Raw genomic sequence first — 259291 nt, 5'->3', positions numbered from 1 at the left:
CCTCCGTCATGTTTGTCCATTGGTACATGGAGACGCAGCTCAGATCAGTATTTCTACCACCTCAGCCTCTGGCCTGCTAGGTCCGTCTCTCTGGATCCGTCCATTGTCTCGCCAAACCTCCGTTGGAGCGGGTGCGCCAACACGGAGGTGGAAGAGTGAAAAGACGGAGTGCAGAATCTACAACACATGTCCATGTGCAGTTTGGTGGTAGAATTTTTTTTTGTGTGGGTGCTGTGCAAGTGCTGTAATTCCACTGAATTTAAGTCGAGAGCCAAAGAATGAGCCATCAAGGAGGTGTTTGTTTGTGTATGTGTGAGATTGGAAACGAGCCATCGATGCACTTAAGTGAATCTTGAGCTTGTTAGCCACTTGTTCCATAAACACTTGTGAAGATGACAGACAAGGATGCTGAAGAGGAGCCAGCAGGGTGGAAGAAGAGATTCATTGTCCATTGTTAAACAACAGAAGTCACCAGTGTTGGGATGGAGTCTGGACTTCTTTGTTGTGGGAAAAAGTGACAGCAGATGAAGAGCTGTGCTCACAATCTGCATTCGGTTATGCTTGGTGCTCTGTGGCTGAAAAAAAAAACAATCACCAACCAGCGGCTGGACAAGTCCACGCCTCACACTTTATTGGTTTTGGAGAGCTGCCAGGGAGCTCTGCGGAGGGTTTCCCACTCTGACAGTTTAATCGGTGTCATTCATTCCGTCACATCAAAGACGGGAGAGGGAGGCGGGCGAGCTGGAAAGCTGTGACACGCGACCGCAGAGTTTCCTTTGAGGTCCAGGGATGCCGACCGAGTCACTTATTTCCCACATTGAGCAGAACTTCAGAAATACAGTTGTGCTGCTTTTATTGGCCGTGAACCTTCAACCTGTTCTGTTGGCCTTTCACCTCAAACCTTTGAACCACCGACCCTGGTTAACACCCAAAGTCTTTAAAGGAGTGAAACTTTCTGCTTTCTGTGTGCCTAAAGGTGAGAGCCGCAAACTTTATAGGTCAAGTACAATCTTTACACAACACAGCACGTCCACCCGCCCAAGAGAGAAGGATCCCTCCTCTGAGTTTTCTTCTTTTTCCCTGTAAATGTTTTGTTTTTGATTTTTCTCACTCCGTTTGAGGGTCTAAGGGGAGATGGTGTTGCCTCCTTCGAGTCCTTTAAGGAAAATTGTTTGGCTTTACAAATAAAATTTGATTAATCGCCCTGCGATGAACTGGCGGCTTGTCCAGGGTGTCACCCTGCCTTCGCCCTAAGACAGCTGGGATAGGCTCCAGCAGACCCCCGTGACCCTGAATAGGAATAAGCGGGTATAGAAGATGAATGAATGAATTTGATTAATCATTAACTGATAAAGGCTCAGAATCCTGAACCGAAAAGAAAGGAAATGCAGAAACTCTAGTAGAAATGCTCGGACTGCAGCTTTGAACTATGACAGATCTATTTTGAAAAGCTCTAATCTGGATCGTTTTCAGCCAGTTTGAATATGACTGGACCAATCAGCATCCCTCTGAGGAGAAAGAGATGGGAGCACAGAGTGGGGTTTAGTTCGCTGAGGCATGAGCGGAAAGCTGCTGCAGCAAGCTTGTGACCAGCTGCAGCTGCATCCTGGCTGCAGCTGCAGCTGCAGCAGCAGGCATATTGAGCATTTCCACCGTTAAAAGAACTCTGCAGACTTTTCTCCACTCCTGTCCGGCTCTGGACGATTACGGCATCATGGCACTGTTCACAGAAAAAAACTGACTGGCTGCATCTATTTACGTGAAGTGTAAATGTTGGAAAATACTAAACCTGGGGTGGTTCACGCGGCCCTGTGAGGCTCAGACGTGCGAGCAAGCAAGCGGCTTAATCCCCCATCAACCCCGGAAGAACATACGAGCTGACACGTAGAACACAGACAGACGGACACGGAGGGAGCGGGAGATGGCAAAGTGTGGAGTGACACCGGGTGCCCCGCACACACACACACACTTTGCCGGGGGATTATTAGGCTGGAGCAGGGGGAGTCCCTGTTTGTCTGACCCCAGCTCTGGAGAGCCCGGGGCCCCATTAAGGCCCTGTAAACGAGAGAAAGAGGAGCAATTAGAGAGGCAGTCATGGGTTGGGTAGGAGATCTCTCTGACCTCCACTGGCTGGTATTTGACCCGTCGCTGCAGGGGGCTGTGATGCAGATATGGTGAAACATTGAGGAAACGTGTGCACTCAGAAGGAGGGAGGGAATGAAGAGAGGATGGGACATATTCCAGCCAGTTTCTAACAATAACCGACTGCCCCCAAAAAAACAAAAGGAGAAGTGTCAGGATTTGATGTGATGTGTCCACCTGGCAACGAGCCCGTGGAAAGTGTTTAGAAAACGGGAGGCCAAACTTGGCAGATGATTTATAATGTGTCACGTATCATACACGTATATACAGTTGGACCAATCAGGTTTGTTACAGCCAGCCACGAGTTACTACAGTTTTTCGCGGAGACAGTCGGGAGCAACGTCAAACCACGCTGTCGCATCTACTCATGTAAAAACATATGGTTCTGATAAAGCATTCTGTGTAAATGTTAACATCTTGTAGTTTCTTCTTCTTGATCGTCCTCTTGTTTTTTTGTTTGGTTTGGTTTGGTTTTTTTTGGAGCAACTTTTGCTCCTCAGCTCTGTAATAGGAAAGTAAGCTGAACTGTCAGGTTTATCAAGACGGATGAGCGAGATTTCAGAGTTCCACATCAGAGCCAACTGGCTGTCGTGCAATCTCAGCCAACAACGTGGGAACAGTTTTTTGTTTTTTTTAATAGCTCCCTGTTTTGCTCTAAACAAGAACTTTATTGGATGCTGGAGGTTCTACGTTCCGTCAGTTCTAAAAATGACACAAAACTTGCCGCTTAGTCCATTAAGGAATTTAACATGAGCCTAAAGAGAGAGTTGCCAAACATGGCTTTCACTTCAAGCTCCTTACAACCGTTTCAAGCCTCGGCCGCAAAACCTCAGCGCAGCCTTTAGTGTTTCTGCCTGCATGCCAGAGGAAACACTGGCGTCGGACCCATCGTGCCAACCGCAGCGGAACCCCGCGGGTGATCTGCCACTGCTTCTGTCAACCATCCTGAAACGCCAGGGCATCTCTCGTCTTGTTAGCACAAAAAAAAAGATGTACATACTCTCTCTGAGTGAGCCAGAACCGATGAACTGGTCCACTGCTCGTACGTTGCATCACCCTAATCTACCACCAAGCTATCGTACAGCAGAGAGGGGAGACGGATGAAGCCTGTCCAGCAGGACAGATGGGTGAAGGAATGGGAGGGAGACCAAAATACAGATGTAGCTACAACACAGAAAACAGAGGGGATGAAAACCACCAGTGGTAAAAGTAATAAGGGTAAAAAGGTAACAGATGGACACGTGTCAGATTAATTAGGATTGATGACTGGGACCAAAAGCTGGGAGTCTCATACGATAGACAATGCTAATCTTTATCAGCACCTCATCTGTTACTCATCACTGACTTTTTTCATCCCTCCCTGTTTTCCACTCTAAGGGCCTGAAGGTGACCTGGTTTTGATTTAAGACAAGAATGGAAATCAATCAATCAATTTATATGAAACTTTTCCAATTTACAACTGAACAGGCCTCATACAGGTCTGGCAGCTGGTGAGCACTAGCAGGACTCATCCAGCCCCCCCCTTTTTTTTTCAGAATACTAGAAATATCAAACGATATTAAACAATTACACAATGAACTAAAAGAAAAAGCTTTGAAAGAAAAGAAAAAACAGCTTTGAAAAAGTTGAGTGAAGATGTGAAAACGTAATATAGGCTGAATGTTTGACTTTGCCTTCGCCCTAAGACAGCTGGGATAGGCTCCAGCAGACCCCCGTGACCCTGAATTGGAATAAGCGGGTATAGAAGATGAATGAATGAATGAATGTTTGACTTTGATGTCAGATTTTGTGACAGGCTGATTTCACTTGTCAGATTCCCTGGTGTCCTGATTCCCTGGCAAAGTGGTACAATCTTAATTAATGTCATTTTATTAAGCAATCCATTCAGCAATGGATAAACACCCTGACGCACATTAGAGGGGACTGGGAAGTGGGAATACTCAATGCTGATTGAGAAATAAGTGGCTACACTCCATATATCCGCGTATCCCCTGCACTACACCATTGCATCACTGTGCAAACAACCGCAGGTCTATTAAAAAATAATAATAATAATAATAATAAAAAAAAAATGTATCACTGTTTGTCTTTGATTCCTCCTGTGTGACTTCAGAGAACCTGAGCAGCAGCAGCAGCAGCAGCAGATAAACTCACGCGGACCTGGCGAAGCTGCTCACGCGCAACGCATCAACATCACGTCGTGCACGTCGCATGTCCGTCCTCCTCTAAACACTGTACCGGGTCGAAATCCAAGGAGGAGCGATGCAGACATTGAACGGTGCGCGGCGCTGTTGTTGTCGACTGTGGGCGGCGGTGGCGTGAATAAATAGCGGGCCCGCGCTTCTGTGAGCTGCTGCTGCGCGTAAAGACGTCGATGGCCGGACGGGACTGAAATACGAGGCCAGTGGGTTGACTGCAAATTGATAGAGAGGGTGCTCGAAAAGAAAGAAAGAAGGGAATTCACTGGCTGAAATACTGATCGGCGGAGGGTTTTTTTTTTCTTTCCTTTCTTTCTCTTTTTTGCTGCGCAACATCTGATGCGGGTGAAAAACATTTCCCTCCTCAGCCAGAAGGACAGCCGCTGATCCGCCGGGAGATGCTCTCGCACCTCCAGAGGGACCCCGACCAGGAACTCTTACTGCCTCGGTCCCCATTGAACAACGGGGGAAATATTCCGGGATTCCTCCGGACACTTTTGCGCATTGCGTAATTGTCCGCCGCAGAATGTCAGGACTAAACTCGGCGGGAGGGAAGAGTCTGCTGGTGAACCGCTCGCGCTGTAAACACAACAGGAAGCAGTAGAGAGAGAGTGTAGCATGCCTGCATGCATGAAAGGTCGAGGTGGGATGCTGGTGACGCTCGGTTGGCTGGTTTGGGTCGTGACGTGCTTTGGAGCATTTGGAGCAGGTGAGTGTTGTTGTTGTTGTTGTTGTTGTTTGTACTTCTTTGCAGGTCAAGTTGTTGATGATTTTTTCACATCGTCATCTGTGAGACATTTTGAGTAAAAGCTGATGATGTGGGGCCCTTGTGATGTCACAAAGGGAATCCACACTTCTCCCTGCTTAGCTCCTTCCTCTGAGATGCACTGTCTCCCAAACACATGTAAGGTGCAGCAAACTTGCTTTGTGTTTTTTTGTTTTGTTTTGGTTTTTTTAAGGAGGTTGCAAACAGAAAGCCTCATTTGCTGTTTGCCATTGTTAGCCATACAAAGGTGCTCCACTGGACACAGATCTGAAATGTTAAATATGGGACCAGGAAAACTGATCATCAAGGTCCCAAAGATAACTTCAATTCCACCCCAGAACACAGAGTTTTGCCACACTGCCCTTTGTGACGTCACAAAGAGGAACATCATACTTTCTAAATACTGGGAAGGACCATCAGAGCAACAGGAAGCTGAGAGCTGCAGGGTTTTGTCAGGAGCCGGTAAACAGGGTTGTTTTTTTGGGAAGTGGAGGGGGGGGGGGGGGGGGGAGGGGGCGGGGTTGCTATTTAAGTCTGAGATGGGAAGTGAATATGGCTGTAATCTTTTACGGTTCATGCCGACTCTCCGTGTCAGCCTCCAGATGCATGGATCGCGCCTGCAGCCCCCCGGTGGGGAACCTGGCCAGTGGCAGGACCCTGCTCACCCACTCCAGTCGGTGTCACCACCCTCCTGCAGACCCCCACCTTTGCCCCGAGGACCCCCACCCACCTGTCCACATGGCTGATGACCCTTTCTTGAATCCGGACACCTGGTGGGAGTCCGGCGGGGGTCCCGGCTCACCTGAGCAGCAGGATGAGATCCGGCTGGACCTGGACACTCGTTTCTGTCTGTCTCACGTGATCGTGGTGTTCCGGTCGCCCCGGCCGGCCGCCATGGCCGTCGAACGCTCGGCCGACTTCGGGGAGACCTGGGAAGCTCTGAAGCTGTTTGCGCGGAACTGCAGTGCAGAGTTTGGTTTGCCCGACGACTCCAGTCTGCCGGGCTCCGTGTGCACCAGCCGCTACAGCGGAGCCGCGCCCTGCACCAGAGGAGAGGTGAGTTCAGCCAGATGTTACACAGCACTGGGTGTAAACCAGCTTGACAATCATGTGTGCTTCTGCTCAACGTCCCAGGTGATATTACGCACTCTGGACCCCGGCAGTGCTGAGACCCTGGACCCCTACAGCCCAGAGGCCTTGGCCCGCCTCACCCTCACCAACCTCCGCGTACGACTCCTCAAGCCTCAGACGTGCGCGGCCGATGCGCACCCCGGCCCCGCGACCTCGTCCCCGACCTCCACATCCACCCAGGACCCCGCGACCTCGGCACCTTACGCCATCTACACGTTACTGGCCAGGGGGACGTGCCTGTGCCACGGACACGCAGAGTATTGCGGAGCGCTCAACAGCAGCCGGGACAGTAACGTAGTGGGTGGCTTCTTTTTTTTTCTCTTCCCCCCCCCCCCTTTGTGAAGAAAGTGTCCGTGCATGGCATTTTATGATCTTGGTCTGAAACGCATCAGGATGTCGGCTCTGCACGCGAACCTGCTGACTGGTGAAAAAAAAACTCCATTTCCAGCCACTTTTTACTCGCTCAATAAAGTCTGTGGCGCCGCCTGACTTGATTTTAGATTTACAGACACAGAAAGCAGGTGTGCGCGTGTGTGTGTATGTATATATAACTCCCGCTAACGTCCAGGAAGTAACCGAGCCGGCCTCGGCTGTGTCTTCCAGGTGTCCGGCAGGTGCCGGTGCACTCACCACACGGCGGGGGATCACTGCGAGAAGTGTGCCCCACTTTACAACGATCATCCCTGGAGGCCGGCCAACAGCAGCAGCGGGGAGGCCAACCCTTGCCAAAGTGAGTGAATGCTCACTGAAAGTGAGAGAACGGTTAGGAGTTGCCCAGCGAGGGTCAGAGGAGTTAATCTGGCACGCCACATGGAACGTTTCCTACAGTTCGTCGGCTTAATTTGATGTAATCAGGCGGTAAAGAGCCCATAGAAGGTGTTTTTGAATAGAAGGCCCTCGAAAAAAGATGCCACCTGAGTGGATTGATCAGGTTTGTAGCTGGTTGTAGATCCGGGTGGAAGCAACTCAAATAGAAATGGAGGCAAAAACACATCACGCAGAACTGCTGGAGACTGTGACAAAAGCCTCCTCCTTCTTTGTCTTCTTCTTCTTCTTCTTCTTCTTCTTCTTTTTCTTTCATTTTTTTTATTAATGTGTCATGAACCAGCTGAACACTAATCTCTTTGGCAGCATTTGCTTTCGCAGTCGCTTGCTGTATTTCTTGTTTTTATTAGGCATGTTTGGAAGGAGGATAATACTGTGGCGGAAAGCAGAGGGCGTAGCCATAGTATTGTCTCTAAACTCGGGCATCATAAAGAGTTGATCATGTGCTTTAGCTCATCTTTTCTATTGGGAAGAAAAGTGTTTGGCAGTTGTCTCAAACTCCTCCACTTGCGTGTGCGTGTGTGTGTGTGTGTGTGTGTGTGTGTGTGTGTGTGTGTGTGTGCGTGTGTGTGTGCGTGCAGAGTGCCAGTGCCACGGCCACGCCGACAGCTGTCACTTCTCGTGGAGGGTGTGGCTCTCCACCGGCGGGACCTCCGGGGGCGTTTGCGTTGAGTGCAGACACAACACCGTCGGACGCAGGTGCCAGAGATGTCGCCACGGCTTCCGGCGCCACCCCACCCTGCCGCTCAACTCCCCCCACGCCTGCACACGTAAAGAGACACCTCACGTCATGACACACCAGAACACCTCGAATGAATGAGTGGTAGAGGGATTCATTGAAGCTACAGATTGTGGATGAATCATTTCGAAGGCTGCCCCACTGAATAAACACAAGCACGGTGGCCAATGCTGCCTCCTGCTGGTGTTTGCATGTATTGCGACAACTCCAACAGAAACATCTCGGCAGCGTGTTTTTGGTCTCTCTTTGTGGCAGGATGCTGGTGTGATCCCCGGGGCTCGCTGCCCCCTGGCGCTGGGGAGGACGCCGCCTGGTGCCACCCGAGAAGTGGCCAGTGCCACTGCAAATCAGGCGTGGGTGGCACGACCTGCAGCCACTGTCTACCAGGCTACTGGGGCTTCACCGAGGAGGGCTGCAAGCCCTGCGCCTGCCCACACAGCTGTGACGCAGCCACGGGCCAGTGTTTGATCAGGTTGGTCGCGGCAGAACATCTATCCAGTGACTCGGGATTTACTGACTGGAAAAGCGCGTAACACAACTGGCCTCCTTGCAGCTATTCCACAAACCATGTGTTCAACGTGCCGATTGGAGGGAAGATCCCTGATCTGGATCAGGTGTTTACAGTGGAGCAAGGCTTGCAGTTGTCAAAGGAGCTCGCGGCCTCTGCCGTGCGCTACACAGGTGAGTGAGTGCTGCTGGCAAATGTCTGTAACCTTACAGCACTGCATGATTGAAAAAAATGACAGATTGTGTGTACAGTTCTCACGTGTAGAGTAACCAGGTGACTGCTGTGTTAAGGGAAATGCAGCTGCAAGGAGAAAAAGCTGAGAAGTGTGTCAGACCTCTGCAAGACAAAGCATGATTATGGTGAGAACTCCTTCTCTTATCCATGAAGTGCTGCCTTGTTAATTATATTAATTATCCATCCATCCATCCATTTTCAATACCGGCTTATTCCTGAGCTCAGGGTCATTGGGGGCCTGCTGGAGCCTCTCCCAGCTGTCATAGGACATAGTCGCTAGTTCATCACAGGGCCACGTTGAGACAAACACCTACTGACAATTTAGCATGTGAGAGGAAGCCAGAGAACCCGGAGAGAACCCACACAGACACAGGGAGATCATGCAAACTCCACACAGAAAGGTCCCAGGCCATTAAATAATAATATTAATAACCATTATTTGATGTCTCCCTACAACAGTAATCAAGGTCAGCGTGTTGTCCGCTCACGACAAAGGCAGCCATGCAGAGGTTCAAGTCAAAGTCCGCAAGGTGCTGCACTCAGGCCGAGCTGCACTCTCACTGGGAACCATCAGCGTCTATCCTCTGTCCTGGACCAGCCGCGGCTGCACCTGTCCACTTCTAAACCCTGGTAAGATGTACCAAAACAACACAGTCATTATTCATTTTGTTTTAATTTGGTGGAGTAGAGAGTTTTGTCAATAAATTGGATTTTTTTTGGCTTCAACCTGCAATGGGGTAGATGTTTAAACTGACTTCCTGTCTCCACCAGGTGTGGATTACCTGCTTGCAGGTCCAGAGGAGGCTGGGACAGGACGCCTGCTGGTCACCATGCAAAGTGTGGTGGTTCCCTGGACACCCAGGCTCGGCTTACTTCTGTCAGAAGGTCTGCAGAATGGATGTCGATGAACTGTGCGAGCCTGACCGGGAAAACACCCTCCTACTGCACCGGGACAGCAGTTCACACAAGAGACTGAAAAATGTCGGACAGTGTTTTGTCTGCTGACAGGCTGGTTGGTCACAGCTCATTTTACTTGTGTGGAAAATACACAGTGAGACAGTGATTCTGTGACCATATTTAATAAACTGAACTTTTCCAACCAAGTTAATGCTGTTTTTTGTGCCTCACGGTGGAATTTTTCGACATTTGGATCCAATGTCCGGGACCAGTGATTGTATACAAGGAGTTGCAGTTTGGTTTAAATGTAAGGTTTATATAACCACCATAAAACGAGATTGTGGTCTCAAAAAAGTGAAAGTCCGAAATAACATTGATAATCAGAGAAAAACAATGACGCTAAGGTAGTGAAATTATTTTAATGTGGACTCTGTTGTTGACAGGACTTTAAGAAGAGCCTCTGGGCCTTTTCAGGCCCAGAGGACAGATGACAACATTGAACCGCAAACAGTAAAAATAACACACAGAAGTCATTTATCCAGTGACAAGAAGATGTGACAAATCACTTTGGTCAGTGTCAATATCAGCCTTTTTATACCACTCATAAGGTAACAGACGTGGACTGCACACCACTTGATCAGCGTACCTGCCAAGAAAGGTGGAAGCAAAAATAATCTGACTGTTGATTTTGAGGTAAACGCCTTAGTTACTTCTATTTTTAATCATTTGTGTGATACATCAGTGCTGTGCAGCTGTGACCACTTGATACGATCTGGACAACACAATTGAACGGTTAACAGCTCTCTTATATGACAAGAGAACACCCATTAACTTTCTATTGCATAAAGAATAAGCCAGCCAGCTATCGTACCCGTCAGCAAATCATATCATCCAATGCTTCCCAGCTCTCATACTTTACATTTTCTCTTTCACTACATTTCCCTGCATTCACAATAGTCCTTGATCATGAGGGCGAGAGCTGCATCTCCAACACACTCGGTGCAGGCTGAAGTAGCGGAACGGACTCGGAGCTCCTTGTTAAGAGTCATTAGAGGCTGCAGTGAATTAGCTGAACTCGGAGAACAAGAGCCTGGGTTGAAGTGGCAGCCTATTCGGAGGATGTTGTGCTGTCAGGCGCTGGCACTGTCGGTGTAGAGTCAGTCTCAGGAGATAAGGCAGAATCTTCGCTTGGAGCAGCAGCAGCAGCAGCAGCGCCGTTGTTAGACTCTGCTTGCTCCTTGTCTTCCTCCTGAGGATACAGCTCAGGGAACCTCTGCATACACTCCTGCATGTTACGAAACTGATCGATGCACTCGGAGCCCTTCACCTCCTCTTTGCTGTAGTGGAAACAGGAAAACGCCTCCTTGAACTGCGAGCCGCACGGTCCGCTGGCCATGCCGCCCAGGCACGGGCAGTTCCAGTTGATCTCTCCGGTCGGGAGGATGAGACCTGAAGTGATGACAGGGGGAAGATAGAACAAAATGTGGGTTAACAGAGCAGTCGAACCGCGTCCGCTAGAGTTGCCAACCGTCCCTGAAAATACAGAATTGTCCCGTTTATTATTTATTTTGAATGAAAACTCACATTGGTTTCCATTGAAGCTGTGTAGCTTCCGTAGATTAGGCTATGAATCAGGATTGCTTGTTCTTTTCAGCTTTGTTTATCTAATTCATTTGTAAAAGCCATCTATCCTGCACTTTGATTGAAAAGATTAAAACAGTCAGCTTATTTCTAATTTCTATTGGTAAGAAAGCAGTTCAAACTACAGTATGTGAACCATATACTTTTTTGAAACCCATATTTAAGTTATGATTTACCACTACTGGCAAGCCACTGGCCTGTGATGGTCATGGCCCTGCGGGAGGCCTCCTTTATTTTTCTAACTGAAAGTTGGCAACACTAGTGTCGACTGTGAGAGCGAGAAACAGACGACTAACCGTGTTCCTCATAAGGATCATCCGGGTCTTCCGCTATGAGTTCAGCGTTGCTTGGCGTGTCGTGGTCTTCCTTGGTCACAAAGATGATGCGATCCTTGCCTTGAAATGAAAATACATCACAAATTCCCATCAACATAGAAGAGGAAACTTTGTTTGTCGCGTATAAATGTGAGAAAAAGGCACGGCGCTAATTTTGGTGATGGGTGACCCCCAGTGAAAGCCCAGAACAACCGCTGACCTGCGATGCAAGTTGCTAACCCCGACAGAAAAATCACCAACAGCGCCAACAACACCCCGTTTTAAGAGACCTTTGTCCACTTTTACGTAAAAAAAAAAAAAAAAAATGTGTCGCAGACAAACAAGACGTCATCATGCGGTCGCGTTACTTAAGCCTACTCGCGCACCAAGAGGCGGAAACGTTAACCTGAGCTAGCCTAGCATGCTAGCTCGCTCGGTGACATTGCGCAGTCACGGCGATGAAAATGAATGAAAAGGTGGCGAACAGGTACCTTCCTGCCTGCAGTGCGACATGTCTGCCGGTGCGTTCGCTCGCTACGCCTCGCCCTCGGAGCTGAAAGAGGACCAGTGTGAGAGAAGTGACTCCCCGAGGTGAGCGGATCTCATTTGACAGACAACCACCGGCATCCAACAGCCCTCCTCCGGCTCTGACCTGTCTGACTGTCCACATGTGGGCGCGTAGTGATGACGTCAAATCAAATTCTGTTTCGAACCATACGAGGCGTACATTTCGATAAATTGCCGCCGAAAGTATGACACGACTAGATTTTTAGATGAGCTTGTATTGAATGTAGATGAACATACTTTAACTGTTCACGCCTCTGTTTTGACCCTGGGTCTAGTTGAGTTCCGCTACCACTTCTTTCTCTTTCTATGACCTTGCAGCTCGTAAGTGTCATATATAACATGTCACATAACAAAAAAAAAAAAAAAAAAAAAAACCGCAACCATATTTGAAACTACTATATTTCACTACATTATTCATCGTCTATGTATGAGTACATACACTACCAGTCAAAAGTTTGGACACACCTTATGAAATTAATGCATTTCCTTTCATTCTCATGACTATTGACATTACAGTGTCTTCTTACCAGAGGCATCAAAACTATGTATGAACACACTTGGAAGTATGTAGGAAACAATAAAAGTGTAAAATCCCTAACTCAAACGCGTTTTACATTTAAATTCTTCGAAATGGCCACATTTTACAAAAAGCATATTTAAAGTTAATTTTAACGTGTTTTTCTTAGCTGCATAATTCCATATATCTAATCTTGCTCATATATTTGTCTTCAGTATCCATCTGCAGTGTAGGAAGTTGTAAAGATAAAAAAAAAAAAAAAAAAATACACGTGAAGGTGTGTCCAAACTTTTGACTGGTAGTGTACATGTAAAACAAAAAGACGAAAAAAAGAGAGAAAGCGATACACGAAGGCAGGCTTGAATCATCTCGGAAATGTAAAAATACTGACCTCTAGTGGAAGATGCGGTCAGATGAGGAAGTAGTTCATCACTAGTTCCTAAAATCGAAGTTATTCACTCTTCGTTTACGAAGTCATCACATGTGCCACACGATAGGAATCAAGTAACACAAGTGTTGGAAAAAAAATCCTGTGTTTTTTAATAACACAATTATGTTCGTTACATAAAGTAAAAACCAAAATGAAACCCCTTTTTTTTTGTCCCTATCAAACCCATTCTCATCCCAACCTTCTTGGCAGTATTGTGCAGCAATTCAGTCTCGGAATAAAAGAGCAAGATGACACAGACAAAAAAAAAAGAAAAGATTTCCTCCGAGGACCTGCACACAGCAGACATGGGCTGTTGCTCCTCACATGAAGCAGACTGAACATAACTGATATCATGAATCATTAAAACATTGAAATAAAAAGGTTAATCAAAAACCACCAACGGTCCATCTGAGATTACCAGCAACCTTACCAGGAGTACAAGCATAATTTATTTATACTTTTCACATCCTACAATAGGCCCCTGCAACCTTAAGCATGACTGCTACAGGTGTTGAACATGACATGGCTCAACGCCTCCCCCCCAGGAAAAAAAAATAAATGTCCAGGCGCGGTGCTTTTAGTTTGACCATAGCACCGACACGTTGTTGCCGTCTTCTTGATCCTTGAACAATGCCTGAGGTCACCTGAGATAAAGATGGCACCTCACACTCGTGTGCTAATAGCATTCTTCAGCCAGAGACAGACAGTCAATACAGATGTGAGCAGCCTGGAGCGAGGGATGGGAGTGATAGCTATTGGTGAAATAAAAATAACCAAAATAACCAAAAAAAACAAAACAAAAACAAAGACTGAAGAGACACAATACTTTGTGCAACCCGAAACAGTTTTTGTTTGGTGGAAACGAAGGTGGTACAAAAATGACTGTGGCTGGACTCTGCGTGTCAGACGGGTTGGTGTTTCTCTAGAAGAGCAGCGCTCCCATGCTGCCCACTTCGCTCTGCTCCTTCACGAAGATCTCAAAGTACTGGTAGATGATGGTCACCGCCAAGAGGATTCCCGTACCCGAACCGATCGCGCCCAGGAAGTCGGCCATCACAGACAGGCCTCCTATACAGAGGCCACCGAAGGCAGCGGCTGTGGGGATGTACCTGTGGAGAGAGGTTGAATTGAATAGGCGCATGCGGCGCATTACATCTCATTTAATAATCTGTCTGCAAGGACGCAGCTTACCTGTTAAGCTCATGCACCATGGAGGTCTCTCTGTGTCCCCTCATCACCATCTGCTGCTCCTTTAGCTGCTTTGCCACCTGACAGAGTCCAGATAACAGTGTAAGTCAAGGAAAAGTTCAGTGCGGCGCAAACACAAAGTCTGTTGCCCATTTGAGCATCAATGCAGACTCACATCTTTGGCAGAGGATCCTGACACCTCGATCCAGGTCTTGGAGAAGAAGGCACAGGAGCCGAGCATGAAGGAGATGTAGATGACTGCGTGGACCGGGTCATCAAGGACGGAGCCAAATGACTCCGGGGGAGAGAGATAGTAGCAAAGACCACCAATGGGGTAGGCCCGGGCTGGTCCGCCGCTCGAAGCGTCCTTGAGGAACACAAGAGATTCTGAATTTAGAGGCTCCCTTTAAAACGTGCTGGTCTTCAAACATGTTGCCGAAGTTCAGGCCGGAGGAGAGGATCATGTTACTTACAGACCAGGTTCCCAGGAGGTTGACCAGGAAGTTTCCACTAAAGCGTGTGGAAAGCATCTGAGAAATGACGTAGAGGTTGGAGACTAGGGCGGACTGCAGGATGATGGGGATGTTGGAGGTGTAGAACAGCTTGATGGGGTAGGTGTTGTACTGGCCGCGGTAGCGTGCCGACTTGATGGGCAGATCGACCCTGAAGCCCTGGTTGAAGTGAGACAATGTGCCAAATAGTGAGACACATTTCGAAACAAGCAGCATAGAAGTTGAGTGTGCATTTTGTTTTTGTTTTTTAGATGATGCCTGCTCACCTGGAAGTATATGACCACTGCAAAAACGAAGACGGTGGCGATGAGGTTCATGAGATTTGGCAGGTTTTGCCTGTAGAAGGCCTCTCGGAGGGCGCGCACCTTATCTGTGCGTGTGGCCAGCAGGTGAAACAGGGCAATGATGGCTCCCTCAAACTCAGTGCCTGGGAAAAACCACAGCAACAAGATTTTCTTTTTAGCATTTCAAAGGAATGAAGCTTCTGATTCGGTTGAATCCAGTTTGCTCCTAGCATGCGTACCTCTGCCGGTGTTGACAGTGGTGGGGCTGAAGGCCTTCCACACGATTGTCTCGCAGATGTTGGTTGCAATGAAGAGAGAGATACCGGAGCCCAGACCGTAGCCCTTCTGGAGCAGCTCATCCAGGAGCAATACAATCAGACCTGCAACAAACAGCTGCAGAAACAGGCAGCAGGTTAGCATTGAGACAAACAGCTGCACAAAACAGAACTGCCACCACCACCAGAACTTTATAAATGACAACAAGACCTACTTCAGAAAAGTTCTCATACATATGTTTCCCTTACAAGTCACTGTCAGTTTTCATTTCTATAATACAATGGATACATTTTTGCTTGTGTGTCTAACAAAACAATTGTCAAACCGGTCATGACTGTCAAGTTAGAACCTCATGTCCATAACCAAACAATTACTAATTTAAGACTACAAATCTGCAGTACAAGCTTCCATTTAATGTTATTAATCACCTGGATGATGATGAGCAAACAAATACCAGCACCCATCTCTGAGGGGTCGCCATACATGCCAGTCATGACATAAACAATGGCCTGTCCAATGGTGATGATCATTCCAAACACTGCAAGGAGAGAGAGAACAGGACAGAAGATGAATCACAGTTTTGTCTGCTGCCTTCAAAGAACACTAAAATTTATTCTGGCCTCCAACCATACATCAGAAGTTCTAAAAATAGCCCACGCAGCGGCTGTGAAGACCTACATTTCTGAGCTCCGTTGAAGAGGGCTCTGTCCTTAGGAGTATCTCCAACTTCGATGATTTTAGCACCAGCCAGGAGCTGCATGATAAGGCCTGAGGTGACGATGGGTGAGATGCCCAGCTCCATCAGGGTGCCTGGTATTGCAAAGAGAGTGGCATTATTTTTTCTGGGAGCGTGACTTTGAGGGGAGAAAATATGCCTGTGGCCCTCAACTGTTGACCTTTGACTCAGACCATGTGATAATGACATCAAGTAAAGTCTGATAACGACACTGAGGTTAGAGTATGGCCCCTTGTCATACAGGGATCATGGCATTGCAATGCGTGTCTTTAAAATTTTGTCTTTTCAGTTTCTTAATATTTCTGGTTTTGTCTTGTCTTGTTCTTCTGTCTTTGTCTATTTCGTTTTGGCTTGTACTATTATGGTCCATGTCTTTGTTGTTATGATTATAAAATGTTAATTTAAAAAACAAAACAAAAACTTTTCTTTAAAGCACCTCTGTTGGAAGCCATAATCACTCTCATCCAGTAGAAGGGATCTGCCGAGTCTGATGACATGATGCCAAAGAGAGGAATCTACAAATTGTTTTGTTAAAAAAAAAAAAAGGGAAGAAGACAACATTAACAAAACAATATCACAAAAATGGATCACGGTTTCATATTATATGCATACTAACCTGGCAGCACACCAGGAAAATAAACAGTGTGATGGCGGTCCATAGCACTTTTTCTCTAAACTGGATCTGCAAGGAGTAAAATAAAGTACAAGTTGTCAGGCAAAGCCATACACAGATGGAAATGATCAATACACGGTGATATTTAAAGACAGACTTACCTTTCTTTCTGGTTTCTGAATTTCTGGCAAGACTGCACAGAACGGTTTGATGACTTCCAAAAATTTGACTAATGAAAGAGAAGAAAGTGGAATTTAAGGAGTTGTTCCAGCAGAAACACATTCACAAAGAAATAATTGTTGATCCAGAGTTACAGTGGCATTAAAACAGGCTAGCTGAGATGCTACGTCATCACTAACTTCCATACCAAACAGCTGCCAGCAACAACTTCAATGCACTACAGGCACCAGATTTTGATATTCTTCCTGACAATGTGTGTCACTCCAAACAGGCCCCCTCGTTATTTAGTGAAGAAGCTCAGGATTGAGTGCCTGGAGGCTTAATAAAACTCGCCGCTGCATGTTTGGCTTGATGTAAATGAAACGGGCAAATCACTGAAATTGACTTTGACAGCAAACGACTCAAAGTCACCTCAAGTAACGCCACTCAACGACCAAACACCTTCTAAATTAAGCTACACGCTTACTGAGCAGAATAAACGATATTACTTTTAACATTTGTCCTCTCCGGGGAAGTATCAATCATTGATATACTGTTCAACTCAGCTAGCCATTAGCCTGATGCTAACTAGCGTCAAATCAACCAAAAAAAGACCGAACGTTTACCGATAAGCCGAAAACACCGAGTACCGTTTAAAGGATAGAGACCGCATTACAAGTGACCAAGACCTAACTTGGAGCTAAACAAATTTCCATTGCGACTCAAACTTGCAACGTACGACCGTTATAAGCTAAGCTACAACTTGCCACCTAAACCTGACCGAGGTTAGCCAATTAGCTCGGCGAAGGGAGCTGCTTAAAAACCATTGCGGTCGCGGTGCTAAAGAGGCAGCGGCTCTTCCCGAGGGGCCGTAGACGTGCGTGTACAAGAGTAGAAAATGCCACGTACTCCCCATGGTGTCCTTAGTCCTACTCGTGCCGTGTTCGTGGTGTCCGTTTGAGTGCTCAGCCGAGTTAGTGTGGCTCCATCCAGCCTCCCCGTAAGAAAAGAGCGAGCAGTAGAGACACGTCACCAGACAAGCCGCTAACACACGTCACTTTTCTGAGACGCTCACGCACATCCGCTCAACACGTTCGAACAAATCTCCCATGTACGTGACTTACACACTGCACAATGGCATACTCAGGGATGTATATGCTCATTAACAATTCATCCAAAGACAGAGAGATGTATTTTTCCCACCCAAAATCTTTTATATCGATTTTCTCTAAAGAAGCACTCCTAGCCACGAGAGGGCGACGTGCTGCAACAGATTCATCGGTAGCTGCCGCGAGGCGGTAGCAGCAGCATCCGAGACACTCCCCCCTCCTTTCCCTCGAGAGATGAATGTGTCGAACCCGTGGATAAGGAGGAAAATAAGCAGGACTTTAAATCCTGAACCTTTTTTTTTTTGCCCCAGGAAAAGGTGACGAGCTCCACAGAGGGGTTTTTAAGAAGAGGCAACATTTCTTGTTTTAAAGGGTACGGTTTGAATTATTGTCTAATTTGACAGAGGTTAATGCAATATTAAGTCAATGAACAACTATTATGGAATAATGAGGAAAATAGTGGTGCTTCAAAACCATTAAAAAAAAAAAAAAAAAGTAAAGATGGAATTCCTGTCACGTTTCATTCAGAATGCGGAATTTCCTCCTCTGGCGTTTTTAATTCACCGTCACACCACTAGAGTTCAGTGTTGGCCCAGGGTGCCTTGTCTCGTCCAAGTCAACGTGCGCGCGCGCACACACACACACACACACACACACACCAGCAACAAAAACTAACTAATTAACTAAACAGATAAGTGAATAAGCTAAAAAAAAAAATATATATATATATCCACCATCTAAATGTAGAAGGGTTACGTTGGGGCAACTGGACTTGTTCTTCTGATCTTGAAGAAGTTTCCTCTTCAGAACTGACGCCTTCAGAAGTGAAGAAGCCTTTCGGATGAGGGACAAAACGTCTTAGAGATCACAAAGAACAAGTTCATGGTAAAGACAGAAGCTCTAAACCAGCCCAGTCAGTCCAAGAGCATGGGATCTCATCATAACACATGTGCACCCACACAAACACATATAGGTACTAAAGGATGGTCGACAGCCTTGTGGGTGCTCATCTGCCTCGAGATAAAGAGATCTGTGTTCCTGCAGTTGCGTAACCAGCAGGGAGCCTGGAGCTGACACAGGGGTGAGGAGAAACAAGTAGCAGGACGAGCCCCTGCAGCCACTGCGTGCGGCACGTTTCAAGGACTCATGCACACCCAATAGCTTGAGGTAATTTATGACTAAAATTTTAAATATTGTTTTTTTTTTCTGTGTCCAATATTAAGCTTATGACTTTGGTTTTTAAAAAAAACAACAACAACCTCACAAGGGGCCTCCAATCAAGCATTTAGCGCCTTCTCCTGACACCTCCGTGTTTTGCTCAGACACCTGCAACTAATTAATCACATGGAAAGTTGATTGACTTCAGTCATGACTCTACATGTGGTTGCCTTTATTAGTCTGCACTGATTCTCTGAATCTCAGTCTCAAGAACTTTGTAGATCTCCAGGAAGCAGCACATTTAGCCCTCTGTTTACAGCCTAAACTCCAGGATTCATCTTCCAGCTGAAATTGACTCCTTGTTTGACCTTCCACGTGTTTGGAAGGGGACAAATATCAAGGCGGCCTTCGGTGGGCGAAGCCAGCACCTGGCAAGGGAAGTTCTCACTAAGCTAGAAGAGCTGCCTTTTGTGACCTCATAAGGGATTGATTCCCAGAACAGTATGTTTTAGCGAGAGAGTGACAGTAACGCTGACATGAAGCCTGTCTGACGCTGATAAGTGGACAAAACCACACACACACACACACACACACACACACACACACACACACACACACACACACCAGGATGTTGGTCTTCGGCTAGTCAGCAAGTTAGCGTCTGTTCCAGATGACTCACTCGCTTTTTCGTCCTTATTTTTAGCGATGCCATTGTGCAGGCATGAGTGCGTTTTCCTTGGTATGTGCCGAGCATTTTCCGCTACAACACATATGGAATCGGATCATCGTCAAATGTCTGCACGTCTCAACACATTCTTCACCTCAGTGAGCCCGGCCGTCTATTGGTGGGGAAGGCAGGGTGGGTGTGTTTGTGATTCATTACGCTCCTCTCTGTGTAAGGAAAAAATAAAGCATTCATGAAAATGAATAAAAGCGATATTTCTAAAATTTCAACAAAATACAATTGCGATTTGGAGGTGTTTCCATTGAATGGTGTGAGGCGCATGAGCCGTAACTCTCGCAAAATCTCGTCCCGTGAGATTTGACGAGAATAAGTTTGCTTTTGTTTGTTTACGTTTGTGTGCTGTCAAGAATGGTTGTTCTATTTTTCTCTTTGATTACTTGTAAAAAAAAAAAGAAATTCTGTCTCCTCCTCCGTCCAAACATAAGTGAACTGGTCACGTGACCCTGTACGTCACGTCCGCTGATGTGTAAATGCAAGAATAGTGTTTCCATGACACTTTTGCGATATACCTCTACATGGATACGTCTGAAAAACCATCTCGTGAGAGCATCAAAACCTTTTAGCCGTATTTGAGAGGGTTTTCCAAGTCTCTGTGTTTCCATTAGCAGTTTTTTATTGCAATATTTAGGCTTTGTGCAATTCTAAGGTTTAATGGAAACGCAGCTACAGAGGCATCAACAACCCATTGAATTGAAGGGATTTCATCACTTAATTTGTCCTCATGTCAGCACCTGCCTTTGACTGAAGCCCCCCCCCTTCTGGCGGAGGACAGCAGGGGATCTGATTGGGCAACACAGCTTCACACTAGTTTTGCGCGCACGCACTGTATCTAACTTCCTGTCCCAACTGCCGTAATCCCTGCTAATCCAATCAAGGCGAGGCAGCGCTGCGGTGGCCAGTGGACCGATTGGAACCAGGGCAGAGAGTCTCCCTTCGTGCGTCTGTGATGGGGGAAGGAGGGCGCCAATCTCTGCCGCCCTGATGGCTCATTCCGCTAATTAAGGGGTGAGAAAGTGGAAATGAGGTTGAAAGAGTGAGAGTGGTGTGCAGCAGGTACAGCGGGTGCCCCCTGGCCATCAGGGAGTGAGGAGGCAAAGGGCGGGACATTACATCATTACATAACACACTAATTTCATCTTGGCCTCATCTCTGCTTGGCTCCCCTTTTGTCGCCGCTTTCTTTGGCTCTCTGAGAGCGCCCGGATGCAATGTGCCACTGTTTGCATGATGAAGCAGTTCGCCCTCTGCATGTTGATCCTGTGGCATTGACAGTGTGGTGGGCGGTGTGGGGGGTTGGCGTGCACGAGGAAGCAGCCTGCGGGGAACAAGTGGGAGCTCAGGCGGCCAGCCAGGATTTTTAGGAGATGAATGATTTAGACTGGAAGAGGGCCACGGCCTGGTTTCATCCTCCGCTGATTATGGCAAAAAATATTCCATTACATCATGTTGCAGTTGGCTTACTTTATTCACCATTCCACAACCAGGGCCTGAAAGGTCCTTTTTCCGCTCCGCTGGCATTGCAGGTTTACAGTGTGTTCGCCTGTGATTCCTCAGGTCAACACAGAAGACGTTGCAACAAAGACTTCCACGTTGCCAAAGCCCTTTTTTTTTTTTTTTTTTTTTTTTACAAGTTCTAAGGTTGTACGTAGCAACATGCTGACAAGCCAAAGCAAGTGGCAAGTGGTTACGTAAGAAGCATCACGTTAGCGGCCAACCGTTGTGGGTTATTGGCGTTTAGCTCTAAGCGTCAACAGTGTCACAAATCCACTGAGCCGACTGAAGCCTCATTTCATATTCGTCGTGTTTGCGTGCCTGCGTTTTGTCCTTTGAGTTGGTGAAGAAGGAGGGCAAACGTTCAGCAGAGGACTAAATAATGTAAAACTGATTCAAGTCTTTAAAATGCTCTCAAAACCTGACTGAAATCGTGGACAGGGTCACTGAAGAGCACTCAAGAGGACTCTTTGAAATCTCTTTTCAATTCAAAAACAAAGATTTATTAAGATTTATTTAGGCTTATAAAAACACAATTTTACTTTTCAGTGAGTCACTGCCGCAACCGCAGCACACAGGTGTTGGATTGGCAGCAACATAAACAGCAGCAATTAGCAAGAAAACGAGTGCTGTGTTCATTATTAAATTGCTATTTCTACCGAGAAGCCTGTGTGACTTACCATACATGGATGTTTCGAAATGAAAGCGCTGCTACTGAAAATATTTGCTTTGAGATTAATGGTTGAAGATAATCATCATGCCAAAAAACAAAAACTGGGGTAAATTCCAACCACTCGGCTGAGTTTAATGTGAATATTAAAGGTATTATCACGGCTCAGTTTCGCACTGGGACATGGTTTGGCAGGAGAAATACAGTTGGCATGAAATGTGCTCATGCTACAGTCTGCAGAACATTTTCAAGAACTAGGTCACAATTCTTTCAAGAGAGAAACCATCCTGACGTTTCAGAAAAGTGACTGTCATGTTATTTCAGGAGACAAATATTGAAGTTCCATGTTCTCCCCTCAGGCTGGCGTGCTGCAGGTGAAAAGGAAAAGAAAAAAAGGCATCAGGTTTCCTTTGGACTCATTACCGGCCAGGTGCTGCTCATTGGACTCTTTGTTCAGCTCACCCGTGGGATGATTTCTGACTATTCTTATGTTTTTTAGTTTGGTTTTGCGTACTTGGTAAATGGTTTTGGGTCACTCAGTTGAAGCACCTTGTGTCACTTCATTGCATCGTTGCATTCAAAGGCCTGATTTCGAAAACAATCGGCAAAACTGACCCAGAATGTGGCCGCGCCTGTCGCTCCACTGCAGCTGAAAATCCCAATCGTGACACTTGGAAATTTACCTCAGCCAGTCGATCCAGAGCGGCGGCCTGTTGTTCCTTCTTCTTCCTCTGCCGCTGTCTTTGTATAAGTGCCATCTTAATCTTCTCACCCTGCACTGATTTGACCGACTCAAACTGGATTACACGGTGCAGGTTAGATTTAGACTCAACAATGCAGGCAGCAGATTTTGTTGGCTTATAACAGGTGCACCTTGGGGGGGAAAAAAAACATCACAAAGGTTTTTTGATCGTTTGCCACAGTCTTCCTGTGTTAAGAGGAAGGGGCTGCTGCCGTGCTCTATAAATAGATGAGGTCAAATGTTGCCATGAGCCTCGGCAAAAAAATAGAATAAATAACAACAAAACCCGGCACAGCCCCGGTTTTTATCTCCTCCCCGGCTCTGATTTCACAGCCTTGACCGACTTCAGGGGCATCGGCTGCACGCTGCCCGCGTGCCGGATTGTATGACAGGACAATGGGTTGATTCTCCGGTGGCCGCGCTGCTGCTCGTGTGTCACATGCATGGGACGAAAACCACGTTTGTTTGCCGTTGTCGCTGCTGTCTGCAGTCTGAAGAACTGAGCTTTTGATGAGACCATGCAGACCAACACTGAGCTGAGAAAAAATAGGCCTGCAGTTCTCAGATAGCCAATTTTACCGGGAGCCAGAGAACGCAGTCCTGAGAGTCTTGGTGCCATCGAAGCATCTTCACCATCAAGTTTAGGATCTAGGACTTGATTTAACGGCGGATCATGTGCCATTATGAACTCTTGCCTTCCCAAACATGGACAAACACATTCTACATGGACAGCAGCTGTACCACACCGCCACTTAACATTTAAACCTATTTAAATTTTATAATAATTTGATGTACACGACACAACAACATCTATTTTCATACATCAACATGTTTAAATTGATATACCTCATATGCTTATGTGTGTCTTTCTGTATTTCTATATTTGAATGAGCTTTTCCTGGCCACTGTCGCACCTTGCTTGCTGCGGGGGCCCACTTGGTTTTTCCTCTGATTGCACAAAGCACTTTGTAGAATCGCGCTTTGGATGTGATTTAGCGCTGTGCAAATAAAAGTTGATTATATGTAGCCCTGGATTTCACCATCGAGTCGGTTAAATCATGGAGTGGTGGAGGAGTGAGATTTAGAGTGCGCAGGACCGGGACACGTGTGTGACTTTCCAAAGCATAATCAAAGATTCTGTCAGGGGAGAGAAGTAAGAACCATGCAGTCATGAGAGGTCGAAGCCATTAAATTAAAAGAAAAAAGGCTTGAACTGATTAGTTTGTGGCTGTTAAATAACAAACAAATTCAGGACAAGGCCATCTCAGACTCCATCAAAGAAAAAAAGTGTGAATGAGCAGAGATGGTGAATTTTAAAACCTGGCTCATTGACTGAAGGATTTGTCCAAGAGACAACCGGACGGTGTTTTGATGATGAGACACAACGTTCCGTCTGTGAGCCTCCAAAGGTGCGACACTGTGTGAAGCCTGGCGAGGGCTGCTGTTGCCATGGCGATTCCAACTACCGTTACGCAACTGCCCCACTTGCGGCGGCGGCGACTTCGCCAGTGAATGGGGTATGAGGACACACACGCGACACACAAAGGCGTACGCACACACACAGGCCCGCACACGCTCTCGCACGTGACGCACGGCCCTGCACAAGCGGTGGCTCTGCCGCACGCTGGGGATGATGCTGAGGAGAGACGTATCATAACGGGACAGAAGGACGGAGCGGCGGTGCTCTGGTGGCTGAAAGCAGCCCAGTGACCCTGAAGCTGTTACACAACACACACACACACGCACACACACACACACACTGCTCTTCCCAGGAGAGTGCGGATGCAGCTTATCTCCTTCGTCTCACCTCGTCTTCATCGCCTGCCTGGCGCGACATCAACCCCCCAGCGGCACACAGAGCATCACGGCAGCCGTGGCGGCTCTGCGACGTGGAAAACGCAACAGGCGACGGCTCTAAAAGTGGTCTGTAAATACCAGGCGTGCCTGTAAATATCCCCCCTTGACGCCCCGCACTCAGAGATTAAAGTGTCTGCCGTCCAAAAAAGCTCAACTGGGTCACGCCGGAGGTTCTGACCTTTGGCGCTGCTCTTATGCGGGATTACGCAAGGGAGGACGGCACGCAGCATGGCGTGTGGAAATGTTGTTGGCCAGAAAGACAACATAGTTCCCGAGCTCCGTCTTCTATTGGCACAACTGCCACATCTGCGGGTTGGTTTGTGTTCTCTGGAGGAGGAGCCTTCACGGACGGCACATCATTTAGCACATTAATGGGGCTGAAATACACAAAATCAAAATCAATTCAATCTGATTAAAGACAATACTGCCCTATTATTGTCCACTACTGAAAATGAGGCCTTAGCTCTTTGTGATGTCACAAAAGGTACCAAGTACCCTGCAGATAGCCGATTCTACCCCCTGCCTGATTCTCACTGTCGTCCCAACAAACGTCCAGCAAATGATCGGTTGGAGCAGGAAGGTTAATCCCACTATTTTAATAGGAGGCTAAAAACAGAGGGCTAAATCTAACCTTTTTTTTTCTGACGGATAATTTATGTGGGACCTTTAGTATTTATTCCTGCCATAAGAATGAAGGGGTCCAAATTATATTCATACAATATTATAATTTCCTTTCTACCAATAAAAAAGTGAAAAGCTTTTTGTCACACAATGAATCATGAATTTTGTCTGAGGCTTATCAGAACAACTTTGTATTCTAGGAATTTGTTATTTGTGAAAAAAAAAAAAAAAATTGGCTAAACTTTGAAGTCTGTGGGATCGGTCACAAGCTCACAGCAGAATTGTGGGAACGTCATCGGGGCATCAGGCTGGCAGTGCGTAACCACGGACACAAAGCATCTGATCAAGATGTGTGTTTGGAACCTGATGATGAGAACGGCCCATTTTTACGCTTTGCTTGTCGGGTTAAATTGTAATCCACGTGTCGGGACGGGACTCCATCAAGTCCTGCGGTACAGGACATTCCACGCCGGAACGCTAATGGCCTGCGCTGTCTGTTGACACAAGGAGCAGCAGCAGCAGCAGCAGCAGCAGCAGCAGCCTGTGACTCTGCCAGGCGACTGTTCAGCGCGGCTCCATCCGCCTCGGACCAGTCGGAGACGATCTGGACCGGCTGAGGCCGCCCCAGGGGATTGTGGGTGCCGTCATCCTTCCTCCCTCCATCGCCTCCTCCCACTCCCCCGTCCCCCAGTGACACCAGGCACACGACATCGCGGCTGGGTGCCCACATCCTGTCCCTCTGTGCGAGGCTGAGGTGACATTTAAATGTTGCACATAAACAGGAAGTGTTGCGGTTTCTGCGTCTCCAGCTGGGCCATTTAACACGCAGGTGTCGGAAAAAAAGCAAATGTCGACAGAAATAATAATAGCAGATCAAATAATGATAGCAGAAAACGAGGCAGGGGCTAGCACAAATCAGGAGTTTAATCTCTCCACCCCAAAAAACAGCAGCAGACTGCGGACGACACATAAATACAAGAGAGGTATCCAAACATGTCAAAGAACAATATTCATCATTAATATTGTTTTTCTTTTCTTTTTACATATAACAACGCGGAATGTAGTACTTTTTCATTAACATTCTTTTTGAGTTTTTTTTTTTTTATCTTATGAAAGATGGCAAATAAAGAAATAGCTCTAAGCCCTCTATGAATACAGTCTGTTGAGTGAAGGAGAGCAGGGGCAGGGTGGAGAGGATGGCGGTGGAGGGCCCCCAACCCGTCATCACCATATCGACCTGCTTGTCCAGGACTTGTCCGCCCCACCCCGCCCCGCCCTGCCCCCGGCGCCTCAGTGCATGTCGCCGTGTGCAAAATGCTGATTCTTTCTTTGGACTTGGATACAAGCAAACAACACTTATACTCTTCTCTCTTCTCTGCTGGAGAGCAGTTTTCTTTCCCCCGCTTGTCTCGTTTTCTTTGCTGCCTCCATGCGGCCGGACGGCGGCGACGTGAGGTGAAACACAAGGATGGCGAACGGCTGAATCACTGCGGCGCAGTCACACGGAGGTCCGCTCCACCCCCGGATCCCGGGGGGATGGGAAACATGAAGAACACGACCGAGGACATCGAAAAGCACCAACGGCCAGAAAACCGCGTCCGATGAAAAGTTCCCTCCCCCGGCCCCCTTCAGGGTTCGCTGCTGTTCTCCAGCTCGGAGATGATGGTGATCAGGTTCTGCAGGCCGAAGAGGTAGCCGCTGTCCAGGCCCTCGTACACCACGCTGTCCCCCTGGAAGTGTCTGCAGGTGGTGTGGGCAAAGTCGATCATCCGCACGTCCACCATGGGCTCCGAGGAGCCGCCGCCGTGCACCTGGCTCTCCCCCGACTTCCCGCCGCCGCCCTCGCTGGAGGGGGAGGAGCCATTGGCAAAGCTGAAGGCGCCCTCCAGTTGGCCCGCCTCCTCCGCCTCCTCCATGTCAGGTTCGGCCTGGTTCTCCCGTCCGCACTCATCGTCATCCTCGTCCTCACGGTCGTCGTCGTCGTCGTCGTCGTCGTCGTCGTGGTGCATGCGGCCGTTCTCGGGTTGCTGGTGCGCGGCGTGCTTGAGGGGCGCCGTGGCGCCGTCGTAGATGATGAGCAGCGAGCTGGAGTAGAAGCGGTACGACTCGCATGCCTCCAGCGCCGCCTGCATGTCTCTGAGCTTGCGCAGCACCGGCGAGAGGAGCTCGCGCTGCAGGCGCCGGCCGCTGTGGAAGAACTGGAACAGAGCCTCCTTGAAGTCCGGTAGGGTCAGCCGGCGGCCCTGGAACTTGCTCATGAACATCAGCTGGCCCGTGTCCGAGCGGTACACCTGAGAGGGAGGAGACAGAGAAGGTTAATTTGTCATTTGCAGGAAATTTGTTTCCACATTCCGTACAGCCTCAAAAACAGAAAGACACAACTTGGAACCGCGGTATCAGAACAGCAGTGTCACAAATGAAAACACACCCTTCCCCACACACACTTACATGTAACACTTAAGTTAGGAGTAACGTTAAGAGTACGCAAGGAGACGGTAACTGCCTGTAGGGAGTCAAAGAGTTGTGGGACTGTGTTTAAGACAGGCCTTGAAATAATCAACCGCTGGTGTTTGAAAGGAAACAGAAGAAACTTTTGACAGAAAACCTTTTTAAACGCGACAGTGTTCCTTTGGGAACGCTAACTAGCGCTGTTGATAGTCGAAAAGATCTTAGGATCATGTTTAGAAAGCGGTGGCTTATTTTTTATTATTTAAATGAACCTATTTGATGGGAGAGACCACCCAGTCAATCTTTACACTCCACACTTAAGCCAGTTAGCAACAGCGACTGGCGTGAGGTTGTGAAATGAGATGCCCGTCACTGTCCCCCAAATCAGCCGCAATGCACTGCACAGTTCAGTTTTCTCGCAACTATGAAGAAACTGTTTGGCTCCCAGACAGCAGGACTGACTGAACGTATGTCTCAGATCAGAACTTCTCAAGACGAATGAGTCTTTAGACCCAAATTCTCAGCTGTTAGGCCGAGATTGCACATTACAGCAAAAATCATCTGCAAGAATGAGCCGCATCTGCGTGCTAGATTTTGAGTTGGTTGGGTCTCTTCATTGATGAGACACAATAGAAACCTCCACCAGCACCTCCCCTTCCTGCCGTCAGCTCAGTACAATGTTGAAAACCCACCGTCGCTGATTCCCACCACACACACACACACACACACACACACACACACACACACACACACACACACACACACACACACACACACACACACACACACACACACACCGGCCATCCGAGCAGCTTTACCTGCATGCCGGAGAGGCAGACCCCCAGCGTGGACGCCGTGCTATGCTGACACTTGCGGATCTTCACGGCCTTCTTCTCCTCGGTGGCATCGTCCCCGTGCTGCTGCGTGCCCATCTTCAGGTCCAGCACGCAGGGCATCCTGTGCCGCCACGTCAGGTTCTCCAGCAGGATGAATTCTGGTGGAGCCGAGTCAAGGAACCCAAACACATCGGAAGCTACAGTGTATCTGTGAAGGTTCTCAGTCATCCTGGTCATGGTAGTCTTGATGGTGAAGTCAACTGAATGCCACTGGACTGGTTTTTGGTATCTTAGAGTATTGGTCCAGTCCAGTTGTCCTAACTTCACCTTCCAGACATTGATAACCAGGTTCTGTGTTGGCCTTGGGTCTCGCCACGTCCTTTTTAGGGCGGGAAAAAAGGATACTGTACTGGTTGCGGTGCTTGGCGTTCTCCTTCATCTTCTGCAGGTGCTGCTGCTGACACTTGAGGCTCCAGGGGTTGTGCTTGAGCTGCGGCGCGGCGTTGCTGTGGCTGCGCTCCAGCCGGTAGTAGAGCACCTCCGTCTGCCGCAGCCACTCCAGCTCCACGTCCTCCTGCAGCTTCTGGAAGCTGGACGACAAGCGAGAGACACATCAGGCACAGAGAGGAAGGAACCCTGACCTGCTGCTACAAAGCAGCAAATTTTACATATATTCAGGATTACTTGGTGTAGTGAGTCAGACTCACTACTATCCATCAAATAAGTCAATTTGTCCTTCAAATTCATTCATTTTCTCCGACATTGACCCTGCATTTGTGTCTCGCTACCTTTTGTGTGTCTCCAGCTAGTTTTGCTGTTTGATTTGCAGGTTAAGTTCACTGCAGGGGCCACCAGCCATTAGACTGAGTCTGCATATTATGGGGTTTGTCCATTATGGCGAAATAAAAACGAAAAAACACTGCTTGGCTTACATAACGGTTGGGGGAGAAACTCAACTGCTTTGACGATGCTAATGTGAGAGCGTCTTGTCCCGTTACCGTCACTTCTCGTTTTAGTTGTGCTACATTCACAGGGAAACTCTCGCTTCCCCCTCGTCCTCGTCCTCCTCTTCCTCACCTCTTGCTCTTGTCCTTGTCTTTTCCGGAGTGGCGCCCTCGGCCGTCCTTGCTGTAATTCTCCGCGTCCACCAGCAGGGAGGAGCTCATCCCCGGCCCCCACTTCAGCACCTCGCCTTTGGGCTTGCACTCGGCCAAGGGGTCCATGTTCTCCAGGTCGGCCGCCGGGTCGCTGTGGAGGGGGTACGCGATGAGGCAGTGGTTCCCTTCTTCATCCTCCTCGAAGCTCACCGACACGACGCCTGAGAGAGAAAAGGAAACACAGAGAGACGCTTGTGAGTGGGCCGACGTTCCGATGCAGGTCAAAGGTGATAAAATGAGATTTTATGATGATGCAGCTTTTTGCCAAAATGCGAAAAAACACAAATCATGTTCCTGTCACTTCCTCCTTAAGTATGGGAACTCTTCTGTGCTGATTATGGAACTAATTCCTCTCAGACATCAGATGACTAATACAATGTACTGATGAGTAATGCAGTGGGGCTTTTTTTTAAGCATATAAAAGCTTCAAACTATGTGTAGTCAACACCTTTGGAGACACGTCCGGGCAGAGTGTGGCCTCACAAATGACATTTTCTATTTGGAATTAGAACCCAATTCAAATATTGAGGAACAGAAATACACACAAATGCGTACAGCTGATGTACATGCAGTGCTCCAGGGGTACAATTTTTTTTTTTTTTTTTTTGTTAAATAAATGCATAAATCAAAATGACGCTGATTGTCACAATTCATCATACTGCTGTTGCCTTAAGAGGGTCAGGACAAAAAAAGAAGGCAATTCTGTCATGAAGAAAGAAACGTAGGCGGTGCTGCAGGTGCAACAGAGAGTCGAACCAGTTGGACAGGCTGTCATGCTGTCAGTAATATTGAGAGAAAAGGGGTGTGACCGGTTGTTTGAGGTGATGTACGTGTTGACCTCTAAAAAGAAGGTTCCACAGTTCCTGGAGAAGTTTGTTTTTGGAGAACTTGTGCCATCATGCGTGTCAGCTGCAAAGCATTTTGACTAATAGCACTAATTCCGTTTTTCCTGCGTTGCTTTTCTTTCCCTCGTTTGACATTAAAGGGCCACACTGCAGGGTCACCAGCAGCACCCTCTTGTGGTGCATTTTGGTATGTCATGCAGATTCAGATAAAAACAGCCCTTGAGGGAGAGGAAAAAGGGAAAGGGGGAAAAAAAAAAGAGTCCTCCAGTACAAACATTCAGCAGGCACCCAGCCAAATATATGTGGCGGATGAGTGAATTCTACCCTAGCGCAAAGCAGCGAAAGCAAAGAGATGCATGACAATAAGGAAGGAAGGAAGGAAGGAAGGAAGGAAGGAAAGTAGGACACAGTGCATTACCTCTGTACTGCGGGGTGAACTTCCTCATCGCCGTGGGCAGGCTCTTGTAGAACTGGTGCTCGCGGGGGATAAGGGGCTTGCAGATGGTCTGCTCGCCAAAGCGGAGCACGCAGCAGTGGCCGCCCACCTGGTGCACGAAGGGCTCAAGCATCACCCCTTTCTCCGAGAAGCACTGCTGCTGGTGCTTGGGCTGCTTCTGCTCCGCGTCCATGGCCTTCTGCGTCTGAGCCTCCACAGCCGGACCCATCCTCCTCCGGCCCCGACCGCACTACCATGGGCACGGGCCTCCCAACGACAAGTCACGCACAAGTAACGCGGCGGCGGTGTACACACACACACACACACACACACACACACACACACACACACACACACACACACACACACACACACACACACACACACACACACACACACACAAGGAGGGCTTGGCTGCGGTTTGATCTCTCTTGGACGTCCTGAGAGGCTGCTGGTCGAGAGCAGAGCACAGAGGCTTGTCAAAGGATAAATGCCACGATGATTTAGCAGATATGAAATCCTCTTGAGTGCTCCTTGTCAGGCAGATGTTGTGGCTGGGTAGGAAAGATGCTGCCGTCGCAGAAAAAAAACAACAAAAAAAACCCAGAAAGTCCCCTGGATGTTGTTGTGCTGCGGAGGCGCTGCTGTCCGATCCCGTTCGAGGCTCCACTGCAGACTGAATGCAGATGGCAACTGAGGGAGGGCTGGCTCGCTGAGCGCTGCTGGTGCCCCCAACACGGCTGACAGACACACTGACCACGCCCCCTTCCTCGGCGAGCCACCAATCAGAGCGGTGCGGGGCAAGTCGTTGGGCGGTAACCCCCTCGGAGGGAAAGGAGAATGCAAACAAAGGACGGTGGGAGGAGGAGGAGGAGGAGGAGAGGGAGAGAGAGGGAGAGAGAGGCATGAAAACAAGCAGGGAGGTCACGCTGAAGCCAGCTGTTTTTCTCCAACAACAACATCAGCTGGAGTTCTGAAAGGACCAGGCAGAAGAGGCTGCAGCACTACCTCCTGAGAGACGACAGGAGCTGACACACAAGCATGCTGCAGAACGATCAAGGTCCACCAAATGCGATCGGACCTGTCGGGGCTTTACGTGGACATGCTTGACATATTTTGTGCCTTTTAGCCGCCACTGCCGAAAAGGGTTGAGCGCGGTTTGGTTGTTTCACCTCGACGTGAGCAAATATGGAATGAGAAACACATTTTTTGTCAAATTAACAGCAGGATAAAACAAACGCTACACATCCTCTGATAAAACTGCCTTTGTAGTAGGATCTATGCAAATCTCTTCTTTTTCCTCCAGGCCTTCGTGAGCAGCTTGGAGCAGCGTCTTCATACATAAAGCATTTTCTATGATACAGATGTAAGATGACAACTGAAAACTGCTGTCTGTAGCAGGTCGATGAGCTAGAAATCTAGCAGAGCGACATAACCTCCTCACTGCTGATTCACTCAGATTTTAGAAATGGGTTTTTATCGCCCCTGTACTCTGAATGGACTGGGTGAGAATGACAAGTCTGTATCAAACCAGCGACCCCCCCCCCACTGCTGGACACCTGCAGTCCTGCTAATTAAACTGGAGTTGGAGGCAGGGATATGGAGAACAGGATGTTGTGCCGCACCTGAAGAGTTGGGGGTGACCGGCCAGGGTTGTTGATAACAAGGCCTTCTACTACAGCCAGCATGGAAACTGTAATCCTCAACCTCACGAGCCATTCTTGTCACAGATTATGACCCAGAGGCAAAACAACATCAGATTAATCCAGTCTCTCCATTGTGCTAATCTACCTCTGCAAAAAAAACCAAAAAAACGAGTGAATTCTAAATGCTAAACAGGCGTTTTCCCATTTTAATGTTTGGCAGACTGCGCTTGGGTGTTGCTGGCTGGTATGTTTATTTTGTGTGTGTGTGTGTGTGTGTGTGTGAATGCTGTACATTACACTGGCTGACTGCGGTTAAGTCAGAAAGCTCAGCACTAATTCCTCTAATCCTGCCTCTAAGGACACGTGGAAAATAGGCCATGACGAGCGACGTATAAAATAGCAGCGGCTTAACTTAAACGCTGGCGGGTAGGTGTGGTGCTGCTGCTGCTGCTGGTGGTGGTGTTGGTATTGGTGTGTATATAGACAAACAACACGTCAAAAGTATTTAATCAAGGGGCGCTTGTGACCGGACCACCGAGTCCTCGCCGTGTTGTCGTTAACAACGTTCCAACGCAGGTGTTCTTGTGTGGCTCACCATGTTTGGCGATGTGTGTGTCTCTGATGCTTGTAGTGGGCAGCATGTGCACCTACCCAATACCCGATTCGCAACGCAAGCTGAGGTTTGCGCCGCTCCAGGGTCAAGCAGTGCTGCAGCATCGGATTGCGCGGCTCTGCTGCCTCGCCAATAAAGGTTTCGACATGTTCGGTACGTGCGACGGCTGATTGGTCTCACAAAGTTGGGGAGACGTGGGGAGGAAGTGAAAGTTGTGACCTTGGAACAAACGGCTGAGCACAGCATGGGGGAACTTCCTAGAAGTGTGCCAATCGACAGGCAGAGACGCTGGGGCCGACATCCAGCAGGAAGCTGGAATGTTGCCGTTCAGGTCCCCAGTAACAGGGAGCACATCCAAACCGGATCTGAGCTTTTTAATGCAGGCTGGTTCACTGACAGTCTGCCTGTGAGTCGTACTGCCAGTGAAAAGTGCTGGTCAAAAACTATAGGTTCCCTTTATCTCACAAGCCGTAGCTAGCGGTGATCATGTACAATATGTTGCATTTGTTGCTGTAAGTCATTGTCTGTTGTCTGTCGTCAGAGTTGTTATATCACAACACACAACATTGTTTTTTTTTGCCTACACAAACAGCAAACACAGTTTTGAGTATTTCCATTGTGGCTACTGTGAGTTTTAATGTCAGTTGTGTTTTGAAAATTAATAAGATTCTTCCTGAGTTACGTCTGGACCTGTAGACACAAACCAAGACGTGTATGGGTCGCTTTTTTCACTGGGACCATCAGCATGAGTCAACATGTTGATTTTTGCTTTGAAATGGCTCATACTATATACATTGTAGACAACAAGCTTAGACATATTCAACCTGATCTGATCAGGCTATTGTTCAGTTTTTTGTGTGGTTGTCATTTTTGGTCCACTTCCCTTCTGCATCAAAATGATCCAAAAGCTGAAGAACCCATGTAATCAAGTCTCTGTCCATTTACCTCGGCGTTCTGTCCACGTCGGGATTTGCTCTTTGTATGCGTCACGGATCGGCGCAGTACCAAATACTTTCAGAGGTGGCGCTGCCCAGGCTGGTGGAATGCAACCTCCGTCTTCTAACTCTTGACTTGTAACGGCAGCAGGCTTCCAAGGCACCGTGCCACTGCCACCTTCAGCTCTGGTATACTTTTTATTTTGTCTCCATATTCTGCTGTGCCAGGCAGGTAGCGTGGAATGGAAGGAGCAAGCCCCTAATCCATTGCCCCATGCAACTTTCTTAACATTAACACGGGGTGCTTAACATGTTGAGATCAAAGCATTCTGAGGAAGATGAAGGCACTCAAACAGAAAACCCGACGTGGGCTTTTGTCTACCAAAGGAGGAGAGGACATGAAAGGAAGGCGGAGGAGCGGCGACAGCTACGTCTTTCGCAGTGGTGGCAGGTGGTGTTTCAGAGAGGAAAAGGTCTTTCTGCCCCCAACATGCAATTTGTCAATTTATATGTAGGTTAGCTCTGCCCTCCGTTCCTTTTCAAGGGAATGTCCGACAGTACATTTTATTGTCGTACCCGGAGAGATGAAAAGACCCGTTACCTTCTCCTACCTTTTCCACCACATCCATCTTGCCGTTGATCTGCCCTGCTGTAATTCTAAGTTGGTCTTCATAAGGAAGATTGTAAAATGGCTTTGCCAAAATCAGGTCAACAATATTTGTGGGCCTTTTGTCTGCCATTGTGTGCAGCTTGCTAGCTGGCGTAGCCAGTGCAATCTAGCCTGCAGTCTAAATGGACAAAGTACACAACGAATTGAAACAATATTGAACTCGGACTATAGTACACGAGTGTGACAACTGAAGCAGGAGGGTGATTACTGCCAAGCAAATAGTACTGGCCGTTCTTATCTGACGTCATTGTCACAACGTGTGTGTCTGACTAAACCCACAGCGGGACTGTGCTTGATGCTGCTCCGCTGTCTGTGTTTTCTACGAACTGTCGATCAATTCAGGATTCAGACGAGACCCAATCATAATGAAGAATGCCAGCGTCCAGGTCCACGGCCTCCTACATTGACTCCTAGAGAAGCTGAGCGTCCGGGCCGGGACCAACGCAGCCAATGAGTGTCTAGTTTCACTGCAATGAAAAAAAAAACTTCTATGCTGCTCCATTGAAGTCCATTAAAGCAACTTCAATGGACTTGAAGTTGAGAATGGAAGCCGGATCTTAGTGAAATCACTACTGGCCTTTGGGGGCGAATAAGTGGGTTGTTACCGAGGGTAGCTGGGCTCAGGCCTCCCAGGAATGCGACTCACACATTGCACGTGGCACATGATCGAATCAGGAGGAGTGTGTGAATGGAAGAAGGGCCGGGAGGGGAGCGCGTCAAGGTGGAGCGTCCGCTGTCCTCTGTCCTTGTGTGGCCTGTGAGGCTCGTATGAGGTTGTGGACATGTACGGAGCTAGGTTTGTGGCGAAAACTTAGGAGGAATCGGGGGCGGAGCTACAGACAAGGGCGGAGAATGAAACGATGCACAAATAAACTTGGATGTGATCTTACTGAGCTTCGGGACCGCTGGGCACGATGCGGTTTTTATGTGTTTTGAGTTGCAGCATTTTAAATCATTAGTCATAGAACAAGACCATTTCTTATAGTTGCACATTTGGCATGTCTGTGTGGTAAATTGAACTAATTGTAAATTTTGAGTCTTGGTTGTTTTCCAAAACAAAACGCCCTGCTGCAGGGCAACACGCTGGTGTAGTGGTTAGCCGGCACGGGTCAGCTGACTGCTAGACCGAGACAGACTGTTGTATTAGCCTAATGCAGATGCATGTTCAGAGCACCCTGCAAACCTGTTTCCATCCAACATTCTGCTCTGATTTCCAAAAAGACTAAAAACACACCATCTCTCGCCAGCAGAGTGAATCTCCCTCCCACGTTTTTTTCAACCCTTGATGTTTCCAGAACTTTTCTAGTATGATATTCTTCAAAGTGGCCATGAAAGGGCTCAACAAATGGCAATGGTGCTATCCGTGCTGTTCCAAGCAAACACATCATTTTAAGATTAGAAAAGTATCACTTTGAGGCTTGTGTTTTTCCCCTGCTGACCTCCTCCGCAGCAAGAGCCTTAAAAGATTTCGGGATGAGACAAATAATCTGAATGAGGCAATCTGAGAGCGGATTTATCAGACACGGTGACTCACATTCATGTGAGCGCACAACACTTAAAACAATACACACGTGCAGACGGGAAGGAAGCATTCACAAAGAAGACTGACTGAAGATGGTGTGTCTACGTGGGCCGGCCACTGTAAGAGGTCTTGGTGTTGGTGTGTTGTGTTACCTGTGTGGTAACCTGCAGGGTCACTTTCCAGACAGATCACCTCACCCGACGTGGCACCGGATGAGTCGCTCGACCAAATCCTCGCGGGTCACCGAACGCTGAGGCCGCGCTAAAAATACAGCAGGCTGAGAAGCAAATTGAGGCTGCAGGAGTGACTATTAATACACGTAGCTCCTCTCTCCGTGCCAGACCCATGAGATAAAGAAACGCAGGCATCAAACACGGGTGGCGGGAGGGAAACAATTCTCCGACCGCCAACCATTAAAGTGACGTAGCTGCGAACCAGCGACACTTATAGCTGCACATAGTGGTGGAGCCCCGCAGACAGGTCCTGTCTATGGCTGCATTTTGTTTCCACTGCGTATGTCAATATAAATATATACACTATATAGCTACTTGTTTTTTTTAAGCCACCAATGAAAGACTGCAAAAAATATCAGCATCAACTCAATGCTGCACATAGAAATGCATCAATTCATGCTCAACCACAGAACTTGGCAAATCCTGCAAACAAAATGTTTTAGCGCGTCATGTAAGATGGCATTTGTGGAGAACAGCAGCAGCAAGTTCCATTTTTCAAAATTCAATCAACTCAATTTTTTATTTATGAGCTAATACACACATCCACAGGTGTCTTGAAGCGCTTTGCACAATCAAAGTTATATGAAAAAAAAAATTCCATAGTTATTTGTTTTACAAAAAACATCTGCAGTCTAAGCTTCCGGAAAGACCAACGAGTCTGAGGTCAGACTTCCTCTGCCGGCTATTTTGGCTTCACCATCAAATAGCCGTAAAATGAGCAAATCTGACGAGAGAGTTTTGAGTGACCATCCCCCGTCCTCCCTCCTCTGGGCCCTCGGAGTGGGGATGAGCAGGGCCAAAACCTCCAAGGCTGCGAGCCAAGTATCCCGTTTCCTTAGACGACATCCAAGATACGACCCCTCATTAAGATTAACTGCGTCTGTGATTTCTGGCAGTTCGCCGAAAGGCAAGGACTGCTCGTCCGTGGGTGCACATGTGAGCAGCATGTGAGCGGTGGCCAAGCGGAGGTCTTGAACCCACCCCCTTCCTTCCTCCCGATGTCCTTGCAAGAGAATGGCGGGCTGGAGACGTCGAAAGAGGCTTTGAGATTGAGAAGTTGCGATGAAATGAGGTCGCGGCAGATCGAGGCGACAAACTCATCAGCGGTCTAATTAGTTTGTTAATGAGGAACGCTGCCAAAAATACCCGTCCTCCATCCGCTATTATTCACGCCGGAACGTCTTTGTGATGAGGAGTGAACGCCGCCTGGCCTCTCAATCCCTCTCCACTCGTACAGGAGGTCGAGTTCGTCCGGCAAGTAGGTAAAGAAGACGACGTTTCATAAGGTGGAGAGATCTTGGAATAAAGTGGAATACATTGACTCAGCAACAGAACAGGATCCTGGGAGCAGGGTCAGCACATTCACCTCTTCACTTGACTTTTCCTTTGGCCTGAGTTCATTTTAACACTTTACCTTTCCCACATTTGTTACTGTGTGGCAAAATGCATTACCTTTGGGACGTTTTAGTGCCATTGTAGGGTTTTTATGTTGAAAAAAATGTATCTCATAGTAAAATATGTTGCAACTTTAACCTGATGTGATTTTTTTACCACCACCTAGCATACTAAATTAACCAAAAACATTTGTGTTGTTCACTGAGTGGCATGATTGGCAGCCACAGCTAAAGTGATGAAAAAGTGGAACCAACTTTAAAAACTTCAAAGTGAGTTTGAAGGCTGTAAAATCTGAAAACTGCCTTTGAGGGAACGCATGGGTCTGACTTAGAACTGATGGGAATAACTCTTTGTTATGGCTAGCTGGAGGCAGACAGGTTGCAAATGGTAACGGCAGCCTCTTCCAGGCAAAGAGGATTCAAAATTCAAAGTGAACCACAGCCAAAAACAACAGGAGATTTTGCTGCACCGAGGCCTCGCTGGTGTCTGATAATCCAGCAGCGCTGCGAATAAAGTGAGCGCTAATGAAGTCGTACTGCTCAGCAAAGCTGCCCAGGAAGTTGGGATGAGGACCTCTCGCGCTTCCTGAAAACAAGCTTAAAGTGTCCACACTTCTCAGAACGGTTAGACCGAGACTCGGCCGACCGGCCAGAACCAGATCTGCAGTTTTACTGGCATAAACCCGAGCATGATAAATGACTTTGTCAGCAGCGCTGTAATTCACGGGGCATTTTATGCACCGCTTATCTAGTGTTGCCTGGTGATGTGATCACCTAAGTGTGACATCAAACCCGTGTTGACTCGGTTATTTTTGTACAGGAATTCTGCTCCAGCAGGGCCTGGATGGAAGGGTGAGTGTTCTTTCGGCGTTGAGAATCTGTTATTCTGCGACTGAGGCAGACCATGAGGAAGGTCCGGTTTCACATATCAGCGCAGCGACAGCACAACCTGAGTGCAATTCTTTCGATTGGCACCTGACACTCTTCTACAGATTCTACAGATGCAGTCCTTCCCAGCAGACAGTGAGTCCATTTGGTGAAAAATCTGACACGATCATCTCAGAAACTGTGAGGACATGGCTTCAAACGAGGTTGTCTGCTCCCACTGGTGTTTTTCCAGTGGCCTCTCAGTACTCCAGCCAGAAAACATGAGTAGGTACAGCCACAGGTAAACGGTCGGTCATCCATTCTTACCTCGCTGTGCTGCTCTTGGCCGGGTCCTTAGTCTTGGGTTACACTGTGAACAAGTGATACCTTGTGATGGGAACGTGAGCCTCGCAGACACCTCCACTGTGTCCCAGACAGCTCTGCCTCACCAAGCCAGGCCAGTGTGTGGCCTGGACGCCCCTGGGGCTTCTGCAGATGGCATGTATGCCAAACAAACTGGAGCGGTGGGGGGGGGAGTGTATTTCTAACAATGTTTGATGTGTTTTGCTGTGTGAATAATCGTGGCTAATGAGTTGGGAGGTAGCATATTGATTTTTATTTTGTTTTTTGAATGGCACACAGATGTAATCTTTGCCAAGTCTTTTACGTATTTTTCCATAATCCATCTGGAAAAGGAAGCATTTTTAAAACATTTTTTTATATGGAGGGCAACCTGCTGTGTATATTCAAAAATGGCAAGTAGATTTTAACCCCTAGTCAAATCAGATAACTAAAGCTGGAGGCTTCCTATCAGTGGGAGGGGCGACTTTAGCTTCAAACTGCCACTACTGCTGCATTTGTGCTAATTTCGTTTGACTGATGAAGGTTTCGTGACAGCTGCAAAGGGCGTGATTGGTTGAGGAATTCCAAGACCTGACAGGAAACATTTTCTACTGCATCGCTGCAAGATGGATGAGAGGCATTTTTAAACTTTCTGCCTCTGATTAAAAAAATCAGAGGCAGAAACTTCTCAATCACCCCCCCCCCCCTTCATTTTTCTCCTTTATTTAACCAGGTGAAAAACTCACTGACAATCAAAAGTCTTTCTCAAGAGTCTCCTGGCCAAGAAAGCAGGTTAAAACTGCATCAAGACTTTATAATAAAATATTCAACCATTTATGCAAAAAAGCTGCTGCACCAGAATTTTCTCTTTAAAAAAAAACAACTTTACATTACATTACATTACATGCAAGAAAATAATGGTTTAATAATGCTTAAAGGCAAGTTGGAACCGACATTTTACATATGATGGAAGTTGGCCAGTGGCCGGATGAGGCAACTGTGACAACAAACCGTTTAGCGCATCTTCCAGAATAGAAACGGTCCTGGGGGAAGGAGCCGACCTCTCGTCTCCTCGTCGAGGTTCGCACGCTTATTTTGTGTGTGTTTATTGTGTGTGTTTGTGTTTATGTGCAAACACGCACGTGAGAACCCAGGTGTGCGCAGAATAGGAAAATCCTTGACATCACCTCGCCTACGAAAAGTGTGTCAAACTCCCAACATGGCTCGCCGCACGAGAGGCGTGAGGGAGGATGCAGGACGGCTCGACCCTTTACACACATACACACTCACACACACACACCCCTCTCACCATGAATAACAGCACTCGCACGCCTTATCGCATGCTATTAAAAGCCCAGCGCTGACATAAACACAGTGGCACTTCTTTGCAGCCCAACCTCTCACGATGCACCGCAGAAGTGTAAGTGTCCGGAAAGAGCGTTCCAAGAGCTTTCCGGACGCCGCAGTGCATTGTGATACAGCCACGGCACGTTTTACAAAAAAGGGCACGGCGCACTGCTAAGCCTTTAAAAGGACCGAGGGCAGAGTCGTCTTTTATCAGGAAGTCAGGGGGCTTTCTGGCAAAACTGCTCCAGGACGACCAGGAGAAGATGATTCACAAAGATGAGTCAGGGTGAAAACAAAACCTAAAACAAAACCAGAGGTTTAAACATCCGTCTGCTTGGCTAAAGGGCAGGTGTGTTCTTTCCCTCTGACCTGGTGCAGTTTGCCGGCATTTAAATGAGGTTTTATGCAAAAACGGGCTCAGAAAAAGAAATTCTCAAATATTAGCACTGTGAGCTACACACACAGTGAAACACCCAGGGGAGGTAAACCTGCCTTAGAACCATGTGACTGATACAAACTACCTGCCCAATAGCTTCTGGCTTCTCACTTGTGTCTCTCGCACATATCGCCTCTTTCTGTGTGAAGAAAGCTGACCGGTGACGGAATTTTGATGATGCTGAGAAACGCCGCTTGCTGGACGTTGGCGGCCCGGATGGAGCGGAAAGGCGAGCGATCCATACAGCTGCTATGAAAGGTTACATCAGAGGGTCAACAGCAGGAGTATATCTGCTCTCGATGCTCTCGGTGACGACTGAAGGTTGTGCATGTGTGTGTTGTGTTGTGTGCAGATTTAAATCCACAGCAACCTTGTTCATGCACAAGACTTTAAACCAGAAAAAAGTTTTTTTTTCCGGGGGGAAGACCATTGTCACACACACACGGCCTGCAAGAAATGTGACTCCTCCACACCCGATACGTCGATATGAAAAGAAATTTGAGCGGCAGTGGAGACGGGAGACGACGAGCGAGGGGGGAGGGGAGGGGCTACGTCCGCAACACCCAACACTGCAAAATCAACCCGGCATACAGAAGGCGCTTGGGCCTCAGACCACCGCCGACTGCTGCCCGATAAATATTAATCCCTGGAAAAAGCCCACACACGTGCGACGGCGCAAGGCGGTAATATAAAGCTCTGCGGTGGAGTACAGTTACAGCGACTAAGAGGCTTGATGCATGCTAGCCTGGAGCACACACACACACACGCACACACGTGCACACGCACACACGCACGCGCTCTTTGACATGCATAAACAAGTACAGACTCTCCAACTCTCTCCCTCTCTCTCTCACACACATACACACCTAAAACTGAGCGAGTCAATTCATTTGACAGAGAGGCGGGATGCCAGCCAGGAGCTGTAAGAAGCGAGTGCTGTGTGCTGCTATATGCTGCTGAACTGTTTGGCTCTCCTCGCTCTTGTTTGCCATGCAGGCTGCTGCCCGACCGCAGCAGTCTGTGCACAGGCGAGAGAAAAAAAAGCAGGGCGGGAAGTAACCCCAGAGAAATGCACGTGCGAGCGACTTTACTTGGTTTGTTTGTCGACCCCGTGCTCCACGATGTTTCATCTCCCTGCCAAACGGCGGTCGAAACATTCCTGCGTTAGCTGCGAGTCGCCCAGTAGACTGGTGTGCGGAGAGAATACGTCGAGCCACTGTTATACTGTATGTGTTTCTTTACCTCAGAAAGCCCCCCGCCCCCCGAGGCTGCACAACATGCCGAGTGATGGAGCAGTGTTGGCAGAGCGTGTGGGGGACGACGTGGGCGTGGATGTGAAGCGGCGTGGGCTGCGCGTCTTTCTGTGCCACGGCCAGGCGGCTCTGCACTGCGGTGCTCGTGCGTGCACGTGAGGAGGAGCGCACATGTCTGAGGATTACAGACGATCGCTGCCGCCGCCCCCCTCCAAAAGACACCCCAGCCGACCCCCAACCCCCACCCTCCTCCTCTCGGATGCAATCGGTGCACTGGAACAGCGCTGATTTCTCTCCTTTAGGTCCAAAAGAAAAGAAAAAAAACCCACAGCCATGTTCATAGCAGCCGACAGACAGAAAGTTCCATTCCTGGGCAAAACCTTCACTGTGCAATGCTTTCCACACAGTGCACTGACTGAAGGACCGCACGTTTCCACAGTAAAAACCACACTTAACTGAATTACAGCCTCTTTATTGCCTTGTGAAAGCCTGCTGATGCGTCTCTTTGCGCCCCAGTTAATGAGCGGCCCGGTGGGGAGGTTTTGGCCGGACTCTCGGGATCTGAGCTCACAGGGGACCGATGAGTGGGCGATGATGTGAAAAGCTGGGCCCAGTTCCAAAACACCGACTGGAGAACACCTGAAGCCCACGAGGAGGTGGAGACAGCCAGTGAGCTGCAGGGTGGAAAAGTACTCAGCTGCATGCTGCAGCACCACGGCGAGAATCTAAAGGGACAAAAGCGTTAGCTGTGTGCCGCCGGGCAGAAATGAAGTTTCAGCCTGCAATGAAGTTGCTCTGAAAAAATCACACAGAGGGAGAGAGAGAGATCAGTAAGGAAGCTGTGGCCATGCGCACACTCGGATGAGAGTTTTTGAAACCGACTACTTTCTCAACCGCATTTAAAATGTTGAATTTGCTGCAGTACGTATGCCAGCCCTCATGGGGCGCTGTGCAGTTACTCCTGAAGAAGAAGACCTGGAGCCTGCGCATAAGCTTGCAAGATGGGCTTTGACATCATCATTTATAAAAAAAAAAAAAAAGTTGTAATGAAACAGGGAGGTGTTTGCAAACCTTGGAACACGGTTTCTAATATGTGCAGTTTCGGCCTCTGAAAAGACATAAAGTCTAAATGATGGAGATCAAATTTAGTCAGATGCAGTTCAATCAGATGCAGTTGGCAGCAACTGTCTGGCAAATGTCTCTCTTGTTGACCAAATGATATCAAAGAATGAACAGACGACACATCAGATTCAAACCTTTCTCCAGCATGTGTTTGCTGCACAGCTCCACTGTGCAGGTATGACTCTTCTGTGTCTGTCTCCTCGTCTTTGCCATGAGGGGGTCAGCGTAGCCTGAACCGGGCAAATCCACTCTGTGCCGGCTCTGACCTCCTGGTCTAAAGTGTCCTCATGTAATACTGGCCTGACCTGGCCTAGTAATGCCACACCTGAGACACAGACGGGGTCAGACGGCGAGGTGGCGAAGGAGCCCGGAGGGAGCAGACGGGGAGCCAAAATTAAAATCCTCGCCGCCGAGGAGCAGAGCTATACTAAAGTGAGCCAAGAGCGTTCCTCGCCCACCTGAATTTTAATCGCCTCGGACCTGGCGAGCCGGGACGACGAACCTCAAACAGATGCCTGTATGTCTGGCTGATAAAAAACACAGACAAGGATACGGATTGTTAGCTGGGACAATGAATGTGTTAGTCTACCAAGGGTCAGACAGGCTAAATAAGCACACATGCTCAAACAACAATGACTAAACCTTTAAATTAGAACTCGGAGCCGGTGACCTCTTCAACCCCAGCGTGGTGCCGGCATCATTGATTTGTGGACTCACATTGAGTTTGGAAAAAACGAGACAAACAAAAAAATCATATTCACTTGGTTTATCTAGAAAAAGAATATACTCTTCAAACACTGCACATGCGCATGCATAAGAACATGCACATGCACATGCACATGCACATGCACATGCACATGCACATGCACATACACATGCATGACCAGACAGACTCCCCCCATCTGAAAAAAATGTGAAAAAATGTCTGAGTGGTCAGATGGACAATTATGGAAACACAGACGCTGCTCCGACACGTGGACTGCGATGGGAGGCTCCACAGGGGATAAAGTAGGTCCTCCAAAGCCAAAAATAGAATAGTTAGTAGTGTTAATCAGAGGGGTGAGTTGTTTTGAGAGGATGGGCCTGAGGGGGGGAAAACTCCGATCCAGACGGTGAGAGGGAGGCGGACGCCAGACGGTAGCAGAGCCTGAGTGAGCCGGGGGTGGCGAGGGCCGCAGTGACTGTCCGCTGATAGCGCCAGCAGAGGTTAAAAATAACCTCCATAATCCCTCGACAAAAGGGCTCTTTAATGAGCGTCTCTCAGGACGGCAGGATGGAGGCCTGGGGAGGAGGTAGCAAGTGCGACGGCAGCCTGGCATTCCCGGCAATTTAAAGCAGGTCAGGTCCAATGTCAAATGCGATCAGCCAGACAGTGTCAAACAATCCGTGTGCACAAACCTGGCGCCTAATCAGAAAAATTAATCTGGCGAGAAGATTTAAGGGGATTGAAACTCATCACTGTTTCCATAACTGGGGCACTAGGGGCTAACTGGTCAATCCCAGCCGTGAAGGAGAAGCAGTTCCCTGATTGTCACACTCTCTTCGGATTGGGGAGGAGGAACGGGATTCATGGCAGCAAGGCTGAGTTTGGGAATCTTTGTTGGCACTTTGTTCTTAGATGACCACCACTGACCACCATGATCACCATAACAGTCATGCAGTACATGGCTGTGATGGTGGAAGGTCTCTGATTCTGTTTGGTTCAGGGAATACATCCATCTGCTCAAGAGCCCATCAGCTCAAGAAATTCATTTAAATTATACTCTGTTCATGAATTACCAGCCAGTTTTTTCTAACGGTGAACTGATTTTCTTTTTCAAGACCGAAAAATCTGTATTGGAGGTTGGAAAGGCTCGAGGTGAAGTCCGAGCGACCCAACTGCTGGACAAGTTTCAAATACTTCGGAGGAAACCAAATGGTGCACAACAAAACAACCGATGCCTCTATATTCCAAGCCGCTGCACCACAACACTGTGAGATATCATCTTCCTAATGCGATAAAAAGTGACAGTGAACACTTACAGTGAAACTGCAAAACATGTAAACACTGCACTGGCATGAACTGTAGTTGGCACGCCAAACAGACCCTCTGCAGGAAGTCTCCTTCAGACTCATGGTGGAGTGGGTGAGTTATGGGTCTGGACCCTGGTTGGGCAGGTGGGAACGCTTCCAGACTTCCTGCATGGGACAGTATCGCATCACAACACCGAGACGTGTGGACACAGCGGTGGCACCAAATGAATGATCTGTCTGTCAAACACATTTTCCAGAGATGTGGCGCGATTAGTTCAATGTCAATTGCTAGATTAAGTTCAATATCAGCTTTGCAATAAATTAAACACTGCAATATATTTTTCTTTTATGCCAAGTAATGGTATGTTTTATACTTTCTACTGTTCTTGCTGCTATCTGGCACAATAATTTGGGATAAATAAAATGTTATGTTGCAGTGTCTGTGTCCATCTTTCTATTGATTATTTCCCTTGGTCACTGGTTGTGGATACAGCTGGAAAAAAAAACTACATTCAGACGACAGTAGAAGTAACCAGGTGCTGGCGCATGGCGGAGGGTAAAATACTGTCTGGAGTGTGCAAGGGCAAGTTGCATGTTTGATGGCTAAATATTTGCAATTTATGTGAGAATGCATAATAATTTCTGCACTGCTAAATAAAGAACACTGGCTAATCCTGTTGAAAGAAAACATACCTGACGCCGGCTGACGGCTGTAAACTCAATTTAGCGGGATGCCAGTGGGAATGGCATGACAAACTCATTTCATGCATGTTCATCACGTATGATAAAAGTTTTTCCACCGGGAGCCCTGAGATCAGAGGTTCCGCGTATTCGCGGCTGTCTGCCACATGCGAACCGCAAAAGCGCCGCTCATCTTAAATGACATGGAAGGAAGGTGAAGCACTCCAGCTCGTCATTGCATGAATGCAACACCGAAGGATCTTCTTACATATAACAAAGGACAAATAAGATAAGCATAAGAGATCTCACTTGGCTGCAACAATGCAACAAATCAGGTCTTTTTTTGTTGAGAAAATCTCTAAAACCCATCTCAACCTACATTTCTAGTGTGACCATGTGCTTTTTTCCACATACTACGCACTGTTATTCATTTTAAAAAAATATATATATATAGTAATTAATTAATTAATGGGGAACATAACAGCTTAATGCAATATGATTTGACCACTAGATCTCCTAGTTTTGCACAGCATTTTCACCAAAATAATGCCGCTCCCAGCAGGTAGCAAAGAGCAGCCTCCTCTGAGCAAATGGCAGCATAATGGCAATAATGCAACCATCCATCCATCCATCCATCCATCCATCTTCTGTACCCGCTTATTCCAATTCAGGGTCACGGGGGTCTGCTGGAGCCTATCCCAGCTGTCTTAGGGCGAAGGCAGGGTGACACCCCCACTTCAGCGCAGGGCGAAATAATGCAACCATCACTGTTAAATGGACAATGTCAACACAGTGTTGTAGCAGGAAGACATAACTCTTGGTATTTCTCCTGGATTGTTTTTTAGCAGTTCCAACAATTTTAGCCTGACTATGCCATCGATTATATTGTGCAGCTGCTATTGTTGGTCACTGACATATTGTCTCGGGGAAGGAGAGGAGAAGGAGGAGGGCAAAGAGGGGCTTCGCTTCTTTGGACAGGATGAGGAGAAAATTCAAACAAATCAACATGATAACCACACATGCAGAGGGCGCCGTCATTCATTCCCGGCCATTCTGTACATTCAGCCGTCATTTGTGTAACTAAAAATCTTAACTCCCTCTTGGGGAGTTTGTGCAACCGGACATACAGGCGAGCATGAAATACGCAGTGCTAAAAGTTATCTTGGGCACGACGGCAGTGTCATCATCCCTGCAACCACCTGGCTTGACTTTTCACTGACACTCAATACTGTTGCAATGCGCTGGAAGCCTGCTAAGCCAGTTGCAGCCCTCCTGCCTGCAGGGGAATCCTCACCATGGCATGTATTATGTAAGCGTGAGACAACAAGAGCGTCCACGATGGGAGATCCCAGAGCTTTGTGCTGGACCTTTGTATGAAGGACTGTATTTTGGACTGTATTAGAACTAAGCCACTACCACTGATGCTGCTGCTGCTGCTGCTACTGCTGCTGCTTAGCTGTCATTCATTTGCTTAAGATCATTTCTCAAGAGTTTTTCCACATGTTGATTCCAGCAAACAAACCGAGAGGATTTGAGTTGCAAATTGAATGTCTTTACTTTCTCTGGTATGTGAGGCAAATACACGGGGTTTTAGAGTTCTACTTAGACATTCTATTTAGATATTTAGATATTACACAGATCTCTGTGAAAGATCTCTGTATCTCTGTAGATCATTGCAATGATTTTTATTTTATTTTCTTTTTATATGTGGTACACTATTTTGTTCATCTACTTTCCAAACTTAAATTCTGACTCCTGTTAGGTGTAAGTAATGTAGAAGGTTGTGAATGTCGAAGCACATGGATGTATTGTATCTTTGTCCATGTGCCTGGTTGCGTTTTTTAGGAGCATGATTATTATCGATGCCTATTGCACAATGTATTCTGCACACTGAAAAACTGCCCATTTACCACGAGGCCAGCGGGAGTCACTGCAAATAAGTCTGTCTCTCTGTAGCATCTCTGCAGATCACTGGGATCACTGGCATGAAACATCTATCCTGCCTTTTGTTTTGAACCCCGTGCAACAGTCACACAACAGAACACGAGTGTCAGACAGAACAATGGCAGCCATCCATGCTCATTTGATTTTAGGTTGGAACATGCTCTTTAAACTCTTCAGAGGTTACATAACAGTGCATGGACGTGAGTCTGCAGAGTGAGAGTTAGAGGAGAAGAGGGGGTGGCAGGGTGACAGACGAGCCGCCAGCCTCCAGACAGATATCAATAGACTAATGCTTTCAAGGGACACTCAGTCCAGGCAGACGGTTTCCCAGTGAGCTGCAGATGGAGAGCAGGACGGGGAGGGAATAACTTGTGGAGCTCTCATTTATCCGTATTTATTTCATAACAACAGCCAATATTGTGATTATGTTATGCCTTTGACATTCTAGTTGGTGGTACCACAGACGTTGACAGGAACCAACTTGGTGAACCTAACAGCCATGGTTCCTGGAAAGTGTACAGCTGACACAAACCGTGTGCTCGGTTACCAACCTCGGTCTTTGACCTCTAGCGTGACGGCTGCGTGACCTGATCGACACAGGACGGCCTGTGAAATTAAGATGTCCGAGGCGTTGATTTGGCGGTGAATGTGACTGTCTGCGAGTCTGAGAGAGGTGCATAAACGAGACAGTACCTGGCAGTGTCAGTCCTCGTGCAGAGCAAATGCACTCTGTGGGACGTCCCCCGGATTGATATTCTGAGAGAGAGAACTGTTAGGTCTGTGGCTCCTTCTGTCACCCAGTCTCTCTCTTACCCTCCTCTTCTTGGTTCTGATTACAGATCTTGCACCAGCCATGTGAGGAGGTAACAAATCATCTGCAATCCACACACCTGCTACTTAAGGGGAGCTGAGAGACGGCATTGGTTCCTGCCTGCCTAGCTAGGTGCCAAAGCCTGGGCCGCTCAACCTGTGCGCCTGAAGATCGTCCATCTGGTTGGTCTGTTGGAGCGTAGTTCGTACAGAGCAACATCCACACTGCGTGCAGTTCTGCTGACCGACCACCACCACTGGACCTCTGCCTGTCCACCTGGAAGCTACAGCCTGCCTTGGGTCCTCCAAATAAATGTGTTTATTGCTCACAGCCTTTCTGCGTGCTTGGATCCAACACAACCAGAATCCTAACAAGAACATGGAGACCAAAGACTGGCAGAATCTTAAAAAGCTCATAATATACGCAATCGTAATTGTTGCACCTGTCACCTTCAGCCCTGCACAGCAGCTGGGCCACTTGGATTTCATTTTCAGAATCTTGCAGATCTATGTTGCCAGCCTTCAAATGAAAGTCTTTTTAAGTCAGCCATAAGATTCCATGACCAATCAGCTTCCCTTTACTTGTGGTGGAAGCAGAAAGTATTGGCTGAAAGTTGCCCCAAAAAACAAGGAGGACGTGGCCGCAAGTTTTGCTTGCTGTACTAGTCGTTAGCTTGCATGCTGCTGTACCAGCGGCGTTGTCAGAACCATTTTTTTTTAACTTTATTTAAGTTATTTTCTAGCTTTGGTGGGTTCAACCCAATTCAAGTAGCTAGTCTCGAGGTGGTGATAAGCACTCATACTCACACTTACACCAACAGGAAGATTTGTACTGTAGTAATCTGCATGGTTCTGTCATTTTTACATCGCAAAAAAAATAAAATAATAATAATTCTCGTAATTAAAACATTTTCGACGTCCCTCTATTTGTTTTGCAAAATTTCAAGAAGTTCAGCCAAAGCCTGTGGTCAGTGGGTTGGTGAACAACAAAGCAGCTTCGACGTAATGACGTAAAGCAGAGGTCATGCGCATGCAAAGGTCAGCACAGTGCCGGGGTAGAACAACAGCGATCTGCACAGGCTGGGTGGGGAAACAAGGCACCGCTGTCCTTGGAGAGTATTCAAGGGGCTGCGAGTGGGTGCGCTCGCTCTCCACACCGCCAGTCTGAGGGGACAATGCCTTCTTTTTCCACTCAAAGGCCAAAATGCAAGGTCATCCTCCTTCCCCTCAGACAACCATCCCTTGTTGCACTTCGTCTACCAGCGTTATGTCACAAAAGGTATAGAACAAGAGCGGCCTTAGCGCCGCTGTACGTCTCCTCGCTGGACTAAATCTGCTCAACTGACTCAGTTCTTTGGCTGTTATGCAACTGCCTAGGACATAACATTTGTGTAGCATCATGCCGCTTATTTATTCTGCATTCTTTGACTTTTTATACATAAGCTATTGTGACAAATTGATGAACCATCACTAGAAAGAAGTCTATGCATTGCATGACCGGTGGTATATATTGTATATTGTGTTTTTCATTGGTAATGTCTGTCCATGTTTAACACATTATTTGCCAATGTGAGGAATTTGAGTAATTGTATGTTTTCTTATGTTACGATGACAGTAACACCAACACCAGCAGCATGGAAAATAGATGTAGATACGCGAGAAATCCAGCAGGGGGAGTGTAGCGCCTCCGAGCTACGTGAAAGAGGGACACACCTGTTGCTTCCTCATCACAGAAAGTTTGTGTCCGTGTATCGTTTAACATTATACCTTTACAAGTATTCCTCTCACTTTAACGAGTAGTCATTGCTTTATCAGTGTGCAGCGAATGTCTTCAGGCGTGTCCGTTTCGTGCTGCGCGTGTGTACTTTTGTTAATTAAGGTAAATATAACGGCAACGATTTATCTCGCTATGTTAAAGCTAATGTCCGTCACCCGACATTGTTGTTGCAGCAGCGGCTGCTGTTGTTGTATTTCAGCTCATTTGCTTGTGTTTGTTAGGCCTAAGCGCTGTTAACCTGCAAGTAAAACATACAAATGGTTACGTGTACAAACCAAGTTTAGCTTTCAGTCATTAAGTTTTGACCATAAATATTCATAAATATCCATCTTTTACTCACCTTTAACACATGAAGTGTTTATACTTGCATTGATCTGGCCTCTAGACCGTCCAAATACGCCCTTCTCGGGGGTTTCTGTCTATTCGAGGCTGCTGTATTAAAAATCAACCTCCATAAATCTCTTTGCACTACTACTCAGCAGCAGATATTGTATTACATGAAGTTCAACCTGCGGTGCGTGTTTGACAGGGGCAGAGCACACAGGTATAACTGTGTTTAAATCAGTTCGACGAACACTTGAGGCCAAACTGATGGAGGAATGTGTCAGATCTGTGGAGCAAGACCGACTGAACCAACCATCGGTCAGCCAGCCAACCCCACTCGCGTCTTCTGGCATTCTTTGTAGTTTGAGTGTTGTGTGTCAAAAAAAAAAAAAAAATGCTGGAGAGGAAGACAAAGACATCTTACATCAGCAATAGGTCAGAGAGGAAGGAAAAAAGAAATGAAAATGGGTAAGTAACAGTAAACAAAGAAACTATAAATATAAAGTCAAGTAAACAAAGAAACCAAATATAGTTTAGAAACTAAATATAGTTTCTTTGTTTACTGGCTTTTATATTACTTTATAGTACTTTTTAAGCAAAATAACAAGGGTCTTTAGAAACATAAATTGAATACATCAACAAACAAATGAAGCCCTATGAAAATCTAATTAAATGTGTCAGTACACAATAAAACAACGCAGAGTACCTACTAGAAACAGTCTGTTTTACACTGCTAGACAAACAAGATAGGTTTACAAAAATAGTGCTATCAAAAAAGGATAGAAAAAGAGGAAAAAAGCATATTCAAGTAAATAAATAAAAATTGTTCCTTTCAAAGCTTTTGTTCTCCTTACTTCCCCTTTTATTCACCACCTGCAAAATCCTAGAAATGTGAAGTGAAAGTTCAGCTTTTGGAACGTCTATATGAAAACAGGGGAACACAAGCTGTTTCATTTCCTCAGTGGCATCGGAACACTTTGCACCTTCACCACCACTGCCAACCCTTCCCGCTGCCGTGTTGTTGGTGCTCTGGGCAGCTTTTCTTCCTGCTTCATTATCAATGCACGGCTGATTAGCACAGCCCCACACAGAGCTGCTTTGCCATCCATTCAGGTTTCAACGGTAATGACGCAAATCCATGACCCTGCTTGGTAGCCCCGGGGTCCTGGACCTGTTCCTGTGCTGGCGCCTTCCAGAGTTGTGACACAGGCAGAGCCTCCAGTTCGACCCCTGGGGAGGTGGTGTCACTGGGGGCCACTGCAGTCCTGCCAGCGCCTCGTCTAAAGTGGTTGTGACCTCAAAATGAACAAAAAGCTGTGCTCTGTTACGCAATTGCTTATTTTCAATTTGCCTTAGGAAAAACCTCCTTTTGTCTCTGTTACCTCCTCCAGGTTACTGCTCTGCATATGCACATGGCTGCAAAAAGAAAGCTCCTATGCACAACTATTGTTTTTATTATACAAGTCAAATAAACCCTAAGATGTTTATTTAGCACCATGTTTTCTTAGCAGCAAAGTGTACAGGTTTACCTTTCTGTTAGAATATGTGTCTCTGCAGCATCACAAAATTGATTAAACTTAATATTTGCCTTTGTCTTCTTCTCTCCCAGTAAATTGTATGCTAGTTCATGAAAGGTTCGGGTTCATGAAATTACCTCCCCCTTGAAACAGTTCTGTCAGTGCACACACACACACACATATGGCGTTGTAGAACAACATACACTGTTGATTTATGACTTGTTAATACTTTCAGGAGTTTCATTTGATTTTTTTCACATTTTGTCAATCTTTTTCCTCTGCTTCTTCTTCTTCTTGTTATTATTATTATTATTATTATTATTATTATTATTATTAGAAGTAGTAGTAGTATACAGTGACAAACCACAGAATCTTCATTAACTCGTGTACATTCTGAAATAATACACTTGGATGGAAAGTCATTCATTCTTGCAGATAAACTTAAATAAAAACGATGGGTTTTTTTTCTCTTCTCTCTCGCGGGGTCGACTGATACGTCGCTGCCATCTACTGGTCATTTACCGCACTACCGATGCCTTGAGTTAAAAGTGTTAAAAAGCGAAAGCTCTCCCAATTTTGCCGAAACCCGGGATCGAACCAGGGACCTTTAGATCTTCAGTCTAACGCTCTCCCAACTGAGCTATTTCGGCTGCGAAAGACTCGAATATCCACTAGAGGTCAGTCTATGTAACGTAAGCCATAACCTAAGACGATATTCGAAAAGTGGCCCTGCAATGAACTGGCGACTTGTCCAGGGTGTCACCCTGCCTTCGCCCTAAGACAGCTGGGATAGGCTCCAGCAGACCCCCGTGACCCTGAATAGGAATAAGCGGGTATAGAAGATGAATGAATGAATGATATTCGAAAAGTGAAATGTGTACTTGTTGACTTTAGCTGATTTTTTGTTGTTGTTGTTGTTGTTGTTTGTTTCTTTAAATCTCACCAACCAGTAGTGTTGGACTTGAAACAACAACAAAAATCTCCAAAGCTCTGCCGAAACCCGGGATCGAACCAGGGACCTTTAGATCTTCAGTCTAACGCTCTCCCAACTGAGCTATTTCGGCGGCGAACAACTGGAAAATCCAATAGAGCTCAGTCAATGCAAAGTAAGACATAACCTAAGACGATATTCGAAAAGTGAAATGCGTACTGGTTAAATTTAGCTGATTGTTGTTGTTTTTTTAATCTCGCCAAGCAGAAGTGTTGGACTTGAAACAACAACAAAAATCTCCAAAGCTCTGCCGAAACAAACAGTCCAATGCTCTCCCAACTGAACTATTTCGGCAGTCTCACGTGCTGGGTCTACTATTAAGTATGTGTATTTATAAGTGATAATACTACTTTTACCAATAATATTGCTAATGATGTCAAGGGGGGAGGAGGCAATTCTGTTGGTCAAACGTGGAAGAATGTGGACCTCACTTTTGTGCAATCTTTGAAGTTGACAGAAGAAGAACTGGTGGGCTTTGTTGCCGTTTGCTTCCTTACTGGTCCAGAACGTCATTGAACGGCACGCCAACATCAAGGCAAGGCTCACTCCGAAGGAGGTCCTGCGGGAGTTCTGTCTTGCTTTACTTAAACCCGTCACGAAAATAAATACGACATTTCTAAACTGCAGATGTCTCCGGTTTGAACCTGGGCTTCCAACTAAATAAACGGGCCAAACAACTTTTAAAACTAAGTGACGGAGATTTTGTTCAGCGCAGTGATAGATGCGTGGACTTCATCTATAAGGTAAGACAATAACATTTTTGGACCAATATTATGTGTGTGAAAAGAAATACATATTTTAAAAGCAGTTTTTAATGGCTGACTGCTAATTTAATGGTAAACACACCACTCTGCTTGGCTTATACCACCAGCTGTGACTATCACTGGACGTCTCTGTGCAGTGGCGATGGCATCATTTTTATTTTATTTTTTTTTTTTTTTGCGTGCTCAAACGGGTGTGATTAGAACAAAATCGTCAACTTTTGTTGTTAAATTAAAATCGCAATGTTTCATAGTTCATAGGTTGCTTCCATTGAGTAGGTTTCGATTTCCTGGCAGCAGGGGAGACTGATACCCAACCTGTGAGCACATCTTTGGGGATATCCGACAGCGGCTTCCTGCATGCGAAGGCAAAGAAACGAAACTCAACTCCGACCAACAGCGTTTATTTTATTCAGCCAACCAGCTGTGAGCACACCTGTGGAGATGTCCGAGAGCGGCTTCCTGGAAGCGAAGGCAAAGAAACGAAACTCAACCGGGACCCGTACCAGACGCCCTGCCGACTCCCAGACCCAGTCGAGGAACCATCACACCTCTGCGACGAGGGGACAAGAGGAGCGAAGGACAGAAAAACCTCAACAGATTCAAATCATGAACAGCCTGAACCAGCAGTACGAGGAGAAGGTCCGACCCTGCATCGACCTCATCGACTCCCTGCGCTCTCTGGGGGTCGAGAGGGACCTGGCGCTGCCTGCCATCGCCGTGATCGGAGACCAAAGCTCGGGGAAGAGCTCCGTGTTGGAGGCGCTGTCAGGAGTGGCTCTGCCCAGGGGGCATGGTACGACCTTGCAGCGCACTCCTCATCACTTGGCACGTATCGCCTCTTTGTTGTGTGTAAACCAGTATGTTTCGTCATCACTGCGGCTAACATCACTGCGGCTAACTTAAAAATCACTGTGGTTAAGTCATCCGGCAGCTTGGACGCGGTAAAGAAAACGGACACTAAGGTCTGTGTACTAGAAGCATTACGGTAATTGCTTCGCAGCTCGACGGAATTGACCGTTGTCACGCAATTCTGTTTAGGACTAATCACTGCTCCCTTTTTTTCTTTTGTGTAAATATTATTCCAAATATTATTCCATGAATAGCTTCAGACCTAATGAACGAAAGACAGAGATATTCGCTCCTGTTCCTGATGCATTTACCATCATACTGGTGTGTAGTTTATTAACAGGAATCGAGATGGACAGACACTATCCATCTCGCCATCTTCAGATTTACGGCATTTTGTATAGAAGTTGTAGAATTTTATTTCCTTTATGTCCTGAAAATAATGTGTCACATACCATGGAAATATATTTCATAGTTAAGGGGGAAAAAATAAAAAATAAATAAAAAAAATATGTATATATATATATATATGTATTTATTTTATCAAATCGGCATTCAAAAAGTAATGACTTCATGCCATATGTTGCAGTCACAGACATGCACTTATGTTAAAGATTTTTCTGGGTTAAATCTTACAATAATCATATGAGAAGAAAAAGACAATTTCCTTTCACTTTCCTTTCACCTTTTTTTCAGGCATTGTTACAAGATGTCCTCTCGAACTGAAGATGAAGAGAACGGAGCAAGGGGAGGAGTGGTATGGGCACATCAGTTACCAGGATACAGATATAGAGTTAACAGACCCAGCGGATGTAGAGAACAGTATCCGAAAAGGTGCAGTTGTCCTGGGGCTCTGGCTTGATCATTGGATGGATGTCGTTTGCACTGCTTCAAAAGATAATTGCTTAGATCTTTTGTAATCGTCATGCACTCTGTCCATCCTCTGCAGCTCAAGTCCAGATAACAGGGAATGATATTGGAATCAGCGCTGACCTCATCAGTTTGGAAATCGCCTCACCTGATGTGCCTGACTTGACGCTCATTGACCTGCCGGGCATTGCCAGGGTGGCTACGAAGGGACAGCCTGAGAACATTGGAGAGCAGGTACCATTGCTCATTTAGAGATGATTATTACTAATTCTACCATGGAACCCAATCACATTCAATGTTACAATGTTGCTCCCAAAAGACAAGAGTGACTTTTTTTTGACAATGTACAATTGTTGTACCCTGAATAATTTCAGATCAAGGATCTCATTCAAAAGTTCATCAAAAAACAGGAGACCATTAGCCTGGTGGTTGTTCCAGCCAATGTGGACATAGCCACCACAGAGGCCTTAAAGATGGCTCAGGAGGTGGATCCCAGTGGGGAGCGAACTCTGGGTGAGTGCAGTGAGCTGCTGGGGTGCTACAGAAATTTGCTCGAAATCGGTGCAGCAGCATGTCAACCCTAATGTGACGGTCAGCACAGCCACTTACAGGTCCAGCATGTAAAATTAGGAAACACTCCAAAAAAAAGAGAACAAACAAGTGACGTCAAATGGTCAGATTTGAAATGGCAACAATCATTTGCTCGCCCTTCCACACTTACCCAAACTTTCCAGTGCATTGGTGACCCTTGCACATCTGAAAAAGAAGTCATACAGAACAAGCGTGCCAAGTTTATGGTTTCCCATAAAAACACCTATTCCAACTATTTGTTTGCTTTTTTTTTTTTTTTTTACAATGTTTTACCTTTTGTTGCGAATGTTCAATTAGCTATATTTCTTCTTTGTATGAACTACCATGACATTTCAGGAGATGTAAAAAACTAGTTTCTAGATGCGTTAAGACATACAAGTATATGTATGTGCATGTCCACTTACAGAATGGAGGGACACCCATGAGAGGAAGAGCCAGAGGCTGAAGCTAAACACAGGCGCCAGCTGGTTATAAAACACAGACTCGCTATATATAGCACAGAGCCTCAAATTGAATGAGAACACATGGCGCTGGGAAAAACTGTTGTAGAACTCTATAGTTTGGGAACATGGTGCCTTGGATCATTGGACCTTTTGCATTGCGCCAACCTGTAACCTATTGTCTACCGTGTTTACAATGTTGATCTGGGTATCATGTTGTCCCTGGGAAAAGGGGCTGACCTACCTTGAATCCACTTTGGTTTGCAATCTGGGACTACTGAGGTATCCCTAAGGCAGCTCAAGCATTTTATGAAGTTATACAGAACAAAGCTAACTCTCACCTGCTTTCTCTAAGGTATTCTCACCAAGCCTGACCTGGTGGACAAAGGCTCTGAGGAACTGATGGTTAACACCGTCCACAATTTGACCATCCCCCTGAAGAAGGGCTACATGGTCGTCAAGTGTAGGGGTCAGAAGGAGATCACAGAGAATGTGTCTGTCACCGAAGCATTAAAGAGAGAGGACGCCTTCTTCAGAAATCATGCATACTTCCAGTAAGTGTCTTAGATGATAATTTAGCCCTAATTACATGATGTTGTTTTTATGAACTTGAAGTTTTTTTTTATTGTGGTTGCAGGTGCCTGTATGACCAGGGCCAGGCATCTATCCCCAAACTGGCAGAAAAACTCACCCTTGAGCTTGTGCATCATATCCAGGTGAAAAATGTGAAAAGGTTTGACGGCAGGTGATTGTGCTCACCCTGTGTGATAACCACTCAAACTATGTTTGATTTTCAGAAATCTCTGCCTAATCTGGAGAAACAGATCAACACAAAACGAGTAGATATTCAGGTAGAGTTGGACAAATATGGAAGAGGACCCCCGACTGATCCCGCTCAGAGAAACAGCTTCCTCATCGATGTGAGTGTATCAGTCACAAAAATGTCATTTTTCACAGAAGAGCAAATAAAAGTGTCCCCATATTGATTTCAACCAACAAAAACAACTCATTTCGCCCCCACCCCCCCATTCCCCCATGACAGAAAGTGACAACGTTTACAATATCTGCAATCAACCACAGCTCGGGGGACAAGATGATGCTTGACGCTAATGTCAATATGTTTTCTGTGCTGAGGAAGCATTTCTCCGCATGGAGAGACATCATCGAGACCTCTGGCGTATCATGTAAGTACATCCAGCTGCCCAAAGTTACGCCACGTGCAGCCATACCAGTGTTGGTGTGGTTGCCAACATGAGGACCTGCCAGCCAGTGTGCAGAGCGTAGACAGTATCACTGTGTTGTGTGTATTTCAGAAATGCATATATCTAAAATATTGACTTGTGTTTTCTTTACCAAGTACCCAACGGGTGAGCACCTGTTCATTTGTCTTGCAGTCAACTGGAAAATTGAGAAGAACGTGGTTCAGTATGAACAAAAGTTTCGAGGGAGAGAGCTGCCGGGGTTCATAAACTACCGGACCTTTGAGGAAATTGTCAAGGAGCAGATTGGACAGCTGGAGGAGCCCGCTCTCCTCAAACTCAAAGAAATTTCAGGCAGGGTTCAATGTGATGCTACGCCCAGTGCTGGCAATGCAAGACATACAGTTTTTGAAACAATTGTCTGCTTACCGAAATCTTGTTCTCCTGCAGAGATCGTGAGGAAGGAGCTCTTTAAGGTGGCAGAGGCTGCCTTTGTTGGATTTCCTAAGCTCATCCTGGCAGCAAAGGTGAGGGTTTCATTATGTACTATTAAGTCTGGGCCCAGACTGCAGGAATTTGAGGCCAGAGTGAGATCCAGTTCCCACCCGTTGGGCTTCTTTTGGGCAGTCAGTGATGAGTTTGGCAACTGATTATCTTGTACTGCGAGTGGTAAAAGAAAAACAACCTCATATTGCATAGGACTCCTTCGTTGTTGTTGCCGTTTGTCTGTCTGGGACTGTTATCAAGTGAGGGGATGCATTTCCAGTGTGTTCCTTTGCCATTGCCAAGCCCATCACGGGAATCTGTCATACGTGACAGGTCATTCTTTTAATTTACCTCGTGGTATTCTGAGGAGTGCAGACAGATTTTTTTTAAAGGTCCTATATTACACAGAATTTTCTTTATTATAGTTTTTTATGCCGTAATCAGTCTCTCTTGTCGGGTGAAGATCTTCCTAGAAATTAGAAAAATCTCTTTGGCCAAAATATTCAGTTCTGGGAATTACCTCTTTATGGTGGCACAAAGGGCACTCCGTGTTAACATCAAAACCTGCAGTTGGCTCTGCCCTCTGAGACCCACCTTTCTTTTGTTTCCTTCAAAACATGGGTAAGGTCGAACAAAGCGTCAGTATAGCAGGAAGTAAAAAAAATCCAGGAAGAGACTGTAAACATAGGGTTAAACATGAAGAGCTAAAAGTGGTAATACTGAATATTAAACATTTTTCTTTTTTCCCCCCAATGTTCCTGATGTCATCCCATTTTTAGTTCAGGCAGAACCTCAGCGAGAATGCAAAAAAATGTGAAAACTCCCGTAGTCTGAGCGCAACTCTACATACTTGCTTGAAACACGCTAATGAGTCTTTCTCTCCCCCAGATGACAATTGAGAGTGTCCGAAAGGAGAAAGAGCTGAAGGCAGAGTCCATGGTGAGAACTCAGTTTCAAATGGAGTCCCTGGTATACACCCAGGACAGCAGGTACAGCAAGAAGTTGGGGAAGCGGAAGAGGGAGGAACCCATCCAGCCAGGGTTTGGGTCTCCAGGTGTGGACAGTCAGGGCACCCTGAGGGAGATGGTGAAACACCTCAAATCCTACTACAAGGTCAGTCTCATCTCACTTGCCTGTGGAGTCTGCAACACATCTCTTTCAATTTACTATTTAGCTTTGGAAGCTTTTAATCAGTTTTGTTTGGTTTTTTTGCTGCATAATGTTTAAAAAATACTGATATTAAAAATTTGTTTTATAAAAATGAGCCAACGCCAAATTATTTTCACACCGGCATATATGTTGTAGTAAATATATATACTTCGATATATATATATATATATATATATATATATATATATATATATATATACATATATATATGCATACATATAAGCCACAGCTCATTGCTTGCATGTGTGTGTAATTTTTAAATCAGTTTTGTAACAGCTTTTTTCACAGTGGTGAAAAGTAGGCAGATTGAGGTTCAGTGACTGAAGCAGGAAATAGGCTTCAGGAAACTGAAGGAACTGTTGCTTCGTGCCAAAGGAAAGAGGTTTATTTGACAAATAACATTGTTCAGATAGTTATGAGAGGTGTGAGACACCTGGACGACAGCGGGGAGCAAGTTTTTCCACTGGCAATGCAATTTCGATCTCTAGTAGTGAAATGTGATATGATTCTTCCTCATCTGTGTCCCACAGATTGCCAGCCATCGCCTGGCCGACCAGATCCCTCTCTTGATTCACTATCAGATGCTGCAGAAGTGTAGCAGGCAGCTGCAGAGGGAGATGATGCAGATGCTACAGGACAGGGAGAAAATCCAGTTCTTGCTTAACGAGGACGGCAGCATACAAACCAAGAGAAACCACCTGCGGAGTCGTCTCGATCGCCTGACCAAAGCGCGCGTCCTGCTGAGTGATTTCAGTCTGAACATATTCAACTTTGCCACGCCGCAGCTGGAGGCCAAGGCAGATGTGTCAGACATTTAACTTCTTTCACGTTTGTCAAACTGTTACTACCTAACCTAATTGTCATTTAGGGTTCACGGTTTTTTTGTTTGTTTTGTTTTTTATTTTTAAATTAGCTTGCAATGCCCCTGAATCTGAAGTATACCAGTGTCTTTATCTGCTGCTCTAAAAAAAAATATTCAACTGTATGTAGCATTAAAATATTTGATTAGCTTTGCTGTTGGTTCCAATTAATTTCCAGGTGTATGAAGCCAAATGTGTCCACGTTTCCCTCTATTACCTGTATTGTCGATGATATTTTTGTCACAAATGCATGCAAGATGCTCACCAAAGCGTCATCATTGTAACCCACTTTAAGCAACGCATTCAACGTTATGCACTGTTACCTTCCTCTTTGTTGACTATTAAAAACAAAAAGCTAAAATCCAGTTTGGTATTGTTGTCCATTAAAAGAGTCACACATGTTCACAACCATTTTCATTTCCAGTGAGTTCCATTTATTTCCATTTTCATCACAGCCTTGACTGGGTTGACCAGACTTTAGACCAGGAGCCACCAACCTGGGGCACAAACATGGGCTCCGAGTCATATGAGGGGCAACCAGTGCTCCACTCTGCCAAGATAACACAGCGTGCACCGTTACGATCAACGCGCTCGGATGCTTCAGAGCCAACGTGTATTTTGCCATCACCCCAACAGCAGTGCAGCCAGGCCACAACGGACAACCACGACTCTGCCACGCCAGGCCACAGGCAGCACGGTGTGCGAGCGCAGCCGGAAGAGAGAGAACAAGAGCCAACTGGAAGTGGACCCCAATGTATAGGCGTGCATCCCGCCCACCGATCAAGGCATCGGGAAAACGCAGCACAGGCGCGGAGGAGCAAGGCGCGCCCCGGCCACATCTGGTTTATATCGTTTGAACTGTTTTGTTACCAATAGACATTAGAAATAAGTTGCATGTTTAAATTGTATTGAAATCTTTTCACTGAACATGTTTTTGCGACACAATCAGCAGCGAGCTGGCTGGATGTATGGGAAACCAGGATGACTGGAAGCAACGATGGAAGGCTCTTCTGAAGACGACCTTCACAGTGTCATCAATCTGAGCGTTCAGAGCTACTATAATGCTACCAAGGCCATGTGTACCAGGATGTTGTTGTGACGACTGATAGTGACGTATTTGTTGGAGTGACAGACTGGCAGCTTGAGGTTGCCAGATTGGGGGGTGCTTTCCCCTCCCAATCTGTTTAAGGTGTTTACGGTGTGTTTTAACCGCGGTTTCGCCTGGAAGGCTGTGGGCATCTGGCACACTCGTAAACGGAGTTTTGAACGCCGCTCACAAACGCCCACATTAACGCGTTCAAACGCATACCGTCGCACAAAATATGAACGAATTCATGAACAATCGTTCGTTGAACGCATTCGGACACAACACTGCATGGAACTACCACTGTGACTGGACTTGGGCAAGTGCAGGTAGCTAAACGTGATTTCCTACAAGCCAGTCGGAGAAACGAAACCTAACTTTTTTTTTTGCAGTGGGTCGGACAGACAGCGCTTATATTTATGGATTATTAAGCAGGTGATGTCGAAGACGCACAGTGAGCAGCAGCACTTTGGAAAGGAAAGGAAACCTCTCGCCGCACCACGAACAGCCTGAACCAGCAGCACGAGGAGAATAGGTAGGTTTTGATTTCCTGGCAGCAGGGGAGACTGATACCCAACCAGCTGTGAGCATCTGCGATATCCAAGAGCGGCTTCCTGGAAGCAAAGGCAAAGAAACGAAACTCAACCCGGACCCGTACCAGACGCCCTGCCGACTCCCAGACCCAGTCGAGGAACCGTCACACTTCTGCGAAGAGGGGACAAGAGGAGCGAAGGACAGAAAAACCTCAACAGATTCAAATCATGAACAGCCTGAACCAGCAGTACGAGGAGAAGGTCCGACCCTGCATCGACCTCATCGACTCCCTGCGCTCTCTGGGGGTCGAGAGGGACCTGGCGCTGCCTGCCATCGCCGTGATCGGAGACCAAAGCTCGGGGAAGAGCTCCGTGTTGGAGGCGCTGTCAGGAGTGGCTCTGCCCAGAGGGAGCGGTAAGACCTTGCAGCGCACTCCTCATCACTCCTCCTCGCCTCTTTGTTGTGTGTAAAACCAGTTTGTTTCGCCAATTTAAAAATCCATCCATTTTCCATACCCGCTTAGTCCCGAGGTCAGGGTCACGTCACGGGGGTCTGCTGGAGCCTATCCCAGCCGTCTTAGGGCGAAGGCAGGGGACACCCTGGACAAGTCGCCAGTTCATCGCAGGGCCACATAGAGACAAACAACCATTCACACATGCACACCTACGGACAATTTAGAATGTTCAATTGACCTCACATTCCAAGTGTGGGAGGAAGCCGGAGAACCCGGAGAGAACCCACGCAGACACAGGGAGAACATGCAAACTCCACACAGAAAGGTCCCAGGTCCGGGCCCCGGAATCGAACCCACGACCTTCTTGCTGTGAGGCAGCAGCGCTAACCACTGCGCCACCGTGTCGCCCCCAAATTAAAAATCACTGTGGTTAAGTCATCCAGCTGCTTGGACGCGGTAAAGAAAACGGACACCAGGTCTGTGTACTAGAAGCATTACGGTAATTGCAAGAGGGAGATAGGGCCACAAGAAGAGGAAGAAGGAAATTACAGGAAGGAGTTTACAGGAAGTCTCCATCTCGAGTTTTAAGTTGAACTTTTGTAAATAAAGTCTAAGTAAACTGTGTACACACACACACACACACACACACACGCGCGCGAAGGTCTAACAATACGCAGTAGCTGCCTTTTACTTTTGAAGGTGTAAAACCAGCATGTCATTTGTGAGTTATAAACACGGTGCTATATATGATATTTGTTCTCTCTAAAACCCACAATTTTTTCTCTTCTCCAATATTGTTTTATTCTTCTTTTGTATTAAAAGAATGTAGATGTGCAGACATTGTGCCATCGCAAACACACTAGTACAACAAACAGGTTCTGCCTCTTCAGTCATCAACAGTAAATTATTTGCTGCATGTGCATAATCTGGGTTTGGCTGTTGTTTATTTAACTTCCTTGTATTTTACTGAGCCTTTTTTCACTTGCATTCTTTTCTTGAGATTTTTCAAGTGAATTTTCACACGTTGCCTCGGAAGAAACCTTTCAAGGATGGTCTGCTGTTGGACTTTTACCCAACGTATTATTCGCTTTTTTTTTTTTTTTATCGTACAGGCATCGTGACAAGATGTCCACTTGAACTGAAGATGAAGAGAAAGAGAGAAGGGGAGGATTGGTATGGGAAGATCAGTTACCAAGACCACGAAGAGGAGCTTGATGATCCTGAAAAAGTAGAGGCAAAGATCAGAGAAGGTAGCCCGACCAAACCCTTAAGCTGACCCAACGCTTCAGCAATCAGCTCTTAGTTCTTCACATTTATCTAAAATATTAAATCTTCAGCTCAAGATGAGATGGCCGGGGTCGGAGTGGGGATCAGCCATGACCTCATCAGTCTGGAGATCGCGTCACCTGACGTGCCTGACCTGACGCTCATCGACCTGCCTGGCATCGCCAGAGTGGCTGTGAAAGGCCAGCCGGAAAACATTGGAGATCAGGTATGATCAGAAGGCCAGCCTCTCTGAAAAGGCTGCCCATGTTTTTGCTGTGGGCACTGCTCAATGATTGATGCCCACTGTGAATGACATTGTTCCAGATCAAGAGGCTGATCCAGAAGTTTATCACCAAACAAGAAACCATCAGCCTGGTGGTTGTCCCGTGCAATGTGGACATCGCCACCACAGAGGCGTTGAAGATGGCGCAGGAAGTGGACCCTGATGGAGAGAGAACTCTGGGTAAATGACCCAGTTTTAGGGAATGGACAGACTTGGCAAACTTCCTTTTAGAAGGCTCACTGTGTGCCCTCCTCCTTCTCTCAGGAATTCTGACCAAGCCTGACTTGGTGGACAAAGGCACGGAGGAGATGGTGGTCGACGTCGTCCATAACGAGGTCATCCACCTGAGGAAAGGCTACATGATCGTCAAGTGCAGGGGCCAGAAGGAGATCACGGAGAAGGTGTCTCTCACCGAGGCAGCAGAAAGAGAGAAAGCCTTCTTTGAGGCTCATGCGTACTTCCAGTGAGTCCCTTCTGTTTTTTTTTTACACTAGTATATTAACGTAAAAACTACATGTGTTACATGATTATATTAAATCCAACTGAATGTTTTTCTCCCACAGGACTCTCTACACCGATGGCCAGGCCTCCATTCCCAAATTAGCTGAGAAACTCACACTCGAGCTGGTGGACCACATTGAGGTAGCTCCCCCCAGGGGTTGCATCAATACAGTGACAAGTTTGTTTGACTCGCGCCTCGACACTGACGGCTCTGCTCCTCGTCCCCTCCCCTCTCACCCAGAAATCCCTGCCTCGGCTAGAGCAGCAAGTGGATGAGAAACTGGAGCAGACGCGCGCCGAGCTGGAGAAGTACGGCAACGGGCCACCGACTGACGAGGCGGAGAGACTCGTCTTCCTCATGGATGTAGGTGGCCTGACGTGAGCTCAGGTGAGTTTAGCGTTCACTTGGCTCTGACTGTCGGAAATTCTTTCCCGCAGCGCGTGACGACGTTCAGTCAGGATGCCATCAGTCTGGCTGTGGGGGAGGAGCTCAGATGTGGGGAAAAACTCAACATCTTTTCAGCCCTGAGAAGAGAGTTTTGGAAGTGGCTGAACGTCCTGGACGACTCAGGACTGAAGTGTACGTATATTCCCCTACCGTTTGGTCCAACACCGTCAGGCTCCAGGGCTCCGAAACACAACATTTGTTTGCGTCTTGTAGTCAACAGCAGGCTTGAAAAGGAAGTGGAGGAGTACGAGGAAAGATACCGTGGAAGAGAACTTCCGGGCTTCATCAACTACAAGACCTTTGAGTCGATGGTCAAGGAGCAGATCAAGCAGCTGGAGGAACCAGCAGTCAAGAGACTCAAGGATATCGGAGGTATTTGTTGAATATTTGATGGACTGAGTTTGATTTGACAGACAGTCATGTGAGCCGTGGAACTCTCACATCTAATCAGGACACTTGCTGGAAAATCCACTGAGTAGCGGCCAGCCAATCACCTGCCCGCCAATGCTGTTCATGTTCCTCTTTGCAGCGAGATCGCTGAGTTGTTCAACTAAACCAAAGGAGTCTACAGGCCTATTGTCCTTTTTCAGTCTTTAGGAAGTTAATTGATGGCGGGGAGGGAAGACCCGCTTCATTTCCTCTGCACCCACCCAAACTCATATTTCTGCCCTCCAACACTCATGAAGATCAACCTGCCTCACCTGTGTGTTTTTTTCATTTCCTACAGATCATGTTCGCAGGATCTTCATAGAGCTGGCCAACAGCAGCTTTGCTGGCTTTCCTAACCTTATAAAAATAGCTAAGGTTATTATTGTTTTTCTCATTTTTGAAATTCTGCATGAGAAAATGTAATAAATTACACACACCCACACATCGCAGCACATAGTAATGTCGTCTGAGGGGTGTTTACACTGATGTTGTCTTTCTGGTTTCCAGCAATGTGGCTGTTGGCGACGACAACAGACGATAACTGCATACCTACTGACAAATTTTTTTTTTCTTAGGCAAAGATTGAAACCATAAAAGTGGAGAGAGAGAAAATTGCGGAGTCCACGCTGCGAATGCAGTTCAAGATGGAGATGCTTGTCTACTCTCAGGACCGGACGTACAGCACCAGCTGGAGCGACAACAAAAAGGTGGAGGATGAGACGTTGATCAAAAAACCCGCTAAAACGCTGTTCACTGTGTGCGTGAGGGACAATAAAGCAACACTGCAGGAGCTGATGTTGCACCTCAGATCATATTACAGAGTGAGTTGGATTTCAGATGGGCACCAAACTTCATCACAGAGCTCGCCTTTTCTTTCCTCACCAATTCTTCTGATTCTTCACCTCAGATTGCCACTGAGCGGCTGGGCGACCAGATCCCACTCGTGATTCGTTACCACATGTTGCAAGAGTTCGCTGCAGAGCTGCAGAGGGCGATGATAAAGGTGCTCCAGGACAAGAGCAACATGGATATCATGCTGAAGGAGAACTTTGATATCGGAACTACCAGGGCTATGCTGCACAGTCGCATGAAACGCCTGATGCAGGCCCGCTCATACTTGGTCAAATTCTAGACAGAGTGCAAAACTGCTTGCATCACTTGTTCCTTTTTACTTTTTATTCAAGAGCAGCTTATACTGCCATTTTTTATCCTGTCAGATAGCAGAGTAGGCTTAAACGTGCATGTGAACATAGCCATCTTAACGTTATGTATCGATACGATACGCTAAACCTTTATTCGTCCCACGACGGGGAAATGTAGGTGTTAATAAGTTTCCAATTGCAGTTTTGCCTATAAATAAATAACAACCTTTGTTTTTATTTAAAATCCACAATTTGCATCTAAATGGACATATAATTTTCTTTAAATCCCCTTTGATTTTTTTTTTTCCATGCAAGAGTTGCACATTGGGAAGATTAGCGGTCAGTGTCAATTACAAAGATGAAGCATCATATTTCTGCACTGTAATATGACCTTTTTCCAAGACTACAAAAGGCCCTTTATCTCCCCCTAGTGGTCCTTTATATAAATGGCTCCATCTACGTCAATACATTAGATAATTCTTCCTTAACTTCACGGTTAACCTGTATGTTCTACTTTCGACTGACTCAATAAAAAAAACTAAAACTAAAAATTAATTTAAAAAAATCTCACATACCCATCAGTATTTGAACTGTTCACATACACAGAGCGTCACCCGTCACAACGCTGTGTCTAGTGTTCACAGTGAACACTAGGACTGATTGTCAAATTAAAAAGTGTTGGTAAACAGAAACTAGTTATGAAGAAGTAACCATTGGATGGAAAGTCAGATTTATTCAAAAACACATACAAAAAGTAGAACTAAATTATAATTAAAAATCAGTTCATGTAATGTTGTAATTTCATGTATCCCAGCGTGGATCCGCGCAAGTTCATTCACCATTCTCAGCAGGCATCTCCTGACCGCCATCGTCCTCTGACTTCTCGTCATCTAGGGTGGAAGCGATCATTAGAAAGGTTTCCATTATTGTTTAGCACTGTGTGACCCATTCTGAGGAAGAAAAACTAGAACAATGCTGAAAGTATTGACATGGTACTTTTGAGACTTACTTTCTAGTGTCTGTTGAAGCTCCTGTATGGTACTGAGCAGCACATGGAACTGCTTCTTCCTCAGTTCCAACTATGCATGGGTAATTAGAAAATTCAATAACAAAGTTTTTTTTTATGAAATAAAGGGAAAGTCACAGTCCAAATAGAGGTAATGAGCAATGTTTTCATACCTTGTCATCTACATTTTCCTTGATTTTGGACAGTTGCTGGAGCTCTTTGTCGAGTGCTTCTAATTGCCTAGGGAAAGAAAAAAAAAGAGAGTAAGTTTCCAGTCAATGATTACAGCCAAAACAAAGCATGCGGTTTAGGAGTACAATCCTTACTTTAATGTTTCATGACGGTCTGGGTGTTGTTGAATTACTTTTGCTAAGGCATCATATTCTTGAAGGAGGAAAAAAAAAAAAAAAAGATCAGAAATTCAGAAATTGATAGCAAATTTTGACAAGAAAAATGGCATGACATTCTCAGAACAAGTACAAAGTCTCAAAATAAAGTAGAGGGAAATAACACTATTTAAAGATTGCCATGTAGTTCTTACCTTGGCGATTTTTCCGTATTCTCTTTGCCCTCTGTATTTCTTTTTTGCATTCTGCGATCTTGTCATGTGCAGAGGTGATGTTTTGTTCTGCAAAGTTAAGAATATTACTTTACCAACACTGAATATACATTTTTCATTTTTCAAGTGTGGTCGTTTAAACAGCAAGTAAACAAACCCCCTGCAATAGAAGTGGGTATTTACATACGACTGCGCAATAGCCATTCAGGAGTGTCCTACCTATGTTATTGTAGATCGTCTCATAATTCTCCATTTCCCGGAGGTTCATATCATAAACCATTAAGGTTTTCCCCATCGAGAATTCGCACTGGGCCAGATTGGACAACATCCTCTGATATTGGGTGAACCTGGACGGCAAATCGAAGCGATTACAGACACACGTTGAATCATTTATCGCTGTTATCATTGTTATTTTGAAGAAAAACAATGATGGTGATAACGACAAGTTCAGTGAAGCTGGACAACCTACCCTTCCTCCGGCGTCCCGGGAGAGTTGCACCACTTTGTGAAACTCTTTAACAGTAAATTGATCCGACGGTCATCGCCAGCACCGTCCCCGTCAATGAGAAGACGTTTCCGAATGACTTCATCTAAAACAAAGAGTCGAATGGGCATCAAGGAGACACGAGATGAGTGAAGAGCAGAGCTAATAGTTAGCAAGGAGCGTTAGCACTACAGCTAAATGCCAGCGAGCTAAACATGACTACAGACACTATATTGGTATAAAAGGTTTTGCAAGCAAAATTTTAAAATGAGAGAAGCAAAGGAATTTATTCGAAAATAAAGGGCCCGATCTCTAAATACAGACGTAAATGGTTTGAACATTTATTTAAGCGTACCGTCAGTCACGGCACCCATTTCCCCAAAACAGCACCGAGCTTGGTGACTTCTTCTTCTTACACGGAGAGTTACACTGAGACCTTAAGATGTGTTACCGCCCCCAGCTGGACAAACACTCAGCGAGTCGTCTGAACGGAACTTCCTCGCTTTATGTAAATCCAAGAGACCAGTGCTTACAAATCTAGTGAAAACAGTTTTAAAGGTAAAAAAAAAAAAAAAAAAACTCTGTTTTTGTTTCGGGGCCTCTCCGATATTTTTGTGTACAGCTTCAATATCTTTTCTGATCGTCTTTCATTTTTTTTGAGACAGTTGCGAGTTGCGAAATAGTTAATACGGTGTCTACCGCCATCTTTTGGACCGGTGGGCTTACTAGTCACTGTTCTGTGGCACAGTTGAAAAAGATTGCAATATATCGTCAATAAAATACTGCCAAATTCTCAATATTAAGAAATGTATCATTTGTAAGGTTACTTTGTGCAAAGAAAAATAATTAACTAATTTGTCTGTGTCGTTGAAAAGAATCAAGGACAAAAAAAAATTGACAGTCGGCCACATTTTTGACCCTTGGTAACAGCCCGGATTCTGGGTGTCCATAGGCGTCGTCCTCAGGTTACTTCATTTTAGCTGCATGCAAGAAGTGAACTTTGACAAGGTTCACATGTATGTATTTATTTATAATTACAACAACTGACGCCCCTCCTTTTTATCCTACATTTTGAAAATATGAAGTCATTTACAAGACAGAAAACATCACACATGAACCAATCATCATGCATGGAATACAAAAATCAAAGTAAATGACTAAAAAGTGACACAATGGCAACAAGCAACAATTACAGAGCAAAGAGTGTGTCTGTGTTTTCCCCAACAATATATTTTAAGCCAAGAAGTTAGAAGAAACGTCAAAACAAATTTACGTGGGGGGGGGGGCAGTTTTGAGTTGCGTGCATGTTCGTGAGTGCGTGCGTGCGTGCGCCGGGGCAGTGACGTCCCCGTCCCACAATGCAGTCTGGTAAACAGACATGGAAGCGCCAGGAGAAGACCTCCACACAGGCTGAGTAGTGCATTCGGGCTTTCCCATCGTCTTCTGGGCCGTTCGCCCGCCGCATTCAATCCCATACACGTCGGCCCGTTGTCACGTCTACCGTTACAGCGCCCTGAGCCTCGGTAAGAGCCAAGTTGTCGCCAATGGGGTGCGATTGTGAATGACTTTTTCCGCTGTGTGCTGTCAGGCTTCTTCCAGCTTGCTTCCTCGCTCGGGCTAGTCGTCATGGCTGGCTTCTGGCTCTCAGCTAGCATGCTAACTAGCCGTAGCCGCCGCCGCCGCCGCCGCCGCCGCTGCTCTCTAGTAACGGTTGTACCAGTCGCAGAGCTGCACTGCTTCTCGCTTGTTTTATACACAAAACTCCCCACCGCCGTCGTACATATGACCACGCAATCATACCCGGCAGCTCCTATTTATTCTCAGTTATTCACTTGGGTCATATGAAAGTGTTGTCTTGTCGTGCGTATGTGTGTGTTTTAAATGTTTGGCTGAGCCAGTCAAACAGCTTGCACCTCCCACTGTCGCTCGCTAGCCACCGTTAGCATGCTAAGCGAGCGGTGCGGCTTGTGCGCCTTCATGACAGCCTCAACACAAATCTGCCCCCTTTTTCGTGGCCACACTCACGGCCCTCTCTGGCGAGTGACCGTCTTCGCAGCGCACATATCACGATTCGCTTTTCGGTCTAAACTGCATTCACTGTGGCGTTTAGCGTTCCGCGGCAGGCTGTTTGTTGAAGTCGGCTCAGCTACATGTCAGGGATTAAGTCGTGTCGGAATGTATGAGCACAGTGTGGTAATTTAGGTGACCTACAGCGAGATATCAGTGGTCGGATTTTGTGTTTTGTTTTTTTTGTTTTTTTTTTAAAAAAAAAGAAAGAGAGAGGGGGGAAAAGGCGTCTACACGTGTTTGTTTTTTTAAGTTGACAAATTCTTGCGTCACTCCACGCGGATTCAGGTAAATCCGACTAATATGTACAGCCGCGGAGATGCACATTTGTTGTGTTTTGAAACGAAACAATAGTATAGCCAGTAAAGTTTGACGATGTCCCTGTGTGTGTTGTGTGAACAGGAAGGGCACTGAGGCCATGTTCATATGCAATTACACACTTTTTAAAAAAAAAAAAAATATTATTTTTTTTTTTACAAATGGTGGCAAATGTGGCATTGAGTCTTATGCGAGATTTACATGATAACTTGTTCTTACAGCAAGGTGTGTCCTTGTCGCTTTTTAATGTTGCAAATGGCATTGACATCTGGTTAGTGACCAGATGTTGGCAGGTTTTTGTTCCACCTATTGCAACCACCTTGTTTTGGTCTCCTTTCAAAAACATGGTAGGTCCCACAAAGTATCAGTTTTCACTGAAGGCTGTAAACATAGGGCTAAATATGTTTTCGTATACTGATTCATATGAGGCCTCTCCAGCCCAAAATGAAAAAAATATATCTATGATTTAAACTGAAAGTGATCAGTCTATGTGTGTAAACAAAAATGACTATGTAACAAATCTATTAAAACATGCAAGGTAATGGGCTGCATATAATCAAATCAACACTGTTTTTATATGTATATGTCATGTCAGGTGCTGAACATTCTCACCTGTTAGTTACACCAGAGCTCTACTTGATGATGTTATTGCCACTTTTACTGTAGCTTAGTGATTAAGATAAAGTTGTGTTTAAACGTCAAAGTGCTCCTGAATGTCTTGCAGAATGAAATTGATTCAGGCTAATGTTAGTCAGTCAGTTGTCGGTGGGTTCTTGTAATTCATCAGGGGCTGTCTCGGATCGCCCCTTGCTTTGTTTTGCGGTGTTTTCCACCTCTGTGTGCAAATATGTGTCTACGCCCCATTTAACATTACAAATGATGAATGAATGAGAATGATGGTGGCTTTTTACATGGATGACTCAGGCCCAGTAGCGCCTAACTGACTGTAAGACACCACAGTTACCTTCCAGACATTATCTAATGATGCCACTAAGTTTTTGGTGTGTGTGTTTGTTTGTTTTTTTAAGTAATGGTGCAACAAAAGAATGTGTTACTGATTTGTCTTCTCTGGGCATGTGGACCTGTGTGTTTTTCTTACAGTCTTCCTCTCCAGCACGTGTGTGGCAGCCAGCGATCACCCAAACTGATGAGGATCGGCTGATTGAGTTTAAAATAAATTCCTTTTTTTTTTCTAATTTCACAGAGGTAAGTCTCCAAAACAGCTGAATACATTGCAGTAAAAGTTGCTGTACACACACACGCACTCACGTATGCATGCACGCACACACACAGTACTACTGACATATAATACGTAGGCACAGTACTGCTGATATGTAATATGTAGGCATTAGTAGCATTATATCCAAAGGCACACGAACCTCACTGACAGCCTGGCGGTATTGTGTTAAACGTATACTACTTTCATATCCAGCATGTGTTCATCCAAGAATACAGACTTGTTCATTCTCACACTGGTGCAGCTCTGATAGTCAGTCCTTCCTGCACTGACTACTGTATTTCATGAGTACGTTACCGTTTACCTCTTACCTGTTTTGCTATGTTGAATATGCAAAATATGAATATTTTCAATATCTTACCAATACCATAAAGTTTGTAGAACTGCCGTTCAAAGACCACATGCTTGTACAAATAAGTTCAAAAAGTATCCTGGAGTGGAGAAAACCCCTAATAAATCTGTTGCTGCTCTTGCTGTAATAATAAATGCATACGCATTATTAAAAAATAATTAATAGTTTCAACATTCAGTCAGGTTTATTGTGAAGAAAAATGCACGTTTTTGTACATGATGATGTAACAAAAAGTAAACGCGCTTCTGTCAGCATCTTGAACAACTATTTCTATCAAGGTGAAAGCTGAATGTGTGTTGCTGTAATAGATAATACTTTGACTATAAAATGTTTAAAAAACATTGAATTTTCAGTACTGATACCGTGTGTCACATTTCGGACTAAATGTGAAACAGTTTTTTCTTTTGCCTCCTTAGGCAAGTAATTATTAGTAAGGAAATGGTGACATACTATATAATTTGCTACATTGGTAAAATGTGTGAATTGAGGAAAATATAACTACTTAAAACTACATCCAAAGCAGTACCAAATGCAGTTTCTGCCAGTAAATGCTGCTTGTTTCGTTTATTATATTTTCCAAAAGATACACACGAGGCCCTCGTGTCAAAATAGCACCAGCATCTTAACTTTTAAAAACATAATTTCATTGACTCTCTCTACCAAGACATCAATTCCTAATTCATTATGACTTAAAATATGTATTTTTTTAATGCAGTCACTGTGTCTAAATGCTCTCAAACAGACCAGTGGATAAGTTTCATTTCATGCATTTTGTGCTTGTCAGTTAAATATCTGCATTTCATCATGAAAGTGAAAGTAAAGAAAACCTCCTGGACCGACGAGGTTTACAGTCAGTCCGCCCTGAATCTAACTTAATGCTGTCTTTGCATTGTATTACCGATACTTTTTCAAGAACATACACTACACATACGGGGTCTACACATTCAGGAAAGCTAAAATGTATTAAAATAACACTTGATGCTATTACACATTGAGCACCTCTTGTAATAATTGGTGCCAAAGGTGATCATTTTGTGACTTTTGAATAGTTACATATACAGATACTTGTCCAAAAATGTGTATTCTTATAATGCGTACACATTAAAATGTGTGGCGGGTCGTGCATTTCACACCTAAGCCATCACTGACGGCATATTTAGTCCACCCAAAATCAACACACCTCATAATACCCTCGATATGACACTAAGGTTTGAGAATCCATGGGGAATTACACTTACACATTACATCACCTTGATATAAGGGACCTAATCGAGCAAAAATGAGTTCCTGGAGCGATTAATTAAGACTAAAAGGTGATTTTTAAGATATTTCTCAACATATTTTTAATAATTCCACCAAAACTACACTCTGTGAGCTTAAACTCTTGTCCAAACTGGTCCAATAAACTGCGTATTGTCGAAGTTTCGTATGAGAGACCAACGAGACGATAACAAAAATATGTATTGACCTATGGATTTATTAAACAATTGAACTTGTTGGCACAGCTGCTGCGCCAATACGCCACGTTATTTACATTAGAAATTGCAGATGATTTCAGCAATTCAATCTTTATATTCTCCTTCAGCCGTCATGGGTTCGCCGTGGTGGCAACCGGAACTCCAGGTTGAGTTAAGTCCTTTAGGTTCTCAGGGCTCATCCAATCACAGGAAGCGTACGTGTGAAATTCAGCGTAAAGCCAGCTAGCTCGTATGTTCGATACCTGATTGGGTACTGGAACTAACTGTGTTCCGTTCACTTTGAGCTTACAAGAGCCTGCTATGTTGATTCTGTTGCACTAAGGCAGATTTCATAGAACCTGACGACACAAACTTGCTGAAATAAGATCGGCTAAGAACTCTACTGTAATACACAACAATGGAAGCAACGCAATCAAGTGGATATTATAAGATGTGAAAAGAACAGACTATGAGGAATACGTTTATTATCATATTTACGGGGAAATTTGCTTTTCACAGTAAGTTTAGGCCAGCAGAGAAGGCCTAGCTGGCCCTGATGGCCCGCCACTGCATTAAAATCACAAAACCTTGATCATCAACAGAGGAAAGCTGAATTGATGTAGCAGCCACAAACAATGAAGAAACTTCTTTTAAGAGTGCACAGCGAATTGGAATAGAAAAATCTAACAGTAAAAAATATATGTTAAAGTTACACGTGAAGGTGCTGGCAGCAGCTGAAAAAAATCTTCTAGTGTTGTGAGTGACGAAAAGGGACAAGTGCAGTTAAGAGATTTGGAAAAAAGTTGCCGTCTCACCAGACTGGCCCACAGCTGCTCATGCACGTATGTTACATATAATGATATATGATGAGCCAGCTTTAATAAACATCGCTAAAAGGCATGCACAGGATTCCAGTGAATGTTGGGAAGGGGGTGTGTGTTGCATACAGAGCTGTAAGTTGACTCTGCCAGCGCCGTGCAGATGGAACAGCGCAACGGTGCCTTGGCAGGAGTTTATCCTCCTTATTTCTACAACACATATTTTGCTTTTACTTGAGTAAAGGAGTTGTATCGGTACTTTTGTTGTATTCATACTTTTGTTCAAGCACAGAATGTGAGTACTTTTACCACCTCTGCTGAATAGGGACACTATTCAAACACAATGTGCATAATATGAGACCTTCACATTATTGCTCTACTTCCTGCTTGACCCGGCCTCCGATAAATCGCATCCTTTGTCACCCAACTAAATGTTGCGGTAATTTTTCGCACCAGAATGTCTAACTAACTCATGATTGGCCGATGTGCCTGGTCCAGTAACGCGCACATGAGAGGCTCTCCTGCCAGTAACAGAGACACTTACTACTGGTGCTGCATCCCAGCGGAAGTCGTCCTGGTGTCCTGGCTGCCCGTACTGCCACTGGCTACTGCATAGGTGTCAAACTCTGGCCCGCAGGCCTAATTTGGCCTGCAGTGTAATTATATTTGGCCCACGAGGCAATACAAAAATCACGCCTGGAGCTGGCCTGCCAGTGTTATGCAGTACATTTACCGCTAATACTACAAATCCCAGAATGCTCTGTGGTATTGGCACGTTGATCAGGACAGGACGTTTATTGAAGGATATTATTATTGTTTGTTGTTGTTGCGTTATTCTGAAAGTTATTAGCCCACGGAAAAAAAAGTTACTGATGAAATTTAAATAAAAAACGGAAGGCTGCAAATAAAAAAGACGCATATGATATTTTTAATTAGTTTTTTTTTTTTAGATTTTGCATGCGTGCAATAGGAAGTTATTTACTGTTTACTATGCTTTGCTTGTTCCATATTCAGGCTGAAGCAAAACATGTTTGGGTCAGTATATAAAAAGGCTCACTGTTATATGTGGAGGATCCCCCCCCCAATAAATATCAATGTCGCCCCGAGACTTTGTCCAAGTTTGACATTTTGGCCCCACTGTGTGTTTTGAGTTTGACAGCCCTGCCTGGGTTACCGAGTCAAGTTGCTACCAGGCATAGCAGCACGCAAGCTAAATGCTAACACACGCCACCAACAAACCGTCACATGGACGGCGCAGGAGCTAATGTAGTCGGTTGTTTAATTTTAATATTTACTTGTTTATTTTATTTTTCCGTTCCGTGCGCCTGCCTGCCCGCGTGCACATGCGTGCGCGTGTCATTGCTTTTAAAAGGTGTGTGTGTGTGTGTGTGTGTGTGTGGGGGGGGGGGGGGGGGTGCAGCGGGGCGGGCTGTCGTCGAGTCGACCGGCGCTCCGCCGCGTCAGTCGGCGAGCGGCTTCCTCCGCCTATCCCGAGCGCGAGCAACGCTGACTGTTGTGTTGTTACATTGTAGCGGAAAGAATGTCGGAAAGGGCCGAGGATGACGTCAGGGGGGAGCAGCGCCGAGCGGCCAGGCAGCAGCTGAAGCAGCAGCAGCAGCAGCAGCAGATCCAGCGGGGAGAAGGCTCCACAGCAATGGCGACTGTTGCGGAGCGGAGATCACTGCCGAGTCCGGAGATAATGCTGGGACAGTCGTGGAGCAGCTGGCTCGACGGCGCCAAACTCCACGGCAACGACGGTGAGTTCGCCCGCCCGGCCCGGCGGTGCCGAACGTGTGCGGGGGAGGCGAGGTGGGAGCGACGCGGCGGTAGCCCGTCCTGTTCTCTCTCCCTCTCCGTTCCTTGGTCGATTGAATGCAGTTTTTTTTGGGGGGGGGGGACTGGAATATGAAGAAACGCTACCGGTAGCGCCAAGCAAGTGCAACTATTCACGCCTTGTCCGTGTGTCGGATCGCCCCGTTTTTTTCTCGCCAGGTGCTGAATCGGAGGAAAGTTTCAAAGACTTCGGGAAAAATCGAGAGGCCATGCGTTTGTGCAGAGAAGGTGAGTGTTTTTTCTCTCCCCCCCCCTCCCTCCTCCCTTGTGTAGGGCCAAAGGTGTGTTTTGATTCTGAAGGTTTACACACAGAGTTGGCTTCAAAGAGTTGACACTCGTTACTGTACCGGCGTGTAATGACTGGATTAAGGAATATATGCCAAACCGGATATATGGAGGAAAAACGTGCCTCTCGCTCATGCCTACACGTCTGTCACATGCAGCTTTAAGGGGAACAACTTGCTGTACCTGTAGGTTTCTGCTCTGCCACATGCAGTAATAACAGAATAACATGACGTTTAGAGACGCCTTTAATGGACTATTTCTGGGTATCTTCATTTGTGCCATTCTTACATGTAAATTCCTCCATATTTCAACAATAGCAACAAGATGTATGATTTGACAGTAGTATCAGTGTGTTAAAACTAGGCATCAAAACGTGAGTCGACCACAAAGAAAAAAACAGCTTGGGACATTTTGTTAGATTCTATTGAGACGCGTCATTACTCTTTTCCTTTCGACGACAAATAGTGATCACTGACTGGATCGTTGTCACTGCCATTCACGACTAATAGTACTTCCTATTACTTACTACTAATAGTAGAACTTCCTTGACACACACATATTTTTTTTAAAAAAAGGAAACCAATCTCATGAAGTGTTTATTTTATAATTCTTAAAGTAAACACCCGCTAACTAAAATGGGCCCACTTTCCGATCCAAGATTAAAGTCAACCAGACTACCCTGATTACAAAAATACAACAGTTGTTATTTTCCTACTCTTAAAGTTGAAACATATTTTCTCACTGCTATTGTCTTTGGAGTCGTGCATTGATTTAATGTCCTGTCAGATAAGGGAAAGGAGTGTCAGGAACGTGCCTGATTAAAGACCAAGTGTAAGAGGCACGCATCATCCGGCTTCTGAGCCACAGGGCGGTTTCTACTTTTAGTTGTGGAAGCACCTCAGTTAACATTAGCTGATTAGTGCGGCTGGCAGGCCTGTTTTTTTGGATGGGAGGGCGACACAACGTAAATGTGTCTTAACAAGAAGTGGTTAAATCAGAGTCGTCAATTCAGCCTGACAAAGATGACGGAGTTGACACGGCGAGCTGAAGATTAATCTGTTCGTCCAGCTCAAAATCAAATGAATGACTGAGCGATGAATCAACCGTAATCCGATGGCTGCAATTTAAAAGCTGAACTCTCGAAATGAGACCGTTAACCTTTTGCTTCGGCACAACTTGTGCACAGTTTTGAGAACCTGAAGTAAACTCCTGCAGTCCCACACTGCCGTTCGGCTTTTGTTGTATCGTCGCAGCGACACCGTTAATTCTAATCACCTTTCAGAAATGATTTTGTCTGTCGCTGAAGGACATGCGAGCTGGGCATGTCGAGACTGACCTTGCTGTTTTGGGACAGTCGTTCTAGGACGCCGAGATTAATTTCATTTATTATCAAGTCGATTAAAATAGAAAAATATATCTTTTGACGATTTTCATGTGTGGCTGCAATTTGCCGCTCAGATGCAGCACTAATTAGAGAAAAATCACAAGGGCTCCAGTCGGACAGTCTTTGTTTTTTGTTTTTATAGCCAGAGTAACAAAAAGAAGTGTGATGTCGGTGAGAAGAGGAGGTTTTTCTGAAGACGCAGGGGATAGAGCCCCTGTGAGCCTCAATAATCCCCCCTGCTGGATCAAATGTTTCCTGGCTTCCTTTGGATTTATTTCACGTATGCGTCTGTTATAAAGCTCAGAGGAATGTTTAGGAACGGGAGGGCAAAACTCAGAAGGTAGCGGCACAAGTTTGGCTCGCGGTCAGCTGAACCAGACAGGTTTTTCACCTGGCTCAGCCAGGTGGCAGCGGGCGACAGTGGCCCGTAGCAACCTACGATTTGCTTTGGCGTTGTGCTGAACCCTGGCAGAAGCCATGGAAGAGTCAAGTGAAGCCGTTCTGCCGTCTGAGGGCTTCTTTGTCGTTCGTCCCGTTGTGATAAAGCATAAGCCAGTGCTGTTTTTGGGCATCGGCCAGCGTCAGCCTTAGCTTCTTCCCGTAGGAGTTGCATCTCTTGCTGCTACTTAACGCCTCGGGTGCCCACTACCCTGCCTCTGCCTTAAGTTAGGGAAGCTGTGTAGTTGCCAGATGCAAAGAAAAATGTGGGACTAATTATGAAAAGTTAAGTTGCAAATTAGGGAATCAAAAATTCAGCCACTACAGTCAATCAGTCGCCTGGAGAAACTTTCAGTTTTGCGTTCATTGAGCTGTGTTTCAATTAATGTCTCACTGAGGTGTGACCGTCACTAGACTCTCAAAATTTGATTTTGTCTTTTTGACATTTGCCCACCACACGTCTGTCAGGATGTTTTTCTTTCTTGCTCTGTTATTCTGTTGAGTGAGCTTTAGCGCGCGGTTGAGGTAGAAAAGTGTGTAAAGAAAATCTGATGGTTGGTTGATACATTCTGCAGTGAACCAGTGGAGTGGAGCGGAGAGGAGTCTTTTTTTTTCTCCAACCCATCCCACTTCCTTCCACAACATTTCTATGACTTGCAGCGTTAACTGCAGTGACCCAGCAGTGTGGTGGCCTGTGTGCACATCCCCGGCCTATGCTTCGCGTCACGGTCATACACTATATACAGTCCACGCTGTTATTTTTTTTCTTTTCTTTTATCATCCAAAGTATTTAAAAACACAGCGAGATAAATGTCAGCGCGTACGTGACACGAATGCCGCAGTAGCCGAGTCGGAATGCGTCAGAATGTGCGGCGGTTGAAGTCAGAAGAAGGTGGCAAGGGGGAGGAGGAGGAGGCTGCTGGGTCACGTGACGCGAAGCCTGTCGGAAACCTGTCGACGATGGGCGCTTGGTGTCACGGCGCCAACCCGCGCACGCCAATGTGGTCCAACGGGCGAAACGCGTGTCGATAGGATATTAGTCAGCGTGCCGGGGTATTACCAGCGATGACTCTGCCCGTCGTGACTCACCGTTACATTCCTCCTGCGGTGGAGCCACCGTTCGAACACAAACACGCACGCACGCACGCATACACACAGGCAATACAAACGTCGAAGGGGGAAAAAAATGTCAATTAAATCCCCTTTTTATCTTGTGACTGTTACTTTGTGAACGTGAATTCATTCCGGCGGCGATGTGCGAGCGAGGGACGCTGGGAAATGTGCGCCGCCTGTTTCGGCCCGGGGTCAGAGTGAGCTTTGTCCTGGGAGGCACACGCTGCTGCTGCTGCTGCTGCTGCTGCTGCTGCTGCGATGGCCACTATACCTCCTCGCATCGCCATCCATCACTGCTGAGGATGAGAGGCTGAAATTAACTGGACTCTCTTTTCCTCAGTCTTGTGCTCGCAGGCTCAGATCCTCTCTCTGTCTCTCTTTGCTCGTTCCGTTTGTACTGTGACGTTCTCTCTCTCTCTCTCTCTCTCTCTCTCTCTCTGTCTCACTCTACCCTCCATCTCTACATCTTTCCTTTTTCATCTCCCCTTCGCACAAGAGGAAAATTGAGATTGAGAGCAGGGCAGCAGCAGCAGCAGCAGCAGCAGCAGCGCCAGATCACTTTTAAAGTTCAGCCATTTTAGCGGCGCAGTTCAGCGGGTGCCAGAGCGGCGAGCGCAGGCCGGTCAGTGCAGAGAACCCCGAGTGAACCCCGGCAGCAGCTTGGGGAACCAGTCCCTCCCAGCCGAGTCTCCATCCACCGAGGAAGTGCGGTTGGCACGTTCAAACGAAAGACCTGTGGGACGTTGCAGTGCAGGAGGGATGCACCAGGGTGGTGTTTCTCAACTGCTGAAGTCTCAGCACCCACATTTTCCTGATCGTGAAGTCATGACCCAGTCTTATTCCACGGCACTCAAAATTTATTCCCCAAAAAGTTCTTTGTAGAATTCAAGCACTGGAGCATTTTCTGAAGTTTTTAGTGATGTTGAGTAAAAGATCTTTAGGTTGCATCCAGCAGACGAGAAATGCTTTAAAGTACATTGAAAAAAAACAAAACAGGGAAATATTAGAGAGGGAACTGAAGGAAAGCGGACATCCCTGTCCGTGCAGCCAAGTCGTTTGCCTCCCGAGCTGCCGTGCTCATAATGCCTTTGCGTCCTCCGCCGCCGAAGGGCGCACTCGTCAAGCGGCTGTTTTCAGCCAGCGAGACGTGCTGAGTGGCATCGTCTTGGTCGAGTCAGAACGCCGCGTAGACCCGCTTATATTCTGTCCTCCACTGGATGGCCCTCATCCCTTCGAGACCCAGCCACCCAACGTTTGGAGAACACTCGACGTTGGAGAGGGGGCTCCACTTCTCTCCTCTTGTCGCCACTCGTCTCCTGGCTCCTTCTCATCTCGTCATAACACCCCAGGCAATCTCCTCAACAGCCTCCTTAATTAGCCACTTTCCAGTTTTTTTCCGCGGCGGGCTAGATTTTGATCACATTTGGTTGGGAAAGCGGCGCTCTCCCTCTGATGTGCCTCGGAGTGGTTTATCGAGTGTCGATGCCGGGTTTGTGCACGCTGGCAGGGCGGCTGTGGGTGAGAGCTTATTATTATTATTATTATTATTACGTTACAGTAGCTGCATTTCCATGACCCCTAGAATTGTGCTTAACCTAAATATAACAATAAGAAACTGGTCATGGAAACACCTAAACTTCTGGAAAAAACGCTCAAATTCGGCTAAAAGCTTGACGCTGTCATGAGGTGGGTTTTTCAGACGTATTCATATAGAGGTATATCGCAAAAGTGTCATGGAAACAATTTTTTTCCCCCGCATTTACTCGTCAACGGACGTACGGGGTCACGTGACCAGTTCACTTAAAGTGAACATGGCGCGTTATGTTTGGACGGAGGAGGAGATGGAATATTTTTTTACAAGTATTCAAAGAGAAAAATATAACATCCATCCTAGACAGCAAACAAAAGCCGCAAGATTTATGAGAATTTTCAGGGGACGAGATTTTATGAGAATTACGGCTTATTTGCTTCACACCATTCAATGGAAACATTTCACTTTGTCTAGAAATATGGCTTTTATTTTGCAAAACACTGTCATGGAAATGCAGCTAATGCCACTGGAAGTGACTCCAGAGTGTGTGTTAAGTGTTTAATGTCAGCACTAAAGGAGCTCTGAAGTCAATGGTGACTCAGGAGAAAAATATGTTTGAATGACTTCAAACGTCTTTTATTCACATCGTTTAGTTTTTACTTGGCCGTGAAATTTGACACGCAAGAAAAGCCGCTCTTTTCTTGATGTCTTCTCGATAAACTCCTCTCCTGCTTTATTACTTGATTAATTCATCAACGCAGGGAGATTTTGAAGGCAGACTGTGACAAAAGAAAAGATTGGACTGGCTCACTGAAAGATTCCGAGAAGGCGCGCTGGTGCCGGCGGTGGAGCAGCTGGCACCTGCGGATCCCTGTTCCGGCCGTGTGGCTGCCCTGCTCCAGTCAGACACACACGAGGAGGCCTGGTGCCTCGTGCCAGCTTGTAAATAAACACTGACTTTTGTCAAGGCCCTCAGAATGTTTAGTGTGTGTGTGTGTGTGTGTGTGTGTGTGTGTGTGTGTGTGTGTGTGTGTGTGTGTGTGTGTGTGTGTGTGTGTGTGTGTGTGTGTGTGTGTGTGTGTGTGTGTGTGTGTGTGTGAGTTTCCTATCCTTGACACAACCGCTCGCCGCGCGCTGTTAACTTTGGCAACGTGCTTGTGTTTCCTGTTGCCTCAGACTCTCAGACTGACTTGTTGTCCTTCTCTGTCTTGTCGCTTCCTCTCCCTCTCTGCACAGACATGCCAATATTTGGCCAGTGTCCTGCGCAGGACGACTTCTACCTGGTGATGTGCAGCCACTGCAGTCAGGTGATCAAGCCCCAAGCCTTCCAAGCACACTATGGTAAGTGCTGTGTGTCGTACACAACGGTGTAAAGAGCAATTTTTGATTGATTGCGTTGTGAATGAATGAATTAATGTTTTCCCCGCATTTCCAAGTTTTCTGTTCAATAGAACAAAACGGTGTAGACACAGACGGTATGCTGACATCAGACCTCGTTCACACCTACACCTGATACCTTTAAAATAACATCTTTACGGTTTAAAAAATACTTTCCTGCCGCCACATGCCTGAAAGGTATTTCTAAAAACTCCTGTCGGCGTTCCGCAACACGCGCAGGCTGTCAGTCGAGCTCAGCCGACGATGTCACCCGACTGTCTTGGGACACGGTGGCCTGAGGAAAGACTGTAATGGCTGATTACTGCAGTGGGGCCGACAGTGAGGTTTTGCTTACGAATGTGGAACCGGGAACACAAAGTCAGTGAAACGGTGGAAACACTGGCTTCAGACTCGTCTCGACCTTAGCGCCGTCCTCATTTATCACGTCCGAGTCCTGGAAGGTGAAAGCTTGAGCGCTGTTGAGGTTCTTCTGTCTGCTGTTTATTCACTGTTGTTCTGTGAGATAAAGTCACAAAAGATAACGTCAAACCAAAAAAAACCCAAAAACACCAGTTTCTAGTGCACACAGTAAAAATAACAAGGTGTTTTCAGGAAACAACCTTGCACGAGGCTTTCCAATCATTTCAGTGTCTTGAAAAGCAGTTTGCATGTCGATTTTAAAAGTCATAAAAAAAGAAAAAGCTCTTTCTTTAAATCCCCGTATGTGCACAGACGAGGGTCTCAGCCAGGCTTCAGGTGCGTCCCTCAGTGGCGCTCCGGGTGCAGGAACTTCACGCCGGCGGTCGGAAAGAGACGCGCGTGCCTCTTCTCCCGCCTGCAACCTTGTACGTGCAAAAGGATTGGCTGCACAGGTGCTGGGAAAAGAGTCAGACAACGTGTCGGGGTGGAGAGAGGGCGAGGATGCACCCTCACACGCTACTGACAGTAATCCAAGTGTGCACGCAACTTCATGTATGCAGGGTTAATAGTTGATTGTTCACTTCTGTTGAAGTTACTGAATTGGGATCTTGCTTTTTTTTGGCGGGTAAAAACGGAAGGAGACGGTGCTGATACTGGCTCGCCCACTGTGGCCCTGCTGCTGTCACTCAGTGATGTGGGCAGAGACTCACTCGACTAAGATTGATTTATGCATCAACCTCACCGCGTGACTCGCCTGTGTCCTGCTAAATTCCCCCTCAGGTTAAAATTTGATGCGGCTCTCTGGATTCTTTTGCCGTAACACTTTTTTTTTTTTGACGCAGGCATATCAGATCTGTGACTGTGTTAATATTTAGGGATACGTGCCGGCGTGTCTCAGTGTGCACGGCACCCTTCTGAGTAGGGGACTTTAGCGAACGGATGAATTATAGATCTGTGAAGATGGATCGCTGTGAGTCGGTGGGTCTTGTTAAACTTGACGGCGTTCACCGCCAGTTCACAAGCGCCCACGTTCCGCCGGAGGGAGTGGAGCCGTGCGTTCGCTGCTAAACCTGATGACTTGGAGAGCGGCGAGGAAGGCCCCTGCGTGTCGGAGCGCCTCCCGCCGTCCGCCCACATTGGGCTGGCGGCTCCGAGGAGGAAGCTGTGTCGGTCTCGACAGGTCGAGCGAGTGTCGCTTCCGGCGCTGACACGGCCATGGAACCGCGCACTGGCGGGGCGGCCGCGCAGGTGTTTTTGTTTTTGCGCTGTCAGGTTGTTGTCGTCGTCGCGCCGAATTCTTTCGCAGCGTTTCCTTCTGGCGTCGCTCAACGCTGCCAGAATCAGCCACAAGAGGGCGCTATACTGGCACGGGTGACCCGCAGGAGCTGTCGCAGCTGATTGTGTCAGCAGCTCTCCAGGCAGAGGACTCCGCCCACTTCAACAATACACACTGTTTGTGAACAGACCACTGTTGTGTCGCCTGTGGACACAAAAAAAAAAGACGTAGTCAGGCATAGTGTGGTAGTCAAGACCGCACTGACTGAGACCAAAACATTATCAGGGCGAGAGAGTATTGAGATCCAGACCACACAAAGACTTTAAATACAAAAGAAAAATAACAACAAAACAGAAGAAATGAGCAGTGTCTTTTTTTAAATTCAAGTTTGCTTCTAAATGGAACATTTTTCAGCAAGGTGTCTTTTAATAATTTTCTTTGATATTTTGCTGCTTTTCCAACTATTTTGAACCATTAAAAAAAAAAACTTTGCTGATAAAATCGAACACTACACAGACATCAGGAACCTGTGCTAAAGTTCACTGTGGTGCGCTGATGGTCCGATCTTTTTTCCGCTCGGACTCAAGAAGCAGCGTGTTTAGCCCTCTGTTTGCAGCCTCCTCCAAGGAATGCCGGCGAGTAGCTTCCTGCCAAAACGAATGATTCACCATGAGGCGCGGGATGGAAAACAGGGTGGCGTTAACACCTGTCTGAGGATGTTGACCTCTAGTAACTCTGTAGAGGTCAACATCGGTCCCCCTTGTGACATCGCTTTCTGAAAAGAAGAGCCAGGTGAGGACGGCTGACTGGTCTCTATCTGGGAGTTCAGTCTGCCTACATTGTTAGACGTGTTCGTCCAGCAGTGACTTCTTTATTTATGTGATGAATTTTTGTGGCGGTGTTAAACTATTGAGAGCCTGGAAAAGCGCTGTGCGAGCGCAGGGATTGCGTGACTGTGTTATCTGTCACATTTGCGAACCTGTGGTGGTGGTGTTGGGCTCACGGCTTCCTTTGTGGGCTTCAAACATTTTATTTATTTATTTATTTATTTTTGTTGAGACAGGGCCCTGCAGGCATCCATGACTATCACTTATGTAAGCACAATTACAGCTTAGCGCCATTAACACAAATGTGTAACACCAGCTTTCATTTTGTGCAAATGCTCACCTCTTTAAAAACCAAGAGAAATGTTTCGCTCCCACCGGTGGTGACTCGCTGTCGAGCCCGTCCATCTCGTGTTAGGCGTCACATCCCTGGGGGAAGCCACTCCCACCGTGTGAAGCTCGGTGCCGAACAGGAAGCTGGGAGCTCTGCTGCCTTGTTTTCAGCCATTAATTTATTAACTTGTCAGACTTTGACACACGGCCAGGGCTGGGAAAACTGCTCAAAAGCACATTTTTGGGATTTTTTGGAGAGCGACTTCATGCACACTAGCAGTCAAAAGTTTGGACACACTATCTAATGCAATGTTTTGTTTGTTTTTATCTTCAGCTCATCAGCTTTCTACACTGCAGATAGATACTGAAGACATCAAAAATATCAGCAACATATATGTAACTCTGCAGCAATGAAAAACACGTTCAATAACTCTAAATATGCTTTTTATGAAAGGCGGCTAGTTTGAAGAATTTAAAGATAAAACGTGGCTGAGTTATTTTACACTTTTATTGTTTCCTCCATAATTCCATGTGCGATCATACGTAGTTTTGATGCCTTCAGTGACAAACTGGCAATATCAGTAGTCATGAGGATGAAAGAATAGACATTAAATTCTGGGTGTGTCCAAAGTTTTGACTGGTAGTGTAGTGCAGGGTTGAAGTGAGGTTCATTTCTCCACTGTTGTGGGAAGAGAGCAGACACACACACACACACACACACACACACACACACACACACACACACACACACACACTGAGCCAGCAGTTTAACCATCTGATATAGAATATTAATGCTCCTCCTATTCCTTGTATTTGCTGTTGCACAGGCACGCACGCACGCACAGGCAGCTCCCTCTGAGATTGCGCAGCTACTGGTCTTGACTTTGTTTCCCCTGTGTTGTGTCACACTGGGGTTTTCTCCGAGCAGGATGTGGAATTAAGTAACAGGGGCCGGACCGCACGAGAAGTGAAAAGATTTGCTCAGGGCTCGATCGCTGCATGTATCGGCTGGGCCCGGTAGACTGTGCAGTTCAGCAAAGTGTAGAGGTGGATCGTACATTTACTGTTGATTTGGTGTTTTGTGTTTCTTCCAATGTGGTCCAGACCACAGGATGGTTTCTGTGGTTTATTTTTTATTATTTATTTATTTTTCTCACAAAAGGAGCTCAATAGGGCTCAGCGATTTTGGACAAAAATAAACTCCTGATTTGTTTTCTCTGAAAACTTGATTTTTATTTTTTATTTATTTATTTTTTTTTTATAAGACTTCAAAAGACAATGGAATAAATTATTATAAATATTTTATATTTATTTTTTAAAGAAAATTAAAAAAAGAAAAACAAATTAATTTATTAATTTATAATTTATTATATAAAGAAAACAAATTTCCAGATTGGGAGTGAAGTGCAACTGAAAGATACTGTAAATGTACTGCTTATTTATTATTTATTTCATTAATTATTTGATGCACACTGGGACTTCCTAAACAAATTCCTATGTGCTCTTTAAAAAGAATCTGAATCTGATCCGATCCTCCTTGGGTTTGTTCTTCTTGACCAAACAAAGATGAATCCCATGGAACTAATGAAGTGAGAACCTCACCAAACTTCACTTGAAAACAAACAGGTTCTTCATAAACAAAGATGAAGTTCCCTTATGTGGGAATAAAGTGAAAACTTAAGAACCAAACAGAAGTGAATTCCCCTGTGGATAAAGTGGCAACCTGAACTGTCTTTCACCAAACATCACTTTCAAAATAAAAGATTTTTCCATCATCTTGAACAACAACACAGCTCGGAATCATGCGAGAGGAAAATCGATCGATGGTGCTGAAGATTTTCCCTTTTTTTTTTTTTAACATTGTCCTGACGAATAAATACGATTTCCATTTAAAGTCGATTAGTCACACAGCCCTAGAACTCAAGTCTTTCAGCTGGACAGGAAACGGTGGAGCTCACTCTTAAAGACACTCCAGCATTTCTTTACCAAAACAACATCACATTCACCCATTAGCACACGAGACCCGAGATGAATTCAGGCTTCGGGTTCTGCGTTCAGTTTGGTTCGTAGCACCGTCGCTGCAGAGATTCTGTGTTTGCCACCTTGCAAGCAGGTAGGACCATCCTCGATGCTGACAAGTACAGCCGTAGATTGAACTTTTCTTCACAATCTGAGGTCCCCACACCCCAACCCCACCGGTTTGCATGCATTTTCAAGGACAAAGTGAAGTGGAACACTGGCGATATTTATTCCCGATGTGTCATGACCACGGCTCTTTGATGAGGAGACTGCACTTTTTTTATTTTTTTATTTATTTTATTTTTTTCAGTTTTCCCTTCGGCCCCTCTGAAAGAAATCCAAAGTGAGTCATCACGCTTGAAGTTGTGAGGCTCCCCTCTGCCTGTATGTGTGTCACTCTGCTCCAGTGTCCCTGCAAGTGGGTTCGTTTGCAGATCATCTGCTAAGAATAAACTTTGGCTGCTCAATGCAGGGGTTTGCTCTTCCCACGCAGAAACAGTTTCAACATGACCGCAACTGCGTGCTGCTTCGTGTATTGACGTCCAGCAGAACAGACTTTCACTTTGATGGTCCTGTTGGTTTCAGACGGACGTTGCCACTCGATCTGCCCTCTGAACTCCTGCTGCACGTCCCGATGGAATTTCAGCCTGACGGATGACTGTTGTCCACTTCTCGTTGACTTGCCCACATCAGAGCATCTGATTTATTCATTCTTTTTTTTTTCAGTATCTTTTTTTTTCAGTCGTTTTCAGCATCTTTTTATTAAATACTAAACGTTCATTGATTGGCCTGTTATTGGTTGTTAAGATTTTGGATGAGTTATATACATATATATAAATATTGCCGAGGGCAACACTCATAATGTCTTCAAACGTTCACCTTTGTTTTTCTCAGCAAACAATCACTTCAGTGATGCCCGCGAGCTTCAGCTGTGGCGAAAAACAATGTGGAGTCTCCTGAAACGTTTCTGAATGGAGCTCTTTCCTTTATTAATTGGACGGAGGAATGGGCGTGGCCTCGTTCATTTCTGCTGGGGCAAAGGAAAAACACTACGTCCCCTGATATGAGTCCACTTGAAGACGATTTGACTTGCGCTTTCGAGTTTTATCGAGCTCCCTCCAAAAATAGCACACGACAAGAACCTCCTTTTTTGAAAAGTCAAAGCATTGTGCGCGTCGGAGGCTTCGGCTCTTGCGCACGGATGAAAGTAACCTTTGATTGGCCTTAAAGGGAAGATGAAATAGTTTATGGATGCGAGCGCATTCCTTGATTTCCTCTATTTTTATCTCCCCGTCCGCAGCCCCGTGTGACGCCAACCTTTCCTGCTGTCAGACCGCTTTTTTATCAGTTTGCTCAGGAAGAGGCTCTAAGAAGCTCAGACGGAAATTGAAGCTTTTGACCTGTTGGCCGTTTCTATTTCGGGCTGCTTTGGCATGAATCACAAATGCTGCGTTGCATGCGTGTTGTCGGGGTAACCCGCTCGCTGCTGTCGGCTGCTGTGCCCCCTTCCTCTCGCCTCACGCCTCGTAGAATTTTTTTGTTGTTGCGTGTTTAAAGGTCCAATATGGAATACTTGGCTTGATTTAATTTTTTTTTTTATTATTTTGGTAAAAGCCTAATCTACTGCCCATAAATAAGAAAAGTAATGTGGTTTTTCTATCCGTAGAATGGGAAGCTTAGGATGGACGAGGTATCCAAGTTTAGCTCATGGCTGTATTATAAGAACTGGATATCAGACTGGCAATATGTTATGAATAATTTTTTCCCCAGTGGCCACTCGGGGTATTGCAGCAAAAAAAAATCCCATGGGCCCAAAAACGTCTTTTTCCCGTATACTGCAATACAAAAATAAACGCCTTTAGAACAGCTGAGAGGACGACTGTGACCTGAAACACAATTCATAGCAAATCCTTCACACTAGCAAAGAGTGTGATGTCACTACGTTATATGTGCTGCTGTGTCTCAGCTCATTCTGATTGGCTGCATCCTGACGTGCCGTTCTGATTGGCCAAATAGATCATGTGAGTTTCAGAGGGCATGATGGGAAGTCACAATACTGCACATGCTCTATGGGCCCATCAATGCGGAAGTCGGAGTTGTGATTGCGGCCTGGTTGTTCTTACTGTCCCCTGCAGAGAGGAGACACAGCTCTGCGAGCAAGCCGGCCTCCACGCCGCCCTTCCCAGTGTCCAGCAGGAACCGCAGCAGCGGCGGCGGACAAGCGCTGGCCACTGCGCCCGTCGCCGCGGTGGCCAGCGGAGGCGTCCGACCTTCCAACGTCGGGTCGGGCTTGTCCTCTTCTTCGGCCTCCTCCTCTTCGTCGTCTTCTTCTTCTTCCAATCCCAAGATCCTCAAACCAGCCAAAGAGAAGCTGCCAGGCATTCAGCGCAGACCCCCCTTCACAGGCTTCAGGATGATCCAGCAGGACAAGATGTAAGTGCAGCCGAGCACCTAAAAGACGGCAGCCAACGCAGTTTGGCTCCAAAATTCAGCGTTTTATGCCAAAGTGGCACTTCTAGCAAACGGATTGAAGGGGTGAAATGTTTGAATCAGTGAGTCTTTATTTCACTGGCTGCAGGTTTTTTTTTCTTCTAAATTTATGCTTGAGCAGGTGAGCGTTCAGCTGTAATGTGCAAACCTTTTTGCTGTGAAGATTTTTTTGTCCAGATGGAGACAAAAAGGGGGCGAGTTTGTCCGTCTTTATTTTGGAATTAAATGAGTGTTGCACTATTTCTTAGACTCTGAACCAATTAGATTCCAGCTCCCGTGGCCGCTGGAGCTGCTGTCACTCAGTGTGAAAACTAAAATTTGGCCACAACTTGGAACTTGATTTTTGGATTTTGAAATCCAATCAATATTATTTTAGCTCCATTTGATTTTTTTTTTAAGCCACATTTCTATTTTGATGCAAAACTTTTCTGAGATTGATTCATATCGTGCTGACCACTAATAGTCCCGAAAATACTTTCTAGTCATTTATACGGGAATCATTTTCATCATTCAACACACTTGTGGCTTTTGATGAGTCAGTGTGTTTTATTGAAGTCAGATGCGTTGTAATGATTCTGTCTGCTATGATTCCTATTTTTTTTTTTAGTCCAGTTTCTTTACTGAGCCATTTAACCAATCAGATTATTAGTTTTACCTCCCTGGATATTTTCATGATGGTGTCATTTGTGATCTCAATTTTTATTCGCGACCCTTCTTCAGCATTGGTAGTCGGAGGACTTTGTTCCTACTCCCTCCTTTCCATGATGAACGCACCGTATAAGATGTGTATTTTCTCCTCCCAGCCCCATTCACACGCGCACATCCGTCTCTTGCCACGCATTCCTCACCGGCTCTGTGTTTCTAACTCTCAGCTTCCTCCTTGCGGCCCTCTTCATCTCTGTAACCTTCTCTTCCAGCCTCACCCCGGCTGTTAAGGTGGAGAAGATACAACTGAGGGTCGACTCGTCCGCTAAGCTGGTGCAGGCCCCATCCGCCCCCGCCACCACCCCATCCTCCTCCTCCTCCTCCGCCACATCCTCCGCTAGCACCACTGTGAGCAACAACACTAGCGCCATCACCACCGCCGCCTCCTCCTCCTCATCGTCATCATCATCAGCCCTCAAACCAGGCCTTAACTGTCCCTCCATACCAAAGCCTCCATTACTGGCCCCAGGTCAGATTCCCAATGGGAAGGGCCACATCTCAGTCCTCTCGGACAAGAAGCAGGACGGCAGCAGCAGTGCCAGTAGCAGACGCCACTTTAACAAGAAAGTCACAGGTGAGACGGCAGGTAGACTCGCGTCACTGTTTGCTTCATGTTTGATGAGTGAGGTACCCTGACGCATCTGTGTTCTGCATGTCTGTCGCTCCAGAGCGTGAGTTCAATCCAGATGTCCACTGTGGCGTAATGGATGTAACTGCTCGGAAACCGTGCACAAGATCCCTAACATGCAAGGTGAGCTGCAGTCCTGACACGCCCACAATCATCCAAAGCCGACTGCTCGGTGTCCTGTAGTGAATGTAGAGCTCGAGATGGGTCTTGGTCTCGAGGCCGGTCTCGTCTCGGACTCTGAGGCGCTTTCGGGATTTTTTGATCGAGTCCGGTCAAGACTCAGCCAACACTGCAATGACACGATAATAACAGAAAAGACAGGCACAGTGGTTAAAGAACACTGGCATAGAAAGTGTGGGTCACTCGCCGAAATCCAATTTATAGGTTAAAGATTAAAAACAGTTGAGTCGATTTTTTTTTTTTAATGTTGACTCCCCAACCTGAGTTCCTTGAATTTTAGCAAAAGATAAAAATAAAAAACAATAAGAAATGACCAATAGAAAACAAACTGAAACAGAGTCTTCCTTTCAGCTCTTCCATTAGCAACATATGCAGCCCACTTGGTCCAGCGTTTTAATAAAAGTGCCTTTCTGAAGGTGCAGGGAGAAGGTCATGTCCTCCGTCAGGTGTATGTCATGTACTGTGCTTATCCACTCCAGTGTTGCAGGTGGACCAGGGTGCAAGCAATGCCTTGTACCCGACTGAATAGTTTGTGCCTCCAACAATTCTCACCTTTTCCCAACCAGACACATTCCTTGAGCCAGCGGCGGGCGGTGCCGGGGCGGAGGAAGCGCTTCGACGCGCTGCTGGCAGAGCACAAGAGCAGGACGAGGGAGCGGGAGAGAGAGCTCCACCCCCCCCACTCCCAGCAGAACCCCTCTCTCAGGGACCCACACCCCTCGGGCCACGACGCCGCGCACCCCGCCACCCACGGCAACGGCCCCGCCCCCGACGCCTCCAAGCCTTCGCCTCTGTTGAAGCCCCGCTTCCACGGCGCCCCCGCTCTTCCACGGTGCGTCCCGCCGCCAGCGAGCTTTGTTGTTTGCAGTCGTCACAGCGTCGTCTAGTAGTTTCACTCACTCCCTGCCCCTCCTGCCAGGCTAAACAGCAGTCACGGAGGTGGGACCCTGGGAGACCCCGCCGCTGGCGGCGCCGCGGTCCACGAGTCCACGCCGCACCATCACCAGATCGCCGCCGCTGGCGGCGATGGGCTCTCTCGAGCCTCCAGTGACGAGGGGGAGAACGAGGAGCGGGATGACAACGCAGACAAGCTGGACTGTCACTATTCAGGTTATCACCCGCGACCGGTAGCTGTAAGTACGCGCACACACACACACACACACACACACACTCGTCACTTCCTCCAAGTTCTAACATGACAGATTGTTTACAAAAAAAATGAAAGTGAATACAGTTAAAAGTGACGTTGTGTAATACTTGGAGATTTTGAGAAGAAACAGCGACATCAAGTGGTTACATTTTAGATTGCAGTGCTCTTTCGCTCCCACTCCCGAGCCTAACAGTAAGCTACGGTGGCCTGCGCATCCAACATTTTTCTTTGTTGGTTTATTTGAGGACGTGAGTGTTCACCCTCAGGCAGCTGGATTGTCCACACCAGGCTTCCATAGAAATATGGCAGTGCAAGATGGCAGCTAACTAGGATCAAGACCTTTGCTATGTGTATATTTCTTATATATAAATATATAAGAACTAAATTACTTTTATTGTACTGCGAGTATAGACTTTTATTAATGTTTTTATGTGCAGTATATTAAGCTTTTACCAATATAAAAAAAATCATAAATCAAGTCATATTTTCCACACTGGTTTTAGACCCTTAGGAGCAATAAAACAGACTTTGCTGGTTGTGTATCAATCAACCCGCTGATTGGCGCCCCCTGTCTGCTGTAGTACTGTACTTTTGGGAGTCGACTGTTTGGGAGAGGCTGTTACTCCTTTGACCGGCGGTGGGACCGAGTGCGATGTGCCCTCACCTCAATGATGGACAAGCACGTCAACGCTCAAATGTGGAAGTAAGTCATTCATTCATTCATTTCTTTATTCATTTATCACTGATCTGCAGCTGCTCAGTCAGTAGTAAATATAAGCGGGATGTTAGATGATTAAATATCCTTGAGTTTGGTGGGATTACAGTCACACAGTGAGGAGGTGTTTGTTCAGCCTCGTCTTAAAGGCATGAATAATCCTTGATGTAATGTCTTCCAACGACCACAGGGAGCAGCGCTGTTCCATGTTGTAATAGTTGGATTTTCAAATGGAGAACATGTTGGGTATTTACTTTGCAGGACACTCAATTCAGTTCAGTTATTTCAATCATTTATTGACTAGACATGATAGAAAGTGGGCTAGTGTGGGTGGTGCCTGTTGTGTCGGTGCTGAGACTCCACCAGTGGATCTAAATCACCGCCCTTTCTCCGTGGCAGGAAAATCCCCTTGGCCTTGGAGAACTCCTCCTCCTCTTTCTCCTCCTCCTCCTCCACCGTCGCACCTGCCCACAGGACAAGCACAAACTCCCACGGTAGCACTCCTTCGTCAGGCTTCCTGGGCCCCCCCGCCACCCTCCCCCAGACTCCTTACAGCCAATCCCACGAGGGGAAACCCGTGCTCTCCTACGGGACCACTTTAAACGCCCGCGGCTCCCCACAGGGCGGGGCCGAGCACCTGGCCTACGGCATTACGCAGGCCCGACAAGTGTCTTCGTCGCCGCAGATGCCTTCAGCCCACTCTTCCTCCTCCTCCTCCTCGGCGGCCCCCCCCCTCGCCTCGGGCCGGGCGCTCAAGTCCCGCTCCTCCTCCAGCAGCAGCAGCACCAACAGGTCGTCGTCCTTCAGGCCCAAAGAGATGTCCTCCGGCTCCTCGGCGCCCGTCACCCCCAACTCGGCCAGCGGGGGCATCGGCGGGCCCAACGCCAACAGTAGCAGCGCTGGCCTCGGCTCGGGGAAGAAGAGGAAGAACGCGTCTGTGCTCTCGTCGTCCTACGGCCCCTCGGATTCCTCCTCATCCAACGCCAACTACTCCTCCTCCTCCTCCTCCTCCTTCAAGAAGAACTGTGCAAATGCCGGCAGCTCAGGGAGCACTGCCCACCACCACCACCACCATCACCACCACCACCACCACCAACAGCAGCACCCACACCAACACCACCACAGCCACAGCAGCAGCTCGCTGGGCTCCTCGTCCACCCACAGCGGGGTGCACAGCGTGGGCCTCACCTGCGGCCCCGCCGTCCGCAGCAACTCGCTCAGCCTCAAGGCCGAGTCGGCCGGGGGCTCGGCCGGCGGCGGTGGCGGCGGCGGCTCCTCGGGGCCCCCGGCGCGGGGCCCCCCCTCTGGCAGCCCTGCCGAGTCCATCAAGCGCATGAGCGTGATGATGAACAGCAGCGACTCCACACTGTCACTGGGGCCGTTTGTCCACCATCAGGCCGCCGGCGAGCACCATCACCACCACGCCACCGCCGCCACCGACGGCCGCCTGGAGGGCAAGAAGCGCAAGAGCTCCCCGGCTTCCTCCGGCGCCATCAGCAGCGCGGCGGGGCTCGGCGGGGGAGGAGGAGGAGGAGGAGGACCAGGTCGACCCAAAGTGGCCAAGGCGCCCGCCATCAACAACATTCACGGGAAACACGCACGGAGCCTCCCAGGGACGGCGGGGGGGCTGCCCAACAACTCCCACCTACATCAGGTGGGCAGTAGCGACACACGGTGGTGGAAACCCTTAAGAATATCTGGAACTACTTTATTTCAAACAAAATAAGACAAAAGAAATAACAAACTGGTATATATATATACATACATATATGATTACTTTTTTTGTTTTGCATCCATGTTCAAAACAAAAAAAACAGGAAGACGTGGTTGGTCCTGTGTCAGTAGTTTATAAACTCTGGTTGGTTCAAGTTGAGCTGTTGAGTGCTGCCGCTGACTCGTTCTCTCTGATCTCCACTCTGCTTCTGTCCCGCAGCCGAAGGCTCGTCCCTGACAGCGGCGTGCGGCGCCGGCGGCGGCCGGATGGACGGCTGGCGGGTGATCCGGAGCCGCCCGGATCGTACGAGGCCTTCTGGGGAAAAAAAACAAAACCGGAGTGGAACCCACCACCACCACCACCGCCGTGCTCTCATTGGACGACTGGCCACCGTTACACGTTTGCTTCCCACAATCCTCAGGGTGGAGAAGGAGGGGGACTGCCCTGTGAAGTCCATGTGGTCCTTACGATTTCTCCCAAAGCCATGTGTGTGTGTGTGCGTGTGCGTGTGCGTGTGCGCGTGTTTGTTTTGTGTGTGCGTGCGTGCTTGTGGCCCCAGTATTCCGAGAAGGTCTTCCTGTCTGGTTGGAACAGTAGCAAACAGCCGCCGAGTCTCCGGCGCTGCGTTCAGGTTCAAAGGGCTGCGAGCAACGAGCCGTCGTGACACTGAGCAACTGAAGGGGGCGCTGACGAGCCCGTCTCTTCCACGCCGGAGCGAGCATGTCGTCGTCGGTTTTATTCGTCGTCTTTTTTTTAAATTTTCCTTTATTTAAAGTCTTTGGTCGGCGTGGGATCCTACTGGACTTCTGGAATGAATCGACACCCCCAGCGCCTGAACTCAGCAGCCTTGGAGGGAGAGCAGGAGGTGGTGGAGGAGCAGGGAGGAGGTGGAGGAGGAGCTCACCCTGCTCACAGGTCCTTAAACACACAGACAGTCACCCCCCCGCCCCAACACACACCCCCTGGTGACGCCTTACAGGGAGCGCCGCGGCGACCATCCGCTCCGATTCTTTGTCATCCACAGCGATTATGCAAGCGTTACCGTTGCTTTTTCCTTCTTTTTTACGACTATGACGAGCGTTTTTACACTGAACTACAAAGAGGGTGGTTGGCTTTTCGTCGTTGCGTTAGTGTGTCTGTGTGTCTGTGTGTGTGTGTGTGTGTGTGTGTGTGTGTGTGTGTGGAGGAGACGACGGTTGCGCTCTCAGATGTGAAGAGGACCCCCGACACGCCTCGCACCCGTTTCTGTTGCCGAGCTGTTTTTTGGGGGGTTTTTTTGTGCAGAATGGAAGCCCCTCCCCCCCACTCCTATGACCCCCCCCCCGCCTCCTCCCCACACCTCCCCTCCTCGTCCAAGCTGTGAACAGCACTAGATAGCGTGTCTTTCCGCCGGCACTGCCGCAGTCGTCCAGGCCACCAGACGCCACCTTCAGCTTTGCCCACCGCCTTTCATTTGATTCTGCTTTCTATTTAATTTTCCCAGCTGAACGGCGGCGGCGGCGGCGGCGGCCAGTCCGGCTCAGGAAGCGGCCATGTCGCGTTGCCTTCGTGTGTGGATTGGAGATTTATCCCCCACCCCCCCCACGCAGCCTCGCGATAGACAAACGCAGGCCGCGCACGTGAATCGTAGCGATTGTTAGTTGGGGGAGAAGCAGCGTCCGGTACGACTCCGCTGGAGCAAACCTCCCGCACGTCAGCCATCTTCTGCCCACCCCTCCTCCTCCTCCTCCTCCTCCTCCTCCTCCTCCTCTTCTTCTTCGTCCTCTTCCTTTCCATCTCCTTTGTCTCCTTCGCCGTCTTCTTTGCCTTCTCCTCCTCCTCCTCCTCCTCAATGAGTCTTAACTCGGGCAGCAGTCGTCCGCCTTGTCGGCTCGTTTCGCTCTTACTGGTGTGAGATTGATGGAGATGTCTTCTTCTCTTCACGGGATGTTTTAGCTTTCGGCGACCTGAACCCACCCACGACCCCCCCTCCCGCCCCGCGCTGATATATTTCTATTTTTTTTAAAAAGACCCTCCACTGATGTCAGATAGTGTTGAAAAATAGTGGAGCTCCCCTCCCCTCTTTTTAATATTTAAAAGATCCCGATTTAGCCCCGCCTCCAGCCCCCTGGCAGCCTCTGGCCCAGCGAGCGTCGGAGCTCATCCCCAGTTCCAGGAGACGTATTTTGTTAACAAAGTTGTACATAGTGAAATCTGTATTTTTGCACAGGCATTTTTTTTCCCGAGACGCGCAGAATTTTTTTTGGTACAGTTTAAAGGAAAAAAAAAAGAAAAGGAAAAAAAGTTATTTATTTAGCAAAAGGTAAAAATAAAAATCTAAAAGTGGTTCACTGCCAAGTCTATAAGATGCAATATGAATAGAAGCCGAAGCGTCTCATGAATCATGCAGTGAAAAAGCTCCCAGTGGGGGGGGCAGAGAACCGAACGGATGAAGCGTCGCCGCTGTAGCACGACGGAGGAAACCTTTACCGGCTCTTCAAGGTCTCAATCACGTGTTGCTTTTGTCGAGGCGTTGTTGCGTTGCCTATTTAAAATAACACAATGAACTTTCCAAACTGTCTCCCGCTGTGCCGGCCAGCCAGGCAGGTACCAAACCCTCGCTCTCTCTGCAAGTCGCTCTCGGTCGACCTTAAAACACTTCATCATCCAAAACACTTTACCTTTTATTTTTGTATTTTCATTTTTATTGTGTATTCACACACACACACACAAAAAAAAAAACTAAACAAAGGCTGTCGGGACTCAAGCAATCGCCACAAGGAAGAGGAACATGTCAAACAGTCCACCTGCTTGCTTGCATTCTTGTTGCCAAACAAGTAATTTGAATCACAGCTTTTACGAAGAAAAAAAATGAATAACATCCAATTAAGAGAAGTGCCTGAAATTAGTTTCACCCTGACTGTTTGAGGACAGTATTCTTTGGGGCGTTTTTAACCTTACTTGAATGTCCAAAGTGTTTAGGAGTCAGCTTTTTAATCTGCCTATCAACCCGAAATGTGGTGAAGGGTGGGGTGGGGGGGAGGGGAGAAAGAAAAACACAAAGATTTCTTCAGCTGCCCGTTCTCAAACACTTACGTGTTGTGCGTGTGTGCGTGTTTCCTTTGGGAAGGGTTGGGCTTCATCCAACTTTCCCAGACAAGACGTCGGTGTTTTCTGACTTACTGGGCCATTTTTTCTGGTTTACTGGGATTTGGATGTATAAACCTTTAATCAAGTGTTTTGTTTACCCTCGAACTCGAGCGGCACCTCGGCAGCCAGTGGAGACACTGCCTGGGTGTCTCGTCTTTTTTTTTTACTAGCACCGTAGACTTGGAATGTGAAGGTGAGCGAGAGAATTCAGTTTTACGTTTGAGGAGGAACGAGAATAAATCCACCGTTTGTGTAAAAGTGTGTATAGATTTTTTTTGTAAACATTATCAGAATCATTTTTCAGCTGGACTTATTGTATTGGCTGCTATGTAATTCATGAACAAAACATAGGTTAGAATTAATATTTAAGGAAAAAAGATTGTATAGTATATTTGTTTTGTTACAAGTTTCTGTAAATAAAATAATTTATACTGCTATTTATATCAAACCAAGTCTCCGCCTCTTCTCTGGCAATGAAAGAAAGTCACACTTCCTCCACAGGTAAACAAACGTTTTTTTATTATATACACAATAGAAGAGAAATCTCGAGACAAACGACAGGTTTGCGTAGGTGGCGGCGGGACCCGGGCCTCGGCTCACATGTTGATGACTCTGGACAGCTTCTGCACTCTGTTGAGCAGCAGGTCGCCCTTCTTGATGGTCTCCTGGTACTGCCAGTTCTTGCTGTCGGGTCTGCGAGGGGACGACACGGCCATTAGAGGGAGCCACTCTCTCACGGTGTGGAGTTTGTGTTGCGATGGTTGCGTTTGAGGTTAGACTAAACTTTGTCATTGCACAGGTCACAAGTACAGAGCGACGAAATGCAGTCAGCATCCAAACGGTAGAATATATATCGACATAAGTATGTACAGATCGAAGATTTTGGACACAGCTTCTCATGCATTTTTTTTTATCTTTAACTTTCTACACTGCAGACGTCAAATATATGAGCAAGATGTACAGCGTGTAATTATGTAGCAAAGAAAAATGCAAAATAACTGTAAATATGCTTTTATAAAAAAGGCAGCTATTTAGAAGAATTTAAATATAAAATGTGTTTGAGTTATTTTACACTTACTACACATACATAATTCCATGCGTGTTCATACGTAGTTTTGATGCCTTCAGTGAGAAACTGCAGTGTCGGTGGAATATACAGTGATTTTGATGTTTGCAGTATGTACATCGAGTGCAGGTGACAGTGATGCAAGGAAGTAGTGGGTAACATGTCAGTGTGTACTGTAGTGCAAAGTACAGTGGTGGAGTTGGGGAGCGTCGCGCTACCTGTTGGTTTCCACGATCTCGTTCACTTTGTCGATCTTGCAGTGCAGGCGGCCGGCGGCGATGAACCGGGACAGCTCCCTGCGGACGGAGGGCAGCGGGTCACTCGGTTAACTGGGACCTCAAAAGATTGAATACCAACGAACAGCAAATCCAATAGTAATACTCACTGGTCGATGAACTCTGTGCTGACCCCGAAGGCCTCGGCCATGTAGCCCAGGGTGAGGGAGCGGTAGGACTCCAGCAGCTGGCTGTAGGCCTGGATCCTCATCTCGCGCACGTAGTAGCGGTAGTGCGGCGCAAAGAGCCAATCCTTCTTCATCTCCTGCTCCACCGTGGCTGCGGCACAAAGACACGTTCAGAGCTGGGCGAGGAGGAGGAGTCCGACAGAAGAGAACAGACCGGGGAAAAGGTTCCTCACCCAAAGACTGGAAGAAGACGGAGTAACGGCACTCGTACAGGGAGAAGAGATACTGGCGAACTGAGGGCAGACTGTGCAGCACCTCCAAGATCTCGGCTCCCTTTATCACCTGTGGAGGAAGTCGTCGTCAGTGACGCAATTCAACCAGAACTAACTGGAAGCAAACGGACTCGGGTTCCGGTGCGCTACCTTCTCACGGAGGTCGGGCCGCTTGAGGGCGATCATGCAGACGTAAACTGTGTAGGTGACAAACGTCTTGTAGTCCATGAGCTCGTAGGAGGTGAACGTGGAGACGGTGTCGAGGAAGAGCTCGGCGGCCTGCTTGAAGTCCCTGATGGCCACGCAGTACAGACCCTGGTAGACCTTCAGGCGGTTCCTCCGGTCCCAGTCGCCCCCCTCCTCGATGAGGCTGCCAGGGAGGGAGAAGGGTCACCGGCTGTGACTCGCTGAACAACGGTTTGCCAGAACGCGAGGATGACATGGGATCTTTTTTTTTTTTTTTTACCTCTTGGCCTTCTCCGTGTTGCGTGTGATGAGGTCGTTGTCCATGTAGAAGAGGCCGATCCTCAGCAGGTAGAAGACGATGTCCAGTCTGTGACCCAGAGCCACCGTCTTGTCGTAGGTCTTCCTGAAGGCGGTGAGGGCGCCCTCCTGTGGGCACAGACGAGCGGCTCAGAGTATTGCGTCATCGTGAAAACAAGGGCTCAGATTTCATACTTAAAATATATTTTTTTTAAAAAAGTCAATGTGACTGACGGCTGAGAGGAAGAAAATGAGCTCTGTTCAACGACTGGAGCAGTGCATTGTCAGGATGTAAGCGTGAGGTCAGGTGGGTTTCTCTGATCATACACAAATGTGTTGCTGGGTATAAAACAAGGATTCCTGTCTCCGTCGCTGCAGAGCCGTCTCATGCAATTGGTTCTAGATTAGCAGCAAAATAAATGGTAAACCTCTCAACCATTAAATAGTTTGTATTCATCACAACTCATACCGCCGTGGCAACCTTCACCAGCCTGGCTTCACCCAATGTTCACACACTCCACACTCAGGGGACCCACCTTGTCCCCGATCCGGATCAGGTACTCGGCCTTGGCCATCATGGCGTCCCGGATCTCGCTCTCTCCCAGGTTCTTCTCGGCGTCCTCCAGCACATCGTCCAGGCGCTTGAGCTCCTCGTCGTTGGCCTTCTTCATCCTGCTGAGCAGGTCGCCATCCAGCTGCCACTTGAGGTCCTTGCACAGCCCCTCGTAATACGGCGCCATGTCTGTCCGAGGATGAGCCAAACGAAAGAGTCGAGCGACAGTTCTGATGAAGAGAGACCTTCATGACAGCAGGGCTGAGAGGAAACACCTTGAAAGTGTCCCCTCCAACTCCAGCAGGGAGCAAGGAGGCCTCCCGCGGTGCTCAGGCCAGTAGTGGTAAATCATTACTTAGATATGGTTCACATCATTTGAACCGCTTTGTCACCAATAGACATTAGAAAGAAGGTGAACGTTTAAATTGTTTTGAGATCTTTTAACTGAACATATTGTACACAACAATCAATAAAGTGCAGGATGGATGGCTTTTACAATGGACTTGAATAAATAAAGCTGAAAAGAACAAGCGATCCTGATTCATGGGCTACTCTACGCAAGCTACGCAGCCAGTACACGGCTGTTGTGAATGGGCTGGGCAATGGTGTTGCCTGTAGCTACGTAGATTTCGGTTTTGAGAGCAAACTCTATGGAAACGGATGTGAATTCGCATCGAAAATAAATTTACGTTCAAGACAACTCAGAAATGTGGGACAAACTCCGTCCCGTATCCATTCAAAACGGTACACACCATCTCATTGTCAACTTTTACTACACACGGCAAATACAACGAGGGTCTGGTAAACGAGGTTGTTTATTTTGTTGTACGACTTACACAAACACGGCAAAAGAAAGTGACGTTGCTAATTGCCATCTAGCTGTCGTCTGCTACAGACGTTAGCTTTTAGCCTGCTAACGTTGTCTCCAAACGGTTACACTGCTAACGTGGAGCAGCGTTACATCTATGCTGCATCTTGCGTCACTTTGGTTTAAACAGTCACATTCTGGTAGAAAACCCTCTGCCTTTGTATGTGTGAGTGTGTTCACGTAAGACAATGAGCACGGCACAGGCGAGATGCTAACTCACTGTTAGCTTTGATAGCGTCCATGAGCTCCGTCTTCACTTTAACGTCCTGCCGGTGGCCTTCCATTGTGAGCAGGAACTTGAGCTGCGCTATCCTCAGGTCGGGGTTCTTGGGAAGACCCTCTTCCTCTAGATTCTCTAGCGGCATTTTTCAAATGTACAGATTTACACAGTAACAGGCGAAATGATCGTTTTCTTCGGACGGACCGGCTCTACTGTTCGCCGCAGCCAGCTAGTCTACGATGACTACGGGAAACACTGAGCCCTGCTCGCTTCCGCTCAACGAGAGAGCGGCTCGCCAGTTGGCAGAAGAGGGTTTTTCTGTCTTTACTGCCGCCTGCTGGACCGGTGTGCGAACAACACGCGTGTTCGTACACACACACACACACACACACACACACACACACACACACACACACACACACACACACACACACACACACACACATACACACACAACACTTTGCTGCTTTGCCAACTATTTTAACCTTTTGTTTTGGGAAAAAAAAACACAACAACTTTGCATCATTAAATTAAAAAAAAAAAATTAAATTAAATTTTTTTTTAAATAACCGCCGTGTCACTCTGAGTGTCACAAATAGAGTGTGACACTGCAGCAGCTTGATTCTTCTCCATTATTATCTGTCATTGCAGTGTTGGTTGAGTCTTGACTGGTCTTGATAAAAAACCTGAGTCCGTCCAGTCCAAGACCGAGACAAGACGAGAGTAAAAATGAAAATGCCTCTTAGTCCAAGATGAGACCCAGAACCTCTCCTCTACCAGTCTTGAGACTAAGACCAATCTCGAGTACTACAACACTACAATCAGGCATATTAATCAACACTTCCACGTGAATGTGACTGCTGGTCCAGGAGTCTCCAGGGGGGCCTTTGGCCAAGACTGAACCCCAAGATGTGAGAAGGTTTCCCTGATACCCCTGACTCGATAGCACAAACTGCACTGTTGGACAAAACAACTGCACAACACAGAAGGCGACAAGGGGTTGTTTTTTTTGTCACCTTATTTATTCAGTTGAGTTAACTTATCAATAGTTATAAACAAGCTGTTATGATTTTCAAGGTTCATATTAATTAAATCATAACTAACCAAAACAAAACAAAAAGATCAGCCCAGTGGTTCAATACTTGATCTTCTGACACTTCTGCTCCTCTGACAGACGACTGACAGTCCCTCACCTGTACTTCTGTCACAATGCTGTGATCAGGTTACAGTCATCACATGTCTTTGGGGTCCCGTCAGTCCTTGTTTTTTCCTCACCTAAAAGGTCTGAGAAGTTAATGGTAAGCCACTCGGAATATTTAACAGAGTCCATGAAGTCTGTGCACATCCACACAAGCTATTCACAGGTGAAGACAGAATGGAGACTCTGCTGCGACAGCTGGTAAGCCGCTCACTTGTTATCAATTTCTTCCATGGAAGGTAACATTAGTTGAAATATGGTGGCAATAAATTGTACCACGGCTGTAAAAGCCATGGGAGAATGGCGGGGGGGCATCATTACGGTTTTAGCCGAAAACATTGCCAAAATAACACCATTTTTACGAAAAGAGAAAGTGAAAGAGATATTTAAAAAAATATATATATTAAAAAGCAGCAAAATCATTTGTAATCTTTCTTTAGTGGAACTGATTGACTCATCTGCGTTTTCAGCTGAGTCATCCCACTTTGTCAGCACTGAGGTTAATTTTTTGAAAACTTGTCATTATGTAAGAACATGGATAACTTATTTGGACTCAAAATTCTCACTGAAGGTCAAAAAAATATATATCATTTGAGCTATAGAAGCTAATCTTGTGTCATTGAACACAGCAGTTGGCAGACGGTGTCTGTCATGTTTCCACACCATGTCATCAGTCAGCCAGCCACTGAGTGGCCAACGACTGAGCCCCACTGTTGAGAAGGCGTCAAACACTTTTACAGTAGTCGCGAAACATTTTTACATCTATTGTTTATTTATTGTTTCTAAATTGGGACTTTTTGTTCAGCATCGACATTTCCTAGCGTTACACTCTCAAATTCATAACACTGACTTTGACTGAGGGAAGGTCCTGCAGTTCATCACACGCTCTCCAGGTTCTTTTGCAACTTCCTGGTTGAGTTTTTGAGACGCTTCTCAGGTTCCGATGACTCTAGAAATGCTTGTTTGAAGTTCTGCAGACTTTAAAGCTCTGAAGCTCCGTTGTGTGTCCTTGAACTGAGCACGCTCTTCTTCTCCTCCTCTGTAGGTCCGGGGCAACGCTCTGCTCCTCATCGTCACTCTGGGAATTGGCGGGAGCTTCCACTTGGGCTACCACAACACGGCGATCAGTTCTCCCTCCCCAGTGAGAAACCCCAGTTTTATCTCCCACCCTCAAGATTAAGTAGAACGCCAGACACTGTGAATGAACCTGCGTGCAATATTCTTTTTCCACGAATAGATGGCACTAAATGTTTAACGCTCGGCCTCTGACTGTTCTGTTTTTTTGCAGTTCATAAAGCGCTTCATCAACAGCAGCTGGCTCCACAGATATGAAGAAGCTCCACCTCCTGAGACCGTCACCATGATCTGGTCCCTGATGGTGTCCATGTTCGCTGTGGGCGGGATGTTTGGCGCCATCAGTGTTAAGTTTATCTCAGGCAGGCTGGGCAGGTGAGTAGAGAGAGAGAGAGAGAGAGAGAGAGAGAGAGAGAGAGAGAGAGAGAGAGAGAGAGAGAGAGAAGCTTCTCTAATGACTGTGTCTGTGATGATGGTCGTCCTCGCTCAGGAAAAAGACGATGATCTGCAACAGCTTCATCCACATGTTTGCTGCCGCCGTCATGCTGTCGAGTAAGAGCGCCAAGTCCTACGAGATGGTGATCGTGGCCAGGGTCCTGTACGGCTACTCGACAGGTGAGACGAGTCATGTCACTTCACTGTAGGTGGCCTACTTCCAACAATAAACAAGGTTTGTGTGGTCAAAAAAAACCTCCTAGCTCGAGCTGTACAGGACCAAGGCAGGACCTTTTTATAAAAAAAAAAGAAAAGAAAAAAGAAAAAAAGAAGCGTTGCTATGATAATCATCTCGACTTGTGACCTAAGAAGTCAAGCATAAATCTGAACAGGTCATTTCAAGTGCTGCAAAACTCGCAAGTTGTCAATTTTCCATACTTGTCACAGTGCGACCCCTTTAACTTCGACTGACCGGCTGATTCTTTCTGCGGTGGCCTGCAGGTTTGGGACAGAGTACACACCTGATGTACCTGGGAGAGATTTCACCCCGGAAGCTCAGAGGCCTGGTGACGTTGACCTCGGCCACCTTCACGTCTCTTGGGAAACTGTCCGGCCAGTTCTTCGGACTCAGGTGCTGAAGGGAGAGGACAGCTGAGCTGATTATTCCTGTGTGTGTGTGTGTGTGTGTGTGTGTGTGTGTGTCACCAGACCAAAGGTTTCATTCTCCGTTGTGTGTTTCCCAGTGAGATCCTGGGCCGCGAGGAGCTGTGGAACGTCGTGCTCTGCCTTCCGGCCTTCTTCTCCGTGGTTCTGGTGGCCGTGCTGCCGTTCCTGCCCGAAGCCCCCAGATACCTGTTCATCGAGAAAGGCGACGAGACGGCCTGCAAAAAAGGTGCATGCACGGAGGGGGGATCCAGTCACACCTGGAAAACTGCAATGCTGCAAATACTCCTGAGTGGAGTTGCAACTGTCTGTTTATTTTTTGCAATCGATTAATCTATCAGTCGTTGTCTTCGATAGAATTTGACTAAATGCTTATTTAAATAGGCAAACAAAATGAATGAAAATGTGAAAAGACATGTCTGAAAATCACAACAACAACAAAGCTTAATTTCAGGAAACTTGTAATCAAAGATTTTTTTTCTTTCAATCAGTTTGAGTCAAATTAATCTGTGAACCGTTTCAGCAGCATCAGCAGCTTTGGAGAGAAGCTAATTCAGAGAAATTTCAGTTTGTCGTTTCGATAAAATACAAAGTAAAAAATAAGTATTCTATTTTGTCTCTAAGCTGCATTTTAAAAGTTTCCCCTCCGCAATATTTAAAACTCATACTTGAATTTAAATCTCAGCATCAACAATTATAAGTTTATAAGATGACCGTCAGGTGCAAATAAAATGTCTTACTTTACCACCACAACAAACTGCTTTAGCTATTCTAAAAGAAGCATCCATGTAATTTCCCCCAACATCACGCTGCCTTCCCTCAACCTTTTTATCGCCCATCTGTCTCCCCACAGCTCTGCAGACCCTGTGGGGTCCGGGTGAGTACCGAGAGGAGATGAACGAGATGCTGGTGGAGCAGGCCGCCATCGAGGCCTCGCCACCCAAGAGCTCCCTGCAGCTGCTGCGGGACGGGACGGTGCGGTGGCAGCTCATTACTCTGTCCATCATCTACTTCTGCAACCAGATGTCTGGAATGTCCGCGGTGAGCGTCAGCGAAAACCTCCAATCACATCCCAACACTACTGTAGCTGCGTTCCCATTACCCCGGGAATTGTGCAAAACCTAAATAATACAATAAAAAAAATAAACGCCTAATCTTTGAAAAACCTCTCAAATATCACTGAAAGGTTTTGAGGCTCTCATGAGGTGGTTTTTCAGACATATCGATATTGAAGTATATCGCAAACGTGTCATGGAAACACTTTTGCAATAAACCTTTTTGGCATTTACACGTCAGCAGACGTGACGTACAGGGTTCACTTGAAGTGAAAACCGTGCATTATATTTGGACGGAGGAGGAGACGGAATATTTTTTTATTACAAATAATCAAAGAGAGAAATATAACAACCATTCTTGAAGGCAAAGAAATGTAAATAAACAAAAGCAAACGTAATTCTCGTAAAATCTCGTCCCGTGAGATTTTACAAGAATTACGGCTAATGTGCTTCGCACCATTCAATAAAAACACCTGCAAATTGCAATTGTACTTTGTCGAAATTTTAGAAATATCACCTTTATTTTGCGAAAAACTGTAATGGAAATGCAGCGAGAGTGTGTCGGTCTGTGAGCGTCACGGCTGGTGTCTCCTCCCTCTCAGATCAGCACCTTCTCCTTCGACATCTTTCTGAAGGCCGGAATACCGCAGGACAAGATCCGATACGTCACACTTTTCTTTGGCGTCTGTGAAATCATCACCTCCGTTTCTTGTGTGAGTACACAACCACAATCACCACAACCACAATCACCACAACCATAACAACCACCATTAACAAGCAGCAGCACAGCTTCTCAACTTGTACTTCAGCTGTCACTCTGGTTTAAAAAGCTTTCATTCTAACATTTTTTACTCCCGGTAAGTATTCATCAATCAATCAATCAATCAATCAATCAATCAATCAATCAATCAACTTTTATTTATAAAGCACTAAATCACAATCGAAGGCCTCCTAAAACATTTTGCACAATCAAATAGAGAAGCAACTGATCCATCAAGCGCAGCATTAAGCGACAGCGACCAGGAAAACCTCTCCAGTGGGCAGAAACCTGGAGCAGACCTCGCCTCTGGAGGGCGGACTCGTACGCTTTGACTGGATTGGGTGTTTTTGTGTTTATAAGCATTTGAAATTTCAAGTCGCTGTGAAAATGCTGAAGGGAAATTTACTAGCTAAGGGGATGGCGTTGTGTAAGCTGCAAACACACAATATGTTGCTAAGTAGGAAGCAAATGAATCAATTCCAAGCTGTTCTTGGAGTTGCATGATTTGACAAATGCAATTTTTTTGGAGAAAATACAAAAAAATAAAAAAAATCATTGGCCACGTACACATTCCTAATCCCACTCATTGAGCTTAAACAATGTAAAGGAAAACAGCAGACTGATATACGAATACATCTGATGAACCTGGTTTGGATGTTTGACTCTTCCTCTACCACGTCTACCAGGGTTTGCTCATCGAGCACACAGGCAGGAGGCCACTGTTCTGGGCCGGCTACAGCGTCATGTCCGCCAGCTGGGTGTTGGTCACTGTCACGCTCAACTTGCAGGTAAAAAAACAACATTAATCAAGACAGTGCATTTTTGTTCAGTGGCCTCAGCGGAAAAAAAGAAGGAAAGAAAAGTACTTAAAAACAGCTTAGAAAACTGCTGTCCTGTAAAACATGAGCAGGTAGCCGTTACAATTTGAATTTCAACCTGCTAGCGTTTCGGATACAGATGTATTCGCAATAAATATAAGCAAACAATGATGTGGGGAAAAACTGTAAGAATCATTTTGCCAAGTGCATCAGCATTCTGAAGAAAAACAAGAAATGATTCAACTGCAGGCTTATGGTGAATGGGTTTCGTACCTCGGCGTTGGTATGATGGTCGTCTTCATCCTCTTCTTCTGTGGAGGTCCTGGTGAGTGCTTCACTCAGCTGGAAATGAAATGAATCAAATGAATCAAATCAAATCAAACTTCAGCTTGGAAGGTTATACCTGAGAGCCACAACACATATCAGCAGCATCAATGCTATGTTCCATCTCCCTTTTATCACCGCAGCTTGCAGTTTTAAAAATATTAAATATTAGAACAGAGTAATAGGAGAAGATGCAAACAAGCGTGAAGTTGGTGATGTTCTTTTGGCTTCCACTTCCAACTCCAAATCTGACAACTTCTCACCCTCTCGGAACCACCAGGGAGCGCCACACCCACCGTCCACAGTGAGATCTTCCTGCAGTCCGACCGGATGGCGTCGTTCGTCCTGATGGGGATCCAGCGCTGGGGGATGTTTTTCCTGCTGGGTCTGATCTTCCCCTTCGTCATCGTGAGTCCGTCCGGCGGCAAACAGGAAGTGCAACAGGTGAAAGATTCGCAGAGTGGGCGTGTCTTATCTAAGCAGCTCGCCGTACTCTCCGCAGAGGTCCCTGGGCTCCTACTGCTTCGTGTTCTTTGCCTGCGTGTGCCTGCTGGGCGCTGTCTTCACCTTCTTCATCCTGCCTGAGACCAAAGGGAAGACCCTGGTGGAGATTTCTGCTGAGTTCAGGGCCATCATCGTCTGTGGGCTCTCTCTCTCGCAGCAGAGCAGCGAGGCCACCAAGCTATGAGAGACTGCTGCTGCTTCGTCATCAGGAACAGCATCATCGTCGTCGTCTGGGATGCTTCATTACGAAGGATTCTTTTACAGGATCTCTTATTTTAGCTTCATATCTAGGTTAATACATGACATGAGAAAAGAAAAATGTTTATGTGCAATAAAGAAGTTGTTGAAGTCAATATAAGAAGGGGTGTCATATTTCTAGAGCTGTGTGTTTTTTATGAATCAGTAAAAAAAAGTTTATGCAATTTGTTCTGCCTGGGCATGAAACCAATCACTATTTTCAAAACAGGTCGCAAGACTAAGGGGTTACTAAAATAAAGTTCTAGGAAAACGTAATAGAAACATTAACTGGGTTATATGGGTTAACCCTAAGCCTAACCCCACCAAAAAGTAGGGTCTAATCGACTAAACATAGTATGAAACATGGTCCTAACAACTTTCTATGAGGTCAATTTTCAGAAAAATACTTCCAAGAGACTGAGAGCCTTAACCCTTCACCTAACGCCATGCAAGTATATGGGGTCAAAGGTCAACTTTGTTCTTGAGACATGGGGACACTTGCTTTTTCGTCAGGAGCCCCGAAGACACACCCACACCAAATTTGGGGCTTCTAGCACATGGGGAACCCCGAAACCCTAACCCTAATTTCAGCCTTAACACTAATCCTAATGCCATACAAGTCTATGAGGGTCAAAGGTCAACTTTTGCCACTTGCTGCTTCATCAGGATCCCTCAAGATGCGCCCACGCCAAATCTGAGGTCTCTAGAACATGAGGAACCCGAAACCCTAACCCTAATTTCAGCCTTATCGCTAAACCTGATGCCATGCAAGTATATGGGGTCAAAAGTCAACTTTGTCCTAGAGACATGGGGCCACTTGCTTTGTCATCAGGATCCCTCAAGATGCGCCCACGCCAAATTTGAGGCCTCTAGAACATGAGGAGCCCCCGAAACCCTAACCCTAATTTCAGCCTTTAGTGTAACCCTAACCCTAATTTCAGCCTTCACCCTCATGCCATTAGGGTCAAAAGTCAACTTTGTCCTAGAGACATGGGGCCACTTGCTGCTTCATCAGGATCCCTCAAGATGCGCCCACGCCAAATTTGGGGTTTCTAGCACAACCCCAAACCCCTAATTCTAACCCTAATTCTAACCCTAAATTCAAATATTGCTGTAAAAATGAATTAATTCAGAAACAAACAAACTTAATTATAGACCATGAGACTGGTGTGATATCTTAAAAACATAATTTCTACATTTTCTGTGGAGGTAACAAAAAGTACTCAAAAGTGTTTTGTGTCATTCAAATTGTAGATTTAAGAAAATCTGTTGTATTGTATTTCATGCTATTTTTAAATAATAACAATAGTGTTTTGAGGAAGTGGATGTTTCTGGTTTGTGGTGCTGCTCTGGTGTCCCGCTGGGTCTCGTTCATGCTGGAGGATTAGCGGCAGGATCCAGAGCTGAGAAACCATCAGAAGAAGTCAGTTCACTCCTGCTGACCTGCAGCTCTGCACCAATAGAGCAGGTGGCGCTGACACACCAGGTTAGAATGAAGTAGAATATCTTTGAAATCACACATTTTTTTTTACACATTAGAAAAACTATCTCGATTTTCTGAAGACATTTTTTTCAGGAGTAATACCCTTTTCAACCAGCAGATGGTAGTACTTGCTTGCAAAAGAGCAACTAAATCGCTGTTACATGCTGGGAAGATTTCCGAATGAATCTATTGGATTAACTGGCTCATGTCTGTAAAAAGAACTTCATACAAAGTCCAAATAAGGTTTTCAATTTCTCCATTTATTTTTCAGGTTGTTATGTAAAAATCATCTTAAGTGTGTTACATAAATTTTATCCTAATTTGGATGTGTACCCTAAACTTGTCTTACTTCACTTGGTGGGACTCCATTGGATTTAGGATCTTACTGCTTCTTTGTTCTGGGTCTTTCACTCTCTTGCATATTTCCTCACACAAAGTAAACATCTTCTCAACATATACCTGTGGCTTGGGCACACTTTTAAAACAGACACGTCTTCCCAGTACCTGCAGTTTGTCTTGTCTTCTTTTTTTAAAATCACCACCAAGAATCCTGCTCAGTCACAACGCCACGAGAGGCGGTGAGCTGAGGGCTGAGGTTCTTCTGCCTCTCAGCCTGGCAACACGGAACTCAGCGGCGCCACCTGCAGATCAGGAGGGGGAGTGAAGGCACGTTGAAATTTGTCACTGTCGCTGCAAGAGGCTCAGGGTTTACACATCGCAAAGATTTGTGAACGCATGAGTGAATGGGCCTGACACACACACACACACACACACACACACACACACACACACACACACACACACACACACACACACAGAGGCCATGTGAGAGCGATTAGTGAGTGACACCGAGTCAGCGCGCAGGACACGCAGAGGCATTCCTCTTGATTGGACTATCCATTGTGTCTGAAGATTATCCACTTTGTCTAAGTGGCAGAGGATGAGCAGCAGATGTCGAGGGAATTAGTGGGACACACTCGCGCTCGGCACGATGCTCCGTGAAGGACGACCGGAGCAGGTCGTTTGGAAATCGGCATGAGAGAGGAACAGCAGTCCTGGTCGCAGGAAACTCCAGCCGGTCATCTTCCAGGGTCCGTCTAACCCTGACCTGAACCCTGACCTTGACCCTGACCTTGACCCTGACCTTGACCCTATCTGGGTGAGGTACCAGCTCGCAAACTTCTGCATCAGTTTGTTTTTGTTCAGAGCTCTAAGATGTTATGACAATGACAACCACACACACACACACACACACACACACACACACACACACACACACACACACACACACACACACACAAACACACACTGCTGGAATTCCAATTTCCAAAGTAATGAACACTAAACACTAAACACTAATTTTTTTTCGGGGGCCAATAAATGGAAAGATGAAAAAGAGCGATAGAATACAAAATCTCAACATGTCCGAAAATGAAACAAGAAAAAAGTCATAGGGCCTAAAAATGAAAAGTCCCAGATCAACGCAAAGCTTACTGGGATGACTTTTCAATTATATCCCAGCATGAAAAAAAGTCACAGAATGTAAAATCTCCAAATGGAAAAAAAAGTCATTCTGTCATTTTTCTCTGCTGCCAAAAAATGAAAAGTGCCAGATGAGCCCGAAACGCACTGGGACGGCTGCTGTATGGGGATTCTATGGTGTTGTGGTTCTGGTCGTTCCTCCTCCTGCTCCCCCTACAGAGCGATCAGAGGAATATCTCTCCTGCGAGTCAAACACTGATGTTAATGCCGCGCAGGAAGTGTGAAGCCATCATCACACGTCTGTCTCGGCCTCTTCAGGATCCTCCAGTCCGTCTCTTCTGCAGAGACCAACTACAGCCCGAACACCGCCGTCCAGGTGGCTCACAGATGGGACCTCCGCTGCCACTTAATGAGTCACAAGCGAACGAGTCATCAGCCGCAAGGCAGGCAGGAAGGCAGGCAGGCATCGTGAACCAGGAGCATCAGCGTATCCCAGCGTGCAGTTCTGCGCCACTCCAGGCCTGCGGGGCGATCCTGAACCGAAAAAACGAGGTTGTATCTGAGCGTCCTCTCACGGCAGCCGAAAAGTCGTGAATCAGGGCTAATGAGGCTCCGCTGAGACCAATAAGGAGCCGTGGAGAACCCGGCGGAGCGCGTCTGAAGCTCATTTACTGTTTCTAATTGCTTGTTGGGGGAAATAATCATCATCTTTGCATAAACTGGTAGTAAAACTGACTGGGGGAGGGGCAGAGCGGCAGAGCTGGAAAATAAGTTTAGGGCAGGTCAAAGGTCACGCTTAAGAGGGTGCTTTTAGAGATTAGTGGGGTTTTAGTCGAGGGCGGTGAGTCGAAACAGGCGGAAAAAAACAAAGGTGTTGCTCACCGTCTTTGTTGGAGACGAGTGCAGAGGGATGGACAGAACAAAAAAAGAGAGAGGAGAGAGGGGAGAGGAGAGGAGAGGAGAGGAGAGGAGAGGAGAGGAGAGAAGAGGAGAGGAGAGGAGAGGATGCGAGGGAGTAAGAAAGGAAAAAGGTTGAGAGGAGAAAGATGGGAAAAGAAAGAAAATGAGGAGAGAATGAACTCGACAAACACACAAGCAGATAAAAACCCTGCACCACCCTCATCATCTGCTGCTCAGACGGATCCTGTGTGACCGGACAGAGGACGACTTAGTGACTCAGTGACTCAGTGACTCAGTGAGTCTGTGATTCGGTGAGTCGGTGAGGCGTCGCTCTCTCAGAGTTATCATGTCGCGAGTCAGAAGGCTGCTGTAGTAATCAGACACACATGATGAGGCCCCTCGGTCACGCATCTCCCATCACTAACCTGTGTGTGTGTGTGTGTGTGTGTGTGTGTGTGTGTGTGTGTGTGTGTGTGTGTGTCTGCAGCAGTCTTCACCGGTAAATAATGGAATCAGGCTATTTTGGTCTTCACAGCTGCAATGTGCCGCCGCTCCACCGTGAAGGAGGCGTAATTACAGAGAGTCTCGACTTGAACCACTTCAACTAGTGACAGCTGGGCCTCAACGCTCCGGCACGCACACACACACACACACACACACACACACACATGCGCGCGTGCACACACACACACACACGCAGGCTAATTAGTTTATATTACTTTCTCAATCTTTCCTCCACTGACAGGAAGTTTATGCATCGCACCAGCCGGGTCCCGTCGAGCTGAAAGTCATTTCTCCCTTCGTAAAGTAAACCTGAGGCAGAGTGATGTGGTTGTGGTGTCAGTGCTGCAGGTGGAAGCAACAATGATGCTGTGAGTTCAAATCAGCAGGGCTGAAAATGTAAAAATCAACAATGAAAGCAAAAAAAAAAAAAAAAAAAAAAAAATGAAGCAACGAGACACAGATCATTAAGAGCTGAACTGTGAGCTTCACTGATAAATGATGCTACTCTTTTCTCATCATCACCCTCCAACAGCCTGAGGAAGCTTTTATTGCCAGCTGCAGCACAAACATGAGCCATGAACTGATTAATTAAAGGAAGGTTATCACCACTAGGGGCAGCATAACGACTGAATCTCAAGTTTTGCGCAGTTAATCTATTCAAGTCCTGAGACGGCACCCTCGACTTTTACAGTGAGAGAGGGAAAAGAGCGAGAGAGAGACAGAGAGAGGGAAAGAGAGAGAGAGAGAGAGAGAGAGAGAGAGAGAGAGAGGGAAAGAGAGAGAGAGAGAGGGAGAGAGAGAGAGAGAGAGAGAGAGAGAGAGAGACTGTTTGAAGACCCTGTGAGAATGAAGACCCTGTGAGAATGAGAAAATTCTTCTAGAAGTCCAAGACGACAAATTATGAGCTATTCTATTTCTGAACATTATTATTGCTCTTAATGAAAAACAACATAATTAGTTTTTCTCTGTTTTTTTTTCTTTCCAAACAGGCCCTGGATCTGGACAAGAAGAAACTCTGTTACTGATGTAGGTCATGTTATCAGGAAACATTAAAAACCTCCTAAAAAAAATAATCGTTAGTTGGAGCTGCCAAAGCACTCGAGACTCTGACTCAGCCTCGCTGGATGGACATGGCGTCATAATAAGATATGCACGCACACACACACACACTGGACTGGGATAATCTCCTCCTCTGTCTGTGAACCTCTGAGAAGGTGGCAGGTCTGTTGAGGAGGACGAGGACCCCAGCAGGCCTGGCGATGGGAGTCCTCGTCGGAAACCGTCGTGGCCGAGAGCTGCTGGAAGTCCACCGTCACAGACGAGGCCGCCGGACAGTGACATCACGGTGACATCACGTCGGTCACATGGTCACGTCTCATCTCAGCATCTCGGCCTGAGCCCTGGAGGCCGAGGTGAAGCACCGATATCAGCGTCTGTGTGTGAAGTTCCTCTAATAAATCTTCACAATTTGTTTCAGCGAGCGTTGTGTGTGTGTGTGTGTGTGTGTGTGTGTGTGTGTGTTATTGGGGGCAAGCAGCAGTAATCCTCCCACCACATGGACGTTGGAGGCAAATCCAATTTGCAGAGCGATGCCGCTTAGCACTCGCAGGTGCAACATGTTGCAGCGACCATATGCGGCAATGTTTACAGGGGGGAGGTGTGTGTGTGTGTGTGTGTGTGTGTGTGTATGGCGCTCGGTCTTGTCTCGGTAGCTGACGTCGGCGTTACACAAGAGTTGGAACAAACAAACAAACCATCCAGGAGTCGCTGTCGGTCAAAACACTGAAACACTCCTTTATTCCAAATCAATGCAGGTTCAGATCAGCCGGGTTAAAAACATGCAGAACTCGCCTCCGTCTCTCTCTCATCTCTCACTCACTCTCTCTCTCTCTCTCTCTTTCTCTCTACGTTAAAGATATTTATTATCACATTATTGATTCTATCCATACAAAATATAAAAATATGTGAGGCCTCATTTACAACCATATTTACACAGACTTCCTTAACTTAAGTGACATTATTAATTTCTTTTAGCTATGTACACGACCGTACAGGCTGGTAGACAACAGCACAGTATATCAAATATCCAAATTTGAAAAAAAAAAAAGGAAAATCACACAGCATTTTTTTTTTTTTAAATGGAAACTTGCACCAAACTTCCAGCCGACGTGAAGTTGTGAAAAGAAAAACCTGCGTCTGCCTGCATGTAGCTGTTAGACTACTGTAAATACTCGGGAGTTATTCCAAAACGTTAAGATGAGCACACATGCGAATCACTGTTGCATTTATTATTTTCACGCTTCACCAACTAAAGGAAAAAATAAAATCACCACCAACGTCCAACCACACGATCACCAACACTCGACAACACTGAGTACATCTGCAGCAGCAGCAGCAGCAGCAGCAGCAGCAGCAGCCATGTTAGGAGATGATGCAGTTCTTGCTTTTCCTGCGCTTGCGGCTGTGCAGCTGCGCGCCCCGGCTGGCTCCGCCCACCCCGGCGTTGTACTTGTGCACCAGCTCCTGGTTGCTGAGGTAGCGCAGCTGCACGGGGCGGGGGATGGGCTCGCCCAGGAAGTAGCCCTCGTCCTCGGACTCGGAGGAGGACGAGCAGGTGGAGCACCAGTCGTCCTCGTCCTCGTAGTCGTCCCAGCGGTACTGGTTGAGGCCGGAGCGCCGGCCCGGCCCGGGGTTCTGCAGGCACAGGTCCGAGGTGGTGCGGGGGCAGGGCCTGAAGGGCTGCTGGTAGTGGTGGCGCCCGCCTCCGCCCGCTGCCCCGCCCCCACTGATGAAGCGCTCCCTGGCGCCCCTCGGTGGCGGGAAGCGGTCGTAGTCCTCGGCGCTGAGGCGCAGCGGCGGCCGCTCGGGGGGCCGGGCCCGCCGCTCCGCCACCAGGTGCAGGGCGTTCTCTGAGCGGGACCGCCGGGACCTCCGGGAGCGGTGGTGGTGGTGGTGGGGGGGGCGGCGACGCTGGGGGGTGTCATCGATGGCGTCCACGCCCCTCCCCACTCCACCTGCTCCGCCCACTCGGCCCTCGGTGATGGGCGGCAGGCGGGCGGCGCTGGCGCTGCTCACCAGGCCGGCCCGGTCCTCCTCCTGGAAGGCGAAGCCCGGCGGCAGGTGGCTCATCACGCCGCCGCCTGTCGGGTCGCAGTACTGCAGCGGGTACTGCGGCGACCTGGGCGGGTCCATCTCCATGTAGGGCTTCCCGGCGCTCAGGCTGTGGATGGACTCGGTGCTGCGGAAGTGGACCGAGGACGTGAGGGCGCTCTTGTGGCTCCTCTTGGGGAGGTTCAGTCCAGAGTCTTTGCTCAGGTCCGGCATGGAGAAGCGGGAGAGGAGCTCCGGCTGCTTCCCGCTGCCGCCGCCGCCGTCAGCAGAGTTGCCTGGAAGGTAAAAGGTGGAAATTGGAGGTTATTCCGTTATCCATCATCCATCACATTTATGTATTTGAGGGTGCAGCCGAAGTTTTATCCTAAGAACTGAATACCGGACTGTCAATTTCTTTCCCCCAGTGGCCACGTGAGGTACTGCAGCCAAAATTCGCACAGGGCCCAAAAAGCGGTTCCCTCACGGGCCGCAATAAAATAAAACATAACTAATCTTTATGTTAACATTCTTAAGTCGTGGACTTTAAATCTTTTTTTTTTAAAAAATATAAAATAAATCGCCAGAAAATTTCTCATTTTTATAGATGAAGGTGATTTGCAACCGCTTCAGTTTCCACAGCCGCTCAAGTCACCAGAAGATCTCTTGATTGAGTGAGTGAGATTTCACATTTTTGGCCACAACCGTCCAGTGTGTAAAATTTGGCTTGAATTATGATTTTTCTATTGGTAAAAGCTTAATATACTGCTCATACATCCATGAATAAATGTGTATACTCGCAGTACAATCTTCCTTAAAAGTCTTACACGCTGTCCTGCAGGTGTGGCGATGGCTGCGTTACCCACCTGTAGCGTTGGACAGGGCCAGGGACTCCATGGAGCCGCGGGGGGTCTGCTCCAGGGGGGTCAGCGGGTCGGGGAAGTGAAGTGCACTGATGGGGTTGCGGCTCCTGGCCACCTGACCTGGCGGCGGCCCTCCGGCCTCCCTCTGGAAGCCGTGCAGGCTGACGGAGCGCTTGTCGGAGGAGAAGCCGTTGTGGTGCTGCTGGGAGCAGTGGGTCGGCTCGGTGCAGCTGGACTGGCTCCTCAGCTTGGGCTGGTAGAACTCGTTGGACGGCTGGAACCAGGCCTCGTTGAGGGAATGGCCCTTCATGGCCGAGATGGGCGGCCGCTTCACACCTCCGTTCTCCTTCATCCTGGACTCCTGCTGCTGCTGCTGCTGCTGCTGCTGCTGCTGGCTGCCCAGTCCGGAGCAGCTGGAGTTGTAGGAAGTCCTGACGTTGCACTGGCTGAGCAGCTGCAACGGGTTGGGATGCTCCACCACCGCCGGGTCCGACTGGGGCTCGTAGCCGTAGTCGTCCTGCTGCTCGTGGCTCTGCCAGGAGGGCGGCTCACGGGTCAGACTGGGCGTCTGGCTGGAGAGACTCAGCAGGTCCATCTGCAGGGAGAGCGGGTCCACCTCCCCGGAGAACCGCTCCGGGGGCCCGCCGGCCCCCAGGCTGCCCCTCCCGGTCTTGGAGCTGCGCCTGGACTCCCGGGTGGAGCGGGCGCTCTGGAAGGCGGAGTCGGACGAGTCCGAGCCGTTGGGCTCCTCGCCCAGGCTGCACGAGCGCGAGCAGAAGATCTGGCCCTGCTTGGGCAGGAAGGGCCGGCCCAGCAGCGAGCGTTTGCAGCGGGCGCAGCAGAAGCAGCCCTCGGTGGCGTGCCAGTGCTGCCCGTCGTAGGTCATCTGGCCCTGGTCGATGCCTGCAGAGAGGAGCCGCACAGCATTGGACCCAGTGATTAGTCAGTCTGCACCGGAAACAGTCTACCTCAGACCACCTCTGACCTCTCAGCACCTGACAAACAGACACTTTAGTAGAACCCTTGGACAAACCTGGCACACTGTCACTTTTTAAGAGTTGCTTAATATTTATTACATTGTTTTTAACTGACTGTCTTTTGTATCTCTGTGAGATCTTTCTTTTCTTTTGACGGTAAAAATGGAACCCACTGCCTCCCTGCTTGGCACTCAGTATTCGGGGTGGGAATTGGGGGGTTCGATCACCCAATGATTCCCAGGCTGCTGCCCACCACTCACACAGGGGATGGGTCAACTGCAGGGGACAAATTTTTGCATCCTTTGAGATGTGACGATCACTGGGACTTTAAACAGGGTGCAAAATAGCTCAGACCGCAGGCTATTCCATTCTATTCTATTCTATTCTATTCTAACAAACAAACGGTACTTTGCTGTGCTGTTGTGCGACGGAAGAGCTGTGAGGCCGCAACACTTTGTGTTTCTTGATTCAACACAACCAGCAGTTTGCAGTAACACACAGCGTCTTGAGTGTGCTTGCAGGGAGTAAAGGGGAAATGCACTGGGGGTGGTGGGTGTGTGTGTGTGTGTGTGTGTGTGTGGGGGGGGCTATTTGCTAATGGCTGCCATGTGCTGCGAGTCTGCTGATGGTTTCAATTTATAGCCGCTCTCAGTTGTATCGCTCGAAATATTCTCTGTATCCTGTCTGACAAATAATTACAGAGCAAATCTGTGGAGAGGTATGTGTCAAAATTACACCCAGGCATCCTGTTGGTGGGGCAGGCAGGGTTACACACACACACACACACACACACACACACACACACACACACACACACACACACACACACACACACACACACACACACACACACACACACACACACACACACACGAAGTAAATAGGAGGCAGAGACCTCCAGAGATGCTAATTTAACTCCTTCCTGTTGAATCAGTTGCTGTTGCTTTCAAGGCTTATTTTTAGACTCTTAATCACTGCATCTGTGACGACTGTTGCCCGCTTTAGCGCGCTGCTATGCGTTTTTGCCTCAAATGCTTAATTGCGCCGTTATTCTGCCTTCTAAATGTGGTCAACCCTCTTTGCTTGCGCCCCCTCTGGAGAACACTGAAGTCGCTCTGCGGCGGCGGCGTACCAATGTGCTCCCCGCAGGAGTCGCAGTATTCGGCGTAGAGCGACTCGAAGCAGGAGCAGCAGTAGGGCCGGCCCTCCTTCATGATGTAGCGCTGGCCGCCCAGCACCGTCTCGCACTCGAAGCAACAGAAGTGCTTCATGTGCCAGTGGCGGCCCTCGGCCTCCGTGCACTCGTCCGCCAGGATGATCTGAGGAGGGAGGGAGAGAGAGGGAGAGAGAGAGAGAGACGGGGGGGGGGGGAATACCATCAAAATGCAGTTTGCCAAATCCCAAAAAGGAGTTTCCTCATCTCACATTCCAAGAAGCAGCAGCTGCATTGTGTTGTAAAACAAATGTGCAACTTTTGCAGAGGTTTTTTTGTTTGAGAATGGTTTTCCTGGCTCAGTGTTTGGCCTGCTTGGAGGCCGTTTGATAGAACAGCTGCATTTTTTCGTGTCTCTCCCAGTTCCTTTATTGTAGCGAGATCTTAAAACACTTGAAGGGACTGCACATGACATCATTTCACCACTAGGCGAACGAGAACCAAAACAAACCGGCTGCCCTGCAGGGGTCCTCAGCAGTTCTGAGTAAACTAAAGAACATAATGTTGCAGCCAGAGGATGGCGCTCTTGCCGTTTCTTCAGTATTGTTGACACAAGCTGCTTTTTCATTACAGTTTTTTTTTCAAAATAAAAGCGAAACATTTCGCCAAAGTACAATTGCAATTTGCAGGTGTTTCCATTGAATGGTTGTGAAGCGCATCAGCCGCAATTCTCGTAAAATCTCACGGGACGAGATTTCACCAGAATTACGTTACAATCGTTTGTTTACGTTTGTTTGCTGTCAAGAATGGTTGCTATACTTTTCTCCTTGATTACTTGTAAAAAAATATTCCGTTTCCTCCTCTGTCTTAAGAGCCACCCGTACGTCAGGTTGGAGGTTAATGCACTCGGTGAAATCTGGATGGTGCATTTTCTTTTAATTACAGTGCCATTAAAAGCACCAAAGTGCTTCATCAGCGCTCACACAGTCCCCAGACCCAGTGGTGACACCAGGAGAGTCCCTGCTAATGACTGCCCCCCCCCCCCCCCCCCAACACTGTGAAACCCACTTGTGTTGAACTGTCAAGGTGAGAGTGTGTGTGACTACCTCGTCGCAGGCGGTGCAGCGAGGCTTCAGCCGCTCGGCGTGGTGCCGCCCGCAGAAGATCTTGCCGTCCTGGTGGAAGTAGATGAGGTCCACCAGCAGTTCGCTGCAGGTGCTGCAGACGAAGCAGGCCGGGTGCCAGCACACGCCGTGACCCGACCGCGACGCAAACACGGCGATGTCGCCGCCGTTTATCTGGCCCCTGCACTGGAGAACCAAAACGGAAACAGGATCCTTGTCAATTTGTTTTTCCTTTTCAAGGCGCCGGTCATTTTTCTCTGATTAAAACTCTGGTTGCGCTCTTCTGCTGTCATTTATAATATACTGCATATTTCGGCCAGAGAATAGACCTTTTGACCTTTTGTGCCTGCTTGTTTCTGGATTACTGTCAAATTCAAGCAAACAAATTCCAACGTTTCACTGAAAAATAGAAAATGAGTTCATTCAATTATTTATTCAAGGATCCTGAGGAGTCCACTTGTCCAGTAATCCAATCAGGAAATAAACACAGGACGTGACCAATGTTTTTAATGAGCCACCACAAATCCAAAATGTAACCCTTCACGTTTGACTCGTTTACTTAGAATGATAAAATGATTTGGTTTTTGCTTTGATATTTTGAACCAGCTGAAATAATTCAATTTTCAACGACAATATTGGAAAATTTCGTTCACTTTGCCGGAAAAAAAAAATGAACAAAATCAAAGCTGAAAGCTCAAATCCTGGCTGGGCTAAGAGTGCAGTGATGTATGGGAGAATAAAATGAAAAAAAGATGAAACATGACACGCGGGTGAAGGATGGACGTGAGGTGGCGCTAACTGGAGGAGGAGGAGGAGGAGGAGGAGGAGGGGAAGGAGGTCAGCAGGGCAAAGTCAATTTGGAGGGTCTGGACGGCGGCGCTGGTGGGACAAGATACAATCAGGGTTATCAGACGGCGCAGCGAGGCCACAGGCGTGTGGGGTGGGGTGTGTGTGTGTGGAAGTCAATCAATAAACTCTCTCCCGCTGACAGTTTTTGCTCCACGATGCGTGACGAGCCATAAAGCCGAAGGACGGCAGCTTTCACTCCGACAAACAGTTGCCGTCACAGCGGCCACTTCAGGTAACCAGCCAACACCGTAAATGCCGCATTCAGCTGCCATCGGAAGCCTGGAGTGAGATGGAGCCGTCTGGAAAAAGCTTCCGTCTGAGGCGATTCCTCGCGGCAGCAATCGTGAATACGTCATCCGTGATGTTTCCGGTCTGAAGTTTTGCGGATCAGACCGAAAAGCTCCCGTCCAAATCATTTTTTTTCCTGATTGGTTCAAACGTGAGCGGACCAATCAACACTCGTCCAGAAGAAAGTTGCCGTCTGTGTGAGAGCAACAGTGGTCGCAGGGTGGACGCGTCAATGTGGGGAGCCCAACTGTGTCTCTGCGGACGACCCGACTGGTGGCGACCCGACTGGGCCGAGCCAAACACTTTCTTTCCAATAGAGCTTCAATTCAGAAAAAAACTGTAATCCAATTACTTTTTAAAATTAGATTTGAGTTGATGAACCCTTGCAGCTCTGGATGCGACGGAGACGGTTTGTCCAATCGCCTTCCAGGATGCGAGCGTCTTGGCCGCCTCCACCTTCTGCCTGGACCGGAGCCGTGAGGTGAGCCTGACGAGGTCACCACAAAAAAAACAGACCAGCGAGTCTCTGGCCTTTACACGCCGATGGCGAGGAGCCTCGTCCATCATGACAAAGAGCTGAAAATGCCAGCAGGCCTGTTCGCCAAATCTGTCACGCCATTCAGCCGGTCACATGACACGACCTTTGATCCCGCCGCGCTCAATCTCCCGGTCGTCACGGGACGCTGTCGGATGGCATTTAGATGCGACGCCACCGTCTGAGATCATATCTGACAGCTTCACCGTCAGGGGAACGATGGATTTATCCATTTCTAAAAGTGGTGGTGGTGGTGTGTGTGTGTGTGTGTGTGTGTGTGTGTGTGGGGGGGGGGGGGGGTACCTGCTCGCAGATGGCTCCAGTCATGGTCACCGGGAATGGCCGCACGTTGCCTCGGCCCAGGTTCTCACGCTTGCGCTGGTTGCTGAAGAGCTTGAGCTCCCGCTTCTCCTCGTCATCCAGGCTGTTGCAGTAGCGGACCTGAGGACGGAGACAGACAGCAGTTAACATGTGTGTCGGTGTCAACGCTTCCTGCTCAATGTCAGCTGAAGGTGGAAGAGGAGGAGGGGGAAGATGATGATAAGGAGGAGGAGGAGGAGGGGGATGACAAGAGGGAAGATGAGGAGGAGGAAAACGAAGACGATGAAGACGAGGAGAAGGAGAAGGGGGAAGATGAAAAGAAGGAGGAGGGGGGGAATGGGGAAGATGAGGAGGAAAACGAGGAGGATGAAGATGAGGAGGAGGAGGAGAAGGGGGAAGATGAGGAGGATGAAGATGAGGAGGAGGAGGAGAAGGGGGAAGATGGAAAGAAGGAGGAGGAGGAGGGGGAGGAGTAGAAGATGAGGAGTTGGGAGGAGAAACCAGGAAATCATCCTTATATCAACATTCAGCTGATTCAACATTCCAGGGAAGTGAGACGTGTTGAGCAGAATTTTGGAGGCCGAGAGAGAAGCAAACTGTCAGGTTTTTTATCGGCGACCGCAGCCTCTGGAATCATCCACGGTTTGTTTGTTTTTACCAGAGGTAGAAATGTGGTTCAGGCAGCCTCGTCGGGCGCTGCTCCAGGTTCGAGGCGTGGCCCAGATAAAAGGATCAACGCTGATTACCGGTGAAAAGATTGTGTAACGTAAACACTGAGACGTCCTGTCAGCAGCGCAGTGGAAGCCAGGTGTGATTGAACTTTGCCTTTCAGCTCGCTGATGGATGGTTTTTTTTTTTCCTTCTTTCTTTCTGTCTTTTTTTTTTTAATGCATCAGTGGAACCCAGACTGCTGGGGATTAAACACGTCATCTTGTACAGAAACGGGCGGCTGGAGGGAAATAATAGGAGGATAAGAGTCAGCGTTGACCTGATAAGCCTGGGAAAAACAGCAACGCAGGCAGCAGCCAACTGTTGTAAAGGTTTGAAATTTCAATGAAAAACAAAACCAAACAGCCAAACGTGCAAGTCGTCAGGTCGGACCTGATCTTGTTCATCCTGCAGTGCTGCTGCAAGTTTTTCCTTTAACGCGTCAACAAACAAAGGCATCGCGGCCAAAAGGTTTCGGCTTCACTTCTTTAAAACCGCTCTGCTCCCAAGAGCGCCTGTCAATCATCCCTCAACGTGACCCACCACATGTGACCATCAAGTCATGACAGTACGACGATTCAATGGAGCCGCGCTTGAAACGCAGCGCCATCTACTTTCCCCACAGGGGGGGAGACGGACTTGTTTTTCCTCCTCCTGCCTCCTTTCATGTCTGATTCCCCTTAGGGTGAGGTGTGTGGCGGAGGAGGAGTTGGGGGGGAGGGGTGGGACAGGTAGATGGGTCGGGAGGAGGGGGAGGAGCGGGGGTGGGGGGGGGACCGGTCCGGACCGGGCTCACCTCGTTGTCGTGTGGTGGCAGCTGATGCAGCAGCTGCTTGATGCGGTACTTCTCCCCTGGGCTGTTGACGTAGGGCACCTTGTCCTCCGGCAGGGAGCTGTAGTACTGATGAACCTGGAGCACACACAAACACACACACACACAAACACACACAGTCAGTAAAAGCACACGTCAGACAGGTTATTTTTCCTTGCTGCCATTTAAGATGAGTGGTTGGTTTTGTGGTTTGTGTCATTGAAAAATTAACTTTGACGCCAATTCCCATGAAGAAAGTCCATTGTTTTTGGGCCTCATTTACTGACACACACACACACACACACACACACACACACACACACACACACACACACACACACACACACACACACACACACACACACACACACACACACACACACACACACACACACACACACACACACACACCGGCTGGAAATCCAGCCCCTTCTGATGTCATCAAGGGCACGACACCAATGGCAAGGTATTGGCTCCGCCCTGCACAGCCGCCTTCTTTCAGTCCCCTTCAATGGAGGACAAAGCATTGGTTCCAACAGGAGGCTGCAAACACAGGGCTAATAACGCAGAACCTTTTGGACCATTGATACGAGAAAAAAAAACCAAATGAAAATGGGCAAAATATGTGAGCCCTTTAAGTTCTGCTTGGGGCCACTATCCCGAGCTGTGCGGCTGCAGCCATGAGGATGTTTAGGCTGAGTGTTTTTTTTCCCCCCTCGCAGATCTGAATAGTTTGCCTGGATAATTAATCACAGCAGACAGCAGTTTTGTTACCTTGAAACAAAGAAATGAGGACAAACACGAACCTCCCGTTCCAACAGTCGCACCGCCGATCGTTTGAAGAGAAGCTTTTTATTTCACAAAACACACGGACCGATTGTCGCTTAAGAGCTCTTTAATAAAGCAGTAAATGGTTACAGCAGTCTAGACACACACACACACACACACACACACACAGGCAGACGCACAAAGGCACGCGGCACACTGATTCATGGCGAACCAGCACTGACACACTGGTATGCTGCTGTAAAGCTGCCAAATGTGCAAACAAGCGATTAGGTTTTTTAAAATTTCATTTCACGAGGCATTGTGTGTGTGTGTGTGTGTGTGTGTGTGTGTGCGTGCGTGCATGGTACATGAATGAGAGCGACAGAAGGTTTAATGCTAATCTGGCTGCTACAAATCGCTCGGACGTTCATCCCCCACAGCGACACTGCAGCGGCAGACAATGACTGTCATCTCACTGTTATTTATCACCGCCTTTTATTATTGGACTGTAACAGCAGAGGGGTGTGTGGGGGGGGGGGTGTAATGGAGGTCAGGGAGTGAGGGAGTCAGGGAGGGTAACACATTACGAGAGCCAGAGATGGGGGAGGCAGCGGAATGAAGGGCGGCGACCTGTTGGGACGAGAGCAGCGAGAAAAGGACGCTGCTGCAGCTGAAAGAATAAATAAATAGAAAAACAGAAGAAGAAGAAGAAAGAGGCGCGATCGATACCTGCTGACCTGCTCTGCACAATCGTAATGACTAATCTGTCTGCAGGATGGATCAGCTGACTGCAGGCCAGCAGCCTCTTTGTCCTTGACAGTAGTGCACTGCAGTCTGACACACACACACGCACACGCACATGCACACACACACGCACACACACACACACACACACACACGCACACACACACACACACAGGGAGGGACAAAGGAATGTCGGGACTGTCTGTAACAGCGGCTGCGTTCAGATATTTAAAGGCCTCATGTATGAACCACCTATATTTTTTTACCCCAGCCCACAGTTGGCCGTGCTGGCAGGACAATCTTTCATCAAAAAAAAGCTGAATCTGCAGAAAAAGGCAGCACATTTATTTAGCCCTCTGTTTACGGCCACCTGGTAAAACATCGGGTGCCTCTTCCTGCTGAAACTGAAGACTGTCCATTGTCTCGGAGGGCGGAGCTTAGGCTGTTGCCACTAACCTAGAGCTCTTTGTGACATCACAGAGGGTTGACATTCAAAATGTTGAAGAATGTCAAAAAAAAAAAAAAAGAAAAAGATGAATCTTGAAACCTGCTTCCAACAACAACAACGCTGGGGGTGAGAAGGAACACACACACACACACACACACACACACACACACACACACACACACACACACACACACACACACACACACACACACACACACACACACACACACACACACACACACACACACACACCTCGTGATAATAACTGTAATCGAAAGCAGATGGATCCAGAGGGGCGGAGCAACATTTTAACTGTACTGAAAGCATCAATTCAAAAAGGGTGTGTGCGTTTGTTTTTTCTTTTTGGGTGGTGGTGGGGGTGGTGGTGGGGGGGACTTTGTGTCTGAGCGACAGGAGCGATTGCTTCACACAGCTGTCTATTGTCGTTAATGGTGGGACGGGCTGAGAAGAGGCGATAGAGGAAAAGACACCAGTGGGCAGCGCTCTGCTCTGGACGTCCCTTCAACTAGTTGCTGCTGCTACTGCTACTGCTGCTACTGCTACTGCTGCTACAGCTGCCACAGCCGGCGCTGCTACCGCTTGCAGACAAAGACGTTTCAGTTTTGAGAAGCAGTCGGCCAGACGCACTGGGAAAGAAGACTCTTGTTTTCACAGCGCAGCCGCCAGATTTAACGGCTGTGCGCTGTTGAGTCCTCGGCCCTGTTCTACACACAATACGATAAGATAGGGCCCGGCGGCCTCGGGGTCCGGCGGCTCTGCTGTGGGAACCAGTTTAGCACGGCTGCACGTGTAAAGGCCCCACTTTAATTAAAGACTAAACATAAGCCGAGTCTAAACGTACCCACGCCCTGAGCGTTGCTACCAGAGTAACAGTAGCACGCCTGCGTGTGAAGGGTGACCTGTTCAGCCAACGTATCATGTGACCCCATTGACCCCACCCCTTCTGTAGACTCTGGCAGACTTTCATCAAATTAACCTACGTGAAGCCGACCTGACATAATTTCCTGTTGTGCTGCAGAAGCGGAACCCAGCACCAAAGACCCAACAGTGGCTGCATTTCCATTACAGTGTTTTTTCGGCCCAGAGTTGCTCACGCTAGCCGCTTAGAAGTTCACACTACTGAAACACTGCTGGAAATCTGACTGCAATTGATTGATACTTGATGTTTCAGTCCATTTTTTTGGAAAAACTCGCCACAGGTTCTTCTCACACTCTTGAAATATTATTTTCAGACGGTCGACCTCTGAACCTGAAGAGGCCTCTTTGGTTCATTTCAAAAAAGAAAAGAAAGGAAGAAAAAAAAAAGAAGATAGCAGCTCCTGCAACGTGACAGAAACTAAAGAAACAAAAGTCCCGGGCCACTTCTGGGTAGCATGCTCGGCCTCCAACTAGCTGTAACTTGGCAACATCCACGACATGATCCGAGAAGAGAGAGGGAGGGAGAGCAAGCGAGCGAGCGAGCGGTGGGAGTGAGAGAACCCTGGCAGCAACTCATTCACAGCGCCTCTCTCCCACACACACACTCACTTAGCGGAGCCCTGTGTTTTCAGATGAAGACTCGTATTCTTTTATTAGGGCTCCAGCCGATTATGGAGAGAAGTCAAAACACCCACAGGAGAGTTTAGGGGTCTCGGCTAAGACCCCAGTTACCCCCCCCCCCCCCCCCCCACACCAAAACCCTCACGTCGCGGACGCTGCCGTCCAAGTCTGAACTCTCTCGTTACACAGCGGTGACTTTACACCACCGCTGGCTGAGCGGTAGGCTCACACACAAGTCCAGGTTCCCCCCACGGGAGGGAAACCTAAAGCCGCAGTTTAGATCCTGGAGATTAGCTTTGTGTTTACCATCTCGCTCTGTTCTCACTCGGCCTTCCACGCTCACGCGGTGGAAGGCGGGGTGCTGAAAAGTCGCACACCGGGCGCACTTCCGCTCCCTGCGCGAGAGGTCACGCTGCATGTTTCTACAACTTGAACGGCTTGGATTGAAGGTTGGGAAAGCAAGGAATCGCTGCGGCTGCGAAGGCTTTTTCCCCCTCCGTCTGCTGCCGCTGTCGGAGATGCAGCGCTGAGGTTATTTTTCAGGTTTTGCGCCCGCGTGTTTTCCAGCAACAGCGCGGCAGGCGAGTCTCCCGGGCCTGACGTTGATTCATCACAAGACCAGGACCTAATTGACTCGACGGTTTGTTGGAAACCCCGGGGGAAATGAAGAATAGCTGCACTCAAATCCCGGGAGGCAAAAACAGGGGGCTGCAGAAACTGCCCAGTATTGACCAGCGCTCGGCAAAGTTCATCAGCAAAATGAAACTGGCGGTGAGAAACGGCGCTGTATTCCTATACCACTGGAAATCCTCCATTGTGTGCAGGCCTACACTTAAACTGAGCCTTGAGGAAAGAGGATATTGTGCACCATGCAAAAAGAAAAACGCATGTGTGCATTATGCAGGCTTAGCCAGGGCGGTGCAACCTATTGTCACCGTGTTGGGAGGCACAGTAATACAGACTGGCTGCAGGACACACACCATCCTTGTTATGCATTAGCCTGCAGAGTTGGTGAGCTAGTGCGTGCTGAGATAAAATGTGGAGCACTAACAATGTCTTGGCATGGAGGTGTGACCATATGTTGTGTGGTGCTTTGTACCGCACAAGAAAAATCGAGCATAAAACAATGAAAATGCATCTCAGAGTGTGTGTGTGTGTGTGTGTGTGTGTGTGTTCAGGGCAGTTTGACTGTGTCCCACGTGGGGGGAGGCTTTCCAAGAAAAACACACCAACAGCATCGCGCCATCCTTCAAATCTGGACGGTCTTGCTCTGCGAAGGTGCTAAGAGCAAATACCTGTTCTGGTTTGAGGCCTGGTGGGACCCAGGCGTACTCCTCCAGGGCGCAGCCCGAGTCGTCGTCCGAGGTCGAGTTCCTCTGGAAGTCGTACATGAGCTTGGTGACCGTCTTCTCCATCTCGACAGGCATGGCTGTCACTGCATGCTCCTCCCGACGACACTTGCAGTGCACACAGATCTTCCTGGCAGAGACAAAGAGACAAGAGGCACCGGTCAAGTCCTACACCCCAGCTGAGGGTCACCCTGGAATGAACGAAGGCTATTGAGTTCCTACAGGCTGTTGAATTGTGTGATTTACGATTTGAAAATATCTTCTGTATATTTTAACTCAGAATACAGCACCGCTACGGCGAAAGCACGCACTCTCTAATAAATCACGGCGTATGGGAGTGCATTCAGGGTGATTGGGTTTCAGCAGAAACAAGACGTCATACTGTGGTTGCTGTTTGGGACACTGAAGCCTGCCATTAATCTCAAAATCAAAATAACCCAAATAGCTTTTGCCTTTCCAGAGAAACCTCAGACGATCTTTTTTTTTTAAGGAAAAAAAACAACACACTTCCACTTGCTCACGGGCGCAGTAACCCCCCCGCCCCCAGTATGAAAGTTTTTGCTTAAACTCACACGGAGCCCGGGTGTGTTTGCGGACCCTCTGCCCATTATGGATGTGAACTTCACACAGTTAATGAAAAGGTCAAGACTCCCCACTTCAGTTCACACAGTAAAATGTGGGTTCTACAGTTGTGGCGCTCAACAATCTTGCGGTATTCCAAGTACATGGATATAATTACAAACAGGAGTACTGAATGTAAAGAAGGCAGTCGGTGATGGTGTGAGTGCTGAGAAAAATCACTTGTGTGCCCAATCCTAAACTACCTATACAGTATTGTCGAACAAGAAACTTACAAAGAGAGAATAAAAATGGAAATGTCTGCTGCTGCTGCTAATCTTTCTTGCCGTTTCTTTTCTCCTTTAGAGACTCAAGAGCATTAGAGACAAATACAACATTGTTACAGTTTTAGGAAACTATTTGGGAGTGTTGTCTCACAAAACAGTGGAACTTGAGGGTCGTGAGTGACTCCGGAGATCAGCACAGAATGTGTGCAAAGGCTGAAAAACAAAACAAAAAAAACCAACGGACTGGATGTTGGTTTTCCGAGAGTAGTTTCACTTCAGCAAGCCTCTACTTAATCCAAAGAAAGAGGACGCTTCATCAAGCAGAACCCCATATCTTTGACAGTAACGTGTCGCTGCAGGAAGTGTGTGTGCGAGAGTCTGGGTGGCCAGACGGCCGTATCCCGCTAACCCTAGCTGCTCCCAAGGTGGCCAAAACAATCTCATTACACTTCCAGACGGACGCCTGCTTGTCTGACGGACAGACCCAAAGAGGAGCTTTAAGGACATTCAAGGCACAGTTTGACAGGCTGACAGCTCCGCCGGCTGAGAGTCACTCGGTTCAAAGTGCTCTGGAGCCTGGCGATCAACTGGGCGATGCTTGTCGCAGAGTTGGGTCTTGGTTGACAAAGCACTTCAACTTGTGCATCTGGCTGAGTGATGATGGACTGGGTGGTGGGGGAGGAGGCCCAAGCCGCTCGCACAGCTATTAAAACAACCAACTGGCGTGCCGCAACTGGTCAGATGACGCACAATTCTCAAAGAGACGGCGTCTAAACGTGCTGCTTGGACTCGGCCTCCACTTGAGATTCCTCTGCGTCCACCGGGAGCCCAACAGCTTATTACCGTCAGCTCCCGCTTTCAACACAGCCACGAGTGGCGAGCAGCCGCCGTCAGCTCCTGCTCTCGTTGTGGACTTCCCAAGATGACACAACGACGGAAACATGGGAGATACGCATACGGACGTCCTTGTCATGAATATTGATGAGTATGACAGTAATGCTGTGACGGTGAGAAAGCCGTCAAGCAGCTGTCAAGCAGGATGATGCCTTCTCCAAGCGGCATGATGCTGTTGCCTGGGGCCACGTGGCTCCTCACACCCCAGAACCTTCGCTTTTATCACTGATTCTACATTGCTGGCATGAGTAAAAGTAAATGACGGGGCCGAACTTATGGGCAACAGAATTTCACACTGCAATTCCCGCTGGGACAACAAAAACATGATGACTTCACCCCAAGCACACTGACAATGACCACAAGTCTCTGCGGAGTTCAGCTTGGCAGCGGAGAAGCCGGTGACCTCCAAAGAAACGCGTTCCTCTGACCCATTCCAGATGCGAGTTGACGACATTCCTCGAGAGATTTTCCTGTCGTGCGTCCCTTCGCCCCGCTAATGGCCTCCGGCAAAGATACAGTGCACCTACGAGCGTCTGCGGCTCCTACACTCCCCTTTCACCCCCCTGATTTGCAACACGCTTCATGCACATGCCTGGGATTTCCCCTCCACTCGTACTTAATCCAAGAGCTTCCCCTTTGCAAGCTACATGATTTCAATTAGACCAGATTGGGGTTCTTTGGTAAAAAAACAAGTCCAGTGCATCACCAGCACCTCGTAAATGGCTTTGAAGTGGAGGAAATGGGGACTCAGAGGCACGACATTCGCCTCTAGCAACCCAGAAGTGGCAGCGAAAGCAAACTCTAGCGGACAGAAAGCTGCACGCTGCTCATGGAAATCTGCATCATGCAAACCTTTGCTCAACCTAGTCAGCCTAGTCAGTGGAAAATCTAAGCGACAGAAAGACCAAGAGTGGATCATTTGGCTTAAACTGATGCGAGGAAAGGAATTTTTTGACAAGCACCATCTTTCTAAAGACACAGTTGTCGGCTGGGACAGCCACAGTGAAAACCCCACCAGCAAACAATAGGCTCACTTGCTTTCTTCTGGTAAGGAGTCAGAGCTATATTCAAATGCGACTTTCCTTTCATCCCCAAGGAGATGCAAATGCCTGTGAACTACCGGTCAGTCGGAACATGAGGTTTGCTCAAGCCCTGGGGGGTATGCTGTTAGATAGTAATCCCTGTTACCATGATGTCAGTGAGCAATGAGTCACCAATTCAGGTTAATTATCATTGCCCTGCTCCTCCGGATTCCACGTGTCGGCTCTGCAACTGGTGTCTTTAATATGTAACCAGGGTCTGCTTCACCGAGAGCTGAATCTTCTTGGTTTCTGCTGCAAATTCTTTAGAGAGCATTCTGGCCAAACGCGCTGCCCTACGTGTACCACCAAGCTCAAATTAGCCTTCGTGCAAAGCAAATGTTGACTCAGAAATTAAATTTGCAGGGCAAAAAAGTGGGGCTGTTGGTCTGAATTTGGGACACGGTAAGAAGACCCAAATTCAAATTTAGCAAAGCCTACGACTTGAGTGCATCCAAGAGACAGTGGAGAAATGAAAGCACCAGAGTTAAGTCTAATCCCACTCTCATTCCTGAACTGCTCCAGAAACCACTGTAGCTTTTCCATAAAATCACCCTGGAAGGTCAGATTCAAATCCTGTCTTTAAATGGAAGCACAGCACAAAGGCAGAGTTCGGGATGATCGGAGAGCAGAGAACAGCTGGGTGCAGAACGCAGCCAAGTCTTGTGTTTCCTTGCCTCTGCTTTTGTTTTCCCTGGAAGACATGGGGGGAAGAGAAGGGAACACTCCTTTCTCTGCAGCAACCCTTTGTCTGCCGAGTCTGACATTCCCATTGAATGTTTTGAAGCCACTTTGTCATTTTCCGCCAGGTTACAATAAAAAGTCATGTTCTTACACATTGCCAATACCCAAGCAAAGAAAGTCTGTGGTACCTACGACTGGGCTGCATGCCGACTTCTGAGCCATTAAGACTCAATCACCGTTAAAACATGACTGGAGGTGTTCTCGACAAGAATCAGGCCCGACAAAGACGCTTTCCATTAGTGGCCAATTAGTAGGAACCAGACGCAGTATGTTTCTGAGGACAGGGATTAGGCCTGCATCCACCTGTCATAACAAATTACCAAGAGGCAAAGTCTTGCCCTTTGGCAGACTTGCCTTGACCTGATGATGATTTTCTCCCAATGGAATGAACTTGCAGAATAAACATAAGCATTATCCCCCCCCCCCCAAAATGCAGAACAGTTTCACCTTAAAAAAGGCAACACTTTCAACCGAGGTCTGGGGAAGTGAAATCAAATCAAGTATAGACAGAGGGGTATTACCTCAGGTTCTCTCAAGTTGCATCATGGGGACTTTAGGGAGGCGGTCTCTCTGGAACAGGGTGAATATTTTTCCATAACGATGGAGAAATTGCAACCTCCACTTTTTAAAAAAAAAATTCACACATTAATACTACCATCTCTCATGAACCCTACCGCCCTCTGAATGCAAACTACCAAACTCACCAGTTTGCTACTTTCACAGAGCACAGAGCATACTTGTGGGAGTCACAGCTGTTAAATGCTATTTGCCTTCCAAGGTGGGCAACGTGGGTGGAAGTATTTAGGGTCGACTTCCTTTTGCAGTTATTTCTGCTACAAAAAAGGTGACAAAGTCACAAAGACTTTGCACAAAAATGGTAATGAAAAAAAACTACAACTAAGACGCTCAGTCCGCCAGGCTTCGTTTAACACGGAACCACTTTAATTATTCATTTGGTGACGCCTCGGTCTATAGAAGTGGGATTACGTTGAGACCATAAGGAGTCGCGGAGAGGGCATGTCCTCCGCAACAACCTCAGGTTGGTTCGCGGAGCCAGAATAAACCATATGTTAATCAAAAACATGTAGGCAAAGGCTTTGGTCGGGAGGGAGTATCACACCCACACACCAGCCATCCCGGGGTTAATGTATTGAACCAGTGTGTTGGGTTTCCCTTTCAAATCTCGGCCAGATGCGGCTGTGGATGTCGGATCTGACCTCAAGGATCTGGGGCCAGTTGAGTCTCTAGCTGCGTTTCCATTACAGTTCCTTGCAAAATAGAAGCGACATTTATAAAAATTTTAACAAAGTACAACTGCGATTTGCAGGCGTTTCCATTGAATGGTGTGAAGCGCATAAACCGTAATTCTCGTAAAACCTTGTCCCACGTGACCCCACTTTGAGGAGGATGGAGGTAAAAAACATTTAGGGTTTTGGAGCAGCTTTTTTGAAGTGAACTGCAACGTGACCCCCGTACGTCACCTCTGGTGATGTGTAAATGCGAAGAAGAAAAAAAAAAAAGTGCTTCCATGACACTTTTGCAATATACCTCTACATCGATCAGTGTGAAAAACCGCCTCATGAGAGCGTAAGAACCTTTTAGCGATATTTGAGAGGTTTTTTGTTTAGGAAAGTTTAGTCTTTCCATTACAAGTCTTTTATTGCGATATTCAGGTTTTGCGCAATTCTAGGGGGGTGATGGAAACGCAGCCTCTGACACTGTGAGCCAGCAACGTTAAAGCCAACAGGCCAGCTGCCGAGGCCACATTATTCATTGGCCGGGCCTATTGGCTCATTCATGTGCTAATCCAGTGTCCCTTTGCACCGCTGAGAAGTGGCCATCCAAACGGGTCAGCTGGCCCCGGATGGAGTCTTGTTATGATCTCCTCCTTCACTTAGCCGCATTTACACCACTTGTTCTGAAAATGCCGTTGGACCACAACACACACTAAAGAGCCTTTTACGACCCACTTAAGTGTCACAAGTTACTCGCAACATGAATCAAATCAGTGCGGGCACGTGGGAGGGAGAAGTACCTGCATGCATTCGGTTAATTCGGTTAGTTTAAAAAAAAAAAAAAAAGAAAAAAAAAGGGGGGTCAAAACACATTGGACGGTTGCGCTTCAGATCGACCGGCGCGTCACGGTTGGAAGCTGTGAAAACACGACGGTGGAGGGGAGAGCAGAGAGCAGTGCCAGCGCAGCAACTCCGCAGCAGCCGGACGGGGAGCTGCTCTATTTACCCAGTTTGGAGAGAAGAGTGCGAGAAGCGGCGAAGACAGACAAACTCCGAGAGTCCAGTGGCGAAGAAAAAGAGGGAGGGAAAGAAAGAAAGAAAGAAAGAAAGAAAAGCAAACTGGAGTCGACCAGCGAGTGCCGGGTAGAATTTTGACCAGAAACAGAAGATAGATAAATCCGATTGAGCTCCATCACTCCCCCCCCCCCAAAAAAAATCATGTCTCACTCCTGGGTGTTAATAATGCCAGCGCAGGGGTTGTTGTCCCGGCCAAAGTGAACAGTTTACCGGCGAGGAGCTGCTTACCTTCTTTAGAGACCGCGGCGGAGGGAAGCCGGAGCCCTCAGCTCGCCGCTGGTGGAGACGGTGCGGGTTTTAAAAGACGTCTTCTTCATCGCGAAGATTTTTTTTTTGTTTTTTTTTTGGACGAGGTCAAACCCTTCTTCCTTCTTCCTCTGGTTGCCCACGGGAGGGGAAAAATAAAAAAAAATCCCCCCCCCCCCCCTCTAAAAACCGTGCACTCCTCTCGCGCCGCTGCGTGGTGTCCGCGACCCCCTCGGCTACATGGACCCCCTCCTCCGTTTAAATGCCTTTTGTCAACCTCCCCCAACACAACACCAACACCTCCTCCTCCTCCTCCTCCACAAACACACGCAGGAGTTGAGGGGAAAAAAAAACAGAAAAAAAGAAAGAAAAAAAAAAAAGCCAGGAGAGAGTGGAGAGAACTCCGGCGCAACCAACCAGCTCGCGCTCTCTCACTCTCTCTCTCTTTCTCTCTCTCTCTCTCACTCTTTCTCGTCAGAACATCCAAAAGGAACGCGCTCACTCCGGAGAAGTGCGGTAAATCCACGCGGACAGACTTGAGCGGGGAAAAGTTTCCGACCGGACCGGAGAGCACCGTCAGAGCGCCGGAGCTTCTCGACTCGCTGCTGCTGCTGACCGAGCCACTGAGTAACTGAGTTTTAATCCCCCAAACACCCCGCCGTCAAGCCCATTTTTACTAACACCACAACTTCCGGTTCAGTTGTTTAAAAAAATAAAGGCACCAACAGACGCGCACCAGGAATATTGTTCGGGTTGATTTATGGATTAATAAAGGCACGTTTTCACTCCAAATATTTAAACAACTGTCAATCAAATTTTCTTTATATTTGTTCAGCATGTTACCAAAAAAATAGTCCTTGGTAAAATAGATTTTGTTGCAAATGGGATGAATTGGATGAATAGGACAAATATGATAATAATATAATAATAATAATAATAATAATGATAATAATAATAATAATAATAATAATAATAGTATTAGAGTTTGGGGTTATAAGTTTTTGTTGAATTGTTTCTCAGATTTCCATTGATATTCTAATGCTCAACCACGAGGACCTGTCTTGAACTCATCTTCATCAATTTTCTCTTTCCATTTCTGATACGCGGAAACAGACGGCCATAATATTTGCGCGTATTTCCCCCTTTCCAGGTTTTCAGGGCAATCCTGACTTCCGGTTATACTCGCCCATTACCGCTGACTTGACGCACACAGCCCCGCCTCCTTCTTCCCCTCCTCTACCCGAGGGGCACGCACACACCAAACAGCCCCATTCCTCCCCCCTCCCCTTCTCACCATGCTAATATCCCTGTGTGATGTCAGCAAGTCAGCATCCCCGACCACTGGTGTAATTAGCAGTGTGAATAACTGCTGTTCTGGCAGGATTAGCATGTGAATGGAACCACTTCCCTGTATCAAGTAGCCCGTGACAAAGAGGCGGAGGGTAGGGGATGGGAGGGAGGGCAGAGGATCTGTAGTCCAATGACATGGTGATGATGCATTTGGATATAGGAAGTTCATCCGCTGGTAATTAACACGGCGTCAGACAATCTTTGTTGGAGAAAAGGTGCAAAAAAATAAATGCAAAGCATATGTATAGAACCCATATTGACGGACTCCACCGACAGAAATGCATTAGCCACATCAAGGGAACATATGTACTACATAAAGGGTATGGTAAACACGTCACTTCTGCATCTAAGGCGCTGCATATGTGCATTAATACATGGACCAAAGTGAAGGGAACTGAACTTATTGAAGTCAACCACAACAAAATGAAAATGACACATGGAGACAGTTTAAATCTGCCCTAGCAACAGAAAACAAACAAACAAAAAAAAGAAATAGCCCAATTGTTCTCCTACATCTTGGCTATTTCGGGTTCCCTCCTAATCTCTCAAATGCTCGCTCGGCAGTAAACACTCTAAAGCTATTTCTCCTCTCCTGTTCCTACGATGAGTGGTAGGAGTGTAAAACAGCGTCCCACTGCGCCTCCGCCTTTGCTTATTTGTGTAACGCAAAATGTGTCTAGAAAAAGGAAGAGTGCCCAAAAGTTTTCTGGCAATCAAAGGCTCAACAGATTTTGAGGGAGGTTTTGTGGAGGCTGGAAAACACGAAAGTGGGTTAGAAAGTAATTAAATCAAGATTTGTGTATGTGTGTGAGATTCTTTTTTTGTTGTTGCCTTCCTTTCCAAATGAGCTCTACGGCTGCCTGTTAGCCAAACCCAAGTAAAGAGAACCAGAGGGGAGAAAAAAAATGCTCACTTCAAGATGACAAAGAGGAATTTTCCTGCTAAATGCAGCGGGTAGCTTCAAGGATGTCCTTGGGCTTTCAGGGCAGTGCTGCTCCCTCTTTTCACCTTTCAGGAAGTGCTACACCCATTTGAAAGATCTGTTTTTGTGATATGAAAACCCTGGCAAAAGTGGTTGTGTCACTCTCAACTGAGCCTGGTGAAACACATTTGTAGATAAAAGGGTGGGACAGTCCAGATCTCTCCCTTGTGCAATAAATTATTTTCATTTTGAATACCCCACTACAAAAGTGTACAACACAACAGCGTGAGGTTTATCCACTCAAAACAGTGTGAAAACTGAAAATATAACGAGGAACATTTCCCTGGAGTTAGCTGACTTGTTAAAGTCAGTATCTGTCAGCTGGAAAGCATGCTAGTAGCTGGTGTTAATGGTATGGTGTGTTTGGTTCATGTATAATCATTTTTCAAAGTAATTTTGCAGCTAAAATGCAACATTAGGATAAAATGAGGCGTTTTTAAAAAACAACGTGTCAGTAGCTGCATTTCCATTACAGTTTTTCGCAAAATAAAAGCGATGTTTCTAAAATTTCGACAAAGTACGTTTGTGATTTGCAGGCGTTTCCATTAAATGGTGTGAAGTGCATCAACTGTAATTCTCGAAAAAATCTCGTCCCGCGAGACCCCACTTTGAATTGGATGGAGGTAGAGAATTTCCTGTGCAAATCTGTGGTAGGTACGTCATTGAATGTCTCACTTCGCTCAGCTAGGGCTGGGTGCGCTTGCTGGCTCATATGCTCTCAGCAGGCTTTACTGTTGAGTCGTGCACTGCGTGCAATGCGCCATAAATTTTCGTCTTGGGTGTCTTTCACTGGCAGTGCACGTAAAGATTAGAGCGCCAAACAGTCAGTGTGCAATACCTCAAAGTCTACATCTTCGAGTTGTACGAGCAGAAGTCTATGACCTGGATCATAATACAGAGTTCTCTGCTCTGCCCTTTCGTTTCGAGGCTGTGGCCCTTTCTCCTTTTACTCCAGGAGCCGCAGTGCACTGCTTTACACACCACGAGGGGACTGAATAAAAGCGCAGAGGCCGGCTGGAGGGACATACCACAGATAGCACTGACTTCATGGACTCCTGGTATGCACGGCGATGGTAATTTTAGACAGTGAGGCAAACAGATTTACTCCCCTCCTCAGCAAAAGCATAAGCACATTGAAGTCTTTTGTCTCTATCAAAGCACAGCACAAGCACTAATGTAAATTCTCCCCCGGGAAGAGCGCGGGGAAAGAAAAGTGTCCCGTCTCAAGGGTCTTATCGGACAAGAGTATGATTCACAATTGCAGCAATGAAGGCGCTGATTTATATACGTCGCGATACGGCCGGAGAAACGCTCCTGATAAATCTGCACTTTTATTTCAATTTGAAATGTAGCCAAAAAAGCTTCCTCATCTTTATTTCTCATCTGGTATTTTTCCCCCCCTTTGGGGTGGAGGGGTGGGAGAGCTCTAGTTTGCTCTCTCCTTTCATGTAGCAAATGCTGATGGCTATCAGGGTAGAGTCAACACATGAGGCAGCTGGGACCCTCAACAGCTGATAGTGCAGACATGTCAGGAGGGAGCGACACAACCAGCTACTTCTAGAGCTCCGACTTCCCCGACGGCTCTACTGTGTCGCAACTCCCTCAACCAACTGGTCTGCAGTGGAGGATTCAGCTGCCATATTGTTCCATGTTCATTTCCCCCCTTTTTGCTGTTCAAGTCGCAACACGGGCTGAAGGTTTTCTGGCGTGGGACAAAAACAGAGGTGAAATTAAAGTTTTGTGTGAAGATAACAAAGATTGCTCCAAACACGCGTGGCCTTTTATGGAAACTCAGCTCGCGTGAGATCTTTGTAATCTTTGTCGCTGATGTTTTGGGCTTTTTTCAAAAAGGACACTGCAAAATGATTTAACCGCTGCTAGCGGCACTGAGCAGTGACAACATACGAACTACGCAACCGACAAAGCAAGCAGGAAATCGATGAGGAAATGACAAGAAGAAAAACCTCTGCTGCCCCCTGCTGTTAGTTTCTCAAATGTCCCAGCGCAGAGTCACTATTTTACGTTTCCAGATGGTCGCGTAGGTTTTTCCGACAAGTCTGTTTTCCCAACCTGCCATCTTGTAACAGCTGGTGATAAATGCTAATCTTCTGCTACATTAGGCGTGCAATGATTCATGGGAACGCTAGGGTTCACTCTGATTCCCCCCCCCCCCCCCCCCCCATTTCACCCCCCCAGAGACAAATGTCACTGTGACCTCCACTTTAGTGCCGCTTTGGTTCAAATTCTTGGCTATGAAAGCACATTTGCAGTTATCCCAGTGTACCTCCACCAGTCCCCTCCAAAAAAAAAACCTTTTCTGCACCCATGTTCCCAGCAGATAAGTGGTCATTATTCAACCAGTGTTGAACATTAACAGGATTAATTCTGCGCGGGTTGAGGGGTGAAATTGTATTTGTCCAACACGAGGGAAATGAGCAGGAAATGAGGAGAGTAGCCAACTCCGGCCCCAAATTCTAATTAACTCTGGGGGGGTTCGTTAGCACACAAACTCAACTCTTGTCGCAGAGGCCTGGGTGAGCCATTCAGTCACGGAGGTTGGAGTGGGTGCGCGGGGGACGGGGGTGGTGGAGGTGGTGGGGTTGGGGGTAAAGAGGGAGACAGGGAAAGAAAGAGTGTGGACACTTCCAGGCTGAAATGCTCAGGGCACGTAGGTGACCTTGTGGAGTGACTCCTCCAGGGACCGGCAGCTATTTTTTACCCCCGCTGGCTGACTTACACAAGGGCTCTTCAGCACAGAAGGAAAAACACACACACGCGCCCACACACACACGCACGCACGCACGCACACACACTCCTTCTTCCCCCGTCTATCCCTGAGACCAATCTATCTCCGCTGAAGACAGCACTCTCCGGGGGCAGCGCAGCTCACTTTCCAACAAACTGTGCCCAGCGACGGTGGTTCGCTCCTCGAGCCGCACTGTGCATGTGCATTCTGACTCAAAAACATAACTAGGTCATGCTCTGCTACGGAAAAAGAAAAAGGGAGAGGGGAGAAAAGTCAAAGAGGGTAAATAGATGTACTTGAGGCCTGCAGAAATGGCAGAAAAAGAGATTTTAAGAGGTTGTTTTTTAAATGTGTGATTTACATATTCTAGCTTCAGATTTTTTGCACAAAGATCCCACAGAAAGTGCGTAGAAAGGGAATGCAAAACCCAGAAGGGGATTGGAATGTGATCTTTCTGTGACATTCGAGCAGACCAGTAAGATTTGTCACTGCTAGTTTAGCGAGGAAGCACAACATTAGCTGCATTAGCCTCAGTAGCTCTTGGCCGGCCGCTACCCTCTGACTACAGCCGGTTGGGTTTGGGGAAACGTGTTAAAATCTATCTATCTATATATTTTTTTTGTTACTTTATTAGTTCGATGTAAAAAATAGAAGAAACGAACAGACAAACAGCATCTATTCTAATCACTTTAGTAGCAGCCACTGTTAAGTGCGTCGCCCTCCTAGCTCTCACCTCTTTACGCAAACTTTTAATCCAATGAAACATTACAACCAACTGAAGAGGTCTGTTGCCAACATGATGAGTTGGATCTCGAAGCTGCGATCCGGGCAAACAACACTGCCGTGTGAGGCTGCCGACGTTTGACCGTAAACCTAAAGAAATCTCTCTGTTCGTTGCCAGTCATCTCTGGAAAATGATGTATAGGAGATTTTTCTCTCTCCCCTGCTATTAAGGAATTAATTCACAGCTCTGAATCGCAGAGCAACTCTGCATGTGTGTGTGTGTGTGTGTGTGTGTGTGTGTGTGTGTGTGTGTCTCCATGAATGAAGCGCCCACCTCCGAGCAGCCCACGTTCCGCTGCCTGCAGCCATCTCTCTGACTCAACTCCCTCGTTCAGCCTCCACTGATGCTCCTCTTTTTCTCACCTTCTCATCATGACCCAAATCGGCAGTGTGGGTGTCAGCACTGATTTGCTGACTCTCCTCTTGTAGGTTTTCTTTCCTATTTCTTTTTCTTTTGGGGTTGTTTGCATTACTTGCCTCATCGCTTTACGAGATGAACCTCCTCTGACTCTTATATCCGTTTCTTTTTTGCTTAAAGCCTCATCGCCGGGGGTGGGGCCACAGTTACACACTGGCTGACCAGATGTTCCATTATGAATAATGAATTACTGGTTCGCTCGCTTAGCTGGAACACAATGGTGTGACGGCAGCAACAGTGCTGACACATGGCTCAGTAATTTGTTTTTGTTTTTTAAATGTCCATAAAAGCCCATTTCGTTTTGGACATTCATGGAGCTCTGTTGTATCTCAGAAGAGAGTCGAGTTCCTGCTCGGCTACGTTGGCAGAAAGTCGTGTGGTTGGAATTCCAGCTCTGAAGCTCTGAGGAAGGTGAGTAGCTCGAGGTTCTGTGGTACAGAATATAACAAGATATACTGAGCAAACGCTTCAGACTAGATCGTCTGTTCACCAGCAATTCTTCTCCTGGTTGCATTTGAAGTTAACTAGTTAGTACTAGTTGAACTTTCCACATTGCGTAAGTTTTACTTACAGGTGGAAACACCTGTGGACAAATTTCCAAGTAGATAGAGAATTGGGTGTGACTTCTACCTGTGGTTCTGCTGGTAGAAGTCACTGTAAAGCACTGTTTTAAAAAAGATGAATAAAATTACACAAAATTATCTTTAGTAAGTTGACTTGAGTGCATAAATAGACATGAAGCAATAGAAGGCTCCTCTGCCTAATTATTACCACTTGATGTGCCATCATCAGCATTTTTAAGCCAACTGTGCGAACAACAACAACAACAGAAAAAAAACTCCAACAAAAAATAACCTTGGGTCCTGTGAGTTCTGCTGACTTCCTCTCTTTTCTTCACGATTGTCACGAGTTCAGATGATAAAATCTAAACAAATGAAAAGATTTGAACAAACACATCATGAGATTGAATTGTGAATTTTTTTCTGCCTCGGCAACACAAACGGTGTCTGGAATCCGAGCCAGGAAGGTGTTTTAGGGTCTGCACTCTCCCCCAAGTTTGAGTCTAAATTAAATAAACACGAACGTCAACATTCAGCCGCTCCGTATTTAAATATTTAGCTTAGCACGACTTGCGGGCAGGAGCAGCAACAGACGGGATCTGGCCTGTCGCACACACACTCTGGCACAAGGAATCCGAACACAACGCTGCGCCGGCGCTCGTGTCAAGTTGGACATCAACAGTCGTCGGCTCGAAATTCGCTGTCAACACAGTTTGACTGGGCAGAGGCAAGGAAAAAAGAGATGCTTCTGACATGCTAACTGGATGTTTGAGGTTTTCCGTCATGAGACAAAGTCTATGTTTATACGCGCAGCCTTCAGGGAGAGTAATTAACGACGACAAGCCAAACTATGACAGCGGGGTTCAATTTGGCCTTCGGTCGTCGTAATCGGGGCGAGTGAGCTGATTTACTGCGGCGTCAGAGCATCGGATTTGTTCGAGAGTTTCACCCTTTCATCACATTAATATGACATTTTGAATATTCTCATCCCTCCTGGCCTCCTGCCTGCCACTTGTCAGCCGTTTGTTGCTTCCATCGCATTTGAGGCAGCTAACTTCCCCTTTGGCCTGAGAAGACGCTGATTGGTCGGCTCATAGTTTGGAAAGCTGGATTTTTAAAAAAACAAAAAAACAAAACTTGTTTTAAGTGGTGATGGAGTGTTAAAAAGACATCGTAGTCGCCCAGATGCCAACTTTAACATTCCCGTCCATAAATAATTTCTTTCCAACTTGGTTTATTTCGTCATCATGCTGGTTCAAATTAACATAGTTAGCTTTAGGTCAGGGATGAAAGACAGAAATGTCTGCAAAACATGATGTTCACAATGGATGGGATACTTTTCTATTGCAGGACTCGACACAGAGTAACTTGTTGTTTGCAGGCTGCACCTGAACGCATCGCGGTGTTGACACACCAACTCATTATTGGAAGCAAATCAAGCCAAAATATCTGTGGATGAAAGTGATGGAGGAGACACACAGCGAGTCACTCTGAGTAAAAGTGGAAGACAAACAGGAAATCCCCAGAGCGTCTTTGAACGCAGCGTTTGATCCGGGAGCAGCTTCGCATCTTGAAGCGATTCCTCCCCGTCAGACTCCAGAAATTTAACCCCCCCACCCCCCCACCCCCTCCCTGATTTCATCTGGTCACTGTGTTTACTCTGCGACGAAGCGGCGGGGGGAGGGGGGGGGGGGGGCAACTATGACACAACCCCACAGACAGGCACGCAGTCACATGTCGCGTGCCTGTTGACCACGGCCATGACGGACGGCGACAATCACGACTTGGGTTGCGGGTGTTGAGCCAGCATCTTCTATCATCTTCTGACCTTTCAGTCTTTTTAACTTATCACCTCAACCTTCAACACTGCACGTTAATGTCGTTTGCAACTAAGCAACTACCATCAAAATCTTCCCTCTTCACCTTAAAGGGGCACTGCGTACAGTAGTAGTAGCGTCTATTGGTGGGAAACCATTCAATATTGATGCCCATTTGATTTCCCCGATGTCCTGCTCCATCTTTGCTCTACCAGCAGAGCAGATCCACCTTCCTGGCTTCCGTAGCCTGCAGCTGCACTGTGGCTGCACTGTAGCCACCTACATCCAATACATCGATTTAAATACGCTTCAAATAATCACCAAATAAAAAAAGACAGACTTCTGTTTAATTTTTTTGTTGTTTTTTGCTGTCTTTTGAGTATTATTTGAGTACTATTGAGTATTTTTTTTATTCCGTCGCATGCCAGCAGACCCCTTTAAATAATACACACGGGTCCTTTAACATTTCCCTTTACATCCTGCGCGTCGCACTTCTCCTCCTTCACATCACGGCCCATTAAAAGGACGTCACCGTGCGATACGGCGAGGGAAAACTAAATCACTCGCAGCCCCGCTGCCGTTTTTAACGGCAGGCCCAGAGCGACTCGGGCCCGCTGTTTATTTGAACTGCGAACCTCCGGGCGAGGCGCGTGTGAAAGGAAAGCTCTGACACCGAGAGTGTGTGTGCGGGAGCCCCAGAGGTGAGGCGAGGGAACAGCCGCGCACAAAGGCCACTGTCTCCGGTTTCCTCGCACCTCTGCCCAACGCCGCTCCTCACCCACGTATTTATTCGCCCGGCGGGCTGCCGGCGCTGGCCGGCTTCTCCCCCGTCGGCCCGACAGACGGGCCTCTGTGCTGCGGCGCTCTGGCGACGAGAGGTCCCGAAAAAAACAGACTGGCGAAAGAAAGACACGCCCCCTCTGCCCCCCCCGCCGAGATGCAGACACAATCCTGCCCCTCTGTTGACCTGCAGCCTGTGACATCATCAGCCTTGTTCTCATCACACAGACGGGCCCCAAATATACTGCGCGCGCACACGCACGCACACAAACACACACACACACACACACACACACACACACACACACACACACACAGTACATGTTAGTCGGGCAACACGCCCTGCTGCTTATTTTATACATATGGAAGTGTAAGGCGGCACACACACACACACACACACACACACACACACACACACACACACACACACACACACACGTGGCAGCTTGTGGCAGCTTGTGCAGCTTGTGCAGCAGCAGCCGGGGAACAGTGGGGTTAGTGTGGCTTCGGCTGAAACAGTCCGAGGCAGCGGCTGAAGGGGAAGACGGACCAGAGCATCAATGAGGCCTCTGTTTTTAAAGAAGGTGCAGCCAGACCGGGAGCCAGGAGGAATCCGAGCGGCTGCCAGTTATTCAGAACGGAGCAGGAACGGACACAAACGCACACACAAACACACACACTGGAGAGACACATTCGGGCGCAGGAGCTAAAGTAGCGCAGCACCGTTTCTCTTCCATTTTATAATTGGGCGTTAAAAATGTTTCGTTATTTTATTGTTTTTAAAATTTCCTGAATTGTAAAAAGAAGGAAATGCCGCTGGCACAATGGCCCCATCTGGGCGGGTTTAGAACTACCAAACTTCACCTGACAGCCTAACATAACCTTGCAAAAGAACAGCCAGTCTGCCAAATTCACTTTCTTACAGTCACCAGCTGTAAGAAACCAGTTTGCACACCGAATTCTGAATTATTGAACCGACAGAGACGGTGGAGGTTAAAGGAGAAAGTAGCCATGCAAAGGAACTGGAAAGGTGTGTCCTCGCCATACCAAACCAGCCGGGGGCGCTGTGCCAATGGCACTTCAAGTCAATGAATCATAAAATATTATTTGAAACATGTAAACTACACAATGTAAGTTCTGAAGGTGGCCTGCACCGTCTGTTCTGGCCAACACACATTCTGAGCATCAATCTGGTGCTGAACCCAGTGGGTCTTCAGATGCTTCCGATGTGTGAAGCAGGAAGGTAAAGTAAAAAAAATAACAATAAAATCAAACAAAAAACATTCTCCAAATCCAATCAAACTGATGTAACGCGTCCTTTATAAGCCAACGCTGGTCTTTGTGGTCCAGAGAGGGAAACTCTCTGGATCACAGCCCGGCCCGCTGCAGCGTTCCGAGAGGGTTAGCAGGGAGGAGGACGAGAAGAGACGGAGTGACTGAGATCATAAAAAGGGATCATAAAAGCAGCACTGACGGGCGCCGGGCTCCGCCAGAGAAGGAAACACAAAAGAGGGTGTGAAGAGTCGCAGAGGGCTGAGGAGACAAGCAGGAGGGAAACGTCTAAAGCAAACACACAAAAAACAACAACAACAACAACAACAGTGGCCACACCACGATGAGGGGGTGCATGGAGAAGGTTGGTTTACGTGGTTCCGTCTGCAGCATCATGCAACTCTTCAGACAGATCCACTGTGGGTTCCAGTCATCGAACAAGCTGATGAACAAAATGAAAATATGCATGGAGTAAAATGGGGAAAATAGGTAAGACCCCCATCTGACCCGGGACCCCCATCTGACCCGGCCTGGTCACATCACTTTCAGTTCCAGCTCAAGTTTTTAGGAGCCAAAAACGCAGCCTGTCGCCGGGTAACATTTATTTAAAGTAAAAACAAAACCTCCAACCCTCGACACAAGTGGAGTCCACACAGGAATGTGGCGGCTTCAAACACAAAAACAACAGTTTTCAGTTTGTGAGACATTATCTAAAGCTTCGGAGAAGCTCAGGCAAGATTTTGATGGTTTCTATTGCACGGGTCCTTCCTGGTTGTGACTCGTTCCAAGTGAAGCACTTGGAAAAAATGTTGCTTTTACCGAAATGTTGTCAGAAGTTCAAAAAGCAAAGAAACAAACAAACGTGTGTTGAGCCTTTCTACTTGTACAGGCACAAAAACTACAATGTATTAAAAACTTAACCTGCAAACTGATGAATAATTAAAAGAACATAATGCAGACAGAAATCTAGACTGAAGCTGATGCATCTCTGTGAACTTGTTTTATTTCCTAACGTTTTTTTTTTTTAAACGTTAGTAAAATCTTTCATTGGGCAATTTCATTTGATATTTTAAGCTAACCGCGTAGTGTGTCCAAGTGGTATAGCTGTAGCTGGCTGGCAAGAACCCGTGAACCTGCAAACGCAGCCGGTCACTAAATGAGCAAACTATGCTAACTATTAGCAAGTTAGCTGGTACTGAACGTGACTGTGCGTTTTGCTGAGACAGTCAAGGGCTCAATCATGGATTCATTCATTTAAGTTAAAGCTACGTTTTTGGAAAGAGCTGGGCCAAGTTTCTGTCACAAGTTAGCTCATCGTGCTAATGCTAGCTCCATGGGAGCAAATGACTTCTATTGATTGGCTCCTGTGACTCTCTGGAAGAACAATCAGCACTGTGAACTCCATTGATTACACATAAAAAAAATGAAGATTCAGCCGAGTGCTGGAGGAGACCCCTGGGGGCGGGCCCTTCATTTTCTGAAAACAATATCTGATCAATACAGCCGATGAGTCAGCGAGTTTAAGTGAGAAACAATCCTGACCGCTCCCATCGAAGGAAGAAAAAACCAAAAAAAACCAAAACAAAGATAAATGTGCAAACTCTCCCATGCTGCGTTGTGGATCCGAGAGTGAGAGCAGAATTTTTGATGACGAAGCACAGATCTCAGGGTGCAGACGGCCCGAACAACGCATGAACCTCTCACATCTGGCAGACATTTCGCAGCCATGTGCAATGTATTACATATTTCTGGAAACAAAGCCAAGGCCCAGTCTGTAATCTGTTGATGGGAGTTTATTCCCGCTGTTCGGGGTTTGGTCTTTGTGACTTCAGCATGGTAAGCAAAGTTTTCCTGCGAGGGGCTGACAGATGGGACTTTTCCACACACACACACACACACACACACACACATTTAGGCATGGCCTGGCAGAACCAGTACAACAGGGATTTTTCTGTTTTTTTTTAATAAAACAAGTCGCAAAATCTGTGATGTTTAAATACAGGTGACCGCCTGATGATGTCACACTCACCAGGAGGTTGTGAACTGGTGTATAAACCCAAGTACTTTATGTTTTTTCTTTTGTCATATCTATAAACTCTGGGGTCAAAAAAAGGTGTTTAGCTGCACGTCACCATCCCACTGTGAGCAGTCTGGCTCTCCTTGGCTGTGATGCTGAGCCAACTACAGCCTGGCTTGGTTAGGCCAGTCGTGGATATGGCGAATTAGCACAGCTTGGCTCGGTTTAGCACGGCCTAAGGTGACCCTGGCTGGAGTCGCTAACTGCCGGGTGGCGAGCAGATTCTTCTCCGTCCCAAAACACTCGGCTCGAAATGACTGTTTTAGAGCCGAGGGGTGAAATTCGTCACCCTCCTGGCCGGCGGCCTGGATAAACGTTTACGATGCGCCGTTGAGCCTGCTAACTGTCTGATCATCAACTTGGTTCCTCTGCCGACCTTCAGCAGGAGCTCAGCGCGAGTGGCGGAGAAGAAGTCTGATATTTCCAGAGGGCGCTGGTTGTATTTTTACCTTGTGCACGACGAGACCGGGTGGGACAGAGACGTCTCACTTTGACGACGTCTGCGCTATGTGACCCGTTTCTTGAATTCTGTTCGGTTCAGCTAAAAAAGTCTTATGTAATTTGGGTGAAAAAAAAAGCAAAACGGGAACTGTGGTAGAAAGAAATCAAAATGTTTTCCTTGGCAGTGACTTCCTCTGCCAACAAAGATCTCCGACCATTTTTCTTCGCACATCGATAGACGGGGACGGCGGCTGGCGCCGTTTCCAGCGCCACCGTTTCCAGCGCCGACCCGGAACCCGATAAGAGGTTCAGTGCGTTGAAAAACACCCGACGAGGACGCGTCTTTAATCAGCGTAGTTTGACTTCGAGCTATAAGATGTCCCGCCCGACTCTGGGGCCAAAACCTCAACCACGCTCCCTGGAGTCATGTGCCCGGCGCTGCCTCCGCACCGCCACCGCCACCACCACCGCTGGCTCGGGGGGCGGAGCTCTGAGGGAGCGGCGCGGCGGCGAGGCCACCGACCAAACGACCGCTTATTAGGCCTGCAGGGTGAGGCGGCCACAGCTGCCGCCGGCCTGCTGTTCACACAGACCTCAGAACTCCAGCGGCAAAACCAGAGTGGTGTGTGTGTGTGTGTGTGTGTGTGTGTGTGTGTGTAAAACACTGCCACGCATCCAGAAATAGGACCCTGGTTTGCAGCAGTTGTGATCTGCCTACAAGCCTCGACAGCTTCACTCAAACGCATCAAAAAGACTCATTTTACATTTTGACTCGTGGAGCTCACAGCTTGAAGCGACAACAGAAATCCTATTTGGGCCCAGCAGCAGTGGAAAAAAGTTTTTGGACCCCATGAAATTTGACTTATTCCTAATTATTGTCATTAAATTAAATAAATTACCAGAGAATTTTTTTTCTTCTTGTGCGTTTCAAAATGTTCTGGCTGCATCGGAGAAACACAAACAAGTGGAAATTATTTTAAAAGACGGAGGAGGAGGAAGAGGAGGAGCAGGAGGAAGAGGAAGAGGAGTGGGGGGTGAAGAGGATGAGGTGCAGAAGGGCAAAGAGGTGCAAGAGGAAGAGGAAGAGGAGCAGCATGTTAATCACAGCAGGTGTTGGCTGGCAACGACCTCCGTCTCTGCTTCCTTTAATCAAAGTGGTGCTGTGTGAAATGAAATAAGATAAAGCGGCAGGTGGTGGTTGCATCTTTGCTTGGCGGCTTTGAGTGCAACGAGACGGATTAGACTAAAAGATGCTCGGAAGAGAAAGAAAAAGAAGTGGCAATAAAAGAAGGAGCGGAGTGAAAAGCGAGAGTTCCTTCCTGCCTGCTGCACAAACGGGCTCGATAATCTCATGTAAACACACACAGAAGAGCTGGAGAGAGAGAGAGAGAGAGAGAGAGACAGCAGCGATGGGAACATAATTACTGGCAGGGGGGTAAAGCTTTTAACCCCCCCCCCCCCCCAACTCCTTTACCCCTTAAATAAAAAATAAAAAATAAAAGAAGCTCCAAATGGCTGAGAAACGAGATGTGATCAGAAGAACCCCACGTGTTTGAACCCCACAGCAACAACTTTTGCTCTGCAGGTAAAAGAACGAGGAGCATTGCAAAGCTGGGGGGAAGGAGGAAGACGAGGTGGTGGAGGAGGAGGAGGAGGAGGAGGAGGAGGGAGGAGGAGGAGGAGGGAGGATCTTGTGTGGTACGCAGCAGCAACCTAATTGTACTGTAAAGATGAATTAATAGTCTGGATCTGCTTCCCATTATCTCTGCAGGCCCTTGGACCAGGGGTGTGTGTGTGTGTGTGTGTGTTTGTGTGTGCGTGTGTGTGGGTCGGCGAGGGGGGGCTTCTCCAACATGTGGTTGGGCTTGAGGCAACCTCCCCCCCCCAAAAAAAATAAAAATAAAAAAAAGGTTCGGGGGAGGGGACGCAGAGACGCAAGTTGGAGGTCATTGTCCAACTTCAAAAGCCCCCCCCCCCCCTAGTGGCTTTATGGGTGACTTTACGAGGCACACACACACACACACACACACACACACACACACACACACACACACACACACACCTCAACGTCTCTGGCCGCGTGGTCGGATGGATGGATGGATGGATGGTCAGATGGATGGAGGGAGGGGTGGGGGAAAGGATAAGGGGATGGAGAGATGGAGGAATGGATGGATGAGGGAGGAGTGGAGGGAAGGATGGAGGGATGGAGGGAGGAGTGGAGGGAGGGATGGAGGGATGGAAGAAAGGGAAACACCAACTTTCTCCGCTGGCTGTCGCTGACCTGAGGCAAACAGTGGGCTCCTTCTGACTCCTGTTTACGGCGGGGGGGGGGGGGGGGGGGGGGGGTTGGAAGGGAGGAGCGGTTAAAGTGACTCTCACACCTCCATGCTACCACCAGGGTGAGAGAGAGTGATGGGAGGGTAAAGGTATAAAAAGACTTTGGAAGACAGACGGGGAGGAGGAGAAAAATGTGGAAAAGTGGACAAGTGACAGTTTTCGGGGAACCTGCCAAAGTTTTGAAAACTTGGAAGACTTGGAAAGGGATTTTTTTTTTTGGGGGCGCAGGCAAACCGGCACCGTCGCGGCTGTGCGGGCGTGACCCAGTACGCAACACTTTCTCAGACGACCGAGCCGTGGATTCCGGCACATCGCAGACTGGAAACCTGACGCAGGTCAGCGAGAGGCTGCTCGCTCGTCTCGCTGCTCCGGCCCACAGTGGCTATTCTGTGTCGCTGAGTCTGCCTGCATCCACGTCGTGCGAGCGTGTGTGTGTGTGTGTGTGTGTGTGTGTGTGTGTGTGTAGGCGGAGCTCGCAGCTCGCGAGTGAGGTCTGCGCTTAGCATTTATGAGGCAATTAGGGGCCGGCCGGGGCTGGAGAGCCGGTGATAAGACCGTCTCCGGCCCCGCTCATTAATGCTGCACGCTCTGCCAGGGTCACACACACACACACACACACACACACACACACACACACACACACACACACACACACACACACACACACACACACACACACACGCGCAGGCAGCACTATTCCGTCATTGGCCTCCAGACTGATTCCTCTGATTTGTACCAATGCGAGGCTGGCTGGGATTCTGAGGCAGCTAATTAGAGTGGAGCGAGCAAAATGGAGAGGAAGTGAGAGCGTTGCAATGCTCGTGTGTTTGCGATAATCTAATAACAGCAGCACTGGCGGCCGCATTCTGCAACGGGCGAGCGTTAAGGAATGCAGATTTTTTTTCCCCTTCTTTTTCTTCTTCTCTCTCTCTCTCTCTCTCTCTCTCTCTCTCTCTCTCTCTCTCTCTCTCTGCTTCTCGTGGTGAGTCGGCGAGCAGAAACTGAGGGATAATCCCATTAAAGAAAATGTGGTTTTCGGAGCAGATTTCAGACAAAATATTACAAACTTGAGCAGCGCAGATCAGTGAGCACGTTTTATTTGTCTGTCCTTTCACCAAATTGAATCATTGCTCCCCCCCGCCTCAGTTTGCTCCACTCTGCGGCTCCACATTCCTTTGCATTTGATCACCGCTGATGTTTATCTCCGGCTCTCTCCTCCTGCACCTCAAACGAAACACAAGCCGGCCATGTGAACTCTTTTTCACTCTTTTCTCTCTCTCTCTCTCTCTCCCCCCCCCCCCCCTTTCTCTCTCTCAGTAAAAATAGACGCCAACAATTTACTGTGACAACGGCACAGCTTTGCTTCGCTGCGTTCCGCCCCTCTATAGATCTGGCGAGGGCGAAGGGCGGAGACACGGTTCACAGACTGCCGGGAATTGATCTCCAAACCATTACCGTGGCCAAATTACAGACACACGGGAACAAAGGCGGCGCCGAGGGGACGAAGAAGTCAAGCAATGGCGAATATGAAGATGAAGACGCGCAGAGGGAGGAGCTACGGAGGGCTGCGGGCGTGTCGGCGGGAGCGGCGCTACAACGTTAGCTCGCTTGGAACCAGCCGATCTAGTGGCTGCCTGCCGGTGTCAGTGTGAGCCAACAACAGCACACAAATACGCAAACCTCCGTCACACTGAGCGAAGTTAATCTCACACGAGCGCCAGTCAACAGGAAGATGTTAGCATCTCGGCGAATAGCTTGAAAGCCGCTTTGCTGCTCTGTAGTCTTGTAGTTTCTCTCACCTCGGACGTAGGTAACGTCACATCTGAGCTGAAAACCTCTAAGACGGAAAAAACATGAATGAACGAGACGGAGAGCGTTAGCATTGTTAGCCTGCAGGAAAAAACAACAAACACGCGGTGCACACTGGCACACTGAAAATTTTACCACTCCACCAGGTTACAAATATGCCACCTTGCTGCGCAGCATTATATTGGACTTCTAAAGGTCCTTATACACTGGGCAATAGGCGAAGTGACGCGAATAAACGACGCAAATAAACGACGCGAAAATGCAAACTTTTTGCCAGAAAGTTTTTCCTGTCAATTCCTGGCGCAAGGCAACTATGCGGATAAACGAATGCCGCTCGTGCCGAAGGAGAAACAATGGAGTCGACTACATCATCAAGTGATAATGTCCTGGTGATGGTTGAATTAAACAGGAAAAGAATAGAAGTCTTTGGCTACACCACAGACATAGACGAATGCTAAAGCTGCAGTGACGTTAGCCACCCGGCGGCTACTGAGTGAGTGTTTCCATCGCTGCACTAAAACAGATGTAAGTGGGGAGGTGAGGGTCTTCGCTGCTGTCATTTCTTCTTCTCTTAAATGTGAAAAAAAGAAATGCCACGTGGCTGTCACCACACTGTGGCTTGAGCAACATCCACGCTAATCTCTTTGGCGGCAGCCACCGTTAGCACGGCTAGGGTCTTACTGGAGCGGGTGCTTCTCGTGATGAAAGCCGGTTGGTTGGTAAATCAAACGACATGTCAGGAGCAACTAAAACAATCATTCTATTCTCAGCGCTGCCGTGCGTCTTGCAGCGTTGAATAAGAGGAGGACGACGACTTCCAGGGCGAGCAGCCGCACACACACACTAGTGCTGACCTGCGTGCACGTCTGGCCCGAGACGCATCGCAGGAAATCTGTAGGTTTTATCTGTACAGCAAACGTGTGAATACACGTCCCCTGTGGAGAGAGTGTTGAATGTGAGCGTGTGTGTGTGTGTGTGTGTGTGTGTGGGGGGGGGTGTTCAGTTCCTGCCATCTATTGTTGCCGTCGCACAATGAAGACGACGCAGCGATTTGCGCGTCAGAGTGACAAAGTGGCGAGTTGACGTCTCCCAGCGCCCTGCTGACAGCGGCGGGAAGAGAGAAAACTGCAGGACGGACTGACGCTGTTCCGGGGCGAGAAGGAGGAGGAAGAGGAGGAAGAGGAAGAGCATCTTTAGAGTTGCTGGCGCGTCGTCGTGAACAATGGGTTATTTTACAAACCCCCCCACCCCCACACACACCTCTCTGGGTGGAGGGACAGGAACTGTGCTCCTGTGTGTGTGTGTGTGTGGCCAGAGGAGTGTGTGTGGGGGGGGTGCTCAGTAGGTTGGACAGAGAGAAAAAAAAAAACAGGAGGATCATCTGTCATTAGTTCCTGTGTGTGTAAACATGCACGAATGCTGTTGTGCAGCGCAGGCAGCTTGAACGTGTGGACTATCTCAACCTCGCCCCAATGTTTGTGTGTGTGCATGCGTGCGTGTGTGTGCGTGTGTGTGCGCCATGGCATGATTGAGCAGGTCCTGCGGTCGTGCCAAGGCTGCGGTAACTCAGGCAGAGGAGCACAGATACTTCATTATGGCCTCGTTCGTCACTCCTGGGACAGCTTGGCCCCTCCCCCACCTCCTCCACTTCCCTCCCCCCGCCCCCCCTTCTCCCCCTCCATCCTCTGTGGTCGTTCCACATTTTGGCTTTGGTCAGACTCCCTCCCTCCTCCTCCTCCTCCACCTCCTCCACCTCCTCTCTATCACTGCTTAACCAGCGCTAATCCATAATCTACACAAACTTCTTCCACTTTCTTTAATGAGCTTTCCCATAATCCTTTGTCTCCTCCTCCACTGACCCATTATTCTGAAAGCCCGTCGTTTGTTCGCCTTTTTCATGAATGTTCCTCCCATTTAAACCCTTCTTCTCTTCTGCCTCCCAGTCTGCAGACCAAAGTGTCACTCTGTGTGTATTTTGTGAGTTGGAGTTATAAATAATATATCCGGGTCTTACTGTATAAGTGGGCAGCTGTTAAAAGTCCAGTTTGTTTAAGATGTTTCGAATCAAATTACAGCGAATGAAAAGATGGCGTTGGCCTGATGCCAAAAATGACTATTAGCAAAACATATTGTGATACTAAACAAACAGACCAAGGGTTCTGTGTTACAATACCGTTGGGGGACAGCTGAGTGGTACAGCTTCAGTTTTTATTAGGCTGGCGGTCAGCTAATTCTAACTCTGTTCAGCAGGAGGAAAAAAAAACGAAACTTGTCAGGACTCGTCTTGTAACGTCGAGGGAAAAAAAACAAACACGGAAGCACCGAGTCCGATGATAAAAAGAGGAAACAAAAACGTGCCGCCAACACCTTCCCAACAAAAAGCCAAACTGCAGCTTTGACGACTGTGTTTGCATCATGCGGCTCTGGAGGTGTTGCTAGGCAGCTTTGTGGCCGTCTCAATGCTAAGCTAAGCCACTTAGCCGCTGGATGGAGGCCAAGTGAGCCCCGAGCCAAAGTCCCCTCACATTCATCTGTTTGTTTAGGTATTATTAACACCAGCGGAGCCCCCCCCCCCCCCGCCCTACCTCTCTCAAGAGCCGCCCGCAGCGGAGAGCATTTAAGTCTTTACAGGACTCTTTTCCACCCCCCCGCCCCAACCCCCCTCAGAGTCCCAGAATCTGTGTGTTTGGACCACACCAGACGGAAGCCTACCTGCTGTCCCATATGGCTGGCATTGGGCCTAATTAGAGCTTTTGTTGTCCCACAAAACCTGGGTCTATTACCATAAGTGCTCCCACAAGTCCTGTATTTATGGCTAACTTGGCATTATAAACGGGGATAAAAGGAGCACCGGCAACTTCTGCAAACGTCACCCATAGAGACGGAGGAGAAGTTCCCATGCAGCCAAACCAGAGGAAGCAGCCCGAGGTGGAAACAACAAAAAACAACAATCTGAATTTGGCTGACATGAGGAAATGTCTACCACCCAAACACAAAAGATTAAATAAAACCTCTTGTAATAGGACTTCGCTCCACTTACGGCACTTCCTGAAACCAGAAATGGCTGTGTTTCCTGTGCGCCACATGCAGCAGATGGACGTACACAGATAAAAAAAAATTAGAGACGACAACAAAGAATTTCCACAGCCAAATTTTTTCCATGGCGAACCTTCTTTTTCCACCGCCCTGTGTGTGAGGCTGTTTTGATGGTGGTGGTGGTGGTGCGGGGGGGTGGAGGGGTGGAGGTTGGGGGGGGGGGGGGGCGGGGGGGAGTGGACGTTCTCAACGCAATGGACGCAATGGAAAGGGAACAAGAAACCCCCCACCCAAAAAAAACACAAAAAAACAAAGAAAAACAAGGGAGGTGTGGAACAAAATGAAATTAGCCCGTCGCTAATGCAGCGGCTCAGCTGCACGCCTCATTTGCTCATTGGCTCTACGAGGACACTGCTGCTGCTGCTGCTGCTGCTGCTGCTCCGGCATAGCAAGTAACGACTTCAAATCAGCAGTCGAGTGATGGCGAAAGAGGGCGTCGGGTGACGAGCAACATCTGGGGTCTCGGAGAGAGGAAGAGAAACACGACATACTTCACCCCCTTCTGTATACACTGTGGAAATAAATGACTCAGAGTGATTCGACCGTCCGCGGTTGAAAATACAGCCTTGACAAAGAGAGGAGAAAATCCATCTCTTCCCTCGTCAGCAACAGCGAGTTCACCGGGAGGATAGAGAAGGCGGCAAAAGTCGCATCCGACCTCCGTCTCCGTGTGTCTCCGCCTCCTTCACATCCCTCAACGTGAGTTTTGTTCACAAGAAATAATGAGGGCAAAAAAAGTCTCCCATTGTGGGTCTGTAAGTAAGCTGCTGCTGCCGAGACAATTTTCATAATTTCCCCCACGATAATTGATGCAATTTCTGCAACCCTACCATGGCGGTAAAAAAGGAGAACAATGGGCAAAGTTGTGGTTGAAACTGGAGAGAATTAAGGAATTCTGTTCTGGCTGGCTGGAGCGAGGAATCAATTTGGCTCCTTGTTCCCCGGATAACGCTCCGATTTCAACTCTGAAATGTCGCTTGCTGCGTATCTTGCCAGCGACCAACCGAGAGCCGGTCTTATATTACCGGGGATTCTGGAGCCAATGGGCTTCCGTGACATTTGAAGAGGCGGGAGAGGGACGAGAACAGGCAGTGACTGCTCCCAGGAAAATAAAAATAAATCTAAGAGAAAGAGGAGACGACTCAGGAGAAAAAAAAATGCTGTTTAGCAGAAAAAGAAGAACATAAAATGGTGCTGGAGGCCATGAGGGGCTGCCGCCGCTACCAGCAGGAAGTCAAGTCTGTCAAACACGGGACAATTCTGTATTTTAACGGATGGTTGGCAACTCTTAGCGGCGGGTACACGGCTAACCTAGCATTAGCAAGTTGTTCGTCTAAATTGGACCAAAGCCCAACCACCTTCGAGCCGTTGCCGCCTCTTTTCTTGACGCTTCCTGCAGCTCTCTGTGACCATATGGACGGGTGAGATCAATCAGAAGGCCGTCGACAGCGTTCCATCTGGCGCGCTGGGCTACTTAGCATGCTAACGTGGGAAGGAGTGTTGCTTGACAAACAAACCGTGTTGCCAGGTCCATTGAGTTGATTATGTCTTCAGTTTTCATAGGTTTGTGTCTTTCTTTTGCTCAGACAGGGGCTCTGCCTCCGTCACCACTTCCTCGACCCTCTCATTCCCAGGCCAGTCTATATCTGTCTCCCTGCCTCTCCATCGTCCTCGCTCACACTCCCTCCCTCACTCCTTCCCCTCCTAACCACCCCCATCACTCTCTCGCAAAGAGGTGGAAGTTGCGTGTGCGTGCGTGCATGTGTGTGTGTGTGTGGCTAAAGGCAGGCTCTTGTCTTTGATGGACAAGCCCTGAGTGCAGACATCTCCCTGTGGTCGACCTTATCAGTGGCCAGGCTTGGCAGCCTTGAGTGGCAGCCTGCTTTTTCTGGCTGCACTTTGCGCCTCGCGTAGTCTCCAGAGTGTTTGTGTGTGTGTGTGTGTGTGTGTGTGTGTGTGTGTGTGTGTGTGTGTATGTGCGTGTGTGTATGTGCCCATGTATTTTGACATGTGAGAGCAAGCCGGGCCTCATATAAAGTGCTCACAAAGATCTATAATTGCAATCTGTTGTTTCATTTAAATTAAGGCGGGGGAGAGGGGAGTGGAGACAGGGGGTGGGGGGTGTTTTGATTGATATTGTTTCCCATTGGAAGTGACCTTCACGTGAGAGAGAGCTTTTTTTTTTTGTCTCAGGTTGAGCTTCCCGACGGAAACACAACCCTGTGACCCAGTTTTCTCTGACATTTCACTCTGAGTCGGCCAAAAAGTGCAGTTTAAAAATCCCTTTGAAGCAGAGAAGAAGGAAGACGGTTGGAAGCGGGAGGAGGAAGACGGGCGCACGAGATCTATTTTTTTTAGTCCTTCACACACGGCCGCCAAGTGCAGATCCCAGTTGAGGCGAAGGCTTTTCTCTGTACGAAGGACGTTTTCCACATATAGAACACTGCAATTTGCAAATGCTCCTTTGCACCAATAGAAAGCCTTGAGTCCATCTGCTTTGATTAAACTGGTTAAAAAAAGAAAGAAAAGAAAAGTGATTGGTCCACTTGAAATAACAAAGCTTCATCTACACATCCTTCTTGCACTTTCTAAATGCTCTTTCAAAAGATGGATTCAGACGACAAATCCAAAGAATTTCAGCGTTCCATCCAGCCTGTCAAGGTAAGTTTTAGTGAGTCACAATAACAACGACTGCCACGTCTCATATGAAATAAAAATCCTTGCATTCAGGGTTAGAAGTCTGCCACAGCGCCAAGAGCAGGCGTCTGAATGTGCGAGGACACACGTAGGAGGTGAAAATTCACAGCTGAAAAACTCCACCGTTTTGTCGGATTTTCACAAACAACCAGACCTGCACTCCCAGTCGTGTCATCTATCACATTTTTGATGCTCATGAGAGGAAGGTGTTCAAATAAAAAAAGAAAAGTATGGTATAAATATCTCTATATTTCAAAAAGAAAATGGTGAATACGTGACGGCACGTCCCATCAAATCAAACGTGAGCGACGGTCGACATTCTCGATGAAACAATTAGGACTGGATCGAGCGGCGCTGATCGACGACGCCGATACGACGCCGTGAGCTCCTCGGCATCGATTGGCTGGCAGGCCTCACGGCAGGGGGCCTGCCAGCCAATCGATGGCCTCACTCACAAGCTGAGTTGCGACTCAACATCAACATTCCATCCTCCACTGCCTGCATCGATCCTCACGCTCATCCTGCGACTGATCCGGTCGGCTCTGAAGAGAACGGCAGGACAAGGACGGACAGGAAGGAAGCGCACGACACAAAACAAAAAACAAAAGGGAGCAGGTATTATTATAATAATAATAATGTACGTCCTGTACTGCTTGAGCAGAGCATTCTGGGATTTGTAGTGTTGGCGGTACATGTGCTGTATAATAGCTGCGGGCCAGCTCTAGTGGTGATTTTGTGTAATGCGGGCCAAATTTGGCCCGTGGGTCAGAGTTTGACACCTATGCTCTATGATATGAATTGTTATGAGCAACCTATACACACTAATAGACACATGCACATCTAATGACATCTAATGACTAAACACATACACCGCTACCTAAGTTTACATGCGCCGCCTGCTAACCTGTTTGTTGACTGACTGGTTTGAGCTGCCTTAGGTCAACGACAAAAAAAAAACAAAAGGTCAACCGCTGACAAGCAGCTGGTGTTTGCTCATTGTAGCCGCCTGCAGAAGCAAAGAAGCAGAGCATTAACTGAAGCCACCAGCCCAGTTTATTGACCCGTCCACTTCCAACCGCTGGCTGCAGTGAGCGTGACTCGGTGGGGGGGGAGGGGGGGGGAGACGGACGGAGACGAGGCTCTCGCACGAGGGTGCCATCGGCAGAGCTGGCGGCAGCTCCGTGTGGAATGTAGACGGAGCAATTTACACACACAGTCAGGCGCTCGATAAAACACGGCCGGGCCGGCGGCGGGAGCCACACATGTAAACCGTACTTAAACTTCTCACATTGGACACGATTTGAGCGCAAAACACACACACACACACACACACACACACACACACACACACACACACACACGCACACACGGGGGGCTTCGCAGTAGAAGAACCACCTTAATTGGTTCTGGCACGGAACGCAAGCGCTGACATATGCAGACATGTTGCGTTGTCTCTGCAAACTGCTGGAGGCACAGTGGTGGGTGTGTGTGTGTGTTGTGTGTGTGTGTGTGTGTGTGTGTGTGTGAGAGAGAGAGGGACAATAGGCCGGTGCGCTCACATAGGCGTCCGGGATAAAAATAAAGAAAAGAGGGGAGGAAGGCATGTCGCACAGCTGTGAGATTGTGGGAGACTTGTGTGCCGTCAGCCCACTCGGATCCACAACAGCTGAGATGACAAACACTCGGCCTCCCTTCCGCTTCTCCCTTCCCTCCGCTTCCCTGTCACTCACTGGTTTCCATCCCACTCAGTCTCATCGGGTTAAAAAAGTCTCTCCGTGCAGTTAAAAATCTGGAAGAAAAAAATCCTTGCAAGCCTGCAGCGCCCGGGTCAAGGTCACAGGTCGAGCAAACAACCTCCCTGATTCTCCAGTGTGATACTGTACGAGCAGGGCCTTCCACGACCCAGCTGACATCCTCCACCCTGAATTTGACCTTTGGCCTTCCAGAAGATGATAAAGTGTCTGTGAATGTTTAAGTCTAGTTAGTTGTTTTTTAAGTCTGTCTGTTGTGAAATATTGCCGAATCTGCAAACTGAGTCAAAAAATGCATTCACAACACTTACAGACACACACACACACACACACACACACACACACACACACACACACACACACACACACACACACACACACACACACAAAGGCAGATATCAAAAACAGAAGCGCTGACTGTGGATGTCTTCCCACGTTCGGAGCAAAAAATAAAATTCCAGGCAACATGAATGAACAGCCTCCATAAGAAAACTACCCGACAACAGCGGAGGAGATTAGCTTTCTGGCACCGAGGCGTCAAATACAGAATTACACCCCAGAGGGCGCAAAAGTTTTGTCACTCTGCCAAAACGTAAAGAAACTAATTCACTCCTCCAGCTCCCGCATGACTTGAAAAGAGGTGCAGGAGGCGCTGAAGACAAATCATCATCAGGAGCGGCGGCGTTGATAAAGTTACTCACCACGCTGGGCTCACCCTCCCTCCTTTCCCCCCCTCCCCCACCTGGAGGAGTGAGGCGGAGGAGAAAACACTCTCAGCAACAGGACACCTCGGCAGCAGCAACAAGGCATTCAACAGCTCGGCCTCATTGAAAAAGAAAATCTGTCTCTCTCCCTGTCAGAAGACTGAGTCTGAGGGCAAGCGAGCGGCCGGGGCGGGAAAAGAACGGTCAGGAGGTGGAGGTGGAGGTGGGAGGAGCACAGAGCTCAGACACCACCAGGACTGACCAGCTGGCTTCATCTTAATGTTTGCTTTTAAAGCTCCCGCTGGCCTCCAGACACGAGGCCCTGGACTCGACACACGTATGAAACGAGAAAACAAGGAGGCAGGCGAGGACGAGGACGACCCTCCTCAGCGACGCAGCGGCTGCTCTTTTGGTTGACTCTCTTCGGTGCTCGTGCAGAATTCCCTCCTCGGCACTCAATCAGTCGTCTCTTTTTCTGGATGAATCCACCGGGGACGGAGCCCGGTGTCTGTGGGAACATCTGCTAAAGAGCTCTTTGTAGGCCCGGCTGCCCCTCGGCCGTCCGCTGAGCTCCACTGATGAGCCCAGACTCGCTGACAAGTGGCCCCGTCTGGGCCACAGTAACCATTGTCACAAGTACACAAGGAAAAAGAATGAAAGGGTCAGAGACGGGAAAAAGAAACCTACATTATTGCAATACGTCCATAAAGACAGTAGAACGTGCAAGCCTGTATTCCACTGACCACTGTGTTAGGGGCACCTGTCCTGTTACTGCATGTTGTAATGCAGTTGTAATGGAAATCCATAATCAGCCAATCACCTGTCAGCAACTCAATGCATTTAGGTGTGTGAGGTTGGTGATGGTAACTTGTTCAAATCTCAAAAGCAGCATCAGAATGGGGAGAAACGGGGATTTGAGAGACTCTGTCGGTGCTGGTCGGACTGGTGTGAATATTTCACAAGCTGCTGATTTTCCTGCTGAAAGAGAAAATAACTGACCGAGCTCTGCAGGAGATCTGAAATAAAGACAGCGCGATAGAAGAAGAGTGCGCAGCGGATGGGTCTGCATGATTTTACACCAAAAATATCAGCAAGAATTTGTGAAAAGCGGCAACACTGAGACGTAAGGTTCTTCACATTTCACTCTTGCTGCTATGGAAACTGAACTCCTGCAGTCAAGAGACGCGCAAATCAGCTGCGGAAGTTCATCACCGAGGTGGAAAAACGCAGAGAGTCAGCGTGCAGCCACAGGCCTCAGGATGTCGTGATGAAAATGACTGAGACAAAAGGGGCCCCGCCGGACACACAAGGCTGTTTTTTAAAAGAAAACTAATGAGATCGTTTGTCACAGCCAAGGAGCGTTCGGGCCAAGTGGCCAAGGGTAAAATTCCTCCTTTGTCCCGCCGCACAGTGAGGAGAACTCGCCTCCTCCTGGAAGAAATGAAGTTATCAATCAATCCCACGGTCCCGCCGAGAGGAGGACTGCAGGCCCAGAGGCGGGCCGAGAGGAGGGCCGAGGCTGACGGAAGCACTCGGGATCAAAGAGGACTGTTGTCGGCGGAAGCCGAGTAAGGGTGCACGGCCGACACGTAGCCGTGAGATCAGCAGAACCTCGGGACATGATGATGCATCACCGTATTCTTGCAGACTTGTAATTTCCTTAGTTGTTGGACAAAAGCGTTTAAAATGCATCACAAAGCAAACAGCAGCTGAAGCTACACAAGTAGAGAAATTTGGAAATAGACGTAAGAAATAAATGTTGTGTTTGTCCAATGACTGAACAGCATTCAGCGAGTGACTTACGCACTGACTGCACTCACTTTAAAATGCAAATACATGGTTTTAATTGCTGTGGAATTCTTTTTTTCCATATAAGGCTCTTTAAGATTTCAAAATCACCATGACAACATTCAGTACTTGAAAATACCAAAAACATTTTCTGAAGGATGAATCTCAGAATATTTTTCTGACATCTACGCAAATGGAGAGTAGAAAAAAAAACTAAATGCTGCGCAGGCACAGAAATAATCCATTTCCAAGCCCCCCTGTGTCGGCAGCAAAGCAGCTCCAGCCCACGTCCTGCGTCATCCATCAGACACTTTACAAGACCTCCACTTATCACACATGACCACCAAATTGAAACTGGAATCTCATCCCGTGACCCGGCGGACTCACTGTCTCGTGCTTTTCTGGTCGTCATGGCAACGATTGATGAGATTGTGCGGGGGGGGGGGGGGGGGGGGGGGGGTCGAAAATGGAAAAAAAAGAGAAAGAGAAAATGAAAATGAAAGAGATAATGGAAATATTGTGTTGTCCTCCTGTGAATGGGGCAATACAGTGGCGTGAGAATACTTTTCATTTTACTTGTTTGAAAAACAATTACCCACCTCCCCCCCAAAAAATGTGAGAGGAAAGCGAGCGAAGAGTGAGTGGGCATGCATGTGCACGAGTAATTCTACAGACGAACAAGAGGCCGTCGTTGGAGTCGCCATGCGTTTCATTAAGAAGCCGAGGCTGAAGCTCATTAGGGAGGAAAGTTGTCACAGCTGTTTGTGTTTCTGAAAAACACAAAGATGTTGAGATGAAAAAAATGCATAAACAGCAAAGAGAAAAAAGAAAAATGGTGTCATTTCAAAATTTAACGACGTGAACGAAAAACACATTCACATGCACTGCTACCGCCCCTCCAAGTTTGTCAGCAAAGTGCTCGCCTGCCACTCACGGCAGCAGCCAGAGTCGCTGATAAGACGAAACAGGAGCAGAAATTGGAGCGAAAAACAAGCAGAACCTCAGCTGGCAGCTTCACTGTTTCAGCGAGGGACCAGTGTCACAGGGACTTTTCTGTTTGAAGATAATCAACGATGAACGGTTCAAGAGGTGAATATAATAACTTTCCTGCGGAGGTTGTAATGAGCGCACAACGAAAACATGACCAACGTTTCACCTTGGAGTTGATTGGAGTAAAACTGCACATGCTCAGATTGAGAGCTGAGCGGGAAAAATTGAAAGAGAATTAAATGGTCGCGAAACTACTTGAAGCGAATGAAATAAGCAGCCACAATCTGAAAAAACGAACTAACTCTTTAGATTAGATTTGATTAGATTAGATTAGATTAGCTTCAGGGATTTGATCTTCTCTGAAGAAAAGAAAACAGAAAATAATACTAAAAACTGAACAACACATCTGTTTGTATGAGAGGACAAGAAAGTCTAACGCAGACGATGAGGAGAGCCTCATTGCTCATGACTATTGAATCATCTCCAGGAATTCTAATTGTCTAATTCTCTAACTGTCTTTCTGGGGCAGCGTCCCCCCAGGGCTGCATTCTTGGCCAACTATTATTCCTTAATTATGTGGATGGCTTGGACACAACATTGTTCCACCTCCCTTTTTAGAACTCAACAACATTTTTAACTCGCTGGATATTTTATTTCCCTCTGCATATCATTAGTGCCATTGGCCTTGATGAATTCCTGGTTTCCGTTTTGTAACTGGGAAAGACTGAACACAGAAACTCATCCATCCTGCATAACGTTATTAATTTTGCAACTGCAATGTCACTTGTAAACGTCCTGTCAAAATACCTTATTTTTTCTCCTAAGGCTGCACTTACTTTGCATTTTCCATATTTATTGCCACACACAACACAAGAGACTCGACACAATGAGAGCTCAACGGAGGGAAAATGTTCCACTTCCTTTCACGCCTTGTTTTCCGAAAAAAGGCCTTGATTCATTCCCAGCCAAGCCGAAGGTCATCTGATTCTAATCTGCCAAAATAGCCAAAATCATGTTTATATTTCCTGAGCCCCCCCCCCCCCTCCCCACCCCCTTCTGAGATGACAATCTGCTAATCATGGACGAACGACCTCCCAGCGAAGCAGATTCCAGTCGGGGTCATCGCATCATCGACCCTTCCCAAATGGGAGTTCTTCAGAATCACATAGTCTCCCCCCCACACACAGACACACACACACACATGGAGCTGAGTAATCGCCGGCTGTCTGTGATTGCAAGACGTCCATCTGCAGTGAGTTTTCTTTGAGGAACTGACCACACAATCACACATCAGAGGGGAAGAAGCTAACGTGAAATCGGACAAGCACACTAACCAAGCCGTGTCTGATTAGGCAGTGACCCCGATGATCCTTGACCTCTCTGGATTATCCGCGTGCGGGGCCGTGTGTGTGTGTATGTGTGTATGTGTGTGTGTGTGTGTGTGTGTGAGAGAGAGAGTGTGTGAGTGAATCATGGAGGTGTCTCTATGCTGGATTTAACCACGAGACGCTACGCAGATCTAAATGCAGCTGCAAGATAAAATGCCTTTTTCATCTGGGTGCATTCATTGCCACCATTTAGAGTGAATGTGTGTGTGAGTGTCTATGAGCTGCTAAGCCGTTGGCTCTGTAAGTGTGACATTCCATTTTCTTTTTAATCAGGAAAACCGCACTGATGAATTGCGGCTGAAAACATACGCTAATATTAACTTCAACACTCAGGGGGGAAGAAATCTGGGATGTGTGTGTGTGTGTGTGTGTGTGTGTGTAGCTCCTTCCAGAACCGCTTCCAAGTCTAAAAATTCGAAGTCTCGACCGCTAATGATGCGTACAGCACATGCTTTCGCTATCCGGCCTCATTAAGCTCTGCGGTTCGGGACGGGTGCTGAAGGCAGCAGGATCATTCACAAAACCAAACCCTGAAAAACGACGTGTGGCTCGGCAGCACGGAACCACTACAGCTTGTCCAAAGGAGCCCCTCCACCCCACCCGACCCCACCCCCGACTTCTGACAACAGCTGAGGCCCCGGGTCCCGGTCACTCAGGGTCTCCGGGGAGACGGGCTCCGTGTGACACTGTGACACAATCAATCAGTGGGTATTGCTTTTATTGACAGTCACCGGGAGAGTCTCCTTCTGTTTGATGATCTGTTGCTCTCTCTTTTTTTTCCGCCTTCCTCTGTCTTTGCTTCTCTCCCCCCAACCACTTCAATCCTTCGCCAAGTCGGCATGACTATTCCTTCAAATGTTTCATCCTGTGCTTTTTTTTGTCCTCCACTGCCAAACACCCAGTCGGTTTCCTTTCTTTGTCTTTGTCCTTTCGAAGAAGAAAAATAATATAAAAGAATGCCACGCGCAGACACGCACAATTGCATCTATTGATCGTGGACACAATCGCAGACATCACAAAACCTCCCTCTGCTTTCATCCTCCTGTTTTGGGGATGGTTCCTTGAGGGGGGTGGGGGTGGGGGGGGGTGGAGTAGCTGGAGGGCTCATGCATATTTCATACGGAGTGTGATATACTTTCACTTCCATGAATAATGCAGACACTGTTTAAAGATGAGCATCGGGGGGTGAAGGGGTAGGGGGGCGGAGTTTAGGGAGATCAAATTGAAAACGTGGTGGTGGCAGCCAGTCATCTCATAATTGTGAAACATCACAGGGAAAAACCGGCTGTTCTGCTCCGCCGACTGCATGTCTTTTCATGTAAATGCGAGGCTGCTGCGTTTAACAAAGCATCCTTGAGCTTTACGCAGCAGCAGAGAATTGCATTGTTGTGCAGGAGTAACAAAAACGATATCATCCAGCTATAATTAATGGTGATTAGAGTTTCTCCTGATGGGCTTCCAGATGTATATTTTGGATGGGCCCCATTTGCGAAGGAAGTCGAGCCACTTGTCTCATCCCTAAGACTTTCCAGACACACACGGTCTGAACATCCCCAGTCTGCTGACTTGACACTCAGCAGCAGGCTGCGGGTAAAACGAGGTCAGTCGCTTCCCGGCGACAGAGAAGGAAATCCTTCCACTTTGTGACAGTAAAAATCTGCTAAAGTGCCTCGTTCCCCTGCTTTATCAGGCGGTGGAGGACAGGAAGCTCCGGCACTGGGTGGAAAGTCTTCAGATCCCGACAATGAGCTCTGCGCTCGGCAGCACCGTCACTTTTACAAGGCTCGATTTGTTGCCTTCCTTTTGTCTCGATGGCCTCAGTAAAGCAGCACTCGGCTTTAATCTCACTCTGCTTCCACTCGTCCACTCGCCTTCTCCTGGGCAATTCCTTTTCTTTTCTCTTCCTTCCTGTTTCCTCTTCCAGTCTCATCACTCAATCCAACCAAAGTCAACCAAAGATGCACTTCCACACTCCACTGGGGTAGGAGGTGTGTGGGGAGGCTCTCCACGATTCAATTCTGCTCAGACAGATGTCATACATCAACCTCTCTGTGAGGAGGCCACCGGGGTGCAGGAGGGAAGAAAGAGGAAGACGGAGAACAATGGAGCGACGAGGAAGGTCTTCGGATCCTGGACGCTCCAGTGGAAGCAGACAGGGAATTGGGAACAATGCACACATCATGACTTGATTGTGTTCCATATTTTGTCCGACCCTGGTTGCTTGACGCAGGCGGCTCATTTACGTTGATTTCCCGGCCTTTTCACGGAGGGAGACCCCCTATTGTGCTTTGGGCTTTCAGGATAAAGGGTGTCAGATGGGCTCATTATGAATTGTTGGTGCTGAGCAGAAGTCATCAGTCACATAGGAGGGAGGAAGGGAGGGATGGAGGGGGGTGGCCGTCTGATTTGGTTAAATAGCTACATTAATGGGACAGATAAATGACCCCGATACATCTGGTGTCAAACTGCTTTCTGGGTAATTGGGTTCTAATTAGATGGACTTTCCTGCTCTGGCTGTCAAAAATCCAAATTCAAGACTGCGCAAACCTGAGATGTGACCAGATGTGCTGGAGGTAGATATTGTGATTAGTCATGAGAAAGAACTTTGACAGGCTGTCTTTCCTGACTGGGTCGACATTGTGCCGCCGTCATTTGGCAGGATTGCGCCCGTGCACAGGTGAACGTGGAGGCGGGTCTAAGGACGTCAATCATGGCTACAGCAGCAGAGGTGCTGTGTGTGACGGTCGTCTGCGGAGACAGATGGTGGATCAGCCATGGTGTGCAATCGACAGGGAAGTCTGGTTTTTCTGTCCTGCACACGGACCTTCATGTTGATCAGATTTCCTCTGACCCACCACCACTGAGCGCCTGGTAACGCTGTGAGGACTGGTACACACATCAAAGAAGTCAGTCAGGGTGTCAAACTGGACGAAGAGCACAAGAAAACTCTGACATGACGATCTTGAATAATTTGGCTCACGGGCGCGCGCAGTGCAAATTGGCTTCTTGTCACTTTTTCCAGATTTCCATGGAAAAAGATGTGGGCCGACGGGGATGTGGAGGTCACAAGATCAGATGGGAAGTGCTCATCATGTGGTAGCAGTCATGAATAAGGTACATTTTCACAGTTCACAGGCTAAGAAGCTCCATGTTTTCTCAGAATTGAGTGCGCTGAACCATGTCTGTCTTTTCCTGTGAACAGGAAACTACGGCTCTACGAGTCACCTTGTTGACTCCGTCAATCAAAGCTGTGTGACGATCCTCAGTTAAAGTCAGAAGTCACATTTTTCGCATTATCACGCTTTTCGTTTGATTTCCTCTTGGAAGTGTGCAGCAGCAGAGCGAGAGGGTCACTTCCGAGTAGCTAACCTTAGTGTTAACAAAGGTAGCGTGGCCCAGTAAGAGTATCCAAGGGTAGAGCCCCACGCCTCCTTCACGACTAAAAGAACGGGTCCTAAACCCGACCCAACTGTCTGGAGGTTGCTGTTGACCGCAGTTCCCCAAAACTCTTCTCTCAGGTGCCACCTGGACTGAAGGAGGCCTCAAAAACACGAGTGAGCCTCAGGTAAACACACAGTCTACACCCCTGCAGACCCTTATTTACAGAGTCCCTCAACCACCGTCGCTAGTTAGTAAATTTAGCGGTTGAAGAAAAGAGCCAGAGTCAGCAGCAGCATTCTGAGTGGAGGGCCGAGGGGTTTTCCCAGGTAGTTGGCAAAGATCTGGACCGCTGCATTCATCGATGTGATGGTTAGGAAAAACAGCAAGCAGAAGATGACTCTATGAGATAAAACAGCGCCGGTCCATACGGACAGTTAGAGTGAGAGAGGGAGGGAGAGAGAGAGAGACGGGTGTCCCTGTTCCTTCCTGTTTAACAAAACGCACGCTGTGATTCAGCCACACTAACGCCAGCAGTCGGCCCCAGGATTCCGGACGGCTTGGAGGGAGCGAGTTTCGCTCCAAATGCAGGAGCTCCAAATGTGATGGATGAGTGGCGGCTTCTGCGGATAAATGGCGCGTGACGCGGGTTACACGTCCAAGATTTGCAGGAGGAAAATCAGATGCGAGTCTGAATAACTTCCACGGCAACCGCTAAGGCAGAAACGTAGAAGGCTGCAAAGATGGATGCAATGTGGAAAATAACAGACAAGGTAATTTATAGCTTTGAGTGAGTCCTATGACTTTTCCAAAAGCCCTCAATCAACACCGCTGGCGAGCAGTTCAATTAAAGAACCGAGCATGAAGTCAGAACCAGGAGCTCCACGAGCAAAAGGTGAAACAAATGCATTTTATAAATTGAAAATAAAAAGCAGCTCCATGGAAACCTGCTAATGTAAAAAACATTTTATGCTTGGTGGATGTTGAATAATAGCTTTGAAATACTGTAAATGGAAATAAGGGCAATAAAGGCATATCAAGCTCATGATAGCGACGTTGATAACCTTAAATGTTGCAACAACTGTTCACCGTTGAATGAAAACTGCAGATTAATCCAGAGATTAAATGCTATTTCAATGGTATAGCTGCACAACTATTTGATGGCCCAAAACAAAAAACTACAGTCGACACCGAGGAAGCGGCGGCGGTTGAAATTGATTTTGATGGAGGAAGTCAGTCCCAAAACACGCCAAAAGGACAAAAATGTGCTTTTTCCTTTTGCAGAGTTTCTAGATGATTTTTTTTTTTAAACGACAGTTTGCTTCTGCCTAAAACTTGTTCTCCCTTCTCGTCCCCCAGTGACTCCAGTTTTTGCTCTTTCATCCAGAGTCCTGCTGTGTCCCAGGGCTGCGTCCACGCTCTTTCTTCTTCACGGTCCATGGCTGCTGCCTAAGGTGATTCCCTAGCGAGGCGCCTTGAAGCGAGACAGAGGGAAGGGCGGGAATGAAAAAAAAAAAAAAAAAAAAAAAAAAGTCATTATAAAAAGGATCATCTGCTGTCATCTGCTACGGTGGACGCACACGAAATACAAATGGCCAGAGAGACGCGTCAGTGATTTTGGGCGGCGCCAACCTCGGTTCTGTCTGGGGAACGGCGGCATTCATTAAACATGGCAGCGACGAGACGTGTGAAAGAAAGATACGCAGGAAACCCGCTGATGCCTTCGGTTTTAATAATGAAAGCTTTAATTAGTGGAAAGCTTTGTGTTCAATTTGAACATGTCCCAGGTTCTGAATGGCGTGAAGTGTTTCACCTCTTTTCATTGTGATTATATCGTAGATTGACTTTTGTCATGTCAAATTGAAGCGATATATATGTAATAGAGTTATATAATGCACCTCACATTTTATTTATTATTAAAATATATCATGCATTAACTCTTTATGCATTATGAGAAACATTTGTATTGTTATTGTTATTGTTATTTCCACTTCCAGACCAAATGTTATGGCTACGCTGGAAAGGTGTGAAATCTGTAACGTTTTATTTCAAATGACAATTTTATTGCAGTTTTCTTTTAATTCCTGCACTGTGACCCAATGACCCCGAACCACTGCTGAACTCTGACTGTCTCGGTCACACTCCCTCTCTTTCAAACGCCGACGAACCCACAAAGACCTCCTCAGCGTTTGTTCTTCTGTACCTTCCACTCTTTGTTTGTCTCCGCGAGGTTAATGACTCACATTGTAAGTTTAAAGCGGCTCTAAACTGAAGTAAACATTCCGTCTGCACCGCTGATTTCTTACGGTTCGCTAACAGCTCCTAGATTATTTACTCAAAGGCAAAAAAAGAGAAAAAAAAAACTAGAGAAAAGCTTCTGTGACTTCCTAATTTTGGGCTCCTCCTGCTTTGCCTCAACTTCTCCACTTCTCCAGACCTAAAGTAAGACCTCAAGATTCTCCTCGCTGCCCTGTTTCCAACAAATTCTGTTTGACTTTACCCCTAAAACGGTTGCCTCATCTCTCTGGAAGCTCGGCCGTAATTGGCTAAACTGGAGTTGAGGTTGTTTTTGCACTACAAAGGTTGCAAAACACGAAGATGTAAATGAATGCAAAAGGAACAGGAAAAAAAAACGCAGAGAGATCAAGGGGGAGAATATGGAGGGGGACAGAAAAGGAGGCACTTCAAAGTGGGTCCTGGCGCAGAAAAATGATAATTCCATCCTGACTCCTTCATCCTCAGACTTTTTTCTGTTTTTTGCCAACAAGCAGGGCTTTGGCGGCAGACTTACACTGACGGGAAAGACGTGCACCTTCCCTCCGTCTCCACCTCTTCCCTGCCTCCTTCAATCTGGAGGAAAGCTGCAAACCTCCAGAGTGTTGCTAACGGCTCCTGCCTCCTCTCAAACATGTGGCCCCTGCGTCCCTCCGGTGTCTCCCAGTCAGGCTTCATTTCCTCGACGCTAACAGGCCCCACCCCACCCAGTCGCACTGGTCGGGCGAATGCAGCGCTCCTCTGAGGTGATTCATTGAGAGCTGGTGTGTCACCGTGAAGCAAGAAACTTCCACAGAACCTCCTGCTCCCCTTTTCTCCTTCTTCTTCTTCTTCTTCTTCTTCTTCTTCTTCTTCTTCTTCTTCTTCTTCCTCCCAACAAATTTTCCCAGGTCAAGAGGTTCAGAGCGGCTGACGGCTGACATGCAGGTTGTCTCAACCAATCGGGGTGATGCTAGTCCATGGAGACGGCCTGCCGACAACTTGCCCCAAAATCTGCACCATGACGGGCCGGTGATGGAGAGCACGTGGCTCTGTTTGCACGCTTACGTCTGCAGCTCTATTTGCTTTGCAGAGAAGAGATGAAGACGTGAAAGAATACATATGGATCATGTTTCTGGGCTCGAATGCACCACATGCAGAAACAGCTGGCCTTGGACTCTGACAACTAAAGCGATATCTAGGGGGGCTACGACTCCAGTTTCAGGTCTGACGGTCCACTTTTTAAACTCCTGGAACACTTTTGCTACTTTATCAGAATAGTTTGTTACATTACACACATTAACAAGCGGACATGAACATTCCAATTGTTTTTTTGTTTTTTACAGGTTCTACACTAGATAGATAGATAGATAGATAGATAGATAGATAGGACTTGATGCGACGGCCTTTATACCAACTACACTGTGTCTGATCCACTGAAAAGAAGCTTTGTTTAACGGCATAAAACGAACTGTTTTAGAACATGGAGACAAGAACTTGCGAAAGACAAGCTGTCAGCGGCAAACAATATACGTCCCACACAGCGGCTGAAGACGGGACTTGGTATTATGCCCACCTCCGCATGTTCACATCTCAACGCCTTCAAGCTTTTTCCATTAAGGAAGCAAGAAGAAAAAGAAGAAGAAGAAAAAAAAAAACTGTTCTTCAAAAACTGAATAATAAAGTTGCTGCGTCATTTCACAGGCTATTTGCGGAACTGAAGAGCAGCGAAATTAGTATGACTCACGGCATAGAGACCTTCAGAAATATCACTCAGAATCACTGACGAACAGGCTGCAGTGACGCAAGCACCAAAAACGGGAGTCACAGAGTGGGCGGAAGAAGACGCAACGCCGAGGAGCAGAGAATACAGACGACCGATTAAAAAGCAGTGACCTCGGTCGGCACGGAGGCTGAGAGCTGTGAAGCCAGGAGGTGAGCAACTCAGATGCCTAACGACCGGTCCCCAAGGGGCTCCGCTGATTATCAGACAGCGCACGTCAGCGCCAGCCTGTGAAAGGTTAGCTCGCCAGCTCACTGTAGTCATGGCTGCAGATAACATTTTGGAATATTCTCACAAAAAGCCAAAGCCGTGTTTCAAAGCAGCACAGAGAGAGAGAGAGAGAGAGAGAGAGAGAGAGAGAGAGAGAGAGAGAGAGAGAGAGAGCAGAAGGCTGAAATCTAGGGAGTGGCTGATGGACTGGAGGCTCCTTTGCCTTTGAGACGTCCCATAACCTTTAGATACCACGATGGAATGTTTCACAGTGGGATCATTTTTAAGAACAATAAAAAAGGAATGGCTTGACTTCATGCCCGTCTTAAAATCAGCCCAGAAAAGACATTTGGTGTGAGGTATGAGCTTATAAATAGTAATAAAAAAGGGATTCACATTAAAAGTGAAGGCAATTGGACAAACCTTATTCTCTCTGTGATCTGGTTTTTGAAAACAGCCTGGGACTGATTAAAGCTCTGCCCTCATCTACCACTTTGGTCAACTAAAAAGTAACTGATTGGCCCTGTTATATATTCTGACTGGATTTGTAAATAAACAGATCACCTAATCTGGAGACTTTCAAGATGGATGTGCTTGACTTGGGGCTTGAAATCAGGAGCCCAGCTGCATTTCAAGGATTTCAAGAAATCGTCTGAATTAAAATCGTGTCTCTGTTTCCTTGAGCTCGTCACTGCGCTCTGAACTCTTTGGCAACTCTTCATGGAGTGTGTTTATCCACTGCTAAACACAATTCTGCCTCTCTGATTGAATTAGAGGACAGGTTTATCGTGTCGCTTCCAAATTCTTCTTTACCAAATTCAATTGTATTCAATGCTTTTCCCACAGAATGTAATTAATTTGTCCATTTTACTTCATTAGATCACAGAGACGCTCTTGCATTCTTGTCTGGCTGCAAAACGCTGCCTGCAAATTCTTCCTGACAAACTCTGAGAAGTGACTGTTCTCGGTCAGGAAGCGGCACAGCAGGCTCCATAGAGGGAAATAAACAAAGGATAAATCAAAGACAAAAACATTTCGGAGCCTGGAGAGACACAAAGAGGACGCTGGGATTTGTTTTGCAAGCTCGAGAGCTGCTGCTTGGATCTCTTTTAGGGGAGTTCACAAGAGAGACGTTCTGCTCATTTACTGGCTTTTGGGACTTATGCTACTGCTAGGCTAACTAACTTAGACTGCTCGCCTCATTTAGAATACAGACAGGGGTCTAAGGATTTTCTTTCTGAGTGTGTGTGTGTGTGTGTGTGTGTGTGTGTGTGTGTGTGTGTGTGTGTGTGTGTGTGTGTGTGTATGTGTTAAAAGCAGCAGTTAAAAACAGCTTTGTGCATTTCAAAAAAATGTTAAATTGATGCATTTCCTGCAGCCAGTTTATCTTTAGATGGAATGTTATTAAAATACACACACAAGTAATAAAAATACAAAATGGGTCAACATCGCCAGACTTACGGACTCCTGGCGGAGGTCAACTTTATTCCACAAGTGGAAAAGAAAGTGAGAGAGTGTCGCACAAAACCTGCTCAGACACTTGAAGATTTTCCGGAACTTTCTGATTCTTGTGTTAAAGTGAATCGATCGCACAAGTGCGACTGGACTCCATCGATACGTGACGGGCAGGAGACAAATGTCAGCTGCATTTCCATTCAGTGAACTTGGACGAAGCCTATTCGCCTCCGAGACTCATTTATTCATTATTTCTTTTCTTCTTTGCGGTTTTCGGGGCTGCGCGGCCTGAATTTCAATCAGTTTCCTGAATGGTAACGACTGAGATGCTCGTCCTGAATGAAGCCATTCTGGAATATGACCGTGACAGAAGCCCACATCTCTGGGAGAGCCCTCCAGAGGGGGAAAAAACAGTCTGCCAGGTTCACCTCTGGAATGAAATAAGTCCCACATGTGCACGTTTTGGCGAGAGCGCGGCCCTGTTAACCCCAAACACGGCCTTTCACTAATGACCCGGTGACCCTCCCTCACCTGGCCCACGATGCAGAGCGAGTGACTGACAGCCATCAACATACACACACACACACACACACACACACACACACACACACATACACACACACATTAATAATTGCTTAAAACAGTGCAACAGAGGGACAGGAACCAATGATGCGACACAGACAGAGATCTTCTCAGTAAGATGCCCTGTTTTTTAAATTCTGGATGTCTACAGGCCCATGAATACAGCAAAGCAGCGCGTTTTCACTGATTGGTCTTCAAACCAAAAGGCATCTGCAGCCTCTGTCGACAGATTGGGAGCAGACGTGGTTTGACTTTAAGGGGGTCACAGGGCAGAAAGGTTAGGAACAAAGTTCCCCACAGCGTCTGGAACACTGCGGAAACTAAAAACAAAAAACAAAAAACAAAAGAAGAATTACGCCTTATGCGCTTCAGTTGCAATTGTACTTGGTCGAAATTTTAGCAATATCGCTTTTATTTTGTTAAAAAAAAACTGTAATGGAAACGCAGCTACTGATGTCAGAGCCCAGGCGGCCTTTACACGTTAAGGGACGATAACATTCTTCTGTGCTCTGCTCTGACCCCCCCCACGTATTGATAATTGTCTTTGTTGTTACTTGTTGAAGCACTCAGGTTAAAAACAAACACTGCATCAACTCACTAAGGAAGACTGGGAAACAAAACCCACACGGTCGAATCGCCTTGTCGACTGAGACCATAATTCACTTTGAAGAGCAGTTGTTGCATCAGCAGCTCTGAAGCCAAGCTGCTGCTGTGATACACATCTGACACACACTCACACATGCACAGACACACACAGGAAAAAAAAAAAAAAAAAAAAAATCCAACATTTTTTCCACTGCTGCCAACCGACTCTTCAAAAACCGAATCCAACAGTCTTTCTGACACCGGCACCCGGAACAAACACCGCTCAGAACTGCAGGTCAGCTGGGAATTTTTTTTTTAGAACTCCGGCTGCTTGTGGTGACCTGGCGTGCCGGATGGAAACATTTCCTTCACTGAAACTTGATTTGGGTTTTACGCATCCATCTGGGAAAGAGTCCACAGAGAGCCTTTGGAAATGGAAGGTCTCGTTTGAGAAATAGAAAGGGCTGAGAAATATTTTAGTTATATTGTAATATTGTAGTTTGATCTGTTGTCGTCAATTGAAGTTGAAAGAAAGTACACTTAGCCCACTGTTTTCAGCCTCCTGCAAAAAAGCCGGTTTGTTGGACCTTCAATCCAAAGGGACCAAAACAAGTGTTAAATTCTAAACAATGCAGTGTGAAGCGGAGCTGGCAAAGGAACTGAAGTGAACTCAGTCATTACTCAGGAGTTCACAGACACGACTGAGACACAAATTGCTGAGGGAATAATCAGAAAGGGAACTTTGCATGATCTGGGGCCTTTAAGCGAGACGAGAAAGAACAACAATGTGATTATTGCAAGTGACTGAGTTCATCGCAAGCATCACATCAGTCTGAGAGTTTATGAAAATCACCTGTTGCACTCTGGAGCATCAGCAGTCAAGCAGCGTCTTTGTCTCTGAAAGCAAAAGGTCTCATCCCGTCTCTCTCTCACACACACACACAAACACACACGCACATACGCACAACACAGAGGAAATATAAACACACACTTGCCCCCGTCAACATTCTCCCTCTGCTCCAGGTTCATTATTCAGGGAGTTGGAGCGCAGCAGCGAGTCTGAGCTGAAACATCTGCAATTCAAACAGGCCAGAGGTGGAGCCACACACACACACGCACGCACGCACACACACACACACACACACACACACACACACACACACACACAAAGACACACACACGCGTGCCAAGAGAGAGAGTTAAATATATGGCGAGCTTACTTAGCAAGACAGGCAGACGGATGAGAAACGTGGTGTGAAGCACATTCATATAAATTTCATCAGCCTGACATCTGTGTGTGTCTCCTGAGTGAACTCCTCCTCACGCACAAAGGCAGAGTGAGGAGCATCACCACTCGGCGTCCCCGCCACCGTCTGTCTGTCCGTCTTCACAAGGGCCCAAACAAAGAGGACAAAAACCCAGGCACGCGTCCCAGCTCCAATGTCAAGCCGCTCAAAATTACAGGTGCCTGTCAGAGAGAAGGATGAACACCGGCAGGCACGTGTGTAGCACGCGCACACACACACACACACACACACACACACACACACACACACACACACACACACGCTCGCGTGGCTAACACCTGCCTCCAGAAACTCTTTAAACAAAAGAGTCCCTGGCATTTAGCACCTGCTGTCACTTGCACCACACACACACACACACACACACACACACACACACACACACACACACACACACACACACACACACACGCACACTTATTGTGTGTCTGATCCCTTTGTCATTACAAGATGTTTAGTTGTGGGTGTCAGTCAGAGACCAAAGGCTCCACCTGATTGGTTGGGAGGAAGTCAGATCAATCTGATGGGCAGAAAAAGTGACTGAATTAAAAGCTCTCATATTCTGTAAAATTCTGACCATCAGCCCGTTGTGATGTCATAAAGGGCAACACTGACTCTCCCGCAGTAGTAACACGACCCCAGCCAGGTCTTGGCTTGGCCCCCTGAGACCACATGCTTTTTTTTGTCCCCTCCCACACACGTAGACCAAAGAACAAAGAACAAGGCGCCAACGCAAGAAACCAGAACACGGCATTTTTGTATCAGGAGGCTGTAAACAGAGGGTTAAATATCCAGTTTTCTGGAGATTTGGAGATATTCTTTACATTTAATAGTGCAGAGCTGCTCTTGGATTCCAGGAGTGATGATAAAATAAATATAAAAAAACCTATTATCATGTGTTATCTGTATTTGAAAAGCTCCCGTATCCCACTTTGAACGCAGGGCCTTTAAATCCCACTTTCTCCAAAAAGTGTGTTTACATGTGCAGATAAGCAGCCCTGCTCTGTTTGGACAATAAAACATGTGCAGTTTACGCTCAGTCTGCAGTCCACTGGGCGGACGGCAGCTGCAGAAGTGCCTCCCGTTCAACAAGAACATGAAGTTTGTCCCACTGCAAGACTCCAAAAACAAGCAGTGTTTCCAACAAGCAGCGTTGAAGCCGTGGCACCAAAAATCTGTGGCGCTGATCATCAGAACCCAACGCTGCTGCTGCTGCTGCTGCTGCTGCTGCTGCTGCTGCATCAAACACAGAGCTCGTAAAACAGCATCAAGGAGATACACAAACAAACACGGCCACGAGGCTCGTAACTCCACCAGATGAGCGTTACAACAAGCCATAAAAATATACAGTGCGGTGCAGAAAAAAAACAAAACAAAAAACTCCTCGCAGCCGACAGCAAACAGAACTTTTCATCAAGTGCAACCGAACCGGGCCCAAACGGTTTATATTTGATGGCGAGTGGGCGCTCCGTTCGTTATAAATCTATTAAAGCACACTGAAAGCGGGAAGGGGAGGCTTGATTAGAGCGACGAGTAAATAAAGACGGAGCTGAAGAAGCAGCAGCGAGGACGCAGAGGAATCCACAGCACAGCGGCAGGATGAACACATGAAGCCTTTCTAAACACTGCAGCGTTTGATCTGCAGGCTGAACGGGGGGTGATTTGGTCAGCGGGGGGAAAGGATGAGTGTGTGTGTGTGTGTGTGTGTGCAGGACAGAGGAGGTTAAAGTGAGTCAAGGCTCTGCTCACGGTGGAAGCACGCAGGAAATAAACAGCGCAACTCTTCGGCCTCCCTGACTAATCAGGCCTCGTCAGCTCTCGACCGGCACAAAAGTGCTGACTGGCTGCGAGCGAAAAACGTGCGTCGATGAAAACCAACCACCAGCGGAGGGAAAGAGAGAGAGAGAGAGAAAAAGAGAAAAAAAGAAAAGAAAAGGTGAAAGAGGCTCCTCAGGGCTAAAAGAAGAGGAGCCCGTGACGCTGTCGCTCTCCAGTTCCAGGAAAAGGACACACACACACACACACACACACACACACACACACACACACACACACACACACAGTTCCTGATTGTCAATTAGTTTGAGGTCGTCTGATTGGATCCAGCTTTATTTTAACACACTCTCTTTAAACAATGCTGGTCACATGCAGATCAGAAGGAACGCTGGAGTCAAATGAGGGGAAAACCTTGCCATCCTACTTGGATGGAAGTCACACACACACACACACACACACACATACACACACACTGTCATCACCACTTCAGGCCTTCCTGAAGTTTAGCTTCCTTTAAATTAGAGGTCCAGTGTGTAATATTTGCCTTGATTTATGATTTTTATATTGGTGAAAGCTTCATATGCAGCCCATGAATACATTAATAAAAGTGCATAATCACAGTACAACAGAAGTCATTTGGTTTTCCTACCCTTAGACACAAGGGTCTTGCTCCCAGTAAGCTGTCATCTTGCACCACCATATTTCTAAGGAAGCCTGCAGTGGACAATCCAGCTGCCTGACAGCGCGTTTCGTACTGAACATTTGCGTCTTCACATAAACCAATAAAGAAGAAGGCGGACGAGGCATCGCAAACCATTTGTCGATTAATGAAGCCAGGGTTGGGAAGATTGAGGTGCATCAGGAAGATCATTGGTTGCCGGGCAACAGTCAAGTCAGCAGCATTGGACAAACTGTCCGATTTCTTTTTTTATTGCTCAAGACTTAATGAAAAACAAGCACGACGGGAAGTGAAAACACTGCGTCTGATCTGCAGTGAACCAAAATTCAAATTCCTCTAAAAAAAAAAAAAATGAAACAGCCCTGCAGCAGACTGAGACACCTTGCTTGCTATATAGCTCACTGGCTGTCAACTCAATCCTACAGAAAAAAAAAACCCATCGGTTTTGACATTGTTTGTCTTGGCTGAGGGTGAAAAGGGCTCCGACGAGCCTCCGTGTCCGTCCGTCCGTCCGTCCGTCCGTCCGCCCGCCCTGCAGTTGGTACAGGGTGAATCCTGCCGTGTGGGAAAACCCCTGAGCAGAGGATTAGCTGGGTGAAAAGAAGGATTTGCTTGTCAAAAAGTCGACCTCTGACCCGTCTCACTCACACACACACACACACACACACACACACACACACACACACACACACACACACACACACACACACACACACACACGCACACGACGGCTCTTTTCACTCGACACACCAGCCGCCGCACTGCCTCAAGTCACTGTCACGGCTGCGTGGGGAATCACATGACCTCAGACGTGGAGCGGCTAGACACGAGGGCGCAGCGAGGAGGCGGCATCAGAACAAATGGAGCGAAGATTGCTCTTTAAACAGAGGGAAATACGAGAAAGTGAAGGCTGACGTCAGGTGAGCGGCGTCTCGCAGCCTGATGGTTCTCTTCTCTCTTCTCATCTCATTTCATCTCATGGGCCACCAGCCCACCTGCACACACACTCCTGACTCACTCGCCGACTCCCACGTCCGTTCGTCTTCGCCCAAACGAGTCCGTCGGTGCCCATAAATACAAAAAACATAAACACCAAAATTACAAAAAAAGTATAAAATAAGTCTATGTACAAAACTCTGATACTGGCCTCTGTGCATTAATGAACAAGTCCATTGTGGTTAGTTACAACAAACAAAGAGAAATATTGTATGAAAAATGATCGAGTGATTCACCCCACCAGAAAAAAATTAAAGGCCCACTCTGTAAGGTTCAGTACCATCTAGTGGTTAAAAAATATATATCATATACACATTTATACTTATATATTTATCACTGTCACCCGCCATAGGCACATAGCGCCGCCCTTTGACCTGCCTCCCGCTGATTACAGTCGGCAGTTTGCTCCGGATCCCAGTAAATGTTGCTCCCTTGGACTTTTAAAAATGCTATTTTCAGGGATCGTTATCGCCACGGGTTCACCTACGGCCACGAGCCTCGAGCTAAACGATAGCCTTGTAAACACGTTAGCATGCTTTTTCTCAGTGACTTCATCTTCTAAGTTTAGCCTACTAGCATGCTAGCAGACGCTAAGTTTAGTATGTGGGTAAGGGTTAGGGTTAGAAGATAAGAAGTGTGAGTATTCAAGCGACTGCTTTAAGGGATGTTTGAAGAACTTTGTTTTGTTATTGTTGACTTTAAGACTTGGATTAATTGGAGTTGGTGTGCACTTCTCTTCGAGGTCTGGTGTGAACGCTACCACTTAAGGTTAAATTGAGCGGCGTGAGAAGCCTCGAACTTGGATGTTATGCAGAAGACAGTCCTCACATTCTACACGTTCTCTCAGTGGGCTGTGTGTGTGGTGACCCGATCTCACACACACACACACACACACACACACACACACACACACCCCTATTGCAGGAAGTGGGCCATGCTCCAGAGCTCTTTTTCATCTCCGGCTTCCCGTCCCTGTGCACCAGATCAGATACCTGAAGTGGCGGCCAGGCACCGAGGAGAGAGAGCTGCTCCACTCCCTCATCCATGAAATGCAGCTTTCACTTAAGAGGCACTCGGCTATTAATACTCTCCTTTTTTTCCCCCCTTGTCCTTCTTCTTCCTCTTTTCGACACGCACACACGTCAGGAACACTCGGTGCTAACGTGTCAGAACTGTGGCTGTGCAGACGCAGGAACCTGCATCACAGCCTTAGAAACAGGCGGTGAGATGAGATTTGATTTGTGAGTCCTCGCCGCCGAAGCTGAGACGACGCCTCGCCCACTCAGATGGTGACGAATCGCCGCGGACGGACAGAGAGAAGGAGAGAGACGGAGAGCCGTGACGACCGGCGAGCTCACCTGATGTGAAAGGAGCCAGACTAATGTGACAAAACAGATGATGATGAGGATGATGATGAGGATGATGAGGATGTTTCTTCTTACTTTGTAAAAGGACTCAGTGGAGCAACACTGCAGTGTTAATCCATCACCCCCAAAAACCCCCAACAGATCAGAACAGCACATTTAGCCCTCTGTTTACAGCCTCCTGCCAGAACCCTGGGCTCCCTGCTGAAACTGATCCTTTGTCTCCTGGCCATTATTATTCCAACCGTCGTTGGGTTCTCGTGCATGTTTGATTCCTGAGCTTCTTTGTGCGGCATTGACAGTCATTGACTCAGCACTGCAGTTAGAGGCCGCGGCTGCTGTTAGAAATTATTGCCACCGTTGCACAACACGGACGTTCAAACGAGGTGTGTTAAATACTCGTCAATACGTCTTTTCCTCGCTGCCTTCTGATTGAGCGGCTGCTGTAAACACTGGGCAGCACCGGTCAACTGGTCCGAGGCTCAATAAGCCGCTTCAATCAAACCAGAAAAACAATTGGCGAGCTGAATCACTGAAACAGTTTGTCTGCTAAATAATCCCACAGTGCAGAGTCACAGTCCATAGGGACTTTTTTTCAAGGGTGTGTGTGTCTGTGTGTGTGTGTGTGTGTGTGTGTGTGTGTGTGTGTGTGTGTGTGTGTGTGAAAATCAGGTTGAAGTGAAACTGCTGCACAATGCTGACCTCTATTGGAGGCCACAACCTCGACACGCAACAGAATGGCAAAAAAAGGAAAAAAAAACAACAAAAAACTGAGGATGGTCCCAGCACATGAGATCCATAATGGACAAGATGTTTTGCTTTGATGGGGGAGGTCAGCTGGGGGGGAGTTTGTATTGAGGGGGGTGGTCTCCTCTTTCTCTCTTGCTCCCCCATCAGGCTGGGAACAGGTGGCCAGCCAGCGTGAGGGGAGCGCTGAGGGCTGCAGGAGGCGCTTTGGTCTCTGGGAGGAGGTAGTGGGCCTTGGTGGTGGAGGTGGTGGTGGTGGTGGGGTTGATAATCAAAGAGCTCTTTGAAGCGGTGCAGAACCTGGCCGGCGCTCCAGCTGGAGGCAGCGGCAGCCGCTGGGGGTGAGGCTGCAGGGCCGGGAGGTCGGCGTGTTCAGGCTGCTGCACCACCGCCTGATGAACAACAAAACGTTTTCTTTCTGCATCTCCAACGGCGGAACTGACTCTCTATGTGTGGCTCTCGGGTGGTTGCACTTGCAAGGTGAGATTGTGTTTCTACTGATTTTGCTTTTCTTTAGTGCAGGCGGCAGATTTTCATCTCTGCTTCATAAAAAAAAAAAAAAAAGAATTCCATATTTGTAATATTTAGGCCCCATATTCTACATTCTCCTTTTAGATCTTTAATTTTTCCCTTCTATACTTTAAACAAAAACCTCCAGAAAACAGGACATTTAGCCCTGTGTTTACAGCCTCCTGCTAAAACTGGCCGCACCTTCTGGACCGTACACACGTTGCATGGAAGGAAACCGAAAAAAACAAACAAATAATGAGATTGACTCAGGGGGCGGAGCCAACAACTTGTGGGGATGTTGTCAGCCAGCCGGGTTTGGTGTTAGTGGCTGTTGTGACATCACAAAGGGCTGATTTGCATAAATGTTGGTTTCAGTGCAGCACATTCTGGAAAAAGCAGCAAGCAGAAAGTACAGACTTGTGTGTGTGTGTGTGTGTGTGTGTGTGTGTGTGTGTGTGTCAGAAAGGCAGCGAGAGCCTTTATTGTTTTTTTCCACATTCTTCATGTTGCACCTGCGAGATTTTAGATCAAAGCCTGAAGACGTTTTAGGGCTCCATTAGCAGCTGTGCACAAGAATGACATCACCAGAAAATATGGAGGAAAAAAGTCTCTCACACACACACATACACACACACACACACACGTAAGCGCCTCGGAGCGACAGACAAATTAGCTCTCTGGCGGGGCGGAGGCAGAAATTACGGGGGTAAAAGCGAAGCGGCAGTGCGTGTGACGGCGGCGCACTCAACCTCCTTTGTCTCCGCCGACGGTTCAAAGCCAGATTAGCACGCTGAGCCTTCATTAGGGCGCGGATCAGCGCCAGGGGCGAGATCAGGCTACATTAGCATCGCTCGCACGCGGGCAGGTCAAAGACTGGGAGCCACCCTGCAGCGCTGCTTCCACAGCAGGAGACAGGAAGTCGTTCCTCCTCCTTCCTTCCCGCTGATGTTTTTTTCTTCATCCAGGGCCTGAGTGATGCAACCGAGAGGTTTGTCCTCCACAAGTGTTTCCTTCACTGTTTAGGGAACGTAACACCGATGGTGACTTCAGCCTTGGGGAGGGGGCAGGTCACACGACAGAGCGTTTCCTTTTTTTTTGTTTTTTTTCGCCTCCTGTCTATTGCGAACCTTGGTGTTTTCACACCTTTCCAGCCCCAAAAGGCCGTTTCTGCTTCACCCTCCTCCTAGAAACCACCCACTTCTTTTTTTTAACCACATTAGTGACTCATTTCTCACTGACGTTTATCTTTCTATTAATTGAAAGCGGTGTGTGAAGTCACCACCAACAGCAAATAACTGCCAACATTTCTGAAAGAAGCTGAACTGCTAGTTCTTGACTTTGCCATCATCGCTTCTTTCACACTCCCTTTCGGAAGAAACCAAAAATAAAATCTGCAATATTTCGCCAAATCAGCCAATCGCTGCATCTCGGCCACTCGCTGCCAATCACACAAAGTCACATAAGCGATGACAAACCCGTGGAGGTGGAGGTGGAGGTGGAGGTGGAGGTGGAAGGCGACACCGGGCAGCGTCTCCAGTTTCAGGGCTGGACACCCGGTGGATGAGACGAGTCCACACATCCATCATGATGCATCCACCCAGTCCACAAAGTGCACACAACACAAACCATATGGTGCGTTCAAGAAGGACACACACACACACACACACACACACACACACACACACACACACACACACACACACACACACACACACACACACACACACAATCCCACACACACACGCTCTCAGTATACAACACTGACATTTCAAAATGAATCTTAACAGATGCACCTTCAAAGAAAGTTCCTTTCCGAACATTTGTTTTTTTTAGGCAGTTGGGCTACAAGTGAAACAGAGTCGCACAAAAAGGACAAAGCAGCAGTTTGTCGGTGAGTGGATGAGGAAGTCGCAGCTCGTCAGCAGGGTGGACGCTGCGCTGCGGTCGGTTTGATCCGGACTGGGAAGCGTTTCCTCTTTAAAAGAAGAGAACAAGGAAAAAACTCAGCACGGAAGGTTTTTTTCTCTCTCTCGAGACTGCTGACAGCTTTAGCTGAACACAGCGGTGCAACAAGTGACTGGTGAGACTTGATGGTCAAACTGGGATTGATGTCTTGAACGTGAAAAAAAGAAAAAAAAAGAAAAATATAAATATACATATATACATATATATATACATATATATATATATATATATATATACATATATATATATATATATATATATATACATATATATATATGTGCATACATATACACACTGATTAACACAGTGAACATGGCCATTGCCATGCAGATAGGACCTGGTTACCAAGGGAGCAGACGGTCGTCTGCAGGCCATTCAGTCAAAACTCAACCCTCTTGTTCAAACTGCAGCGACCCGACTGCGAACTCAGCCAGCATCCGCAGCCTAAACCCACTTCCTGCTTCCTACTTCCTGCTTCCTGCTGGAAGTCCAACACCAGCAAGAGCTCCAGGAACGTGGCGCGACGACCTCGGCCCACCTGCTGGTCAAGTGCAGCATTTTTTTGTTCTGTTTATTTTTTGGAGCAGCACCGAAGCAGCAACGTGATCGAGCCGATCAGGTAGCGCGGCAACACTTAGGGTACATGTTAATCAGCCTGGTAATGAGTCTCATTAGCACGAGGAGAATCAGCGGAGGATGAATAATTCAGCGGGAGAGTCGACTCGTGTTGCCAGGAGCAGCGACTCCAGTTACTGAGGAACCCCGACAAGCAACACGCCAGGTAGCGGAGGCTGTTTTCTCTCTCTCATCATCATCATCATCATCATCATCATCATCATCTCACACATCAGAGGAAGGTAAGCAGAACCCACAACAAGGCATTATTTGAGAAAAACTGTGAAGGATGGAACTTTTAAAAGAAGCAGCAATACAGGGTTAGGGTCACCCTGAAAGCATAAAATAAATAAACAAACAAACCAAAGTGAAAACAATGAACCTGATGCACTTGAATATCCGAGTAAACAATAAAAACACCTCAGCTGCATCACAGTTCTGGCCACTGGTCCAGCTCCCACGCTCGCCAGTGTCTTGGAAGGCCTGAGTGGTTTTTAAACAGGCCCAGAAACGCTTGGACACCCTCGCTACAAAGCCAGTGGGGCCGAGAAAACAGCAGCAGGAGCTCAGCCTAAAGAAACACACGACGCAGCGGAAGGCCGGCAGAGCGCGGAAGTGTTTTCCGAAAATGTGTTTAATCATTGCAGCAAAACATCCGAGATGAACAGGCGTGACGGGCCGCAGCCTGGCGTGACATCACTCCCCATGACTGGAAATATTTCAAACCATCATGTTTCACACTATACGCCTTTGCCCAGCAACCGGTGTTATACTCGGCGTCATTTTCAAAAGAAGGATGAGTCATGCTGGAAGATTCGCTCATATCTCATCTATTTCAAATACAAAACTCGTTGACACTGCAGAAATGTGCACCCTTTGTGACGTCACAAAGGGTGCACATGTCTGCGTTTTCAGAGAAACACGTCTTCGTGCAAACGGGGCCTAAATGTGCCTGTTTTCTGGAAGCAAGCCCAGCTGAGTTTTGGGAAAATCGATCACGCAAAGCTGCTCCATTGGAGTCGTGGATGGAAAATTCAGCCCTGGAAGGAAGACGTGACCTTTAAAGTCCTGGAGCTGCTGCTGTTTTTCTGCAAAGCAACAACAAGAAGCGTCCTGTGTCACACACACACACACACACACACACACACACACACACACACACACACACACACACACACACCTGCATTCTTCCATCTGCAGCATCAGGGTCACTAAGAGTCCACCGCATTCCGCTACACGCTATTGCGAGCATGCCTTGCTAAATTAGCAGGGAAACGCATTTATTTTCAGCCTGGTGAGGCAGACAGGAAGTTCTCGCTGAGGTTCCAGGTTCAAGCTGTACAACAGGCCTGGCCTCGGGGCACCGGGTCGGCTCCGTCAGTCCGACTTGGGCTCAGTGCGTCGGAGACAGAAAGAAAAGAAACGGTTTTGTTTTTTTTTTCATTATTTGTGAGACGGACAATCGAGGCCCACATTCCACCAGCGGCTGTTGCCACTGTGTGAGTTTACAGCCAGAGAAGCTGAGAGAGTCTTTACGGTTCAGATCCTCCCCTCCTATTGTCGGCTCCCTTTCAGCACCAACATGCCTGACAAATCCGTGGCTGCCGTGTCTAATAAAGTGGCCGCAACCTTGGAGACACTTTACAAAACCATTGTGCGATTCTGTGTGACTCATTCAGGCTTTTTCTTTTTTTTTTTTTTTTCTGTCTTGTTTTCTTCTCTGGCCTGCTTTCGACTCCAAATGTAAATGAAATTAAAGCCTCGTCGCGACTGTTGACTCGACTCAGCCGGACCTCCAAGTCAAGCGGCTTTTTGTGCCATTAGATAAAGAGGCTTTGGGGTTTTGTGTTTGTTCTCGGTGCAGGAGAGGTTTTACAGCAGAGGAAGATAAATGTTTTGTCTTCAGAACCCGACACCGTCACCATGGTGACTCGTGCTAAACACAAAACCGGTAGACGGCGGCTTACGCTCAGAGTTTCGGTAGCCTGTTTACTCATTTCTTCCTATGTATTGGATATTAAGTCACACTTTTTTTGAAATGGAAGACAACAGTTCACATAGAGGGTCCTGACTGGAGTCTTTGCGCAGACACACAAGACAAAGAGGAAGTGATGCTCATGTTTTTTTTTTTCACAGATTGGACATTTCACTGCGGACGGGCTGAAAAATATTTACCTCGAAACAGACAAAACGGCAAAAAGCCGACAATGTCAAAAGGTGGTATAAACAGAGAAGAAACCACAGTTCCCAGTACCGAGCTGGTCTGTGGCTCACAGATCTATGATTCCCTGACGCTGAGGAAAAGAGGGACCATTAAAACGCAGACATAAAAGAGGACAAAGAGGTTTAACAGCTTGCTGATCTTTTCAAACTGGGAGGCGGAACCGGTTCGGGAGTAGGAAGCCAGACTTCAATCATCGGAAAACTGTTTATCCTGTCCGCTGAACAAGTTGTTTATGAATTCAAGTTCAGCTGTCCACCAGAGAAGAAGCCTGCAACTGAGCTGAGCTGCAGGCATCATATCATCACATCACATGCAAACAGACATTAGGCCAGCTGCTTAAAAAACAAACAAAACAAAACTTCACTCGGCACGGTGTTAAAAACTGTTATTGTCCAATAAAAATACACATTTGGAAACAACGTCAACATTCCTTCAGTTGACTCCTCAGAGAGGATTCAAGTTCATCTTGTGCTTCATTTGCTTGGTTCACTTTGTGCTACTCACAGTTCTGAAAAGTCAGCCCCCTTTGTGACGTCACAAAGGGCATTCCACCTTGATTCTTTTCCCTTCATAACAGACAGAAGGTCCAACGAAGCCCTGAGTTTTAGCAGGAGACTTCAAACAGAGGGCTAAACACGCTGTTCTCTCCAGATTGGACTTGGACTCGCCGGCAGAATCTGGGAGCGTTGAGTTCCAGTACGTTTCCAACCGGCTCCCACCACCTCTATCGAGTTAGCGTCGAAACCTGCTTCACTCACATTATCTCCAGTGATGAGAATCAGCTGACACTCGTCCACTTAACACCGCCGCGTTTATCTGAGGCGGGTCGGTCACCTCCACAAAGCACCGTCTCACACACGTCTTTCAACACCTCGACTGCACTTTCACAGTGCAAAGACATGGGACTGTGGAGGCAGCGAGGGCTCTCTCTCTCTCTCTCTCTCTCTCTCTCTCTCTCTCTCTCTCTCTCTCTCTCTCTCTCTCTCTCTAGCTGTGTTTTCATTACTCCTAGAATCGCACAAAACCTAAATATCGCAATAAAAAATCAATGGTCATGGAAACACCGAAACTTGGTAAAAACGCTCAAGTGTGGCTCAAAGGTTTCAACGCTCTCATGCGGTGGTTTTTCCCGACGTAGACGTCGATTACAGAGGGACATCGCAAAAGTGTCATGGAAACAGTTTCTTCGCATTTATACATCACCAGATGTGACGTACGGGGTCACGTGACTAGTTCACTTCAAGTGAACGGAATATTTTTTTTTACAAGTAATCGAAGAGAAAAAATAATACACAACCATCCTTGACAGCAAACAGATGTAAACGAACAAAAGCAAACGTAATTCGAATTTCATGCGATTCACAACATTCAATGGAAAAACCTGCAAGAGCAAAGCACATTGAGCGCCGTGGAGCTCTGGTGCAGCAGTGGGTCGAACCACCTGGTGCCGCCTGACTGAGAGGTTTCCCTCAGAAGGAGGGTTGAGGGTTGAGGGTCAAGGGTCGAGAGTCGAGGGTCGAGGTGTTACCTCCACTGGTGCAGGGCGAAGCCGGGACACTGCTCTCCACAGGCGGCGCAGGGTTGTCCTCTCTGCGGCTCGTCTGCAGGGTTCGGCTGGAGACAAACAGGAGGAGCAGAAGTGAGCGAGGACGGCGAGGAAGGAGAGCTTCCAGAGTATTGCAGCGCAGCGGGTAGGCAGGTGTCACTTGAAAATATTTCTTTATTCATTCATTCATTCATTCATTCATTCATTAGTTCATCACTGCTTCTCCTGCACTCAGCCAATCCCAGGTCATCGCTGGGCTCCACAGAAAGACACACAATCAAAATATAGAATTCCCAGTTGGCCTCACATGCGTGTTTCTGGACTGTGGGAGGAATCCTGAGAACTGGGAGGGAATCATTGGGACACAGGGAGAACATGCGATGAGACCCCAGACCTGGTAATCGAACCCACAACCGTTCTGCTGTGAGGCGACAGTGCTCACCTGCACCACTGCGCCGCCCAGTTTTGAGCATCGTCATTGTTTTGTGATTCAGGACGTTCAAGAAGTTTATTTGCCACCAACTCGTGCTGGATGTGCAGTGGAATGACAAAAGTGGCAACGCTTACACGAGACAGCAACAGCAAAAACAACATTCACATCTTGTGTACAATGTGTTTACTCGTGCAGGCACCAGATCTGACCACTGAACACTGGAGTCACTAAAAACTACAAGTGGCATCCTCCATCATCACACATGAGAAAGAGTGCCGTGATCCACGCCGTCCCCACGCATCACGTTCGTGTGACTGCCGTCCGCGAGACGTCCGTATAGCAACGGCGGCCACTGGACAACCTGTGGCCACGGAAACCTGCGCATTATTTGTTTACTTACCCCCCCCGCCCCCAACCCGCCGCGCGACCTACCGCTCTGCCGGAGTTTCTCCTCCTGTTGCGGCCGAACATGACCGGGCTGCTGATCCCTGGACGGCGGAGGCGCAGCCGGCTGCACGTTCACTCAAGCCGGGGATGGACACTTTAGGAGAGCCGTGCGTGCGTGCGTGCGTGTCAAAAAATAATAGTAATAAAATTTCAAAATAACTGACTGACAAACTCTTCAGTGAGACGCGCCGAGTTTGCTGTGCGTGTCTCCAGCAGCAGCAGCAGCAGCGCTGTTCCGGATCGCTGGCTCCACCCACTCTCCTCTCACAGCCAATAGGAGGCGGGGAAATAAAAACCACTCTTTAAAAAGAAAAGCAGGTATAAGTAGCGATGCGCTTAATGACAGAGTGGATGAGCTGCAGCCGAATCCCCTGCAATCACGCAAGGAAGGGATGCTGTTATTTCACTCGTGTCCAAAACAGCTTTTCTCCTCCAAATGTCCAGTTTCAGTCCCAAAGAGAAAACGTCAGCTGCCTAAACATAAAAACACACACAAAAAAAAACACACAAAAAAAAAAAACCCACAAAAGAATAATCACCAGTTTGACGTAAAAATTCAAATACTACAACTGCAACTGCTGGACACTCGCTGGTCCTCCTGAGCATCAGTCTGGTCTCAGTGTTGACGCCTCACAGGAAGCGCCTGCTGACTGTCTTGTCTTGCTTCCTGGTGGTCCAGCTGCATTGACTCCTACAAGTCATCACTGCCACAGAGCAGTGCAGAGCATCATCATCATCATCATCATCATCATCATCATCATCATCATCATCATCATCATCATCATCGCCACCATCACAAGCAGCAGCAGCAGCAGCAGCAGCAGCAGCAGCAGCAGCAGCAGCACCCTCGCTGAGAGAAGAGCTGCTGCTCTGAGTCACAGCAGCGCTTCTCTTCTGCTTCAGCCTGATTTATTTCTGGACACGCCGGTTGGGAGCGAGGCTGGAGTTCCTCTCCAGCTCTGCCTCAGCCTCTCCAAAGCACCGTTGGTGGGCTGCGTGGCAGCGATGAACTGCTCTTCTGGGTTGTTGGGGTTTTTTTTTTTTTTTTGGTTTTTTTTGGAGAACGGCCCTTGTAAATCCACATACTGTACGTGCTGCAGCTCAGTTTGTACTGAACGTCCAGAGTTTCTGAGAAGAGTCTCTGAGCTGAGCTCCAATCTTCTAGCTGACACAGATGATTTGTGTTCTGTAGTATAGGTGCATTTTGTTCTTTTTGTTGAGTTGTTTAATGTAGTACATCAGAGAGGCCAGGTCTGCTTTCACTGTAGGGAAGACATAGACACTTGACAACATTTACAGTGCTACAACCTCCAGAGAGCCAAGCTGACACATCCATCCATCCATCCATCCATCCATCCATCCATCCAACCAACCAACCATTTTGTATCACCACTTCTCCTCCTCTCCTCCGGCTGTCTTTGCACTTTATCGACTGCAGGGACTCAAATAGAAACACATCCACACTTACCTTCACACCTACGGACAACTTACAGAGAGAGTTGCCAGTCAGCGTCGTGCACCTGTGTGTGTGTTTGGGATGTGGGAGGAAGCCGTTTGTCGGCGCTATTTAAAAAGTCTTGACAAACCAATTGGTTTGTTTTTGTGTAGTTGATGACAGTAACTGCACAAAACCCAAACAACAGTCTTTAAGTCGAGGGTCTTGGGAAATGTCGTCATCAGAAGACTCTTGAAACATTTGTTGGTAGTTGTGGTTTTACACAATATTAAGGAATGTCAGAACAGTTTTGGAGGGAACAGAAGATGGCAGTGCGGCTCCTCCTGCTACCAAACTGACGGCGCGAGACGGATGTTTGCTTTGTCTGCGGGAACGATCGGAAAACCTGGAGACGCACGGCTGGAATATGAACAGACGGAGGGAAAGAAAGAATCCTGGCCTTGTTGCGCAACAGTGACGTGCGGGGTCAAGTGAAGTGAGAGAGAGACGGAAAGCGAAAGAAGAAACACTCAAGACTCTCTCTCACACACAGACACACACACTAAACAGAATCAAACACAAAGAGAGACAAACAAGTACTGTATATGTGTGTGTGTGTGTGTGTGTGTGTGTGTGTGTGTGTGTGTGTGTGTGAGGTTGACTACAAAGGCTCAGTTCAAAGTCGGCACCGATTACCTCCTGAAATGATGATAATGACACTGGAGGAAGTTCCCACTCTGAAGTTCAATGTGATTAGCTGTTCACCAGCTCCATCCGTCACACAAGGACCAAGTGGCAAAGCTCCAGTGGCGTCAACTGACATTTAGGAATTTAGAAGTTACAGGAATAATACATACATATGTGCTGTATATATGTAAAAGTGTTGGAATTCCAACACTGTGAAGTTTCGATCTGATTATCTCACATGTCTGGCCGCTGCACTCTGGACCTGCAGACGTCTGTCTGGCCCAATTTGGCTTTAAAGGTCGGTCGCGCACACACACACACACACACACACACACACACACACACACACACACACACACACATACACACACACAGGAGGACGTGGCGTTCAAAGCTTTTTTGCAGGAATGTCTCGTCAAGCCCTGGATGCACAGCTGATCTGCCACCGGGCTGCTAATCTGTGTGGGAACAGACACACACACGCACGCACACACACACACACACACACACACACACTCACACATTGATTTGCACACCTGCTGGGTTGCCACTGCAGATCTATGCAAAGCTTTGACAATATTTTTGATATCTCACTTGTGAAATGACTGCACACCCACACTGAGTTGCAAAAAAAGTGTTTTTCTCCTCTAGAATTCAGTCGAGGTTCCGAGGTTTCCGTTCTGCATTGGTTCCGGCTGTTTGAGGGGTTTTTCCGCCTCCTCGGGAAGAACCTTTTTCCCTCATTTTCTCACGGGAGGTTTTGATATACGGTTGCATTTCACTGCCGTTGCCAAACCCCTCGTCCATCCATCCATCTTCTGTCAGCGCTCCTCCTGCACTCTGGGTCGCTGTGGCTGCTGGAGCTCATCCCAGCTGTCCTGTGGTGGAGGGGGGGGTTGCGTCCTGGACAAGTTGCCGCTTGATCACAGAGGAAGGGCCACCAGAGAACCTGGAGAGGACCCACAAAGACACTGGGACAGCACGCACTGTTCATTCAATAAAAGCTTTTAGTTTTTCTTTTCTTTTTTTAAATTGTATTTCCATTACGCACAGCTCCAACTAGGGACAAATCATCAAAATCCAGAGTTGATGGAAACACACACACTGAATGAGACCTCTGAACAGCAGTCAGCTGATCTACTGTCAACAACTTTTTACTGCAATATTATTAATGTCGGCCCTCCCTGTTCCTCTCTCTCTGTGTGTATGTCTGTGCATGGACTGTGCTGAGAGCTGTGATTTGCTGCTAAAGACCCAAAAAGCGGTGCCAAAGTATCATATAAAGTCTAGTGCAATACTCCACGGCGCTGACGTGCAATGAAGCGTTCATGGTCGTCCTGCTGCTTTGTGCTGCTTTGAATCTGTACGTGTAGTTTTGGTGCTTTTCAATGAGCGAAATCTGAACTGATGACGTCAGGTCGGAAACCTTCCGGTTACTGGTCGGAAAGGCAGCACGGACACCTGTTGTTAGCATCGTTAGCTGATAGCGGCTGATTACGCAAGTCACAGAACAGATTGGTTGGATTCTCCAGCTCATTTTTGGAGGCCAATTTTCCTGACCTTGTTGTGTCTGCGGCGTTTGCCTCCTGCTCCAAACCACCAGCTCTGCAGCTTGGGGGCAGCGCAATGAAAACCATTTACCTTTCAAGCGGCATTCTTACGGAAATGCATCCTGCCCAGTTTCTTCCTCCGCCTTTCATCATCATTTCCAGACACTTAGCTGAGACGCGGCTCACCTCCGAGGTTGAGGGCCGTCGCTGCGGCTGCAGTTGCACTTAAAGCTGCTGTCGCAGACGCTAATCTCCATGAGAAGCTAAACACACACACACACACACACACACACACACACACACACACTAAACTGTATCAAACACAAAGGGAGACACATTACTCATCTGTCAGCTGTACACATTACAGGTATAAAGGTCTGTCTAACGACAACTGATTTGTGCCCTCCGCCCCCCAAAATGATCATTTTCTGCTCCAGCGGCTCCAGTTTGAAGCGGCTGCAGTTCAAATCGCAACGGACAGAAAAGCAGCGGCTCATCCTCTCAGTCAGTGTCTGCGCACCAAACCAGATGTGCCAGATTATTTTTTTTCCCTCTCCACCCACGGCTGAGACACATTATCTCCTGGAACAGGACAAAAAAAAAAAAAAAAGCTAAATTGCTGCATAATGTCCTCCGAGTTCAGGTTCATCTGAGTTCCTGTGCACATTGCAGTATCAGATACTCAAAAACAAAAAGAAAAAAAAGTGGAATGTGGGTGAGAGTCTGGCAGCCAGAGGACACGGTGTAACGTTAAACCCACATCCGGGCCTGCCGAGAGGAATAAATCACAACTTTTATCTGTGAGGGAGCCGTTAATGTGCAGTGAGGCTGAGATCCGCTCAGATATGTTTCCCGCCAAACCCCGCCGGAGGAACCCCTGATTTTCAGAGGTCGAAACGCAAATTGAAACCGGCGGTCACCCATTTGGCCAGACAGTGGAGCCGCCTCGCTGCTGTCGAAATGTCTGAGCAGGAGGGACGAAGGGGAAAAAAGAACTTCTCTGCAAACTGACCCCCTGAAAGTCTCTTAATCTACTTCTGTGTCGCGCACTTTAGTTTAAAAAGACTTTTGATCTAGTGGCAACAGAACCAAGAAGACAAAAAACAACAACAACAACAACAACAACATGCAGTTGGCTGATAAGAGACAAATGTTTGGAGAGTGACGCAGAAACTTTCCACAGAACAAAGAGTCTGACTCTGATGGCTGCAGCTAAAGTGACATCATAGCTGTGGGGAAAAAATGGGATGCTACACTTTGAACACACTTCCTTACCATTAAAGGCAACAATTTTTTAAATATTGGGTTTTTAAAGAAGTGAAACAGGTACATTTAGGCCAAATTGGCTGGTTTATTTGCACTTATAATTTCTAAGAAATGTCACCAGTGAGCAGATAGATGGAGATGGATGAGGACCTCTCCACGGCCAAATACGAATGTTACATATTAGTAAATTAATACACAACAGTTGTTTATCTTGGGGACTTCAAATGCATTTGTATTTTCCTCCAGACAATAAAAAAAAGCTTTGAAAACTTGTAATAACAAGCCATCAGGACCAGGTTTATGTGCCAGACATTTTATTGTTCCCTCCCTCGTCACTGTCTTGTCTGATCTCATACATAAATCACGACATTCAGCGGCACAAAACTGCTCTTGTACAAATGACGCAGTCGTGACAAACACATAAATTAATGTCTTCACAAGAGAGCTGCGTTGCCAGTTGGTCGGCGTTAAAGAGGCATTATTAAGGCATAAGCTCACTACAAATATTTTCAAAAAGGAGAATTAAAAAAGGTTAAATAAATATAAACTGAAGCATACATAGTGACACATTACATTGGAACAACAATACCTTTTTAGTGACCTGATAACCACACAAACAGAGAAAAAAAAATATAAACTTATAAAGATACTAGCATGTACATCAATATCCTCACAATAAATCCCTTCATTTATGACACCTGAGATCTTTAGTCGGCTGCATCAGGACGAGCTGAAGCCTGTTTGTGAGACACAAAATCTTGTGTTTGTGAATTCCGTGTCTTGGAAAACATTCCACTTGGCTACAGCAGCGGGCTGAAGCTGCAAGAATTCCCTTTTTTTTTTGGCTGAGTAGGCACCGGAAAAATAAAAAAGCACCAGAAGGAGGCCGACGGAGGCGGCGCCGGCGGCTCATCGAATCACGGCGCCATGAACTGGACATAAAACATAAAATAAGAAAGAAAACGTTTCTGCAGAAAATCTCCTTGTTGACAAAAAACAAAACCATACATTTACAATAAAAAAAAAAAAGTACCCTGATGATGTCACGATGACACTACGATCACTATGTACAGTTTGGACAGAGGGCTGGGGGACAGACGACGGTGTGGGGGAGGGGCCAGGGGTGAGGTACGTGAGGCAGCAGCTGGACAGAGAGGGCGCCGCCGGGCTGCTGAAGCTTGCGAGAGGTGTCTCCAGTGCACCGCGTCTCCGGAGGATCCGCCAGGTTTTCATCGCAGGCCTGAGGTAACGTGGTTGGTTTTTTGTTTTTTGAGCGGCCAGAGGGCGAAGCGACCTGTCAGAGGGCAGCGGCTCGCACGCGGTGTTTGATCCTCTCTGATGTCTGGCAGCCGACAGTCTCCAGAGTCTGAGGACCTACGGCCTCCTCCTGACACTCGGCTGCTGCGTCCGATTGTCAGGAGGAGTGGATGTGGAGCAAATTGTTACGAGAGATAACGTCAGAAGGATTCAGAAGAAGCTTCCATCTGGCATGTCGGGTAACGACGTGGTGCCGAGTCGACACCGGGACGCTTTTTCTCCTCCCCAGCAGTGCCTTAGCGTTGCACCTGATCCTGGTATTTAACGAGGGTGCAGTCGGGTTCACGAGTGCAGCTGGACCGAGGCTTGCGGCTGCAGGCGGCGGCTGAAGGGGTGCATGCTGGGTAGCCTGGACCCAAGTGTGGCGCTGCGAGAATCTGTGGACTCGGCCTCTCGGACTGAAACACATTCTCGGCGGATGAGCTCACTCGCACGCGGTATTGAACTGAGAAACGAGAAAATCTGCCACGTGCGCGCAAACATGCGAGCCAATCTGGGCCGAAGTGACTGGAGACACCTCCCTGCATGGGAACGTCAGGTATTGATCAACACGGAAATATTGCGGTGCTGAAGGAAGTGGGAGGCACAAGATGGCAAGAAAAATGTGAAAAATGTCGCTGCGAATGATAAAAAAAAGAAAGAAAATAAACATATATTACAGTTCAATAACAAAGTTAGACTACAATAAATAAAATATTCATCTCATGCTATGTACAGTACTTACAGGTTACAAAGGCATTTACATTTTACACACAAGGGATTAATAACAATAACAATATATATATATATAAAACAATGGCGTCACGTGAAGGACAGGTTTCAGTTCTTGACTCGACTGTAGCACCAGCGGAACAACACAGCACCGGGAGAAAACTGCAAACAGGCACAAACACCAGAAGTCAGTCGACTAATCCAGTTCACAGGAAGACGTGCCGTGCATGAGCAGACAGCCAGTCAGAGTTAAGAGGCCCAGTGAGGGAGATTTAGCACCCTCTAGTGGTCAGAGGACACACAGTTGTTTATCGAACTAGCAAGTGCTTGTTCGTCCCCATTGCAGACCAGTTGGTCCCTTTAAAATTCACACACTGAGCCTTAAAACTCTTATTGGTTATTAACATTAGTGTAGGTGTAAGTAGTGTGCGTAAGTTATGCAAGTAACACAACACACTGAGCTCCCACCGCTCCCCTCACCTGCTTGACGTTAGCTGAGCTCTTCAACAGCCACCGGCAGCCTGGAGTCAGAGGACGGCGTGCATTTACCACAGTAGCCTCCACACATTCCTGACACTCTGCTGCCACCCTGTGGACACAAGGTGAACTTTGTCAGAATGAGCTTACCAGTACTTTCCCATTTCTTTTCATTTTTTTTTCATTTTTTTTTATTTTTTATTTATTTATTTTTTTTTTAAAAAAAGAGGAAATCTATGTGCAGAGCCCAGGAACGAGAGGGAAAGCTCGCTGTGAACTGGATGAATTAGAGTTTGAGATTGAGTCAAAAGAGGCTGTCAGTCGCAACATATGTGACTGGCTTGGAGCCACAGAAAGAAGAGATTCAATGAGACGCCAACGTCCATACCTGCGATTTCTGTATGTCAGTGACCACGTAGTTTCCCTCGGAGGTCCATGCGGTGTCGTCAGCCACCTTCAGCCCCGTTCCTGTCAGGTCGATCCTGAAGCGACCCTGAGCCGAGGACACACACACACACACACACACACACACACACACACACACACACACACACACACACCGGTCAGTCAGTCTGTCACTGTGACCTCTGCTCTCTATGAACCCAACTGGTTCATGGAAACAAATCTAAAGCTATCAAGAAATATTCTGCCTGCTTCGCGCTGCAACTTGGAGGACTTTTTTTTAAGACTCTCCTCAGTGCTGAGTGTAGAAAGCGTCCTGCAGTACTCACCTGCGGACAGCCAGCGGCGCTGTAACAGTCTCCAGCCGTGGCAAACGGGACGTTCTTGCCCTCCCGGGTGAAAGCGAAGCGCCAGTCCATAGCTGAACAAATGGGAAGTTTGTCAGGCCACACACACGCACACACACACACACACACACACACACACACACACACACACTAAACAAAACACCCTCTCTGAGGAGGCTCATGGCCTTGAAAAACAAAAAATAACAAAAAACAAAACAAAAAATAAAAACCCTGGTCTTAATTGCAGGGTCAGCCTTATATCAGCATGATGTCATACACTTAGAGCGCCCCCCCCCCCCCCTCCCTCTCTCTCTCTCACTCACACACACACACAGCCTGGCAATTGTGTGTTGTTTAGATGAATGTGGACGACATCTTGAGCCCATTAGCCCTCATGAGCTCAGTCATAATTAAACGGCAAAAGGAAGCTCTCATTTGAGGCTAACGCAGTTTACACTGGCAACAGGATGCTGGGAGTGTGTGTGTGTGTGTGTGTGTGTGTGTGTGTGTGTGTGCTTGGTTCCTCACTGATAATGGCCATCTTGCTGAGGTCCAGGCGAACTCTGGAGAAAGTGGTGAGGCCCGCAGCAGTGTAGTCCCTCCTGCAGTCGCAGTCCTCCCTCCTGGAGCCGTTGGCGGGACACTGTGTGGGGTCATTGAGCCTGGGAAACACGCATTACACACACGCGGATCTAATTCTTCTAGTCACGGTCATAAAAAAAAGCCCACTGCCTGCGGTCAGATGCGGGGAGAAAAAAACAATGTGCTCTCATTCCATTTATTTTGTTACCTGAAGCCGAAGATCTCGGAGAAATTCTCCCCTTCGCCCGTCGTCAAGGTGACGTACTCCTGTGGCGTCTCCGTCTGCATTCCTGCGCAGTAGACCTGAGGAGGGGAAAAGGGCAGGAGGAGGAGGAGGTGGCGGAGGAGGGGGGCGGGGGGGTGGTTAGTGCCCCGGGGAAATGGAACGGGGGCGATAAGACAGAAGACACCAAAGAGAAATGTGAGGAAGAAATGCAGATAAGGACGGGAAGTAGATGATGAAGAGCACAAATGCAAAGCTGCTGCAGAGGCGGTAGGTCCCTGAGAGTGCATGTGTGATCAAATGTCCCCAGCTAGCACACAAACATGTGCAAAAGGTAGTTATGTAGTTTCTCAATTCTTAAAAATCAAAGGTGGTACAAGAAAGATGTGGGACATCAGAAAAGAGGAATTAACACCAACACTGCCTGCAATACGCTCTCAAATAATTAGATGGTGCTAAATCTTACACACTGGGACTTTAAGATTTTCTCAACACACACAAGTTAAAAAAAAAAACAACACAAAAGCAAAAACCCAAACATGTCTTGACTTCTTTTACAATTCTATGTGTGTGAATCAGCACCTTTACGAACTCTCACCTTGAGTGTTTTCCCTCGAACACTGAGGTGGTGCTCACCGTCCGGGAGGAGGCCATTGATGCTCTGGACCTCCAGGCAGCTGACAGGCAAGTGGCCTGGGAGACACACAGGAGGTGGGTGAAGGCGGGGAATGGGATGTGTGCGGAGGTTTTGCGGTGCTGAAAGCTTCCGGGTTTGGCTACGGCCACACATCCGCAAAACATTCCCTGGACTTCAGTTGTTCAGTGGCTGTGCGTTTGGAGACACTCACAGCTTGGGTTTCTGCAGACCTTCCGAGCTTCTGGTTTGCTCTCAGGAGAACATCCGCGACTGTCCTGCCGACCCGGCGACACGCACTGCATCGTCCTCTCCATCACCCCGTCACCGCAACTCACTGAGCACTGGAGGGAGCACAGACAACCACCACAGTGTCCTTTGTTTCAATCTTGATCCTCTAAAAGTGTTTCTAACCTATCTTTGCAACAGGAGAACTTCAAACTTTAAGTTTAAAACAGTCATTTAGGAATAAAAAAGCTCATTCAATGATCTCATATTTTTTTTTGTTTAATTTCTCACAGATTTGAGCAAATCTGGTTTAACCACTCAAAACAAAGAAGTTGGAAATGGGAAATTCTACTGCATATTCTTTGATGGATTTAAAGCAACTTCAAGTAGTTTTCAAGTAGTCAAAAAAATTCTTGTGATCCAATGACAATCCGGGCCACTGACACGATGCCCCCTGCTGGCCTGGCACAGAATTTGATAACTAGGATTGCCTGCCCGGCACCTCCCATGAAAAACTGTGCTGTATTAACCGAAAAGGAAGTTGGCAGCACTAGTGGAAAATTACCGTCCGTAAGGACCCTCCCTTACCGTAAGTAGCCATTTAAAATATATTGAGGGACAGAATTCTTTGCAGAATTTCTAATCCAATGTTTTTTTTTCAAATGTTACAAATTTAAAACAGACATTAAATGGCTAAATGGAAATAATCATCTCAACAGTAGCAGCTTTGGAAGATTGGAGTAACTTGGAGGTCCATCAAAGTTATCAGCAAATGAGAGTCAATGTAAAAAGGTTGGTTGATTGCGTCTGATTGGTCAGGACTCTAGAATGGCTCTCTGTACTCCAAGTCTGAGGAGCATTTTTTTGGGACCCGGTACTGGATGAAAAGCTGATGAATGAAGGTTTTGAGGCGCGCACTCACCGGCCCCCAGATTCCAACCCTCCACTCCAGAGGCGGCGGGCACGGCTCCAGGTCACAAGGCATGTAGCTCTCGGGCGGCGTCCCGGGGCAGCTGGACAAAGACTGATGGCTGTACTCATAGTTTTCATTCTCCACATGCACCTCGCTGCAGGAGACCAGACGCTGGCGGTAGCCCGGGCCACAGCTGGCTGAGCACTGGAGGGGAGGACAAATCGGCCGGGGTGAGACAACAAGGCCACTCCAGACAGGAAGCCGGAGTGACGGCCGCCGTTTCCGCGTCGATGCATCCACACCAACCATCTCTTCTAAAAGCAAATCATTTCCCAAGCCAAAACATTTTAAAGGAACCTATAATATTAAAAAAATATGTTCTGTTTATAATTATTTATTCCATTAGATTTTATGTTTTGTTTGTTTGAGATTTCTCTAAAGACCTCACACGATATTTAACCCTCTGTTTACAGTCTAGCATTTGGGTTTGATGGCAGTTGGGAAGTTAAAGGTCCCATGTTACACTTATCTGCAGATCTATATTTTCTAAATGGTTGTTAGTGAAGCAATCGTATAGGATTACACAGAATATTTAGCCCTGTGTTTACAGCCTCCGACAAATTCATTCATCAGAAAATATTTTCCAGGTGAATTTTGCCTAAAGTGGGACCTAGAAAATAATTTTGCGGGGCAAACACAACATTCAAACACCACGCAAGCAGTTTGAGCTCTCACCTCGGTCCACTCCCCTGTGATCCAGATCAGCTCGCAGTCCTGAGTGTTGCAGCTCTCCAGGTCTGGAGGTCTGATCAGGTTGACGCAGTACATCTCATGGACCTCCTGCTGGTTCTGGTCCACACACTGCAGGGCTCGTCGCTGGTGTCCCGAGCCACACGACTTGCTACACTGTGGTACATGGTGCAACAAGAGTTGGCCCTTTAGCATTAAATGAGTCAAGGAACAAAAAAAACAAACTTAAATTTCCAAATCTCACTGGTGCAGGCACCACTCAGCTCCCTCTAGTGGTGGGACCTAAGAATATTTTTGGAAATTGAAAAAAAAGTTTTAAAAAAGGAAAAAAAACACATTAACTGAATCGTAACTCACGATAAGTTTTGATTGATTAGAGTTAAATTAAGATGAAGAAAACAGTACGTCTTGACTTCTGTGACACGAGAAGAGCCTCTTTATTTAAAAAAAAAAAAAAAGTAAAATTGCGTCAACTCTCTCAAGGGTAAAAAAAAATAATAACCTTGAAGCAGCCAGGGATGCATTTATAGTGCAACAGCTGCTCTTCATCACTTTTAACAATGTCAAACAATGGAGATACTTGGAGCTCCAGATGTAAACGCGGCGGCAGCAGCAGCAGCTGTTGCACCTGAGTGTCAGTCAGTGTCGTTGACAGACTAAAAAACACTTTGACGCAGCAGTCAGCTGTGTGTGCCAAGCGCAGGAGACAGACTGCGGAGGCGTCGACCAGGTGAGCTGCCATAATTGGCTCCAGTCGCGGCTGGCTGGGACTCTCTGGGACGAGGCTCCAGACCAATTAGACTCGTCTCTCTGCAAAATGATTCCATGCTGTGCAGTGACCCAGATTCAAGGCGACTCGGACGAGGCCGAGTCGAACATCCTGGCAGCGGCCGCCTGCTCCAGCGGTGCGCACACGCACACGAGGATCCGTGGCCTCCGGGCTGCGCTGGAATGCTGAGTGGTACACAGCAGGAATGTTCCCCATTTGAGGGGCTCGGCCTCAGCACAGCACAGCACAGCAGGGCACGGCATGGCACAGCACGGCACAGGACAAGGCCTTTTTTTTTTTAAGTTTGGAGCCAGTTATGTAGCAGGTGCTACGGGTTCCAATTCAAACACTGATATCAGCGCATCTGGGTCAAACGAGTGCAAGGATTTGCTTTGAAAGAAAAAATATTAAAGGACCCATTATGGAAAACTTGACTTTACCACACATCCTTAGTTTAATTAGCAATTCTTCACATCTCTATTCGGTCAATGAACTAAAAATCCTTCCAGGCAGCTTCAGGCAGGTGTTGGCTCCTTCGTCTGAGACCGCATTGTTTATGCCCCCACCCCCCCTTCCAATAAAGCATCAGTTCTCGCAGGAGGCTGTAAACAGAGGGCTAAATGTGCCATTTTGTTTCCCTGGAGGACTAAAAACATTTTTGGTAAAACTGATTGTGCTGGGAAACTCCACTGACCACAAAGACCTGGAAGTGAGCATAATGTGGGACCTTTAACTTTGCAGCTGCCACAGGGGTCCAATTCAAACACCGCCCTCACCAGTCTTCAAAGGTCCGTAAAGAATTGGTGAAAAAAAAGGGTCTTTTGTTTTTTTTTGTTTTTTTAAAAAAAGCAAAAAAAAAAAAGCTTTCTTTCTGTCTCTAATCACTGGCCAATCGCTTGCAGGGAACCGGGCGTTTGTGTGTTTGCGTGGCTGCTGGAGGAGATCCAGAGCGGCCCGATCATCTGACCTCCATCAGGAGCCGCTCAGAGCAGCCGCTCACGCTTCACCGGACGTGACAGAGCCAAATCCACCCCGGGGCCGCCCGGAGCCACGGGGCTGCCGGAGGGCCGGGGGGTTAATACTCCAGGCTGGGGTTTTTTTTTTCTTCCCACAACCTCCCCCTCCCCGGCCCACCCCACTTCTCCCATCCCTCCCCCTGATTCTCCTCGTGGAGAAAAGTCAGCGGGCTTCCTTCCCCGGACTCCTCCTGGACTCACCGCCTGCCAGTCTCCTTCTCTCCAGCGGTAGCGGGAGGGGCAGTCGGCCAGCCGGCAGCTGCGGCTGGAAGGTGGCCTGGAGCGCGGCGAGCAGCCGGCGCTCTCCTGCTCGGCGCCGCGGCCCGCCGGACGACAGAGGACCCGACGCCGCTGGACGCCGTCGCCGCACGATGCCGAGCACTGCAGGGACGTCAAGGTGGGTGAGACAGGGAGAAGGTTACGCAGAGTTTCCTCGCTTTAAGGCCCATTTTGACTGATTTGTGAGAAGTTTCTGCCTGCACGACTCGGTGGTTCAGTTGACTTTGACTGAAAGTGGGGTTTTGCTTCTCGTTGAACGGCCTTAAATGAGTTCAAGCATCAATAAAACATGTTAGTACTATTTCTTATTCATAATTGTGTGTAATGTTTTCTTTTCCAACGTCGCCTTTTGTCGTTTATTAATTGACATTACAATTGTCAGTAATTTAACTGTAAGTAACTGACAATACAATTATTTGATCTTTATGATAACTATGCTTTATAGAAGTGTCATTTTTATTTTACTTAACGTTACCATTTCCATTTGTTTTGTTATTTATCCTTGAGTGGATGTTTATTCTAAGAGCTGGCTGAAATTGATTTTAGCAGAAACTTCAGCCGTTACAGGAGGTACCACAGGAAAATGTCACGAGGAGATGAGACTGTGGAGACCAAAAAATAATCTGCATCATTAAACCATTTTTTTAAAACCTTAAATCAACATGAGTTACAGGTTTACAGGCGACACTGTGAGGATTACAGTTTTTTTTTCCTGTTTCCCTGAATTAGAGTCTTTTATTTTTGAACAGATTCTCAAATCTTTGTGTCATTTGTGAGTATTTCTGCCAAACAGGAGTTGTTAGTAAAGGCTGTAAAATAATAAGACAATGTGTTGGTAACTGCAACCAAACGTTTGTATTTTAAGAATAAGATGTTTTTGTTTTTTGTTTTTTTAATATTATATTATATTTAAAATATAAAGTAATAAAAGTTGTAACCTGCAAATGAAAAATAAAATTCTAATGTTGTTTTTAACATGACATACAGTATTTCACCAAATACATGCAAAGCATGAAAGGCAGAAAAAGGCTTTTGGTTGGTTGATTATTCTGAAAAAAACAAAGCAATTATAATCCCTCCTTTCATCCATTTTCTATACCGGCTTCCTCCTGTACTCAGGGTTGCGTGAGGCTGCTGAAGCCTCTCCCAGCTGTCACGGGGCAAAGGCAAGGTTAGACCCTGGACAAGTTGCCAGTTCATCTTGCAGCAACAATAACAACGCTAAACAACATATTACTCAAATTGTATCCTGATGACGCTTAATTGGGTCTTGTTATTCTTCATATGAAATGTATAAGATTATTTGTTTATGGTGTAATGTGTAGATTGATGATGATGATGATGATGATGATGATGATGATATAACGGCTCATGTGTTTGCAGGTTTGCAACAGAAGCAAAGCGTCCTGATGCTGGAGCTGAACAAACCGAATCAGTTCGAAAAGATTCAGAAGATTCAGTCTGAGTCAGTTTATATGTGTATTAATTCCATGTTATCATTTTATTTTTGATATATTACTTCAGCAGCAACTTAAAGTGGCCTGTTGTATCATGGATAAATGGAGTGTACGCGGTAAGAGGTGGAGCATGTTTTCTTAAAAAAAAATTATAAATATATATTTTTACAGTTTTACAGTGCATCCTGCTCCAGCAGCTGTTGGGCGCAGACGTGTGTCCTCCGTGACATGTGGCCAGCAGATGTGGCTCAGTGGGTCTTAGCAAGGCCAGATGAGTTTGGAAAGACAGAGGGAGTGACGGAAGAGGAGGGGAAAGAGGGAAATGAGCAGCGGTTAGACAGAAAGCAGAGTTCCAGTCAGAATTTGATGCATGATTTGAGAAAAGATCCAGTTCAGAATGTGACCAGAACAACCTTGGAGGAGAGTCGGGGGCTACAAAGTACACCTGGATGTTATTTTGTAATTATTTTACTTGTTCATTTGCTTTAGAGCCCAAAAAGTGTGTTTAGAAAATGAATCAAAATTTGGAAGACGTCCGTTGTGAACTTTCTGTCCATGAAACCAGGCCGACAAGTGCTGCTACTGCAGGTTTAGCTAGCTTGAGACTTGATATCAGTCCAGTCAGTTATTAGGTTGAAACATGTTGTCCACCAAGAAAACAAATAAAGTATTTAGCTCCCAGTGAACAAGCAGTTCAGTACTGATAAGACTGCTTCCATAGTTTAATCCCTGCTAACCACTTTTAGCAGCAACTGCAGCCATTACAGTTCACAGTGGCTAATGCTTCTTCTTCTGTGGTTTTCTAGAGCAGCCTGGTGCCCTTGCGCTGCTGACAGATTTCAATAATGTTTTACAAATAACAACTGAAATCAGAAAGATCCAGCTTACATGCGTCATTAAAACATATCCCTATCACTCATTAGGCCTTTCCTCTCCTCCTAACTGCTGTTGGCCCCTTCAACCAATAGGAAGCCTCGTACTGTTACCAACAAGCTCCACTGGCAGTGAAGAACCTTGATTGGCCGGTTCTGAACCAGACAGGATGCCCAGATGGACAAAAGTGAAACAGATCTTTTGGGGAGTGACGTTTGGTGTGGTGTGACTGGTCGGCTTGCTCGGCCGCAGTAAGAGAGAGAGGGCGAGAGAGAGAGAGAGAGAGAGAGAGAGAGAGAGAGAGAGAGTTGCGTGACGACGCTCGCGGCCTCCATTTTCAGCGGGGATTTCCAGCGCAGGAAGTACATGTGGTTCCAATTGATAAGGCAGAAGGTGGAGAGGCAAGACAAAGGGAAGACAAAGGAGAGGAAGCGAGAGAAAGTGAGGGATGAGTGGAGAAAAATAGAGTGCTGAGGAGCAGGATGAAAGGGGCAGGGAGGAGAGAACGGTGGAAGCAGTTTGGATTCAACATCAATGGGTCGAACATCACCTACGGCCTCACAGCGCCTGGAAAAGCGCTCTGTGATGTGTGAAAAGCGAGAGGTGGAGAGAAGTCAAGTTGGCCGTACCTCTTCCCATTTGCCCGTTTTCCACTTGGGACAGCGTCCGCCCCTGCAGCGCCTCTGCTTGGTGGGTTTGGGCGACACACCCTGGCAGTCCTCCTCGGGAACGCTGAGGCCGGCGGCGCTCACGCAGTCGACTTTACGGGACTTGAAGCCTCGTCCACAGGCGGTGGAGCACTGCCAGAGGAGACACAAGGAAATGGGGGCAAAGTGTTGGATTGAGAAGTGTGTTTCCTGTGTGTTTTGTGTCAAAAAAAAAAAGCATTTCTGTTTTCTGCAAGAGTAAGAAAAAATTGACCAGAGCTGACTTGCACATGACTTTCCAATTAACCAGCTTGATTTAATCTGGGCGATGAAAACAAGAGCAGTGAGTCAAGTACTGCACCAACATATTGTTTTGTGGATGTTTTTTATTTCCCCCTGTTCCTACAAACAATAAATAAAATGGCCGGTGTGAATTAGACTCGGCGGCGCCGGCTGAGCCAATGGCAGCGAGACACGTCGGCCCCCTCAGCCCCGGCAGCAATTCGAACCACATCCGGGTTCATCGAGTCGCTGGAAAGTCTAACTCGGTTTGACAGGCAGACACACAAAACACACACACGCAAGAGAGGAGGGCCGGCCCGCGCTGGCTTCATCAAAGGGGGCGTCGACTGTGGGGATGGATGGGAAGCGACAAGCTCCGGGTTGAACGGGTGCGTGCCCCAGCGTGCGCCACCGCGCCAGCCAACCAGAGAGTGTACGTGGACGGGAACACGCTGTGACCTCTCGCCTCGTTTTTTTCCCCCCTTTCCTTCTTTTCCTTTTTTTGTTCTGGTAAAAGAGGGAGGGGCCAGGATAAAAACCTAATCAAACAGCGTTCACAAGAGCTGCTGAGTGTGTCGGCTGTCATGAGACAAACATTTGTTGAGGCATAAATCACACTCGGCGGGCCACCAGCGCCGAGATTTATTAGACTCTCCGCCTGTGATGTAGGTCAGTGGATCGTCGGCTAATTTCATCACCGCACACACGATTCACATGATTTGTTCCTTTGACGAGAAATAAAGAGGATGTCATCACGTCGCTGTGTGATTCTTTCCTGAGTCCTGCTGCTCCTGTCGGTGTCTTACTGTCCAACAGTTTGCAAACACGCCGGACGGTCGTTACACACTTCACGCTTGATGTGATGGCGCACTGCCACGAAAGGTCCCATCGTCGCCGGCGCTACCCGACATTAACACCAGAAGCGGCCGCAGATTCATTCCAGATGTACGGCGGAGTGCGAGGTGGGTCTTCTTGGAAGCAGGAGGTTTTCTTGCCATAAAACGGAACATTTACAATCCAAGAGAGTCTTTCCGGGGTCGTGGTTTGGTTCGAACTCCACCTCGTTCCCCCTCGCGGGGTTTTTTTTTTTTTTTTTACGGGCTGTTTTTTACTGGATGTTTCCACGCCGCGTTGCCCCCGGAACACCTTGAGAACGGCTCCAAACACTGCGTTTCATTAGCGCTGGAACCCCCACATGCAGGCTTTATTAACTCTGCCCCACAACTTCTCCCAGCTACTGTGATCGCGCACAACACAAACATCTTAAACCTCACGTTAAAACTTTCCCCACATAAAATAAAGACACATGGGGGACATAAAGGTGTTCTTGGTCCTAATTTTTGCGTAAGTGATGTGGCTTCTAAGTCCATTTAGCATAAGGCTATGTCGAGTTTGAACAAAGCCATTGGGAGTACGACATGAAACAACACAATAGACTTAGTACACCGTGTTCCATCATACCCCCAGTGTAGACAATCAAGTGTACTGCATGATGTCACATGGTATCGCTGCGTCGAGTGGCCGACTTTCAAAACAAAACTTCTTGAAGCGGCGTTGCGTGAATGAAAAACCATTTCTCGGTGTCAGCAGCAGCGTCAGAGTTTTCGGGAATCCCATTCAACCGGCCTTTGTTGGTTTTATTCCCACCCCCAACCGGCGTCGCGGCAATTTCCCACAAGTCCCACTGTGCTGACGGGATGAACTGGGGGGAAGGGGGCCCCTCCCCAGATCAAACACGACCCTTCACCCGCCACGTCCATAACTACATTGTCTTGTTGACGCCCAGTTACTGTCACCGGCCCCCTTGTTGGTACATTGTCGTCCAATAGACCAGAGAGAGAAAAAAAAAGGGGGCCCGAGAGGGCAAAGGGCGTTGTCGACTTGGCAGCGGAGCACACGTCACCGGACATCCCGGCGTGAGGCTGAATGAACGCGGCGGATGAAAAAGGAGGAAGGTCGCGAGGCGCCGTTGTCACACGCCAGAACAAAGATTCACCTTGATGGGGGGGTGGGGGGGAAAGAGGCGGGGGGGGGGAGCTTTGAACTCTTGACACGGCGGCAAGAGCACGGTCACCCCGAAGAGGTCAGCAGAGGCCCCGACCACGTGGAAATAAAAAGCTGAAAAAAGGAGGGTTGTTGCTCAGCTCATTGGTGGCGGAGAAACACCCTGTTGACGGACCGGGGGGGGGGGGGGGTCTTTTCAGAGCCATCCACCGGCCCCGCCCCCTCCACTCTCTGTTAACATCTTTCAGCCGGAGTCAAAGGGTGAAATGCTAAATGACATGGGACATTTCCTGCGGCCCCCGGACGCACTGTCATTACCGTAAAAGACAGAGCTGGTAATTTCCAGTCCAACGTTCTAATTCCAGGGGCCCTTTTTTTTTTTTTTTCTTTTCCCTCGGCAGGACGACAATGTTAAGATCAGCAGGGCGATTGGTGTAATGACTATTTGTATGAGTGGGAAAAACCTCTAAGTGCAAGTTGCCATCCAGTTACTGGTTGAAGTTACAACAGACGTCAAAATAAATCTTCCAAAGACAAACGTGCAGCGTAAGTCTGGTTGCTCAGTGCGGCATTTAGGAGCCAATAGATTGCAAAGGAAAAAAGCATTGAAATGAGGAAACGGTGATGTTTGAGCGACATGAGCGTTTGGTTTTGTTTTTTTTGCAGCCGACCTTCAGAATTTGCTCAATTTAGAGGTGATTTTCTGCAGTTAGTGGTGAAAACCATTGTTGCGGGTCAGTTGGGGTCAGCTCTGCCACCTTTTGGATATAAGGGTGCATTTTTTTTGGTAAATTTTTTTTACTATTGTTTAAGGCAGGTCACTGCACTGCAAAGGAAGAATTAAACTGCCGGCTACATTTTGCCAGGACGTTTGAATAAAGATGAAAAAAAAAAGCCTTTGATAGTACCTCTATGTCACTTTAATAGTAACCTTTTTTTTCTGGAAATGAACAGAAATCCAACAAATCCATTTCTTTAAAAAATTAAATATTGACATAACATTGTAATGAATGAGTGACAATAAATACAAGTAATTACATAAATGTACAGATATTGTCTTGCAACAACAGACTACAGAAGAATACTGCCATTGGTGAATAAAGAGACATACAATGTACTTGCTGATATGTTGTGGCTGTACTGCTGTTTGAACCGAGAGGTTTGATAACGAAGAGTCAAACTGCCGACGCCGGGGAAAAAAAAAAAAAAAAAAATGGACTGAAAAAAAAAATGGGACGAAGATCTACCGGTGTGGTTTTGATGCCGCCGTGCGATAAGACATGTGGGAGTGATTCCAACTGATGGGTGCTCACAGGTAAATTATGTGTTGTTAAAAAAAAAAAAAAAAAAAAATCACTCCACTGCTGCGTTAACAGGCCCTTAAGAATAAGGTGTGATGTCAGTGCAGACGTTTAAGAGCGAGAGGAGTTGACTGTGTGGGCTGCAGCCAAACCACAGATTCTAGATTAGTTTTCACCATCACGCAGCAGGATGTGAAGCACCATGAGGTGGGAGATGACATACACACACACACACACACGCACGCACGCACGCACAGGGATCTCTGTTTAGGGGCCATCCACAGCAAATGGGAAGCTTCAACAACTCCTGCTTAATCTTAATTAGCCCCCCAAAAAATAGTGAGGAAAGGTTTAAAAAAACAAAAAAAAAAAACAGCCTGTGGTGCAAAGTGAGAGAAAAAGATTGGGCAGGGGGAGGTCAATCAAAAGAGAGACTGAGGTAGACACATTAGGTTGGCTCAGAGTGAGAGCTCAGGATACAAAACACGAGTCGCTCCACCCCCCCCGCCCCCCAGCACACGTCTGACTTTTCTCACCGGCCCATTCGCTCCGAAGGTTCGATGATGCTCAATTGAAAGTGAAACATCATCAATTTTTTTTTTTTTTTTAAATTAAAAAAAAAAAAAAAAAACGCATTCCAGCCCGATAGATCCACTAACTGTTTATGGAAAGAAAATGTCAAGTAAAAAAAAAAGAAGAGCAAAAATATAGCAATGTGCCACAATAAACACACACACAAACCAAAAATATATGATGGTTCATCTCTTTATATTTTATATCTTATTTTTTTCTCCCTTGATTGGCCCAGAGCACCGCTGTAGTGAAGGTTGTACTGTTTCATGGCTAGTCGAAGTTGTGTTTTGTCCCAAGTGAGGTATTGTTGAGCATTAGCATAATAGGCAAAGTCCATGTCCTTTAAACCGTACAAAGAGGAAAAATATAAAAATAAAAACATGAGCTAACACGATGATATAAATACACTCATATCAAAGATATCAAAGCACCTTTGGAACAGAGAGGTTCAAACCTATTTTTTTTTCTATTTTTTTTTTTTTTTTTGGCCACGCTAAGGAAATCTGGGTCAAAACCCTCCGCCACACTGGAATACAAAGGCTATTAGCTCTAATTACCACAAACCCGGGGTGAGACACTTTATTTGACAGCGGCTAAATGCAGCGGCCGCTTGCTGGCGGAGGAGGGGGGGGTGAGGAGGAGGGGGAGGGGGAGGAAGAGGAGGAGGAAGTGCCGATACTGGACGTTTCAGTAACATGGTGTGGGAATGAGTGTGTTTACGCTTCAGTGTCAAACGCCGGTCGCCGGGAGGGTGTTAGAAAAAAAAAAAAAGCTGTAATAATAATAAATCACAGACGCTGTTGAAGTTTCAGCGACGAGGGAAACTAAACAGCTGTGAAATAAAGTGTCCCAAATTAAGATTAGTAACTTCTAAAAACACATTGACCTTGATACAACAGCCGCTCTACAGGCGCGCTGCTAACAGCGCACCGACTGGATGCTGCCGGTCGTCGACGACGTCGAGCAGCACCGAGTGTTTGGATATCTGGGGCCATTCTTTGGAATAGTGAAAGCTTAACAAAAAAAAAAGAACAAGGCATCGTACTTTAAATTCCTGATATACAAAAACATTCATCAGTATTTGCATATGAACAACGATTGGCTAAATGTGCGAATACAAAAAAAAAAACCGTCTAAGACACAAAATAAATCACTTTGTTTTTTCTTAAAAAAACATTGATGCTATATACAAAAGATTAAAAGGAAAGAATATCTTAATAAATTATTATTATTTTTTTAAAAAAAGGAAACAATATTTTACAAAACTAACTTTGATTGTGATACAAAGTGATCCTGAATTTTATTTTATTTTATTTATTATTATTATTTGAATTCAACACAAGCTGGCTCAGCGATAGTTTGGCGGCAACTCGGACTCACAAGATCTGCTCTGATGGTCACAGCTGTCAGTGTTTTTGTTGTTGTGTGTTTCGGCACACTGAGCGTGCGCTAACCTCACCTTCCGACTGCAACAGGAATAAATGCTCTAAATATTAATAAAAGAAAGAAAAAAAAAAGGAGTCTTGATTTCGACCAATCGCAGGCACTAGCAAGAAGGAGCAGGAAGTGGATGAGGTTTTAGAGTTTTTGGGGGGAGGAGAAGCCGTGAGCGACTTTAGCACCATATGCAGTTATAACACTGTCTGTGAACGTGTACGACCACAAAGATTTTTTGTTGTTGTTGTTTTGTTTTTTTAAGGAAATGATGTGGATGCTGAAAAAAAAACAACACAAGGAAAAAAAAAAACAAAAAAAAAAAGATAACAAATGAAAAATAAACCCCAACAACAACAACAACAACAACAACAACAACAGAAGAGTGTCTTTCATGAGCGTACCGAGCTCCATGGGTCTGTACTCCAGTGCGGGCTAGACGAACACGGCTGCGTGTTGCACTGCTCGCGATCCGGCGGCTTGTCGTGGATCTCGCAGCTCAGGTCGTTGAAGCGCTCGCCGTTGGGACGCTGACACACCACCAGCCTGGTCTTGATGCCGCCGCCGCACGGCTTGGTGCACTGCGAGGGAGAAACGCCACCGGGGGGGGGTGAGTCGACGTTTGACACACGAGAGCAGAGAACCGAGACAAACTGGACCGAAAAAAGCCTCCGTCTTCCCTCTCACCTCTCCCCAGTTGCCGTAGATCCACTGCGGGCACGGGCCCGACTCGCAGGAGCGCTGCTCGCTGGGTCGACTGCGGTCCTCGCAGTTGTTGGCCGGGTAGCCGTTCTCATCCTGGCAGACCACCACCCGCCGCTGGAAACCGCCGGCGCACGTGCTGGAACACTGCACGGGGGCGGAGAAGGCGTCCGTGATCACAATTTGCTTTTTTTTTTTTTTTTTTTCGATTTTACAGACTCTGAAAAGCCTCCGTCAGAGGACAACACTCCCGTTAAAGCGACGGCTGCTGCTAAATAAAAAGGCACTTCCTCCGGACGAGCGGGGAAGGAAGGAAGACATTCATTTCACTTCCCAGATTCCAAGAATAACGTCCAGCGGCCTATTTTTAGGGGAACAATACATAGAAAAGAGGTCCGACCGGATGGAAGTCGGGCCCTCGATCACGTCACACCACCTTTGAACAACTCAGCGGCGATGCTCTGGTTTCGCTGCAGCATTTACTTTGCTCTGCGGTCCAGCACTTTACCTATTTTCCACATCTGGAATTTTCACGCTCCCTCGAGCAGCTTTGCATGATCAATTTATCCCCCTGAAAAACCTCTTCTTTTTTTTTTTAGCTTCCTGTTAATAACTGGTACTCTGTCAGAACTTCTTTTTGTTTCTGAAGTGGACAAAAACAAGGCGGTCTCAAAGTGAGGGATCGGTTTGCTTGCAAACACTTTTCTGAAAAATCAAGCAGGCAAAAGAAGGTCGGAATGAATTTGCTTCCTCGAGGTTTTAATGTGAATCAAGGTGGTTAGACTTATTTCCTGCACTTACTTGACTTTCATCACTTAAATGTATATTACATTTGTCTTTTTTTTAGTATTTCTCATCAAGCCAACGTAAAAAGGGTAAAGTCTGATGACTGTGAGCCCTTCAAACTAAAATCAGTGTCTTTGATCAGTGTCTCTATTTTTTTTTTCGAAGTTGTGCGTTGAGACGCGTCGCCTCACCGCGCCCCAGGGTCCGGTTCTCCACTGGTGTGATTGGCTCCGGGGAAGGTTGTTCCTGCCGCCGGTGTTTGGTGAGGACGGGAAAGGCCTGGACTCGCTGGAGCGGGACGGGCACTGGGACATGGCGCAGTCCTGCTCGGTGGCGGGACGATCCTCGGGGTCGCACTCGCTGGTGCTCACTTCCTGCTCGCTGAAGTTGACGCAGAGAACCTGCCGCGTCGTCTTGCCCTGGCCGCACGTCACCGAGCACTGCAACGGCACACACGCAGAGGCCGTGACCAACCGAGGACTCCCCCCCCGCCCCCACACTGCGCGAGGGCTCCGCCGTCTGGCGTCGGTGTCGGCGCGGATCATCAAAACAGACAATTTAAGCTAAATTCAAGTGTGTTTAGTTCCTGAATGATGGAGAGGGAACACGCACAACTTCAGTAATTAAAGCCTTCGTGTAGCCGCATGTCTTTAGAAACAATGGATTTAGAATTTTATCTGAAAGTCATCAAGTTCATGGCAACATACCGGAGGGTAGCATCAGAAGAATAAGCATCATTAAGTCACTGTGTTTGTGTTATAGCAACAAATGCGTGAGGTGGGGAATCTACAGCGTTATACAATTATTCTGCCAAGCAGTGACATTTAAAGGGTTTTGGTGCGTGTGTGTGTGTGTGTGTGTGTGTGTGCGTGTGCGTGTGTGTGTGTTTTATATTAAGTGTTTTGAGAAGTTTTTCCCCGCCATGTTTTAAAGCATCAATGCACAAAAACACAGCAGTTCATCTTTAGAAGCCAAGACGCCTGAGGGCTTTCAGTGGGGGGCAGTGAGTGCAAGCAGTTGCAGAGGTGTTGACCCCGTTTACACTTAGCTGGAAACCCACCACAATGCCAGCCGAAGGCCAAAACCAGAGTTGACGAGCAGAACCTTCCTGGCTAAATACAGATGTAATCTTCGGGCCCACCAGGGTTGAGACCCCCCTCAGCTTCTCAGCTGGGACTTAAAAGTGCACACAAATGTAGCACAAATAAATGAATAACTCAATGTTTGTTTGTGTTTCTGAACAGTTTATACCCTTCAATCATGTCCTGTAGATATGTTTCTCGAGTTCACACAACAACAGCTGTTAAGTTGCAGGGACTAAACCCAAGGCTGAACAAATCTCTGGTTACTCATTGGCATATCTATGGGCGATAAAAGTGGCCATATAGACACTGAACAAAACAGCAGTGATATATGTCAACGATAACTAGTGAGAATGCTAAAAAAAAAACAACAACTAGGTAGCTGAACCAGTAGCTAGCTAGCTAACCATCTAAATAGAAAGGCTGGTAAACAGATAGTTAGCTAACCATGTAAAGAGATAGGCAGGTAAACTGCTAGCTGGCTAACATGTAAAGAGATCGGCAGGTAAACTGCTAGCTGGCTAACATGTAAAGAGATAGGCATGTAAGCAGCTAGCTAACATGTGAGAGTGTATTGTATGATGTATGAGGAGTGTTTCATCACCACAGATACTGTTACAAGCTATTGGCTATATCATTTGCAGGGTCAACGGGTATCTTTGGCTTGAAGGCACTTGCGTGGGTGTGTGTGCACGTATGTGTGTTTGTGCGGTGTGGTGACCAGACCTGGAGTCTGACAGCATCAGCAGCACACTGATGAGGAACATCTGTAAACATGGCTGAAGCCCCTGAGAGAACCCCCCCCTTCTCTCAAACAGGAACACACACACACACACACACACACACACACACACACACACACACACACACACACACACACACACACACACACACACACACACACACACACACACACACACTTCTCTCGTCTCATTCCAGCAAATCCTCAGGCCTCGACACACTTGCCTTCCAGCTGCCACTCTGTCTCCACGACACAAACATCTACATAGCGTGTGCAGATGCTAATAGTCGGATGAAAAGTACAGTGAAACAAACAAAACCTCGCAGGAAGAAACACATCTGGAAACAGACACGGACGACTCACAATTTAGATTAATCAACGGCACTGCCTTCCCACGTAATGGGACGCAGATCTGTTTGAATGCGAGTGAAGGTCTTGCGCAAGCTCCACGCCAAACTGGACAAAACTCCCAAGTCATCAAAGGCAGCGGCAGCTTTGATGAGGGGGAACAGATGAACTCGTGATGTCTTACCGCCGTCCATTCCAGCACCTTCCACTGTCCGCACGCCACCACCGAGCACACTTCCCTGGCCGGCGGCTTGGGTAGGTGGGCGCACGCCGACTCCTCCGCCACACCCCCCTGGTTGTCGCGGCAACTGACGTAGCGCATCCGCGTCCCTTTGCCGCAGCTGGCGCTGCACTGTTGCGCAGGGAGACACGACGGTGAACAGCGGAGGGGCAATGCAACGGGAGGCGGTGGAAAAGCTGCGACGCGACGGTGCGACGAACCTGCGTCCAAGAGCCGAAGCGCCACTGGGTTTTGTGGGCCTGGTTGGAAGGTACTTTGGTCCCCGGGGGAACGGGGTGGCTGCTGGGACACTGGGCCACTTCACAGTCCTGTGGAGGGGAGGACACAAACAGCCTTTCATTCATTCATTCATGCAGCGATTAACGACACTGAAAATACTGTAACAACATCTGTCCGCCCCGACACCAAATACCGCGAATATCAGACATAGTTCCCCGACGAAGCGCGTTTAAAGCGTCTTCCTGCGAGAGTCGTCGCGTTTCCCATCGACCCTCCGAGCCCCCCCTCCCCCTACCTTACCAAAACAACATTAACAGGGTCCCCCCCCGTCAGTTCAAACTATGGATTGTGGCAGTAAGCCACTCAGCATAAAGCCCTAAACCCTGTCATAACAGGTCATAGTGGAGTGGTATTCAGGGCTCCAATACCCATGCTGGCGTGGTCGTGAACTCCACCCCCAACCCCCCCGCCTCACCCTATCTCCCCCCACCCCCTCTTGTTCCTCACCTTCCGCCCTTTCCACCCCTCCACCCCAACGCCCTCTGATGCCCTCTGACCTCCAGCGTCTCTGTACGACGGCTCTTAATCAGGTTGTGGAGGCTGTGAGCAGGTCCCACATTCCACACTCTGAACTTCTGAAGGAAGGAACCGGTCCTCACGGCAGCACCGCCGCCAAACCTCTGCTACATTCGCACTTCACGGCGATGCTTAAAAGAGAAGCCCTATGTACGATGCTGCGAGTCTGTGCATCTCTTGGCGTCCCCTCCATTCTTTTTTCTCCAGAGAGAATGTGACATCAAAGTGATTAGATTCAGAAGAAGAATAGATTTATAAGAAGGTGACGACACCTGGGGTTGGAAAAGGGTCAGACGTTCCTTTTGTCAACACAACTGCCGTACTTCTCCAGACCTGGAAAGTTGTTCAATCAAATGGGAAGCTTTTCTGTAGGAACCCTGCACCTCTCCCCTTCATTCCACCTCCATCCACCTATGTGTGCCCCGCTCTCTAAGCCATGCTCGGTGGCTGGTGGTGGACCGGTGTCCCGGTGGCCCACTTCATGGCTGGTTGGTTGGAATCACAAACGAGGTGGAGGCGACTGCTTCAGGGTCACTGGCTCTGCCGCCCCCAGGCACCGGAATTAAGAGCCACTGCGACTAAAGGGAGGGCCCCATCCTGAGTCTGCGTGCTCAGCCCTCTCAAGCGGGTTTTATGCCCCACGCTGACCAAACAACGCGCTCATTCAGCTCAAAATAGGTTTTCCTCTGGAGTGTCTGCGTAAGCTTTCTGTGTCAGCGCCATGAGTTATTCAGTGGAGGCAACGGCGACAAATGACCCTGAACTCTGGGACCGCTGTCAGAACCAGCCAAAGACTTGACCTCTCACGCTGTTGAGAATATTATCCTTGATCTCATCATGGCAGCGGATTTTGCCACCTTGCAGAAGGATCGCTCAGATTTTATATGTTTGGAAATCTGTCTTGAAAGCTCCAGCGGACAGCTTTTTCAAGTGGTTTTCATCATTTTCTTGATGGGTTTCGTGATTCCTTTCGGGATGAAAAGAATCCTGGAAGTTTTATCAGATCAGATTTTATTTTATCAGACTGGAAGCCATTTTTGCATTAAAAAAAAGAACAAAAAATGCAAACATCCAATCCGATCGGTCAGCTGGTTCGGTTTGTGCCATCACCTGCCAAGTTCAGCCTGTTTTCCAAATGCTTCCTAGGCACTCTTTCCCAGACGGATATGATAAAGGAAAACCTTTCAGATCCAGAAATGATCCGTCCAAGTTTATAACCATAGTTTGTTCACTTCAGTATCATATACATCTTCGAATATTTATAGTATTGATACTTTATAAATCGGAGAAATTCTTTTGAATTTTTTTTCTGACTTCAATAATAAGTGAGGTCTGTATTAAAAACCACAGAACAAAAAGTTGTTTTGGAGCTACAGCAAATGACAGAGGAGTAAGTCAGTGAAGGTAAAGAAGACAGAAGACTACAGCTCTTGTGCTTTGTCGTCCCTTACAGCAACAGGAGCGATCGTTCACGGCAACACCCAACAATGTCACGCAGCCGCACCAAGGGACTTGTGGGTAAAGTGAGGCCAGCATAATGCATCACTCAGTCTGCCTCAAGTCGACTGGGCCAGATCCGACGGCATACTGTTGCTCTATTGATACCAGGTGGGAATAAAATGTGTGTTTGGAATGAATTACCACGGCTTTCTGCGCCTCTTTAATCAGCGAGTCGGACGCTCTGACTTTGCACCTACTTTCTCTCCGTCACAGTGAGGAAAGCATTAAGCGATTAGAAGAAAAGAAGAAGAAAAGGGTTTGAGAGGAGTATGAGGAAGAGCGGCGAGGAGGAGAGACGCTAATGTCTTTCTCACCTGTGTGTCGGTGGGTCGGGTGGCGGCATTACATTCAGTATCGTCCATCACGGCACCATAGGAGCCAACCACACACTTCACCGCTCGCATCTGGTACCCTGGCCCGCACGAGGTGGTGCACTGGGTTCATCCGGGGGGGGGGGGGAACAAAACAGGGAACAAAACAGTTGGACGAGGTGGAAAACACAGAGAAAAGTAGAGCAAGAGAACATAAATACGTCTGGGTCGACAAACGGATGCACCAGCATGCTAAAAAACCTGCAAAACCGGTTGCACTTACGACCAAATTTCTCATTCGTAGATGCAAAACAAGGTTTTTTTTTTACGGCAGACATCGAACGCGCCGGGACGCTTTGCTTCAAGTACGTCGCACTTCTTTCCGTCTTTCCTGCCGTCCGGGGGAACTGAACCCGGCACTCCCTTCTGCCTCGCTGCCTCCGATGAAACAAGGTCAAACTCTGTGTGGCGGCAACTTCAACTACCATTTGGATGCGCTTCATTAAACCACTTCAAATATACCTTAACGTGCGCACATCCTCTGACGGGCAGGCAGGGGACGGAAGAGGGGGGGCACGAAAATAGTTGGCATTTTTTTTTCCCCCCTGGCGACTCACAAATGAGACCTAAAGCCTGGCGACTGAGTGCTTAAAGCCGATATGATTCTTTTTGCTGATGGAGTTGCCCAAAGGACCTGCAGGGAGGCAGTTTGTTTTGGCGAGCGCACAACTAAGAACTTTGACATCGAGAGATATCGAGTGCGGCCCCTTTAATTATATTCTCCATTTGTCCGTCGCAAGAAGAGTGTCAAAGGCCACCAAAAGTGTCCTCCAATGTGTGTACATGTGTACAGCACTACTTTCTCTGATTTTTTTCTTTTTTTGGGGGGGGGGCTCATTGCACCACTTTAAACTATTACTATTATTTGTATGTACATGTCCCAATGTGTTTTGAGGTGTTTTTGATGCTGGCTGCTTGGAACCTGCCTTGGTGTGACCCATACATTGACCCCTTATGCCTATAACAGAAGTCCTGGAGACTGCGTGGGTGCACCAGCGTGCAGGCTGCTTCTCCGAGGAAACTCCAGAACTCAAACGTGAACTCCCTGAACTTTTTTCCTCAATGCAACAAAACGGAAGTTGAGGAAAACAGGACTCAGCCAAGTGCGCTTGGTGTGGGAGTCCCGGCCCCGACCCCCCTTCCTCTTTACTGTGATGCAGGAAGATGGAAGGCGCATCACCTCGGCCCTCCAAGCGGCTGCGCTCTCTCAGTCTAGGGCAGAGTTTACCCGCCGCACAAGGCAGAACCGGCAGCCAAAACAAAACTCTGAACCCATGTCATGTTGTTAAAATCCCTCTCTCCCACGTGCCAGAGAACAACCTACTCCATTGTTCGACTACCGACGGTTGTTTTCACACAATCGTCTCCTGTCTGCACTCGACTTCCATCTTGTAGACGGCGACGATTCCGGCCCCCGTCCAGGACGACTTCCAGTACTTCCATCCTCCAGGAAGCGTGCCGTCATTGTGTTTCTACGGACCCTGACGCCAGATCTCTGTGATAAGAGCGTCCCTACTGCACGACAGACTGTCTCCAACTGAGGTTTCAAAGCAATTTAATGCGTCCGGTGTCATAAATCGATGCTGCAGTCATGGATTTACACACCAAGAACAGGGACATTTTGTGCCATCACACTAGATTTTGCCAAACCCTTTTAAGAATAATGGCTGTGGGCTCATCATCTGCGTCCTTCAGGGCCAATTGCTGTTTGAAAGATCGACATTTTCCTGTCCAGCTTGCAACGGCCTTTCAGCTGGAAGTCGCTACGACGCGGACACTCACCTGTCCCCAGGGTCCGACCTGCCAGGAGGCGCACTCCTGCTGCTGGCACGTCTGCACCGACTCGGGTTTGGCCGAGCCGCACAGCCGGTCGTCTAAACGGTCCTCGCCGAACTGACACCACGTCTGCCGGTGCTTGTAGCCTTTCCCGCAAGTCACCAGGCACTGGGAAACAGAACAAAAATTAAAACCAACAAATAAACAAACTTCAGGGTCAGTGAAAAGATTGGTGCAGTCTGTTCTACGAGCGCTGATTGTTTCCATGCATCCAGCGTCCGCTGGAGTTTCCAGTTCAGCTTTTTGCAGGATATTGAGGAGATAGACGCTGCGGCCGGAACGGAACCAGTGTTTGTGTGCGAGTGCGGCCACATCTATACAGCGCAGAAGCGTACGTGCATTGAGCAGCACCTCAAGGGAGACCTCAAACATTCCTGGAATGCAGCCCACTGCTTTCCAGGCACTTGGGTCTTAATATGTGTAAACTGGTGCTGCGTCCATCTCGGCCTGCAATCTCCGATTTCCCAACCGCTGGTCGGTCTGGCCGGGGGAGGGGGAGTGGAGGGGGTTGACCGAGCCGTGTGCAATCAGCGCCGGGTGTTTTACATTTGACCCACATCACTGCTGGCCGTTTGAAATGACATGATATATCTGTTCCCTGTCTGCTTCTCTTTACATTGATTAAAGCCAGGTACACCGGCGCCGGGAGGACTTTCCCACAGCTGAGTGCCTCAGTCGAGGCTCTGATGTAACTGTTACAAAAAGATTTTTGTTACAGAAAGGATTTGTGTTTTTTTTTCTTGATTGTGCAGGGTGAAGACTGCACAGGTTCTGGCATGATCAAAAGAATTCAGTTGTTTGTAGGTGAAGCGGGGCTTTGAGGTCATCAAATCCACTTTTGCTGGAAAATACAAAACTCAGAACTGCAGTCAGGTTCTGAAACAAGATTAACATGCACGGCGTCACTGATTTGGGCCTTTTATTAAAAAAAAATCACAGCTCAAAACTCATGTATTCCTTTAGATTTTATAGTTTATACTGGAGCACTTTCTTGTTTTCTGGAGATTTCTGCCTAGTGAGTCCCGCAAAATGACAACTTTTTTTCCTTTTCTTAGTATCATTGTGAAGCACCGTGTTCAGCTGTGGGTTGCTGCGACAGAACACAACTGCGTGTTGCACGTACGGACACCGTAGAAGAGCTACATGGTGGTATTGCATAGTTTCCCAATTTGGAATCAGTAAAGTACATCTATTCTATAAGTACATCTATTCTATAAGGCGATCCTCAACCTGGTCAGTACATAGACGGACCCCATCTCCCGGGAGCTGAACTGACCTCGGACCAGTCGCCCGTCTTCCATTGTGGACAGAGGAATTCGTTGCAGGACTGGACGGTCAGCTTGTCCCTTTGGCTGCATTTGCTGTCGTCGCCGCCGGACTCGGCTGCCTTACGGCACACTGCCCCTCGACGGCGGGTTCCCCCACCGCAGCTCTTGGTGCACTGTCGGCGCAAAAAAACAGGGCTGAATGTGAGGAAAACCGCCACAAGCGTGCGAAAAAAAAAAAAAAAAAAAAAAAAAAGCCGCCGCACCAACCTCCGACCAGGGCGAGTAGTCCCAGCCGCCCGGGTTGCAGTCTCCGTGGCAGGCTTCCTTGTTGTCGGGTTTGTGCTGCCCGCTGCAGTAGCGGTCGTCCACCTTCTGGGTCTTTCCGTCGGCGCGGCTGATCTTGGCGCAGTATATCTCCAGGGTCCGGTATCCCAGGCCGCACTGGGCCGTGCACTCGCTCTTGCGGGCCACGTGCCACCTGCACGCAACAGGGCCATGCACGAGTCAGGTGAGGTCGAGTCAAGAGCCAAGGCTGAGAGATGATCCGTTCACGCTCGTGTCCTTGTGGCGCAACAAACCTGAGTTCACATTCGGTGTTGCAGGGCTCGGTGATGACGGCGGGACGAGTTGTGCCGTGACACCTCTGGTCTGAGACCACCACCCTGTCCGACTCCCGGCTGCACAGAATCTTGCGTTTGCGCTCACCTGCGAAGACACGTGGACGTGGTTTCGGTCCGTTAACGGTGATGAACAGACTGCAGTTGGGACGTGAGACTGGGAAATGAATTCCCGCAACAATGTACATATGACAAGAGACAACACTCACAGGCACACAGCGAAGACTTAGGGGAACAGAGTCTGTGTGTATGTACGGGTATTTCTTTGAAGATATTTTAGGGAAGGTATTTTATGCCTTTATACAGCAGAAAGCAGCCACAGAAGAGGTTCTCCATCATCTGCAGCTCACCGTTCACGCCTGCTGAGTTCAGTCTGCAAACCCGTTTCTGTCCAACATTTTGCTGATTAGCTTTGATTCCAAGAAGACAAATAAACACCTGGAACCAGGGTGCAAATGATGGAAGGAAGGAGTTTTTCAATTTTGCCGCATTCTTCTTCGAATTCATTGTGACAGTTTCGGGGGTCGCACACGTCATCATCATCATCATCATCATCATCATCATCAGGTCACCATTGGCGTAGCAGGAGCGCCGCCTCTCTGCTCTTCTTGTTTTGATTTTTTCAGCACCGGTGGCAGCGGCGAAGCCAGAACCACATGTAGGAAATAGGTTCTCTGTCAGGGGTCTCGTACTTTGCTGTCCGGCAGCACGACTTTCCTCACAGAGCTTTTGTATAAATCAGAGTATGAAAAGAACGCCACCGAGCGCATTACACGTTAGCTTATGATCCTGCCGCGTAAACCCACCGGTTTCTCTTTGGAATTTACTGCTGGCAGCTCAGGCACAGCAGCGTCAGAGGGTGGTTGAATTTCTCAGAAAGCACGTTTGAGTCATAACACAGAGCAGCTTTTGGAGTTTACCTGCCATCCTCCTCTGCACAACCTCAACATCTACCAGAAAAAAAGCCCTGACAGGGAAGCTGATCCATCTTCCCACAGATAGTAAGTTTCACACAGTACTGCGAGACTTTGTTTCCACAGACTCCTCCCTCGCGCCTCCCACTCACCTTGGCACAGGCGGCTGCACTCCTGCCAGGGCCCATAGGCGTCCCAGAAGAACTGCTGAGGTTTGTCTTCTATGGGAATGTTGAAGGAGTACCTGACATCTGGGTTGAACAGATTCCCCACAGAAAGCACCTGCATGGACACGACTTGGGTCAGAATCTTCCTGTGTTAAAGTTTCAGTGCCGCCGCTGCAGCTTCTGCCACCGACTTGTTTTGCAAAGGGGGAGAAACAACAGAAAGCAAAGCAAGAGAAGAAAAAAAAACTACCTGGACAATTATCTCCTCCTCGATGCGGTCGGTACAGTTGATCCTCTCGATGACATGGTCTGAGCCGCTGTACTCGATGACGGCGCTCCCCACTTTGATTTCCCTTTTAAACATGCTCACCACAAACTCTCCGTTAAGCAGGAACTCTCCACGGCTGTTGGATACGGCTGCAGGGGTGGGGGGAGGGGGTCGGAGAGGGAGACCAAAACAAGAGTAACTTGCACACAGAGCCTTGACGTGGAGCACTGAAGCTGCACACAAACACACACAAGACACACACTCGCACCAATAAAAATGTGGGCATCCGTCACAGTAGGTTTGCACGTAGGAGGAAGCCTCACTCTGCTGAACTCCTTCACCTGAACGCCATTATGGGTCAAACTTTCTGCCTTGTACTTTCTTTTGACTTTATATTCCATACCCCCCAATCCCATCTCGTCTCTATTGAATAAATAATGCCTCCAGTTTGGGCACCCCGTCGTCCAAACACGCACAACTGCAGTGGAGGGGGACGCCGGGAGATGAATGTTAGAAGAGGAACCCTGGCACGCCGGGCCGAGGGTTTCCGGGATGCTTTTTGATTCATCGCACGCCTCCATCTGGACCAGAGGCCGTAGAAAGAGTCTGGACGGTGGGAGGAACCTCTGGCTCGTCACATCTGAGTCCGTTCCACTCACGACAAGGCTCCCGACTGGTGCGAGGGCCCAGTGTTCCCACTGGATTTATGGCTATTTTTAGTGATAACCATGAAAAAGATTTTTTTGTGTGTCTCTTTTTGAAAATTTTTGTTTTGAAGAACTTACATGGTCAAGAAAGCAACAAACTGTTTGCAGCGAACTCTTGCTAAAGAGTTTATTTGTCTCTTAATAGAAATAGTATAGAAAGTTCAGCATCCACGCTAACCTCCAGCAACTATCTAGACTGGCAGTCACTTCCTGTCTGTCTTTTTAGGCCCCAGATTTCAGAATTTAAATCTCAGCTGCCCTGGATGGTTAAAAGAAAGAAAAAAAAAACCCTCCTACGCGCACAAACGCGCTCGCAGCAACGGCAGCGAGATGCAGACATATACTTCCTGACCTCAATGGAATGAGAGCCGGAGGGCTGAGATCATGCCAGTGCAGCGGCACATCTGCAAAGAACGCTCCAGAGTGAAGACGACGGCGCAGAATGATAAAGCTCAGGGACCCACAGGAAAAGGGGGGAAAAAAAGTATACACCTGCACACCATTACAAGCACGCACACGAGACACAAAGCACAATGAAGCAGTGACCTCGCTGGAATGGAGCCTACAGGCCCGGGTTCCTCCTTTGTTTACATGCGTGCTATATGCCAACGCCTCAGACAGGCAGAGACAAAAACAGCCCCGACCGTTCGTTACACAACGACACCACTGGGGCGTGAGAGCGGATCTGCAGGCGTCTCACCGAGGTAGTTGTCGTCCTCCGGTTTCCCTGAGTAGCTGTGTTGACGCACATCTATGTTGGTGGCGCCGCTGGGGATCCGCACCACTTCGTTGTAGCCTGCAACGGCGGCAGTGTGAGTTAGTGACGGACGGACGGACGGCTGCGGACGGACGGCTGCGGAGGCTCGGCTCTCCTCCGCTCCGCTCGTAAACTGCAGCTCACCGTAGCGGACGATGTTGAAAGTTCCTGCCACGGTTTTGCAGGACGAGTTGTCGCCTCCGCACACGCCGCACTTGTCCCGCCGCGCTTTGGAGTTGAGCACGTGGTCGCAGCCGGCTTGCTGCAGGGACGAGTGCGAGTAGAAAGAGAGGAAAAGGATCAAAATAAATAATTCACTACAGAAAATATGAGTGACGCAGCCAGGAGAAGATTTTCATTTTTGGTTTTGGTTCCCCAACTTGGTGATGAATTCAGCTGCGATCTTTGAATGTCCTGAAAAAGCTCTGTCTGCAAAGTTGCAGATTGTTTTTTCAGACCTTAGAATTCATCTGCATCCACCATCAAATTTGTTTTTTGGCACAATTGAAAAAAACTCAAAAAATACAACAACTAACAACAGAGTCACAATTCCACCTATGCATTCAAATGAATAAAACTGTGCGTTTTCCTTGTTATTTGCAAGTCAAAAGGCTCCTTGAGTCGAACCTAGAAATGTAAACTTCAACACACAGATTTCTTTTATTCGCCAGCTAGCAGGTTTAAAACATTTCCTCCGGAAAACCACAGAAGTGATGCCGGCCTGCTTCTAATTGCACTTTTTTAAAGGAACCTCAGACAGCTTTTTCTTCTCCTTCTTCTTCTTCTTACAAAAGGGATGGAAAAAAAAAAAGAAGCCAAAGCTCACAATTCAAATCACAATTCACTTGACGTGTCCAGGAAGAGAAGGCAGCGCTGCTCACCGCAGCCTAACACAAACACTGTGCGGTTTGTGGTGCACACACACACACACACACACACACACACACACACACACACACACACACACACACACACACACACACACACACACACACACACACACACACACACACACAGCAGCCCACCACCTCTTAACAGCCATATTTACGGACATGCGCGGTGTGTTAGTAATCAAAGCTGAACGCAGCCGTTAAACTACTGTTTTTTTCTTCTTCCACTTCTTCCCCTCTGAGACAATGTTAGTTGTTCGACGGCGCCACCGCCAGTCCCGCCGCCACAGCGTGCTGCTCACCCTGCACAGGCCCTGCACGCAGATGTCGTTGGTGTCGGGTCCGCACGGCGTGCCGTCGATGACCCGGTCCCTGAGTTGATAGTAAGCCGTGCTGCCTGCCACTCTGCAGAACAGCTTGCATCTGTCCTTCATCAGGACTGACGGAGGAGGAGGAGGTGGAGGAGGGGGGAAGAGAGGGGGAAAGGCAGGGAGGAGAGGGGTTGAGGCAAACAGATGTCAACCTTGCGCTGTGTCTGTGGAGGAGGAGGCGGCGGCTAACGAGGTACAGGGTGGCGGCGCTTACTTCCGCTGTACTTGGGCACCCAGCGAACGTTGGGAGGTAGACCGTTGATGTTGAAGTGGCGGCCGTCGAAGGCGGCGCACTGCTCCTCCCTGAAGTCCTTCTTCTGCTTGGAGCAGGGCTCGGAGTTGCAGGAGCGAAACTTCATCCGACGACCCACGCAGTACATTCCTCCGCTCCTCGGCCTGGAGAGGAAAATCCCACACGTTTAGCAGAGAGGCAACGTGGAGAAATGGAGATAATGTATGCTCGAGCCGTAAGGGAATGCTTCTGCAGGGAGTGGTGGGCGTTATCAATCCACACTTCAACACCAATGTTGGTATTGGTATTGATCAATATCGATGTCATGAGATTCGTAGTTTGCATCTATTTATTGAGTTTGGAAATATCGATTATTGCATTTTAACAGAAAAAGGGTTGTTTAGCAAATTTGAGGAAACTTTCATTGAAAAGCATCGGTATCAGTGTTTTGGTATCTGCGATGCCAACACTCGTATTTACTCGTTACCGGACCGATACCAATCTACGCTACCAAAGGTCAGCTATCGAAATTGGATCAATGCAACACTGACCCTGGGACTCTGAGAGAGAGCGAGAGAGATAGAGAGAGGGGGGGGGGGGGGGGGGAGGGAGAGAGTGAGAGAGGGAGGGCGAGAGAGAGGGAGAGAGAGAAAGAGGGAGAGAGAGAGGGAGAGAGAGAGAGCGAGGGAGAGAGAGAGAGAGAGAGAGAGAGAGAGAGGGAGAAAGAGAGAGAGAGGGAGAGAGAGAGAGAGAGGGAGAGAGAGAGAGAGGGAGAGAGAGAGAGAGAGGGAGGGCGAGAGAGAGAGAGAGAGAGAGCGGCTTGCTCACACAGGTCGGTTGCACTCGCGTGCGGCGATCTTGATGCCTCCGCCGCACGTCCGCGAGCAGGTGCCGAAGGGGCTCCAGACTCCCCAGGCGCCCTCCACCGGCGCGGCGTCGTGCTCTTTGGCGATGCACAGGCCGTGCTTGCAGTGCTGTCGCGGAGGAGAGAGAGAGAGAGAGAGAGAGATAGAGAGGGAGAGAGAGAGAGAGCATGAAACTGTATCCGCCGACCTGGCAACACATCTATCTGCTCTCTCGTGCTTTGACGCTAATCTGGGAAAAATTATACAGTGAAGCGAGCGGAGAGGAGGGGAAATCAAAGAGAGGCCTGGCTGGACGGACGACTCCAAGACGTCACGCAAGAGTCAATAAATACATCACAGCTCATTACAGGACGATCTGATGCTGCTCCGTAAACACGGCTGGAACAAAGATGAAAAGATTCCGCGTGTCATTCACTCATTTCTTTTTGATTTTTTTTGGTCTTCCTGTTGTTGCCTTCAAGGGCAAGAAGTCAGGCCGTTACAGTAAAAAAAAAAAAGACGTCAAGTTCACGCAGCCGTCTCTCATGGAAGCCCGTCACACAGATTGCAAACAGCCTTTTGGGGGGGAAAAAACAACTTGGAAAAAAAACAAATAGTTTCCATTGTTATTTTGCACTTTTGCACCGCATTAAGACACCTGGGATTCATTTTATGGCCCCGACTCTCAGCCGTGAGATCAAAACAGGGAAATGCAGAGGGGACTGCGGTATCACAACACGGGAACATGTGGGTTTGAATTGTGAATGTAACGGCTGAAAATGTGGACATGCAACAAACATGACTTTCTGCAATTTGACTGTTTAACTCCAGCTTTCATGAAAGGTCCTTCACTTTCTTACACTGTGTGACATGAATGCTTCCACATCCATCTTGACAACTTTCAACATAAAACGTTTTCAGTTGGTCTGAGGGATTGAAGGGCGAGTCATTCACTGGTAACTCAACATCTCTCTCCACTCCTACCTTTCCCGGGGAGCAGTCGGTGCCGTCGGCCCAGGGCATGTGCTGGGTTCTGCAGCCCCGCTGGGCCCCTTCGGGACTGGTGCACCACAGCCTCCGACACTGGGTCTGACGGACACACAGGGAGGCACAAGCACAAGGTTAACGCCGCGGTTCCACAAACGTCAGAAGGCAGCAACAACAAGAGTATTTACAGCGGTTCAGAAATAAGGGACACTGTTACTGCAAATATTTTTTTTTATCTGCCTTTTCTACAGAGTTACAGGATACTGTGTGACTGCATGACAGATAGACACTTTTGAATTAGTACTTTAAATTTCTTCTTTCATTTGCGTGTATAAAAGTAATAAGTGGAGGAAATATTCTGCAGCGAGTCATCAAAGTGTCACACGCTCTTCTGCTATAGCGACTAACTATGTTCTTCTTTTCTTTTTTTTTTATCATTATTAGAAGCCGGAGCCACAACACTCTCGCAATCACATCAGGACAGTTTGGAGTCGCACACAGTCGACTGAACTCACCATATAAGGGCACACCTGCGTTCCCGGCCCAAATATCAATTCACACTGTTTATTGACATTGTATATCCGTCCGGGCAGCTGCTGTGAGAGACTGTACGGCCTAGAAACGGGCTCGTCAAGCAAGCACTCACCATATCCTGTGCTATTAAGAAATAAAAATAAAATGACTTAAAGAAAAAAAGGAGAGAGGGAAAAAAAAACAAGAGACACAAACAGACAGAAAACACTCTCAGTACAGCCAAAGAGGTCATTTCTTTTCTGTACAGTTTATAGAACCTCTACTGTACACATACACATACACACACACACACACACACACGAGCACGCACACACACACACACACACACACATTCAAACAAACGTATACACACACATACACACATACACACACGCGCTGCTCAGAGAATTCACAGATTTATGTTTGTATTTAATCGGATTAGCTGCTGCTCGGGGCTACGGGGGAGAACTTTGGACGTGGAGCTGCGTAGAAAATCTGATTTATGCCCCACAGACGCCTATTTTTGCCTGTTGTGACGAAACAATGTCGTGATACGGCGCCAATAAATCCCGCTGCACAAGCGCACTTGCGTGTTCGGCAGCGGGGAGGCAGAGGAATCTCGTTTTCCACGGACACGGAGTGATAAATTTACAGTGAAAAACAAATCCTCGGCAGCGGAACGATTCGGGGGCGGAGGCAAGAGAGCGGCAGGGAAAAAAAGAAAGAGGAGGACATACTCGAGGAACTCTGTGATGTACTTCCTGCTACACTTGGACCACATCCAAGGGTTTGTGTAGTAGTTGAGCGTGGGAGCCATCACGTGCTGCTGCACTTTGACGCCGTCCTCCTTGCACTTGTTGCTGTCATCGTGAGGCATGTTGAACCTGGCAAAGACCAAAAGGGTCAGAGGGCAGGGTCAGAGGTGCGTCTGGATGTTACAAATTTAAACAATACATCCCCGTTTGCAATTCGCCACCCGAACTTGAATAAGTGAGCCGGCCAATCAGAAGAAGCCTCTTCCTCTGACCTGAATCAGGGAAGCTGCCAAGCTGCTGTCTCTGTCTCTCTCGCCAACTCTTCCTTTTTTGGCTGCTGGTTCTTTGACTTCAGCAGCTTTGCACAGCCTCAGAAATAAGCCAATGACCAAACAGCCCCAACTAGCGCCGAGGGCCAATTCAAAGCGAGTGAAAGCTGCAGTGCAGCAGCTGAGGGACAGTCAGTTTTCTTTGAAGGATACATCATTAAGCCCAGAGATTATCATCTTAGTTTCATGCAGCTGTTTGAGGGTGGGGGCGGGGTTACACCCTGGACAAGTCGTCATTGCAGGGTCACGTCCAGGCCGCCTGCACTCACACTGACACCTTCCAGACAACTGAAGAGTTTCAAGTTAGACAAATGAGTGTGTGTTTGGAGTGTGGGAGGAGGCTGGAGCACCTGCAGACACGAGACAACTTGCACAGGAAGCACGAGCATTGGACTCGAACCTGCAACCTTCTCGCTTCGAGGAGACAAGTGCTGACCACATGCTGCTGGGCTAAAACATCCATCTCTGGCATTTAGACCTGATGTCACGTTTCGCACAGTTGCTTTGCAGGAAGAAGGTCCCGGGTTCGATCCCCAGGGTTCGATCCCTGGGGCCTGAGGCCTTACTGCGTGCAGCTCTCTGTGTCTCCGAGGGTTCCCTCCAGGTTCTCTCCGGGTTCTCCAGCTTCCTCCCACAGGAATGTACGGGAGGTGAACTGCAAACTCTAAACTGGCCGTAGGAGTGTGTGTGTGTGTGGATGGTTGTTTGTCTTTCAATGCGCCCCTGCGATAAACTGTCCACTTGTCCAGGGTGTAATCCCGCCTTCGCCCACCAAGAACCCTGGGATTGACTCTGAGACAGCTTTGCTCCAGCAACACTCGCAACCCTGAGTGCAGGAGAAGCAGCGATAGAGAAGCAACCAAAAAAATCCAGTCCTGTTATCTGATTCATATTCTCAGGATCACAGAAGCTTTTTGTTATCCTTCGCACAGCGTCATTGAGATAGTGGCCCAATAAAAGACATCTCCACTATTTTTTGCCCTTCACTTAGTTTTAACCCGTCGCCCTTCAAAAAGCTGAAAACCTCTTCTGAAACACACATTGAAACCAACCCAGAAACTGAGGCTCTGCCGGCGTCTAAAAACACAGCAGAATCCAATAAAAACCTGCACCAGGTGACCCGGATGTGATGTCGGGAGAAGCAGGCGTGGCTTACACGTGGCCCAGCTCGTGGGCGATGGTGAAGGCGGTGCTCAGTCCGTTGTCTTCACTGATGCTGCAGCTCCTGTACGGGTCGCACACCGTCCCCAACTCGGCCAGGCCTGGAGCGACAACACAAGTGTGGGTAGATCACAGCTCGAAGACCTCGGCCGTCGGAACATCCGCAGAAGCCAAAGGACACTTACCTAAGGTGTCGCACTTATCCCTCGCTCTGCAGATGTCCTGCCTGTGGTGGCGAGACGGAGAACCAATCAGCGGAGCCGCTCACAAGCCAATTTTTTTTTTTTTTTTTAACTATTCAGGCTAATTTTCTTCAGTCGCACTCATCAGACATCTGGAGCTCTTTATTATCCTTTGATGAACTATATCAGCAAACTGCTGCAACCTCATTGTTAGTTCTGCTGTGGTTTGAGGGCCGGGCGAGTGCGATGACGGTGGCGGTGGAGCACGCACCTGGTGATGAGGATGGCGGTGTCGTGGTGCGAGTGGTGGCTGTCGTCCAGGATGTTCTGGCTCTGCTGCCAGATGCAAAAGTTCTTCAAAGTGGTCTGGGCGTTGAAGGAAATGACCGGACCGTCCTGAGGGACGCAGGCCGAGAAAGAGAGAGAGTGAGAGAGAGAGAGAGAGAGGGAGAGAGGGTGAGAGAGGGTGGAGGGGTTGAGATTCCGGACATGAACTCAAGGCGTGCAGGAAGTGATGCCGAGGCCAGCGTGGAGGTCTCACCAGCTCGTTGTTAATGATGACCAGTTTCACAACCACAATGTTGATCAGGTTGCCGATGCTGGGGTCCTTGTAGATGGAAGACACCTGCGTGAAGAAGGCGAGACGTGAACTGCCGGCAAAACCGTGAGGTTTTTTTTTTGCCCCAAAAACATCCACCGTAGCCCCTCTGTTGGTTCCTGCGAGTATGTCACGCTCTGTTACCACGTATTTAGTCGACGGTGCAACGGACCTGATGGTGGACGCCTCACTGTGCCCGACACCAGAATATAGGTCACCTGGCTTCCCTCAGCCCTCCCAGCCAGAGGGCCGTCGGCCCTCCAGGCGCCTGCAGAAGGTTGTATTTGAAGGGGCGGCTGGCGGTGGAGTGTGCTCACTATGTGACATACCTGAGCTTATTTTTAACATTCATCAAAGCTGTCAGGCGGGCTCCGCCCCCACCCTCCCACCCCTGACCGTTTGAACGTGTTGTTTACCTCTGCCCCCGCCTGCCCTCACCCCCTCACCCATCACAGGCCGGCCCGCTGACTCACAGCTGCGCAGGTACAAGCCTTTGGTGCAGCAGCCTGCACGCTGCTGCTGCTGCTTCAACGATATTTTGGATACCTCACTTGTAAAAATGACTGCACACCCACACTGAGGGTAAAGTGTTTTTCACCTCTAGAATTCAGTCGAGGTTCTGAGGTTTCCTCTCTGCATTGGTTCCGGCTGTTTGAGGGTTTTTTCACGCAATTATTGAATTCATGAATGAAAACACACAAATCTTTTCTTTCTGCATAGCATTGACTTTGACCTTTTCCTGGTTGTTTGCCAACTTCCCTGCAGGAGTTGTTTCTCCCGAAACGTGCAGCCCTGACTGACCTCTTTGTCTAACACGCTCGCTGCTGTTCAAACAATGCACAAAAAAAGAAAAAGAAAAAAAGGCGGTCTGGGCGGCAAAGCGGCGCTTACTATGGACATCAAGGTGAGAATGTAGTGCTGTAGGTTGCTGCCGTGATGCTCCACCATTTTGCTGTCGGCCACCAGCATGACCTCCACAAAGCGCGGGTAGGAGAGGAAGCGCTTTGATCTCCTGTGAGGTCCCGAGTCGGCGCTGCTGTCATTTGATGGTCCAGCAGCGGCGCTGCGCTCTGATCTCAGCAAGCTCAGCGACTCCAGCTCGGCGCTCAGCGACTCCAGCTCGGCGAACACGCTGCTGCTGCCGCCGCCGGCGCCGCCGACCACAGGGGCGGCGCCAGGAGCGGCGGCCACCCCGACCGGCGCTCTTCTCTTGGCCTTGTGTCTCTTGTGTCTGTGTTTGTGTCCTGCAGAGGGGAAGGGATTAAAGAGGTTGAGTCTGGAGCAAACAACAGCGTGTTTGTGATCAGATCTTTTAAAAGACACAAACGTGCAGGAGCAGACGGAAGCGAACCGCCACGATTGGTTCCCGCCTCCTCAGTTTATTGCTGCTTGACGAGCGAAGTTGACAAACGCGCACGGCGGCAGGAATGCCTCCAATTTCTCTCCCTCCTCTCGTTGAAGAGAGAAGGGCAAAGAGTTCAGGCTAGGTAAACCTGGCACCGGGCCATTAAAAAGGAAAAAAAAAAACCAATCGGAGCACAGAGTGAGGTGAGCTGCGCTGCAAGACAAGCACGTCGACGACTGCACAGCGCTGAAGGGGAATAAAGTCTGATTCTAATCATGACATGGAAACAAAACGGTTGAGTGCCAGCTTCTTCTTTCTCCTTTTTTTAAAAAAAATTTGTCCTCACATGCAGATCCCCCCTGTCGGGACCACCAGCAACGCACACAGTGAGTCTCTCACGGTGGAGCTTCTGTCAGTGTCGTGATTTATTGTCTCCAATCAAGAAAAGGCCATGTTGTTGTTGTTGTTGTGGGTCTGCGCGGGGATAATTATTTTCTGAAATCAGCAGCTCTAAAGTGACTTTACGCCGAGACGAGCCGCGGCAACGCCACAGAGCCAAACATCTGCAAAACAATGTCTGGCAGACGGCAGCACTACGTCCACATCTGGGCCACGGCCTCGTTTGATGATTTGACAGTTTGGGGTATCAAACATTTGACATGCGCACGCTCGCGGCAGTGGGTCGAACCCCAGCGCTCCTTATCAAAGAGGCAGAGGAAGCGCGTGAGTCAACAGGAAGTCAGTGCAGTAAACTGAGATGGGACGAGACAAGGGTTCACTTCCAAATGGTTTTTTTTCTGTGCGGGGAGCCGCGAGGCTTCCTCTTCCACTGCAGGCTGCAGGCTGCGGTGCTGCGGTGCTGCGACGGGGGAGATATGGAAGCTCGGCCGGTGATGCTCAGTGCCCGACTTTGATATACTGATGGCCTTTCCAAGCCCAGCGTAACTGAGACGCTGCTGGCGGAATGTTTTGCATGTTTATGGGATATTTTTCCCAACCCAAATTTGGGGGGAAAAGGACCTGTAGAAAGCATTGCTAAAAGAGGAAAGAGGGCAAACGGACCAATCAGGTGTCTTCAAGTGGAACCCGTCGGCAGAATTTTTTTTGCTGTTATCACAACTGAAACCTCGTGCACGAGTTTTATTTTCATCTGGAAGGACACCTTGTTGTAAAAAGACCAATCAGACTTTAAAGACCCTGGACACGTCACGCGATCCAGTTACGCTGCAGTTGACCAGTAATAATTCACACCACTGTCAACTGGACACGTACAGTAGTGTCGCGTCCAGGACTCAACATTAACCCGGCGAGCGGCTAACGGGTCAACCGCATGTTCACCGTCTGAGTGGAAGTGTTGTGCGACGCCGACGTTAATCATCTACCCGGTCAGTCAGTGTGACAGCGACGAGTCGCTATTGTGCAACATCTTCCTGTCGCCCAGCTGTTACGTAACGCAGCGCTACACACAGACGATGGTGCCGGCGCCGCTGACGCCACCGGACCCGTCGACTCCCGGCACGGCGGCTCACCACCTGAAGCGTCGCAGGCCGAGCTCTCCTCCTCCTCCTCCTCCGTCGTGCGCTTCTTGGGCGCCGTCTTCCTGTAGACGATGTGAGGTTTTGTGTGTTCCTCCTCATAGTGCTCCCCCTGGTAGCTGTGCAGGGGCTCCACGAAATACTCCCCCTCTGGAGACCTGAAGGTGCCGAGCTAGGGGGGGGGGGGTAAGGAGAACACACTTGTTAGCTGACTCAGACGTCCCGCTTCTCAGTCTGACCTTATGTCCTTTTCTGCAGGGACAAGTTTAAACACATGCAGCTAATATTGCACACAAGCAGGGCCTTGGGGAATATATGCATTGATGTATATAATGTGTATATATATATTTTTTTGCAAATCAGTGAGTCTGCAAAAGGACTTTTTGGCAATATGGGATAAGTTTGCTGTGGCTCATTTACTTTATTTATCAAAACAGTAAAGACAAGACCTCTCAGGGGCCTCCAAAAAGGGGGAAAGGAGGAATTTGCATGCATATAAGAGCAGAACTAGGAGGTAATAGCCCTCAAACCTGCGATGCCAATCAGGATAACTGTGGGCCTTTCTGCTTTTGGGAACCATTGCCGTGTCGTTGATGTTGTTTGTTTTTTTTTTCCACATGGCACAATTTGTGTTACTTTCTGACTTGGAGGTCTTTGTTGCTCCAGTTTCGGTGCCTGCCAAGCCAAACATCTCAGCTGCACATGTTTGGCTCGGGCCATGAAGTGCACACCAGCGTTTAAGAAACAATCAGAACATCATCCCAAATATGAAAAAGAGGTTCTAACTCGCAGCTCCCGGTTGGACCGCGGTGCTGACTCAACAAAAGCACAACTAATGCAAGTTTCCCCCTGTGAGATGACAGGTGCAACATATCTGAGGGTTAAAAACAAGACAGAGCAGGGCTGACTCTCTGTTTTATATATATATTTTGAAATAAATGCTCCCTTTGGAGGCCTTAAATGCATTCAAATTTATGCTTCCATAAATGTTGGCTCAGCTCCCTGCAGGACGGAGCTGCTTGATTTACAGTTTGGGAAGGAAGGCAGCAGCCCCCTCCCCTTATCTGTCAAGGAACTGGTGTTTATGTAAAAGCTTAGAGTGCACTTTTCCTCCACTCCCCAAACTCCTGCCTCGGAAAGCCTGGGAGTGGGGGGAGGGGGGTCATTAGTGGTGACGTCGACAGGGGGGGTGTAGGGGGGGTACTAGTGCGTAAAGACGTCACCCACAGCCGGGTAGAGGAGAGAGAGAGAGAGAGAGAGAGAAGCATGGAGGCGCGTGGAGCAAAGGAATCAAAGCAGAAATCAGAAATTACAGGACAACAGGGATTATTCTGGAAATGTAAAATGAATGAGGTGTTCTTTGCTTGTTGTGAAAACATTTTAATTATCTGACTGGGTGTGTCAACACATATATGATAGGCTGCATAGAATACCTTGACATTTGAGTACGACATGCTTATTGGCTTATTGAGTTTGACATTTTGTTCTTTCAATTCCAAATGGTCGGCCCATAATGACGTTTGTTTGTTTGTTTGTTTTAAAAGTTTTAGGGCAGGGGTCACCAACGTGGTGCCTGTGGGCACCAGGTAGCCCCCCAAGAACCACATGAGTCGCCTGCAGGCCTGTTTGAAAATGTGCACAACTTGGTTGAGATGCGCCTACAATTCAATTTTATCCAAGCTTGTTAAGTCTTTGTTGATAATTGTTGAGAACTCATGAACTTGATCAGTGTCTTCACACAGATGAGTATCATTAATGATACAGGTTGAGGAGAGTCTAGCAAACTGGTGGTAGTCCTTCATATGACTCAGGACCCATGAAGTAGCTCTCAGGGCCAAAAAGGTTGGTGACTCCTGTCTTAGGGGGCTTTGTTAAGCAGCAGTGACTGCAGCCTACTAGTCCTGGTGGGAAAGTGGAGCACAACGTCGTAAAACAGCATCGCATGCACGACGAGTCCGACCAAACCGCGCGCCAAAGAGGCAGCAGAAGAAGAAGAAGAAGAAGAAGAAGAAGAAGAGAGAAAGAAAGACATCAACTCACCAGTCCGGAGCACAAACTGATGACCGCGGCATGTTCCCCCTGTGCATTAACGTGTCCCTTATAAAAGCAGTGCCTCAGCTCCGTGTCCTCCTCCTCCTCTGCTGCCTCCTCCACCACCTCCTCCTCCTCCTCCTCCTCCCCCTCACCACCACCACCACCACCGGCGGTGAAATCCGTTACGTTGTCCCCGCGTGGCACCCCGAGCACCGTCACCGTGTACAGGGGCGCGATAAATCCCGAGTCCAGCGAGAGGTTGAGGTGGAAGCTGCGTCCGAAGGCGGAGATCCTGTAGTGGATGTTGGCCGAGGCCCAGTGGTCCGTGGAGTTGCCGGCGCTGTCGCTCTGCTCCGCGGCGACGCTGCGCCGCTTCCTCTTGAAGTGCACGCTGGTCGGGAACTTGTCACCGGCTTCGTTCACCCGCACCGGCGTCACGATCTCGTACGCGTCGATCTCCGCTTGCGCTGTCAAGTTAAAAAAAAAAAAAGAAAAAAGAAGAAATAATAATAATACAAAAAAAAAAAAAAAAAAAAGTTAAGTAAAACATAAATAATAATGCAGGAGTCTAGTGTAGCTTTTTTTTTTTTTTTTTTTTTTTTTTTAATTGTAAACACAAACACCAAAGTGTGCCGAGTGTCAATAAAGACACACACAGCGATTCGGCTCTCTTGTAGCAATAACATTACCATCCAGAACAGAACAGAACAGAACAGAACAGCTTGTAAACTCCGCGAGCTCTCTGCTTCTCTCTCTCTCTCTCTCTCTCTCTCTCTCTCTCTCTCTCTCTCTTTTTTTTTTTTTTGTAGGCGCACCAAGAACTCATTCATTCTCCGCGTCCACCGCGCCACAAAAAGTAGCACCTCCGTCCGCGCGCCGGTGAACTTTACCTGCGCTGGAGTTGAGGAGCAGGGACCCCGTGGATGCGGCTACGCTCGACAAGTCAGGGAATAGCAGGAAGCCCAAGCCCCAGAAGAGCACATGCATGATTGTCCACGTTCGAGGAGGAGAGCCAGCACAGCCTGCGTTCCTGTAGTAATCCTGCGTTCCTCCGGCCACTCGGGTCCGCCCGCCGCATCCAACCAGGCTTCTTTTCTCTTCTCGTCTTTTTTTTACCCTCGGCTCTTGGGTAGACGCTCTCCGGCCGGCGAAATGCACTGCTGGGACTTGAGCGCTTTGGGGAGTCCCCGGCAAACATGCATACTGCAGACAGGCGGGCGGGCAGGCAGGCAGGCAGACAGGCAGGGGTGGGCTGCTCGGACTGCTCCACTGCTCCACTGCTATGGGCTCCGCTGCAAGCCTGTGCAGCAGCTTTCTCCCCTCAGCTAGTAGGGGGCGGGATCAGGCCGGTAAGGTAACTGCTGCTGCTGCTGCTGCTGCTGCTGCTTTCACCATAAAGCCACTCCCTTATTATACTAACAAGTGTGGGCGTTTTTGATGTCAACTTTTTAGTTGACTGATGTGACGTCATCGGGTCTGACGAGAGTTTAGGGTCAGGGGTCCAAGCAATTAAAAAAAAAAAAAAAAAAAAAAAAAAGGGTGGGGGGGTTGGGGGCATCATCTGATTTTAAAAAGTGGTAATTTTATAACTGGACGTTTATTTATGTATCCAGGCGGTAAAATCTCATGGAAAACGTTTTCAACAAAGGTGGTTTTAAACCAAACAACATGTTTGAAAAACAGGACTACAGACATAAAGTTTTTCTGGGTCTGTTTGACTTATGTATCCATAAGGTTAAGAGCCCGTAGAAAACATTTGGAGGAAAGGACAAACCAATCCAATCAGATTTGTTCTTACAGCCAGTTATGGCAAAGAGATTCATCCCAAGGCTTCCTAATGGTCCGAGGATGGGTGACAACTTGTGATACGCTACAGTCTTCCTAGTAACGTTAGTTTAAAAAAAAGAAAAGAAAAGAAAGAAGCCATTTCTTTTTTTCTAGGTTCCCTGGATGGGTTTGACTGGATTCACGTGGTAGGGTGGTAAGAGCCAATAGAAACCTTTTGGGGGGAACAGGAGGTAAAACTTGCATTGTGTGATTGGGTGACCCTTCTCTTTATCACATTCAAGCAGACCAATGACATTTGTTTTTACACCATGAGGCCACCTGTCATTGGCTCTATCGCGTTGTGTTTACTGAAACCAAAACTCCTTCCTAAGGGGGGACAAGCGTAAACATCCTTCTCTGCCAGAAAAGCTTTTAGTTCTGTTTTTGTTAGTTCTTGATGAAATAATCACCCGGTTAGGATTAATTGCTGCTGAAACTTTTACGCTACCGTCTCTTTAGCGGCAGACTTGCTCTCACTTTACTTCTTTTTCATCTTTTGCCTTGTTTTAGGCTTTTAAAGGGCAGTTGTTGGCAACTGCTCCCTGCGTTCGCCACAGCTTAAAGGAAGCTGATTGGAGAGTCACTGGCAGGGATGGATGTTGGCAATATGTCAGAACTTTTTGCGAGAAGAACTTTTTTTTTTTTTTTTTTTTTTTTTTTTACACAGATTGTAACCATTGCGTGTGTGTCGTTGCTTCACCAAGTTCCACACGAGGAGGGCGGTGGTGGTGGTGGTGGAGGTGGAGGTGGTGGGGAGGGGAAGCAGTTGAGGACAGTGCGCAGGACATTTTGATGACCACGACAGTGAGGTGGGGCCCATATAGGAAATGCCTGCCCCGAGGCCACCAGCGAGATAATCTGGGCATGTCTGTATACTTAGAAGTTCATGGGATCACAGCGAGTGACAAAATGCAAACTGGCAAGCATGCGGCGGCGTATCGGTGGCCGTGTGGGATCTTGAGTAGGTGCCGGGAAAAAGGTATTGTGGGGGGATAATGCTAATGGTTTTATGAGCTCTGGTCGTCCTGGGGAGGACAAAGCCGCCGTGCTGCATAGAAGCCCTTTTTGTAAGGTGCCTTTTGTTACGTTGTGGATCAAAGAGGCGATCTGGTCTCCTGCCCCGTTCACACCTTCTCCCCAGTAAGCACAGAGAGCAGCGCAACGCTTTCTGCAAGCTGTTAATCACTCTATCTTTTGATGTCTTTTAATTTGCTGGGCCAGTCAGTTAAACAGAGTTGTAAATGTTCTGGATTCTGGTGCAGGAGGTGCTGAGTCATCATTACACAGTTACCCCAGCAGGGTTGTTTTTTTTTTTTCCCAGCGTGATGTTTGGAAGACATCACAGGACGTTAACTTCACAAATATTTAAATGTTGTCCTCCAAATATTTATGAAAATCAAAAGGCGGCCACGTCTGAAAAGTAAACAGATGTCCGGCGGGACCTTGGACCACATCAGAGAAATGCCCAGGTGCATTTAAGAAGCGGTCCAGTTAATAGGAATTCTCATACTGAGCCGGTCAACCTCGACGCAGCCATCGGATTGCGGCGATCAAAAGTGCACCTACAATGAGCGAGAGGCAACTTCTGCTCTGCATGAAACACAAATAAATCGCTCAAAAATGAAATAATGCTATTTTGCAAGTAATCAATCACTTTAATCTAAATTTGAATTCGTCAGCTTTTTCTTTCCTTTTGGTTTGGTTTTCATCCAACACCCCCTGCAAGGACTTGAGCGATATAGCAGTTCGTTGCAACCACCTGGCAGGCAGCCGGCCGAGCAGCGAGTGATTGAGCTCCTGCCCCAGTCAGGCAACTGCCTTGTCTCCACCTGAGGTGACTTATTATTTTGCCAGAACAATGTGAACATAAACAGGTGACGTGTAATTAAATAAAGGATGACGTGAGGAGTTTTTTTTATTTTATTTTTTTTAGATTCAACCCTCATTTATTGCTTGAGCAGCCGCACTAATTTGCAGTTGCTAGTGCTGTATTTTTGGCCAACGCCTACATGGCCCCATGTGTAAAAGGTGGGCGGCAGATAATTAATGACAGATGAGCTCAACAAACCCACAGTTACATTAATCACATTGCTCACATGCATTTGGTTTTTCAGATTAATGAAAAAAGAAGATGCCAAAAAAAGACATTCTTAACATTTTTTTTCCTTGGCTCACACCTGTAAGTTCATATGGTGCTACAAGTGGGAATACATGTGCAAAAGGCGCTGCAAGTTTTATTTTGAAGACTAGATTGGACCGACATGACAAACCGCTGCTCCCTAATCACAATGTTTTTAACCAGATGGAAGCGGCGGCACTCAGCCAGAATACGTTTCATTCTGCAATAATCACACCGATAACTTAGAGTGAGCAAACCTCAGCCAAAATCACGACATCAGCCTACATCACCATCACCGTCAGCCCTCCATCCTTCCACACCACAATTATCCTTTGAATTCTCAACAAACTTTGTCTTCCTTGTGCACCACAAACAGCGACCGTCCCTGCGCAACGCTGGAGATTTCGACGGCTAACGAGCATTTACTGCGCTGAAACATGGCTGAGACGTCGCCGGGGAGCCGCCGGCTTTCTTCTCCTCACCGCAGGCGTCCACGGATGTTCTTCCGCGCTGCTAAACGCTCACAGCTGCTCTGCGTTCTTTACAGCTCATTTGTCGTGCACGAGGCTGACTCGCACGGCAAATTAGTCGGGGCTGGACGTGTGCTTGCAGGTGCATAGGGAGTCACAACACACACAAACACAACACAGAGCGTGCAGGAGGGAGATCGAGATCCTCATAGGAGAAAAAAAAAATACACATAGGACAAAGTCTGTAATCTCAGTTACGACAGGCAGATATTTCCTGTTGCACTCTTGGTCTTGAGCCTGATAGAACGTTCCCAAGTCCGTCTGATTGATTTAAGGTATCCATGGGAAGAGCCTATAGAAAAACACTGAAAATACTCACACAGAGTCACACACAGTTGGAAGTTTATCAGGTGTGTGGCGGTCCAGTCGGATAGCAACACTTTGCGGCTTTTCGCTGCACTGCGTTTCACCAAACTACTGGCCTACCAAACTACTGCCCCAACTGTCCAGGAGCGAGGCAGCATCTTTCAAGCTGAGGAAAGGCCCTTCAGCTCTTTGTTTCTGCTAAATACAGTTTAGCATTAGCATCCATGCTGAATTCACATCAACTGGCCGCACACGCTTTAGCTAGGAGCTTTTCAACGTGGATTACTGAGATTTCAGACTTGAGAACTCAGAGACATCCACAGCCTCCCGTGGTTGGCCAGGTCATCAGCTGTTGAGAACCCCACATGGGAGCCGTGGGTCATGCCAACACTGGAGATGACACCGAGGTTATCTGATGAGCTTTTATTTGCAATGTGTAATTTTTCACTGTAAATTTATATCAAAGATTTAAAAGTCTGCCACTCAAAAGTTGACGTAATGCAACTAACATATGTATTTTTTCTCCCAAGCCACCATATAGTTACTTTGAATGAACTAATAACTAGTTTTAAACCTCTCACTGTTGTTTACTACAGGATGTTAGTGATCCGGAAGGACCCTTTTTCATATTTCTCAATGGACAGCTTGTTCTCTCCCTCTCTCTCTCTCTCTCTCTCTGTCTCAAGTGTGTGTGTGTGTGTGTGTGTGTGTGTGTGTGTGTGTGTGTGTGTGTCAGCGCGGCTATTGAGGTCATCAATTCCTTCCTGAGTTGTGAACCGACAGGCATCATTCATGAGCAGTGTAAACTTCACTTCCCCTCCAGATCAGATAAGCGACCGACAGGGAGCAGAAAGCTTGAATGGGATTTCCAAGAGGCACAATTTAATTGTGCGGCTCTCTAAACCTCGTTTCACTCTGCACGACGCTCTGTTCGTGGCCCGACTACTGGACACTAGAGACGATCGACATAAGAAGAGAGACCCGTTTATAAAAATGCATTTAGTGCTGCAGAAAAGCATGCAAATGTGTAATTTCTTATTGTTCATTGTTTTGCCTTTTTTTTTTTTTTTTTTTGCCTTTTAGGTCCTTTGAGAAAAATCCGAACATAGACAGAAAGTCTTTAGTGTTGTTTGATGCAAAAAAAACAAACAACTTCTGATCAGTGAAGTAAAAGGATAAAAGTACATCTTAAGTCAACAGAAAGGTCCTCAGTGGTCCTTACAGAGCCTTTGGACGACAACGCACTGTGTTTTGGCGCTTTGGTTTTACTTATTTTTATTCAATTTTTATAAATTTAGAATTACATGTTGCATACTGTTAGCCTGCACGCTCTCCTTGTTTGTTTTTTCTTCTTCCCGCTTCGCTTCCCTTGTTAGCGTTAAACCCCAAAGTGAGAACAACGGGCGAATTTGGAATTTGAAACTCCAAAGAAAGAATTATTTCCTGATTGGGTCGTTTCTATCCAATGACTGTTCAGCCAATTCACACAAATCCACAAATGTCGGCCCCATGGTTCTCCAAGAGTAAAGGTCAGCAGTTCTCCAAACCTAACGGTTCTCCTGGGAGCGTGCATGTCTGTGCGAAACACTGTGGGAACCCGTCCAACACTTGCTGAGATATTTGAGTCCACCGAGGACCAACCAGAGAGCTCGCTGGCAGACTCTCACTGGCCAGTAACAGTCCCAGTTCTTCTGTGACGTTGTGTGTTTTTGCCAAGTCATTAGTTTCGCATTTTCAACGAGACAGCAATCCTGATAATCTATGTAAATTAAAACCTTTCGGCGGCTCCTTTATTCTTGCCAAGAGCAGGAAAAGTGCTTAATTACTTCATTTGTGCTGGAGATTTTATGAGCACATTTGTCTACGATTCAATTTTGTCAGTAAAGTTGTGTCTTGTTTTTAACTTATTTTTTTACGCAATCACCGTGTCACTTGAAACATATGTTTTGTAGAGTTTGTCTACTCTGCTCTTCATTGAATGCGTTGCTCTGATTTTAAACAAATTCAAACAAACTTTGCGTATTTTAATTTGCGTAAGAGAGGGAACTTCACACCATGGGATATCGTTTGAAAAATTCAGTTGTCACTAATTAGCAGTAAATGTTAATAAGAAGCCCATTATAATAATACTTGTGGTTATCAAGCCCCCATTTTATTATTCTGAACTGATTCTGATTGTTTTGTTCTTCTAAGTTTCTTCCTTCTTTCTTCGCAAGTTGTGCCTGTTTGTATCTGATCACAACCCTTGTCCTTGTAATAACTGAGTCCTGCAGCAGCAGCAGCAGCAGGAGGAGGACTGCTGCTGGACTCATTATGTATTTCATCATAGCACAGTTTGGACACCCAGCAGCAACCAATTATCAAATAGCCAAATGCACACAAATAGAGTGGTGCCAAAACGTGTCACGCACAAGTGAGCGCACCGTGTGTTCCAACCTCTGAGCCTCATCGTTCAGCCTCGGCCTTCTAATTGGCTGAACAGCCGGCAGGTTTACTGGGCCAGGGGTTTGGGGGGGTGGGGTGGGGGGTGGGGGGGGTGATCGCTCGAAGGGGCTCTCTCAAGATGCTCCTGGATGATGTTTGGTTTGGGTGAGAGCTGAGCGAAAAAGCAAAACATGCTCAACTTCTGAGGCGCAATTAGAGGGCTTTCACACACCAACAAGTCTGGACTCTGCCCAAGTAGCACAGCAGCTGTCAGCGGGTTCAGCCGAAAAATCACAGAGCTTTCCAAATTCTCAGCTCCCCCTGTGGAACGGCAACAACACACATCGGCGCAGAGTCCGAATAAATCAGGATCGTCCACGTGAGCAGGACGCTGGAGGGAATGTTTCAGTTTGGGGTCAACAGACGAGGTTTGGGAAGCGGAGACTCCTTCAAAAAGACAAAGAAAGGAAGAATGAATGAATGTTCTGCCTGTTGCCTTCCAACTGGGCCTATCAGATGTCTTTGCTGGCAGCTGAGGCAGTTGATAGTGGCACAAGCCCTCCCATTGGTGGAAGAGAATCCTTGCCACCTTGTTAGCCATGCTGAGCTGCAGTGTTTAACCAGAAGCAAAGTCAGCCAGGAGCAGAAAAAGCCTTTGGTAGCTAATGGTCTGTCTACCTCGGAAGTTGGTATCAAATCGGAGTTGTTGCTGTGACTTTTGTTTCGTCAAAAAAGGGAAATAATAACGACTGACTGAAGCCAATCCCTGCTGGAGCTCCTCAAGATGGATCCGCTCTCACCCCGACAGGCTCGGCGTACCTGCTCGCGATGCACGGACGAGTGGAAAGCACGGTGACACTGCGCAGGCCACAGTGTAAAACTCCAATGCCCTCTGAATTCCAAACAGGCCCTCGGTGCTTCCAGGAACTCGCCGGTGTTTACGGAACACCGAGCGAAGGGAGCCGCTGCCATCGGCAAAAGACATTACAGACAATCGTGGCGTCTGTCATAACATAGTAATATTAAGTGTTAAGGTGGGTGCTCGCTGGGGGCGGAGCTCACGGCTCGGCGGAGTGTCTGACTCTCTGTGATGGTGTTCCGTAGCGGAGATCTTCTTTCTGTTCAGCGCCGTCGTCATCATCCGTGTTTACACTCTCAGCCCCGGCAGTGCAGCGGCCTCCACTCGGGTCTCCGGCACAACAAAGGCGCAACAGCGGTGACCTCATCGCCACCAGCTGCAAGTGAAAGAGTGAGTGTGTGTGTGTGAGTGTGTGAAAGTTACTGGGATACCCCTCGACCACCTGCTGGGTGGCGGAGAAAACGGCACAGCTGGAGCGACGGCAGTGAGACGTTCCTCGCTCCGCCCTCTTTCCTCGCCGGAGGACACGCGTGTTTTTGAGAAATTCCTGGTGGAGCGCGGCCGGCCGGCCCGGCCTCCATCCTGGGATTCTTGCTCTCCAGCTGTTCCGCACAGCGCCAAGCTCATGTGTCGTGTAGGCTCGCACACACACACGAGGACCTGCCCGTTAACGTGGAGCACATGTGAGCTTCACCCCTGCACGTGCCAGGCGACACGCATGAACATGTGAGTCCAGGGCAAAGTTTTATTGACTTTTTAGTCAAGAAATAATGACTGTACATCTGCGTCCCTGCGCAAAGGCCAACGCTGATGGAAAACTGCAAGACTAAGATGTTGTATTCGGTGGATCAAATCTTTGTTGTCGCTGTTGTTGGGTTGGAATTCCAAGTCCCATTTGCGGGATCATGTGACAGTGGGAGGGTCTTGCACAGCTGAGAAGTGGGTGAAGGAAAAATGTGTCAAATTTCTCTCAAATTGGAAAAAGAAGATAAATCAGTCGATGTCTCTTTGTTGTTTGCCGTTGTTTGGAGGCTTGGATGGACCTCTGTCAGTATCCAGGAACAAACATGGCCAGATTCACGCAACTCTGTCATCTGTTTACAGATGGTACCGCGGTTTACTGCAAATCCAAACTGAAATCTCATCAGCTTCATCCTCCTCGACAACAAGGGCCGGATGCAGAGCGAGTGAGCGTTGGCACGCTGGTAACAAACACCGAGTGACCACCCCGGCAGAGAGCCGCAGCCCCATCTGAGGACGCAACCAGGCCCAGGTGCTCCACACATGAGGGGCGTGGCCAATCAGGTCCTAATGCTGCTGGCGTACGGAAATAACTATAAGTGGGGCAGCAAAATGTTTGTGGGTTCGATGCCCAGGGCCGAGTCTGCATGCTCTCTCCGTGTCTCCAGGTTCTCCGCCTTCCCGCCAGAGTCTAAATATGAGAGCTTGCGCATTTCCCAGATGTTTCGCTCAAATGATCTTCACAAATGGTGGATTGTTGGAGAAGAGAACGTACAAGTTTTGACAATGATTCCTGGTTCAGCGTTAGCGGTAAAGTTACAACAGATTTGCGATTTGCACGCAAAGACAAACCTCCAAGCTTTCTTTGGATAAGTTTTGGAAACTATTTTCGATCGTTGGCTTCAGCAGAATGTTTTGGTCCCATTGACTGTTTGTAAAGATAAAGGCTGTCAATTTGGAATGCAGCGCTAAAGTCATAAATTTCCAAACTGGTTAAAGTCACATTCTATCCCCCCTCTGCGACTGATCTTTATTCACATACAAAATACATAGCAGCTGGAGAGAAATCTTAAAGCATAAATAAGCATCAAATGAATAAATCGGCCGGCTGTGAGTTCACTGTGATGTAAGCTTCAACGGTCAAACTTTATTTTTAACAATTGCCAATGAACCTGTCATCAGGAATAGTTCTGCTGTCTACTGAAGAGACACTCATTGTCTGTCTCAGTCCAAACTGTAAGAATACATTGGAGATCATCGTCCTTTTCCGTAAATCTGGAGTGAGCTATGTTTAAAGACACTGGGATGAAAAAGTGCTGCTGTCAAACCCGCAGACACAGGTGCAGCCGCGTTTTGCTTGAAATGAAATCATATAATCGCATAATAACAATGTGCATGGGAAAGAACACAAAAATATGCTAGAGATCATAGAATAAAAAAACAAACTGTAATTGCATTTGGTGCATTCAAAAAATTCATCTAAGAGGGTATTTAGAGGAAGGTTGCTAAGGCCGTGGCTTGCTGGCTGGCTAAGGCATCGTTTGAGTTATTTATTTAATTTAAAGGGGCTCGGTAGATAAATCCAAAACTCCAAAGCTCCTCCTACTTTCTTTATTGGCTCTTTGTTTTTGCTACAAGCTTGTGCGGTTGATTTATATTTGATATTAAAAGCTGTGCACCTGCATACCATCAAGATAAACACAAAGATGCACGATTTACGTGTGTTGTCATCTCATTTTATACACACGTTAAAGTCTGTTGCACTCGCCGACGGACGAGCACGTGTGTGTGCGTGTGTGTGTGTGTCTAATTATAAGGCTGCAATTCCTGCTTATGCTGAGACGACACCGGATTCACCGTCCGTCCCCCTGGGAGGGGGACACTGGACGATCAACAGATCCCTGCTGGAAGATGCAGAATAAGGCTGCGAGAATTAGTTTCTGTCAAAGCCTGGTGATTGCATTCACACTCTGGTTGTTGGACGGTGCTTCTTTCTTCAGTCCAGTGACATCGTTCCTCTGTCTGTGCGCAGCCTCCTGCGTAGGGATGGCTGGACGGACGTACAGCTTCAGAGGAGCAGGAAGTGTCAGATGTCCGAGATTCCTTTGGGAACCCAGCCAATCCCGAGGTGGAAGTCCGAGGGGTTCGGTCTGCGGAGGAAATTGGGTCGTCGAGTTGCAGCGGGATCTTGTACAAGTTGCTGATAGACTCCTGAAGCACGCTGAGGCAGCACTTTTACCAGGAATCTAAGCTTAGGTGTGCTAGCGTGTCTAATTTCCTGATTAGCATCAAAGTAGTTCGCAAGCTACGCTGTTCCACAATTCTTGGGATTCTGCAGAGGAATGAGGCGAAGTGCGTTGATGGAAATAGGGTGGTGGTTGGTGGGGGGGGGGGGGGGGGGGGGGCAGCAGCTTTGCACAGACTCTCTGTTTCGCTAACGTTCTGTTTTTCAAATCTACTCCCACCTCGAGGTTGACTTTAGAGCCAGCTTAAGCCGCCGGCGTCTCAGCCGAGGTCACATGATCACAAAATATTCAGCACCAACCCTCGGGAGGGCCTAAAAGTTCTGCACCACACCTCCGGTCCGACGTTTGGACAGTGATTCAGACGAGGTTGCAGCGCCACGATCCAGTAAAGAACTCCGGGGTTGGGTAAATCAGATCCAGACGCTGAGAACTGATTGGAGTAAAATTTATAGTACTGCGCCTTCAGAGCTTCAGAGCGGCGCGTTCTGTTGGGAAGTATCCAAAAAATGCAGGTGAAGAAATCAGAAGGTTGTTTTGGAGGCAGTGATGTCGAGCCAAGGTGAAGAATTAATCATCTCCCTCTCACTCGCTCGCTCTCCTCCTCTCTCGTGGCACCTTATTGTTAATCACATCCTTTCAGGTCAAGGTTGGAAAGGAGCCGTTCAAGAATGTTTTAATATTGCTGGAATGCCAAATTTTGACACGTAAACAATAAAAGGTTGTGCGGAAAAAAAAACAAAACAGAAATGGGGGAAGAGAGAAAAAACAGCGAGAGGCAAAAAGAAAGCAGCATTGTTGCCTGTGTGGGAGGAGCAGCCTTCTGTTTTTGACATCAGAGGAGGCAAAAAGGTGCAGCATTCTTTCCTGCTGCGCGAGTGCAGGCGCTCCGAGTTGAAAGAGTGCAGCGTTATTATTCCTGCAAGAGAATTCATAATGCACAAGATTGCAAGGTTTTTGTTTAGCAAATCTGCCCAAATATGAGTTCATATTGAAGTCAATTAGCTCAGTGCAAAGGGAAAGGATGTTAACACACACACATACAAAAGACTTAAGTGGACTTGCACATTTTTAGCCCTGTGTTTATAGCCTCCTGTGAAAAACTTTGTTGGACCTTCCACATGTTTGGAAGGGATCTGAAAACCTGGCGGTCTCAGAGGGCGGAGCCAACACCTGCTATTGTCACGCAGCGGGGGGGAGGCGTTGCCACCCTCGGTGACATCACAAAGGGCAGAACTGTGTTCGACACCCTTTTTTGTCGAAAAGTGGATCATGCAAAATTAGTACAGGATGAACTTGTTATTAACCTATTCTTGTTCCGCCAATAGTATAGAGACACCTTAAACATTTCCCACATCAAGCAAAACTCACCTCCACTCGTTTTGTAACAGTGTGTCAAGAATTTGCGTTGAAAATTTGGACAAATGAGTGAAATGAAAGAAAAACGGAAAAAGGGGTTGGATAGATGCGTCTTGTAATACAAAGTTGCTTTCCAACTACTTGATACCACAAGAGTATCAGACTATATCATGCAAAAGTCATACTTATTTGATATAGTGTGATATCTGAAGTTATGTATCACACACACACATATACAGTATGTATGAAATAATAAAAAAAAATATAAAGTATATATTGACATACATATATAGAAATACATATGTGTACAATACGTGTGTGTCACACATGTAAAATATGTATCAAACATTTTAGCAGCGATACTAAAGTTGCTTTCATACATTTCCAATCTCTGGCAAACATCCGGAAGACGTTATCAGTGTGGCATGATACAGTTCTGATCAAAGAAAGCAAACATAAATCACAAGATGAAGCACTCGTGCTTGGCGGAGGATAATTGATAAAGTGAATCGGAAGCGGCTTCCCGCCTCCTGCTCCGCCGTCCGTCGGCCTGCCTGCAGTCTGTCGGACATCCTGCTGACACTGTTTCAGCCGCTTTCACAAGGCTGTGCAGACCGCAGCCGGCCTTTGTAGTCGCGTGTGTGTGTGTGTGTGTGCGTGTGTGTGTGTGACGTGCGCGGCGTGGCGTGGCGTGGTGCGGAGGGGACGGGGCCGGCGGTTTCCTGAAAGGAGCCATCTGCAAGCGCTCCTCTGTGCACACGCCCCGGGGACAGCGCAGGCACCGGCCGAGCTGCGGCGCTCAAACACGGCGGGGACCTCGACCAGGAATTCGGCCGCTCCGGCCGTCCCGCTGCGGGCAAATTTACTTTAACCCGTAAAAAAAAAAAAAAACTCCTCGTGGGCTCCGCCCGAAGCAACCAGCAACTCGTTTTAATGTTTGACAAAGTCCCATTTTATCTCAAAATGAAGGTTCAGAGAGGAAAATAAGACTTAAAGGCTCGCGACTCCGATTTAAGGTGACGTTTTCTTGAGGACATCCTTCATCCTGGATGATTTTTGCTGTTTCAGCGGCTGAACCAGGCCAGAGTACAGGACAGAAAGACCAAGGCTGACAAAACAGTGTTTCTGGCACCTGCAACTTCTCGTCTAAACTTTTTTTAGAATGCAACTTTCTACCATCCAGCCAATGTTTGACCTTCTCTCCACGGCAGTGTCTGTGGAGATTCAGCGTGCGATAAGCTTTGCATTACTTTCATCCAGCTGTGCATCTGGCTGCCCGGAAGCCTCGGGCAAAGGAAAACATACAACATATCTGGGCAGCCGACTCATGTGTATGCGCGGAACCGGAGTCTCATTACTTTCCGAGGCCCGATAATAAACTTGAAAGCTTTCGCTCGAGTTGAATTGTAAAAATTCTTTATACATACGTGCAGGACGCAGGATTTCATTATTTGCTGCCCTGGACGAGAGCGTATAAAGTATAACCTCATGTGGAGGGGATTGAAGTGGGACACGCAACAAAATGAGACATGTGAGACGGAGAAAAACCCAAACTCCAGCTTATGACTGAGTTGTGTTGTTTTATTCCAACTCCAAAAAATCTCCAACCCCAAATGAAGCACAAGATAAAAATTGTTGCTGTACAACAAAGAACAAGACCTAACTCTCGCTCCATCAAATGCAATACGGCTCATCCATCATCCTGCCCACAAACTCTGACTTAAACTCACTGGATTCTACAACCAGTCAGCTTCCTTTTGGAGGAACAAGCTGCAAAACTCCAGGCAAAACACATAAAAGAAGAAAAGAAGAGGAAGAGGAAGCAATGGCTGGCTAAAGAGATTAGCATGGTTGCTGCTATAGCGGACATACAGCGGCTGGCTAAGGTGCTGAGGCTCGTAGCTAACGAGCAAGTAAACTTAAATAGGTTTGCCTTAATGTGAGAGAGAAGACATGAGTCCAGTCACCTTCACAGTGCTGCCTTCAAACTCTCTGTGGGTTCTTCACAAGATGGATCCTTGAGATCCACCTAGCGTCGCACGTCAGCCACGCTGGATGGATCTTTGCGATGCATCTTGAAATGATCCTTGGCTCAGTTTGGAAAAGGTCCAGCCAACCTGCTTTGGCTTGTCTATTATTTAGAATTAATCGTGAACATTCAAGCAGTGGCTGATCTAAATGTGAGCTGCAAACCAAAGTCTCTGCTCTCAGGATGCATTCATTCAAAAACAACACAAAACCTGAAAACCACCAGAGTCCACCAGCACTACTCTGGCATTTCAGTTTTTACGACAGACACTGAGACTCACCACAACAAAACAAAACACCACCACTGCCACCCTGAACCTGCCCGAGCCCCCCAGCCCCTCCCACCTAACCCTCCTCAGCCCTTCGGCCTGGTGGAGTTGGGGCCGCACTTTAATAAAGCCAGCATGTAATTGTATCATGCTAGGCTGCCGGGTCTGCAGCCGGCTTTACAGAAAGCCGCTTTCATTGCAAAAAAAGCTCCGCCTTTAATTTTTTTGTGATTTCTTTGCCAGGTCGGGGGGGTCCGACGCAGGCTCAGCGCTGCCGGCAGCGAACGCAGCTGAGCTGGATGGGAAGCAAAGACGCACTAGAATGTTTGGGTCACGTGCAGCAGGAGCACGGCGGTGGCGGCGGCGACCGCTACCTGTAGCGTCGTACGGCGTTTTGAAAAGCTTGTGACTCACAAGAGGCTGCAGAGGTAAACACAGGCATCACCTCTGGAAAGTTGTGTTTGCTCCACAAGATCAGGTCTCCCTCCAAACACAGGGACACATTTATTTATTTGAGCCGCGTTTAACCTTTGATTTCACGCCAGTGCGGACGTTCCCGTTTACAAACCTCCTGCAGAGCGAAAAGGCCCGAGCGGCGACACGAGGAGCGGCGGCCCCCGCCAGCTGCACATGAATCCAATTACATCATTTCCACCTCATTAGTTTGAAGCTTTTAACCTGATGGATCCTTCAGTTTGCCCTTTTTTCTCTCTCTATCTTTTTTTTTTTTTAAATCCGAGACCGGGGGTGCTTAAAGTGGCCCAGAGGGGCTGAGAAGACAAAAACCAAAAGACTTCTGCAGCTGCACCAAATCACCAAATCACCAAATCTGAGCTGATTTAGAAACACGGCAGACTGCACACATCAACAGTGATAATTTTCTTCATTTTGAGCCCAACTGGCTGCAACTCAGCCTGTTGCGGGAACGATAAGATAAGACGTGGACGATTCATGTCGTCAAAAGAAAGCAGAAAATGTAAAAAAAAACTGAGGTTACCTTTGTGTCCTCATGGAAGAGCAAACGGCAGATATTTCTCAAACGCTCCTTCACAGATTAACTTGCGGCTGCTTGTTGCTCCTTGTCCAGCGTCTCCTGTTTTTCCTCTTTTCTTTTCATTTTAATGAGCGCAGAGCAACATTCTAACACTGGTTGACGCAGAACAAGCTGCAAAATTGCTGCGCGCACTCAGATTGTTCTTCTCTGGTATCTGACATGGTGGATTGTTTAGCGCCACCTGCTGGCTGTGCCTGTTTGCAGTTGTGCTGCGATAACAGCGATCTGTCGTGTGTGCGCATTGTAAGAGTATTCAGAAAAATATCTGTACTTTTATGTCTCGGCGAGACTTAAGTTACTCTAAAAACCTGCCAGAATTTGTTGACTGGAAGAAGAAACATGCAGCTGTTGACAATTCCACCAAATCCTCCTTTCAGAAAAAGGCTTTAAGCAAATCTGCAAAACTTCCTCTGTCCATATGTTTAAAGTCTGCTCAGCCAAATTCCCAGGAACTGGTGATGGACACTCACTCACTCTGCAAGTCGGCTGTTCCTCTGTAGTGATAAAAAAAAATAAAAAGACATTTTTAACCCAAATATGAGTCAGTCTCTTGATTTCCGAGTGCTGACGGCCTCGTGGTTTTCATTTTGATGGCATCACGGAGCCGCAACACGGAACGCTTTCGTTTTCAGTTAAAGGGGGGAAAAACTGTGTCAGTGAATCTTCCAAAATTGGTTCCATATTATTGAGAATTGATTTTATTTCCCAACGATGACCTGAGAAATGAGAAAAGCCCATCTTTGTGTCTTTTGCTCGCACCTCGAGGAGATCACAGGAAGTGGCTCTGGCCTGTCGGCGAAGCCCTCAGAAACACACAATTCCTGAATCTCTTTGTGATGTCATAGAGGGCACTGATAGGTCACAAAGGGTACTGAAAAGTGCAGTTTTGCTCTTTTTCTTGACACACTGAAGGCCCAATACAGGATCAATATTACAAACAAGCAAAGACCTAGCATTTGTTGTGGGTGGCCGGAAACACCGGGCTAAACATGCTGGGGTTTTTTGGGTGGTTGTTTAATCATCAGGCTGAATGAATGAAGGCCTGAATTGGGGTCAACTGTGTTCGACCTCCCAGCAGAGCCTCCAAAATCACAGCGGACGGAGAGAAATCAGTCCTGAGGCTGGTCCTCGTCTCCCAGCGTCCCTCTTCCCATCCTGCCGGATCCTGCTGCAGTGCTTTAAAGCGGGCGGCCGTATCCAGCGATTCAATCAGTGTTTACAGCAGCGTCAGTCTGAGGCTGATACGGGCTGGATGTGGGGGGCCCAGGGGAGCGTTGCCACTGGCACCCTCCCATCCTGCGCACTGAATGGAAATCTAGCAGGAAGATCTTCAAACACGAATGTCATACTTCCGCACGAGCACATCTCGTGGGGGGTTGGGGGGGTGGGGGGGGGTAAAGGTTGGGGAGAGGGGTTGTGGGGGCGTGTCATATCAGGCCACGCCCACCCAGCCATGGGCATCGCTGCCTGGGAACTAATGGTTTCCAGCTCAGGTTCGTGCTCGTATTCCTGCTCATGATGTTTATTCCGAGGGAAGTCCAGATGTGCTCGGCCAAAACCCCTCGGTGGTTGTCTGAGTGTCATTGAGGGCTTCTGGTGTTGTTCTTGTTGTTCTTTTTGTTTGTTTTCTGTCTTTGTGGAGAAAAAAACCGAGCAAAAGCTGCAAAAAAGCTTCTGCCTCTGCTGTCGTGGTTCTGGGGTTTGATTCTATAAATGTGCTGCAGGGTTGCGGTGACCACACAGAGTCACACGAGTCAAGAAAACAGCGTGTGAGCGCTTTCTTTCACACACACAGACACACACACAGACAGACACACACACACACACACACACACACACACACACACACACACACACACACACAAAGGAGCTGGTCAAATTCAAAAGTTCAATAAACAGTCTGCAAGCACACTCACATGCAATGCAAACCAGCCCTTTATGACGTCACAAAGGGCATCTACACCTTTGTGTAGATGCAAAGGTGTATCTACACAAAGGTGTAGATACCCTCTGACACCGCCTTGGTTTTCTTTGTCACCTCCTAAACACGTGGAAGGTGCAACAAAAAAGGAGCGATCCCACAATGTTTACAACACGGGTGTTTAAAACTCACTGTTCTACCCAAGGCCTCCTGAGTCAGACCAGGTTGAAGAAAACTTTAGGATGCCGAAGCCTTCTCATCCAAAGAACCCCTGCGACCATCTGAACGAGCCGTGAAACATCTCAGGAATTCTAAACCAAGTTCACTCGCCCTCGTTTCAACCCTGCTTTCAACCCGCAGGACTGGAATTAAATCGCAGACCATTAATGTGAAGCAGTGCTTGTTTTGGTGAGAATCTTCTGAGACACTGTGTGTCGAGTGTATGTGTGTGTGTGTGAGAGAGAGAGAAAGAGACAGAGAGGCCCTAATATAAATGCTGTGATGACGGTGATTCTAGGAAAAGCTGTGATGAGTTCATCAGTGGAGAAGAGCTGAGCCATATGGACGGACCCCAGGGAGGTTGTTGAAACACACACACACACACACACACACACACACACACACACACACACACACACGCACACACACACACACACTTGGGTAAGTTAGCAAAATGTTGAAGAAAGAAAAACTCAGCTTCGGAAACCGTTGAGTACCAGTGTGTGATTTATATTGAAGCTCCACTGTGGCTGCAGCCTGCAGGAAATCCAGGCTTTAGTTACCAGTTGGTACTTAGTTCAACCAGGTAGCACTCAGTGAGATTAGGAGTCTGTTTGCGAGGGGGAGACGGCCAAGGCTGCCACGGTTAAACACACTGTCTGAGGCGCGACTGGATTAAACAAGTGCGGGATAAATACATAAAGTCGTATGTATTAAAGGTGATAACAATCAGGTGGATGCGGTCGGTGCAAAAGCAGCAGAGACAGTCTGCTGCCTCTAAACCTTTCTGTTATTTCTTTAATAATGTATATGTACTTCATTTTTTCTGTGTTTTGTGTATTTTCAGCATCAGAGCCACAACAACATGAACCAGCTCAGAAACTCCCAGCTGGTTGTAAACAGCCAGCAAACGTCTGCACAATTCATCAAAGCCATCGTAGAACATGACACAAAATCGCCGGCTATCAGAATTTAGTCCCATGGAGGAGTGAGATTTTAAAGTGGCTAAAAGTGTTTTCAGGCCACTTCATGCAATTCAAACAGGAAATGAAATGACGCCACTTAAAGTCCTTTTTAAATGCTAAGCGTGTAATATTTGGAGAATTTGAGAACACTGCGACATTCCGAGGTCACATCTTGAATAGCAGTGCTCACCTTCTGAGCCTCCCTCTCCCAAGCTTGCCAGTGAACTACGGTGGCCTGCGCACACAGACCTGGATATCTCATCCACCTTGAATACGCGAGCAGTCGCCATAATTATGAAACTTCCACATCGGCTTCCTTAGAAATGTGGTGGCAGCTAACTGGGAGCAAAAGCCTTGCTGTATGTATTCTTTTATATAAGTAAGAATCATTGTGAGGGTGGGAAAATGAAACTACTTTTATTGTATTGTGAGTGTACACTTTTATTAATGTGCTTATGGGCAGTATAATAAGCTTTTACCAATATAAAAATTGTAAAAGCCAAATTTTACACGCTGAACCTTTGAAGTTGCTGTTATCAGACTGTAGTGTCATTCAGTCTAATTCGAGAAACAACAATGAAATGTCTTGTCATGGCTTAGCAGAATCTCCAGATGTTGCGGTGAAACAGGCAGGAAACGCTCGAGAATGTTTATATATGCATACATATATACATGCATACAGTACATATATATACTTTGAAAAAGACAACTCTTCCTCCTCCTCCTTCCTCAGGGGGGATTTTGGTTTTGGTGGAAACGCTTTGAGGCGACATCCTGATTGGGCCGATATAAACTGTGAAACTCTCAAACAAAAACTCACCTCTCGCTGTCATAATATTGGGCTTCGGCCGGGAACAATCTGGCAACATGAACAAGTGGGACATGAGCCGCTTCCAGCTGCCCCCCCACCCCCACACACAACCTCTCCGCCCTCCTGCTGCCTGCCGACGGCTCTGTGGTCTCTGGAGGAGAGCTCCTTGTTATGGAGAAGTCCTTGGGAAGTCACGGGGCAGACTAAATACTGGAGTTGTGTTGATATACACCGGTTTTCTTTTTTTCCTTTGTTTTTTCTATCTCTCTCTTCCAGATGATGTCTGATGTCTCACCCCCAGCAGCATCTGCCCTTGCTTATCTCCCGGGGGGGCATCGGATTCTTCGGACCTCGAGAGCTCCACATTTGCTCGCCCTGCCAAATGATTGGCGATGAGACCTACATCTGAAGTGGGAATTCCGATGGCGGAGGAAAAACGACTCGGAACTCGACCGGCCCAGAGATGAAAGCGGCTGCACGGCGGATTCCAGAAGCTTTTCTTGTCTGTGATCACCTGGCGCCAATAAAACCGTCCAGCCATTATTTTTGAAGGGGCAATGCAGAACTTTCATCACTGTCGAATGTGAGGTCATAAAAAATGAATATGTGAGGCTTCGGTGGCCTTATTTTTTCTAAGGCGGGGCTTCACATGCCCCGCCCTCGCTCTGTCTGTGATATCCCCTTGTTTTACAAAGCCAGACTGGCTGTTGTGAATCTCCTCCTCCTCCCACCCACAGGAACAGTCGCTCTACCACCTGTATAAATAGAGAGGAACAACCGCCTTTAGGAAAATACATGCAAATAGCAAGAAACGTTTCCCAAATGAATGCTAATGTTGAACGCAAAAATTCAATCCAGAGAATCGCCTTTGCTACCAGAACTTGTGTTTTTAAGGGGACAACAATCAGTGACGGACCTGCATCCGACACAGAACTCTGCTAGCTTTGGTCCAGTGGCATTACAGTGTGTAAAATTCTGCCATCTAGTGGTATGATTTTAGTTACAGCACTCATTGCTCACCCTCCCTCTCCCAAGCTTGCCAGTGAACTACGGTGGCCTTTACACACAAACCTGGATGACTCGTCCAGGGGGAGTGAACGAGCGTTGCACTCTAAAACACAACCAGTTGATGTCGCTGTTTCTTGAAAAAAATCTCCAAATATTACACACGTTACCTTAAATGATCTCTCAAGATTTTGCTCTTGCTCTCATCCAATGATGATTGAGATTTTCTCTCACACTGAAAGAAAGTCGCATCTTAAAAGCCACTTGAAGGCCTCGCCTCCACCTGGCCTTGCAATGTGCAAGAGGGTTTCGTAAAGCTGCACATGCTGAGGGCCTCATTATGGTTGAAGTCCAGTAGTAGCTTCCGACTCACGATTCAAAACCTTCCGGTCATGGCTGATCTGGGATGACAACGAATTTCTTCATCCGTTAATTTTGGCATTATTGACAATTTCTGGAAGCGAGAACAAAGATTCAAGTCTGGCAGTCATGGCAGAAGTTATAGGGGGGTTTCACTGGGACGCCTGCGTGCAGTTTTGTGCAATTAAAATGTCTTAATGACGGCTCATCCTTTCATGTCGGCAGGACCGAGATGGACCACAGTTGCTCGTCTCTCTGAGACACGGGATGTAAAAACCACTGTGGATGAGCTGCGGCGTCGACCACAAACCACCAAAGGATTTCATCTGTCTGCATCACTCGGCCTGGAACGTCCTCGGAGAGAGAGGGAGAGAGAGAGGGATAGAGAGAGAGAGAGGGACAGGGAGAGAGAGAGAGAGAGAGAGAGAGAGAGAGAGCGAGGGATGGAAGTTGGTAATTTGCTCCGTGTCCTGGTGTTGAGGTTTCTTGGCTCATTAGAAGCCGAGTCGTGTGAAGAAACGCGTCTCGGTGCTGAGAATCTGGAAAAACACACGCAGCCATCAGTCCGGCGGCGGCGGGCGGAGCTCACCTCACTGAATTAACGGATGTTTGGTGTGTGACAGGACCTGAAGACCTGAAGCCAAAGGAGGCGTTTGTGTGGAGGATGTGTTACTAATTCTTCCTTCCTGGAAGCTCACGGCTGCTGCATTGTGTTCCCGCAGCTTCCACCGGCCCGATCCGGCTGCAGCCACCGAGACTTCCAGGGACTTTGAGGAGCCACGCCAGAAAAACTGTGCTGGTTAAGAAAAAAAAAAATAGCGGTACGAATTCTTCATACGTGGCTCAGTTGACACACAACACTTTGCTCCAGGCAAGACAAGTCAAATGGTTACACAATGAATGTGTTTCTTTTTCTATGAACGTATTTGTGACGTATTTGGCAAATAGCGATGTTCGGTTACGCAACAAAATTGTCAATTTTTGCGACACAGGGCATTTTCACTGGAGAAGGAAAAAAAAATTCTCCTCTGGTTCGCAATAAACAAGATTTTAAACTGCTGATATGGAGCAGAACAGCAGCGGGACTCACCTCATTTACCTTTAGTCATCTCTGGATTAATATGACAGTTTGTG

General features: G+C 47.6%; 12 protein-coding genes, 1 long non-coding RNA gene and 2 other non-coding genes across 21 annotated transcripts; 5 read left to right on the top strand and 10 right to left on the bottom strand.

The window, feature by feature from the left end:
* The first annotated feature begins 4454 nt into the window (after positions 1 to 4454).
* LOC142880324 (netrin-4) lies at positions 4455 to 9556 on the top strand. The gene is made up of 10 exons (XM_076014153.1): positions 4455 to 5049; positions 5702 to 6162; positions 6241 to 6534; positions 6841 to 6967; positions 7644 to 7832; positions 8057 to 8273; positions 8355 to 8482; positions 8600 to 8668; positions 9003 to 9173; positions 9315 to 9556. Exons 1-10 carry the CDS (start codon positions 4959 to 4961, stop codon positions 9449 to 9451), a joined length of 1884 nt encoding a protein of 627 aa, XP_075870268.1. The 5' UTR covers positions 4455 to 4958; the 3' UTR covers positions 9452 to 9556.
* Positions 9557 to 9840: 284 nt separating this feature from the next.
* Positions 9841 to 12071, bottom strand: chchd4a (coiled-coil-helix-coiled-coil-helix domain containing 4a). Its single transcript, XM_076014155.1, has 3 exons — positions 11887 to 12071; positions 11378 to 11476; positions 9841 to 10889 (listed from the first exon to the last, which is right to left on the bottom strand). Exons 1-3 carry the CDS (start codon positions 11906 to 11908, stop codon positions 10549 to 10551), a joined length of 462 nt encoding a protein of 153 aa, XP_075870270.1. The 5' UTR covers positions 11909 to 12071; the 3' UTR covers positions 9841 to 10548.
* Positions 12072 to 12995: 924 nt separating this feature from the next.
* On the bottom strand, positions 12996 to 17744 carry LOC142880325 (protein transport protein Sec61 subunit alpha-like 1). The gene is made up of 12 exons (XM_076014154.1): positions 17587 to 17744; positions 16680 to 16747; positions 16522 to 16587; positions 16342 to 16420; positions 15848 to 15979; positions 15598 to 15707; positions 15133 to 15286; positions 14876 to 15036; positions 14571 to 14768; positions 14273 to 14464; positions 14101 to 14177; positions 12996 to 14018 (listed from the first exon to the last, which is right to left on the bottom strand). Exons 1-12 carry the CDS (start codon positions 17591 to 17593, stop codon positions 13832 to 13834), a joined length of 1431 nt encoding a protein of 476 aa, XP_075870269.1. The 5' UTR covers positions 17594 to 17744; the 3' UTR covers positions 12996 to 13831.
* An 8231-nt stretch (positions 17745 to 25975) lies between these two features.
* Positions 25976 to 34252, bottom strand: LOC142880384 (inositol hexakisphosphate kinase 2-like). 2 transcript variants are annotated; one of them, XM_076014263.1, is made up of 6 exons: positions 33996 to 34252; positions 30774 to 31614; positions 29431 to 29671; positions 28759 to 28943; positions 28336 to 28511; positions 25976 to 27360 (listed from the first exon to the last, which is right to left on the bottom strand). In XM_076014263.1, exons 2-6 carry the CDS (start codon positions 31018 to 31020, stop codon positions 26698 to 26700), a joined length of 1512 nt encoding a protein of 503 aa, XP_075870378.1. In that variant the 5' UTR covers positions 31021 to 31614; positions 33996 to 34252; the 3' UTR covers positions 25976 to 26697. The 2 variants fall into 2 exon arrangements, with proteins under 2 accessions (XP_075870378.1, XP_075870379.1); XM_076014264.1 differs by lacking the exon at positions 30774 to 31614.
* An 18562-nt stretch (positions 34253 to 52814) lies between these two features.
* Positions 52815 to 52887, bottom strand: trnaf-gaa (transfer RNA phenylalanine (anticodon GAA)). The gene has a single exon. It is a non-coding gene; the product is annotated as a tRNA-Phe (tRNA).
* A 341-nt stretch (positions 52888 to 53228) lies between these two features.
* On the bottom strand, positions 53229 to 53301 carry trnaf-gaa (transfer RNA phenylalanine (anticodon GAA)). Its single transcript has one exon. It is a non-coding gene; the product is annotated as a tRNA-Phe (tRNA).
* A 530-nt stretch (positions 53302 to 53831) lies between these two features.
* Positions 53832 to 60865, top strand: LOC142880319 (interferon-induced GTP-binding protein Mx-like). 2 transcript variants are annotated; one of them, XM_076014147.1, is made up of 13 exons: positions 53832 to 53971; positions 54287 to 54785; positions 55535 to 55672; positions 55788 to 55942; positions 56083 to 56221; positions 57095 to 57293; positions 57377 to 57455; positions 57537 to 57659; positions 57782 to 57923; positions 58134 to 58292; positions 58389 to 58465; positions 59313 to 59537; positions 60125 to 60865. In XM_076014147.1, the coding sequence occupies exons 2-13, from the start codon at positions 54350 to 54352 to the stop codon at positions 60410 to 60412; spliced, it is 2160 nt and encodes a 719-aa protein (XP_075870262.1). In that variant the 5' UTR covers positions 53832 to 53971; positions 54287 to 54349; the 3' UTR covers positions 60413 to 60865. The 2 variants fall into 2 exon arrangements, with proteins under 2 accessions (XP_075870262.1, XP_075870263.1); XM_076014148.1 differs by lacking the exon at positions 53832 to 53971 and having other exon boundaries at positions 54434 to 54785.
* LOC142880320 (interferon-induced GTP-binding protein Mx-like) lies at positions 53842 to 66846 on the top strand. The gene is made up of 13 exons (XM_076014149.1): positions 53842 to 53971; positions 62096 to 62486; positions 63639 to 63776; positions 63864 to 64018; positions 64117 to 64255; positions 64340 to 64538; positions 64639 to 64717; positions 64818 to 64940; positions 65015 to 65156; positions 65238 to 65396; positions 65752 to 65828; positions 66029 to 66274; positions 66361 to 66846. Exons 2-13 carry the CDS (start codon positions 62300 to 62302, stop codon positions 66583 to 66585), a joined length of 1869 nt encoding a protein of 622 aa, XP_075870264.1. The 5' UTR covers positions 53842 to 53971; positions 62096 to 62299; the 3' UTR covers positions 66586 to 66846.
* Positions 66847 to 67308: 462 nt separating this feature from the next.
* Positions 67309 to 69156, bottom strand: thoc7 (THO complex 7). Its single transcript, XM_076014152.1, has 8 exons — positions 69000 to 69156; positions 68630 to 68750; positions 68380 to 68507; positions 68143 to 68229; positions 67928 to 67985; positions 67775 to 67841; positions 67605 to 67674; positions 67309 to 67485 (listed from the first exon to the last, which is right to left on the bottom strand). Exons 1-8 carry the CDS (start codon positions 69016 to 69018, stop codon positions 67427 to 67429), a joined length of 609 nt encoding a protein of 202 aa, XP_075870267.1. The 5' UTR covers positions 69019 to 69156; the 3' UTR covers positions 67309 to 67426.
* Positions 69157 to 69707: 551 nt separating this feature from the next.
* On the top strand, positions 69708 to 98885 carry atxn7 (ataxin 7). The gene is made up of 13 exons (XM_076014146.1): positions 69708 to 70167; positions 72131 to 72235; positions 76426 to 76650; positions 76886 to 76954; positions 82714 to 82818; positions 89862 to 90159; positions 91134 to 91495; positions 91590 to 91672; positions 92296 to 92561; positions 92649 to 92862; positions 93461 to 93582; positions 93994 to 95248; positions 95528 to 98885. The coding sequence occupies exons 3-13, from the start codon at positions 76434 to 76436 to the stop codon at positions 95543 to 95545; spliced, it is 3009 nt and encodes a 1002-aa protein (XP_075870261.1). The 5' UTR covers positions 69708 to 70167; positions 72131 to 72235; positions 76426 to 76433; the 3' UTR covers positions 95546 to 98885.
* On the bottom strand, positions 84606 to 86406 carry LOC142880323 (uncharacterized). Its single transcript, XR_012925421.1, has 3 exons — positions 86315 to 86406; positions 85753 to 85930; positions 84606 to 84754 (listed from the first exon to the last, which is right to left on the bottom strand). It is a non-coding gene; the product is annotated as an uncharacterized LOC142880323 (long non-coding RNA).
* Positions 98886 to 98933: 48 nt separating the features above from the next.
* psmd6 (proteasome 26S subunit, non-ATPase 6) lies at positions 98934 to 102562 on the bottom strand. The gene is made up of 8 exons (XM_076014151.1): positions 102303 to 102562; positions 101198 to 101403; positions 100645 to 100790; positions 100329 to 100548; positions 100140 to 100248; positions 99889 to 100057; positions 99722 to 99799; positions 98934 to 99130 (listed from the first exon to the last, which is right to left on the bottom strand). The coding sequence occupies exons 1-8, from the start codon at positions 102445 to 102447 to the stop codon at positions 99034 to 99036; spliced, it is 1170 nt and encodes a 389-aa protein (XP_075870266.1). The 5' UTR covers positions 102448 to 102562; the 3' UTR covers positions 98934 to 99033.
* A 984-nt stretch (positions 102563 to 103546) lies between these two features.
* On the top strand, positions 103547 to 109494 carry slc2a9l1 (solute carrier family 2 member 9, like 1). Of its 2 annotated transcripts, none has more exons than XM_076014408.1 (12): positions 103547 to 103701; positions 104546 to 104641; positions 104789 to 104949; positions 105065 to 105189; positions 105511 to 105640; positions 105753 to 105901; positions 106526 to 106713; positions 107330 to 107440; positions 108174 to 108275; positions 108555 to 108630; positions 108910 to 109037; positions 109132 to 109494. In XM_076014408.1, the coding sequence occupies exons 1-12, from the start codon at positions 103678 to 103680 to the stop codon at positions 109315 to 109317; spliced, it is 1476 nt and encodes a 491-aa protein (XP_075870523.1). In that variant the 5' UTR covers positions 103547 to 103677; the 3' UTR covers positions 109318 to 109494. The 2 variants fall into 2 exon arrangements, with proteins under 2 accessions (XP_075870523.1, XP_075870524.1); XM_076014409.1 differs by lacking the exon at positions 103547 to 103701 and adding an exon at positions 104330 to 104437.
* A 6015-nt stretch (positions 109495 to 115509) lies between these two features.
* prickle2b (prickle homolog 2b) lies at positions 115510 to 190267 on the bottom strand. 2 transcript variants are annotated; one of them, XM_076014270.1, is made up of 9 exons: positions 190068 to 190267; positions 189185 to 189270; positions 129271 to 129454; positions 124441 to 124554; positions 122919 to 123056; positions 120926 to 121129; positions 119799 to 119985; positions 117693 to 118592; positions 115510 to 117125 (listed from the first exon to the last, which is right to left on the bottom strand). In XM_076014270.1, the coding sequence occupies exons 1-9, from the start codon at positions 190104 to 190106 to the stop codon at positions 116161 to 116163; spliced, it is 2817 nt and encodes a 938-aa protein (XP_075870385.1). In that variant the 5' UTR covers positions 190107 to 190267; the 3' UTR covers positions 115510 to 116160. The 2 variants fall into 2 exon arrangements, with proteins under 2 accessions (XP_075870385.1, XP_075870386.1); XM_076014271.1 differs by lacking the exons at positions 189185 to 189270; positions 190068 to 190267 and adding an exon at positions 135427 to 136074.
* A 5050-nt stretch (positions 190268 to 195317) lies between these two features.
* adamts9 (ADAM metallopeptidase with thrombospondin type 1 motif, 9) lies at positions 195318 to 238509 on the bottom strand. Of its 3 annotated transcripts, none has more exons than XM_076014134.1 (40): positions 238008 to 238509; positions 237124 to 237584; positions 235078 to 235255; positions 233095 to 233447; positions 232147 to 232230; positions 231877 to 232001; positions 231609 to 231649; positions 231419 to 231524; positions 229916 to 230062; positions 229181 to 229322; positions 228663 to 228767; positions 227662 to 227807; positions 226816 to 226997; positions 226533 to 226669; positions 225485 to 225602; positions 225284 to 225379; positions 223859 to 224025; positions 223594 to 223723; positions 222489 to 222615; positions 222178 to 222388; positions 221919 to 222083; positions 220589 to 220750; positions 218750 to 218869; positions 216341 to 216448; positions 216084 to 216251; positions 213919 to 214167; positions 212927 to 213088; positions 212644 to 212820; positions 206628 to 206798; positions 203591 to 203770; positions 201590 to 201760; positions 200864 to 201058; positions 199928 to 200057; positions 199678 to 199772; positions 199065 to 199159; positions 198803 to 198936; positions 198257 to 198348; positions 197914 to 198018; positions 197529 to 197637; positions 195318 to 197210 (listed from the first exon to the last, which is right to left on the bottom strand). In XM_076014134.1, exons 1-39 carry the CDS (start codon positions 238102 to 238104, stop codon positions 197539 to 197541), a joined length of 5931 nt encoding a protein of 1976 aa, XP_075870249.1. In that variant the 5' UTR covers positions 238105 to 238509; the 3' UTR covers positions 195318 to 197210; positions 197529 to 197538. The 3 variants fall into 3 exon arrangements, with proteins under 3 accessions (XP_075870249.1, XP_075870250.1, XP_075870251.1); XM_076014135.1 differs by having other exon boundaries at positions 235081 to 235255; XM_076014136.1 differs by lacking the exons at positions 195318 to 197210; positions 197529 to 197637; positions 197914 to 198018; ... (7 more) ...; positions 203591 to 203770; positions 206628 to 206798 and having other exon boundaries at positions 210853 to 212820; positions 238008 to 238506.
* Between the last annotated feature and the right edge of the window lie 20782 nt (positions 238510 to 259291).

The sequence above is a fragment of the Nelusetta ayraudi genome, unplaced genomic scaffold (genome assembly GCF_046127955.1).
Source record: "Nelusetta ayraudi isolate G7.1 ecotype Tasmania unplaced genomic scaffold, CSIRO-AGI_Nayr_v1 ptg000168l, whole genome shotgun sequence".
In the NCBI taxonomy this organism is placed as follows: Eukaryota; Metazoa; Chordata; class Actinopteri; order Tetraodontiformes; family Monacanthidae; genus Nelusetta; species Nelusetta ayraudi.
Note: the sequence above shows the minus strand (reverse complement) of the source record. Positions and strands in the feature narration are given on the sequence as shown.

Excerpts from the sequence above, each read along its gene's own strand:
- LOC142880324 (XM_076014153.1), top strand. The coding sequence starts at position 4,959 with ATGCCTGCATGCATGAAAGGTCGAGGTGGGATGCTGGTGACGCTCGGT. Across the intron at positions 6,163-6,240 it reads CGCCCTGCACCAGAGGAGAG|GTGATATTACGCACTCTGGA; the intron begins GTGAGTTCAGCC and ends TCAACGTCCCAG. Across the intron at positions 6,535-6,840 it reads GCAGCCGGGACAGTAACGTA|GTGTCCGGCAGGTGCCGGTG; the intron begins GTGGGTGGCTTC and ends TGTGTCTTCCAG.
- LOC142880320 (XM_076014149.1), top strand. The coding sequence starts at position 62,300 with ATGAACAGCCTGAACCAGCAGTACGAGGAGAAGGTCCGACCCTGCATC. Across the intron at positions 64,539-64,638 it reads GAGGCTCATGCGTACTTCCA|GACTCTCTACACCGATGGCC; the intron begins GTGAGTCCCTTC and ends TTTCTCCCACAG. Across the intron at positions 64,941-65,014 it reads GACTCGTCTTCCTCATGGAT|CGCGTGACGACGTTCAGTCA; the intron begins GTAGGTGGCCTG and ends TCTTTCCCGCAG.
- LOC142880325 (XM_076014154.1), bottom strand. Across the intron at positions 16,421-16,521 it reads TTTTCCTGGTGTGCTGCCAG|ATTCCTCTCTTTGGCATCAT; the intron begins GTTAGTATGCAT and ends AACAATTTGTAG. Across the intron at positions 15,708-15,847 it reads CTTCAACGGAGCTCAGAAAT|TGTTTGGAATGATCATCACC; the intron begins GTAGGTCTTCAC and ends CTCTCCTTGCAG.
- LOC142880384 (XM_076014263.1), bottom strand. The coding sequence starts at position 31,020 with ATGGGTCCGGCTGTGGAGGCTCAGACGCAGAAGGCCATGGACGCGGAG. Across the intron at positions 29,672-30,773 it reads GTTCACCCCGCAGTACAGAG|GCGTCGTGTCGGTGAGCTTC; the intron begins GTAATGCACTGT and ends TTTCTCTCTCAG. Across the intron at positions 28,944-29,430 it reads GACAAGGACAAGAGCAAGAG|CTTCCAGAAGCTGCAGGAGG; the intron begins GTGAGGAAGAGG and ends CTTGTCGTCCAG.
- thoc7 (XM_076014152.1), bottom strand. Across the intron at positions 67,675-67,774 it reads AGGAAAATGTAGATGACAAG|TTGGAACTGAGGAAGAAGCA; the intron begins GTATGAAAACAT and ends ACCCATGCATAG. Across the intron at positions 67,486-67,604 it reads GCTTCAACAGACACTAGAAA|ATGACGAGAAGTCAGAGGAC; the intron begins GTAAGTCTCAAA and ends CTTCCACCCTAG.
- adamts9 (XM_076014134.1), bottom strand. The coding sequence starts at position 238,104 with ATGCATGTGCTCTTCTGGGGCTTGGGCTTCCTGCTATTCCCTGACTTG. Across the intron at positions 231,650-231,876 it reads ACCGCCATCCTCATCACCAG|GCAGGACATCTGCAGAGCGA; the intron begins GTGCGTGCTCCA and ends TCGCCACCACAG. Across the intron at positions 198,937-199,064 it reads TCCGAGATCTTCGGCTTCAG|GCTCAATGACCCCACACAGT; the intron begins GTAACAAAATAA and ends CGTGTTTCCCAG.
- prickle2b (XM_076014270.1), bottom strand. The coding sequence starts at position 190,106 with ATGTTCGGCCGCAACAGGAGGAGAAACTCCGGCAGAGCG. Across the intron at positions 123,057-124,440 it reads TGCCACCACACGACAACGAG|GTCCGCTACTGCAACAGCCT; the intron begins GTGAGCCCGGTC and ends CTCCGTCCTCAG. Across the intron at positions 121,130-122,918 it reads CTGGAGCCATCTGCGAGCAG|TGCAGGGGCCAGATAAACGG; the intron begins GTACCCCCCCCC and ends TTGGTTCTCCAG.
- LOC142880319 (XM_076014147.1), top strand. The coding sequence starts at position 54,350 with ATGCGAAGGCAAAGAAACGAAACTCAACTCCGACCAACAGCGTTTATT. Across the intron at positions 57,294-57,376 it reads AGAAATCATGCATACTTCCA|GTGCCTGTATGACCAGGGCC; the intron begins GTAAGTGTCTTA and ends TTGTGGTTGCAG. Across the intron at positions 58,293-58,388 it reads CAAACTCAAAGAAATTTCAG|AGATCGTGAGGAAGGAGCTC; the intron begins GCAGGGTTCAAT and ends GTTCTCCTGCAG.
- chchd4a (XM_076014155.1), bottom strand. The coding sequence starts at position 11,908 with ATGTCGCACTGCAGGCAGGAAG. Across the intron at positions 11,477-11,886 it reads GTCGCACTGCAGGCAGGAAG|GCAAGGATCGCATCATCTTT; the intron begins GTACCTGTTCGC and ends TTTCATTTCAAG. Across the intron at positions 10,890-11,377 it reads TGATCCTTATGAGGAACACG|GTCTCATCCTCCCGACCGGA; the intron begins GTTAGTCGTCTG and ends TCATCACTTCAG.
- slc2a9l1 (XM_076014408.1), top strand. The coding sequence starts at position 103,678 with ATGGAGACTCTGCTGCGACAGCTG. Across the intron at positions 105,641-105,752 it reads GGCCAGTTCTTCGGACTCAG|TGAGATCCTGGGCCGCGAGG; the intron begins GTGCTGAAGGGA and ends TGTGTTTCCCAG. Across the intron at positions 108,631-108,909 it reads CTTCTTCTGTGGAGGTCCTG|GGAGCGCCACACCCACCGTC; the intron begins GTGAGTGCTTCA and ends CGGAACCACCAG.
- atxn7 (XM_076014146.1), top strand. The coding sequence starts at position 76,434 with ATGTCGGAAAGGGCCGAGGATGACGTCAGGGGGGAGCAGCGCCGAGCG. Across the intron at positions 76,955-82,713 it reads CATGCGTTTGTGCAGAGAAG|ACATGCCAATATTTGGCCAG; the intron begins GTGAGTGTTTTT and ends CTCTCTGCACAG. Across the intron at positions 92,562-92,648 it reads GGCGCCCCCGCTCTTCCACG|GCTAAACAGCAGTCACGGAG; the intron begins GTGCGTCCCGCC and ends CCCTCCTGCCAG.
- psmd6 (XM_076014151.1), bottom strand. The coding sequence starts at position 102,447 with ATGCCGCTAGAGAATCTAGAGGAAGAGGGTCTTCCCAAGAACCCCGAC. Across the intron at positions 100,549-100,644 it reads AACACGGAGAAGGCCAAGAG|CCTCATCGAGGAGGGGGGCG; the intron begins GTAAAAAAAAAA and ends CCTCCCTGGCAG. Across the intron at positions 100,249-100,328 it reads GGCCCGACCTCCGTGAGAAG|GTGATAAAGGGAGCCGAGAT; the intron begins GTAGCGCACCGG and ends CTTCCTCCACAG.